This window comes from Lampetra fluviatilis, chromosome 2, assembly GCF_964198595.1.
Source record: "Lampetra fluviatilis chromosome 2, kcLamFluv1.1, whole genome shotgun sequence".
Classification (NCBI taxonomy): Eukaryota; Metazoa; Chordata; class Hyperoartia; order Petromyzontiformes; family Petromyzontidae; genus Lampetra; species Lampetra fluviatilis.
The window spans coordinates 3,381,026-3,636,622 of record NC_136276.1 but is presented as its reverse complement, the minus strand read 5'-3'; the positions used below and the strand labels follow the sequence as shown (position 1 = coordinate 3,636,622).

General features: G+C 44.3%; 7 protein-coding genes across 24 annotated transcripts in view; 3 read left to right on the top strand and 4 right to left on the bottom strand.

Annotated features, from left to right (window-relative positions):
• Positions 1-12,067: 12,067 nt before the first annotated feature.
• Positions 12,068-16,250, bottom strand: LOC144937569 (uncharacterized). Its single transcript, XM_078864864.1, has 5 exons — positions 16,180-16,250; positions 15,466-15,583; positions 14,046-14,142; positions 12,736-12,792; positions 12,068-12,203 (listed from the first exon to the last, which is right to left on the bottom strand). Exons 2-5 carry the CDS (start codon positions 15,535-15,537, stop codon positions 12,070-12,072), a joined length of 360 nt encoding a protein of 119 aa, XP_078720990.1. The 5' UTR covers positions 15,538-15,583; positions 16,180-16,250; the 3' UTR covers positions 12,068-12,069.
• Positions 16,251-33,606: 17,356 nt separating this feature from the next.
• LOC144939873 (oxysterol-binding protein-related protein 11-like) lies at positions 33,607-49,421 on the bottom strand. 5 transcript variants are annotated; one of them, XM_078866738.1, is made up of 13 exons: positions 48,387-49,421; positions 47,910-47,978; positions 46,276-46,457; positions 44,602-44,681; positions 43,998-44,180; positions 42,645-42,918; positions 40,968-41,134; positions 39,671-39,847; positions 38,936-39,503; positions 38,348-38,534; positions 36,544-36,726; positions 35,487-35,640; positions 33,607-34,307 (listed from the first exon to the last, which is right to left on the bottom strand). In XM_078866738.1, the coding sequence occupies exons 1-13, from the start codon at positions 49,013-49,015 to the stop codon at positions 34,263-34,265; spliced, it is 2,898 nt and encodes a 965-aa protein (XP_078722864.1). In that variant the 5' UTR covers positions 49,016-49,421; the 3' UTR covers positions 33,607-34,262. The 5 variants fall into 5 exon arrangements, with proteins under 5 accessions (XP_078722864.1, XP_078722861.1, XP_078722862.1 ...); XM_078866735.1 differs by having other exon boundaries at positions 42,609-42,918; positions 48,387-49,420; XM_078866736.1 differs by having other exon boundaries at positions 42,609-42,918; positions 47,910-47,975; positions 48,387-49,420.
• Positions 49,422-50,082: 661 nt separating this feature from the next.
• On the top strand, positions 50,083-71,065 carry LOC144939857 (glycerol-3-phosphate dehydrogenase [NAD(+)], cytoplasmic-like). The gene is made up of 8 exons (XM_078866734.1): positions 50,083-50,281; positions 59,972-60,149; positions 63,208-63,348; positions 64,991-65,129; positions 65,342-65,454; positions 65,672-65,905; positions 68,102-68,208; positions 68,807-71,065. Exons 1-8 carry the CDS (start codon positions 50,238-50,240, stop codon positions 68,901-68,903), a joined length of 1,053 nt encoding a protein of 350 aa, XP_078722860.1. The 5' UTR covers positions 50,083-50,237; the 3' UTR covers positions 68,904-71,065.
• Positions 71,066-71,143: 78 nt separating this feature from the next.
• LOC144947053 (uncharacterized) lies at positions 71,144-106,044 on the bottom strand. The gene is made up of 8 exons (XM_078876203.1): positions 105,300-106,044; positions 88,610-90,269; positions 83,269-83,563; positions 81,994-82,183; positions 80,693-81,639; positions 78,788-78,933; positions 77,701-78,219; positions 71,144-74,637 (listed from the first exon to the last, which is right to left on the bottom strand). Exons 2-8 carry the CDS (start codon positions 90,136-90,138, stop codon positions 73,677-73,679), a joined length of 4,587 nt encoding a protein of 1,528 aa, XP_078732329.1. The 5' UTR covers positions 90,139-90,269; positions 105,300-106,044; the 3' UTR covers positions 71,144-73,676.
• A 5,623-nt stretch (positions 106,045-111,667) lies between these two features.
• Positions 111,668-180,373, top strand: LOC144939811 (uncharacterized). Of its 4 annotated transcripts, XM_078866730.1 has the most exons (26): positions 111,668-111,899; positions 111,964-112,087; positions 114,815-115,220; positions 119,320-119,358; positions 120,115-120,351; positions 121,730-121,804; positions 122,317-122,524; positions 123,404-123,482; positions 123,949-124,008; positions 124,786-124,929; positions 130,711-130,813; positions 131,403-131,498; positions 132,010-132,044; positions 132,481-132,671; positions 135,609-135,718; positions 139,474-139,830; positions 141,377-141,530; positions 146,092-146,150; positions 150,163-150,236; positions 156,065-156,135; positions 156,795-157,157; positions 163,587-163,753; positions 170,426-170,558; positions 171,467-171,567; positions 175,533-175,641; positions 178,131-180,373. In XM_078866730.1, exons 3-26 carry the CDS (start codon positions 114,828-114,830, stop codon positions 178,148-178,150), a joined length of 3,378 nt encoding a protein of 1,125 aa, XP_078722856.1. In that variant the 5' UTR covers positions 111,668-111,899; positions 111,964-112,087; positions 114,815-114,827; the 3' UTR covers positions 178,151-180,373. The 4 variants fall into 4 exon arrangements, with proteins under 4 accessions (XP_078722856.1, XP_078722858.1, XP_078722857.1 ...); XM_078866732.1 differs by lacking the exon at positions 111,668-111,899 and having other exon boundaries at positions 111,910-112,087; positions 132,022-132,044; XM_078866731.1 differs by lacking the exon at positions 111,668-111,899 and having other exon boundaries at positions 111,910-112,087; positions 175,539-175,641.
• A 16,510-nt stretch (positions 180,374-196,883) lies between these two features.
• LOC144939775 (SH3 and cysteine-rich domain-containing protein-like) lies at positions 196,884-235,754 on the top strand. 3 transcript variants are annotated; one of them, XM_078866727.1, is made up of 13 exons: positions 196,884-197,101; positions 207,093-207,504; positions 210,559-210,665; positions 212,890-212,971; positions 215,275-215,343; positions 219,023-219,144; positions 220,768-220,978; positions 222,459-222,529; positions 225,043-225,146; positions 226,656-226,707; positions 227,864-228,001; positions 229,449-229,589; positions 235,567-235,754. In XM_078866727.1, the coding sequence occupies exons 1-12, from the start codon at positions 196,910-196,912 to the stop codon at positions 229,548-229,550; spliced, it is 1,662 nt and encodes a 553-aa protein (XP_078722853.1). In that variant the 5' UTR covers positions 196,884-196,909; the 3' UTR covers positions 229,551-229,589; positions 235,567-235,754. The 3 variants fall into 3 exon arrangements, with proteins under 3 accessions (XP_078722853.1, XP_078722852.1, XP_078722854.1); XM_078866726.1 differs by lacking the exon at positions 235,567-235,754 and having other exon boundaries at positions 229,449-230,181; XM_078866728.1 differs by lacking the exons at positions 215,275-215,343; positions 235,567-235,754 and having other exon boundaries at positions 229,449-230,181.
• Positions 235,755-250,839: 15,085 nt separating this feature from the next.
• LOC144939678 (tensin-1-like) overlaps positions 250,840-255,597 on the bottom strand; it is a 122,148-nt gene continuing 117,390 nt past the window's right edge. For 7 of the 9 annotated variants that reach the window (XM_078866717.1, XM_078866719.1, XM_078866718.1 and 4 more), the window contains 2 exons: positions 254,098-254,130; positions 250,840-253,706 (listed from right to left, as the gene is read on the bottom strand). In XM_078866717.1, coding sequence (XP_078722843.1) covers positions 253,565-253,706; positions 254,098-254,130 — 175 coding nt within the window. In that variant the 3' untranslated portion in view covers positions 250,840-253,564. The remainder of the gene's footprint in view (positions 253,707-254,097; positions 254,131-255,597) is intronic. The other 2 variants (XM_078866724.1, XM_078866725.1) reach the window with 1 other exon arrangement.

The window sequence follows — 255,597 nt, the reverse complement described above, 5'->3', positions numbered from 1 at the left end:
ACGTTTCGTTCCATTTGCTGAGAACCCTCTTCAGTAAGAAGAAGCTTCCCTTCACGTCAGACAAAACAACAAACACGCAGGACAACCTGACAACGCATTGTAGAGCTGGCGAACATCGCTCGAAGTTCGGTATTCACGATTGAGCCATCTATTGCGACTGCCATAAGCAACGGGCTGCGTGTCCTTGGAATGCGTTCAAAGCGGAGGGCACTTAATAAATCCTCATTCGAGCACAGTGCATGCATCACAAAGGGGATCAGGACATCTAAAATTAACAAAGACCATTTAACTGATAGGCATGCGTTTTCATACAAGCCACTATTTCTTTTAAATCTACACATTCACCTCATTCCAATAGTGACCTATAATAAGTGTTATGAATATTCTGTAAAAAAAAAATAGGTTATAATGTTAATATTGTAATAGTCTTTAAACACTTAAACATTGGCACACGGACACTCAGTGGTGTCTCAGGCGTGGCTGGAGCAGCAGCAATGCTTGACGTTCCACCCTCACCCTGCAAAACTAAGACAAAGATCCCCTGTATAGCCTTAACATACTGTTGGGGGCAAGCGCTGTTAGCGAGCACCTATGAAGGCCGGCACGGTACACGAGGGGGTGGGTGGCCAGCACCACGCCTTTCCCGACTCCCGAGTGGCGATGTTTTTACGCACCGGACCAGGTACTCATTTGAGGCTGAGTCAATCTAAGGGAGGTCCAGGACTAGTTCAGATAATTGTTACTTGTATATTAATGGCCGTGAGCGGGAGTCAATCTCGCTTCGCCGAATGCGTCGCGCAGCGCGCTAACCGCTGCACCACCGCTCCCCTGCTCACCCTGCCCAACCTCCCATACGAACAGCCTTGTCACTGATTTTGCCGATTGCTGTAGAAATGCGGTCCCATTCATCGTGCCGGCGCCTCTTTTGGCGCGCAGACGGCTGAGAAGTCGAGAGGCCAGGAGGAATTACACGGTTTGAGATAGGGTGGTGGTGGTGGTGAGCACACGCTGGTATGCATCTGGTATGCATCTGGTATGCATGGTTTTTGGGATCACCTGTGTTTGTCTCCTTTGTTCTGGCCAATTGCCTATATTTCAACAAACCTTATGCGTTCAATTTAGCCTGAAGGTGTACATAGAATGGCACACAGGGGCTGCAGGGACGTCACTGCCATTATGGGGTGACAGGCATCGCTTGTTCTTATCTGCATAGAATGCCTAATGTATGTGTGTTGAACTTATTTCGCACACATACATAGCCAACCCTGGTAATCGTCTCAAATGTGTATCTTCTTAATTATATATACAAGTATATTCTTGGTTCTTTCCGTAAAGTTACATCGATAGAAAATAATACAAAAATAATAGATAATAAAAGAAGAAGAATATAAATAAATTGAAAATAATGAAAGCAAAAAACCCACAACGTGTCCCCCTCTTTTCTCTCCTCCTGATGAAGACCGCTTGTGTTGCGATCGAAACGTCGTGGGTATTTTGCTTTTATTATTTGCAATTTATTATTTTAATTTTTTATTTTATTTTATTATCTGTCATTTAGATTTTTTTTTCTATCTACGTGACTTTTCCGAGAGAACCAAGAATGTGAATTCCTGCAGTCACGAAAGTTGAAAGTAAAATTTTATATATACAAGCTACTGCCATACAACATAGCTTTAATGATATTTGGATATTTGCATGAAGGTTACGATATAGGTATCTGTGGTAGCCATACGGTTAAATGTAATACTTTAAGGGCCTCAGTCAAGCCACACTAGATGTTATATAGAGCCATATAAATAACATGTTCTACCTCTCATTGCTTCACAACAACCATGCCCTACCACTACCGGACAATCCGCCCCCACACAGCGTCCCCAGACCATGCACTCCCCCGCGTTCCCTTCTCCCTCAACGCATCTTTGGAAGAAAAAAACAGCTGCTCTGTGTCTTTACAAAAAGGTAACGAAACGAATAGCATTCCAGGGGGTGTTTTAATGGTGTGTTTGTGTCACAAGCTCACCGGTACAGGCGAGATAAACTGTAGCTGCGTGAAATTATGGGTGGTAATGTCACCAATGCAAAGCCTTCATCCAGCAGTGAATGGAGAATGGAAGTTGGTAGTCCATCGCTGAGACATGGCAGGCAACGCGTGCGGTTGAAAGACGGAGCCAGGCGACTAATAATAGTTAATTTTTGTAAGCTGTACGAATTATTAATTGTCTAAATGTTCCATAGACTCTCCGAGCGGGCTTAAATCCAATTGCATTCCAACGCTTTCAATTCCATTTCCATAACGCTCTACATATCGGAAGCCGGATCCGCACGTTTAAGTTGCCACTGAAATCACAGGAACTGTTTCGCTGCTTAGCGCAATCAGCTCGACTCGCCTTCGCGGCCTCAGGGAGGAGGGGTTAGGCAGCTTCTCGCGCAAGCAGAACTCATGATGGCAACTCGTTGTGTCTCTGGCCTCCGACGCGGCAATGGGAAACCGTCAGCGTCTTTCGAAAAGGAGCCACACACACAAAACAAGAGAGCCCCCAACCCCCTCGGAGAGATTTAGGGCCACCGCTGCAAGAATCGTATTGTTTTGTTGTTTTGAAGATGTAATGCCTCTCGAGACGCTGTTCCCTTCGCCCGAAAGGCGACATGCCACCGACGCCCCGTTCCCACGCCACTTCTGCGTCAACGCTAATAGATGGCCCACGAAATGCACCGCGACTACGAATTTGGGGGGGGGGGGAGCATGAACCTCGAGGAAACTGCTCAGTATTGAATGGTCATTTTTGTTTTCATGAATACGATGTGCCGAGAAAGTGTTCCCCCTCGACCGGTTGTGTTTTCACTTGAAGCTTTCGGAAAACGTGAAGAGGAATTGTTTTTAGGGCTAACTCTGCGTGCGCCGAGCAGACCTTGAACAGTGTTCTCACATCGCTAAACTACCCGTCGAACGCATGCATAGTTTGTGCCGTTGTTTACAAGCGTTGTAGAAAATTCGCTTTTGTATCAAATACGTATGCAGTTAAGGGAAAGTTGTACAATATAATACGTACTCTTGTATGTATGTGGTAGACGCGCATTGTTTTTGCGATTTCAAGGTTAAAATAACTGTTTAATTTAGACCCGTCCTGATGGATGTGGCCTTTCAATATAATTTCAATTGCTAACAACTTGTAAATACCATAATTGCATAATTGCAACGCTAATGGTGCCTGCTTCCATGAGGATGATGGTTATTTGTGCTGAGCGATGACTCATGAATTGCAAACACTACTACACCTGGGTCAACGTATTTCAAGTTTTCAGTGAGTTAATGGGAGGTCATTACTTCAATCCCCAGCGCACAAGCACTTCTAAAATCTGTCTTTTTTGTTCAAAGTTTATGCCAATTTCTCAGATATAAACTACCCTCCCACACTCGCCACAAGCCACGCACGTCTCTCGTTGCAGTCAAACTGCAACGAGAGACGTCAGTGGTTTACCGCATTCATTTTGGCGTTAAATTTCGATTTAAAGCTTTCGTGACTGCAGGGATTCATCTTCTTAGTTCTTTCGGTAAAGTCACGTAGAAGGGAAGTAATAAAATAATAAAAATAAAACATAATAAAATAATTCTCACGACGTTTCGGCCACAACGCAAGCAGCCGTCTTCAGGTGAAGAATTATTCCCTTCTACGTGACTTTACCGAAAGAACCAAGAAGACACATTTTGGCGTTTTTCACTGACGTGCCGTTTTGAAACATCATCAATCTGCAGTGAGCAGTGCGACGAGGTACGGTCAAACAACATTCGTGACCAAAGCGCCACGGGAAGGCCTTCATCCAGTAGTGGATCGACAAAGGGTCACAAACAGGAACTCGACTGAACAAGACACGGGTTTGTTCCATGGGAACAGTTTTTTTATTGCCTCACTTTTATCTTCCATTTTTCTTCACGAAATACATTTTCATTTAGGATATTTGGCTCAGTGCTACAAATGATTGTACGTGAGTGTGCCACTGAGCCAAGGCTGTTGACAACAGAGGGCTTGAATGCATATATGCTTGTATGTATGTATGTGTCCTTTGTTTTATGTTAATGTGTGTGTGTTTGTTTACGTGTTCTTGCATACAGGACAATGTCGTGCTTATGGACATTTAGGATGGTACCAGTGTCTTCCTGTGATTGGTTGTTGTTTATAGTAAGACGCAATGACAAAAGCTACGCAATTATAGATAATAACCACGTAAATTGCATCCGTATTTATTTTAAACTCCCGTGCCATTGTGCCACAACTAAAAAAATCTATTTGGACCCTGCTGAAATGCATGAGAGGCAAGCTAATTTTATTTTTGAAACGACTGTAATTATAACGTTATAATTAAAATCTTTCCATCACGGAAATTGTTTTTAATAAAAGACGCCACGTTGTGCCATGAGCATGGCTTAATATGCGCAATGTTTGTAGCATATAGAACGAGCTAAACGCGTTATTGCGTTCCATAATTAATGTGCACAAATGTCGCCGTATCAAGTTTAATCTGCCAAATAGTTGAACTCGGGGGTGATTCTGAGTGACGCCGTGAACGCTGCATAATTGTCCCTGTTCCGCGATAATGGGCCCCATTTTCACAAAGTGCAGGCTGCGAGCGAGGATCGCGCGTGTCGCCCAGCGATGAATCATAACACCCCTGATCGATGCGTGACCCCTATCGGCCCTGCATGACCCCGGTGGGAAAGCTACTGCAATGAACTCTGGCGCATGTCCAACTGCAGCCAACTGTGCCCGATGGATTAGACGCAGTAGCTGCATGCTCGAGAAGAGGAGTTTAAAGGTTCGGAGGAGGATATTTTGAAATAAATAAATACATTCGCTAATAACTAAATAGAAACTCGGCACTGGTGAAATATTATACCCATTACTGACAACACTTGCGGTGCATTACAAACTCCCCCCCCCCCCCAAAAAAAATCTGTATTTTCAGAGTTGGTCGACAAAAAGTGTTCAAAAGCATGTTTTGCACCAATATTGCCTACTCGTGAACTAATTGACTGGAATTGAAAGCAACTGTAGAGTCTCGTCTGCAGCAGCAATGGTATCATCTATCGTGCGTTTTCCTCATTCTAACTTACGGCAAATGTTACATGAGCCATGACAGCTCACCGCTGTTCTTACTCACTCATACTGGTAGGAACCTCCTGGTTACACCAGCCCACAGGGGATTATTGTGTCCGTCGTGCAGGGAGGGGCTGGGTGGGGAGGGAGGGGCTGGGTGGGGGTTGGGAGGGGAGGGGCTGGGTGGGGAGGGGCTGGTCACCCCGTGGTGCCCTTATAAAACTCAACGTTTAACCTACTCACGCCGGCTTGTGCCCGCCCTCACAGTCGGGCATATTTGCGGAAAACACCACGCCGCCGTTGACCCTGGACATTGACCGAGCAACCCAACGTTCCTACCAGCTCCCTCCGCAGGAATGTGTTATATATATATGTTTTTACATTGTAAATGATTCATGTACACGATCGCTTACTACTGAGTCAATAAAGTCAAGAGTATTTTCCTGCTCATGAAGCACTGAGGCAGTGTCCATCTTCTATTTATAGCCCTGCTGAGCCAACGGTGGAGATTCCTCATTTCCATTACAGGGTTGAGTCTCTGGATATGACGACCACTGCTGACTTCCCCACAAAGTGGTACTAGTTGTATAGACCCCAGAGGGATGATGGGCTCAGTCAACCCCCAACCAAGATTTTGACTTGCAACCTTCCAGCAGTGAGCCGCTTGCTCTACCCATTGAGCCCCTGGTCACGTGACTGTGATATTATACTACTAATGAGTATAACCTGAATTAAACAGCTTCGAATGAAATTTCGATTTAAAGCTTTCGTGACTGCAGGGATTCATCTTCTTGGCTCTTTCGGTAAAGTCACGTAGAATGGAAATAATAAAATAATAAAAAATAAAACATAATAAAATAATTTAATAATATACTAAAATAATAATAATATGAGAATGAGTTGACGTTGAGTGTCACACTCAGATGGTTGTTATCTCTATGGGGTCATTACCTGTAAACACAACAATCCGGGTAATTCACCGACCTTCACAATCGCGGACGCGTTAGAATGTTCGACGAAAACTTGATAGTCGAGGCCCATTGTGAGAAAACGGTGCAACGATTCGAGGTGCGTAGACCATTGACGTCACAGCTAATTGCCCACTACTTTTCTGCACCTCCGATTAGCACGGTTGGATCCGTACGTTGCGAAAGAGTTTCAACGTCTATTACGTGCATACTCTGCATTTTTTGCCCAAACAGTGTTTATAATGCTAAAACGCAACGCATCCATCAATAACATTGCCCTTAAAAGGAAACGTTATATGCTGTTATAGGTGACGCATTGGGTAAAGGCTTTTCTTCATATAGCACGATTAAGTGGTAACAATACATTGATTCTGCGATATCAAGAAATGAAGCTTTTGTTAACGAAAATTGAAAAGATCTGTTCTGCCCCCTAATAACTGTCTCTTTGCACGGACCAACGATATGGGCAAACAATCAATTCCATAGTAAATTGGAGGCGTTAATTGTCTAAACTCGATAAACGAGACCCATCCCGTGCCAGCTGCACTTTTTCTGTTATAGTTGCAACAATCCCAGACGTTTAGTCTTCAATGGTTCTTGAATAATTCATTTGAATAACAATGTGCCTGGTTTGCAATTCACTTTGTGATTCAAATAAGTTCCATGTATTCAAATTAAATTTGTTTGGACACTCAATCGGAGGAATAAACTTGATACAAATGTATACGGCCTTTAAATTTTGTTGGAAAAATGTATATAAATTTGAAACCAGATACTCGTCATGGATACTATCTAATTAAAGTATAATTATGACGCTTCCGTAACACTGCACGAATCACTGCAGTGATAATTATAGATTGAAGCTTTCGTGACTGCAAGGATTCATACTCTTTGTTTTTTTCGGTAAAGTCACGTGGGTAAAACAATCAATAAAATAAAATTAATGAAAACAACTAAATAAAATCACGACGTTTCGGAGGCGACACAAGCTTCTCTGCTGTGCCTTTTTTACACCTGATGAAGGAAGCTTGTGTTGCGTCGTGATTTAATTGAGTTGTTTTCATTTATTTTATTTTATTGATTGTTTTACCTACGTGACTGCAGTGATAATCTATTATAGTGGAAAATTGTAGGTTGCTTTCGTTAAAGCAATGCATATTGTATCGACAAAGCAAAATTATTGATCCAATTTTCTTATTGAATACAAACGAATGAGTGGTGGACCACACATTTTCTATTGTGATTGATAATAAACCACATGCAGGATTTCAACATTACATTGTGGCCCTTACTTACCCAAGGCAATATGATGTGGAGCTAGTCAGAATCTTTATTAACATCTGGAGGAACCTGATGACCTTTGAAGCTCTTTCTCACAGATGTCCAATAGGATCGGGTCAAAAAGCAAATATTACAAAAACCGATAGGATTGCAAAGTATATAGCAAAGACACTATGAGACCTCTTTTACCAGTGGAAAAATATAGTAATAGGTTTTTGTACCAGTTGAAAGGGTAAAAACCTATTACTATATAGGAAAGGTAAGATAGTCACTAAAATAAATAAAATATAGAAGTATTAATTACAAAAGTCAATTAATTCCTGCCGATTTTTTTTACACTAAATGCAAGTTTAGGCGAGACATCAAAGACAACAACAACAGTCCCAGACCAGACCGAGACAACAACAACAACAACAACAAGAACAACGCACAGTCCCTCAATAAAATTGCACATTAACAGTGAACTATCGACACATGGGTCAAGGGTTACAAATCGCTTTTGCTAACGTGGTTGTAACCAGTGCTAATCTTCTGCTTGAGGATATATTTTTTTGATGGAGGATGATTGACAATGTCAAGGGAGGAAGCGAGGTTGTTCCACAACGTTGATGCTGCGACGGAAAAGGTCTGTCACCAATTCGAATTCTTGTCTTTGGTGATAGTTTGAAGGCAATTAAATGGACGTCCCCGGTTCCGTGGGTTTGACAGTTTGGCTTGGAAACACGTTGCCATGTCGGCACATGTAATAAATAAAAAGTGATTGAGAGGAGAAATACGTGAACACTGTGCAATTTTCATGAAATATTAATCGTCTTACACTGGTCGCGAAATCACCGCTGCGATGCACAGGAAATAAACGTGAATATGTAAGGATAGCGCCTGGATGTCTACTCAACTACGTGGGTGACAACTTGTTTTCTTTACCGACTAAAGAGACCCGCATGCATGTGACTAGATCATTCATTAAAAAAACTGTTTCAAAAACAATTCCGTAATGTAAACCAAACTGCACGTGACTCGACACACTTCAGAGATTTCCATGATTTTACTTTCGATTTCGACTAAAGATTGTGCGAACATTGCAGCAATGACCTTTATACTACAGGAGAGTCGCGATAGGGATGCTGCCGTGGATAAGTTGTTTATCACATGATCTCGCCTGGGACAATCTTGCCTGTGTGTGCCATTGTCCCAACTCCGCGATGCCGTATTTCACAGATGCTATCGTAAATCAGCATTGCCTAAATGGCAATATAGTAATGAACCTTGATTTGAAGCTTTCGTGACTGCAGGAATCCATACTCTTTGGTTATTTCGGTAAAGTCACGTAGGTAGAAAAAATCATAGATCACGACGTTTCGATCGCTACACAAGCAATCGTCAGGTTGAAGACGATTGCTTGTTTTTCTACCTACGTGACTTTACCGAAAGAACCAAAGAGTATAGTAATGCACCTTCAGTATATGTACATACGACCGTATGATTTTGAACACAATATGAATCATCTTAATCCAATTCTGTGGCAGAAACCTCGTATGCCAGTGCTCGTTTGTGATTGATAGATTTTGTCACCTGTGGAAACTCCGTTTATGCCGTGAAGCAAAGCACAACATCGACACTCACCATTCTCCAGTGGGTTAAACATCCACGCCAGGACTGCTTGACAAAGACCAGCTGGTGGGAGGAATGGAGGGCAACATCATCACCGAACCAGTCCCTTATCGCGGATCCGACAGCCTGTCCACCTGGCTTCAACCTGCCATGCCATCAGTGGGCCCCTGCTGAACAGGCTTGGTACAGGGTCAAGGGTTCTGTGCAGCCAACCTACACCCTTGTGGGGGGGGGGGGGGGGGGGTCTGCATGACAACCCAAACTGCTGCTGTGGCGCCGTACGAACGATGTCCACTGGCCAAGCTCGGCGGAGTTCTGCGGGAACCACGCGGAGCCACCGCGGACGCTGCCGCATGGCTCGGCGATTAACGTGCCCTCCGAATGAATTAATTTACCCAAAAAAATGCATTTACGGTCGCGGATCTGAACCTCTGTAAATATTTCACATGCACACGACGGAAATGTGGTTATCCTCTTGAGAGCCTCAATGAACGAGGTGGTACGGAGACGAATGAGTGGATTGTACTCAAGCAGATGTGTTGGCCTTGCCCTCTTCTGGCTGGCCATCGAACAAAGACGACGGTCACCGCATCCGTCTGGAATGCTCCTCCTTCCGACATGAGGAAGCCACTGAGGCTATGCACTCATAAATAATCTAGATTGGAAACGAATTTCTTTAAAACTAACTTGTTGTGTTTAGTTTGTTGTCCTTCCCCGCACCTCCAATGAGCACGGTTGGCTACGTACGGTGCGAAAAAAGTTCTACATACGTACGTTCTTATCCACAAGTGATGAAGTGGATAAGGAAATTCTTTTCATGGATCGGTGTCTATCATATCTCATACCAAGTTCCCCCACGTCAGTTCGAATAAGAGGAGTTCAACTGTAATGTGAAGCAGCAACCAGGATATCATTTTCTGGTAAATTGTTCATCAGAATGTAATGTTTACCATAATTAAATTCACTCATGTATGCCACCTAGACTCCAAAATGTCTACCGCACCTCCGATTAGCATAGTTGGCTATGTACGGTGCTAAAGAAGTTCAACATACATACATTGCTAAATTATCTTTCAGTAATGCCATTGATAATGTTATACATTATAGTGACCAAACCATAACTAGGAAGCCGAATATTGTATCCAGTTTTTTTTAAGTCACACTAATAACAAATTGTCATATTCAAATTCACTTTACAGTAATGTTTGATCTTAGCATTCAGCAGTGCTGCACTTACTAAATTACACCTTGAAAGGTAATGGCCTCCCATGTTGACATTTTAATCGTGTATTAAACCTCTATTAGGAAGCCATTAACTATACCGATCTTAATTTCAAACACACTGGTCTGGGGTGTTCTTAATTCAGGAGACAGCATGTGCGTGTGGAAAAAGGATGAACCACTTTATTTTCAGATACACGACAGATGGGGTTTGCTGAAAAATGCTCAACAACACCATCCGTAGATACAACTTTGATCAAACGTGATAACACTCACCCAACTCACCCCGTCACTGTGTCAACTCGCACCTTTTTGTGTTTAGCTTGTGGTCCCCCCTCCCCACTCCGATAAGTACGATTGGCTATGTGCGGTGGGAAAGAAGTGCAACGTGCATACATGCCAATCCAACCCTGCCTTCATTTATTGTAACATTCACAAGATAACCAATCAGTTTGCTTCCCAGCGGGATGTTTATTATTCTGTCAGCACATCAACAAACTGGGCTGTAATTGTTTTATTGTTTGCTCAGTCGCCTCAAATTTCCGACACACAGCAGGGCATTCTATGAAGCAGCGATAACCATACATGTATAAATATACGAGGAGTTTGATGTTATCTTCTCAAATTCCAGTTGTTAAGTATTACCACAGTACACATTTATATAATCTGATCATTATTTGCAATGTACCAATATTGATGCTAATCTGGCTGGGTGGGGTAGCAGTGGAGACCATGGATTGCAATTTGAGTTCAAAATTCAGTCGGGAGTTCCTCCAGGGTTGATAATATCGGTACCATAGTACTGCCCCCAAACCCGTTGGAGCAAAAACGAGTTTGACTTTTTTTTTACGAGTATAGTGATGTACAGCAGCTTCAGAGTAAGTTGAGCCTGTACATAACAATGTATTTTTGCAATGAATACCTGGCAAAGACGTTAAGAACAGTTAACTAATCACTAAAGTTTTTTTTTATTTCAGCTATGACATAATCGCAACATGCCTCTTTTTGCAAATGATGCCACGTGATATTTTACGCGGGTGCTGCATTTTCTTACCATGACGTGTACTTCAGCAATGATCGAGCGGCTCATCCAATAGGCCAGTGACTAAGTGTGAGCAGCCGAGTTGGCTCAATGCTTGGAGTTTGAGAACATTTGTCCTGATCGAAATATAAACATGCTACATATCCACCCAGTCAGCCGCATGCGTTTTAGCTTCACTGCTGAAAATGTGCAAAATGAAGTCACCTGTTTTCAGTGTGCCACTCACCAGAAATTAAAAGTTTTGTCCCAAGGCAGTGGTCATAGCCAATATAAGTTGTAATAGTCATAATATCCATATGTCCGCATCCATTTCCAAGCTCAGGTTCAGGGGCCGTTTAAACAGAGTTATTAGCAATTTCAAATGAGGACCTTTAGAGTTTGGGTGTTAAGAGCTGTACAATCCAGAAAATATTAACTTTTAATGATTGTTTTTATTTATTTGGAGAATACAAACAATTTTGGTAGCTTTCATACTAGTGCACTGCTTTTGATTGAATAATTATAAGACGACCTTTAATTTTGTAAAAGATAAATCCACACGTGTTGAAATTACGAGATACAATATATATGAAAATAAACAATTGCTCAAAATCATCAGGAACTGCAAAATGACATGTTCATTCATTTGCTTGAGATGTGTGTCCCACAAATACAAAAGCGGTAATCTACTCATCAGAATAAAGGCGTAATTCAGACAACGGATGCCACGACCAACGTTTAGAAATAGGAAAACATGATTACATGCCTTCCCTGCAAAGTATGCATTTGCCATATCCAGAAGAAGAAAAAAAAAAGATTCACTTGCACGGAGTGCCGCGCATGTGTGAAGGAGCGAGAGGTGGAGGCTGCATTGTCAAGGTCTGCTTCCGTTGATCCGCGGGTGTCGGTCACTGGTGGCCAGGTAGCTTACAAGCCTGCCCAGTGTCGCCCTCGCCCTCCCGCTGTCTTGAAAACGCTCGTACGAGGGACTGCCAGCATGGCCGGCACCTTCGAGTGAGAACAACAACAACAACTGAACTGATCTGATGACCATCGTATTACAGCATGAGCACGGTTGGCTACATCCGCACATATGTACAACAGATGCAACAGCTAGTGCAATAGTTGTGCGTCGTCAGTGTGCACTTAATTACCCATCAATTAACGTGCAATTAGAGGCATTCCATTGCTGTTTGACCCTTTATCTCTTTATCTGTTTAAATATAAGAAATATATTTCACTCCATTATAGGTGATTTATGTGTAATTGCCATTAACTTTACGTACGGGATTAATGCCTTCTACAGCCTGTATTCAGAGTTAAAATATAAGATTGTTACTTTTATCTCTCGTGATTAACCTGGTAATGTCTATGCATCCTCTAAAGAATGTACGTTCTGATGATCTGACTAAATTGCATCGCATTAATAGTGGTATAATCCTCTTGTCCACATGATTTCAGCAGGGGTAACATCCCACTTCGTGACATTTAACAGCTCACAGCAGAGACGATTGGGTGGTTCATAAGTGTAGGTACTTACCGACAGGTTTGGCCGATCTTCTGCCCATTAATCCGTCAAAAGTATCATCCGAGTAGTCTGTTTCCACCACACAGACGTACTGCGATTATTAGGATTACTCATGTTCACTGAACACAAATAATTAACGAAGACTTACAAATGATTAGCACTCGGGAAAGAATTGACAGAAAATATTTTACAAAGAAAATGTAATCATTAGCGCCGTTGTGGGTAAAATAAATTACAAAATAGATAATCACGTCTCCTTCATACTTTTTGCAGTTCACCAGCAAGCCTGACTGCTGTTGAGACACCGTGTGTTGAAACCGGTCCAAAGTTTGCATGTAGTACATAAATGCTGCTGAACGTATCCTCTCTCAGAAGGCTGTATGGGCCAATGGGTTATATAAGAAATAATTTTATTTGGAGAGACATGTAGACTGACGGAGACATTGCAGATCTATGTTGCTATTACAAAGAGATTAGACAGCACCGTATATTAATTACAGGGAAAAATCCAACTAAAGCTATATAAATGACTTGCTTCATTTCATACTCTTTGGTTCTTTCGGTAAAGTCACGAGGGTATAAAATAAAATAAATCACGACGTTTCGGGCACAACACAAGCGTCTGTCACCAGGTGGGAAAGCATGGTCTGCTGCTGAGGCAGACTGTCACGAAAGCTTAAAATCAAGATTGCTTCTTTTCATAAAAGTGTCATTAGTAAGAAGACCCAACATAAGGTATATATGGTAAAGGGAAAATTATGCAGAATAGCGGTTTTTGGAGTTGTCAATTATGTTTTGGTGGGAAAATTGTTGACTTAATAACTTCTAATAACCGTACTACGGTGCCTGACGAAGGACATATACCATAACTGCATATGAACTGCTATCACGGGGATCAACAACATGCTGCAAAGAATATGGAACAAAATCGGAAAAATATACAAAGACACATGTTGAAAAGGATAATTATTTTTTTCCCCACAATTTTACGGATAATTTTCCAAATTCAGATATGGGATATGACATCGGCACATTAATCAATGCTTTAATATAAAATATTTCTATTCCACCAGGACGTTTAATTCATTGCAGTCTGCAATATATTTCAGCCTGAAGAAAATGCCGAGCAGCTGTGGGAATCAAACCAGCGATCTGGTCATGACGGTACCCTAATGATGATTAGATTAGCCACCTGCATTGCGCACGTAATAAAAATAATTGTGTGAGTCGGACATCCATACAAATGACATGTAAATTTGTATCATAGGAGCAGACCGAAGCCTTATAAATCATTCATATTCAGACAAACTGGTTTAACTTACCATATGACCTTTTCCCCATGAGTCCCACAAAATCGTCTGCTTGAGGCCATCTCTCCCTCTGCGTGGAGGGCACCCATCTCTGCACCGCCCCGCAACTCTACATGGGGAGGCAATCGAACATTTAATATGTTGACCGTTATTACCATGAATTAAGTCATTTTTAAATCATGCTCCCTGTCGGAAACTGCCATCTACCAATGTTTGTCACAAAAGTTCTGCATGCCACAGATGCGATGTTTTTTTTAAGACAACGCAATTTAATCCACTTGTTTGGCACATGAAGATTGTCTGCTTTATTAAACCACGAGAGAACAGAAAATTACTCTGCAATGGTATATAGAGAAACATTGAATCTCAAATTTGTGGAATCCATTTATCTTGTTTGCTTGCAATAAACCAATATATGTTTCAAAGCAGCAAAGCAATTTTAATCCAATTTCTCAAGCGAAGCTTGACCTCGCCCTGCCTATTCTGTCCTACACACGCTAAACACCGAGTCCTAATCACAGGAGGTCACCAGAGTGACTCAACAAGCGACGATATTCATCATGAAGTGAACACACAATTCACTCATATTAACAAAATAAGTGATAGATAGAAGGAACCTCAATTGAGTTACAGCGTTATGTGTTGCGCGTGCTTGTTTTATATACCAAATTTGAGTGAAGTAATATGCTTACACTAAATAATGCGTTGATACTAAATAAAAACGCACTGGAGAATAACATACTTAAAATTACACCACAACCTAATTTTAGGCTGATTGCGAAGACTCTCTTTACACTCATGTCCTTTATTAATCCCATTTACTTTCAGATTTTTTGCAAGGGAAATCGAAGACAAAAGTAGGTGCAACAATGGTAGAATAAGGTAAGAGATGAGTGCAAACAAGGGAGAAGTGTAAGAAGGATTGTCATGTAGGGGAGAGAGATACAGGCTAGGGAGGAGCCTTTATGCAGAGAATGTTGGCTACGTACGACGCGAAAGAAGTTCAACATACATACAAGGTTGGAGTGAAAAAAATAAAAAGGGGCGAACAGTGGGGTGGAGAGTAGAGAGGTACGAGTGGTAGTTAGAATAGTAGGGAAGCGAGGAGAAGGGAAGGGGCGGATTCATTTCATTTCATTTATTTGGTATAGCCCTATGAGCCATTCGGCTCTTGAATCGGGTGCAACCGCAACAAACAAAAAACAAAACATGAACAAGAAAACATCTTAAAGTGTCTATGTGACTATGTGCAAACAGAAAATCCAAGAAAAGACAGCAAAATATTGCAGTAAAAGCACCGTACACCAACGCTGTGTGCAAAAATCCCAGTGGGATCAAACGATCCGGGTTATATAGAGACGCAGAGCATTGGGCAAGAAAGGAATGGGGCAAGGTGGGGTGCCGAGGGGGAGGACAAGGGGGAGCCGCATACCAAAGTCACGCCGTGCAACCACAGCGCGGCGAGCAGCAGCGAGGCGGCGAGCAGAGCGTCCAGCTTTGCCATGCTTCCTGCTCGGTCCTGTGAGCGCGCCCTCTGTGGAGGTCAGCACCTTGGACAGCAACAACAGCAGCATCAGCAGCAGCACGCGGCAGTACGACGGCGACGACAGCACAACACCGACGCTTCACCAAAGGCGCTCACTCAGCAATGTTTCATATTAAATGAACCGTACAATTTTTTTTTTTAATGCGTATGAAATATACCGGTGAAAGAGGATACCTCTGATTCGTTGGGTCTTTCGGTAAAGTCACGTGAATTAGATACAAATCAATAAAAGTAATAAATATGAAATACACAAAAAACTTGCGACGTTTCGATCACAACACAAGCGATCGTCTCTTTCCTCCTGATGACGATCGCTTGTGTTGTGATCTAAACGTCGTAAGTTTTTTTTATATCTATTATTTTTCAATTAATTTGTACCTATCTACGTGACTTTAACGAAAGACCTAAATAATATGAATTCGTGCAGTCACGAAAGCTTTAAGGCAGGCGTGCAATTTCGCTTCAGAATTAAGTTTCAACCAGAGAGCTCTAATTATTGTATAACTCGAGCCTTGAAAGAACCTCTCACCGTGCCCAACAGAGCACTTTGCTGGCGAGATGATCAGCATCATAAAACAGAGACCACGAAGACTCCAGTACCTGCGTTGAAATGGGGCCGATGCTGGTTGCAGAAGAGGGCTGGGTTTGACGTGTCTGCCGTTCTGCATCCGTAAGCCCTGCCTGGTTTTCACGGCAGCAGGGGCCTCACTTTTATAACCACAAGGGGTGGCGGGGTGGGGCTTTCAAGTTGGACCATTAAGGTACCACAGAATTCATTAGTGGGGCTGCACCTGTGCGTGGATGTGAACGTCATCTTCGACGAGCCTGATTGGAGCGAGTATGAGTTTGGTGGTGGGAAGGGGTGGAAGGGGATGGAGGAGGGCGTCTCGTGCTTCAGTCTTCCCACTGCTCCATGAGCCACCGATGCCACGCGGTGTTTTCCAATCACTGCGATGCATAGGGCATTTGCTTTTGAATGGAAAATTTTGAGAAACAAGGAAGGATGGATTGTTGGTTGCTGGAAAATTCGATGTCATGGTAGTGGTATGTTCGAGCGGGTAAAGATTAATATTCAAACTGTCTATTTGTATTGATGGTTACATTGAGCTTTATGATGGTAATATGAGCATATGATAAATGCACAAAGAGGTTCACAATGTAAGTGTATTTTTATTGTATTTCACAGTGCATAGTCTGGGTACAATACAACCAAATTATGTGATATTACAGTCCGTGGCTACCAAAGTAAATATGTTTTTTCGTTGCAGATTACAAATAATTTTCACAGTTTGTATTTGTGTCACAGCACGAGCACAGTTTCTTACACATGCTTATGGTGCCACAGGGTCTTTAGTATCTATGTGTGTGTATAGATATATCTATGGTTAATAATGGCCCACTATTGTTGGGTCTCTGCTGGAATTTAATTTCTAGATTTGAAGCTTTCGTGACTGCAAGGATTCATACTCTTATGTTTTTTCAGTAAAGTCACGTAGGTAAAAAAATTAAATTAAAATTACTTTTATTAATTTTAATTATATTTTTTTACCTACGTGGAATTTAAATGTTAACTCAAGTACAATTTGAGATTGTGGTAAAAAAACAATTCCAACCGGGCTTTTACCTATCATTTGTTATTAAGTTATATTTTACTCGGTTCAATAATGAATAGTATTGGTAACTTCCATTTAGAATAAAGTGCTTAAAAATCATACAGTCTCCTGCAAGAAGTAAGTTTTGTAATATTTGAGCAAATTTTCTCGTAATGAACGTACATAAATTCTGCACATTGCTGCCGTTGATTAAAATAGATATTGTACAACCAGAATAACATGACAATATATAGTTATTAGAACTACGACGTTAAACAAAAACACTTGGCTGTGGCGGTTTCAGTTCTCTGTGCTGCAGATTGACTCTCAGAATGGATATGAAAAGGCACGTTAACGCTCGCCATCGTTGTCAATCAATAGCACTCAAGTGCCGTTTAAAATACCTTCATATAAGCTGATAATTGTGCAACTAATCGATGGCACAATGGACAGCATTCCTGAAAAAGATGTTTTTCCTCAAAATGCTTTAAACAACAAAACAGTGGATCAAAATGAGCTTAGCAGCAGTCCACTGCCCTAAGTGGACAAAGGGACAGACACAATCTGGTTATGCAAGTCGGGCGAGTTGTGAGCATGAATTTCTTGGTAATCTCACGCTTTGTTGTCACTGCTAAATGCCTGACAGGCAGGTTAGCTGAAGGCTAGCATCGTGATTGTAGGTGCAATACCGCCAGCTGTGTTTCTAGTCTAACCAAGGCCGGTATTTTAATGGCAAAATATGTTACCGTTAGCCTGTTCTAATTGATTATTTCGTATGGCAATATGTTGAGGAGCTGAATCCCAATGTATAGTTCTGCTTGCCAAAAGAGAGAGAGAGTTCGTGCTCGCCTGTCAAGGGGTGGCATGATACCGGACGGTTCGTTAGCGACAAGGCTTTTAAAGGCAAATGAGTTAAGAGCAGGTTTGTCGAAGCTAATTGTAGTGCTCGCTGGCATGTTAAGGCGAGACAACACATGTTAACCTTTAACTATGTCTAGTAGATTGTGCTCCTGAATCAAGTTCCGTTCCAAGTAACTACTGCGAATACACACAGATTCTGTTTGATAGAAAATGCAATACGGTTTTGATCAATATGGCGTCTTAATGCAACTGAATCTCAAAACGATGTCCAGGAATAGTGCAAGTCATTGGAAAAGAGATATTTGTTTTCGCTAAAAGAAACATCGGCTATTGGCAGAGGAGAAGCAGTAGGGTTTGAGCACAGAGTGAAATACCATTTTTGTAAAAAAATAAATCCAAAGTGGTGGATGGTATGTGGATGAATACATTAATGTGCAAATAACATTTTAATTTTTAACTGATTAAAAATATACACGTAGATTCCGACGCTTTACAAATAACATGACGCATTAGGTTGCTGCGTCAGTAGTACTTATACATAAAATAAGTGGTTTATATAAAAATCATCGGTTTTCTTTCTCCTGCCCAATGAAAGGTACACTAATGTCATCTGTAGTATGTGAACAGACAATACAAAAGGAAATGTGAATGAGCTTTTATAATTCGAGACTCATCGCAAAATGCCGCAGTCACTGCGTCCCCTCCCCGTGGAAGCAAATGCACACCCTCATTTGTTTTTAACCTCAATCGTGCACCTTAATGCCAATGCACTGCAAGCGCATTGCACCCTATTAGGTAACCCCCCCCCCCACCCAAGTGGTTTGTAAATGAGCAGCATAAATCTGCCTCTGGTCCACTACAGTTGCTGGACGCCACGGTGGTGAGATGTTAACTATCTCGCCGAGGAGACAGGAACTCATGGCTTCGATCCCCACCCTGACGCATACTGCTGCATATTTGGAGTTTGCGTGATCTCTCTCTCTCCCCGTGGTTGCGTGGAATTTTCTCCGGGTTCCTCCAGTTTTCCCCTCCACATTTAGAATCAACAAGCGTTGAGAGTATTTGGCTGCTACAAATTCCCTCGTGATGTGACACTTTGTTGAGCTATCATTTGTGGCCAAGTCGCTTCTGAAAAATAGCTATATAGCTCCAGTGGGCCTTACCTAGTAAAATAAAACATAATTTATTAATATAGTTTTCACTGTCCAGTGAGTCAATCTACAGGAGCAGGAACCTGAGGTCCTTTCGGCAGATTTGTGGGTTCTCTGTCACCTGGTGGAAGAAGTCGACCCTCTCACTCAGAGGCTGGGTAAGCCAACCATGAAGCATTTCTTAAGGAAGGGAACAACCTTCCCCGTGCCCAAACACACACACACCAATGAATTAATACAAAGAAGACAAACAATAGTTTCACGTGAAAAATGCATTTGTCATTTTCCCCTTATGTTGGAAATTGGGCCATGAAAGTGGAAATCGCAGAGCCACCTGTGACACCACACAAAGGAGAGGGCGGCACTACACCACTCGCTCTGCATATCAGAGTGAGGTTCACAGAGCTGAAAATTAGCCAAATTACTTAAAGAACCACATTTGATGCGGTTGCTTGTTGTGGTGCAGTCATTGGCGACTCGGGTGAGACCATCAACTAACGACACTTGAGAATCCAGTTTAATAGCAGGAAGCTCCCTGGATTTGAACCCAGGACCTTGATAGTGCCAGCTCAGGGTTCTGACCTCTGAGCCACGGGTCACCTCAATAGTTCATATTTAGCATCACAGAATGTCAGAGCAAGTGCTTTTAGTGGTGATTTGTTAAATCCAGCACAACACACGAAGAGATGGTGTGACCTACACCACGGTCAGTTTTGTCTCTCCGGAGAATTGTTGTTTTATAATATATAGGAGACTTCAATTGACTGGGACAAATAGGGTACGAGTGAGGACAGCAGTTTCAGAAATGATTTACAACATGCTTTGGTCAAGACCTCGCCACTGCCTATGTTATTGCTATGTAAAGGTGCAGCCCTGCAATTGCTTGCTCATGCCACTGCTGTCAAAAGGGTCTAAACTATTCCACTCTGGCCAAAGATCACCACAAGTGACCGGCCAATTTACTGCGGTTTACTTGTGTGTACTGCTGCGTGGACAGAGACATGAGGCATTTAAGAAACCTTCCCATTATTTCAAACTGTCACTGAAATATCGAATCGGTGACCTCTCGATTGCAAGACCCGGTGTGCAAACCATCACACCACGGCAGCGACTATTGCTTATGACCGTGCTAAAATTGGGCAGCGTCTCGGCGAAGCTTCTCCCAAGAAGGCAGGGGGCTTGTGGGGCAGCTCACATAGGCCTGGGGAGGAATGTACCAGAAACGCACGATAGCAAACACCGGCTGGAAGAAACGAGAATTCCCCCACCCCCCCCACCCCCAGGGGCAAAAAATAAAAACAGATTTTATAAGTTTGCGAGTTGAGCACAGCAGTTGCTGAGACAATGTCAGAAGCAGTTGTACCACTTATAGCTTGGTGCAAATCAGGTGTTCTGGTTTTTTGAAAAAAAAAAAATCTTAAAGCACAACCCTTGTGGAATTTCTTTTTTATATTTCATATATTTCATAGTTTTTTTTATTAGAACTAGGACCCATTTCTAACAGAGAGAGGAGTCCTTGCCTATGAACATCTACCAGTTCACGAGCATTTGTTTAAGCAAACCTGGCTGCTGATGAGACACTGGATATCAAAACCGGTCCAGAGTCTGCTTGTATTAAACCAATGTTGCTAAATATAAATTCACTCTCGGAAGGTCCTAATTGTGGCCAGTGTGATGTGCAAAATAAAACTATGATTTGTTTTATGTGACGAGACAAATGTGGCCGGAAAACATGTTGTCAATGTATTTTACCTTGCGAAAGAGATGTGAGACTGAACATTCAAATAAAACTTCAAGTTCAGTGATGTTTAGTGGAGACTTAAGCATTAATCTTTCTCTGCAAGGCAAGTTTCCCAGCAGCAGCAGTTCCAAGTAGGAGGCGGGAGGGCATGGGAGCGATCACCCCCACATCTCCTGAGACCACAACAAACATTGTTATTCTATCAATATTTACGAGAGAAAATACATTGCTAGAAATATTTCATACAGGTCCGTATTTAACAGGCTTGAAATTTCAGGACTGCCCAATCCCTTGGGAAATTTCTAGATCCAACTATGATTCCCACTACAAATTTGAGACCAGGAATTGCATTCCCCAGTTAAATTGTCTTTCAAACATAAGAAGCAGTGGTTGTATATCAACAACTTTCATAGATGGCGCAGGTGTGTGTCCTCCTGTATCAGTTGAAACCCTTCAGTCCATTCTCCTCAGCCAGAAACCTGTAACAAAACCAGGTGAGTGCCAGCCTGTTTGGCCTTTAAATAGCGAAGATCGTTTGTATGAATTCAATGCAGAAATGATAGGGAGGCACGTTTGAAATTGTGCAAACGGTAAAGCTGTTAACGGCAGAACGTCTAAATCCTATAAAATGTTTGAAAGAATTGGGCAACATTTAATTCAGTGCTAACATAATTAATGAGTCCACTTGTTTCAAGATAATTTTTGGTGTAAAGTGGCCGAGTGAGGCAAGGGCTTATATTGAAATGTTCACGCCAGTTTGTTGAAATGATGTCTCTCCCTAGGATACTTAGTTCTGCACAATCCTTAAAATAAGTGGTATCACTGGAAGAGCGTAATGCAATCTTTGTAATTGCTTCTGACTTTGCTCACGGCCAATCAATGCCAGGGTCAGTCCACTTCCATTCTCCGACTTTGCTGATGTCTGCACTCTAGCGGGCTCATCGTTCGAGGACGCCGAACACATATTAGACTTGTTGGTACCAATTCTAGATTTGAAGCTTTCGTGACTGCAAGGAATCATATTCTTAGGTTTTTTCGGTAAAGTCACGTAGGTAAAACATCAAAATTAATGAAAATAAAATAAAATAAAACAAAAATCACGACGTTTCGGAGGCAACACAAGTTTCCGTCATCAGGTGGGACCGTCACAGCCGAATTAGCTGCAGCTAAGAATATTGTTGGTACCAATTGAGCAGAAAAAACGTGTTGAAAATCAACAATTACATCAGTATTTTTCGATTTAAAGCTTTCGTGACTGCAGGGATTCATCTTCTTGGTTCTTTCGGTAAAGTCACGTAGAATGGAAATAATAAAATAATAAAAATTACATTATATTATTTTATTATGTTTTATTTTAATTATTTTATTATTTCCATTCTACGTGACTTCACCGAAATAACCAAGAAGATGAATTACATCAGTACCCTACACATTTATAAAGGTTTCACTACTGCCTAGGTTTTTGCAGTTGTGTTGCATAGCTCTCGTTTGTCGTCACGATGACTGGCGTGTCGCTGACTGTGCTGGGAACTACTCCACGTGGTGGTAGCTTATTTAGTAAGAAAATCCCAGGACATGAAGAAAACGTTCAGAAACCATGCCGAAAAGCACGCGGTACAAACCGAACATCAAAACCATGAGAGGAGTGCAAAGTAAAGAAAAGACAAATCACTTACAAAGATACAAACCAAACTATTTTTTCTTTACCAGGTAAAGCCCACTGAGCTGTTAGCTTATTATTCAGAAGCGACGTGACCACAAAATATAGCTCAACGAAGTGGCTTATCACGTGGGTATGACTTGAAGTTTTGCCACGTCAGGCGAAACCATGTTTTTCTCTGGCCCACGGGCCACGATATGTGAAGACAAACAACATTTCCCAAAGCAACAGCAAAATCTTGAAACACAACAAAAAAAATCGCTTTCCAAATATCTAGACCCCTTTCCAGATCTCAAAAGTGATATATCCCCTGTGCGGTGTCGGGCACTTTGTGTGCGCAAGCTGGCGGGACCAGCCTCTCCCCCAGGCCCCCCGCCGCTCCACACGGCGCTTCTCGTGTCGTCCCTCTCCGAGTTGCATGGTTGGCTACGCACAGTGCGAAAGAAGTTCAACATACGGCCGCCGCACTGCAGCGCCCTGTCCCTGGGGTCAATCGCCGGGTCGTAGTAGTCGAGTATCTGTCTGGCAGGAACAGGGCGCGAGGTGCCTGCCTCGTGGCGTCGCCATGGCAGGCCCCGCCACAGCGCAGACCACGCACTCAACCACAATGACCGGTTAGTGCTGGGTGGGAGATCCCACTGCAATATTACGCATTCAATTGTAGCAGGATCGCGGAATCAAGGAATTTGTCAAGCCACTGAAAATCGCTTCCAATACAGAATAACGACAATTCTGGAATCGCGCCACAATTTGATGTAATGTTTGGCATTCTTCCATCAGTTGTGGTGTTATACTATTGGCACGGTCCCATTGTCTTACAGACAATTCCAAGAATAGGATGGATAAATGATGGCCGTTGTTACTGTTAAATGGCACTACGTTATTTAAATAACTGGAATTATGTAATGATGCACTCATGGAATTTACCAGTACAGAAGACTGGAGTCCAACTTGAATCCACATGTCCTGATGCTTCAATGCAAATCAGCCAGTGAAGAGTGACATCAGAATTTATACCGACGTCTGTCTGCGTTGTCAATTGATAAAGGGTCACGCTTTCGTGTAAACAATACGTCACAGATTTCGATTTAAAGCTTTCGTGACTGCAGGGATTCATCTTCTTGGTTCTTTCGGTAAAGTCACGTCGAAGGGAAATAATAAAATAATAAAAATAAAACATAATAAAATACAATTCTCACGACGTTTCGGCCACAACGCAAGCAGCCGTCCTCAGGTGAAGAACAGGACGCTGTCTTTCCGACAGACCTCTTCTTCACCTGAGGACGGCTGCTTGCGTTGTGGCCGAAACGTTGTGATAATTGTATTTTATTATGTTTTATTTTTATTATTGTATTATTTCCCTTCTACGTGACTTTACCGAAAGAACCAAGAAGAATACGTCACAGACTTATTGATTCGGTCATCGCACAATGTCACTACACCAATGAGGCTTGTCATAAAACAATAATTTCTAGTTGTTTTCAGCGTGCATGCATGACTGCCGTAGCGTGATACAAACAGGAATGGCTGTTAAATAATATTGTTAACCTGCCTACCGACATCACTCCAGTCTGTGTGCTTCACGTAACCGTGCATTCAAACAGAGGCGCATTGTACCGCAGGACCCACGTTTCATTCTCATCATGTACCGCGCGCATCCAGATCAAACTGGCAGCTCCAGGCACCTCAAGTCCCATCCGCAGCGAGCAGTGACATCTGCTGGAGTGTTTGCGGCGTGGCGCGTACAGCACACAACTGTCCTTGGCTGGTGGATACAAACTCATGAGCCACGTTATCGCAACAACAAAAAATGCAGAACGCTGCACTTTGGCAACATGTGGCAGAGAAGTGGTGAATAGCCTCGTGTATCGATGAGTCAGACTGGTGCCACTCGACCGTTCAATTCCCAGCCACGCAGTCATTTCGAAGAGATGTTGTCACCTGCTGGGTGTAATTTTACATTAAAGAAAAAGAACCCGCAGCAGTCATTTGTAAAGGAAATCTATTGTGGTTTGGCCCAAGTTCTCAGAAAGATCAACTCTTAACTACACGAAACCCGCGATCATAGTTCCTTTTCAATAACAATCTCAGGCTCAACGTAAACAAAGGTTATTAATTCACAATTAATTTTCACCGGGTTTTCATTAAGTAAGACAAATGGATAATACTATTCTAACTCGTAAGTGTTAGTGAACTTTACCGAATTGTATATCCAGTGGTTTACGATCAACCATACAGTGGCGGATTAGGGGTGTTGACCACCATGCCGAGTTCATTCATCCAGCAGTGGATCGGGAATGGCATTTGATGCAACAAAAAAGTTTCTGCCAACTTGGCACACTTTTACAAATCTCTGCTGACAGAATACTCACTCATCAGCAACGTATTTGTTTAAATTGTGCTTCACACGACTACATTCTTCCGTTGAAATGCAGCGTGATGGTATCTTAGGTATGCAGCTGTTACTGCAGTTGCATACCTACATTTTATTTTATACACACATATACAGGGTGCTTAAAAATTTAAAACTTTCTAGGAATATCGTTTTAATCGACGAGAAACGGATAATACACTGTAACATGATAGAAAATGTATGCTAATAGCTTCAAAAAGTCAAAGAGTCTCCACTTGTTCGCCATCATTCTCAACGCGTTCCTGGAATCTTCTCCAGGTGGTCTACAGGGCCCGGAGGCAGCACATTTCTCGTGGTCTTGTTGTAAATTCTCAGAAGTGTTCACATTGTTTTGAAGCACCCTGTCTATATATATAGACTCTGTTAACATACGTCGGGGGGGAGAAATGAGGAGGGCCCAGAGAGAGCCTCTTGTTTGTGAAAAGGACCCAGCGTGAGCTGTTGTCCTCCCTGCATCAACCAGCACGACTCGCTGCACAACAGGCCCGCATCACACGCTCGTTGTGTGGCTCCCATTCCACCGACTCAGCCCTGCGCAGGCAGAGATGATCAACAGCACAGTGCGGCGAGATGCTAGTGATGACCGCTGCCAGGACTAGCATCGTGAGTCCAACGATGGCACCCCAACCATAGCCAGGTTCATGGTTCTCCGATTATGTTATCTGGTTGTACCGCGTATTGTTCGGCACGATGTGCAATGTTTCGTTGTACACGTGCTGGAGGCTTCGTCGGCGTGTGAATAACTGAACGATTCAGTTCCCGAATAAGCTCCCAGCATGTTGAGCGAAAGATGGGACAACATGCCGTTAAGCACACGGTACAACCCCAAAATACATCACAGTGCTTTGCAGCACAAGTGTGAGACCCTAACCCTAAACTTATGTTTTGAAGAGGTGGAATTGTGGAGTCTCGTCCCGGAAGATGCTGTGCATTGAGCCACAGAGCAACCATGCATAAACGTAGCATGCAGCGGCACACATCCTGTGTGTTTCTTGATCTCTTGTGGTACCAGCATTTTAATAAAAATGTCAGAATGAATGTCCTGGACATTCGATATATCCAGGACATTGATGTTGCCCCAAGGCAGCTTCCAATCATGGGCCACCACCGAGAATCTAACATTGTCAGTAACAAACATCGCCAGGTCCACTCAGCTTCAAGACCTCCCATGAGAAAACCAGCACATTGCTCCTCCAGTCGACGATTTTTTTAAAAATACGCACTGACCACACCAAGCCACCAGAAAGTGTCTCACCGTGCGTCGGTCGCCAGCGGACACAAGTTGTCGGAGCCAATTCCCAAAAGTGCCTCTCCTTTTGAGCACCGGGCAGTGTGCCCACACCAGCGTGCCGAGACAAACAGGGCTCAAATATTGCAGGACAGTCGTCATTTTAAGCCCAGAAAACAGCTAGCTGGTCGTAGAATCATATATGTGCCGCGCTAACTGCTACACCACCGCTTCCCACAGACAGACACATATACACACGCACACACATACGCACACACGGTTGGGAAAACACTATCATTCATAATCAACGTTTTTGGGTTTAGATCGCGTTATTTATAAATGTGTCGTAACCCTCCACCACCCGACACGGCCAATCAGTAAAAAAGTGTCACGTTGACAAAAGACAAATAGTTCACTGCTTTAGCCCACCGGTGTGTTGAAGCGAATTGCCCGATGATGCTGGATCCAATTACCAGCGAAACGTCGTACTCAAATGGTAAATGTTGTGGTTTCACGCTTCAACACACCGGTGGGCTAAAGCAGTGAACTATTTGTCTTTTGTCAACGTGACACTTTTTTACTGATTGGCCGTGTCGGGTGGTGGAGGGTTACGACACATTTATAAATAACACGATCTAAACCCAAAAACGTTGATTATGAATAATATTGCTCGCGAAAGCTTACGTGTTAAAACACTATCAGTTATGATTATTGACCAACCTTGAAACGATTCTAAAATTCTGACAGTTTTTCTCATCATCTTAATGTTTGGATATACAGTACACAATATATAACTAGTTTCTACACCTGCAACAACACTTGAATGCTTAAGAGGTAAAATAAAGATGACACTGCAACCAACCCATAGCCACAAACTGCTCTTATCTCATGTAAACTCGCGAACAAAGATTTAATTGCATTCAATTGCAGGTATGCAGCTGACTCAAAATGACATTCAAAATATAATTTAAGCAATCCAGCATTCACGAACACTGTGCCCATGTTAAATGAAGGGCTCCGCGTACTTAATATTTCAGAGAAACCCAGGCCCTCCATTTAAGACGTGACATTCTTTCTAGAGCAAACATTGCATTTGCAGTTAAACGGATTTAAAAATGCGCGTTTGTGTTGCTTTTAGATAACACATTATATTTAAACCTGCCGATGTCCGTGGCTGTCGGCAAACAGTTATCAGTCTCCCCCCCCCCCCCCCCCCCAGAAGCGTACGGTTCTTTAACAAAGGGGATTTGTCACGGCGCTTCGGTTCTTACAACGGAGCAATTCCTTCCTGGCAATCAGCACGATGGTTTTACGCCACAGAGCACATGGGTCCTTACTCAACCTCATCTCGTGACTAAATACCACGCGGTGAGAATGCGTCTGTACATTTATCATGTTTCTAATGGCAGCGATAAATATTGCATGGATGCATTATTATGGCAGTAGATGACGGTATAATTTTTTTTTATGTATTTGTAATATCAACATTCTTTCACAAATGCATGCGGGGAATTACTAGACTTTTTAAAGGCCAAGGGCGGTTTCTGCACACAGTGCCCGAGCCACTGCATTGAGAGACAATTTTCACCGAGACACACGACTGCTCCACCAGTGCTGTACATAGGCAAACAGGTGGACATCCATGGGGGGGAGGGCACGTAGGTAGTTAGGTAAGCCCACAGGCAGGAGCAGAAGTAGCCAGGTGGTAGATTGGTACAGAGACGGAGAGGCAGTTTGGTCGGCAGGCAAGCAGTCAGACATGAAGGTAAGCAGACTGGTAAACATGCACGTAGACAAGTAGGAAGGTAAGGGGCCGTCCATAAATGACGTCACGCACCTAAAAGGGGGGGGGGGGTCAGACATTTGTGATGATGTGTGACGAGGGGGTGGGGGTTGAGAAATGTGACGTCACATCAAAATGCGCAACTTTAAATAACTATAGAATTGTTATAACAACACTAATTGTTATAACAACACTCCTACAACATCGGAGTGCAGCGCCACATTAAATACGCACTACAATGACAATAGTTTAAAGCGATAGAAATATGGTTTTGGGGGGAGGGGGCAAAGCTTTGTGACGTCATATTTCAGGGGGGGGGTCTGACTTTTTGTGACGCCGTGTGACTAGGGGGGGGGGTCAAAAATCGTCCAAAATCGCGTGACGTCATTTATGAACGACCCCTAAGCAGGCGGAGAGGTGGGACGGTAGACAGGTATGATGGCAGGCAGGTAGACAAATAGGTAGGCAGGTAAGCAGGCATGCAGGCGTGTCGGCAGGGCGACTGCCCTTGGCGCTGCAGCGCATAATGTTGAGGCACAGCTCCAACGGGTTGCTGCCCATCTTCTGGGCGCAGCCCCGCGGCGTCCCCCCACTCGCATGCGGGAAACGACGAGCGGATGAACGCAAGCAGCCGTCTTCAGGTGGAGAACAGGTCTGTCAAGAAGACAGAGTCTGACTCTGTCTACTTGACAGACCGAAACGTCGTGATAATTATTTTATTATGTTTTATTTTTATTATTTTCCTTCTACGTGACTTTACCGAAAGAACCAAGAAGATGAATCCCTGCAGTCACGAAAGCTTTAAATCGAAAAAAAGAAAGAGAGGTCACAAGAGGACGGACGCGAAAAAAAAACAATCCGCAACATCCGAGGTGCTAAAAAGGGGTCACAAGCCACCCGTCGTCCAATTACTTTGTCGGATTACAATTCCTGAATTACTTTCCTGTGTTGCCGCCTTTTATTTTTCGTGTTTCGTTTTTGAAATCTTAATTGCGCCGCTTTCGTGGCGTCTCACCAATGGCCAAATGGCTGCAGGTTTCAATTCGCTCGCGAATGATCCAGAGGTCGTGCGTCCTGTGCAAGCACGACGAACGTGCGAGTGCATTCGTGGCCATGTTCCCCTTCTCAGCGAAGGCAGCAACATCCATTCGGAGATTTGGGGCACAACGGTGGCAAGACGTTAACTACCTCGCCTGGTATACATGCATCAGGTCGTGGGTTTTCGATTCCGACCACGACGCCTGTATATTTGGAGTTTGCATGTTTTCTCTCTCCCCGTGGTTGTTTTTTTCCCTGCGGGTCCTTCGGATTTTCCCTCCACATTTCGAAACATTTGTTGAGTGTATTTAGCTGCTACAAATTTCGACATGATAAGCCACTTCCGTTGAGCTATCATTTGTGATAGCCAGGTCGCTTTTGAAAACGAGCTATCTAGTAGCTCAGTGGGTCTTACCTGCTAAAATAACAACAACAAATTCGTATTCGTTTCGTGTTTTATTAAAATGCCATCTCTAATAGCACAACACACGATGACATGAAATAACCCTACAGCAACCACATGATTTCACGCCTGCTCTGCTTCTGATTTTCTGATCCTTTGAGAGTGTAGATTACGTGGCAGCATTTGATCAAATCATTAGCATTGCCAATTAATTGTGTAACTGTTAGTCATTACGAATTCAAATTTTAGTTGTAAATATTCATTGAGAGCCATGACTCATGATTTTACTTTTGGAGCTACGGTATAATCCTTCATTAAGATCTGGAGACTATTTAACTCCAGGAATATGTTATAATTTTATGTATTAATTTCACAATCAGGCATGGTAGCAATACCCTTGAAATATCATGGTTTGGAGGTGGGTTGGTGGATAACAAAGAGATGGAGCCGATACGAGGCAGGAAAAATCATGACAAGTCCATTAGGCGGGGTGAGTTTATCTCTAATGAACAGCGGTGACCGCTATGCACCTTCCATTCAGAGCCAGCTCCTCGGGGTGACTGAGAAGCAACTCAATTTCAAGCTAAAGAGGCCATCACAGCCAATGTAGTTAATATCATCGCCGCACCTCGCCATCATTTCCTCGAATCTTCCAGATCCAAAAGCAGTACAGTCGACACTTGACCTCCCACTTCAGCTCTTGCAGGATTTCACTGATGGAGTGTTACACTGAGGGTATGAATGTTCGTGTGCTCCGATATGAAATGGAATCTCCCTCTTTATTGGTACCTGCCTGATTGCTGTCCAAGAATAGCAGAGTGTAGACAGTAGGTGCCTGATAACGTCAGTGTGAAGTTTGCAGTATTATCCCCTTGTGCGTATGTATGTGGTTTCTCGAGGCTTTCTGGTTTTCTCTCACACAACATTCACGAAAATATGTCGGCCAAATATAAAACAAATATATACTTTACCTGGACAATAAGTTTAATAAATTGCATGATGTGCTTTATAGCTCAGTACAAATGTTTGAATCTATTGACAGGAGACCGAATGGGGCAGGCAGGTTTTGTGCGTTTCAGGGGACTTTAGCCATCTTTCAGTTTGACGCCTTCCATTCTTTTTGAAACCACAACCACGTGCCGATTTGAATTATCTCGCCAGTCGCAGGTTTAACGGCTCGAAAAACACCATCGCGCCCACAAAACCTACGCACCTTTTCCTTTCTACCGGTGACTTCGTGTCTAGCCTCCTCCAGGACAACGGTAAGTGCCCCTTCAACAAAATGTCGTCCCAGCATCCTTAAACCCCTCCACTGCTTCTGGCTCCCTCCGAATGGTCCCTGGGCCCCAGCTGCTCCCTGAGCTCTCCTCCTCCCCTCACGGCGGTTCGGCAGGCCACCACCATCACCCAAAGCTGGAAGACGGCCTCTAAACGAGCACCCAGCTCGCCAGCAGATTGCAGGTGTCTCCATCCATGTGTGCCGAGCGGCAAGCATGAACTTTGTGACCGGTCACTGATTAACCATCGCATGACTATCACAAAAACGCGCGAATGCCTTTTGAGTTGCAAATCGCCGTGGAAGTCGCTTAAACTGACAGCAGCTTATTAAATCCTTTATATTAAGTTCACTTGCTTGCACGCTTACGACCGTGCAAATCTTTCGGTCGTGTTTTAACCCACTTCCCGTGATCCAATCGAGCTGACATTTTGCACACAGACTCGTTGTGCGTGACAATTTATTTTCGTGAAATTTTTTTTCCAAAATTTTACACTTTTTAGGAAAAAAATAATAATATTTAATTACCAATTGCTTAATGGTGGCAGGCAATCATCTGACCCATAGGTGGCAGCCATCTCAAGCCAGAGGACGAGAGGACTCTAGCCGCCACGCATATAAAGGATTTATAGTGAAAAACTTTGTTTTTACGGGTTAATTTTTTTTTGGCTCTAATTATTTGTCATTATCTTCGAGGACGTATTAATTACGTGAGTGCTGCTGCCGGTGGTGCATTTGGAATATCCATAGGCACGAGGCGTCTGGCGACTGGTCTCTTCGAAATTATGCCTTCGTACATACAGCCCTCGTACACCATTTCACACGGCCAATGTTACCCTGAAAATTTATGATAACCGATTCCATTGATGCCAACAGTAATTTCCTGGTGCGGAACGTAATTATTTTCACTATCAACCCGAACCCGCGAATGAAAATGGTAAGTTAACATTGAGTCGAATGGTAGTCATTGACTGTGATGATAAGCCGTTGTTTTATTGTGTGAAGAGGTTCAAAGTACATGTGAAAGCATACATTTTATTGATTTTACAGCACCTTTGACACGTTGGCATATTCTAGCATAATTGCTTAGATCAGTAATCGCAGAGCATTAACTTCATTCGTGAGATAATAATAATTTACATGTATTTGTATGGCGCCTTCCACTAATGTATCAAGGCGCCTTGCCAGAATATAGAATATAAAATATTGCAATCAAACACCCTGACACGAGTATATGATTGCATATTGTCAACAGGACCCTTAACGCCATGGTACTTACCATGTGCGAGTGACATGGCACGGTGTAATACTGAAACACGTTTGTGAGCACGAAAAGCAGGCGACTGTTGTCACACACACAACTAAGTTTATACGTAAAGGCGTAAACATTTTTTTTTTAACACTTAATGTTGTCTGTTCGCCACGAAGATGAAAGACGTGAAATTCCCACTCTCTTTGGCATGGCCAAACATGCAGTTGCATATTGTCATTCATCTTTTTTAGGGATGAGACTGCTTAAGAAGGTAAGCGAGTGTCGCCTTTTCGTATGTCGGCAATTTTCCGATTGTGCGGCTGCACGGTGCATTCATGACCGATGATGTGTCGACGCGGTTTTTAATTTGCCTAACCCGAGTGAAGTCGCAACATATCTAAAATGGCATTACGTATCTACGTATTTTGAACTTCTTTCGCAAGATACGTAGCCAACCGTGCTAATCGGAGGTGCGGGTTAGGCATTAATCTCATCTCTGGATTTTATTCAATTGAATGTTTTTCTTCGATGGCTCAAGATAGTGTGTGTACACAAAATAGTGTCCACTTATTTTGTGATATTTTACATGCCGACAAACAACACAATACGGAAATATTTATGAGAGATTGTTTTTGCAACTTAATTTTTTATAATACTGTAAGGGTCTTTGGGATTACATCGCGTTATTATAAATGTGTTGCAACCCTCCACCACCCGACACGGCCAATCAGTAAACAATGTGTCACATTAGCAAAACGCCAATTAGTTACGTCTTCAGCCCACCGGTGTGTTTGAGGAGTGAATCCACAACATTTAGAATTTAAGCACCGTGACGTGTCGCTGGTAGTCACATCCAGCATCTTCGGGCGATTTGCCAGAAGAGTGAAGCCATCCACCTGCTTCCAGTCTTAAATATAGCAGGATGACGTCATCGTTGTTGAACCCTATCAGGTTTCGAGATCAGAGGCGGAGGTGGGGGGGTATTGTAATTATATAATAGATTAGTAATCAGTTAATTAGTTTGTGATTCTTCTATAAGGAATTGTAATATGTATTGTGTATTACTTAATAATACGCTTCCAGGCTGCGCTAGGTCTGTAGTTATCAGAGCGGTTGAAATTATTTGTATCTTTCTCCATTTCGATAAAATATTCTCATTCATCTAATTAGTCTTGGCCAGTAATAATTAGTTTTGTATAACACTTCAACGGTATACAAATTAATTGAGTGTCCTTGTTAGCACGCATGTTCTGCCACTGCTGACAGCTGTGTTTTAGATAATTTAATGTTCCTTTGGTGTTCTTTTAGTCTTACGCTAATATTACGTCCCGTCTGTCCAATATAGCATTTACTAATTATAACTGGCCAAGACTAATTAGAGAATCCATCGAAATTGCGAAAAATACAAATAATTGTAACCTCTCCAATAGCTAAAGACTTTGCTCAGCCTGGAAGCGTATTATTAAGTAATACACAAAACATATTACAATTCCTTATAGAGGAATCACAAACTAATTAACTGATTACTAATCCATTATATAATTACAATACCCCCCCACCTCCACCTCTGATCTCGAAACCTGATGGGGTTCAACAACGATGACGTCATCCTGCTATATTTAAGACCGGAAGCAGGTGGATGGCTTCACTCTTTTGGCAAATCGCCCGAAGATGCTGGATGTGACTACCAGCGAAACGTTATACTCAAATTCTAAAAGTTGTGGATTCACTCTTCAAACACACCAGTGGGCTGAAGAACTAATTGGCGTTTTGTTAACGGGACACATTTTGTTATTGATTGGCAGTGTCGGGTGGTGGAGGGTTGCGAAAAATTTATAATAACGAGATCTAACCCAAAAACCTTTATTATTAATAATACTGGTCGCGAATGTCTACGTGTTAAACTTAATGTTTACATTTCTTTTAACACTTTTGTAAAGTATCTTTGAAAAAAATACCTCCTTGATAGCTTAACTTCGCAGTTACATTTTGATAACATCCATCATTTTCGAAAAACGTCTCACCAGAGAGTGTACGCTCTCACAGCAGTCAATTTCAAATGTGGCAACTCAAATAAATACAAATAAATACAATGTCTTTTAAGTACACAATCACAGTGCTGTAGCGCGAGCAAATTGACGTATGGATCAAGGTGGTTTGAGAGAGGGCTTCAGCTCTGCCATTGGGAGATTTAAGTCCAACTCCTTAAGCCGGATGCAAGTCTGAGAGCACCTCCTAGGACGTGCAATCGGTACGGGGAAGGGGATTCCTTGCTGCGAGGTCACTCAGGAATTCCTCCACAAAGGATGACGGTACACCCAACCTTCTCCCTGTGGTGTACACACACACACCCACACACACAAATAAATACACGTACAAAGAAAACACATGCACATTACTGCACATTACTGCACAGTGCACAAGTCGAGTCATATGATGTACACAGACTACCTTACACCACCAGCATGTACACCCTCCCCACCACATAAGTCTTCCCCATTCACACTGAAATGCCCCGGATATATTTTATTGAAACAAATTCTGCCATTTAAATTATGAGCACCGTCTCATCAGCATGTTAAACTGCTTTAACCTATCCCATCGTATTACCTGGACGTAATATACAGCTACAGTTTCATACATAGTTTATGACAGGTTGCTGCTGTATGCATGTTCCATTATAAGAATGGATAATGAAAACGCCTCTGAGATGTATTTTCTTAGATTTTCACACCAGCACATCCCATCAACTGAATCTCTTTGAAGGGCACACATTTACCAATATTTCCTGTGTAGTCTGACAGTAAGTTATAGACTGTATTGGTATCAAGCACAAACTAAGCCAGGCTACAGCTCAAGTGAAGATGGTGTTGCTAACATCACACCGATTAATCCGTCTCACATATACTGAACATCTGTGGAAAAAGAGCTTTGTAGCTCATCGGATTCCTCCAGTATAAATAAATATCCTGATCCCGATTCTGACACGCCAATGACGATACATTGCAGTAGGTAACCATTTAAGGCCGAATCATGCGAGGCAAGGAACAAGAGTATTTCATATGTACCAATGATGTGTAGGGTCAGGAATGGAACCACAATTGGTAAGATACAAGTAGTGTACAGAATGTGCTACCATTCCACCAGCACACAAACACAAAGACCCCCTTTATAGCCTTTAACAGACTGTTGGGGCAAGTGCTGTTAGCGAGTACTTTTGAAGGCCAACATGGCACACGAGGGAGTGGGTGGCCAGCACCATACCCATCCACCTTCGTCTCCCCGATGGTGATGTTCACACAATGCATCAAGTTCTCATTTTTGGCTCAGTCGACCTAGGAGAGGCCCAGAACTAAGTCAGATATCCATCCCTGATGTTGGCCATGAGCAGAAAATTGAACTTGAGTCGCCTGGTTCGTAGCAAAGTGCGCTAACCACTGCACTACCGCTTCCCACACACCCATACACATGCTCATAGTCCTCATCAATGGTTTCTGGGGCTCACTCACTTCACGGAGGAAGTACTTAGGCACGTGCTCTGTACCAGCCTGCACACGTGCCCTCTCCTCAGCACGCTGCCACTCCTCCAGCTTGTGCTTATGCTCCGTTGCGGACGCGATGTCGCCGGCACGCAGAGCTGACGTCACCTGCTGCCACAGCCGCCTGGAGCAAGACGAGAGGCTGGCTCAGGTGTGATCGGTGGCAAGACGTGGGCGTCACGGTGGCTAGGAGATGTTAACTACCTCGAACGGAATACAGGAGGTCATGGGTTCGATCCCGACCCCGACCCTGACACCTATATATATGGAGTTTGCATGTTTTCCCCATGGTCACGTGGATTTTTCTCTGGTTTTTTCTTCCACAATAAACGTGCGTTCAGCATATTTGGCTGCTATAAATTTCCACATGATAAGCCACTTCGTTGGGCTATTTGTGGCCAGGTCTCTTCTGAAAAAGAGCTATATAGCTCAGTGGGCCTTACCTGGTAAAATAAAAAAATCACCGAGGGGAATGGATGGATGTGACCATCATCAGCAAGGAAAACCGAAAAAGATAAGTCTTTTATCTTGTCATTATGAGCAACTATGATTAGATAGTATCACTTCCAAAAACAATATTAATAACAACTTAAATTGTATATTATGTACGTTGATTCAGCTATGTTCACAATAATTTGATTTAATACACTTAAAAAATTACCAATTCTATCCCACTTTTACGACTAGAAGCAGGAGGGGGACGAGAGTCAATCCCATTAATGTCCTGAAGATGGCAGAATATCACGCTACACCGGAGAATGACCTTGAAAAATAAAAACTCTCTCGATTCCATAAGCCCCAACTAGCACAACCACAAAAGACAGACCAAGTCAATGTTTCCATCATCGGCCACAAATGCATCCCTCCAAGAATTGTCAATACATGTCCGAATGGCATGTGTGCACAGCGCACAACAGAGTGAATGAATAACAGGGTTGAGAAAAGGGGACTGGCTGGCAGCGATACAAAAAGGATAGGGGCACGATGATTGGTCAACAACCAAGGTTCAGAAAGCAGGACAGATTACCGGGAGTGCATGGGCTCCTGGCGTTCGATGGGCTGCACATGTTTGGGGATAATGAGCATTGTGGTCGTGTCCAAGATGACCGTCTCCCCAGAGGTGGTGGTGAACTCCAGCAGGCCGTTCCACTCGCCTTGAGCACGTGCGAGTACAGCCCCCTTCTCAACGTGTCGCACCTCGCCAGTCACCCTTAGAGACACACGCGTGGACAAAAAAATGTCAGGCGTGCCAAAATGTCAGGTGTGCCATTAAAAATGGTAAATGTGCCCGGCTTGTAATGTATAGCTCATGTCACTTCTGGCAGAAAGGCCTTCAATAGATGGAGCATTTGGCCTAATCTTCCGTGCTGATTAGGCATCTTGGAAGAGATACCCACACTTTTTCCCACCATTTGCGGCCTGCTAATCCACTGGGGTGGACCTATTTATACTTCTGTGTGGACAGATATGGGGATTTCTTAAATCCAGTGTGCTACCCATTACACTATGGCAGCATCCTACATTGTAGATATTGGAGATTGTTTTTATTTAACACCTATCAAGGCTGGCAGAGGTGTGATATGGCTGGCATCACGACGGCCTGCTTTCATCTAGCAAGTGCTTACGTGCAATGCACTGAATTTATCTTGGGGTTGTCCATAACCAAGTTCAGATATGCCTGGCCATGAATCAAACTCAGATGACCAGTATCATATCAGTGTCAACTATTATATTTGTCCGTCAACCATTACTGTATACATTATGAATGGCCTTCAGTTCAAATCTTTAGCATTTCTCTAAGTACAATTATGTAAAACATTACTCCTGTATTAAAGGAAAGGTGAAGACAACTTGAGTCATTGATTACTGCGGTCCGTTATCTGCACATGTCATTTCCACCTGTTACCTATGCATACTTATGAACCAATGCATTCTAATGACCTCCATGGGGTGTGTCCCCCTAGACCAGGGGTCGGCAACCAAAACAACAAGAAGAGCCATTTCCTTCCAATTCGGTACAAAATTCAGTATTTCAAGAGCCGCAATGCATCTATGTACATACATACATATCGTCAAGAAGCAGCCCGTAAAGAGCCGCATGCGGCTCCGGAGCCGTAGGTTGCCGACCCCTGCCCTAGACCAACTCATAACTTGTGCACGTACTGCATAAATTAATTTACCAAAGACTCAGCTGCTGATCCAAATACAGTAAAACCTCGTTATTTCGGTATATGATCATTCGTAATTGGGGATAATTCGGCACAGGTGCACTTTCGGCATATATACAGCATATTAGTAATTCTCCATGAACCGAACTGCCGTACCGAATGGTCCAATTTCCACATATGCGTGGACTCCACGCGCCACGACCAAAACAACGACTCGGTCGAGTGGCGGCGTGCGTGGTGAGCGTTACTGCAGACCTGTTGCTTTGGACTTTACCTTGTTGATGCACTCTGTGCAAGCCAACCCTCTCAGAAATGTCGTCTGCACCTACATCAAGAAGTAATGGAAAGGGACTGACGTATAAATCCTTTAGTCTATGAGACAAATCCAAAGTTTGTATAGAACTGATGAAGGTGTGTCAATGCGTATGGTGTGTGAAAAGTTTGGAAAACAAATTAGATTTTTCTTTATTGGGGCAGGAGGCACTAGGGAGTACCATTGTACATAATTTGGAATATTGGATAATTCGGCAAGGCCAGAGCCCCAAAAGTGTCGAATTAACAAGGGTTTCCTGTTCATCTTTTCTGTGTCATCCAGTCTTCCAATGCTTAAGTGTAATGCATGTAGGACCCATTATACCGCTGCTATCTTACCGCCCTTTTCACCTGTGCAGTTTGCCGCCATAGAAGGGCTTGGTGTGGAAAGTTACGGAAGCAGCGAGGCAAGTGCGGGCACAGGTAATGGACACTTTTCCTCCCAGCTCCACCCAGGGTACGGTGAGAATGGAGCGAGCGTATCCGCTCGGCAGCGTGAATACGTACTCCTCGCCATGCTCCTGCAGCCACAACCTCCCTGTGAAGATCACGCTGCTATTAGTCGGTGATAAGCAAAGGGAGGCATGAAGGTATGCGGAGTTTGCAATGAAAACAGTCTCTGGTTGTCATACACAGGCGGCTCGATTAGATTTATTGTACAAATCCTTGTGCGTCTTCTAAATGATGTTCTGAGATTTAATGTAATTTCTATGAGGATATTAATGTATATATCTGTTGAAAGAGAAACGTGAGTGTTTATTGGAGCATTATTGGAATTTAATTACGAATAATTTTCAACTATGTTGGGATGTTGGCTATGATATCACTTATTGGACTATAACCATCTGTGCAATATCTCTGGGATAAATGGGCAATGGCAATACTGTACTCGCCAAATTATACAATTCATGTAAATGACGTTGCTACACTCTGGCTTACCTTCCCCGACCATGGAGACGCCCACAGACATGCCTAGGAACTTGCTCTTGGTCCACAGGTGTACGTTGAGGCACATTCCCAGCTCCGCGCACTCCACATAAAAGGCCGATACGGGTGGGTGGTGAGACACCTGCTCTGCCACGAACCAAACACGGTAACACCCGTCTTCACCGGCATCCTCTCCTCCCGCCCGCCTCCTGCGGTACGCCACACTTGACCTCGGCTCGGGCTTCTCCCCTGAACTAAAGTCAGACTCCGTTCCACACCCAGGTGAGTTCTTCATAGACCCAGGACTGACTTCCTTACAGCTTTTCTCCATCACCAAAGTACGCGGCACGAGCCAAGAGCAGCGGAAAACTTCGCCGATGATGGGGTTGTAGGGTTTCTTGGCAACGGCGCCCTTGCGGCCCTCACGGAAGGAGGACAGGTAGTACTGCAGGAGTAGATTCATGCGCTCCTCTGCAGTTTGGCCCCACGCCACAGCCAGGAATGCATCCGTGTGCGCCATGAAGTCGGAAAACATCTCCAGCAGCGAGCGACACTCCAGGATGAAGGTGGGCAGCACCACCTGTCCACGTGGGTGAATGCATATGACAGCCAATGCTGTGTGGTATCGTGCATTGCCTTGTGGATTGGTGCAGTTATTGTGAATAGCGCGAAGTATCGTTGGGTGTGGTGCGTTATTGTTCTGTGTGGCGCGGTATCTCTCTTTGTCGTGGGTAATGCTGCGCACACCTTGGTAAGGTCCATACCGAGCTTGAGCTGAGACAGCATGTGCAAAATGATGCTGCAGTGCTCCTCCCCTTGGGGCGGAGGCAGATCCAGCTCATCAAGTTCGCCCTCATCGGTCAGATCATCCTCGTCGCAGTCCTCTTGTTCGCCACCCCAATGTGGCCCGTTCCACCCCACTCCCTGAAAAGAGACCATTTAATCCTGGGACAGTCCAATAAACTGAAAAATGTACCCCGCTGAAAGGTTGAAGTAGCGTCCCTGTCTGTGAAACTAACATACGAATCTGCAAAGAGTAATCCAAAAATACTTCTACATTGCAAACTGTTACGATTATCAATCATTGTTGGTTGTATAATATAAGTTACTGGTTGTATAATTATGCGGGCGGTCCCCGACTTAAGCGCGGTTCGACTTACTTCGATCCGCGCTTACGGCAGATCGCCAATGGCCACACGCACGTTATTACGCACGGCGGTCGGACGGCACTTACGGCACGACGCTGACTCGGGTGCCGGTTCTGTGCACAAACGTACGGCACATCGCCCAGTGAGTCTGCCTCTCCGACGAGCTCCGGTGCTCAACCTCTGTGTATTCACAGTGAAAATTTGTAAAGCATTTTTCATTTATTTCATCCTTCAAAATGCCTGATAAAAGGAAAGGTCAGTGTTTGAGAGATGACCCTGATGAAGGTGCTGCTTCATCCTTAAGATTTCGTACAGTAATTCCCCCTATTTAACTGCAAATATTCAGTCCGAATAATCCAGGAATTACGAATAATTGAGTGAAGACATTTCTAAATACTATTATTGTAATTAATATATGATTGGAAGTTGATGAAATCTACTATTTGTATTCATATTCCCATTATATGACTAGCTATCAATCATTCTCCAATCATTCATTCCATTCATAATTTACTGCCATCAATTTGACTTTCACACATCATCACAGATTGACCCATTGCTACCTCATCTATTCCATTCACCTCTGCTCCACCATTGCATTCATAGGTTAAGGCGCTAGATCAATTCCGTTAAGATAAGACATATATAAAAAGTTGCGTACCAAACCCTTGGTCATGAACGCAACAGACCCTTGGTCATGAACGCTACCCCCTATTATATCATTGTTTCTGTGGGCAAATCAGTCTCGACATACGTCGTCTTGACTTACGGCACCTTTTCTATGAAAGTAACCCAACGTAAGTCCGAGTACTGCTTGTAAACCAACAATGCACTAAATCTAAATGCAGCATCGAAGCTATTGTGGGCAGACAGGGAAGACAAGGAGACAAACCAACCTGCTGTGCTGAGATCGAGACCGAAGAAGGTGGTGGAGCTGGCTCCGACTCAAGATGAGAAGTGTCCAATGTGCCGTCTGGGGCATGAGAGCACATGTTCCCGGGGTTCACAGAATCGCACGGTGCCACAGGAGCTACCACGACAGGTTGCAATGAGTGGACTCTCCCTGGGCAGGTGAGATTGAAGAGGACGAAAGCAAAAGAACAGGGTAAATATCACCTCTTATTTTTCTTCATCTCGAATCCCCCTACCATGGTGCGACTCTATATAATGAGCCATACCCTACCACCACATCTAGAAGAATCAATGTTACCGAGGGGTCAACAATCATCGCTACCACCAAGAGACATAAGTGCATCTGTATTCAAGGAAGCAGTAATGTACAAGTTCAGTCCAGGAATTCATTGTCGGCCTTCGGTTAGTTATTTTTGTTTTTAAAACCCCAATGATACTAATTCTGAACAATGTAATACTCACTTAATGTGGAAAATTATAATTAGATACCATAGTTGGTAAACAGGTCAACAGGCACATAAGCAGTGGACTCCTATGAATACCTTAACTGGACTCACCACGTATAACTGTAACACACAAACAGCATAATCAATATTAAAACGTCAGAATGTCTCCCCGCATATGATCCTGATGGCGGTACCCCGGAGTACCAAATAATACAAATTGGCTGAGGCAATTCAATACTTTATTTCGGGACACTATTTTTTCCAGGGGTGTACTTAACTCCGCGACTGGGGTACCAATCAATCCGAAATCAGTGCCACTCCGTGATGTCGAAACGCAGAGAGGACGATTGCGCTGAAACCCTGAACGCTCGCGGTACGCACCATAGTGGTGCATCGTGTCCAGCTCGTCGAGATGAGTCAATTGCCGCATCGCCGACCATCAACGGACTAAAAATAACTGCATCACGGACATTATGCGAGAGCCCGGGTACCGTCATAAGGTTCATATGTACTTTCAATCTCTTGTGTTTTTCAGTTTTTAAAGCCTTACGTTCATGTGTACCATTTGCATGTGTGAACTGTACCTTCACAAAGTGTTTCACCAAAGCAGTCATTATAATGTAGATTCAGGGAAATGTAAGAATATAATGCCTTATTTTGTCCAGTACCTTGTAAAAAGGCAAAGTAGAATGCATGTTTAATTTTATCCGATAAATCATCGATTGCAGACAATACAGGCAAACCATGGAAGTGAATTTAAGTTTTTATTTATTTAAATTGAAATACAAATAATAACATTTTTAATTGATTCTTCTCCGCAAAATGTACATTCTTTACTTTTTATGATACAAGTAGTTTTATTCTGCATTGTACAAATGTTAATCAGCACTCCATAGACTTTTGAATATTTACAAAACTACTTTATTTTCATTACAATGTTTGATTGTCTTACTTTATCATTTGAAATCTTCTCCCATCCCATACTTAACCCAAATCACTTGTTCACATAATGCATGTAATGTTCGTTCTATATTTTCCAGATCACCCTTGGAAAAGAAACCTGCTGTGTCGAAGAACAGCACGCTCCAAACATGCCGAGTTGATCGGTGGACATGGTGCGTGGCCAACACAGCGAGTTGTCCCATGCGTAAGCGGCCAGGCGAGGTGGCGGATGCTCACCCGCAGGGTCTGCCATGGCCACACTGTGCTGCTGACCTGGAGAACTCCCGTCACCGTCACTGCCTCTGCCGCCCCCACCGACCCTGGCCCGCCCTCGGTGGGTGCGCGCCGCACTACGCTGCACTTGCAGCAGGTGCAGACAGGCGTGCAGGCAGCCAAGGGCTGAGACGGCCGATGCTTTGAGCAGAAGGAGGTCAGGATCCAGCGGTGTGATGCGAGCGTGTGAGCGTGGCAGAGCTTCCATGGTCAATGCCAGGGCACGCTGCTCCTCATAGGCACGCACCAGCATCTGGCACAGACACACGCAAAGCTGGGACGCGGGGGGGGGGGCGGCATGCTGATCTACAAGCAGTGCTAGTGCTATGGGGATGCACAGAGCTGGCAAGCACAGCTAGCACAAAAGTGTGAGTACGAGGAACGAGCAGGCTGAATTGGTTTGTGGAGCTGGCTCATGAGTTATTGTAAGCAAGCAAAGTTAGACAATGAGCTAGCACAGAGTACTAGGTTAAAAATAAGTGAACTTCACACCCTCACAAGCAGAATAAATGTTAAATCCACTGTTGCCATGCAAACACACAAACAAATACGTACAAATGAAGAGGACAAAAAGTATACAGCACAGCAAAGATTTGCAAAATTAACAGTAAATGTAGGTGAATATAAACATTCAGTTGAGTGACCACAAACCCAAAAGCCATCCTTTAGTAACTGCAAGTAGAGATTGCCACACTTTCAGTCTCAATAAGCCTTCAGTAATAAGCCACTGCATTGTAGATCTGTTTGTATGCAAATCCTATCTAATAAATTGAACATGGGACCAAATTTTCAAACGGTCACAAATGTATTGACACTTTTTTTTCATCAAAGTATTCTCATAAATAGGGGTTGTTCGGGGGCGTCTGTGGCGCCCCTCACAACCATTTACGGCCTTCGGCCAGGAAAGCCACGAAAAAATTGCACACGAATGACGCATTCACGCAAGCACCCGATGCTCCATTTTTTTATTGTATTATGTTTTGAATTATATCATTTTATTTCTTCACTAAAAGCTTATATCATTTTACATCTGGAAGACTTCAATGAAAAGGACATTTCGTGTGAATTTTCTCTCGTCGTTAAGTAGATGGCCTTTCTGGGGATTCGGTTTGATGCAGACTTTCACCTGTTTGGGATTGTGGGATCGAGATAAGGCGACAAAGAGCTGGCCGTGCGAGAAGACCGCCGTCTGCAGATCGATTCCAATGTAATGGAACGTCTGTCCCTGCGCCTCCGTCGTTCATGCAGGGGGCACGGAGGTTTGCAGCGCCCCCTGCATGAAAACGACAGAAAGTGCAGCGTTCATCACAGATAAAGTTGTGCGCTTATATAAGAGTATTTCTCATGACTCACCCACTGCGCATCGGACAGCCAGTTGTTTCCATGTATTAAAGTCTTGCTGCCTGGATATGAGTGTCTTTTATCTTCAGTAGCATCCTCCCTTGTCCCATATGGCCTTCGCAGTAAGGCCCCAGGAGATAGTGCTGACCTCTTGACCCCCGAGAGGTAGAGTTCATGACCCAACACAGGATTCATCTGACACACACACCAACAGATATCAACACAACAGCATAAACATGATCATCTACATCACCCTTATGCAAATGCTGTCACCTTGAATACCGATACATGTGGGAGGCATTAAAGAAAATGGCAAGTGGTGAATTTAATTACTGCAAACGATTAACAATATTCTTTGACCTGCGCACACAGTGGTATGCAATTAGAATATTGTGCAATATTTTACGTGAATATAAATTCTCAACACATTAGTTTTGTGATACATCATATTAGGGCTGAGCTTGTGACAGTTAACCTAGAGCTAAGCAAGGGAAACCCACAATTCCTGCAAATATTTCCATTGTAAAGTTGCTTGCTAGACTGCATCGGGCACAATGAGTAAACGACAAGGTGAATTTCTGCACAGTGTGGAGAGGTACAGACATCTGGAGCTCACCATGCCGATGCAATCAGTGTGGTGCTGCGCACACCCCTGTAGGCGGCTCACCCAGTGCTGTCTTTCCCGCGCGTCCTTGGCTGTTCCAGGCACAACGCAGTATGTCAAGTCACGTCACGCTGCAGCACACTTGCTTCGAGCTCATCAATATAAAGAAGCATGCTCTATGCCGGCCTATGGCAGCTGAACCGTGCGCACATGTTGATTAAGTTAATGAACCAAAGACTCGGCTGCTGAACCCAATGCATCTCTCTGTGTCATCCAGTCTTCTAATGCTCGAGTGCAATGCACGTAGGACCCATGATACCACTGCTGTATATCAAACAGCCAAGAGTAAATACAACTTCTTGATTGGTAGTTGTTGAAAGTATGTTTTCATGTTGTCATAGAGGAAGACCTGTAGGACAATGAGAATGTTCTGCCCTCAACTTGATGTTGGCATTGCAAAAAAAAAGAAGAGCTTGGCTGCTTCAGCAAATATGAATGTCAAATATCCATTGGCTCAAAGGGTACAAGATAAACTGTATTTTCAACAATGTTACCTCAAAGCTTCAAAAACACATTCAGCAGTGTGTGAGCTATGAAAGGTCCATGCAGACAAAACATTGCCATGAAAATTGCCTTATTGCTGGTGTTCCTGCTGTTACAAGAATAATTAATTAATGCTTCCAATATTTCATGAAGGTCTCCTCTGGAAATGAACAAAGATAGGCAGTCTATAGGTGTGTTATGGGAATAGTTAATCAACATTTAACAGGTACATACACCTCAGGGCATATTGTGTTTAACAGACATAATTAATCGAGGAATATACACGTACAAAAATGTAAAAACACTAAAATGTAACTATTTTTTATTCACCAGGCAAAGCCCACTGAGCTGTATAGCTCTTTTTCAGAAGCGACCTGGCACACATATAAGCCCAACGAAGTGGCTCATCCAAGTGGAAATTTACAGCAGCAAAATAGTCTAAAATAAGCTACCCCCCATTGTCTAACGTACCCAAAATCTGTCTACTGTAGAACATGAAACAGATCCAGTTAAAATGTGAAGGTCAATAGCAGTCCTGAGTATGAGACGTAAAGCTGTCACTTGTTTGGTGTTGATAATGAAGAATCTATTTTTTGATGGAGTTGTTACCACAGGGAATTCAAAGCAAGCTTTGAGAATCGCACTTACTAAAGTAACATATTTTTTGTCCTTGGTGTAACCTATAAAAGGTGGTTAAATAAAATATTATATTTATTCTAACTAGGTATTTACCTTTAAGACCAGAATTCAACCTTAGTGCAGTTATATAAATAGCAATGTACAATATGCCCTGCATTGTACAAGTTCTCGATGCTGCCAAAACAATATATTTTTTAGGCTTTGATATTCACTAAATTATAAATAATGAAATCTACTTCATGGAGTGCTTATCGAAGTGTACATGTGTGCTATTCTCCTTATATGATGCAGAGGATCTGAAATTGTATCACAAATTCCACCATACACATTTAAAAATAGGAAGCAGCGGGTATCAAACCACACTCAACCGGAGTAGCCATTGCTGTACCTGCCATTTGGATTTATGTAGAAATTTTTTCACACCGTACATAGCCAAACATGGTAATCTGAGGTTCGGGGAATCAGAGGTGTGCATGGTAGTTAGTGTGCATGTGGCCTCTGTACCCCTCAGGCGGTACTGCTCCCCAGTCACGGTGATGATCGTGAAGGCATAGGGTTCCTCCTCGCTAGGAGAGGTCACAGCGCCCGCCAGAGCAATAGTGCCCCGTGGTTTCTGGCCTCCCTGTGCACTATGCTCATGCACGTGGTACTCCAGACGCCCCTCAGCTCCAACCAGCACGAAATATCTGCAGCACAGTGGCATCCATACTCGGCATATAGCAATTCACCCCAAACAGCGATTCAAGCACTTGGCACGATTTAATTCAGAACATGATTTTTTAGTTTGTACTATTTCATTTATATTGCCTACATCAAACGTTCTGTCTTGTTCTGGCTCATTCTCGTGGCATATCATATAATAGCAAATAATTAGCATATCCTCCAAATAATATATGAATAAACACAATGTATCATTAATTTATTTAATTGTTAATTCAATTGCATGTCCAGTCTAGACACAAATTTACTCTTAATCGTGGCATGATTGAGACTACTGTCCTGCAAAGCCTCACTGAGTTTCCAGATTGTTTTCAAGAGGGTCCTCAAATACAAACTGCTCGTTAAAGTACATATAAGTAAATAATAATGATCATCTAATTTAACACGTGTTTGTTTGCAGACGCTTGTAATCCAAGTGCGGTTTTACGGATGTGGGCTGCATGTTGAGTACTTTTTTTCCTCCGAAGCTTTCGTCATGCACTACTGTGTCCAGTCAGGAGTTGAATATAAATACGCACAGCAGTGCGTGTTGTGCAAGCTTGAGAGGAAACAAATCTCATTTGGCAGCCCAACCTGTGACAGTGCACTTGGAATGGTTGTAGAGTAGAACCCCTGTTAACGACTAATCGCTTAACGACGGGCCTCCATAGAGCCCAATGTGTAGTGTGTAGTGTAGTGTTATAGTAGTGGAGTGTAGAACCCCTCGTAACGACCACCCCTGTTCATGACTAATCGCTTAACGATGGGTCTCCATAGAGCCCAATGTGTTCGCTTACCGACCATTCCCCTGTTAATGACGGACTGTTGTTGGTGCAGTAAAAATATTAATTAATGCATTGATTACCCATGTTTCTTTTAATATTATGTGTTTGTAGTGTTGTTAGTATCGTTATGTGTTAAAATCAATTGTTTAAATATTATAAAGTAATTTCGATTTAAAGCTTTCATGACTGCAGGGATTCATCTTATTGGTTCTTTCGGTAAAGTCACGCAGAAGGGAAATAATAAAATAATACAAATAAAACATAATAAAATACAATTCTCACGACGTTTTGGCCACAACGCAAGCAGCCATCCTCAGGTCTGTCGGAAAGACAGTGTCTGAAGACGCTGTCTTCCCGAAAGACCTGTGAGAATTGTTTAATTAGTATTATTTTATTATTTCCCTTCTACGTGACTTTACCGAAAGAACCAAGAAGATTATAAAGTACGTTTTTTGGGTGAAAAAAGATAACTTGTGATGCAATCGGAATAAATCAAGCCTTTCACATGTATTTCCTATACTCGCTTAATGATCGGTTTCGTGGAAAAAAAGTGAATTTCCTTATTTTACACATTTCCTTATTTTAATGCCCACACCGTTGCCATTGCAATTCTGTCTTACTGAAATCAATGTCTGCTCCGTCAGAACCACTCACCTGAACTGCCAACCAGTCACCAGGTTGGTGTACTTCTGTAGGTAGCCAGTCAGATTCTCCCACTCACTGCTACAAGAAAACAGGGCAATGAATTACAGATCGATTAATGCCTGAACTGTAGCATTACTCACTCTCATAGCTCACAGAGCAAGAATAACCATTAACAACCAATTGGCAATCCCCACACTGCATAAGTCATGGGGGGTTATTTTGACCTATGAACTGCGTTGGTAAGTGCGGGTTAGTTAAAGGGACCATTCGCCACTTATATAAACCATGACCAGCAGTCAAGTTCAAGTCGCCGGGTTCAAAGCGCAGTGTGCTTTCAGTAACCACTGCCAGTAACAGCAGCAAATCTCTCAGGAGCTGCTGTTGCGTAACTTCGCCTTCAAATAGCTTTAAACATGAGGGTGGGTGGCATTATTCCCATCACTTGAGAAAAGTGTTAATATGAAAAAGACGGCAGCTGCCCTTTACCTCTGTCGCTGGTGCTCCGAGTTGAGTGCTGGTGGTGGCTTACAGGGCGCACGGAACACCACGGCGTCTGTCACCATGTCTTCCTCTTGCTCCATGGGCGTCCCCATCACGTCTGCACGCAGCCTTTGTGCGGGTTCCATGCCTGACTCTGGCTCAGATACTGGCCCAGACTCTGTTGCTGATCCTGACCGAGAACCAGATCCGGCTAAACTTGTTTCAGAGCCAGACCCTAAGACAGAATCCGGTCTCGGGTCAGACTCAAACCTTGGCACTGGCTCATTCCCAGGCCCCAAAGTGCACGGAGTAGTAGGACTAGACCCAGGTCCAATTGCATGTTCCGATCCAAACAATGGCACGGACCCATCCCGCGGTCCAAATACCGACGCAGGCTCAGATTCAATCCAATATAAAGAACCAGACCCAAAGCCAGACTCAGACGCTGGGACTGACCCAAAGCCAGCTTCAGACCCAGGTGCTGCCACTGATCCAAGTTCTAAGCCTAAGCCAGACCCTGGTCGAGATCCAGGTACAGATTCTGATCTTGAACCGCACACTGGCCCGGCCCCTGGCCCAAGTTCGGGACCAATCTCAGCCTCGGCCCGGGTCCCTGGGCCGCCGCCCGCTGACATCGCGGCCCCTCGTCTCCCGCTCGGTCAACAGCCGCGGCGTCGCTCGCCCGCGCTCGGTGTCGCACCGCACGCGGAAATCATCGCCCGTGATTGACGAAGAGATTGGCGTTGATGGACGAATCGATTCTTCGTAACGACGACGCGGTCCAAAGGCGACATCAAAAATAAACCACAAATCACGCCCGGTGGGTTGGTGGTGGTGGTGGCCGGTGACCTCCGACCCGCGTGACGCGGCGATGATGCCCCGCCCCCTCACGCTGCGAGCCCCGCCCACGCTAAACCGGCCAATCGTCTGCCAAGACGCACTCGGTTAGACCTCCAGTGTTACGTAACGCGTGTAATCGTCAAACAACTTGCCCTTAGAAACGGAAGAACAAATATCTATATAAATAGCACCGTTAGTAGGCGACGTTCCGGGCACTGGCCTCTTTCTTCGTAGATCGTGGCCTGTGGATGTTGCTACGCCCGAAAACGTCAGTGGCTTCGGTGCGGCAGTAGTTCAACATACATACAACTGTCGTCAAAAAATGTTGTAACGATATCCATTCATCACGTGTACATCATACAAACATGACCATGACTTTCTTTTTAGATGTCCACAAATCGCCCTCTGGTTCAGGTTCAACTCCCTTATCTTCTTGGTTCTTTCGGTAAAGTCACGTAGAGTTGAAATAATAAAATAATAAAAATTAAACATAATATAAAATATAAGAAGATGAATCCCTGCAGTCACGAAAGCTTTAAATCGAAATCCGCCCCTTTAGTTAAACCCCGCCCACGTCTGCTAGGCCACGCCCTCTTATATAAACCCCGCCCTTTGTTTTCGCCCCCACCTCCTCCCCCCATTATAAGCCCCGCCCTTTGTTATAGCCCCCACCTCCTCCCCCCCATTATAAGCCCCGCCCTTTGTTATAGCCCCCACCTCCTCCCCTCCATTATAAGTTCCGCCCCCTATCATAGCACCCTTGCTGCTCTAGACCACGCCCCCTATCATAGGCCCGCCCATTATTCTAATATTGGCCACGCCCCCTTCTGCTATAGGCCGCACCCCCTATGAAGACCCTGAGACCATTACGAGGCGCGCACACGTGGAAGCTCGTGTTGTGCGCGGTGCTTTTGCAGACGAGTGTTGGTGGGGTCGTCAGTGACAGCAGAAGGCAGCAACAGCAACAGCAGCACTTCCCCCCTTCTGTGTTACCCGTCGCTCCACCTCGCTTTAGACATGACAACTCCCAAGAAGGTGTGCATCGTGGGCTCGGGCAACTGGTGAGTGCTCGTGTGTGCGTGTGCGCACGTCATTTAAACGGACTTCCCCTGTGCGCGAGACGTGTCATTGCACGTACACACGGGCGCAAGGACGCGGAGTATCGCACACACACGCGCCTGAATATTCGCATGAGTTTGCAGAGCTTCGGCGTACCCAGGGCGCATGCAAATCGTGCACTCAAACAGGCGCAACCCTGGAAACGGAGGCGCGTGTGTCCACGTGCACGCAATTCTGTACTGTGATAGCCACGTGGAGTACTCGTGTAGACGTGTACACAGATGGGTATGCGCGCACTTCCAAGTCGAGCACATACGGACGCGCCTGAGTGAATTTCTTCTACACGCACATGCACGTCTTTGATACAAGCACGCACACACACACGCGCGTACACACACACACGAGAGTACTTCCCCAGTAAACATCGGACGTTGGGTTAACGTTGGTCCACCGGTTACAACACTTGCCAACGTTTGCCCAACGTTACATGTTTACCCGGTTACCGCTGTCACGCAAACGCACATTTCAAATTCACTCTTAAGCACACACAGTCACGCAAGTTTCCACATTGTACATCGATACACGTGGAAGCACACTCGCTCGTGCGAAACGCACACATATAAGTGTATGCACACACATGCATGCAGCCACGTATACGCGTGTATGTACTGTGCACATGCACATGTGTACACACACAGCAGTAGCCAAGTGATGAGTGAAAGGCTTGTGGAGGGTTAAAGAGCCAGCCCCACTACTTGAGACCACGTAGGGATGGGTGCTAGGGGCTGTTTAAACTTTAAAGAGGTCATGTTATACAATCAACGTTATAAAGCGATAACGCCTTTTTAAAGATCATTAACTTTATAGGTGATTGCTCGTTTGAGACAAAGGTCCCTTTTTGCAAGAACAACCTCTGGTCTAATTAATTGATGGTACAAACATGTATCGGTGCGGAAACATAACACAGGCATACAGAATTAACGCGCCATGTGGAGACGCCGGTTTATTGGGATAAACACATTAAAATAAGTACAAACTACAGCATACATGCTGAAACGTGTGTAGAATTAAAGTGGTTGCAGGTGAATGGTAGAGGTTGTTGATGGTGAGTGATGGTGTTGGTCATTGGGGTGGTTGGTGGATATGGGTTGATGATGGTGATGTTAGCCCACTGGCTCTTAATAAACAGTCGATTGATATGGGCATTATGAGTTGCATGAGCCCCAATGGCCGAGTAGACATACAGTCAACCACACATTGTGGCTGTAGACTGATTATATCGGGACATATGTGGACTGTGGATATGCAGTGCGATAATTGCAGACACCCTACAAATGCTCTTGCCGTGCTAAACACTTAATTTATGTCTGAGTGGACTCAACATGGCTCATGATGGCGTAATATACCAATGAAGTTAATTTGTGCTTATAAGCTCCCTGTGCAGGTCTGAAGACTTACATCTGAAACTTGTGGTATCACCAGCTATGAAACGTTACGTGTAAAATATTACATTGAGTGTACCCCACTCACTTAGCACTTGAGGTTATCATGCCCTCCCTAACAGTGATTGAGCTTGGTGATTATGTGCTCTGCTACATGACATGTTTCGATTTAAAGCTTTCGTGACTGCAGGGATTAATCTTAGTTCTTTCGGTAAAGTCACGTAGAATGGAAATAATAAAAAAAAATTATTATTTCCATTCTACGTGACTTTACCGAAAGAACCAAGTACATGACATGTGTTCAATTGTTAGATTGCGACAGTGAAATATATTCCAGCCTCTCGTTTTCCACGTCATATCCACACAAAATATGATGATGCCTGCAAGGGCCGTCTACCACACATTGCCTTGCGTTGATCTCTCAGTCCAAGGTTCACATCTCAAAACGTGCCCTTCCTTTAATACTCTTGAGAGCATATATGGCTTTGTCTGGTCTGCTGCGAAGCTTTGCCTTTATCTTTGCACACTCGTGCTTTCGGAAAGACTTTGAAACAACTGTGTGAAAGGTTACCAAAATTGCATCTACGTTTTATTCATGCATGCAGTATATTTATTATGCTGTGCTTTGATGAGCCTTAGCTCTATTTTGCACACTTGTGTAATGACGACTTCGACGCACTTGTCTTGAGATGGTTTCTTTATTAAGGAGCTACGAGCTCTCCACACACAGACAGGCTGGTGACCCCACTGCAACAGCCCCGAGTCTCCCGCGCATCTCTCTTTTATCCAGTCCGAGGCCACGCTCCCATTCACGAACCTTCTCGCTGGTTCTAGACCGCTCGCTCTACCAGCAGACTCCACCGTCCTCTTCCATCACCTGGCCCCGCTCCGATTCTCGATCATTCCCGTCGCCACCAGTCCATTCGCATTGCAGGCTGACTCCCCTGTCATTTCCTCTCGTGGCCACTAGTCCATTCGTACTGCAGGCTGACTCCCCTGTCATTACCTCTCGTGGCCACTAGTCCATTCGTACTGCAGGCTGACTCCCCTGTCATTACCTCCCGTGGCAACTAGTCCACTCACACAGTAGGTTGACTTTACTGTCATTACGCTTGCACAACGTACCATATAAACTCTGCAATAACTGTGTGAAAGGTTGCCCAAATTGCATCAATGCTTTTATTCGTGCATGCAGCACATTTATTATGCTGTACTTTTATTAGTTCAACAGGGAGACTCTCCAAACAGACAAAGTCCAAGCGCTCGGGCAGAGGCATCCCCTGCATCTGCAAGCGTCATTAAGCTCCTATTGCACTCCCGATGCAGGCGGTCTTGTCACTGCGTTGCAGGAGTGCGCCGTCTCTCCATAGGGCCACTTGGTCAATATCCAGGCATGCTCAAGTTTCCCAAGCGCCGTGATGAATGGCTGTACCAGCTCCCTCCCGCACAATGGGAACCAGCGACGCGAGGAGCTGAACGTGTTGTGTCGAGTTGCGTGCGATTAGGACCCACTGCACAGTTTCACGGTTGCTGTTAAAAAATAAAGTTTATTGTTTCCCTTTTTAGAATCTTCTCAAAGGACGTGCTGCTGCTGCTGCTGATCAGTGTGCAAATGTTTAGAGGGTACAGTATGTGGAATTTCTGAGTGAATTCCCTAAAGTGGGCCTGTTGGCAGTGCACTTATATTCTGTGTTCTAGTAAACGAGCTCTAGATAGGATGATTTTTTTTCCATTGCAAGGTTTTTGTCAGGGCGTGGGAAGAAAAAATTCAAGGACAGTAATCTTGATTTTCAACAGGGTCGGCGTGTTCGTAAACATAGCGTAATGTCGCAATTTGCAGATGTAGTCGGACGGCGAGCTCTCAAATCCGGCCCATGCCGTCGCCCGGCGGAACCGGAGCACGTTCAGTCTTCGCGCTTGGCCTCCCCGCTTTAGGGACCTCGAGCTACGTCCCGTGAATGCACCACTGACAGGCGGTGCCGTAAGAATGAATAGATCTCATGTGGACTGCTCTTCAGTCTGATCACGCACATTGTACGAGACCATAAAATCGGTGTAATTTACTATAACTGCAGGACCATACAGCGGGGGTTGTGCTGCTGTACACATAAAGTGACAATCACAGACTATGCATCCTGGTGAGCTTGATTTACCCATACAGTATACAATCCAATCATTGACAACTGCATAACATCCGCCCCTCATACACACTACAGCCATGTTATTCTCTCAAACTGTACAGAAACCTCCCCGATACGTTATCTAAAAAATACTGCTGGCTCCGTGGCCCTTTCATGTGGTCTCTGAGAGTAAAAAAAGAACAACACAGATCACGTGAAGCACTCTCTTTAGTCAGCTGGATCCAGCCGGATGCAGTGGGACAGATCTGATGGTCACAGATGGCTTGTGGTGACTTTTGCACTCCTGCCAGCGCCGGCCTTCTACAGGATCGGCACTGCTCGCGCGGGGCTCAATCCTCGGTGGCTGTCACCCCACGGTTGTGAAATCTGTCATGCGCCCGTGCCATGACAGGGAGGTGTTGGGCGGCCATGGCAAGTGCTGGCCGGTGGTGATGGCAGCAATGTCATGGCCAAGGTGTCACCGGTGGGAGGAAGCGGTTTGGGTCCAGGGGAGGCTGGTTTTTGATGTAATTTCTTAGGATGGAATTAGCCATCCTAAGATTAAATATTGGAACAAGGTTCGTGTGTTGTCAGAGAGACTCGAAATAATTTGTGGAACCATCGGAATGATCATACATTTCCAGCGTACGACTTAATCGGGGTCACGCCATGCCAACACTGATGCCTCTAGTCCAGGGGTCGGCAACCAAAACAACAAGAGCCATTTCCTTAATTCGGTAGAAGACTCAGTCTTTCAAGAGCTGCAATGCATGTGTCCTCAAATGACGTCGCGAAGCAGTCCTTGAAAGAGCCGCGTTCGACTGCTCTCGTCTAGTACAGCTGTGATTCATGACGCTTGTATCACATGACCTTATTTAATGACTTTATCTCCCGTCGGCTTAATCCCCTCGTGCACGTCTTCTCAGAAGCTATTTTGTCAAAGGTTGTATTCGATGGATGACCTTTCTTCGAGTCCAGGAAATGGTGTGGCAAAGGGGAAAACAAAATACCTGCGCTGTCTCAGATCTCCGTGGCCACCGTTGTGAAGTGGGGCAGCCACCCAGAAAGATTTTTTTTTTTCAGGAACCACAAAACTGCTGCATAATGCAACTCGTGCTCTGAAAGTTAAATGTGTGTTGCGCTGGTTTCTAAAGTCGTAAGGCCACCCAAGTTATCGAGGAAAACATTTCAATTGTGTAAAATGTATTTTCATATTTGCGTGTGAAAGAAAAGAAGCAAACCAATTATGGTTAATGTATTAGAGCAGAAATTTGGTGATGATGCATTGTGTACACATTGCAGAAAACATCCAGTGTGTCTGCATTTCTGTGAATTGCTACCATAAAGCGCAAACAATTCCGCACCTGAATTACAGGGAGTGACTCAATTTGATGATGACCTTTCCCAGAGATAGATGCCCTCATTAGTATTATGTCTCATGTTCTCTGCCAATACTGCAGCACTCGACTGTGTTGTTTCGTGCTGCCTTTGCTTCGGCAGCAGATCATGCTTTCATACCTGATGACGGACGCTTGTGTTGGGCCCGAAACGTCGTGATTTATTTTATTTTATACCCACGTGACTTTACCGAAAGAACCAAAGAGTATGTATTCCTGCAGTCACGAAAGCTTCAAATCAAGATTATTTTTTTCAGTTACGCAGTTCTACTTTGTAGTCTCATTGGGCACTCGCATGACACCCAATAGGGGTGTTGATTGATGGAACGATTACAATACAATACAACAGAAATCCAATGATCCGCATTGATAAAGGGGGCAGGGGGGACATACCCCAGATCCTGTAATCCGCATGGACCTGATGCCCTGTTTTGCACTGAACTAACTTGCACACGCGTGCCATGCATCGGACGAGCTGGCGCGAGTATCCGCCTGCGCCTCGTGTATATTTAAATCGCAGGACAGTGACTGTCACGCCGCTGAGTAACACGACCCGCCGGGGCTGAAAATATCTCAACCCAGACCCACAGCGGCGTGGTCAGCGCCGCCTTCAACTCCCACCCCGATGGAGGCAAGGTTACGTGCAACGCCATGTGCAAGTTGCAGGTTCCTGGCATTGTTTGGACAATGTGTTTACTTTAGCAGCACGATTATGTTTAGTTCTAAATTCATTTTACTGGCAAGTACGTTGCACCGTTTACAGAATCACGTATTAAAAAGAGACTTTTGTAAGGGCTGCTTCTCATGCAATTGTAGCCATTATAACAGAGCTGGCTCTAGGAGTGTAACAATGCATCAATCCATTGATTACTGAAATGCCAATTCTTAAGCTTGTGACACGTGCACCCCTCCTGAATTTAGCAGAGGTTGCCATCTTTCAAATAGAACTTTTTCAACCAAATCCCCAGGAGGATCGCAGCAGCAAACACCGCAAGGGTGGCGCATTCGTCGGTGATGTGTTTGATGGTTTGGATTTCGCCACCGTAGCAGCACGCCGATGTTTTGCGTTTCAAAAAAACGCCGCTCGGCATCGCTGGGGGATCTCTGACGTTGTAGCCGAGAAGGAAACCTCTCGTGGTGGTCACGAATACCCCAAGTGTGCTGCGGCTTCATATCTGCCTTCAGTTCCCCAGCACCACTCACGGTTGGACCTGGACAACCGGGCACATGTGTGTGCTACACATGTGTGTGCTACACATAAGGGCCCTTCGCCACTCTCGTTTTGTGTACTGGAAGGTGAATGCGTTCGCAGAATTCGCAGGCCGTAAATGTGTGTAGTTTATTTCTTAATCTGTGTGGTCATATAAGCTTTCCGTCAGTTATTGGTCGGACACAAACTATGCAACTCACTGTCATAATACAGGAGTGTATGCCCTGAAATGTGCAATTGAAATGAAGGTTTTCCACATCATCTATCAATTAACTGCAGTGGTCATAGTGATCTCGAATGTTGGTCAGAAATAAAGCTCTTAGTTGTTCTTCTCGAAATTTCTCAGATTTCCTTCAGAACAATACTGCTTTGTGTCTTTGGGCAAGAGCTGATGGACAAGTTTATCCTCGGGCAACATTACGAAACAAAAATAGCAATAGATATTTAAATATGCTTGCAGCCACTTAACAGAAATGTTCTATCAACTTTGTTCTGTGACGGCCTTTGTATACATGTACTTGTTCTGCAAAGCTACTTAAAAAATGTGTCTTGAGTTAAAAAAGTAATCGAATACAAGACTTATTGTATATGAAACATTGATCAAAAGGGTAAACCATTTACTACACTACTTTATCTGAACACTACTAAAACACAGATTTTTTGGTTGGGCAAATAACTCTACTTTTTGGTTTGTTGGTTTGTGCGTAAGGCACTCTCCGAGTGTTAATCATCAACACAATACATCCAAGACCAACAGGGCAAGAGGCAGGGGGTGAGGGGGTTATCGATGAGACTTGGCGACAAGCATCCTTCAGTCATCCTCTGGAAAATAAAGTCGCGCGCGGGCAAAAAATCTCTACAATAAAACAATCAGCATGTTAATCGGTAATTAATTACTCAAACGTGGGGCCTGGAAGTATTGGTGCAATAATTAAACTTGTTATTTATGGCCATTCGGTGTCACAATTAAATCATTAATGCCTTACCACGAGCCTAAATGTAGCATTCACATATGATATGCATGCATTTGACACTTGATTCGATGCACGCATTTTGAGCTTAAAGAATCAAGAAGTGTTCACTCCACATCGCACCTCCGATTTTAGCACGGTTGGCTACGTGTGGTGCGAAATAAATTCTACATGCATACTGTAGTCTTCGGTCCCACATCTAACAGTCATTCAGCCAAACTTTAACCGAGTGAGAACCCAGTGAGATGTAATATCGCAAACCTTTTGCAAGAAAGATCTTCATCGGTGGAACTCCGTTGAGAGATATCTCGCAGGTTTATAGCCCCTGCATTGCTTCACTGCCTAGGCAAGGTTAGTGAAAGAGGGTGGGACAAAGGGTGGGTGTTGCAAAATAAACAAACCATAAAGGCCCTTTATGTATAACACATGCTCACAAGAGATAATTTTCAGTTTGGCTTGCATTTTAGCGGAGTTATTCACAATGTGCCTGCATTGTACCCTAAAATGTAGCTCTTATGAAAGGATTTGCCAACACATGCTCTGTTCTTTCATAAGATGCATGTGTGCCCAAGAGTGGCATGTTAGGAAGTATTGTACCCCTCCGACCTCCCAAAAATATGTGAACTTGTATATTTTAAGAATTTCTTTTTCCTCTTCAATGACCACACCATATTATTTTGACTCTACAATGATTGTGGATGGCTCTCTTCTGTCACATGAGGCCCCCTGACGTTAACTTGTCACACCCTGCTAATGGCACTTATTGACGTCGAAATTCAACTCAAGGGTTGCCTTGTTAAAAGCAATACAACTATAGATGGTAGGATATTCTCACTGATGAAGCATAACCTCCATACCCAATTACCACAGTTCTAATATGAATAACAATGTTTAATTGTCCCAACAGGAATCCCTTAAAATGCATTGTCCCCTTTTACACATAGAGGCATGGTAATTACAATGGCATGCAGGCGTTTACTTAAAAACATAGCATTTGATGAGAACTTGAAAGATTTCACAGAAGTGAATTTGAGTCGAGACAAATTGTTACATGCATTATTTATACCGCAACGACATTCTGCGTGACATTACACGACCGCTGGATTTTTCGAGTGACATTTTTTTTTTTAATAAGCGTGCGATTCTCCATCTCGGCGTAATACTCGTGCACGACGGTACGGTATTGTGCCAACAGGTGCTGCTTGAATGACGACCTCCGCATCGGCCCGAACAGGCAGACCGCGCAGCCACACACCCGTATACATTACTCCTCGTGATTTAAATTTATCCAGCGGGGCCTCCTCAAGCTGCAACCCCAGCCTCTAAGCCCTAAGATGAGAAATAGTCTCGGTGCCTTTTAAAGTCACATCATATGTGCTCGCTATGTCTGTTTTAAAAGGCCAGAGTTATAAGTGGGTACGTGCACAGTTGCGAATGTGACACACACCGCTTGCCCCACCTATGTGTCAGGGTAGGTTAGATTGTGGATGAAACTACTTATCAGTATAGTATTACAACTCCTATCCAATATTGCTGGTAAATACTCAGGTATATATTAATAAACGTGTGGAGGTTTAATCTCATAATGGAAATAGATAATGTCAAGCACTAGGTCATTCAGATCAATATCATGCACGTGTTTAGCTTTCCCAACCCTGCTGCTGATGTTCAGTAATGCACAAAACATTTCGGGGTTTGCCCCAAAATGTTGCTTGCATGCACTTGCCTGGAAGGCCCATTGATTGACGAACACAATGTAACTTATTGCAATTAAGCGAATGCCCTACCTCTGTATTTCCCCACCACCCCCCACAGCATTTATTTAAACAAAACACGCCCTGGAACAGTTTAGAATGTGCCCTGCACAACAAAATGACCGGTGACATTTTCAATCTCCCATGTGAGTGTTCACATTTTAACCAAATGTATGCTGCCAAGGGCTTGTGGAGGGGAGCTAATACAAATCGGTGTCCGTGTGCCGGTTCAAATAGGCACGTGTGCATGGCCACCTTGCGAGTGATTCTAGAGCCGGCTATGGTGCCTTGCCCCCCACCCCCCCCCAATTTCTTTAACTTTTAATAATCGTCTGTGAGTGCAGCATCAGCCATGGAGTAATATGTATGGACATGCTGTGTGCCCCTTTGTTTTTGTTACGGTGTTTTTACACAGGCAAATAGTGTGTGTGCTTTGCTTGTCAAGAGTAGTTTCTGGGGTGGTAAGCAAATGCTCTTCGGTGCACAGAGTATGTTTACGAGTGTGCTGTGGGGACGGGTAGCACAGCGGTTCACATACTGCACTACATATCTTTTGCCATGTACAGCTCTCTTTCATATCCGAGCATGCCCTGGGCTGCCTCCTAAATCAACTTTGCCTTTAATTGGTGCCTGGTGTATAGCGTAAACATCAGGACTCGGCAGACAAAAGCAGAAGGGCTTTGTACTGGCCCTAATGCCATGCCTGCAGTAATAGTTGCTCATTAATATACATTCACTAACCACGATAAATGAAGTGAAGTGAACAATATCTTTGTGTTTGTGTGCGCGTCCATGCAGGGGCTCGGCAATTGCAAAGATCGTGGGCGCCAACGCAGCAGCGCTGCCCCAGTTCGACTCAAAGGTGCGCATGTGGGTGTTCGAGGAGGAGGTGGGCGGACGCAAGCTGACCGAAATCATCAACACTGAGCACGAGAATGTCAAGTACCTGCCGGGACACAAGCTACCCGCCAACGTGGTACGCGCGTATATACACACGCGCAGCGCGCCCCCTGCAAACGCTGTGCTCGCGGGGTGATTTGCAAATGGGCACGCACTTGTGCACCAAGCGTGGTGCATTCATTCATTCACCCTTGCTTGTGTGTACACTTGTACACACAGCAAGGTGTGCATGTGCCTTTGATTGCATGCACGGCAGGGTGCATTCACCCTTGCTGGCACACACACATACACGGTATATGGTCCTTTGTTTCCCTATAAGTAAAGTCAGCAAGGGACAGTATTAAACATCTGGCCGCAATAACACATGGCCAGAAATAAGTGCACGCGTTACAAGGCCAAAGGTACACACGGGGCCCAATGCGGCTGTGGGTGCGAGAGGCTACAGGAGTCCAAGGCATTCCATGCGCACATTGCTCGCGCCAAAAGCACAAACCCTAGGTCACCTTTGCGAAAGGGCCTCGTGTCATTGAGCTCTGACCTGGTGTTTTCTACACAGCCAAAATGGAGCGCCTATCACAACTGGGAGCCAATAGCTGATCCGGCTCACCCCCTCCCCCCCACGTGGTGCGAGACAAGGGTGATGAGTGTTACGACATGTGCCACTGCACACATGTTTTTGTTTAAGAAGGAATTGGCAAGGCGTGAGCGTCATTGTGCTGGCTTGATTTTTGGACGACTGATATTTCAATTGGCGATTGGTTGACCCGAGCTGGCCTTACAGCTGGCCATTGATCGCTTGCACTACTTCTGCTTTCGGGGTCATGGTGATAAAGAAACAATTTCCGTCGTTGGTGACATTTTTCAGTCGTTAATACCGGCTTGAAACAAAGAAAACAATGTTAGATTCTTGCCCGGTGACAGTAGTCGCAGTACACGCTCTGCATTGCACCCGGTGAGCTCAGTTTCCCTCCTGACTGTGGCGAATGACATCTTAACCGATCCCGGCCTCCACACCTCTGCCCTTGATCAACCCATACCGACGTGCATAGTGAAGTATGGTCAAACAGTCTCCAACACCCACATGGCAACGGGAGGCCTTCATCCAGCAGTGGATTGACAAAGGGCCGTAAACCATTATTGTTTTATATTAAGTAGCAACAGGTTACATTAGTTGTAAGTAATTTTATCGCGCAGGAATTTTCGTTGGACATGACTTTGTATCCTGTCTTAATCTCTCTAAGTTGTTTATTAACTTTGCTTTGAGGCTGTTTTTTGCATTGCTTCCTACCTTCACGTTTCTATTACGTAAGGAGAATGTACAGTACTGTACAATGTTTGCTTATGTAATTACCTATTGCTCCATTATTTATATCACCAAAATAACACCTGTTCCACTGTGTCTCGCTGTATATAGCCGCATGTTTTTCACATTCAACTCTACTTTTGTTGGATTCGCTATTTCTTTTGCTGTGTAACCAACTAAAATAATACGTACTTGCCCTATATACTTTACATGCATATCAGTCAGATATTTTATAGGTAGACATTAACTGCAATGTGGTGTTGCACGTGTGTGTGTGTAACCATCAGTAGTGGGGAGACAAAGGCGGCCAGGTAGGGTGCTGGCCACCCACCCTCCTCGTGCGCCGTGCTGGCCTTAATAGGTTCTTGCTAATCGCACTCACCCCAACGGTCTGTTGTTAACACTATAGGGGGTCTATTTGTGTGTCCGACCTGTCGGAATGTCATTGTAGTGCAGTGTCTGTGTGGACACATAATCGCTGTCCAGCACTTGTTGGCCAGTATGACTCTTGTTTCAGTGTGTGCCTGGACACGTGATGTTTGCCCGTGTTTGAACTGGAATGCGGCTGCATTGCCGTGTGTGTGTATGTGGGGAGCGGGCAGCGTCCTGCGCTACCAACCCAGCGACCCGAGTTCAATTCCCGCTCACGGCCAACACCTGTGACGATTATTTGAACCGGTCCTGGGCCTCTCCTAGGTCGATTCGGCCTCGGCCTCAAATAAGTAGCTGATGTGGTGTGTACACATTGCCACGAGGTAGACAAAGGCGGCCGGGCATGGTGCCGGCCCCCCAACCCTCTCATGTGCAGTGCCGGCCTTCATAGGTGCTCGCTAACAGCACTTGCCCCAACAGTCTGGTAAAGGCTATATGGGGGGGGGGGATCTTTGTCTTTGTATATGCCCATGCAGTCACATACCCGACGCATGAATGCGAATGTGCGCACCAAGGTTGCTCGCCGCTGGGGCATTATGAACCCACTGCCATGTTGCACACGTAGGCGGCCCTCGTGCTAAAGTTCATGAGCCGTGAGTCTCGCCTTGACATTGACATCAGTGATACATTTGTTATTTCGGATTTGATTGCGTTCCAGGTGAGGCCACGGTAGCATGAAATGTATTGATGCTTTTTTCTCTGAACGGATGATAACAGCCTAACCTTGATCAAATGTGTGAATTATGGCCCCAAAATATAACTACCAAAGAAGCAAATTACCTATTGTAACTGTATATAATTCTAGGTAATGGCAAAAGCTTTTAAATTGTACTGTTTTCTAATGTAAAAAGCCAGCTGAATGTTGTGGTTCTCATTGTAACAACCTCAAATAGAAATACGGTACAGTTTATAAACTGACTTCTAAATATGAATATATAAAACCTGATGGTCAATTATAAAATTTTCGATCCTAAATGGATAACTTAACTTTAAACAGCACTAATTCTCTCAAAGGCCAGATAAAAAAACATACCAAATGACATTTGTGTTTTTCTTCCATTTGGAGTTGATTCAATCCATCATTCATCGGGAGTGATAAAATAAACACCACTTTTATTCAAAGTCAATACTGGTTGTCTGAACAGACTGGTCATTGCCATCGGAATATAGAAATTCCACCAATGCCTCAGACATGAGGACCATCCAATATTCATTTAAAACATGGGGGTATGTTTTTTTTTAAACGCCATTCCGGTTTGGACCCCGTGGGTCAAATGTCACAATCACAATCTTCATTTAGACTGGAGGAATCTGAAAAGCTACGAAGCTTTTTTCACAGACGACGTCGCACACCCTCCGCGTTGAAATTGGTCACGAGCCATGTGCGCCACCCTGGCAGGTCGCGGTGGCGGACGTGGTGGAGGCGGCTAACGGCGCAGACATCTTGGTGTTCGTGGTGCCGCACCAGTTCATCAAGCGCCTGTGCGACCAGATCGCGGGCCACATCGCGCCCGGCGCCATCGGCATCTCCCTCATCAAGGTGGGCCGCTCACGCTCACACGTGGGCCGCAGCTCACCCGGATGAGCGATGGGCGAGGAGCGCAAGGCAGCCGGTGGCAATATTTCTTCGCGCGTTCTTCTTATTCTGCCAATAACATCCCAATGTCGGACAGAGACCTTCGCCAGTGTCGTACCACCTCCATCCAAGATATATCACCACCTCCATCCACTGCGCTCCTTCAGATCTTCTCCTCGTATCCCGCCGCCTATTTTTCTTTCTACCCGTCTTTCTCCATCCCTCCAATCGGCCTCCATTCTGTTAATTAATCTCACCCAACTGTCATCTGATGTCCAAGCAAGATACCCTGGCCATCTCCATTTTAGTTTTCTATTACATGTTTTTCCACTTTTAAATTGTCACCGTCAAAATAAAACACTGCTTTGCATCTAATTTCCATCTCTCATTTATACAGGTTTTCCCCCAGTAAAATGTAGCATTAGCATCTAATTTGCGTGTCATTTTCCATGATTAACCACATGATTCAACTAATGTATCATGAGCATAAGAATACATTTTAATGTATAAATTGGTGCTTCATTAATCACCTACCCTGCAGGGTTATGCTAAGGTATTTATGTTAATAATAACAGTGCACTCTCTTACATGTGATTGGGGAGTAAGGAACTGCTTAGGGTTAAGCCTGCAGGACAGTTAAGAGTAGCGAATGGTGAAGATTAAGAAACACATTTGAATTATGCATTGGTTAGGGATTAATAACAGATCATGGCTTAACATTGCAATACGATTTAGCAACTATTATTAACTGAATAATAGTGTTAAGATGCCATTCGATAAAGGACCTTACTTTAAAGACTATGGGTGGTATATTTTGGGATTCCTGGTGTTCGGTCAGAGTGAAGGTTTGTCATTGGTGTTTCGTGGGATTGATTGCTTGGACAAGGGTTGTGTGTTCAAGGACTATGAGTAAATTTAGTCTGTGCTATTGAAGGGTTAATGGGCGTAATAAGTTTAGGGCTTTGATGGGTAGGGTTAGAGGTCACCCTAACGTCATGAAATATTATTGTATTAAGGCTTACTTTAGTCACACGGCTAGGCTTTAGGGTTAGATATATATATAACATGTTATTTTGAGGTGTTGGTAGTAAATCACTTGAGTAAAGCGCATGCTTCATGAGATGTAACAGTTATTTTGTTGGGGCTCCATCTGTCTCAAGAAGTGCATTTTTTTTAAGGTTTCGCTTTTACCGTCCCTTCACAGGACTTAGCACTGACACACAAGTTCTCAAAGAACTCACGGTCAGCTCTTCGGTGGCGTAACCATCCTGCATGATTGACTCTTCTCTTATCATTTTGTCCAATGAAGCGGTCGGTAGTTCCATCTGTTGTTAAAGGGCTGTGCGGCAAACAGGTTTTTGCTTTTTTTGTACTGAATGCGGTGGTTTAGGTAGAGCTCGTTGCTTCTGGTAGGTTACGAGCAGTTTCCCATTGTTGAGGTGGCTCCTGTGATGTGTGGCTAGTACCTGTGCCGGCCACGCCATCCCTCTGTGCATCGCACTTGCCTGCATAGTTGGTCGCTAGCGGCCCCCAACATCCCCTGTGCGGGCTATTCGGGGGAATCCATTGTCTTCAGTTGATTGTGTGTGTGTCTGTGTTTTGACAGGGAGTCGACGAGGGTCCGGAGGGACTGAAGCTGATCTCCAACATCATCCGGGAGAAGCTCGGCATCGACATGAGCGTGCTGATGGGGGCCAACATCGCCAACGAGGTGGCCGACGAGAAGTTCTGCGAGACCACCATCGGTACGAGCAACGCATGCCAGGGTTGCTGTCCTCCGATTAGCACGGTTGGCTGCGTACGGTGCGAAAGAAGTTCTACGTACATTCATACGTGTCCGCACGCGAATGCGCGCCCGTGCCAAGTGCGTGCGGTGCGCACCCGTGGGCTCGCGGAGCCGCGTTATATTTACCCTTGGCCCCACGAGTGAGAGGAATGCTGACTCGTGTCGCCGCAGGAAGCAAGAACCGCGCCAATGGACTCCTGCTCAAGCAGCTGATGCAGACGCTCAACTTCCGCATCACGGTTGTGGAGGAGGCCGACACGGTGGAGCTCTGCGGAGCTCTCAAGGTGTTGATTTTATTGTCATGTTCGTGTCCAAGGCATAGGGAGGCTGGTTATCCGCGAGTTTACTGCACTTGTACGTGGGGGGGAAAAAACATGGATTATTTGGAAAAATAAGGCCGCTTATAATAGTTTTCGCGGACCCTTACATCTCCTGTGGAAAATAGGAGTTGTGGGTAACAGGTTAACAGATTAAAGGAGTTCTCCTATACATGGCACGCAGAACATCGTGGCGGTGGGCGCTGGCTTCTGCGACGGCCTGGGCTTTGGGGACAACACGAAGGCGGCCGTCATCCGACTGGGCCTCATGGAGATGATCGCCTTCGCCAAGCTCTTCTGCAGCGGCACCGTCACGTCGGCCACCTTCCTGGAAAGCTGCGGCGTTGCCGACCTCATCACCACCTGCTACGGCGGCCGCAACCGCCGTGTGGCCGAGGCCTTCGTGGTCAAGGGCAAGGTGCGCCATGTTGTGCCACCCTGATGAGGGTCACAGCGTCTTTTGTGCATGCGAGGCGCGGAGGGTGGTCTGCCGATTGTGCCATTTTATTTCTTTAACATGTAGGCTTTCAGTTTAACACGTAGGCTTTCGCGACCAATATTATTCAGAAGAAAGGTTTTTGGGTTAGATCGCGTTATTTATAAATGTGTCGCAACCCTCCACCACCAGACACGGCCAATCAGTAAAAAATGTGTCACGTTGACAAAAGACAAATAATTCACTACTTTAGCCCACCTGTGTGTTGAAGAGTGAATCCACAACATTTAAATTGTTTTGAGTACGACGTTTTTCTGGTAATTACATCCAGCATCATCTGGCAATTTGCCAGAATAGTGAAGCCCTCCACCTGCTCCAGGTCTTAAATAGAGCAGCAGGGTGATGTCATCAATTAACCCAATCTGGTGCGGAGATCAGAGGCGGAGAGGGGGGGGGTTATTCCATTTGCAGTTTTATTTCATTTGCGCTATCGAAGCGTGCATTCTAAACTCTAGCAAAATGGTGCATCACGTGTTACGTTAAAGAACGGCCCACAGATGCATGTCGCAGAACTACTCATGAAATCCCTGTAAGAGACTTTTTTTTTAAATCCACACTCTAACTCGCCTGGTATACAGGAGGTCGTATGTTCGATCCCGACCCCGACGCCTGCTGTATATTTGGAGTTTGCATGTTCTCACCGTCGTCGTGTGGATTTTTGTCCCGGGTTCTCCAGTTTTTCCCTCTAAATTTAGAATCAACATCACGGCGTTTTAGAGTATTTGGCTGCTATAAATTTCCACGTGAAAAGCCACTTCGTTGAGCTATCATTTTTTGGCCAGGTCACTCTTGAAAAAGAGCTATAGAGCTCAGTGGATGGACCTCACCTGGTAAAATAAAAAAATATTTATAGATTACTATGTGGTGCAGTTTCCTACATGCCCTGCGACAGAGAAATGTTTGTTACGTGGCAGCAAGTGATGCTTTTATATTCTCCAGAGCTCGAATTTGGCCAAACGAAGTTATAACCAAATTTGATTTTGATGGTTTTCTGCACAGCCTACGGAGTGACGGGGTTAGTGCTCATATCTTTTATACATTTCTTTTCCACTCCCATCCGACCATGAACTGAAATCGGTGTGATGTTTTTATTTCATTTCAAAGCTACAAGCTGTTTGAGGGGTCCAGTCCCATGACTAGGAATAGCCTCACGACCTAATCTAAGAGAACATGTTTAATTTTTGTATTTTTTCTTGCCGGTACATTTTGTATGACAGATCTCCCATTGCTAAAGGCACTTGCTGACTCCGTGTGCTGTCACCTGGTTTTGAAGTTCGTTGATTAATAGATTAGTTGCTTAATTGCAGTTGTTAAGCACATGGCAATAACGCCTGTGTAATGCAAATTGCTTAGCAACAAAAGAGAGCCAGCGTAAGGCTAGTCGATATTATTAATAACCTTAGAATTTTTGTTAAAATGTATTTACTTAGAAATCGAGTGACGATAAGAAATGATAGTGATAAATTATCCAAAGTAAAAAAATATCATTACTCCATCATCAGATGAGTCGGCTTTTCCCCGAGAATGGGCGAGTGGAATCGCCCGAGGCATGCCGACCACGTCCTCGGAATGGAAGGCAGCATCCAGATTCGCGGTGTCAGAGATCACCAACTTGGAGTTCCCTCCTCAATCAACCACGTGTGCCAATGGCCAGCAGCCTGCACACTGGTCCTGGAGGACGAGGCTCGCAAAAATCTTTGTCTGGGCCTGTACTCAATAACACAAGTCATCTACCTCACCCTCCAGAGCAGTGGGAACCGTCCTATGGTGTTGCTCACCATGATAGGATGACATTTGGTGGAGTAAAATAGAAAAAAGAATAAGAGACGCATCGTGGCTAACGCGCACTACGCAACAGACTTGGCGACCCGAGTTTGATACTGCGCCCCAGCTAACGTAAGTGGCGAGTGATGTCTGAACTGGTCCTGGGCTTTCCCACCCTATTACCTTCACCAACCCCCCCCCACTGACCATCATGGTGAAGTACGATCAAACGACCCACGCGGCCCACACTGCGTGAGGGGGCCTTTCTCCAGCAGCGGATTGACAAAGCACCGCAAAACCAACACAAAACGAGGACAAGTGAGCTGTATGGATGAGCTGTGCTTGTGCTTACAGAGTATAGAGGAGCTGGAGAAGGAGATGCTCAATGGACAGAAGCTACAGGGCCCACAGACCTCAGCGGAGGTGCACCGCATCCTCAGCACCAAGGGGCTAGTGGACAAGTAAGCGCCACATGGCCCAGGCCGGACACCAGTGGGCAGGGTTCCTCACACGCTTGCTTCGTGTAAGAGCCACGAGCAGGTGTAACGATACATTGATTCATTGGTTAATTTGTATTATTCTACAGTGTATCAAACCGCTTGTTTAAGAGCCAATGTGCATCGTATTTGTTGTATGTAGTGGGTTCACATCACCCCTGGAGCCACTAGAGGTACAGTACTACTATTCACTCCAAGAGTAAAAAAAAAAACTATTCTTGTATAGAAACAGAACTCTGAATTGTGACAAACGGCGGTGAAGCCTTACACTAACAATAAGCACATTTCTAGAATCTATACATTTGCAGCTGTTTAAGCAGTGCAATTTTAAGAATAAATCCGCTCGTGTTCGGGTTACGGGTGGATTATTACAATGCAGGATCGTGAGAGACGGTGGTGGCGAGGGAAGGCCTTCATCAAGCAGTGGCTTATCCATGATTTTAAGAAGAGTATTTAAAGCAATTAGATCAGGGATTCAAGTATTGAGGTGATGGCTTTCCTGTGCACCAAGGTTGATTGTTTGAGATTTTAGTCTGAGAAAGTGCCATTGTTTGTGCGGCAGGTTCCCGCTGTTTACAGCCATCTACCAGATCTGCTACGAGGGCAAGCCTGTGAAAGAGTTCACCAAGTGCATGCAGAGCCACCCCGAGCACATGTGAGAAGACCTCGCTGCGCAGGAACCCAGCGGTCTCGCCCAGCCTGCACAGCGTCACACACAGCTCGCAACCGCACTCGCATTGGCACGGACACACGCACGCATTCACAAGTGCGTGTGTGCGCGCGTTCACATGCGCGTGCAAATTCTCGGGGCTGCCCACACAATGCTGTCTCATGCCAGCATGCCAATCTGAGGATGCAGTGGCCCAGTCCCACTTATCATCTCCCAATGAACATAAAGCAGAGGTCAATCTCCACCACTGTCAATTAAACACAAGCAGGCAACGAGACTTTTAACGGCTCATTTCGTTGATTGGAGTGGCATTAATAGATGTGTACAGTGAATACACAGCAGAGCAATCGCATTTCAACATGCCACTTTTAATTGCGTACTAAACAAGATAGAACCTTTGCGGAAAATAAATTGGTGCCAATTTCATGAATGGTATTTTACAACATCCCGATGCATCACAATTAGTTCAGGTGTAGCATTTATACATGCACAGTAGTGTGGATGCCCAGTGCCGACATTTAAAAGTAATGTAATTGGACATGTAAGCAGACAACTGTGAATGAAATTCACAGCCCTTGGATGTGAATTTTGCTTGGATAATGCATTTTGGTCAGGCTTTGTAAACAGTATCGTTTGAAACACAAACTAACCATCAGCTTGAAAGTGACGTTTAAGCCAGTTAAGTAATTAATTTCCAACGTTTCTCCAGTTTTTGTCTTGTTAAATTATGTATATACATTCATGTGTAGGGTGGCTTTCTAAAAAAATGATATGTGCACCAAGTGTTAGGACTGAAACACTGTCAGGGAGCTGTATCCAGGTGGTGTTTTGCCAACGTTAACATTAACAAATTTGCTGCTAAATATAATTACAGTCAGAGGACATGGCTACAAATAAAGGAGGCCTGCACACCATCAGGCTGCCAGGGTCGTCTCTGCCCTCGCAAATATGGAACGCACCACTGAAGGTGCATTGAATATAAAATGCCATACATAACTATTTAAATAACAAGTGACCTCTGGCACACTCTGCCAAGAGGTTTATTGCAAATAAGATTCAAAGGTTCTACTCAGATTGCGTCGGGCAAATCTGACCCCCACGTCGCATTACAATGTTGCCACTAACAGACAACCGCAGCTGCCTGTCGTTAATAACGGGTGCCTTGCAAATTACTGTGTGCAAAAGCGAAATTCTTTGTGCCCGACAGCCGAATGCTTGAACTGTGATTCGGAGGTTTGATCGTAGCAAGAGTCGTAACGTGACTTGTGCTCGCTCGCTTCTTCCCTCGCTGGCACACCATGCAGTGCGGGGGAGGGGGAAGGTCTTGGCCAGTGGCCAGCTTTCTTGTCCTCCCACTCAGCCGTTGGGCCATGTAGGGCTATGGGGATGAGCTCCTGCCCAGAGCTGTTCTATACTTCGGAAAAATCCAAATGTCAACTCGAAGGCTCTCCCCCTGGTCTGGCTTTGGTGCTACAGTTGAATGGCAGCGATTTTCGTTGGGCACAGTGACTGACGGGGAGGGAATTTCAAACCGCAGTTTTTTCCACATGTTTTGAGAAGTGAAAATGCCATGTAAAAGTTTGAATGCTACAAATGTTAATGTACATTAAGGTCATATACAATATACATGCGTGCATTTTCCTATACACAAAACATTTCGGCAGAACCACGGTGACAATGGTTTATAGTTTTCTCACTCTGGCCTAAGCTGACCGCTGTCCTGAAAAGTTTAACTTTCCACGTGGAGTGCCAGCCCGTGTTGATGGACAGTGGACCTTTTCACGTGGGTGCGGAAGCGTGGACAGGCGAGTCGAGGTGAAGAAGATGCAAGCTCTGGAGAATTGCGATTGTTGTGCCAAGTGGCTGCATGCTGCAGGGAAGGTGCTGATGGTCTGCATGACCACCGACCAGTCTTTATTTGCTTAAACGCGCACAACTCTTAATGTAGGGTATTGAAAAATAAGATAATTTAATGCCCGAGTTGCTCAATGTGGGCATTAGGGTTAATGGAGTGGGCCTCCCTTATTTAAATTTCACAAAATGCTGATGCAATTTAGTGTTTGGGTCATCGTGTAAACAGTTGATTTGAAATTATTTTCTGTTTGCCTTGCCTCAAGTTGTGCAATGCTGATTAAAGCCTATTTTAAACAATGTGATTTTCTCAATTTAGACACGAAGCTGTGTGTAGTTCACATTACATATTTGCGACATCTGTAAATAAAAATAATTAAGTGCCATATTGAAAGAGATGTATGTGCTGTTGTACAATGCACAGGGCTTCAGTTCAGCTGGGGAAATATTTCTGCTCCCAGTACTCCACATCCAGTATACTTGTTGCTAATCACGTACCTAATCCAGTCTACTCGGGACTCGTAAAATATTCAGTGAAAATTATTTTTAAGCCCTGCTTACTCTCATACGCGTGACTACATTGATATAACGTTGGCTTTCGGATAAATACTCTAGCGATATAGCCACTGCATAGTGCAGGTTTTGCTTTTCAGATCAATCCAACAAGTGATTACACTTCCTGGTTAAGCCAGATGCTCTCCCGTCATGGCAGCAAATCTACAGCATTTAACAGAACCCTGAAATCCAGCACAGCAATTGGATTGGCCACCTCTCGCTTTGTCAGTCCACAAACAACGCGGCAATTTCCCCGCGACTTTGATGCGGCCATCGAGTGGCCACAGCGTCCTCTAGGGGCGCCTAGCGAGAAGGTGCTGAAAGGCAGAACGAGCATTGGGCATTAGAAGAAGACCCCGTGGCCGGCCTACGACACGCTGGAGGGACTGTGTCGCTCCTCGGCTGAGCTGAGAATTCCCGAGGAAGAGATGGAGTCTGTGGCCCAGGACGTCTGGACCGCCACTACTCGAAACGCTGCCACCGCCGCGACCCTCGCCAGGACAAGTGGACTGAGAAACGGAACGAAAACAAAGGATTCGGCTCTTCGTTGACCCTGCAAATGGTTTAATGCCGTACATTAAATACACAATTTCACACTCCGAAGGAACAATGTTAATACTGTCAAAACGGCGGCGGCGGCGTGTACACGTGGGGTGCGAGTGAGATTTTACCCTGTAGGCTACACCGCCACAAGCAAAATCAAATCTCTTTGCAACAATCGGTGGGCTGCGCACATGCATGGGGGTCTGGGTCAGGGGAGAGAGAGAGGCTTGTTAAACAGGAACATTCAAAACGGGACGACACGAACTCGTGTTATAAATAAAATGTGATATTGTAAGTCAACGTGGACCGAGTAACACGTATTTAAACTATATATTGTAGCTGCGCCATCGGAAAACAGTCGGTTTTCTTTTTGCTATCATTCCAAGCAGAGCTTGAGGCAGTCTTTATAAGCTGCATTGCACAAAGTACAACTGCACAGTTATACAAACCACAGTCTTATCCATGGTCCATTAAAGTGTCAATGCCATGACCAAGATTACGCATTAAAACACTGCGAGTGAGACTAGATAGGTGTGCCTGGCACGGACGCGTTCACTTAAGTGTCTTGAAAACAGGCGACACGCTCACGGTGTTGCTCTGCAGCGAGAAGCTGGATTCCCCCTTGGAACAGCGGATTAGCGTTGGCAGTGGATATTATATGCAGGGCCCGTGGTTTCAGCAGAAAGATTGCAGTGTGCTGCGAGGGCAATTGTGCAATTAAAGGCGATGCAGTGACTGAACAAACACATCTGTTTTGGGAAATTACATTGTCACACAACCCCGCACAATGCAACCGCATGAGAACATTCAAAGTAGGGGGAACCATGAGAAGTTTGGAGTGGAAAGGAGTCCTTCTTGCAATGCATGCGTCCGTCCCAGTGCTTCCAGGCTTTGGGGCTTGTTTCTTGGTAAAGCGTGAACTTTTGAGCTGGTAAATGCAATGTGTCGCAACTACCCCTGTGCGTTTCAAAAGCTGCCTGTCCCATCGTGTTCCGTGTGACCTGCGTCAGCACACCGTGCTGCTCTGCAGCATAACGGGAACGCTGACCTGTGAAATAATGCAGCCACCTTTTTAGAGTCCATGCAAACTTGCACATTCCAGGCATAAAATACAGGCTGTCCACAAAGATATGCTCCATCATTAGAATTGGGCAAAATTTGAGATTTGTATCGTGAGTTTCCTCTAAGCCTCTGTAAGTTAGCCATGGTGTTGGTGATACACATCGTATACACAATTGAGAGAATCCTAGGTGGAGGATCACTCGAGCTTGTTGGTTTGTTTAAACTTTCACATAACCCCCCAACATAAACCACGCAGCTCAGGCTGCCATCTAATTATTCTGTAATAATAATACCTTTAAAGATGCACCATGTGATCAATTCATTATTTAATCCAACTTAAGGAGACTGTAAAGTCTTAAACGTAATTTTTTGCACTTCTGTAACGTAGTTGCTATGACAAGAATATTGCGTGACTTTGCATTTTTTAACATTAATTTCGTCAAGATATATAGTCGGGCAAGGTATTTGTGTTGTTAGTAATCAACAGGGGAACAAGGAACTTGCAGTGTTGCCTACAATACAGTAGTTGCTGAAAGGCACCTCCAATTAGCACGGTTAGCTACATACGGTGCGAAAGAAGTTCAACACACATACATAAGTGACAATGCTAACAGGACAACTCTTGCGAGTACGGCCATGCTAAGGGCAGGCCCAGATTTATAACCTTCCACTGCCAACAGCGGAACGAAGCTTACGGTTTGACAATATTCTCACAGTCGAGTGATGTCCACACCGCAGGACAGTAAAACTTCTAAAACGACACCGAAAGATACCGCGCTACAATTACAACAGCAACGGGGATCAAATCTTCCGCTGCGGTGCTGGCTTCTGAGCACCTGCGAAATTCGTCAAACGCCACGCGCCAAACGGAAGCGGTCCTCCCCGCCACCCCGCCTAGGCACACGCGTGGTTGGTCCCGATCATGACGTTGGGCAGAGCGTTGCGGCGGAGCCTCCACGCGCCCAGCGCCTGGCTGTGCAGCCGGAGCGCCGAGAACCAGCGCTCGGCGCCCTCGCTCACCAGCAGCAGCATGTCGCGGCTCGCCATGTCCTGCAGCTCGATGAGCGCCACCTCGGCGCCGCCCCCCCCCCGCCTTGGCCTCCGGGAGCCCCGCGACACCCCTCGCCGAGCCTCCGGCGGCCCCGAGCCCTCCGTCGGGGTCGAGCGAGACCACGCACCGCGCCAGGCTGAGGGGCTCCCGCAGCAGGCTCAGCTTGCCCCCGCCGCGCTCCCTCACCAGCACCAGGGAGGCCCCGCGCACCGCGTGCGGCCCCGCGGCCCCGCCGGGCGAGCGCAGGGCGGCGCCCTCGCGAGCGCCGGCGGCCCCCGGCCCCTGGGAGGAGGCGGCGGCGTTGGCGGCGCCGCACAGGGAGGCGAGCGCGCAGTCCGACGCGCTCGTGGGCATCGCCTGCGCCCTCTCGGCGCCGTCGGCGCGGACCGTGCTCTCGCGGAGAGACGACGTGCGCAGGATGGACGGCGTCGCCGCCTTGTGCCAGGGGGTCTTGGCCGGCGAGCGCGCGTTGGGATCCGGGGAGCGGGCCGACGGGCAGGTGGCGGCGAGCGCGTCGGCCCACCCCTCGCTGCCGTCTCCCCGCGACACGAGCACCAGCAGCAGGGCGTGCACGCGCTGGAAACGCAGCGAGCGGTGGCCCCGGCGCGCCCACTGCGCGTCGCACGGCTGGGCCACCTGCAGACGGCCTTCCAGGACGAACCTGTCTCATGGGCGCGCACACACACACGGGTGTGCCGTCACGAGCGCTGGAGCGAACACCTGCCGACTGAGCACTGACCGCTATGGTTGGTGCCTGCTGATGAGTAATGTAACCCACGCAATCAATAACCTTTCTTTAAAACCAGGCAAGTGTCTGTCGAGCCAGCAAGCTCAAGAGCAGGCTGGGATTTAAAAAGCAAACAAAAATAATTAAAAGGTGCAACGTTCAGTTCGAAAATGAGCGAAAATGCAATGCATTGAACGTGCAGCAAATAATATTCATCGTAGTTCACTCAAACTTGAGAAGTCGGCATGACCAATGCTAAAAGATGCTACCACACCTTTCCATTGCTTCATTTTGCTTGACCCAGTAGCTGTTGCAAAAATCAACACCCAACCTTCCTAGATCTGCTCTTGCAATTTCCAATCATTTAGCTCGGTTGGCAACCTCTTGAATACTACCAAATGCAAACTCTTCATTATAACATCTACAATTCTCTATTCCAGTGTTAAAAATCTACTTCTCTCACCTGTTAAGTAACACAGGCGTTACTCCTGTCTCAAACGGTCATATTTTAATTCTAAAGTTGACCTCTACTCTTCCGAAGTCATGTAAACACCCGAAAGTAAATCCTAAAGTATAAACGAGAGAGATAATATAACACAATATTTGTGAAATGTGTGTACGGTATATTCATTTACTCTTGCCGAATGTATCACATTTTCAAGTAAGTGCCGATGCATTACACATTCATATGTGAATGTGATGTATAATGCATTGAATATATATACGGGAACGGTTGTGTGAAAATTCACATAAAACACCCCAGGATACTGAACCATGAAACAAAAATTTATCCATAAATCTTTCTTTATCCTTGGTCGATATTTGTAAAGGAATGTAATGTATAAAGAAACAATGTTATAGCTTATTTATTCCAAGTTACATATGTAACAACCCAGGGAATTGCACCAAAAACCAGAATATTATTATATTCCAACGGTGGCATCCTGGGGTGGATTTGTGGTACACTGTGCTATGAACCTGGCGACCTGTGTTCGATTCCAGGCCACGGCTAACATCAAGCGGTGAGTGTTATCTAAACCGGTCTTGAACCTCCCCCACATCCATCTCAACCCGCACTCACCAGCATGGTCAGTGCGGTGGCGATATGTTAGTTACCTCACCTGGTATACAGGAGGGCATGGGTTTGATCCAAACCCTGATGACTGCATATTTGGAGTTTGTATGTTCTCCCCGTGGTCGTGTGGATTTTTCTCCAGGTCCTCCGGATTTTCCCTCCACTTTTTAAATCAACATCATGCATTGAGAGTATTTGGCTGCTAGAAATGTCCACGCGGTGAGCCGATTCGTTGAGCTATAATTTGTGATAGCCAGTATTCTTCTGCAAAAAGAACTCTGTAGCTCATTGGACCTTACCTGGCAAAATAAAAAAATGTTTTAGTTTTTTAGTTTACGGTCAAACAGCTCCCATGACCAATGCAGTGTGGACAGGCCTTCTTACCCAGCAGCGAATTGACAGTGGGCTGCAAAGTCATTTTTAGTGGTCTACCGTTCATTAACGTCATATAGCACTTTAAGGCATGACAATGTATGTAAAGTAGTAGTAATAGGTTTTTTACCCTTTTAACTGGCAACACAACTGACACCTTTATACAAGGGGATCATGTTTGCATTAACCCCAACACTTGCTGTCAAAATGCAAACAAAAAGACAACTCTGATAATGAATGCACTGTCCTTGAAATTGATTGGTCCACACCCGAGACAGCTTTTCTTAGAGCCTAGTCTCACATGGTGTTGGACCAGATGACGCCAAAAGGCGCACAACTCAAAGCCAACGCACCATCAGAGTATTGAGAGCTCGGGGTAAGCATTTACATTATGAGACCTCCTTTGCCAGTAGCAAGATATAGTAATATGTTTTTACCCTTTTAACCGGCAACACAACTGACACCTTTATACATGGGATCACGTTTGCATTAACCACAACACTTGCGGTCAAAATGCAAACAAAATTTCAAGGACAGTGCATTCATTATCAAAGTTGTCTTTTTGTTTGCATTTTGACCGCAAGTGTTGTGGTTAATGCAAACATGATCCCTTGTATAAAGGTGTAAGTTTTGGTGCAAGATAAAAGGGTAAAACCCTATTACTATATCTTGCTACTGGCAAAGGAGGTAAAGCAATGTTTGATATTTATTTTCAGATAAGGTTATATTTTAATTATTTACACTATAAAACAACAGTGGCTGCTATAATCCCAGGTGTACGTGGTACTGGATGCATTCCCTGTCGGAATTTGCCTTGCACTGAAGGCTTACCTGTCAAATTGAAAGGCTCATAGGAGTCTCTTTTAGCCAATGAGAGGCCAGGAATTTATATTAAGGATTCTCTGAAAGGGGCTCAAGTATTCATACTTGCTAAATGTCTGGGAAGCATATAATCCAATTAAATATCCCTTTTGTCTCCGACACATCAGGACTACCAATGTGCTCGATGGAGTGTTGCATGTGTTTCTAATCTAAGGGCTTCTCCGTATTAAACGGCACACGTATGCATGCGTGTACGTAGCCAAACGCGCTCATCTTGATTATATTTTGTTAATATAATCGTGTTAATTTAATCGTGTTAATTTAATCGTGTTGATTTAATCGTGCTAATTTAATCGTGTTAATGTAATCGTGTTAATTTAATCTTGTTAATTAAATCGTGTTGACTGAATCGTGTTTATTTAATCGTGTTGATTTAATCGTGTAAATTTAATCTTGTTAATTAAATCGTGTTGATTTAATCGTGTTGATTTAATCGTGTTAATTTAATCGTGTTGATTTAATCGTGTTAATTTAATCGTGTTAAATTAATCTTGTTATTTTAATCGTGTTAATTTAATCACGTTCATTTAATCTTGTTAATTAAATCGTGTTGATTCAATCGTGTTCATTTAATCACGCACGTGCCCATCCTATTTGCGCGCAATTTTGAAAAGCGCTCAAAACTCAGACGCAATCCAACCCCCCTTCCCCCCCGGGGCCGGCTCTACCTGGTGCGCCCCCAGTCCCAGCGGGTGCTGCTGATCGCGATCTCCCGCAGCTCCAGCGTCTCCAGGTCGCGGGGGCTCTTTTGCCGCCGGCCGCTGTCCCTGCGGAAGGGCCTCCAGACGGGGCCCGCGGCCCCGCCGTGGCCCTCCGCGAAGCGCGTCAGGCGGTCCATGTGCTCCAGGTGGGACTGCACCAGCCGCTTGGCGCACACGAGCGCCGCCCGGTCCCCGCGCTCGCGCTCGCCCCGACCGCCGGAATCCTGCTCGCCGCCGGGGGTCGCCGCGCTGACGCCGCCGGCGACGCCGCCGTTGCCATTGCTGTCGACGTCGTCGATGTCGTCGTTTTCGTCGTTGTCCCGGTCGCTGTTGCCGCGGTGACCGTGCGCGGCAGCCGTGGTGCCTGCGAGCCGGGTGAAGAGCAGCGGGTACTTGGTGATGCGCTGCAGGGGTGCCATGAGGAAGGAGCGTAGGTGCATGCGGCGCAGCGCCGGGTTCTCCTTCTGGGAGACGTCCAGGAATATCCTGCTCACGCGCACAAAGACAAGGATAAAAAAATCGCCCGTATAGCCTTTACAGACTGTAGGGGCAAGTGCTGTTAACGAGCACCTATTAAAGCCGGTACGGCACAAGATGGGGTGGGTGGCCAGCACCGCTTTTGTCTCCCTAGATGCTAAGGCCCAGGACCAGTTCAGATAATCATCACTGGTGTTGGCTGTGAGCGAGAATTGAACTTGGGTCATTGGGTTCATAGCACAGCGCGCTAACCGCTACGCCACCACTCACACGCACACAGATACATGCACATGAGCATGCAAGAAAGGATTCATGAAGAGTATCGAGATCCAGATCATTTCCTTGTAACCCTAACCAGTTGAAAAATACACTTTTTTTATATATCCCTTTAAAGATTAATTCACAAATAATTCCACTTCTGGTTGAAGGCATCCTCACGCCGTGCCAGTCAAGAGGGTTTGTTTGACCGTACCTCATCATGCCGGTCACTGCGGGTTTGGGAAAGAGGCCACCTCAAGTCGTCGGAACTACCGCGCGGACACCGTTTAGAGTAAGGGCCTCCCCACGCGAGCCCTACCGGAGCAGCTCTTTCTCCCTCTCCAAATTGGCGAGGGTCTGCAGGGCCTCCGTCTGCCTCAGGCAATACGTGCGGAACGCCGGTAGCATGGCCAGCGACTCCAGGAAGATCTCTCCCACGTGCACGCTCACATAATCCGCATCCCCCTGCAAGGCGGCGGAGGAGGAGGCGGAGTCGGCGCCCCTGCTCGTTACGAAACAATTCTCGTTCATCACGTTCGTCGCTTCACGTGAATCCTTTTCGACCGACTATTAAATGCCAATCGAGTTCATTTGGTAGAAAATTATATGAGTATACTTTACAAAGTATATGAATGTACTGCGATACACATATTTATCTCTGTGTGAGAGCTCCATTCCTACACACATTAGCCGGCATATCTCTCACGGTAAGTAGATCATTTTATTACGTAGTACAAAGTGTTCGCTTCGAAGGAATAAATGACAAGATTGATATTAATAGACGTCAATCACCATCACCGTACGATTCACATGGGTGTGATTCACAGGTTCTTTCCTTGTATCTGTGTATACTTTTGGGGACAAACCCGTGTGTGTGTGATGACGTCTTTATCATCATCAGCCACAATAGATCCACTCCTGCATGAAGGCCTTCCCAAGATGTCGCCATCTCTCACGAACTTGTGGTGCGACAATCTTTGAGCTTCTGCGCGTGACCCAATTTCGTCGCTCTGTCTCCGTAATGGGCGTCCATCACGGGTGGGTTTACTCCTTTGGCTGTCACTCTATCATTCGTCTTGTATGTTACGTTGGTGTGGATCTAGGTGCTAACCTTGTTCCTTCCAGCAATGTGTACTGCCCAAGCCCTCTTACTCTTCTTAACAAACTATGTCAGGATTATTTCCTGCATATGTTCTATAATTCTGTGTGTTGGCCTACTGGTGTGTCACTCCAACGTATTTAAAAAACTAAATTGCGAACCTGGTATAACGACAATAAATTTAATTTCGATTTAAAGCTTTCGTGACTGCAGGGATTCATCTTCTTGGTTCTTTCGGTAAAGTCACGTAGAATGGAAATAATAAAATAATAAAAATAAAACAATAAAATACAATTCTCACGACGTTTCGGCCACAACGCAAGCAGCCGTCCTCAGGTGAAGAACAGGGCTGTCGAGTAGACAGAGTCTGTCTTCTCGACAGACCTGTTCTTCTGCTGTCGAAAAGACAGAGTCTGTCTTCTCGACAGACCTGTTCTTCACCTGACAATAAATTATATAAGGCTAACGCACTGTAAATGAATAAACTCATTAATAGACGAGTTATGTATAACCTCTCGTTGGAGATGCTGGATAAAGAAAGACAAAAGTCAATACAACAAACAGCCTGTGTCGCCACATGGCTGCCCAGGCTATATTAGGTGGTGTTTAACATGAGCTTGAAGCCTTATTAATTATGGAAACAAAAAAACATTGTAAAGTGACTTAAAGGCACTCCAGTAATGTCACTAAAATAAATAATGCATTTGTATGTATGGCAATCGGCCACAGTGTGGTCACGGAACCCGCTCTGGACAGCCGTCCGTACAAGCCTCGGCGTGCAACCATCCTTCTTCCTTTAAAATATTTAATAGGAAACGTGAAAAGAGGATCAGGCACATACCACATCTATAGGTAACATGAATTACAATCAGTCCTAACCGTCTACTTGATATACGGCAGTTACATTCACCCAGAAAATGACAGACTTTGATGGCAGCTGTGCTGACATCAGCAGCATTGTCTGCAATCACCCTTTTGACCTTGACATTTTCCGGGAGTCAAGTTTCACACTTGGAGCTACCAATAACTGCCCAAGAACCATTACCGGGATGTAATGAAAAGAAGCACTCGAGACACTTCGTTGTGAGATTTGCCGTGGCCCCTGTGTGCGCCTCGGGAGCTGACCTGGCTGTGCGCGCGGCCGATGGCTTGCTGCAGCCTTGTCGTGAACCTGCCGTTGGCCTCCACGAGCTGCGCCAGGTTTCCGAACACGGTGTGCAGCTGCTCCGACGTGAGCAGCCCGGCCGCCTGCATGGGCCGGTAAAACTCGTCGCGGATCACGCGCAGGTCCTCGCCGTAGCTCAGCTCCGTCTTCACGAACTCCATCACCGCCTCCTTCCTCTCCCGCCGCCACTTCCTGCACCGCTCGCACACGGGGCCTCCTCGCGGCGCCGCCATCCCTTCTCCCTCTTCTCCGCCACCCGTCGTCGCCACCGCGCATGCCGCGGCCGCCCCCGTTTCCTCGTCGCCTGCCAGCTCGCGGCCGCAGTCCACGCAGGCGCCCGACTCTCGCTCCTCCCCCGCCTGCTCCCCGTTGAGCTGCGCGTCCGTGACCCAGACCTTGGACCAGCCGGAAGCCGGGTCGTCCCTCTCCTCGGCCTCGCCGTTGTCGTGCTCCAGCTCGGCGAGGGCCTGAGCCCACGCCTGGTTGGAGCTCGAGTCTGGCGCACGGGCGGCGTGCCTGCCGCGGGGCACCGCGGCAGGCACGGGCGGCGAGGCCCGTGCGCGGTATTTTCCGGTCAGGTGCTGCCCCACCTCGGAGCCGAGGCCGCTGTCCGCACGCTCCACCTCTGCGCTTCTCGTCGTGGTTGCCGACGACGACGACGCCGCCGCCGCCGCCGCCACCCCCGCTACCTCCGACCGTTCGATGTCGTCATGCAGCCCGACCACCCCGCTGTCGACGCTGGCGTTGCTCGCCCGACTCTGCCTGTTGCTGCGAGGGGACGCGGCCCTTTCCACACCGCCGCCTTCTGCTCCTTCACCGCCATCGTCGCCGCCATCGGCCACGCGGCTGCTTCCACCGTTACCAGAACTTCGCTGCCGCAGGGGGCTCCACAAGGCCTCGCCTCCACCTAAAAATACACGGTTTTATCAAGGTGTGAACGTTGTCTCTGCTACACCTACACGTCTTTTATTCATAATAATTACAACTCTGCATACATTTGTCAATGCGCATACTGTGTTGGTCATAGGGCGTTGTTGGACCATACCTCACCACACTGGTCAGTGCAGATTGGTAAAGTGGTTGGCACAATTGAGCAGATAAATCCGTACAAATCAAAGTACAAAATTAGAGACAATACACAAAGCCTATAACCAAGAAAAAAAATAATCCAATGATGACGACGGCGACGATGACAATCACGATACTGATGCTGCCACTGCTGATAATGACTTTGCTGCTGCTGATGGATGATGATTCGTACCAGTCCCGGGGGAGTGGCCGGAGTGCGTGTGCCTCCGCTCACGAGTGCGGCCCTCTTGCTTCCTGCCGTTTCGATCGACGGGGGTGGGGTCACTGGGCCGAGAACGCAGCCTGCGAGGGGGCGGCGTGGGGACCCCCCTTGGGCCACCGTCCACACACGGCGACGAGCCGGCCATGCCCGGGCTGAGGGCCTAGGGTGACATTGGGCGGAGAGTGTGGAGCTGGAGATCGTTCAGGAAACCGCAAACAATCCGCAACACACTCGACAAGAAAATGTGGACACTGGGCTCGTTGAGTGCAATTAAAGCGGTGTCTGGAATATTTACATGGAATGGCCTTCTTTGAAATGATCTCCTCTCAAAAATTCTGCTTTGATCATTTTTTTTTATGTGGTAGAGGCTATTTTTTTGTTTACTTTTAATAGCTAATATTGTCAACAAGCTTGACAATTGGCACTCTCTATTTTCCAATTTTTTTGTTTTTGAAGTTAAGCAATATTGTAACATATGTCTCTTCATAAGCCAATATTTAATTACTTCAATGTTTTAAGTGGCCAGCTAAAGCATTCCTGAGACTACTTTTACTGTATCATTCACAAACAACATTGCAAATGCACATACATTCACACTTGCTCTGGTCATTATGCTAAAGTATTATATCAGTATAGACGGTTGGCCTCGCCCTGCCCTATTTGACACCGGGGTTCAATGTTAACGAGACAACTTACCTGCTTCATTTACATTTAGCACAAGAAAATTTTAACAATCGTTTACAGGCCTTCATCAATCCACTGCTGGATGAAGACCTCCCCAGTGGTTGCTTCATCACAACATCACGACGGTTGGCCTCGCCCTGCCCTATTTGACACCGGGGTTCAATGTTAACGAGACAACTTACCTGCTTCATTTACATTTAGCACAAGAACATTTTAACAATCGTTTACAGGCCTTCATCAATCCACTGCTGGATGAAGACCTCCCCAGTGGTTGCTTCATCACAACTCAACACGTTGGTTAGTACAGGTTTAGTGAAGGGGACGGGAGGGGGGGGTACCTCGGACCGGTTCAGATATCGCTCGCCGCCAATGTTAGCCGTGGCCAAGAATCTAACTCAGGTCACCCGGATTAAGGGTACAGCGTGATAACCACTACCCCACCGCTACACCACAATATTTTAATAATGGAAACCAAATTAAAAAACACACTGTCTACACGATGATAAACATCATTACAATACCCATAACACAAGTGCACGTCTCCGTAACAAATGACTTCACCTCCTCTGCGTCATCTGTGCTCGAGCGTTGCAGCGTTGAGGCTGGGCACCACTCTTCGGCTCCGTATGCTCCCAGCCGGCACGGAGCCCTTGCCACCAGTTCCTCCTCTCCCTCTTTGTTTTGTCCCGAGAGGGAGTGATCTTCATCTGCGTTAGGGAACTCCTGGCTCTCCAACGGTCCCTCCAGCCCCCGAAGCATTCCTTCTGCCCGAGCTGCTCCAATCTCCGCTGCTGCCATCCCTGCGTCTTCACCAGAAGCTAACTCCGGGCACTCGGGTTCATTCTCACCTGCACAGCTGCGGAGCGGTAAAGTGTGCCGACTTACATCAGTGCACGGGGAATAGTAAACTGACACAGGCTTGCAGCGCACACGCGCAATTCTCGTATGAAGTGGCAGACGTGATGAAAATACAACAAGCAACATCAATGTGGCTGTGTTTACGAATGAATTGAGAAAACACTGGTGGTCTACACAAAAAAAATAAGCATACGCACAATTGTCTGCTTTCAATTTGTTAATTTTTTTTTAAATAAATCTGCTGAACTAAATGTACTGATCGAAGACTATAACATTGCCAGTGTAATGTATTGTAGATGCTATGAAAGACACGCAATGCACTGAAAGCTCACGCAAGTAAAAATACAAGTCAGAAAGTACTATACAACAAGAAGCTGGGATGGTTCTCAGATGATTCAACGGACGGGGCGGCCACCAGCTTGGTATGGCCGCATTGAGTATGAGGTCACCGTGATCTAGGCAGATTGTTACTCTTACTGCAGGAGGTCAAGTGCATAACATGATACAGGATCAATGCATTCTCATAAGGTTTCCTTCAAATGCCTTTCCTTCCATTACACATGTAAGTGTATGCTCAGTGCCAATCTATATTCCACCCCTTCTGTGTTTTACTGAACGGAACTCAAAACCTCTTTATGAAATTCAAGGTGTCTCTCCAGTTTGAGTGACTTTCCTGCTCTTGGACTCGGTTGCATGAAGCCTGCCCCCTTTGGGCCTTTTTGGCGTTTTTTTAAATAGTACGGAAGACAGTGTGGTGCCATCATCTGCTTCATCATCATCAAATACGCTAATCATGAGGCTATTTCAGCCATCCGCCATGATGTACCACTGTTCTATACACAACAAAACTGAACCAAATGGGTGAGCAAGGTGGAAATCGCCACAGTACAACGCTAGAGCACTGTTTACTGACCAAAATTAAAAGTCCAGCACTTCAATGTCATCACAACAAATCACTGTCCCTTTGAGACATCCACAGAGGCTCCCTTATCACATCCTCAGCACACGTAATTCATCATCAAAATTCCATCCCATTTTGACGAGACTAATTGACAAATGCCTTGAGCTGGGGCAAAGCTAACCTCAAGTAAGCCCAGAAACCTCGGATATGTGTTGAAACATTTTGAGGAGTCGTCTGAAATGAATATATTAGTGATTCACTGCGTTCAATGTGCCACACTCACAGATACAGTAAAGCACTTGCAGGCTTGCCGATTTGCCACTTAGCAATTGAGATTTCCACATTTGTAACGAGCGGAGGTTTGTGCATAAAGCTGGGTCAGCATTCCCCAAGGGGCTGCGGCAGCACTTGATTGGTTTCACAGGCAAGGCGCCCACGTGCGCGAATGTGTAAACGGGGTCAACGTTTTGTGTTGGAAAAAATAAATTAACCCTGCGAGGCGTCCACCGTACGGCTCAAGGGGCTGACATCGTGTCAGATCACTGATCTGGCACCACCGAGATCCTGGTTTAAAATCTTGGGCAGTTACCCGTGAATACATTTAGGTTCTCGAGTGTAAGGGACATTGTGGTAGTAGCCTGGGCACACGTGGAGACTGCTAAAGAAAAAAACGTGACATTAATCTTGCTTTGTTACGTAACGCAGCAAACGCTATTTCCGAAGAATATTAAAAACGCTTTCTTTACCAAACGATGGACACTAAGGTGGCATCACTGGTGTGGATAAGAAATCTGATGAGGGATTTTGGTGGTCGTGTTTTGATGAAGGTGTGGCAATGCTTTTTCGTAAAGAATGTCGAATCGAACGTTGTTCAACACATGACATACCACATGCCAAAAGCACAATACAGCTTTAAAAAATCCAAGAAAGATAAAAAGCAATCAAAATCAATGGTAATTGATATTAACCTGCAGAAAAATACACTCCGGTTTAATTACCATCTTAAATGCCGTTTAATGTGACATTAAAAATGTGACGTGCAATGTAATGTCGTGAAAATGGTTCCCAGAATCGGAGACATGTTTGGGCAATATCCAGTCACTATATGTCATGGTCTGTTATCACATCAACCATGGCTGTGAGTATGGCAAATGTCATGTTCGTTAGCCAAGTAATTATTAAGGTTTTTTTCCCTAATTCACACAAGTCTCTGTATCAAAAATCCAGGACCATTACATTGCTCCCCTAATGATTTTCCCATATGAATGCAACTCCCCTTGTTTTTTTTTATTATTTGAGCTCAAGTATGTTACTTAAACCGTTGTTTTTAAAACATGTTTTGGGATTGCATGCCAACAAAATTGTAATTGTATGAGAACGCGGAGATACACAGGACTCCTCTAATCAAAATAAAGCTACAGCTATGGTCCTGTAACTATTTATTATGACGTAAGTATGAGGCTTAATTATATTAAATGTCAGCACAGTGCACATAATTAGGGCTTTAGCTACGGTATTCAAATAATGAATGCTTTGTTTTCATTGGACAGTCACAACATTGCTATTATCTCCCTATCATTTAAATAACACTGCAGATATACTGTACTGTTTATGGCAATTCAGCCTTGTAAGTCATTACAAGTGCTTTGGCACGGGAGTGCACAAATATCCCAAATAAATCTTGTCTAGTAAAAAATAGCCTACAGTAGGCCATGCCTCTGATGCCTTCATATTTGATGTCTAAACTCCAGGTCGTCCAAATTTCTACCACCACCCGCACCCATAATCGAGACCACATCACCCCAACACTCCAGTCCCTTCGCTGGCTCCCAATCCAGTATTGGATCAACCATAAAATAACCCTCACCTCTGCCTACTTCTCCCACCTAATCTCGTTGTACTCACGAATGCCTCCTCTTGAAGCCCCAAGTCAACCTTCGCACTGTGAGAGGCCAATCCTTCTCCTCCCCTGATGGCTCTGTGGCCTACAATCATGATGTTTACTTGCTGTGCCCTGTTCAAGTCCAGCTTCCAAGGCTCTTCCTCTTCTCCTCTACCCATGACGTTCTTTCTTGTCTCTTTAAAAACTATCGTAAACGCAGGGTGTCCGTAAAAGTATCCGTTAATAAAGAATTATACTTAAACAGGAAATATTCCTTCTACCAAAGACTTACGTTTTTCAACCAACGTGCTTGACTGATGTTCAACAGTACAGAAGTATTTGAAAGTGTCACAACCAATATGTTGGTGAACACCTGGGATTCTCTCTCATCTCGATACCACGAGTCACCAATAACATGGTGGACATCTGGAGGCTTAAAGGGATGAAAGTCACATGATAAAATATTCATACCACCAAGTGTGTGCAACGAAGTTTTTTTGATCTGACTAAAATTGCTGCGGAATTATAATGCTTTAATAATGGATGATACATTTCATGGACTCCCTGTGCAAGCCTTCTTTTCCCTTTATGCATAACGCATTGTCTTTCATGGTATCTTGAGATGTGGATGTATAGACCCACAATTTTGTTGTGTTTTATGGCAACTCGGCACAAGTCAATCGAGCCCCGCAGCATATAAATTGCTTGGAATTTAAAAAAATGCGGCTTGAAAAACAGAACACTGAACCTCCTGTACTAAAACGTAAGCGTAGTAACAGCTATGCATTATTGAACGTGGATTTAACACAACAATGTTGACAGCACTTGCCACCTTATACCATACACCATACAGTAGTCAATGACAGTACTCTTTCTATACGGCCAAATGCATGACACCGCTCATCTGGCCAATCAAAGTACGTAGCAAATGGGACATACACACATCTATGCATAACAGACGATGTACATAAATGCACAGGAATGTGCCCTTACTTATGACATTGCCAGGATCTCAAATGCACGCAACCCAAGCGAACGCATTCACACCGAAGGCACACGGCTGACGTTTGTTGCATCCCCTAGCGCCTTTCTCCACTTACCCGTACGGAGTAAGGTCACCGTGGCATCTGGAGCACGGGCGCAGCTGTTGTAGTTAAAGGAAGCGAGCCCTACTCGGCACAATAACAATTTCACGTTCTGCAGCAGCAGCAGCAACGGCGATGCGCAGAGGAGGGCTGGCATTTCAACGGGCAGGGGTCCCGTGACGGCACACCGCGCGTGTGCGTGCGTGCGTAAACTTCCACTGCAGCTGGCATGGGAGATTCCGTAATAAATCGGCACTGCGCTATAGTGTCAGGTTATTGACGGCCGCGTGCAATCGGGACGGTTTCACTACTCGAGAGCACCCTCATGGGGAGGGAGGTCGCCACCGTGCGGGCACTCGGCTGGCCCGTCGAAATTCTTTTCCCACTCCGGTGCCATGTGATGGCTAATAACGCAGAGCCACTTGAGCCGCCTCCGTTGGTCGCAGCCCAAGGATAAAGAGCGGCTCCGCTCGCACAATGCGCAGTGAAGTCTGGCTCCTTGTAGTGGCCACTGAGTCAATTGCAGTGACTGTGGGAGGGTCAATTTGGGCTGAATAGACCAGAGCACAACGTAACTCTATGACAACGTATTAAAGTTATTGATGCGTAAAAAAAGGTAAATTTTTTTAAGGTTAGGATTTTTTCTTGTAACACCAAATTTCTTTAGAAATGTAATTATATGGCAGATATGCCCCAATTATTGCACAGTGAATTTGAGTACATTGTAAAATGCTTTAATACAGCATTACGGTATTGGTAGAATTGTTTTATGGTATTTAAACATATAGGGAGACCTGTATTATGGATGTATCTGACAAACACAATAAATATTTTAAATCCACAGCTTTTAATTGGAAGGGCTGTCATTGTTAATGAACAGCAGAAATATAAAAATTGTCCTCAAGAATTACATTACTAATCGACAAATTTGTTTTCACTTTAAATCAATATAACTTAATACAACAGAGAGCTTTAGTCGGTTATGAATTATAAATCCCGCATTTCTAAAGCTGCTTACTAGACATGTGTGAAAAAAGAGCTTCATAGCTCATCGGATTTATCCAGGATAAATAAAGATTCCGATTTCCGCTTTGTCACTACTAGTTAAATCTTAAAAGCGGAAATCCACGGTGAACATTTACACGTACGGAATACTGTGCGCACATGATCTCCCACCTCTTCCGAAGGAGGTGGATGGCCGAGCCGAGGATGTCGGTCTTCATGCGCTGTAGGCAGGTCGTGTAATCAGTGAGCCCAGGGCTGGGCCCCAGCAGGCAGCAGCTCGCCACCGAACTCCGCCGCTCGCCATCCGCGCCTTCCACCCGACCCTCGCCCACATTCGCTGCTCCCGAGGGCCCTTCTTTACCATTCCCGGTGCTTCCCAGAATCCCTTCCGTGCTGCCTACTCGCCGCCCGTCCCTCAGGACTTTGATCACCTGCCCCTCCATCATCCCAAGCCCTGCAGGTGGCTCTCCGTGGCCCTGCTGCTCAGGACGATGCCCCGGTCGCCTTCCTGTCCTGCCTGCCAGTGGGGTCACCTGCTGCGTGACAGGTATAGATATGGCACCGTGTCCATACGTGGGGCCATGCAGCAATGACCCCCTGGGGTTAGCAGCAAATCCACGGCGATCGTGGTCAATGGAAACAAGTTGATCTTTTCGAGTGTCTTCCCATACGGTCACAGCCTCCTTCCCTTTGGCCCAAGCTCTGCCACAGTCAGACTCTGTGGACAAAACTTCCAACACACCATCACCCTTCTGTGTCCGGTATTGTGCTAACTCTGTGTAATTTAACGGTGCCGTGATTCCAAAGCCCTTTAAATTAGAATCAATGTGCCCTTCAATGCGTCTCCCACCACCTGTGCTTTCGTCGCTCGAATGTCCACTGGGTTTCCCCACGTCAGTTTCGTAATCAGAAACCTCGTCATTCAGGCCCTCAGGCTGAACTACTGTCACCATCTTAAGGGCACTTTCCTGTTGACGCCTCATCCTCTTAAACTCTTCAAATGTTGGAATGTACAACCGGCCTCTTGGATATCGCTGCCGGGGAGACACGGGCTCACTGTGCCAACACGTAAAGACTTCTGCAGAAGGGCTAGCCAAGAGCGTTTCTCGTGGTTCAGTGTCGACTACATTAGCTGCTGCGTTGTCGCGGCCCAAACGCGTAAGATCGGGGCTGCTCTTCTGTCTCCGGATGTGGAACCGCCGCAGGGCCTGCCTCTTGATCTCGGCCGGCGTGCAGCTCAAGTAGTTCGAGGTGGAGGAGCAGGGGCCATGAGATGGCTTTCCTCCCTCGGGGTTCAGTCGTTGTTTTCCAGCCAATTTTCCCGCTGACTCACCACGATGCTCAGCGTCAGTGTCTTCCAAACAAAGCACCGTCTTCCCACAACTCGGCATTGCACTGGGGTGAGTGACCGATACGGCTGGGTTTTGTGGGCGAATGGGACTGGCGGCCATGGCGACCTTGTTGCTGTTCTGCCTGAGTTTCTCCTTGATCATCTCGCGCATGCGGTCCGTGGGCCAGGCATGCACGTCGACCGCCACCAAGGGCAACGGGTCCAGCAGTGAGTCCGCAAGAGTGGCGGGCCTTCCCTCCCTGCCCGCGCTCGTTGCGGGACATACTTGTTCGTCAAGCTGTATGCCCTCTTCCAGCTGGTCCTTGAGTTGAATGTTGGGGACGTGGAAAATCCTGTGGTCTATATTCATAGCTTTGATCAGTGGCTTCTTATCTGTTGGACATCCTCCAGGAACGCCGTCTCCGACTGGGAACGTCGGTACCGAGTCCTATGTCTTGGCCGGCGAGCTTCATATGTCCTCACTTTTAGTGCCAGAAAGTGCTGAAAGAACAAAATTAACATTTGGCATTGTATTAGACCATTGCTATTATATTGGTGTACACCGAACAGAATGTATAGGTCTGCACCGTTCAGGGGCATCATGGCAAGCAGCCCAATTTCCATTCTCCCTCCCCCAACACTCCCTCATGCAGCTGCATTAATTGCAGGACCAGTTTGAGAGGGACATGCGAGAGAGAATGTGTTTGATATGGCAGGCGTGTGGCAGGACAAGTTCAGCAGATGCCATGGGTGTGCATAAATTTCCATGGCAATATCGCTGTCTGCCTGCACACCTGGGGTCAGGGGCCTTCCCGAGGGATTACACCCCTAACGGGCCATCTGTTTACAGCCCCTCTCGAACGGTAACAGAGACGTCGTCACACTGCATGTCAGCGTTTTGTAAAATTCATATGCCAAAACAATTTCATAAATCCTTGAAATGTTTGACGATAGTTGCAGTTAACCGACTGCTGTTGTCAATTTATTTTGGAAATTGAGTATCGTATTCTGGCTTAATTTAATTACCGACATGGCCTTACAGATTTTTGGAATCTGAAAATATACATCACGAGCCATTACCAAGGGTTTTACAGTTTAGCTATTTTTCATTTCCATATTTACGCCTCATTTTACGTCTTAAGCTGTAATGATAGATTTGCATACACAAAATATCACGCACACACAAGAGTTATATATAACAGCATATTTTCCAAACCTGAAATAAACCTGAGCACATCATAAATCATACATTCAGACACACACAGAAAGAACACTCGAATACAAATTTCAAAACGCACACTCTCTTCGCTGTCACTAATGCAAATGTACCGTGAACAATCCAACGCGACAGATAAGCATGTGTTTACTCGTCAGAGTTGGCAAATTAATGAATCCACCCCAACCATTCTGTGCCATCCCCAAATTACCTTCTCACCTCACTGCCAAAGTTGCAACCGGATGACTCAGACAGTATATTACATTACTGCCCATCAATCAATCGCGTGTGTTTAGCACAATGTGGAATCCCATACAGGCACGATGTCTCTTTTTCAGAGAAGTCTGGGATAACTAGAAATAAAATAGGCAGTCATTTTGTAAGCCTGTTTGCAGCTGCAGTTCTTTTTTTTCCCCTTAGTAATTCATTTTAATCAATATTCACTTCAATGAACAAATTAAAACACGTGCACTCTATCAAGGCTGTTGTTACTGCATAGGTTTTCTCACAGAAACACGGCATTCGTGTTATTTTGCTGAAATATAACGGCTGGTACAGACGAACAACAATAACGATTTTAAATACATTCCTGGCAAATCATATAGGGGTTATGACATAAATCTGCATTACTTTGAGCTATAAAGCTGCTTAATGGTAGGGGGGGTTTTGTCCTGAATCAATTTCTGATAACATTTAAGCTGTTCTGGGAATGTACTTAGTCAATTGTAAATTGACTGAAAAATTACTGGTTCCTGCCTTTCCGTGTCATAATCCAATGCACTGCTGGATGAAAGCATCCCAACATCATGTAAGTCATGGTGGTGTTTGACTTTCCTTCACCATACCGGTCAGTCCGGATAGTTCAGATATCACTTGCCACTGGTGTTCTACCCTTAACTGGGAATAAAACTCAAATTTCTAGATTTAGAGCGCAGTGCGCTAACCATTGTGCTACCGCTGCACCCGCTGCATTTGATGTGATGTGCTGTATGCGTATGGGAGGGGGGGGGGTTCAGCGATGCAGTGTCTGGTGCCCCGTACCACGATCCCAACGACCACATCAGTGGCGAGCGATATCCGAACTGGTCGTGGGGCCTCCTCACCTTCACCGAGCTGCACCGGCTAGCCTGGTGAAGAACGCTCAATTAGCCACCGTGACTAACAGACAGCCACCGAGGGTTTCGGGAGGCCTTCAGCCAGTTGTGGATTTACAGACGGCTGGAAATTATTATCACTATTATTGTAAAACATAAGAAAGAAATATGTACAGCTCGATATGATTGTTCATTGATTTTCGTGTTTTGAATCGTAATATTGACACTAACCTACGTGTTAAATTTACATTATTTCTTTAGAGTGTTTCTGTGTTAAAAAGACAAAGCTTGTACATTTTCATAAAACTGCATACCTCGCAACAGATTTGTTTCCGCTATGGGACATTTACAGCCTTTTACAACGTTTAATGGGTTGTATACAGTTATAACTATGTGATTAAGTATGTCAATAATTCACGACGATAAATAAAACACCAGATGAAAATCTTTTGCAAAAAAAGCTAGTGCAATGGATTTACTTTGACAAAAAAAACGAAATAGATAAATAAACAAGCATGCATCCCTTCAACTGGCAATCTCCATCAGGATACTTGTGTGACAATGACAAGTGTTTCATGTTTACATCCTCTAAGTGTTCTGGGTTTGATCTTCCACGAAGCTCATGGTCCGCCCTAAACAACATCCGCAGAAACAATGCCAGATGCTGGATACCCGATGCACAAATGGAACATTTAAAAACTCTCTGCAGTGCACGACTGTGGTCATCCAGAACAGACCACACAACGTAAACAGCGATGCACTCCGCTCCTCCTGACGCGGTTGTCTGGCTTGACCACCTGAATGTGAAATTGTAGCTGATGCTCTCTGCATCTACATGCGCCATACCGCAGGAAAGAACCAAAGAGCCTTCCCAGTTCTTGTATACAGTGTCACAGGTTCCACAAATAACGCGTGAAATGCGTCAATCGTTTATTTAATAGCCTATTTTGCATGCATTTTCAAAAAGGTCACCGTTGATGTATTCAGCATAGCTTAATTGTAACCTAATAGCACTTTATAAATTGATATTAATTCATAGTGTCTGTGACACATAAACTTTCTGCTCATTACATTAAACCCACTCCACTCTGCGACACAACCCCTGGCCTCCAGAGGCAAAGCCTCGATTCACAAGATGCACAAATTCATCCACATGACCCACATCACCGCACGACGCACCTTTGTTCCGCAATCATTTATCTCACGTGCACGGAGGAAATTGTACATTTACCCTGGCCAGAATCCAAGCACGCGGCGAAAGCAAAGGAAAGGTGGTCTCAGCGCCACGGGCAAAACGCACGCCAATGCACTCACCCAAGGTCACGCACGGGTCTCAAGCAGCCCGAAGCTGTCTCCTCTCTCAGGTGTGCTCTCTCGCACCGCTACATGCTACCTGTACAGTAACGGAACACCGTCTCTCCCCTTTTGTTTGGGGAAACCATGTGCTTCGCTGCCATGGAGATGGCCAAGCGAGAGTGTCTGATTGCAGATTCTGTCTGACCCCCCCTCCTCCCTGGCGTGCAGAGCCGGGTGCCTGTGTGTGTGTGACAATGCAAGGCTTCCCGCAATTGCTCTTTGCTTTTTTATAAGTTCGCCAGTTCCCCTGCCACCAACCTCCCACAGCGCCTTAAAAACAAACACAAATTCACTAGCCACTATCGGACAAAACCGTGCAATAAAGTATTGAAAACTCGAAATTTTCATAAAACGTAGATTCACGTGACCGTTAACCAGCCAAGAAAGATGAAAAACAAAGTTCGGTCGAGAAGCACGGAGCACACGCGTGCCTGTAGGCCCGTTTTATGATGAGGCCCCATCACCTCCTCATAAGATATTTCTCACAGAAACCACTTGCTGCTTTGGCCATGGGTTTAGTACTCGGAGATTACTCAAATTAGTATGTTTGCACGGGAATAATTTTGGTACTGATTTTACGGCAAAGTATTTACGCCAAAATATTTGTGTACAATTCAATCCAAGGTATTATATTTGGATTTTGTTTGAGGATGGTGCGTTAATGAAATATGGCAGATGCAATCCCAAATTGGGTAATTTTGCCATGAATTTGAATTTTGTAGTGAGACACTTCAGCAAAATTTGGTCGCAAATTGCAGCGAGTTGTGCACGAATGTGACGTGTTGGAAATGGCCTTCTATATTTCTTAAGCTAAGAATAATTTGCTGACAAAAAACCCATGCTAAAACATATATGAAAATGTGTACTTCATGAAAGCCTTTGTATGTATGTTGAATTTCTTTGGCACGTAGCCAACCGCGCTAATCAGAGGTGCAGGAGTACAACAAACTAAACACAAAAAAAAACTCTTAAAACGCTGACACATTTCACAAAATGAGTTTGTCCTTCACGATACTCATTTGTATTTTGAAATATAAAACTCAAACGGTATCAGCGTAAAGATACTGTGCAATGAGAATCACCATCAATCACCATTTGAGCCACCAGGCACCCATTATCATGTCACCAAAAACGCTGAGTGCAGGTGACAAGAACGTTGAGGAAAAGAGAGGCTTTTAGGGGCTTCTGCCTGTAGAACATCTTACAGCGACCAGGCTCAGCAGCAGCCAAAACCAATCAATCAAAATTCTGTTCCCCATGGAAGGGTAGCCACTAATTAAGCACCTGCCCACACCAGAAATGCCCTGAGGTGGGTGTGCTTGAAATGCCCAAGATGGGTTCTGGTCATGCACCCATTCTCTCACAATTCCCTGGCTCCCCTCCCCTCTCACTCCGAGTGGGGCTTGGCACACATGGTTGTGCAGGGAAACGCAGCAGACAAAGGCCCTTCTTCACATCCATCAATCTCATCCTAAAGACCCTTAACATTTGCTTACGCTCGCATTTAGCACGTAACCGCCGATAGTGTTATGAAGGCAAGATTTCAAGTGAAAACATGGAATCTGACTTCAACAATTCTGCTTCGACTAGATTTCCATTTTAACAAAGGATTAATGTAAGGCACTCTATGGCCCTTTTAGGTTACGCTTCAATGAATGTGACGCTTAAATAGGTTCAACACATAGTTTGCTAATTGTGCAATATTCCTTAAGGGCCCTGCAATATCGATGTTGTTTGTATTTTTGTTGTTGCTACTGTGCTCATGGCACCACGGATCTCCCTTGCAAATTAGCCAGGAAACCGTCTAAACGGCATCATCCGTGCAACAAATCAACTCAAACGAGAATTTAGTTTGCATTTAGTGAGCATAGCCCCTGTGAAAACTCAGAAAACGTATGTAGCCTTATTGAACACCAACTCGTACGTGACGCAGCCTCGTGTTTGTGCTTTTTCTTCTAAGACGAGCTTCTTTTTTCTCCTCTCGCGACATCGGCCCAGCCCAGGGTGTTTCGCCGTGGTGCAGAGGCAGCGTTCACAAAGACGATGCCGTGTGTTCGTGCGCTTCCATGGTTACAGCCTGGCGACTTGGGTGTGGGGAACCTCATCCGCAACTATAACCCCTGACGCTTTTCATGAAATTACTACTACGCGCGTGCACAGACACAATCATCGCATCACGCGAGTGTATCGCCAACACGCATGCGCTCTGCCACTGTGGTTCACACAATAAAATGTATGAACCGTGCAATAATGTCCATATAGGTGGCAGAGCATTTGCCGATAGAGCCCCTGAACTGTTTAGTGAGCTTGCCACGGTTACAGAGGTACTGTTTTTCAAGTAAGATTGAAACTTGTATAATAGAAAATGTAAATTTTTTCCGTTTTTTTTATTTTCCCGTTTCGCATGGTGTTCCTATGCTCACTGGGTTGTTATTACGCTTCCTTATGCAACTTTTTTTTTACAAACTTTAATATTTTTTATTTGTGACAGTGACGTCACCGCAGCGCCGAGTGCCAGGCTAGGTGCAACTCTTAGACCTAATCCACACGCCAACAATTACAGGAGAAAGTGATGTATAATAATGACTCTATTGGTGTCACTTCATTAAACAATCCATAAAAAAGGAATATTGTGCCGTTTTAAAATCTAATTACAGAGATCTACAAAGTGGCCAAGGAGGTCCGCGCTTGCCTCTGGGTACAGCACCTTTATTTCTCAAGAGATTCTGAGTTCAAAGGTCAGACAGACATCCAATGCAAACAATGTTTTCAAGTGCAGCAAGGTATGGCAGTCTTAACTGAAAATGATAATGGGATAACTGGTAACATCTCCCACCCAATATTTAGTTTTTTCTATTTTTCGTTTCGCTGCACCAATTTTTTGTAAGTCAAAAACATTTTGGCAGGCAAAATTAACGCTTACTTATACAGATTAGGAGTGGCCTACAGGTTGGGTCGCTGGTTACTGATTGAAACCTTTAGTATTGGTTAAAGCGAAATCAGATTTTAATTATATGCGATGAGCTCTTAAGTGTGCATGCTAGTAAAATAAAAAAAAATGATAAAAACTGTAATTTAAAGCAAAGCTACATATTGTCCCTTAAACACAGAGCAGACAATAAACACTTATACAGTGGTTTGCCATCTTTTTTAAAACATGTGTTCAATAACACTAAACGTCCCCTCCAACAGATGGTCATGGTTTAGATGTTTAAATCAATAAAAGCCAGGAATTGCCTAATTGCCAAGGTAAAAGGCTCTTGAAGGATGGAGAGTTGGCATGTTATATTAATGAGCACAACAGGGACGGCATCACAACATCTTTTCTTACATTATTTCCACTCAATTTCCGCAAACTTTAATTTTGACGAGAAAGGTAATACTATTTCACATTCCTTTGTCCATTCACTGCTTGGTGAAGGCTTCTCCAAACTGTGCTGATCGTGGGGATTGTTTGACCATCTTCAACACGCCACCTAACATTGGCCTAGAAATTGTACGTAAAAAGCCATCAAGTATGATTTGAACATTGAAAAATGTATAACGAATATTTACTGTACATTTTACGGATGAATTGAACAAACTTTCCTAAAATATATATACAGTATATAAACAAGTCTTCCTCAACAAACGCAATAAACGCTGAAAAAAAAGTTGACAAGCATAATGTGCCTTCAGCTCCCGTTTTCCCGCAAGATGTCTCGTAGTGCCTGAATGGTCACAAATGTTACATCACCATCAGCCATGTTCAATCACCTGCTGAATGAAGGCATCCCCCAATATGCCGCCACCTCCCACGATGCTGCGGGGTAACAATCCACCCAGCACATGCTCGTGAGCTCAATTCAATTGTTCCATCTCCTCGGTTGGTATCCCTGAGGACACGTCCAAACAAACCCGGTCATTCTGCATAATCCGCAGAATATGTCCAGTGCAAATTTGTTTAAGTCTGCCAATTCTACACCATCTCTCCTGCACGTCGTGCCGTGTACAGTACGTTGAACTTCTATCGCGCCGTACGTAGCCAACCGTGCTAATTGGAGGTGTCATGGTTCCACATCATTCATCTTCATCCTAAGATTTTACATCAAGACTCAAAGCTTGACATTCTGTTCAACTGCCGTGTTTTTTTTTACAGTGGACGTTTATCAAATGTTTTTATACCATATAATAAGAACAAATGGGTGGTATCGGCATATATCGAAATGGATCCATGAAAACCAGCATGAAGGCATAATGCAGCTGTATTCTTTAATCAATGTGAAAAACTGCATGTAAATATTACTGTGGAAGGTTACAGACTGAATATGCCACACTGAACACATTGCCCATGGCTCCATATTCGCGTTGTTTTTTATTTTGTTTAGTAGGAGACGCATTTCTCTAAGTGGATTTTTCTGTCCGCAATGTGAAATAATTAGCCCGTGTTTTGTTATAGATGCAGTATAGGACTGCATATGCATTTCAATAACTTGTCTACAATACATTGGTCAGGACATAATTAACATTCTGCCCTATATCGAAAAATAAAACCTAAAGCATAGCACTCTATGCAATAGAAAAGAAAAGCTGATTACATTTTGGAGGAATGTAATTTCTAAATGCCATCATGTCCTTGGCACTGCTCCAACTTATATAGCCTCGTGTTAAAAATGCCAACGTGGTACATTTCCACGCCTTTAATTCTCCCTTTCACTTCAATTCACAAGCTCTATGCCTCTTTGAGAAAAATGAAAGTGGAGGGAGGATTGGGAATGCCCGAAAGAAAATGTGCATGATCACTCCGTTTAATTCAGTCAGATATTCAACAGCACGAATTTGACTCGGTGCGATGGCATGGCCATGCCCGCAAATTCAAGCAGAGGTGGAGCTGGTGGATCACACAGAGATGGAGCCTGGGTGAGAGACAACTGTCTGTAAGGGCAACATAATGTTACGTAGGAAGCGGTACAGCAATTTGATGTCAGACGTCCCTGTTAGGGTGTTTAATGTTATGCCCTCGTGTATATGTCACTTTTATTCGGGCAATTTTTTTCCCTCAAACGCAAAACTTTTCAAAAAGGAATGAGCCTAACTTCTCAGAGCGGGACGTAAGCTCACAGTCCAGTACTGTATTGTGCATATGGGTCTTGCGCCATGATTAGGCTTTGTGTTTGCTATGTTATTATTCCGGAAAATTAATATGTACAAGACTTAGCCATATAATACATGAATGGTTCAATTCTATGAGCATTGAGCAAGTATTCCATCAAGTTATAGAATAAATACAGTATATTAAATCTATGTTTACATATTTCTTCTCAAACGCTACTTTTGAAGCAATTCTGGGTATCAATAGCATTTGAAGTCCTTTGTCGGGGTTTGTGAGATGTAAAATATCGTTTACAGTGTTGTCCAAGATTTTATACAGCAGCAATAATCGTATTCGTGCTACACATTTTTCTACCAAAGTGCAAAACGTACAGCCAGTCGGGCAAACCGATAGATTTTCACAATACGATGAAGACATTTTAATTCCAATATCGCAGTAAACATCAGTTGCTTTCGTGCTGGTATAAAATGTATCCAAGGAGTTAAGTGCAGTGGCCGACTTCCAAGCACTGCAGTCACAAAGCCAGGAGCTGTGACGATAATCCACTCTCCCTCACCACAGTCGCATTTCAAAATAGAATGACATCACCCTAAGACTCAAGCTTTACCACATCCCTTTTTTCAACTTTCAGCACCCTTGCAAGACTGACAAAGGCAAAGCGCTAGACTAAGTTACACACGGCCAAATCAGATGACAATTTGTCCTGCTAGGTTACGTTTCATTTTATAAACAGGACTAATACTGTACCGCATTTAATATGAGCTCTTCTTTTCCACGCAATCTATGTCGTGAAACAAGTTCCTCCATGGATGATTAGTCCTATAAAATCATTCCAGTGGGCTCTGCTGCGCAGTTCGAATCGTGACGAGACCAGCCAGATCATGATGTTGTGTTTGCATGACTACATGCGCTGCATGCAGGAATACTTGTGCATTTTGTCAGTGAGCACATTTTCAATTCCCATCCAGGAATTATGCAACATAATTTAAACCCGAATGCCCCTTATTCAGAAAGCACTCATAAAAAAGCCCCCATAAACAAAAGGTCTCAGCTTTCAGCTTATGCAGAACAGATGAATGATCAATGTGGCAAATGTCACCGGTTGCATGTTGTGAACAACAATTTATTTGGGCCAATCTCTCTCAATTAAGTGTCACCCAGATTTATTTAAACAATTACAAATTCATGGCTTACCAGTTAAAATGTTTGCACAAATCAAGCCCCCCCCACCACCACTCCCCATGCAATCAATATGCATGTGTATGATTGCTTATAAATCAAGCACAATGAGGACAGTGGCGTAAATTTGTCATCTGCGTGCGGGACCTTTTGCGACGAGAAAACAAGTAAAGCCGCTGAGCCGATTAATGACGATGGGTCAGTCAGCATGGCAGCACCACCGCAGCATCCAAGCGGTTCCCACTACAAAGAAAGATCCTCCGTATAGCCTGTAACAGAGTGTTGGGGCAAGTGCTGTTAGCGAGTAGCACCTATGAAGGTCAGCACGGCACACGAGGGGTTGAGTGGCCAGCAACCACACCCGGCTGGCCTTTGTCTCCCTAGTGGCAATGTTTGCACACCGCACTAAGTACTCATTTGAGGCTGAGAAGACCTAGGGGAGGCCGAGGACCGCTTGAGATAAAATATAATCGTTACTGATGTTGGCCCTGAGCAGGAATCGAACTCGGGTCACCGTGTTCGAAGTGCAGAGCGCGAACCACTACACCACCGCTCCCCACTGTCAGCATGGTTATGTCGCCTTCGTCATCACCAGCTTTGTTGTATCAAGGCAAAGCTAATCAGAATTTCATTTTTAAAAATATTATTGTTTCGTCTATGAGAACGCACATTTCCTTCAAATTGTTGAAGCAATTCTCTGGTGTGGTCAGTGTGGACTACTGTAAAATGAATATACTGTACTTGAAATGTTAACTCCATATTAGACTACCACATTGACACAATGTGCAGGCTGTTACTAATACAATACGTTAACTTAAAAGTCACGTTACTCTGAGTGTAAAGGGCTCTGCCACACCCTGATGTAAAGGGCAGCCTTCCACAACAAATGCTAAATTATTTCTTTAATTATTACATTTATATTACCAAGGTGTTCAGAAGCTCAAGCGTATACTGGGCAGTGCTCATCACTGCAGCTCTCTATGAGCCATGTATTTTTGTTTCTATGCCAGAAACATAAATACCATACCTCTAAATCAGGGGTCGGCAACCAAAATAACAAGAAGAGCCATTTCTTTCCAATTCGGTACAAAATTCAGTATTTCAAGAGCCGCAATGCATCTGAGTACATACTGTACATACGTACATATTGTCAAGAAGCAGCCCGTAAAGAGCCGCATGCGGCTCCGGAGCCGTAGGTTGCCGACCCCTGCTCTAAATGATTGTTCCTAAAAGGAACTATGATGGGCCGAGTGACCCTGGTCAAGATTTGTAGTCGTGTACTCACGACTATGATCCCTGTTGCTCTTACCAACAGTGACACCCCAAAAGCATGATTTAAGCCGCACTGTTTTCAAATCAATGTGGGCTGTTTTATGTTTGGCACATGAATTTGCCTCGAAGAAAAATAAAAGGTTCCTCGCGCAATTTGTCACGTGCTACAACTATTGCTATTATTCCGTTATATTGAACGATGCCTTGCAAATGCAACATCTTGACAAGTTGATATGAGGTATAATAAAAAATAATTTCATTTTATATAGCGTCATTCATGCAATTGCATCCCAAACCATCAATTATCTAGTTCCGTACAAAAAAAAATAAACCGCACTACTTAGTAAAACAAAAATGAATACGTAAATAACGAAAAAAATGCACATTACAAGAACAAATTCTCGCAGAGAAAATAAATTAAAATAAATCCGTTCGGTCGGACCGTTTCAATGAATCCAGGTTGCGTGCAAAAATATTGACCTTTCAATCAATGCACTGTACTGTTCACAGCTGACATCAGCACTCCACAAAACCCAGCTTAGTGTGGCACCAGAGACGCGAGAGCACAGCTAGAATTAACCCACAAACGACGGCTGCATTGTTTGTATGCAAATTATCAATGTTATCTTTTGCCCCCACATCTGCTGCACAATGGCATGTCAACGATGCGACCGAAGCGTGTGATCATCAGTTGAGTTGAAAATGTGCACATCACAATAACAATGGCAGCTAATTTAGAATCATAAATTCACCACAAATATACAAATCAAGACTTTCCACATTGCATACAACTGGTCGTGGTTAATACAGGTAATGTATCTAGGCTTCAGTTTTAAGTGGCCCGGGCATTCAAGCATTTAGCTTGGAAACCCAAGGCAAAAGTTCGGGTCGTGTTTCGAAACCCAGCCAACAGAGGTGTAGCCATGATTGCACACACATGAAGGCACTGGCATACTTTTGATATCGGCAGAGATTGGCATTGTTAAAGCATTGACATTTGGTTGATTCATTAAAAAAAGAACACCTTCATGTCCAACGTGCCATTCAATTTGTTTAGGTCCACAATTGCAAGCAATGTATTCATAGCCTACGAACAAATGATTGGAAGTTAAGCAGAGTTGAGCCTGTTTAGTCCTTGGATGGGTGACGACCAAGGCTTGCCAGGTGTTGTAGGTTTGGGGCTGTGAAGTGGGGTTTTTTTCCCTGGGAATTCCTGTTTAATCTGTACTCTCTTTCATGGAAATGGCCAAACATATCGATGCAGGGCCCCCATAAAAAGACGCTTAAGCCAGTGAGGCTTTGTGGGTAAATATTTTGAATTATTATTGCTGTATTTAAAAGTAGCAAGGTGAGGCCAATGAGTCATGCTCTGAAAAAAATATAAAATCTCACTTCTCAGGTCAGCCAGTAGAGTTCTAAGTAGCTGTGAATTGTTTATAACTGATCTGAACATTGTATTCCTAGATGTTAACTTTCAATATTACATGCTCACAATGACATGCCTCTTATTACTGGATGAGGTGAATGTCTTATGTTTTCATGTATCTAACAAAATGGATACAAAATGTAAAAACATACTATCAGATCTTTGAGTTTTTTCAGCGCCAAATATCAAGCTATCCAATCACTGGGATTCCATTAAACCCCAAGTAAATATTCAATGAAATAACATAACTACAATTGACTTAACAGCTATATAGAAAAAAAAACAGGAAATCAGATTAAGTTATTGGCAAAAATGTACTTGTGTTGTCCTTGTATGATGCCAATGGAAGTAGCACACATCAGGACAACCTCATACCCGATGCGCAGCCTTGCATACTGAATTTCTGATATCGAGGGATAAAGAGAGACATGCCAGGAGACGCTCAAAACATGATTGTCACTGAAAGCAGACAGCCGGGTGCAAGGCAACTTTTATCTGACAGCCCCACGTTGCTTTGGTTTGCCCCCCCTTTACGAGGAAAGAAATGATTGAAATGACATGAAAAGAGTTGATAATCACGGTACCGTCAGATTGCTAAACTAATGCGATAAGCCAGAGGTTGTTTGAGGTCCTTATCTTCATTAACAAACTTCCAATTTGTTCTTTTTGCGTGTCATTATTGACTGAATTTGTAAGTTGGCAAGAAGCCACGAATGAGAGCTAGGCTCACGCTTGAGCACATACTGACATACATAAAGAAAATAGCGGGAATCCTGGCTGTTGGTGTACAGTATTTGTTATGACAATGCCTGAAAAGTATACTTAACATGCCAGTACATGCTTGTCGAGAATGCAGAAAATTGGAGGTGGGGTGGTGGATCATACACACATTATTGCATACGTGAGATACCCTCTTGCGAGGTGGCCTGCACTGTATAGTGCATTACAATACAATGAACACATTCTTGGATGTGGTGTTATTTTCTCATGTGCATGGGTTTCCTCTGGATACTGTGCATAAGTATCGTCCCACATGTCAAAAAATACCCCCGAAATAAATGTGACAGACATCCTGGGCAGGACCATCCTGAATAAGTCGTAGGACTCAAAGCTTCCTTGACTGAAAACAGGACCTATTCAAAGTGTAATATGTATTGCCTACATCGCATGCTGAATTTCTTTCGCGCCGTACGTAGCCAACCGTGCTAATCGGAGGTGCGAACCTCCGATTAACGTCCAACTCACCTGATTTACTCGAAAGACAAGCAGGGTTGAGCCTGGCATGTACTTGGGATGGTTGGCAGCGATTGTTGCAGACATGGGGCTGAGGTGGCCAGGAGATGGCAGTGCAGAGTGTCGCTTCCTCGAATACGGCAAAACCCCCGATTTACGTCTCCCCCTTTTACGTCGTTTCGAAAATACGTCGCCACTTTATTGTTCGTAACAGCACGGCCCGATTTGCGTCGTCTCAACCCCCACACGTACGTTGCTGGCAGCGTCGTCCGTCCTTCAAGTCTTCGCTTCTACCTGCCCGTGTACATCACGAGCGACTTTGCATCGCGCTTAAAGAAATAAACTGGACTGTAGAGTAGAATATATTATTTAAGCACAGTATTTTGATGCTAGATTTGAAGCTTTTGTGACTGCAAGGATTCATACTCTTTGTTTTTTTTCGGTAAAGTCACGTAGGTAAAAAATAAAGTAAATAGTGATTTTGGCTGTGACGGTTCCACCTGAAGACGGAAGCTTGTGTTGCCTCCGAAACGTCGTGATTTAATTTAGTTGTTTTCATTTATTTTATTTTTTTACCTATGTGACTTTACCGAAAAAACCAAAGAGTATAGTATTTTGATGATTTGGAAAAAAGAAGTACTTTAATTTACTTCGTTTTGATATTCGTCCCGCATTTCAGGAACGCATCCCCGACGTAAACCGAGGTATTGCTCAACATACATTTCATCTCATTTCTCCGGTTCACTCGAACACTCAATGGATTTGGCCAAACATTCCAACGCATGACCTTGATGCACAAGAGTCTTGCGAGTATTGAGTGTAGGATTTTTTTTGGCATTATTAGTTTACGAATTCCATTTTGGAAACGTTTTATTGCCGTGCCTCAGCTTGGCTGAAATGGAGATAATTGTTTTTAACAGTAAAACAAATAGTTCCACAAGAAGCCCGCATGGCTGTGGTAGATTTACAATCGACACTCTCAGCCTAAACACTTTGTGTGTTCCCCTGAGCGTTAGGCATATCAAAGGATCCTTGTGAATGCTTGGGTTGTTGAATTTTGATGCAAAGTAGAGCCTTTGGTTTGTATCGACCGACAGCATCAGGCAAACATGCAAACTCCCTGCGGTGTGCAAACCACAATCGCCATGCTAAGCAGCAGCACTATTAAATGTTGCGATTAAGCAGAGATAGCCGTATTATAAATTAGAAACAGCAGGTCGGAAGGAACTAATCACAACAAAATCAATAACCAGTGGGCCTGGTAATTCAAGAGATAATATTAAATGCACCAAATCAATTGCATTTTTCATGAGCTTTAGGTTTCAACCAACGTTTTTTTTATTCAAACCATGGTGTACCCAATGAAAGCAGTTTTTTTAAAATCGCGAAACCTTCACGTTTAAGAATACGGTAGTCACGAGACCATCCATATCACACGACCTTATTTCGGTTCAGTACCATGTCAATGTTAGACCCAAATTATCCACATTATCATTCACATCTCGGTCTTAACCCTACTTCGAAAATCAGTTATCACCACGACAATTTCCACCATCAACAACGCCATCCATCTTCAACTACATCTCGATACAAACAAACCACCAGCCCCATTGTGTTACAGTTGTATCGCAAGCTCCTGACCACACCTCAAACGCATCCTTACCACATTCTCTCCAACTCGTTGACCTCTTCTTCACGTGGACACGAGGTTTTGTGTCCATATCCCCGTCCGTGCAGAAACATCGCGGTAGTGATAAGAGACACAAGAACATGCGACGCTCACTCGAGATGACACATTATATAATAGGACGACTCGTTAAACAAACAGGAGGATTCAGACAGAAGGTAAATCCAGTTCTCAAACAGGAGGGAGATGGAGAACTCAAAGGAGGAGACGTGATGCTCAGACAGGTGGAAACGAGACGAACTCGGACAGGAGTGACATGGTTCAGTCAGAAAGGGAAATAGGGGACTCGAGACAATAAACACAGGACTCAAACAACGAGGGAGAGCAGATGACCCAGCTAGACGACACTGATCAGACAGGAAACAAAGGACTCAAACAGCAGGGAGACGCAGGGCTCAAAGGAAAAGAAGAGACAGGGTCCATACAGGAAGACAAGAGCTCATACAGCAGTGAAGACGCATGGCTAAACAGGAGGCACATGTCTCGTAAGAGAAACACAAAGCTCACGCTGAAAGGAGACACGAAACACAACCGGAATGGAGGCACCACCACGCTCAACCCGGAGGCACATGGCTCAGACAGAAGGGAGAGAGACACAAGACTCAGACACAGAGGGGAGGTGGATGGAGCGTGGGGGGTGGTTGTTATAACGCCCTCCAGGCCCCAGTTCTGCGCTCCCTTGTCCTTGCTCACTCCAGCTTCAGGACCCGAGTGCCAGACAGCGCCACGCGCCACTCGATGCGCATGCGTGGCCGTGATTCCTCTCGTGGGGTGGGTGGGTGGTGGCAGTGAGGGTTGGGGCAGCCCTTGGACAGGGATGGGTGGGGGAGGCGGTTGGGATGAGGTCACCGCTTCCTTCAATGTTGTAAGATCAGAGTATTCACCTGCTGATCTAGAGTGGGTTTTTAAAAATTGTATTTTTAGGGAAATATAAAGGTAAGACGCTATGTATATATTCTTTCGAATTTAAATTTAGTAAACTGGTTTTTCGATGTATTTTCCACTCGTCCGTTCATCATTCATAAAGCCATAAATTGAACACAATATAATTGGCTGACATATTGGACAATGTCCCTTATTCAGAGTGGATATAATTATATCACTCCCGACAGACCCCTTTTAATTGATTTTGTTCAAATTTTCACTGAATTTGACAAATGTTTGCAACAAATGCTTTTTTTTTTAAGTTTGCTGAGAATAAATGAAATCTGGATGTGATTAATGCTGTCACTCTATGAGCATGAAATATATTAAACTGGAATAAACATTATTGTATACAATGTGAAAAAAATTGCATTGCATTATAATTATCATTTATTTAATCGTCTATTATAATTGGTTTATGTTTATGGTTTAGGTTTTATTTTGGCACGGGTAAAACCGATGAGGCAATAAATGTTCATTTTCGATAAGGACACGCTACACAATACAAACCTGGTTACAATATTAAAAAAACACACATGAACCAAGCAATTCAAATCAACTCGACATGGTCAAACTCCGAATGGCAGTCGTGCATAAACATGGTATATAACCAACACAATTGGGGGAGGGGGCGTCTCTGTGTCTTATTTAGCCTATATATGTTTTAATCTAGAGTGTGCATTTATCAAAATATAGAGGGTTTTGTTGGTTGGTGAATCCTGAATAGGTTCCACCCCCTTAGACCCCCCCCCGCATCCACAAGATCTGGTAAGACTGACACTCCCTACTTTCCAGTAGCACCACCCTTACTTACCAAATCATATGTGACATGCTTTTTAAAAAGGAGCTCGTCGATCGAATTTTTAAATCGTTTATTTCAAGACTGTGGTTTTATTTTTACAAGGTAGAAGAGCTGTTATTCAAATGTGAGATTCAAAAAAGTGAGTTTAAATATTTTTCCGTTTACCCCAAATTTACTTTATATTTATATACTTTAGATATTCCCTGAGGGTAATCACTGCATATTCATTCATTTGATGAATATTTGGGTACCTATTGTGAAGAACTTGGTTACATGCTGTGCATGATCAGCATGGGATCATACCATCATATTACAATAGAATACACATTTTTTCATGTAATCTATCGTAATATGACATCAAAAGAACACGACGGGAGGGCATGTCCACTCCCACAATTCACAGGCCAGATACTGTTACTCGTTTTAACCTGTTGACGATGTGAAATCACCTTCCAATCGATATGAACAAAGACGTCAAATTTGTAATTGGTTGAACAATGACAGTTGGTTTATATACCGTATATGTACTGTTTTATATCTGGAGTTGCAACTCCATAGATAAGAGAGGTAACACAAATTGTGTTAACACAGATGATGAAGTGGGCAAAATAGAAATAAAGTCATTCATTCTATACTGGAATTTGATGGCTTGTAGCTGCGCAAGGGAACAAGTGATAGCGTGAGCCAGCAGCAGATGGTACATTTTTTTTTTGGAAATAAAGGACATATGCATGATTTTCAACACTCTAGTGTTCACTCTCCACCCATGGTCCAGATTTCCAATTCAGCATTATCATCAGCCTTGGTCTCACTACTGCTCCATGAAGGTGTCCCCAAGCCAACGCCATCATAGTCTTTTGATGCCACAATTAATCTCGTTCGTCCAGACAGACGTATAATAGTCTGCATCAGCATACCTATTTTCAACACTATAACATTATACTTTCCAGCAATATACATCGTAAGCATTCGCTGGTGGGGAAAACGAACTGGACATACAAATGAAAACAACTTCAATTGAATAGTCACTGGAATTTAATCGTTTATATTATACACGTGGAACCGATGCATCCTTGATGGGATGGGTTTTAATTTTCGAAAGTACTGAAAATAATTATCCTGAGATGCTTTGATCAATTTAGAAGTAGAGCTGTATATCTTGATGTTTAGAATGAATCTTTGATACTAAAAAGTATTTACTGTCATTAGGAAACATTCCATTTAACTAAAAGTGGCATAGCATTAGTTGATTATAGTTCATGCTTGGACTGAAGTACAGGCACATAATTGGACTATGCCTCTCTAAAGAAGAGGGGAACCTATGAACATTTAATGTTTAATTGCTAAACCCGGTAAAATAATCATCAATAATTATATTTTCCACATGTGAATGATCTGATACGTGCAGTCCATAAAGGCAGAAATTATGCTCAGTGGATCAATTGCAGTGTGAAAACTGCACTTCTTCCTCTATACTTGAATGGATTCAACATCAATATCCAGCATCAGGTGTGTGCTGATGGTGTTAAAAAGTCAGATTATTTTTTTTTGCTTTGGATACGCACTGTTTGGATCGTTCTTGACGAAAATTTATGTCTGCTGTGAACGATAGGCCGCTGCTTGTTTTATTTTTTACCCGAACTCTCCTGCCCACTCCCCTTCAATGTTTATCCTTGGTCTCCCTCCGTATAGAGGCTTGTCTACATTAGCTCTCATATGGTGTAGACTGAAGGTTTCTGATTAGTATGCATGCCGAATAACCTGGCGCCGACCTTCCCTGAAACCGAGAAGCACACTCAATCGAATCTGCACGACCCGTGTCCAGATTAAGGTCACCACATTCATAAGTGTCAGAATATCAAAGGAAACGGAGACCTTGACCAAATCGTTATAAAATCATTGTCCACTTTGTAAATGCAATGTAGACAATAACAATTCATTCAGTCTCACCTGAAGCCGTCACGTGGCTCTGAAACTTGGATACAGATCTTAAAGTTGTTATTCACTATGTCATATGCAAGCAGAAGAAACGTGCATGCTTTTTGCATTTTTTTCATAACGATTAGTCTTCTGTATCATTACACTTAAATATACGTATTTATTTCCAGGTCTCCGTGGTAAGAAATACATATGAATGTACTTTAAACGAAATAAGGATTTAACTCGTCAGGGGTATTACACTCTGGGTTCAATAAAAATGCGTGACACTTTGTGAAAAGGCAACAGCTGTTCTTCCCATAAATTTGTTGCTACCATTGGAATTTGAAATTCTCAATTGGAATTTGAAATTCTCAAATTGTCACTGGATTTCCAATTACAAGTAGGAACATTTTGATTTAAAGCTTTCGTGACTGCAGGGATTCATATTCTTGGTTCTTTCGGTAAAGTCACGTAGAAGGGAAACAATAAAATATTACAAATATAAAACAATACAATCATCTTGCTGTGTTTTTCACACCTGACGATGATTGCTTGTGTTGCAGTCGAAATGTCGTGAGAATTGTATTGTTTTATATTTTTATTATTTTATTGTTTCCCTTCTACGTGACTTTACCGAAATAACCAAGAATATAAGTAGGAAAATACTATACTTATAGAAAACATACTTATCCTTATACAGTTTGTTTTTAGCTGGAATAAGCTTTGTTTGTTTTGAGTAAACATGGTCTTCTTGTCTCCTACACAAGACCAAGACAAATATTAAAATTTGTTACTTTTTAAAGACATGTATTATGATGCGTGAATGAGGAGATATGTTATTTGTATGTTATTGTATTCATATTTGTTTTTGGGATACGCCATGTTATCGTTTTATGCCTCAATTATTTTCATTAACCCTCCACCACCCGACGAGATTTTCATGTTTACAAAAATGATTTATACGTGCCAATGTTTTTATCAAATTCGGATCAACTTTCTCTAACTCCTACTTCCAACTGGAGACAACTTTATTCACCGCAGGCCAAAGACGTCACCCAAAACAAAATAACTTTGTAGTGCCATAGCTGGAACACGGTACAACTTCCGAAGATATGAATGGGGGAAACATGATGATTAGCACACGGGAACCAAGAATACTATATATATATTTTTTAAATCTACAAAGCTTTGCCACCAGCGGGTACAACTCTGGCAATCGCCTGATGATGATGGATGCAATTACCAGCGAAACGTCGGGCCTAATTGTTAAATGTTGTGTCTTACTCTTAAACATACAAGTGTATTGAAGCAATAACATCAGCGTGTTTGTTCACTTGGCATCTTTATTTATTCAACTGTATCGGGTGGAGGAGGGAGTACTACACGCTGGCATTGTATTCACACGAATTAACCCAGAAAAAAATTATGAATCGTAACATTGGTCGCAAAAGCTCACGGGTTAAATTCGAATTCCAAATTACGAAATGTACCATGCTCAATGCGTCCATCACTCTCGATTAGAATAATAACGATGTTGAAAACAGCAAACCGCGCATCCTGTCCCGAAGAATGCAAGCATACGGTTGTTGAATTGCGTCCTTTGGCGTTAGTGTTTTTTACAATTGAGTTGTACGTTATGTAAATTAGGGCTACAATTTCGCCCCCTGGTGGAAACATTTAATGTTGACCAAACGTTAAACATTACACAACGCTCAACCAATTGAGTAACTAATAGCGTATTAGACACCACTCTGCTGCTGCCGTGCATTCATCTGTGGCGATCTCTTTGTGAAAAATGAGCAAAGGCTGCCACAGCCAGAGCCGTCCCTAGGGTGCGGCGAATCGGGGCGACTGCCCCGGGCCCCACGCTTTGGGGGGCCCAACGCTTCTAGTACGGCCCCCGACAACACACGAGTGAAAACACCACCCCCATCATCATCGTCGTCGTGCTGCTGTCAAACACCCCAATGGTTTCACATGTGTGGCGGCCCTCACACTGAAAATGAGTGCAGAACACTGCATCATTTTCTTTAGTATGGCTGATGTAGATGCAGAGGAACAACTACAATTCAGGTGGTCAAGTCAGATAATCGCGTCAGGAGCAGCGGAATGCATCATCGCTGTGATATCTCCTTCGTAGTTGTGGATCTGGCATATGTAGTACGGTATGTTGTGGATGACCAGTCGTACACTGGACAGTTTCTCATTTGTGCATCAGGTATACGCATCTGCCATGGTTTGTGTGGATGCGATTTAGGGTGGATCATGAGCTTTGTGGAAGATCCAAACCCAGGGGAACTTCTGCGTTGGGTCCTTTCCCAAGGTATGTGTTTGTGAGCTATTTTGAACTTTCATTAGGCTCTCCGAGGCTTCATCGGTGATAAACTCGCATTGTTGCAGGTTAAGCGCATGGGTCCCAAAAAGGTGCTTGGCATGACTTCAAGCGACGACGAGGAAACATTACATTGTACAACAACAACAAAAAACACGTAAACTTGAAATGAATGAATGGGGTGGATCCGGCCCTCGGATTTGAATGTGGGCGCCACGTGGCGGCGTCACCATCGGCGGGGGGGGCAGGGGGGCGGGGCCAGGGGGGGGGGGACGGAGGGGGCGGGGCCAGAGCCGTGGGGGTTTCCTCACCGCGCGTGACGTCACGACGCTCTCTCTCTCTCTTACCCCTCCCCTCCTCGCACCCACCTCCTCAACCAACTCTAAAATTATACAACAACCACCCCACCGCCACAATCATCAACAACTAAGTTGTTGATTTTTAATCCCCCACCCCATCTCCCTTCGGCTCTCTCCACCCAAACAACCGCAAGTTTTTATTCCCCAGTCCGTTGTGGGGGGGGGTGGTGGTGGAGGGGGTAATTACATCAATCGTGGGCCGGCACTTTTCGGCGCGGGCTGTGTTGTTGTTGGTGGTGGTGGAGGAGGAGAGAGGAAGAGGAGGGGAGGAGGAAGAGGAGGGGAGGAGAGGGAGGGAGGGAGGAGGAGGCTCCACCGCGCGGAACCGGCGGCTCATGGCGGCAGAGGCCGAGGCGGCGCGGCCAGCAACGTGGAGGCGACACGGCCACTCAGCGCCCTCTGCGTCGCCTGCCACCACCACCGCCCTGTGCGTAACGCGCTCGCTGCTGCTGCTGTTGTTTTTGTGCGTGCGGGGTTTGGTTTTGTTGCTTTCGCTCAGTTCGTCGTCTCCGCTGCTGGTTGTGTGAGGGGCGAAGGGGGTTTGTGATGGGGGGGGTGTGAGGGAGCCGGCGCGGCGCCTCCGTAGGCCCCTGCGTGGCGCTGCTTTAGGCCGAGGCCTGGCCCGGGTCGCGTGTCAGGTTCCCGGCGAGATTCGTGGGGGGGGGTCCCCCCCCACCCCCCACCCACTGCGCTCTTTCTCTCTCGAGATCACCACACACGCCAGTTCGTCGGTGGGGTTATTGTCTCCGAAAATGATCGTTCTGTAGGAGGATCTGTCCTCTGTAACCGCGCTAATCGTGGGATTCCACGACTCACCTGGGATGACTGTCGCAGAGAAGCCAAATGATCTTGTGATCCACGTTCTCTAGAAGCCTCCGTGTTACAGGACATCGGTCCTGTTCTAGAACTACAAGTGCCGTACGTGCCATGGGAATTTTGAATCCCAGCGAGTCCCGTGTGGGGCCCACTTACTCCGCCTGGAATCGTAGTCAAATGGGCCCCTATATTTCGCATACCCTGCGTGTTGCTTAAAGTTCAGTGAGTTACTCAGCTTCACCTACCCGAGTCTCACATGTTACAGTGTTGCAATGTGAGCCCCCCCCCACACTCTCTTTTAATTTGCAGTCCCCTTGGTGTCTCAGAACTGTGGAATGCCCTTCAAGTCATTCTGTCCCCTGGTTTTCCCATTATCATAGGTTCCCTGGCACCCCGTCTCCTCGTGGTGTCTTGGTTCCCCAGTGAGTCCCTTACACCATGGATGCCCCAGTCCCGTGTCAATTGGTGCCCAAGTCACATGGGTTACCTAAATCCCCTTATCCTGTCCAGTGCTCTCACTTGTCCTGTGGGTCCATCCCATTGTCCTCCAGTCTCATAGGTCTGCAACAGTCCAGTGAGTGTCCCTTGGGGGCCCCTAGCTCCCGTGTGCCCCGCACATTGTTGGAGTGCTGCATCCTTGTTGTCTGCTTTAATTCAGCCTCGTGTGTTGATGTTCCACCAACTCTTCCTACTATCATAGGGAAGTGGCCCTTCATAGCCCAAAAAGTTTGCTTAGAATTTAAGGCAGTGTTATTGACAAAACTATGTTTACATATTTGCTCAAATGAACTGTCTTTATTTAAACTTAATTTTTAGATCCTTTAAATTGTGTCCTATTTGTAATTGTTGAGGTAATTTGACAATTAATTTAGAGAAACTGGCAAATCACACTGGAAAATTAATAGTTTGATATGAAGAATTGCATTTTATCCATGTAAATAGCGTCTCTCAACGTTGTACAATAATTCTATAGATCACATTAAGGGCTAAATTCTATTTATAACAATTATGAATATTGATGACGTTATTTTAAAAGCTTTTGTACTACATAAACATTGAATTAACTCAACAGTGGAAAAATTACATGTGACCCTTAATGCCTGTTTTGAGAATCCTGTTTTATGTTTTGTAATTTTTTGCCATGCAAAGAAGATAAAGGTATTGACCTAGTTCTTGGTAGAATTACAAATTCACTATACAAGAAAGATTAATCATCACAGCCTTATGAGCAGTAATGAAGGGATTGGTTATTCCTGCTGCCAACATTTGGTTTGCGTGATTGTAGCATTCATTTTATTGAAGCTTTGAGGTGGTTTCAGTTGACCATTGGGACAAACGTGAAGTCAATTTCAGATTTTTAGGTTCAAGATTGGGCTTTTGTCCACATGAAATTATAACTTTAGACCTGTTGCAATCCATGTTGGGTACAGTATAGTTTATTTCCGAGCTCACTAAACATTACTAGCCACTTGTGAAAAGTGTTATATGCATGGACAAAACTGCTTCTCACTGGTTGTCAAACAATTGTTTGGAAAATTTGTGTGGAGCAACTAATGGTGGCAAATCTCCATTCAAATTGGTGAAATTGTACTGTAGTTGTAGACAAAAAATAATAATACTATAGTTTTCAACATTTTTAATATATAGGGAAAAAAGCTGCTTATTGCAAAAAAGGTATCTCACCAAAATCCAGTGTCAGATTAGAGTACAATTGAAGTAACACTGCCCTAAAATAATGAAACGAAATATGCCATACCAGTTATGAGCCTATGAAGATAAAATACTTTGCAAGCCTGGTCTGCCATAACGTTATGGTAAAAATATATAAAAGGAAACATTACATTTTATTACCATAGTATTTTTAACAGTTATCTGATGCAGGAGTTAACATTCACAGCCTGTTTCTTGAGAACTTTTTTAATCTAAATATGAGTATACAATGTCCCCATATAGTTAATAAAGAAACCAACCAAGGCGTCACTAATATTCCAGAACCCATGCAATTGTCGAATGGCTTGATCTGTCCTCAGTTGAGTGCTGGGGCATTATATAGAGATTCCATTTCAACTGAGAAATCCTGATTGCAAGTTAAGAGGCACTTTTACATCTGTAGTTGTCAATGCATTTCCACTTGTCTTCTGTAAAGGCTATCGAGGCAATCTATGCGATGGAACATTGCAATGGGTGTATTTGTCTCCATAGTTCCTACGCTGGAAATGGCACTGTGTGTGTGTGTGTCAGGTCAGGATTTCTGACTCAAATTTTACTCAGAATGCACCATTGTTGGCTTTATGTAAAAAACACATGTATTATTTTTTGTCTACCCTCTTGAAAGCAGGCTCGAATGAACCATGCAAGGGAGTCCATCGGAGACCATGCCAGACAAGATAACACCCAGTACGGAAGCTCCAGTCAGTTTGGATGCAACAACTCTGCCGGAGGAGTCCGTCACATTTATCACGGAGGCCTCCTGCCCCCCATCTCTGCAGCCAGATATGCCATCCGTGGAGGCGAGCCTCATTCTTGAGGAGCCAGATAACCTGACGGGAATGCTGAGTGATCATTCTGAAAGGCCTACGAGCTCGCTGGAGGGGTCAAGTAGTCCATCCGAGGAAGCATCTAGCCCAGTTGAAGCAGAAAAGGGCAGCAATGCGTCGGAAGGCGGTGATGATGAAGACTCTACTGCAGACAAGACTGGGGACAAGGGGCCCATCCCAGAATCCCCAGCAACGCAAGTTAATGAGGTAACAAGTGAAGAAAAATACAGAATCTGTCTTATTACTGTCAGTACAGCTGTCCGATTCATAATCAGAACTGAACTTGTGTGATGAGAAGGCAGTTCCCCTGCTTGAACACAGTTCTTGTGGCTGATCGTCACATTTAATAGGATGGTGTTGCTTTGGAATATAATTTTTTTATTCCCTATGTTTGATAAAAACAATTGCTGACAACTAATCCAGATTGTCATGTTGAATACATGTTTTAAATGAATTATTAGTAAAGCGAGAACCGTTAGTTGTAATATGTAGTCTTTATTACTTGTTTGTGCTTCATTACATTGTTATTTATGAAAGGAGAGCTTGTTTTCTTCAGCTTCAGAAGATAATACAACTGAACTTGGTGGTATATTGTTTCTAATAGGGACTTTATAAAGCCAGGTTATCTTCCATTTTCAAAGTCACAGCCATCAGCACTAATGAATAAATCGGTCTATCGCACTTCCTCTCTGTTTGTTCCCTTGCTATTACCATTCAGTATAAAAATGCCTGTTAACAAACAAAATGCTCCACCGATTTGCCAATTCCATAACAATTGTAAGTGCAAAAACTCTTGTTTACTCTTAAGAGCGTTTTGTCCATGTTGTCCATGTTCCAAGCATGATTATCTCTACACTGGACACATATTGCAGCTGTGTTTAACGTGCAATTGAAGGCACAGTGGTATTGAGCAATCCAGCCCCACCATACAGAAATCTTGATGTCACGCCATGGACAAGGATTGCAAATTCACTGAAAAAGCACATGTAGGCTATATATTATGGGCCTTTGTAAATGCACATTTTCTAAGCACCGCAAAATAAAGATATACATTTGTCTGACAGGTTTTAGGTCCGCACTAAAACACAAGCCATACATATTTTAAGAGGGTTCTTAATCACATGCCTAGCAACCTCTTAAACATCCGAACACCTTGCATAATTGCCCTTACACAAAGGCAAAAACAAGTTCACAGAGGCCAATATTCTCATATTGTGTCGTTATAAATATAAAAACACAGGAGCGTGCTACTTGGGTTCTGTAAAAGCGTATGGTTATATCAGCGTTCCTAGAAATTGTATTAAACGCAGCCAACTGAGGCCACATGTCCTATGCACAGTTTGGGTCCGTTATTGAAAATAAGACAATTGTTAAGAGCCTCGTACCAAAGACATTCTGGATGTTTAAGTTAAGTTTGGTTTCTTATATACTGATCTCTTTCCAGTTTGGAGCATTACAACACAACATAATTTGGATTTATACTGCATCTAATCTTCTAATGCAACCATATCTCAATATCCTGGAGGAAACTCGACTTTTATGTGGACTTGTGCATTCATAAGCAGACATTAAAGGAAGATGGCATTATAATTTGAAGGAGGTCGCATCTCTTGACATCGACCACCAAATGTAATAAGTGTAGGATTAAAAAAGAAAGATTTTAAAACGTAGCCGATCAAAGTGGATGACACTCAGGTCCCAACAGTGAGAGCAATTTGTTTTGGGATCTGACCATATCATTTTGTGCAAGCAATTATTCTTTGAAGTGATTGGATGCAGTTTACGCTGCTCACTCTAGAATAATGTGTAATATGCACTGCACTGGTAGTAAAGTGTGTAAAGAGTATGATAATTTTGACAAGATCTGTGAGTTGCATTTTTATGACCAGTCACTGGTTACTCTTGAGCTATAAAACATTACCAAATTGACATTTCCCAAATTGGTAACATAATTCATTGCTTATGCAGGTATGTTTACACGAGTACTATTTGTGTGGTGTGTTACAATATTTATTATCAGCCCACTCCCCATGCATGGCACATATGCCATGTTTTTAATATTTCACTTTTTGTTTCATTTGCATTGCTGATTGTATAAATCAGATGTTTCAGTACTGTCTCGGCCTCTTAAATGCACACTATGGTTGGCATGCAACTAAAGAGAACAACTCACAATTAAATTTGACACGGTATAAGAAACGTTGCCCATCCATAACTGGATAATCTGGTTTATGATGTGCACACCTGAATGATGTTTGTTGCTAAGTCTCCTCACATTTACAACAGTCATGTTTGCTTTGTTGACGTTCCATGATTTGCAATGCACATTAAGACTTTCACACTTAAAATTACGGTTTTGTACAAACTATACAGTTTACTATTTATTGACTCTAAAGAGCGATATATTCCAACTGTTTTAGATTCTGGATTGTATTGATTAACTATCCGTGCGATCATATATCTTCGACTTTTGTACTTTTATGAGTTCTGCTTTTTAAACCAAAACGATTTTGTCCGTGCATCTTTTGTTTATAGGGAAGACAATCCGAGGCAATTTAATATTACCAACTAATATCTGACAGTTGCATAACCATGTGTTTGTGATTATATAACTATAGATAAATATCGAACAGAGCTGAAACATTCCAATTTTCTTTGTGGGTTTTTGAAGCCTTAAATCAAAGTACAGTGCAGCTCTTATTTTTCACCCTGTTCTTGAATCGTATTATCTGTGGTCTACAATCTAAAATTCCTGTTATGCACGGATGTACCTTTCCTATTTCCTGCAACTTTTTATGGGTAACAGAAGTCATGGAATTTGTCACCAATCTCCCAATATATACATTCTCATTTCATTATTAATGAGACGTTATGCAGCAAATTAATCCTATTATCTGTATTTATTTGCAGATAAGAGGATTCATCTGGCAGTGTTTACCACAAGCACAAACGTATTCCAGTCACATTTTCATGATTAAGAGGAGTCACTTGGCATATTAATGCATTGTTTGTGTTTATCCGTGCATAACGAGTCAGTTGGCAAATTCAGTTTGTGATTCACATTTATCTGTAGATCTTTTCACACTTGGGTTTTATTTTCACGCATATTATATTGACCACTCCGGCTATCCGCATTTTCTTATTATTATTTGCCAAGTGCCACCCCTCTGCATTGTGAATAAGTGAATGTCCATTTTCCTAAGGTTCAGGTTACCACTTGTGGTAGAAAAATGTCATTTGAAGCATCTTCATTTTCTAAGTGCAGCCTATTATTCATACAAACCTCACCTACTAGCCTATTTCCCGTCCAAGGACGGGTGTATTGCAGTAAATCTGAAACTTGCAAGTGAAAAGCAGACCGTGATGTGATATTCATTGCATCCATTCGTGTGCAATATGTATGACGTCACGCACGTTACACACTGACATTCTTATAGGTAAATATAGTAGTCAATTACTGTATATATTTATTGGAAGTAAACTTAGATAAACCACACCCAGTTTGGATTGCCCACATATGAGGGAAACCATGTTGTCCTGCACATGCTAAAAACACAACCATATATAAGAGTTGGGTGAAAGAGGCCAATTGATAATATATTGGGAGCTGTCTCTCAATGCTTCTTCCTAAGACTTCCCTGTCAGGATGAATTGGTCTGTGCTATGAATTATGTCTAAAAATAGCACAGGTGCTATGCTCTGCATAAAGCATATCGCCAAAAAAAACGTAACTCATCGGTGAAAAAACATTGAAATAAGTTACCCAGCATAATTTTCGAGTCATATGTCCAAAATTCATGATATTGGGATTATTTTCGAACATTTGTTTTATTCTGAGCATAACATAACATTTTACTTACAAAAAACCCCCCAAAATATATCACAAAGGCATAGTATATGAGACATTTATTTGACACCGTTACAAATCAACATTTATTCTTACTAAAACATGCCTTTTGCCTTTGCAGAAAGAATATGAAAACAACTGCATTTAAAATGAGAGGGTTGCATATCTCCGACTGATTCTGTTTGGCTTTGTGCTGTCACTTTCCAAAATAGTTGGGTCGGCAAAGCCATCCAGATTACCATGCCAAGCATCCCTCATCATAGCACATCTCTCGGAGGCCTTCCGAGTGCACATGACTGAATGTTAAATTAAAGGATAGTTATTTTGGCATTAGGACTGCCATTCCAAAATTGAGGCTGCTTGTTTTGGAAGCAGGTGTTTTTTTGTTTGTTAATGAACACTTTGTGATGTTAATATTGTTCGGATGCAAATAACTTGGTTTGTCTCTTGCGTACGTAGAGTGGGAAATCGAAGAAGAAAAAGAAAAAACGATCCAAGGTAAGCTGTGATCGTGATCATTGCAAACTAATTTGGTCGAATTTGGTGTCCCAGAGAAACCAGATGTAGAAGATGTAAGCATCTTTTTTTCTTCCCAAATTATTCATACCCTCGTGCGACTCCCATTTGGTTAAACAACTCACAGTGACTGTTTTCTAAAGATATTAGAGAACCACCACTTGGAAAGAGACATTGGAGGTAAGTTTACTGACCAATGAATCCTGCTTGGGTTGACCGTTTCCTTGTTTATACAATAACCTATTTTTTTCGAGGAAATCATAAAAGTGTATCTTCCGTGAAATTAATATTGAAAACCCTGTGATGGCATCATTTGTTTAAATAGGCTATGTTATGGTATTGTTACCACATTCATCCCTTATTTTAAAATATTCCACAACTCAGCCATCATACTGGTAGGAACCTCCTGGTTACACCAGCCCGCAGGGGATTATTGTGTCCGTCCGCTGTGCAGTGAGGGGCTGGGTGGGGAGGGAGGGGCTGGGTGGGGAGGGGCTGGGAGGGGAGCGAGGGGCTGGGTGGGGCTGGGTGGGGGGTGGGCTGGGTGGGGAGGGGCTGGTCACCCCGTGGTGCCCTTATAAAACTCAATGTTTAACCTACTCACGCCGGCTTGTGCCCGACCTCACAGTCGGGCATATTTGCCAACGTTCCTACCAGCTCCCTCCGCAGGAATGTGTTTACTTTTAAAAGCCATTAGTTTTCATTCACGTCCTTAAAACTGTCAATTGTTGTTTGTAGGCTCCTCGTTTCACAAAACAGCAAGTGGAGGAAGGTGCCACTCCTGACTGTTGTGGGGTTGCAAACGTGGCTTCTGCGGAGGCACCGAGTGCCCACCCCACCCTGCTTGCACCAGGGGGTGCAGATAGCCCCCTTGTCAAAGCGTTGCAGGTCACCACCAACCCCCTAGCTTCCAACCTCACTCTGGCTGTCAATGGCCCAACAGAAACCACATCCAAGAAGAAAAAGAAATCCAAGGTAAGTTGCTCTTGTTGCCTGACGTTTTTTTGTGTGTAACCCACTGGATTTTGGCGGTGGTAATATAAAAAAAAAGCTTCACTCACGGGTTAGGTGGTTTCAAGTTCAAATCTCGGCCAACTATCAATTCAACCTGGCACCTCTCCTAGCTTCATAAAAAATTAACAAGTACTAAATCTTGACTTAAAGTATTCGTGACTGTAGGAATTCATATTCTTTGGGTCTTTCGGTAAAGTCACGTAGATAGGTTCAAATAAAATAACAATAACTATGACTTTTCGATCGCAACACAAGCGGTCGTCTTCAGGAAAAGAATAACGACCGTTTGTGTTGCGATCGAAACGTCGTAGTTTTTTTGTTATTTTCTTAGAACCTATCTACGTGACTTTACCGAAAGACCCAAAGAATATTAACAAGTACTACTTTGTGATAAGTCAACAGTTGCTGGTCTCATGGAGAGACTCATTTGGCAATGGTCCAGTCCCTTCCCAGTACTCATTTAAGTATTGAAACACTTTGGCTTTAAATTGAACAAGCCATAATTTTTCAGGAGAGATATTTTTGTGCGATTGTTTGCATCGTGTTTTTGATTGAAGATTTCTAAGCAAGGAAAAATCTAATGCAACACTCCTTGCTTGTTCATAATAAACGTTTTTGGGTTGGATCGTGTTATTTATAAATCTGTCGTAACCCTCCACCACCTGACACAGCCAATTTTCTGCACCTGATGGGTTCGGTGATGACGTCATCTTGCTCTATTTAAGACCGGAAGCAGGTGGATGGCTTCACTATTTTGGTAAATCGCTCGATGATGCTGGATGTAATTACCAGCGCAATGTCGTACTCAAATTGTAAATGTTGTGGATTTACTTTCCAACACACCGATGGGCTGAAGTAGTCACTATTTGGCGTTTTGTTTACGTGACAAATCCCTTAATAATTGGCTGTATCGGGTGGTGGAGGGTTACGACACATTTATAGTTAGGCGATCTAACCCAAAAACCTTTATTATGAATAATATTGGTCGGGAAAGCCTAGGTGTTAAACTGACTCCTTGTTCTGAAAAAAAAAGTGCACGTGGCAAAATAAACATTTGTTTTGCAGAGCAGGAAGTTAAATACCTCAGTTATTTTTTTCATTTATTAAGTACCCATTCATATCTCAAGACACAACCTTTCAACAACAAACCATCCAGATGGCAGGCTTTAGACTATTCTCCTGGCAGCTGTTGAACATTACGGAGGCAGAACAGTTTTGTGTTCTTGAGTGAGTCGGTCATTTGCATAATGGCAATCGTGTACACCCAGATATGTAAAAATAACCGTGCTCATCAGAAGTGCTCATGGTTACCTCGTCTATTTAATTGCTCGTGCGGCAGGCCAAGCCACGTGGACCAGTTGTCGAGAAGCCCCCAGAGGGAGCAGGACATATGCCGCAGGTCGTACCCATGCAGGTGAGCAGCTTACAACCGTGTCTCTCACTTCTTGTTTTGATGACCACTGGTAATCGTTCTGGAACAAAGTCAGCTCCGAGATGCAGGCTGGAGCTGTCTGGTTTTGCAGCAGGCCCACTTTGACAGCGTAGTTTCCCAAGTGGGCTCAAGGGCCTCCTCGTCCAACCATCGTAACTGCTTTGAGCTGGGCTCTCCCCATAACCATTCTTGATGTGACGGAGTCAGGAAACACGACACGTGTGCCCTGATGTCAATTGTCTCACTAAAACTCAGATTTGTTTTCACCGAAAAGAGCAATCCAATTGGTGAATAGCAATCTAACCTTTAAATGCGTCCAATACTGCATCTTTTCAAGTGTTAAAATGTATTTTTTGTATCCTTTGACCCTTAATACAGTTACATAAACACCTTCATGCTTGACTTCTTGCATTGTTTGCTTGACACAGTAGTAAACGGTTGGATTTTCGTGGATGTTGTTTCGCTCATGGAGACTAAAAATTTTCATTTCAAAGGATGCAACTCAGAAGGGGAAACCTCAGGCACCAGAGGGCAGCAAAGAGTCGACCAAGAAGAAAAGCAAGAGCAAGAACAAAGCAGGAAGAGCACCGGATCCTGGGAATCCTGAAACCTCTGGAACCCCCTGTCCCTCCACCAACATCAGTGTGCCTTCTGGACTCCTCCCTTGTCCTGGACTGATCCCTAAAGCCAAACTGGTTAAAGGTGACGTGAATATTCCTTCAATGTTCATTTGCAAAACTGTAAAAAGCTTTGCTTTGTGCATGTCCATACATGATCATGCACACCTGTAAAAATATTCTGAATCTATGTTAGAGCCACCCACAGGTTCACTGAACTGAAAAGGAGCACCTGCTGCAGTGTGCCAATAACTAACGGTGACCTCATTTTGTTTGTAATTTCTGTCTGCCTTGCCATGCAAATGTTGTCTTTGGCAAGCTGCCTCGTTAAAGCTGTGTTTAGCCGATGGTGATCGAAGATCGAATCCCAAAACAAATAATGCTGATCATTTTGATATGTACCTAGGCTGTGTCTTGGTTGTCTACGTGAGTTTATGGATTATTTTTCGAAGACGACGTACTTAAATTATTGTCAAGTGTGCTGTCAATGGTGTATTGTTTTCGGCATCATGGAACTGAGGTCAGTGATGTTCCTGTAGTGTCATAAAGACATGCTCGACAGTGATTTTAACAATATTTAACGAGGCTTGAAATTCTATCTCAAAGAGTCCGTGCATTTGCAAGAATTGCCATTGAAATGAATGGGAATTCTTTGACAGCCTAGAATTCCTCTTTAATTTCAGTGATTGCAATTCTAGTAGCAATTCAAATTACTAGCACTAGGTGGCACCTTTACCCCTCTCAAAACACCATGAAAGGGAATGGATATTTTACCGTGAACATTGCCAAATGCCTACGTCAATCACCCACGATTCAAATATGACTCCTACAGGAATCACCAGTTACTAGTGTGCACTATGTGCATTTTCCCCAGGTCTGTGTAATATGTTACACTATAAATTCCATTGGTCAAAGCAAGAACAATGCACGATTACATTAACAAGCCTCTAAATTGTTTCAACAGAACCTGTTCTGGAGCTGAAGGATTCTACAGGAGTTGATGTGGCAGAGTTTCTGACCGACATCTTAAAGAATAACCCCAGGTATGTCTGTGGGCAATGTGGGAACAGTGATTAGTGTACTGTATAATGATATGTGCAACCTCGGTTTGACTCCTGCATATGCACGTAGAAAAAATAGCCTGGACCATCATCTTTAAGTGGTACTGGCCACACTAATCCCTTGTTATGTTATTCTGAATATATGTTCACAGAGCTTGCTCTAACAGTCTATAAGACAGGTTGCAGCATATTTGCTTCTGTGTATGAGTAACACAAGAATTACCACATGTGGCTGAACCTTTGCCCTTCTGTTATTGTGTTGGTGCCCCTGTGAGTGTCAATTTGTTGCACATCACTTTATCCCAATGCCCGTGAGTCTCTTTGTCATTGAGTTCCTGTGGTATCGCGCTGCACCAATGGCAGCCTTTGTTAGGTTGTCACAAAAGGCACGTATTGGTTTCAAGATTCCTCATGTAACCCATTGTTGCCCCATGATGATGCTCTGTAGAGACAGAATGTTTCTGCTGAAGATGGAGCAAGATATTTTGGAGTTCATAAAAGACAGCAAGTGAGTTATTGTTTCCCTTTCGTTACTTCGTTTTTTAAATTAAATATATGTTTGTGCTGTGATACAAATTCACTGTCCGTTGGTCATCTTAGAGGTTTCGTGTGCTGGCCTGTTGAATGTGCCTGTAATGCGTTTTACTAAACTGGCCCCGACTCGCTGACAGCGTAATGGAATGGGTTTTCACAACGAGGAGTAATAGACTACTGGAACGCCTAAACGATGTGTGATTGCTTGTTACGGAGGTGAGCGTGTCAGCGTGATCACAATTTAAGCCGAATTGCGTGCCAAGTCACAGTTATTTTGGTCTACACATTTTTATCAATTGTGTCATTGCCACATGCGTAGGTTCATATATGGCTGAATTTGTGAGTTTTGTTTTTCGGGCCTATCTTTTGAATATCCATGCGTTTGCGTTTGTATAAATTTGTGCCATGTTTGTTTTGTGTTTATATCTGCTTTACATATCAAAACGTCTTCCATAATTAGCATCTTGGATTTTGTCCTTGCCCTTGTCAAACACTTGAACTGGTTACCAACTGAATATGGATTTCAATTGAATATATTTGCACAGAAATATGACACTTGCAAATACCAAATTGATTCAATGAAGCTCATTTTGCTTTCTAGTCATTGGGAACCATGCTGTAATGATGCCCCCACTGTCAGCATCTCTACCGATCAATTACTAAAATAAACCTCATAAGGGATGGCTGCAGTTTAAACGGCGAACTCGCATATCAATTCATGTTGCTGATGTTGTGTGTTGAATGCGTGCAGTGCGAATATACACTCGCTGTCCCCAATGACATCGTATCACCGGCTGTTGGCGCACCGTGTAGCCACACACTTTGGCTTGGAGCATGCGGTTCTTGGACCCAAGGGCACCACTTTGATGCTTCACAAGACTGCGAATACTCGCATGTACGAGCACATTCTCCTCTTACAGTACACACATGCATGTACACACAACACTTGGGTATTTTTGCACACTCTTCAGGTAGTGAATAAGGAACATAATTCACAAACAACACTCGGCTGCATGCCATACACCTGCTGTCCCCAGACACTCAAATATCCACACATTCACACAGATCATACACCTGTCATTTATACATTTACTACTTATATTTTGATAATCTCTACTTATAGCATAATATATATACAGTTTGATGTTGATTGTTCCAATCATTGATGTACAACTGCTTAGCACTGTGCCCCTTTTCACGTTGATGGGACACTTAGTAGCGATTTCCTTATCGCTGCACTACATCTGATGCTACATCTGTATGGTTATATGATGTTCACGCACTCATGCTGATGGCCTCCCACCATGTAAATCTCCAACTGGTTGCAGTATCATATTTCTGTAGTTTCCTATTTAATTTATCAAGTGACCTTAAACGAACATGTCATCTTGTAAGCACACACGGCACATTCAACATTGAACATCGGAGCAAAATAAATGCAAACTACAACATGGGATGCCCAGCATTGAGAGGTTAAACTCACACCCAGGCTAATTGCAGATCTTCCTCTTATATTAAGACAAACTGCATCCTGTGAACAAGCCAGATTCCAACTCAACCTGTCACCACTTTTACCCATGCAGCAATGATAAAGCATTCGAGCAAGTGTTTTATTGAACATATGTTCACAAATAATACCCATCTCTCACCAGCACAAGGTCATTCTTTAATTTGCTAGTTTTTCAATCCAGTGGCCACTGGTCTGTTACATGTAAGTTTTTTCATGGTTGTATTGTCCAATAATCGAGCCTCCTGCGCTGCAATACCTACCACAGGTCATTCCACTGACAGTTAATGATGCTCGTACCACCCTAGAGTGATTTCTCTGTTTACCTCTGGTTACAGAGCTGTGTATTGATCAGGTGCAAACATAAACTTGGGGATAATTGGTATCCAGAGGTAGACCGTGTAACTCGCAGCACATGGGAGCCCTGAATCTTTAGTGTCAAGCTTATTTCTGCCTCTCTCACCTAGGATTTGAAGCCAGAGTCTTTAATTTTTGAAGGCTGTGTAAAACAACTCGGGCATCAGCCCCCCTCCAGTCTGCCACTCGCCCATGTTTCACGTTACTATTTTTATACTCGTCCACATTATCAGCTACAGAATGGCACTTCCCTGATAGAAGGCAGGCTGCTTCAGATCCCCAAGTCTCTTGCATAATGCTGTCAAGGGTTATGTTAGGACACCAATACTGGTTGTCAATGAATCAAAAAAGGAATTAGCAACTTACGAAATTACATTTTAAAAGTTGGCAGTTTTATATGAAGTAATAGCCACCTTAGTTGAAAGTTGCCCAAACATTAAATTGGTAGCAGTGCAATATTTCACAAATGACAGATTAGTATGTATGTGGACGCGCACACCAACATGCACTCACGTACTTTGCATGTACACACACACACATTCAAACACTCTTTTGCACTCGTAATTTGATTTAAACTAAATATGCGCATAACTGATTTAATTAAAGTTTAACAAAGATAAAATCTTATTTTGTCTTAAATTGACAGTTGGAGTGAGTGCTATTATGAAACGTGTTTAAATTGGTGCGTCACTCCAAAGGGGTTAGTGGGCCTTTGTATGCCTGGCCACATTCGTCTCCCTGCTGCATGTATTGACATTGGCCGGTGTGCTAATTTTACACAGAGTTGATGTAGAGATTATCAAACCAAGTTTATATATTAAGAGCCACTGCAGTGTATCATCAGTAATTACATTCCGAGTTGTTACCTTTTAGAAACTGGTCACAATTTCCCCGTAAAAATATACACGCAAGGTCTCTTTTTTCGTTTTCAATCATAGGAATAAATTATATCCCTGAGCACATAATAAGGCTGGAATAACATACAAGAGGGTGGTGCGGCCAGTACCATACCTGGATTGTTTATCTCCCCCAGTGTTTGTTTACACATTGTATCAGGTATTCATTTAGCCCCAGTTGGCCGAGGTGAGGCCCAAGACCTATTTCCATTGCTCTGGGAATTGATATGGATGGTGATTTGATAAATTGTCTAATATTCACTATCCTTCATGTAATTTCTTATTTGTGTTCTTGTTGTGTAGCTTTTTTTTCACCTTATTAGCTTAAATAACAGTATAAATTGGAATAAATTGGAAAACACCTTATCACATGCATTTCTATGCAGGTATCATGAAGTTTACAACTCAATATTTGTCAATGAATCGGAATCTTTAGACCCCCCCTAAATTGAACCCTTGTAACTGGGTTCAGAGCACAATGTGCTTATCACTGCACCCCTACACATACACACTTGTGCAGGTGTTCAAAGTCAACTAGACACTTTTAGCTCTGACGTGAAGGACTAGCGTTTGATTGGAATTTGGCACCATTTTTCTGAGCAAGCTCTCCACAGTGCATGAGTCATATGGACTGCACAGAGTGTGCTAGAGGCAGATGGTGCATGGGATGGTGGCTCGTTGCGTTCCCTGGAACATGCAGATTAAACGATCAGTTCTCCGCCAAAGACTTTGGTATTTGCTGTGAATAATATACATTACAATTTTATTTATGAATCTTAGAAAGTGAAAATGAATGCAGCAGATTTTCTGTGGTAGGTATATTTGAATTTAATACCGACTTTGAACATTGCATACAATGTAACAGCGCATTAAAGTGTTACTTTGTATATTTTCAATACAGATGAAATTTTTGGTCACTGCATATCGTTGTGTTTGGATCACAAAGGTAAACAAAAATACGTAGTATAAAATACTCGTGTGTGAATAAATAATACAAAATATGAACACATGTGGAAGGAGAAAATTCCTTAAAGCAAATGGGCATCTTACAATATTACATGTATATTAAGATAGAGATAGGCATAAAAGAACCAGTTCCTTCAAAGACCTCCAACTCAGTAGCACATCAATCAATGAAATTGCTGTGAGTGGGCATAGTAAAGCCTGAAATATAGTTCCGTTTTGACTGTCCAAAGTAGTTTAACTTTTCTGCAATAAAATTCCATGTTAATGTAATCAATATGTTAGATTAAACATATTTATATAACACTAGCGGGAAGTACCTGGCGTTGCCCGGGCAAAAAAGATATTTCAAAACTACTGTGAAAGCCCGGTGGGCCGTTTGTCCATTTATCCACGAGCCAAATTATAAGAGGCTTGCAGAATTCCCAAAAAGTTATAGAAAGTGGAGGGTAAATAGTTGATGTAAAAGGTTTTCGAAAATTGTCAATGCCCCCCTCAGAAAAATATTTACCCCCGTGTAGGTATATATACGTACACACCCTACATTCAACAGAGTAAGGAGTATCTATTGACTTTGTAGTTGTATCTACTGACTGTACAGTAGTATCTCCTGAGCCAGTAGTATCTACTGACTGTATAGTAGTATTTACTGATTGCAGTAACTACTGACCATAGTAGTATCTACTGGCCCTACAGTAGTATCTACCGACTCTATAGTGGTAACTACTAACTCTATAGTAGTATCTGCTGACTATAGTAGTAACTACTAACTGTATAGCAGTATCTACTCACTCTATAGTATCTACTGACTCTATAGCAGTAGCTACTAACCGTAGTAGTATCTACTGACTGTATAGTAGTATGTACTGACTGTAGCAGTATTTACTAACCGTAGTGGTATATTCTGACTGTTTTAGTATCTACTAACTGTATATAGCAGTATCTACCAACTCCATAGCAGTATTTACTTTGATTCCAGCAGTGCATAACGACTGGTGGTATCAGCTATCACTACAGCAGTGCATAGTGACTGGTCGTACCTGGCATGATAACAGCAGTGCATACTGACTGTGGTGGTACCTGCTATGATTATGGCAGTGCATACTGACTGTGGTGGTACCTGCTATGATTACAGCAGTGCATTCTGTGGTGGTAGCTGCTATGATTGCAGCAGTTAGCGGCGCGAGGAAATAAATAAATAATGATAAATTACACTCAATTGTTAATGCAACTACTTGCAAGTTGACGGATGGGAAAATGGAATAGCGCTAGGTCACCACGGAGTTTACGGTGTGGTACCCGGCTACTTTTTTTTTACGCGAGCCAAATCCTTCGCAAGTTCCCTGCACATAGACACAGAGACAGACAGATGGACAGACTAAAAATTACGTTTATAGGTAAGATTTCTAAGTAAAATGTATATCCAATGTTCATTGTCACAGCGCTATATATATATTGCGCCTTGTGCTTTAAACGGTATGGATCCATTGCTAGAGATTTCGTCCAGCTAATACACAGAAGACGTCAGCAGTGGAGGATTTAGTGGATGGTTTAAATCACTTTAACAAACTGATGGGACATGGCTTACACTGGCATTCTCCACCAGGATGCACAGTGGCTGCTTCATAACCTTGATATCTGGAGCCACGTTGCACACTCATAATGTAGTTTTAAAATTAGCATCTCATTTATACTGGTCTAGGTAATGTCCAGTGGGGTAATCTATATCAGCCAACTTGGGCACAGGCTGTGCATAACATTAAGTCTCACACCTCCTATTAGCACGGTTGGATACGTATGGCGTAAAATAAGTTGAAGGCCACAATACCGCTGCTTGTTTGGCTTCCACAGCAAGGCTCTAGCGTTCCTTACCTTTGCACCTTTAGGGCCTCACCATTGGCCAGCGTTTCGTGTCGATGCCCTTTAAAGTGATGACTGGGTTTCACTTGACTTATTAATTCAATGAAGAACACTACTTAACATATGCAAAATGAAAGTCGAGATTATTATTGGTTGACCGTCCAGCTTTCCATGCAATGTGTGGCACTCCAGTTCACTGATTGATTAATGGGCTAGATAACTAAAAATTAAAACCTTTACGATACATTTTTACAAATGTGCAGGTATATACTTAAATTATATTGTACAACAACGGCAATTCATATCTCTTAGGTCGTTTATTTGATGTAGGTTGACTCGGCCTAAATCTTGCACGGATCAAGCATTACGCTCGACACATTCGTCAAAAACACCATGCCAATGGTCCTTTTTCATATCACATAAATAGAGGCCAGAGATTGGATTATGGTTGAAGACTGCAATTCACACCATGAGTCATGATGAGAATTGCTTTTTGTAAAGGTTTCTTGATGAAACATTTTCAGTTGGCATATATATAACAGTTCCTACTGGTGAAGCAGGTGACATCAGTATGGTGAAAATATCTTAACACTGGGAATGGTGATAACAATCCCACCTCCGGATAAAAACTTACAGCCGGCAAATGACATGAAACTGGGAAAGCAATTGGAAATGCCATGTTCTGGCTATTTATGAGTGTGTATGTCATGGGATTACAACGCAGTTTTTACTTAGTATTTGATGACTTTCAATTGCACGTAACACATGCACGAATCAAATGTGTAATATATGGCTTATGCCATCATATATCTGGTGGAGGATCGGTTTCAAAGACAATGCATATTTTATCAGAGCATGTTTTGGTTGCATGTTCACCACAAGTACGTGTGGTTAATGTAAACTTGATTCCTTGCAAACGGTATCTTTGGTGTTTCAACATCTTAACACAACTGTATTATTATTCATACAATCTCACCATTTGCGCGCTGTGGCCGCTATAGCAGACATTTGCCATCGGTGCTCGAATGAATGGTCTGTTCCGAGTTAACACAAAGACGGGAACGTGTCTCTCGTTGGTGACTGCGTGTCACAGTCCCCTACAGCGATTCAAAGAGCACTTTGCAGTGGAGGAGAGCAGCCCCACCCCTCGCAAGCTCATCCTCAAGCGCGAGAGCCCGCCAGCCAGCTCGCAGCAGGTGAGCCCACGAGTCTCTCCAAGCCCTCGGCACCCAGCTTAATTTGAATAAATTTCTCTGAGATTGTGACAATATGGTGCATGCGATTGACTGGATGTTATAAAAGGAAGGTGGAGGTCAATGTAGATACTCAAAAAGTTGCCGATGTTTGTGACTTTGTAGATCTGTGTGGTCTTAAGTGAACCCCACGCTAAGTTCGCAGTCATTTGGTTTCCATTCCTGCTAGTGAACGTTGGTACTTAAGTCACAAATAAACTATAACCTCATATTGGTCAGATCTCAAAGAAAATCACATAAAAATAGGGTTTTTATAAATATATAAACATTGTTTTCCCATTCAATTGTACCTGCAAATTTGTTGAAGCTATCATTCTACCACTTTTTGACTTCTGTGATGCTGCCTATAGATCAGCCACTAATGAAACGCTGAACAGACTAAACCCGCTTTATTATTCTACTCTTAAATTTGCACTCGATGTAGGTCATAGCACAAGTGCCCCACAAAGGTGAGACTCAAAATGTTGAGATCCCTATTGGTGATTGTTGGGCCCTGTGTATGTAACCTCTGACTTTTCACTCGTGCGTTTAGTCTCACGGTCCAGCCATGGCACTGGACCGACGCTCCAAATCGCTGGAGGAGCGCGAAGAAGAATATCGGCTCGCTAGGGAGCGCATCTTCAACCAGGTTTAATGTGCATTTTATTCATTCATCGCCACCATGTCAATGGCAGATTTCATACACCTTGCCCAATCTACGTCTAACATGTAGTTCTTGCATGCTTGTATATTGTGCTATGTTACACATCAAGTACTGCATAATAAAAATGACCGAGATGTAACAATCATCCACATATTACCAAAAGAGAACCATGTAGAATGGCTACGGTGTCACATTACGTGCAAATGAAATATATGCATAACTTTTATTTGAGATATCTAAGCAATTTGGATTCAAGATCCATAAATAAACAATGCAGAATAATAGAAAGGCAATCTTGATTTGAAGCTTTCATGACTGGTTCTTTAGAGAATACAAAAGCACTTGATGAACATCTTAATCCAGTTGTGCTAGGGTGGTAATCATGATATTTGCCATTCTCTTACAGTTGTTGGATCTTTATCACTCTCAGCATGATTATGCATGATTATGCATGTGTTTGTCTTTGTGTACGTGTGTATCTGTGCTCTGCCTTAAGTCGCCCATGCAGAGTGAGCCCAGCAAGCCCAACGGGTGAGATGCATCCCATCCTCCCCCACCCCCCCCCCATGTATCTGACCGCCACATCACTCCACTCAGTTGACACTTTCCCATGCATTTTGCATGTCTTGTCTTGGCCACTTGAAAAGGGTACCACTAACTCTGAGAGTTGATCTTTCTTGCAATGGAATAACAATGTGTTCAATCTTGATATATATCTACGAGTTTGTATATGAGTCGTTGTTCCAGGACTGGTAAGATAACCACTGCTTGATATTCCAGAGATCGCAATTGTTTCATGCGTTCCTTGTGATGACACGAAAATGGCTGCTTATTATACCACACTTGGTAAAGTGTTTTTTTTGGTCCCAATACTTTTAAAGTAATGAGAAATGTTTGTGCCAATGCTTGTTACGGTTGTCTGCTTGTTATCGCACGGCTGGTAAGTAATGAGCACATGTTTTCTCAGGAACGGCAAGGGAGAGAAGAGCGGTGAGCGCTGCGCTCCACCGGGGAAGGTGGGGGGGCTGGGCGTGCGGCGAATGCACAGCGCCGATGCAGAGCCGGGAAGTTGGCACCCGTCACGCGCAGGCGTGTCCGTGCTGCGGAGAGCTGAGAGCGCCGGTGAGGGTGGAGGGATCGCCACACACGCCACCTCCGGTAAGTCCACGCTTGAGGCCGTTTGTGAAAGTCGCATGAATAAATAAAGGTAAAAGGAGCACAAGTGGAATTTCACTCATCCATGCTCTGCAGGAGGCAAGGGATTTATAAAAAAAGATTTCGTTGAAATATTATTTTTATAAATCCCTGGGTTATTCAAAACTGTTCATGTTGAATTGCAGTAAAATATTGTGCCTATTACTGGGCCTTGGAAAAAGCACTGCAGTATTTGCCTGATATTAGCATGGCTTATTTAAGGTATAGACATTGGCTTTCCTTTGCTTGTGTAAATATCAGTTCTATCCATGAAAATATATTGGCTTATTTTTATGGAGACATTTCTTTTTTTAACATTGTATATATGCCCCCTGTATCTTTCAAATACACCAAGGTTTGTATTTGGGCTTACTTGGTAAGATCTAAGATTATTGAACCGTAATAAAAAATTTAAATGATGCTCATTTTGGATCATTGCAATTTAAATATAACATTGAAGGACTTCGTCGAAGGCCTGTACAATCTGTCGTTTGTTTTGATTTTCTGTGGCTGCCAACATAAAATGTGTTTTATTAATAGTGACAGTTCAAGGACAGTTATTATGGAGCATTTCCAATAGATTGTTTGATTTAAAACTGAGCAGCTAAAAATTTCATTCGTAGATATAAAATTTAGTTATGGGTTTGATTGGACTTGTAAGTAGAATTTATTTTTAAATGATTGAAGTTTTGTGTACAATTGTGAATTTCCCTTGTAAAAAATAACCGTAAATATGCCTAATCGTATTAGATCCCTGAAGCAAAACAGAGATGGGTGAACACCCTGGCACTCTAGGTGTTGTATGTTTGGGGGTTGCGAGGTGGCAAGAGACAGCAGTGTTCATCTTTACCCTCAGGATCTGCGTGGGTTTTAGCCTGTTTCTCCGGTTTCCTCCAACATTCCAAACACTCATTTTTGGAATTGGCCAAATGTGCCGATGCTGAACTCTGACAAGAAAAGAGTCGCGAGACTCGGTGAAACTCTCCTTATTAAATAGATTATTGTAATTTGGCATTGGATAATTTGGTTTCAAGACAAAAATATATGTATTATTTGTTTCAGAACGAGAGGCCCTATGAAGCTGTTTTGCTCTCTTTCATGCGTGTCCTGTGATGGTACAGAGTGCTGATATGAATACTTCTAGATTTTTCATATGCAAAGTATTGCATTGGTCAGCATGTAGCCTAGAAAGGCACCCCCACCTCTCCACATTAGCATGTTTCCCTGGTGAACATTTGTGAAAGTACATTCTGGCAATTTAGCAGTTGCAGGGTAATGCTCTCAACCTGACTATGCATTTGAGAGGCACAATGTGGCCCTTAATGTGATTTCATGCTGGCAGGAGATTTACGTCCACACGTTTTTATTAGATTGTGTGCTTGTTTGACGTGTTCACAGCGCATAATCATCCAGTTACAAATATATTGAAACTGGAAAAATCTGGATGCAGGGAATAAAAAGACTATATATACATCTAAATTGCAGGCTCAAATTTGTAAGAGGGTTTTAATTATTTAGAACTTTTGATAATAGTTTTGTGTGTTTATTGAGCAAATCTAGGATTGAACATTTTCAGTATTTTTTCCTTAGACCCCGCAATATGAATGATACATATTTAAATAAGGTTTTTTTACACTCTACCTTAAAAATTTACGTGTAAATTGTTGTGGTATTAACATGTCCAAATAACAGTGTGTAATTAATCTACTCGTGCTTAACTATAATACACGTGTAACCTGCATTTGTCCTTATTCACATTCTTGTGGTGGATGTGGGAACAGACGTAACATTTTCCGTGAAACCTTAGCTGTCAAGCTGCCATCGAAGAGCAGTGCCAGTCTGGAGGCGTGTATTGAACCAGATCCACATATTATTTTTGTAAGCCTTGGCCAGACTTGATCTGCGGTGTCGCACGACGCTGTGACTCGGCGAGCCAGCGGTGGCGTATTTCCGCTCTGCACTTCTCTCTTGGTTTAATGCCACTAATCGGTAAAATTGCTTAAAAAAAAAAAGAAATTTTGGTGCAAAGTTATTGTATGACTAATATAATTGTACTCTTTGGGTCTTTCGGTAAAGTCACATCGATAGAAACATAACAAAAAAAATCACGAGGTTTCGATCGCAACACGGGCAATTGCCTTCAGGTGAAAAAATACAGCAGGTGAACTGCAATTTTTCTATCTACGTGACTTTACCGAAAGACCCAAATAGAATGAATTTCTGCAGTCACGAAAGCTTTCAGTCAAGATTTAATCTAATTGTGTTGCTATGAAATGGGCCAAATTGGCACTGCTGCTGTGACTCACAGGAGATGCTCGTTGGAAATAGCTGCATTGTTCCCACCAATTAAATCTGCATAATTATTGGCTGCCACAAAGTAAGTTTGTTTTACTTTGAAGTTGTCTTTACCACAATAAAGGACTTTGTGTTTTATTCCCTGTAGAGTACTGCCATGTGAGCCCAGTGACCGAGTTTGATTCCCAGCTATGCAGCTTACATGGTCTAATATGGTCAAATAACCCAAATTACTGACATGGCATTGGAGTGCCTTCATCCAGCAGCGGATTTACAAAAGGCTGTAAATTATCATGGTTGTTTTTATGTCTCTTTGCATAGAAGCTTGTAAATAGTCTACAAGTGGCGGTATGCAGGATTTAAATAATCCCATTAGTTGACAGAGCATCTTTATTTTTGTTGACATAATTTCCCCTGGCTGTTCACCTTCCAGCTGTGAAAGCATTTACATCTTTGAATAAAAGGAAAGAGTCAAGCAAAATTATCATTACCATCATTGTCTTCAGCGGCATATCATAAAAGGGGGATAATTTATGCATAATCGTAAAAAAATCCTCGCTATGTTGTGATTTTATAAAAAATGTATTATGTTTATTTAAATTACAGCTGCAGCGCAGATGAATGTTGCCGAGGCGGCCGCGCATTTTGGTGAAAGTCGGTGCTCCACGTTGGTCAACTGCCAGTCCCAGATGCCCCGGGGACCTGCACTTCCACAGGTGCGGTTGTGGTGGAGACTGTGTTGGCAGATTGGCATGCAGTGTAAAATCGGATCCTGCTCTATAATTAAACCATAACGACCTTAACCTATCTGCATCGTGAGTATATAAGCATAATTTTCCAACTTGCTAACCCATTGCCTCAATGCAAATGCTACAGTATGTAATTTCCCTTAAAAGCTAAGCTTGAAAATGACCATGCCTGTCGTCAACACTACCTCTTCAGTTTTTTATGAGTACTCACTGTCATGTGACCGTAAATTACTCTTTGCAGTTAATTATACACACTTGCCTCCCTCCACTTGAATAAAGACTTTATAATTATAATTCACATGGTGTAAATGTGATCAGTTTAATACATACAATGTGTGCCAGCTAATTGATATTCCCAACTGTCTGAGCTAAAGTTAAGATGCCAACAATGCCCAGGTATTCTTAAGTAGGGTCGTAACGATTCAATTCCCTCGTGATTCAATGCATCGCATCATTCATGTGTGGCGATTCGATACTTGAATCAGAGGTTTTGCATTATAGTCAATGATTGTGAATTTGTAGATTTTTTAAATGATGCTGTTAATATTCTATGGGTCTTTCGGTAAAGCCACGTAGATAGAAAAATAATTAAAAAATATCACGACGTTTCGATCGTAACACAAGCAATCGTATTCAGGTGATTGCTTGTGTTGTGATCGAAATGTCGTGATATTTTTATTATTTTTCTATCTACATTGCTTCACCGAAAAACCCATAGAATATGTATTCCTGCAGTCACGAAAGCTTTAAGTCAACATACTGTTAATGTAAATGAATGATGCAAAATTGACCAATTCCTGCTTGGATTTGGTGGCAATAAAATGCTATGAACGAATACAAATTCTCACTGCACTTCGGCCTTCAGAATTCTCTTGACATAGAGGTCTGTTTTTTTTGTAATTTCTCGTTCAAATCTTGTAGTTCTCAATTGTTTGTCTTTTTTACGGTTTTGTGCACAGCCATGCATTTTAGACCGTCTTTCTTAAATTGTATTTTATTTTGCACTTCCGTTTCGACAGTTTTTTTTTCTTTTATTCAAATTTATATGTTGGCCCATTTTATCTTGCTCTGTCACATTTCACCTCTCCCAATTATGTGTCATTCATAAATTACCATAATATTACCATATCATTTGCATATTATTTGCGTGAATGAATGATTTTATCTTTGGCAAGCTGTTTGGTTTGGGATGAAGAATTGATTGTCACGCATGCATGAATGCATAGTTCCAGCTCTAATTTTTAGACTATGTTTGTAAATAAATATTGTGCAATACATTGCTACAAAAGTGTATGCATGTTGAAGTTCTTTCTCACCGTACGTAGCCAACCGTGATGCATTGTTGGGTATCTTGTCAATGACCGTTGTCCAGACAGAGTAGAGCAGACATTAAGAATGTGACTAACATTAAAGTATGTATAAAAGACACGTTTTAGTTGAAATAATTTCATATGTAAATTTAATCATGTCTGTAAATGTGTATGGATAGTGTATGTAATAAAAACATAGACATTGTCAAAGGGACCGTTTAAAAGTGTATGGCAGCATGATAAGGTGCTTGCTTGGAGTTAGACTGGGAGGCAGACAGAGAATACGCATATGTTAGATACATCATTTTGACTTAAGTTAGTTTGGGCAGGACACATTGCTATATGAGATGGTGGCTGGTGGTTGAGATTCATGACGAAGTGGCAGCCGGAGGAGGGCACCTGGCCACAAGTCCATCCAAACGTGGAGATGGAGCAATGAAATCTGCTGGTGTGCATGAGCGATATGGATTGTCCCATCGTGAGATTGTGAGTGATGGCAACGGCTTGGGGAGGCTTTCGGCAAAAGATAGATTGTGGCTGATTATGGTGAATATCAATTGAACATTTGTTATTTGTTGAGCTAGGTGAACAACTGCAATGAAAAACATTCTAAAAGCTCGTCAAAATGTGTGTCTTATTCCGCTGGTCCCACAGCCTCTGTGCAATTACGTGTCTCTTTGAGCGCCTATATGTGTGCGCGTGCGTGCTCCATACTGTGTGCCCCTTGGCTCACTAGTGGGTGCGTCACAACCCATGTGTGGATGTGCGTCACGGTGAGCCCGGGGGGCTGGGGGATTGTGCAGTCGCCATGTGATCTCATTTGACAGTTATCAGTGAGAATTACTGTTCATAAATAATGTATTTTCTCTGCCCTGCTCTCATCCTATACCTTCTCTTTGTTAATTCCCTCTTTCTTCCTGGCCCTATCTTAATTCCCCCTTTCTCTCGGTTTAGTATTCCCTCTAATTTTTCCCATCTCATTCCTTCTGTTTACATACTTTCCACCCACTGCGTCATGTCTCTCTTCCCATGTGACCGAATACATTTCCCAACCTCTTCATTCTCCCTTCTTTGTCTCTCTCACAGTTGTCCTCGCTTAATTGAATTTCGAGTATACCACGCTTCCCATTCTCCATCTCACTGTCTCTCTCATTTTGGCTTTTCCCCATCAGCTCATTTTTTTATTACCTGCCCATTTCCTGTCTTATGATCTCTACCTTATCCTCCTCCCTTTCGTCTGCCCCCCCCTCTTCTCTGCTATTATCCCCTCTTTGATTATCATCTCTGCTTGCCCCTGAGAGCACTGCACTGGAGCATAATTGGAAACCGTTAAATATACGTTGCTGCATTATTGCAATGCTGCATTTATTGCCTAACGGTATTCCAATCTTACATTATTGCAACTTCATATTTTTTTAAACTGTTATCACAAAACTATTTAGTGCCATTGCAATTCTGTGCAGCATTGTTATGGTATATTTTTACATCACGATTGCAACGCTGCCCTTTGCAGTAATTTTCCTTATTAAAATGTTGCGCTGTTACATTAGCATTATTTCGAAGCTGTTTTGTAAATATACACCATTGCTATTATAACTTGACTCTGAAGATACTTCATTCCATTCATCACACAATTCTGACTGCGTTGTTATGATGTTACACTCCATGCTTTGCCTTATTTATATATTGCATATCTGTGAATCTTTACTCATTAGTACATTGTTTCCTTATTGAAACCATTGTAAAGACATTATGTTTCTGCCTGTGCTAACAGTGTTGATATTTTTTTTCAATCGCACATTGTGGTGTTGATATGCAAAGTTAAAAGCAGAGGCGGTTGTAAATGTTTTTTCAGACTATAAATGCTCACATTGTGGGTATGCATGTTAATGTGTATTATTCATGTATATGTGAATGTGTCTGATAAATGGGTTATATATGTTGTATTTAGAATATCGTCGAATTTGCATTTATTACCAGTTTAAAATGTGTACTTTCTTTTGATTTATCCAGTATAAATAAATAGTGTGTTATTGGTATGACATACACATAACCACACGAGTTGTAGATGGACTCCATGGTGAATCATAACATTTATATAAGGTGTGCTGTGTGTAATTTAATGTGTACTAGCTGTGAATAAATCAGAATTTGAATTAATGTTCAGATTAATGTGCCTGTTTGGCCAATCTCTGTTGTGTACGGTACTATTGTCGTATGCAGCTAATTGGATGATTGCATGACCCACACAGCTTTTTATTGTCTTTTCTTTAAGCCGAATTTAACGTCGAGAATGCAAAACCTTCGGCTTGGTCAAAACAAGCGTGTAAATGAATGAACCTGAATGGTCTTCCGTCCCATGACAGTGTGTAAGAGAATGCGCATGCATGCCCGTGATGCGTGCCTTTTCAGGATGGGGGCCGGATGGTTCACATGCGTGGGGGGGATCCCAGGTTTTCAGGACAGACCCAGCCCAGTGCAGGTGTGTGCTACCCTGCCGGCCCACCTTCTCAACAGGCTCTCCTCAACCACTGGGCCTTGCAGAGGTCGCCCTTCCTGCCTGCCGGGGGCGTGCCGTCACCCGGCCACGCCGAGCTCCCGTGCGGCCAGAGTCCGCAGCACGGCCATCCGGCGTGGGGGCGTAACAACAACAACAACCACCACCAGGCTCCTGGGCCCTCTAGGAGCACGCAGATGCATGGGGGGCATGCGGGCCATGGCAACCGTGGCCATACATCTACTGGCAACCGAGCTCTCCAACAACAGCAGGTACATTTATTAAGCTCATGCTGATGTTGTAAACATAAAAATCAGCACCATTGGTACCTCATTTGCCAGTAAAAAATATGATAATTGGTGTTTTACCCTTTTATCTGGCAACAAAACTGACACTTTTTTTTACGAGGAGTCATGTTTGCATAGACCACAATACCTGCAGTCATAATAATGCAACAAAAAACACAACTCTGATCAAGGACAGTGCATACATTATCAGAGTTGTGTTTTTTTGTTTGCATTATGACTGCAGGTATTGTGGTCTATGCAAACATGACTCCTCGTAAAAAAAGGTGTCAGTTTTGTTGCCAGATAAAAGGGTAAAAAACCAATTATAAAAATCAGCATCGCCATTACAATGCAAACGTGCATCATAATACAGTGCCTGTCTTAATATTGCAGACAGAGCACAAGGGCTAATGCCCCAGGTCTTTATTAAAGCAACACAAGTATTTAAATTTGGAACAAGATAGACAGGTATTCTAATTTATCATAAAACAACATCATCTTCATCAGGATGATCTGTACCACATAGCTGAAGACCAGCATGTGTTGCAATTTACCTCAAGAAACCTGGTGTTTGCTCAGTGGGCACCCATTAGAACATCGACTTGTACCTACGATGCTTACGATTTTAGATATAATGCAGTCAGGCTACGTGACTTTGTGGCTCCTGCAGGAATTTGTGTGGATTTGTCCCAACGGTGCTCCCTTGTAACTCCAGAGCATACTTCTTCTGCACTTCTTTCCCAGGAATTGCTGAAATCCCAGGAGGAAATTCTAGAATCGTGGGGGGAATGGAGGGTTGTACACTGCTAATCCGCAGATACAGACCATAAATACCACTTCGTGGAGATGAGGGCTCAGTCCAGGTTCTTCTCTAATTGAAGATTTTTTTTAGGAGGGAGTTGTAAGGGATTTGTGGGACAGTGAGAGACAGGCAAAGGTATCCCCGCATGTGTATTGAGAATCTTAGATGTGTAAAGACTTATCTTCCCTAATGCATCTGCCATTCTGAATAAATGCACCACGTACACCCAATGAATATATTTTTATAATTAACATGTTTGATCTGTCCCTGTGATAGATTACATCTGTCCACAGGTGTTTGTAAAATATCGTTAATTTTGTGCACTTAAATTATTCATATTGTCACGGTGTATTATGCTTTGACAATTTGTGTAAGAAAAAAAATGTACGCCTTTGGTGTGTGAAATTTGCTTCGCTAATTTGGTTTAGTGATCTAATTTTTTTCGTCAATAAGAACTCTAACATGCTCGTACATATGCGAGAATGATCTGTTCCGATTGTGCTCTTAATATTGAAAATTGTGATCTTAAACCTCATGCAGTTACCTGGCAGGACCCTCCTAAAATTAATCGTGCAACTCTTGGGGGATTTTTTGGGGTAAACAAGCATAATAAATATAATCGCATCTTTTGCAAAAGAGACTGTATATTAGCCGGCTCAAGATTAGTTGAAGGTAAGTTATTGATTCATGGGTGTTAAGCTGATCATATCTCCATGTATATTTTAACAGAGCCAGTCCTTCAGCGATGTGGATGGTACCCAGGGCTTGCGTGAGCAACAGTACATGGGGCTCCAACACACTCCTACAAGCAGCTCCAGCTCCACCATGCCCCATCAGCATCACAACCAACAGTGGAGAGGCCCCCAGCCAAACCCATACCAAGGTGAGACCTGCTGTGTTTATATATTGTCTCATAACCCATAATGCACAGGATTTCATTTCGACACAGCAGCCATCCTATTCAGTCATGTGGTTGACTCTTGTTCTGAATGAAACATCCACTACGCTTCATCCCGTAATGTAACTAGCATCTTGATAATTGGTTTTTTACCCTTCTATCTGGCAACAAAACTGACACCTTTTTACAAGGAGTCATGTTTGCATAGACCGCAATACCTGCAGTCATAATACAAACAAAAGACATGACTCCTTGTAAAAAGGTGTCAGTTTTGTTGCCAGATAGAAGGGTAAAAAACCAATTATCATATTTTTACTGGCAAATGAGGTTCCCATAGTGTAGATGCTTGCCCCGAGCTCTCATACTCTGATGGTGCATTGTCTTTGAGTTGTGCGCCTTTTGGCGTCATCTGGTCCAACCCATGTGAGACTAGGCTCTAAGGAAAGCTGTCTCGGGTGTGGACCAATCAACTTCAAGGACAGTGCACATTATCAGAGTTATGTCTTTTGTTTGTATTATGACTGCAGGTATTGCAGTCTATGCAAACATGACTCCTTGTAAAAAGGTGTCAGTTTTGTTGCCAGATAGAAGGGTAAAAAACCAATTATCATATTTTTACTGGCAAATGAGGTTCCCATAACTAGCATCTTATTTGCCAAATATATCCCAATATGTGCAGCTTGCATACATGAATGGTTTATGTTAATGCTGTGTTTTCATGTACGTGAGAATGCATATGGATCTTACTTACCCTTGTAAACGTGTTGTACATGCACCCGATTCGATTTGCCATCTGATTGAACAAATACTTGGTTCAATGCCTTTGACCTAATTAGTGGCTGATCTTTCCATTTATGCCACTTACAGATAAACTAGTCATCAGCAAGCTCATCATTGAGCTAGTTGGCACAGGATTGTAGGATCAGATCTGACTAAAATATAAACTTACACCCCTTTTTCAATCCACCGCTGGATGAAGGCCTTTCCATGCTGTGTCAGTCGTGGGGGTGATTTGAACATACCTTGCCATGCTGTTAGTGCAGATTAGTGAAGTGGGCTTGGTCAGGACCAATTCGGATTTCATTTGCCACTGCTGCCCAGATGGGTTTTTATATACGAGTCTACATGTTTGGTCAGTGGCCATATTATGAGTTTTACAATTAATATACTATTGTCCAGTTTTCCTTTGTAAATGAGATGGCGAGCATCAAAGCGCTCCTAGCTGCGTAAATAGCAATGAACTCATGGTGCTGGAAGCCAAACGTTTGTATCAAACGAATATGGGATGAATGGAATGGCTGGCTCTCACTGACGCAGGGAACTTTGGCACAAATGGTGCTGGTGAATGCTTCATTGCCACCGCCTTGGGGTTGAATCTCACGATTCGTGTTCTCTACATCCAGTGAGAATGGCGAAGAGGAGAGAGTGTAAGGATATTAATGATTGTTGGAAAATAAATTGAATTAGCTTTTGCTATGAAGTTATTGTTGAAGAACGGGATATTAAAAATACACACACGGTTGGATTTATCACTTTATTTTCAGCGCATTTCCGTCTGACATCATTGCTCATAAGGGAAAAAGCCTCCATTAAAAGCCTTACATTAGTCATTGTGACTGTTTTCATTATCATAGTCTAGCAGTATTTTGATATAATTTGTATCGAGTTAAATTCATTGTGGTTTAATGTTTTCAATTTTGACATGAAGCAAGTTCACAAAATATGCTGGGGCTAGGTTTCTGTTTAATATACATCCCTACCTAGGGTTATCTGTATTGGTTTATATCAGTTCATCTTAGTGATTTATTTATGCTGCTGAGTTCATTCGAGGCTAAATGCATACCTTTTTGTGACAAAGCAAAAGCAGCTGCTGTAACATCAGACATTTTTAAGTCAACCCTTGTACATTTTTCTTGTCAATCTCAGACATTTAATCACAATACACCATATATAAAAAATTCACCTGTGCTGAAGTTAATTCCAGATTTTTCTTCTTAAACTACTAATCACCAAAATCTTCTTTTATAGACCCCTTAAACTGAACATCGTAGTGTCTCGCATACCCCGTCACAATTACTAACCCTAATACAGCGCCCCGTTACATTCGCCCATTTTGATGACCATAGCCTCCCTCGTCTTTGTTTGGACCCTTGGTTAAAACAATCCTTTATAATAGAAAGCATTGCTATGCAAGGTGAGCAAGGAACAATTCCACCCTCAGACTTAGTTCCCTTCCTGCATATGGCAATACGTTCAGGAGTTAAATACCAACGTCCTGACACACAGGAGGGAACCTTCAGTATTGGATCTTCACCAATACGCAGAAAATACTCACCCCCCCCCCCTCTGCCGTGCTTGCTCCGCAGGCTCTAAACAATACAGAGTTGAATTGGCTTGCTGAAAAGCCTGGCTAAACCCACCAGCAACCTGGCCATCGTGTGAGTCGCAGCCTCAATGAGGTGACGGTAGAAGTGAGGTGCAGCCAACAAAATTCAGCGGGGGCCCCGGATTTCGTGGGATCGGCCAGGGGCACGGGTGGCGAGGCGATGCGGATTCCGGCAAGTGGCCTACGAGGATGGCAGAGACGCAATCGGCGGAAGATGCGGTTAAGCAATTGTTGGCCTCTCAAGGCAGACAACGTGGCTGGCAGGCAGACTGTGTGGGGTGTGTGGGATAGCTGATTGAATGGAACCTTTGCCTGGTGTGACCTATATGCACTATTCACAATTTTTGTTGTTGTAAGTATATTATTAAAGGCTACATATTAAAAATGAATACACAAAAAGTACTACATTTTTTATTGCATGATATCCTTGTTAAGTATGCCATAATTGCCAGCCCCCTCTAGATAAATGCTGTGATACAGAAGCAATGGTTTGCGTAGTATTTCTGTGTACGTGCATATTTATGTGTGTACATACAGTTGAATGGCAAATTGTGCACATTGAAATATCACATTTCTATATGTTAAATAAACCTGCCTGCTTAATGCAGCAGTCAGGAAGCTGTCAAGCTTCACAAAGCGCAGTCACAGAAGGATGGTGAATTAGGGGGCAGTGGGGGTAATGTATGCAAGTTTTCCCTGTGTATGTCACAGCGAGTGTGTGCTTTAGCTGCACTCCATGCACTGCATGCATTTCGAGTGTGCATGTGTATGCATGTGTCTAGTGGGGAGCGGTAGTGTGGCGGTTAGCACGACCGCGGTACGATCCCGGAAACCCGAGTTCGATTCCCGCTCACGGCCACCAACACCAGTGACGATTATCTGAATCGCTCCTGGGCATCCCCTCGGTCGACCGCACCTCAAATGAGTACCTAGTGCGGTGTGTAAACATCGCCACTCGGGAGACAAAGGTGGTCGGGCGTGGTGCTGACCACCCACCCCCTCGTGTACCGTGCCAGCCTTCAACAAACGTGCTCGCTAACAGTACTTGCCCCAACAGTCTTAAGGCTATACGGGGGATCTTTGTCTTTGTTTTGTGTCTCCATCGAAGCAGGTGGCAGCTGGGTGTCAGTATATGACATTATTATAGTATTCCAACTGTCAGTACATGATATTATTATAGTATTCCAACTGCACGATTGGAATCGGCATTCAGCATAAGCTTCCCCTTCATCGACTAATCCTAAAACACAGCAGTGGAGAAACAATGCCTTCTAACCATGGTATAATTCTTTCTAACCATATCCTTGTGTTTATTACTGGCCATAATAGATGGTCACGAATGGCAATACTTCATGAATATCAGATAATGATATTGGTGAAAATGGTATTGATGTGTATTTGGATTACTAGGATACGCTTTGTAACATGGGCTGTAGTAAGTTGAACCGTGTACCCTGATATGCAAAATATCAGAGCCTTTATTTACAGCCTTTTCGATGGAAGTTATAACTCGTTTGCCTGGGTATCTGCGTGCTGTTTTGTCCATGCTTTGTGACTGAAAAGGACCGCCATTCATGAGAGTACATGTTTCAAATCTGGATATAGATTGGTTTTGTTCTCAAGCTTGCGTAGGCATTGCTCTGTCTATCTGACAAAGATGTGTATTTATGCAAGTGTGTGCGTGTTTATTTTGTTCATATTGTAAAGGTGTGCTGTACATTGTTCATATGCTCGTGCATGTGCCACATGCTTTTGTGTAAAGTATGTATGGGGAACTTCTCTCGCACCGTACTTCACCAACCTTGATTATAATCGGAGGTGTGCAGGTACATTTGTGTGTGAAAGCCTACGTGCATGCGAGTGCCTTTGTACACGCGTGCGTCTGCACGTCCTCATGCGTCTGCGCGATTGCACATGTTCTCCCAAGGGAGGTGATGCTATTTTTAGCTCGCCGCATCGCGAGCCGAGAATCGGTCACATTTCCCGTGTGGCTCACATGCACACTTGCACACAATAAATCCTAACGCGCCGCTTCCTAGGCAAAATTATCATTCTGGGTTTTTCTTTGGTTGCTGTATGAAAAGGGGCCGTGTAATGTATCAGGGAATGGTCTGGAAGTGTGTGTTTTAATGCTAGTGTGCGCGTGTATTGTTTCTGCAGCCATGTGCAACACAGCGGTGCCCTTAGGATCCATGGGAGCGCAGTGCTCGCACAAGCAGGTGATTGCACGCTTCATTCACAAACGGGACCCCCCTCATGCCAGGTGTATTTTACATGTTGCATTGCACGTTATTTGCTCTGTGGACGAGAACACATGCAAGACCTCCCTCAGCAGCGTCGTGGGATACAAGTCTTTCCACTGTCTGAGCTATCACTGGTGCTACAAGCCGTGCATGATTTATAGCTTTCAGTGTAAGACATTTACCAATGCATGACAGCGGTTCTTGCACTAATCACACATGGATTATGCATCACCATGAAAAGCTGTCATTTTCCGTCTACTGCTGGCTGATTGTATTTAATGCTTCGTCACTTAACAATTGGAGCTTCCTATATCCACATTAAGCTCATCACACAGCTGCTTTGTTTGCCCAGCAGTATATATATAAACACTGACTTAATTTGTGGTGGAATGAAATGTAGGCATCTCCTATTCCTCCAAGCCCTCCTCAATACGAAATAGTAAAATTCTTGCATGTGGAGCCTTCTCCAATGAGTTAATGATGACGTCACCCTGCTGCTGCTCTATATAAGAACGGGAGACACAGCAGAGCCTCACCATTCTGGCGAATTGCCCGATGATGCTGGATGCAATTACCAGCGAAACGTCGTACTCAAATTGTAAATGTTGTGGTTTTGCGCTTCAACACACCGGTGGGCTAAAGCAGTGAACTAATTTGTCTTTTGTCAACGTGACACTTTTTTACTGATTGGCCGTGTCGGGTGGTGGAGGGTTACGACACATTTATAAATAACGCGATCTAAACCCAAAAACGTTGATTATGAATGTGGAGCCTTGTATACAGTGGTGAGCGTTGACTTGCCTTTATACATCATTTAGGTCACTTTTAACTCTGTACTGATCACTATGGCTGTATTGTACATAGTGGAATGCATGTATGTATAGTGTGCAAATGCATCTGTGCCCTTTAGACTGATAATGATTGTAATTTTCCTGTAGCTGAGATATCTTTTTAAAAATAAAAAAAACAATCTAGGCAGGTTTGTGTGTGCGCGCCCCCCTACCTCGATTACAGTCGCACTCTCGTTCCCAACTGCATAGTTATGAACCTGCGTTTCAATGTGAATATGAAACTGCTTAACACCGTGGATTAATTCACCCTTTCCCTAAGGTCTTGCTTAAAATTTTGCAATAATTGTGACTTGCTGTAAAAATGCTGCTTTTGAATACCGTCATACATAATTGTTTAATCCTCCCCCTGAATATGCCTTTGCATATAAATGTATTAGTTGCAGTGATGTGAACACAGAAGTGAGCCTTCCAGACCCGAATGTCACAGAACCACACACTGCACTGTCAGGAATAATACATATAAATCACCCGCTTCCTCTTTTCACATCACCGTGTCAGATATAGTAATATTTTATTGATTTTTTTATTTTATTTTCAGGGTGCGCTGCTGAGACGTGTTTCTTGTGGAGAATGTGTGGCTGGTTGTCTTGACACAAGCTTGGCTAATATTGTTGAATCACAACTGCGTCACATGAAATGTGTGTTCGCCAGGGTTTGCATGGCTTTGTTTCAGTGACTAAGCCTGTTGAGATAGTTTGGGTCACTGTGCTTTTGGATAGGCTGATACAGCGGGAACAATAATCACAGTTTTAAGGCATCATATCTCCTCACAACATAACAAACTGTTCTGATTCTTGTGTCTCTTAGCTTGGTTCCAATAGATGCCCTGTATATATACATCTTGCCCCGTGCAGACACATCGCTTGAAATCTCTCATGACTGTTATTACAATAATGCTGGCCTGCTAATACATTCGCTTGCCCGGCGGTGTAAAAATCGTTATTGATATTTACACCCGTCACTATTTTGAATGCAAGCATGCTTATTTAATCAGTTGTGTGTATTAAAAGCTGTTTATATAACATGTGGATGCATCCACAACAATCATAATGACCTATACAGATGCACACTTAAATACAAATTAGAATAATGTAGCTTGTAAACTTCTTTCTAAAATGTATTTTTAAGTGCTTATATGCAAATAACACTTTGCACAAATACTGTATAAAACAGCGTTGATTTAAAACTAATTATGTATATTAGTTTTAAACAAATTGGTTCTGTTGACCAAGTTAATATTTGAGTGTGTACGCACTATGATGGTGCTAACAGACCCAGCTGTAATATTCTCACATATGCACAGGTGTTTACACGTACAGACGTTTGTGTATTTGTGTGGTGTGCGTGCACATAGCCATTTGGTCCCTCCTGACTCACATTGCATGGTGGTTGAAGATAATTAGACGATAATTAGTCATCAGGGGCTACATCTCCTTTTGCAACAATAAAGTTGTCATTTCGATTGCACCAGTACATGTGCCATCCAAATTACAGCCCACGTCGACTCTGCAACAGAGTCCAATTGTGACTCCATCAGACGCCTTCGCATCCATGGGCTCCTCATTCTACTCACCCTGATGTCTTGTCAGCACGAGTTCATGGCAGCCATAATGGTAGCCTCCATTACTTCAGAGTGGGCCCGTCTTGAGGGAAGAGTGGAAAATGCAACATGGGAGCACCACGGTGGCAAGATGTTAACCTTTTCCCATTCCAATCGGAAGGGAAATCGTTACGTCTTGAGGTCAGAAGATGTACCGAGGCTCCCACAAGGCCATGTGGGAGGGAGTATGGCACAGTTTGGCACGAGCTATCGTTGAGTGCGGTTTTGTTGCTACAGTTCTCTGCAGTGAGTACAATGTCTTTTAAAAACAGCGGCGCTATGCTTCTCTCAAAATAAAATTACGGCTAACTGCTTGCGCATTCCGAGATTCAGCACTACAACTTGCAGACATCTCGGAGCGGGTAATAACTACCTCGCCTGGTATACAGGAGGTCATGGGTTCGATGCCGACCCTGACACTGATATATTTGCAGTTTGTATGTTCTCCCTGTGGTCGCGTGGATTTTTCTCGGGGTGCTCCGGTTTTTCCCTCCACATTTAGAAACACTCGTTTAGAGTATTTGGCAGCTTTAAATTTCCACGTAATAAGCCACTACTAATAAGCTGTCATTTGTGGCCAGGTCACTTCTGAAAAAGAGCTATATAGCTCAGTGGACCTTATCTTTAAAATAAACTGGTTTAATAGTTTAGTTTAATAGTTTGGATTATTTGAAAGTCTGTGTCGGTCAATGATTGAATTACGGATGTATTGCGGCCAAAAGAGAAAGTAGATGCCCTCATGCTAGTAATCAGGGTGTATAGTATTCAGAGGAGAGGGATCAGGCTATGTGAGAGAGATGAAGTAAAAGGTAGATATGGAAATCGAAAAGGATGTAGAGATTTGAAGAGAGACAACAAAACTGGACGGTGATGGTGGTGGTGGTTTAACCGTTACTGGTGGGCATGCTATTTGTCCATAGTGCCGTGACAGGGAATGGTGGGAAGGGATATAGAAGGGGCTAGATTCGGCGAAGGTCACTGGGTTCACGAGTTTGTGGAGGCAACACATGTTTTATAGAATCCCCTGTAACTCATTGCACATTGATTTGCTGCCAGGTATGAGCAGGGTTTATTTTCACCCACAGTGGATACTTTGAATGTGTATCACTGTTGAATCCTCGCCTTTGTGTTGCACAAGTACGTGTGTTTGTGTTTTGCATGCAAATATTATTGTGTTTGTGTGTCCATTTGTGCCTATTTGCTCATTTGTAAGTTTACCCAATTATTTCCTCTGTGTGTATTAGCATTGGTGAGTACATAATGACAGTGGTATTCATGCAGAATGTGCCAGGTGTGTTCAGTGCTGCATGACTTATTAATTGCTACATTACCAATGGGGGAAGGTATTATGCATAATTGACTTCAAATCCATTATTAAAACATCTTTTAACTTGCATACATCAAAAGTACCAAACATTCATGGTACCTGTTACCTTTTAAGAGCGAATACTTTTTTCTGTAACCTAAAAGCATTTGTCTCTCTGCCCCCAACCGCCCCTCGCTCACCTCTTGTCAATGTCACGAACGTTCTCCACAGTTTGCCTCATCGGTGGCCCAGGCCTGGCAGCCAGATGCCCAGACGGCACATGGAGCATCGTCCACTGGGCAGAGGTATGAGCGAGTTTCCCATGGCATAACGCAAAGCGATGCTCATCAATGCACACGGGCACGTAACGTGCTCTGCAGCCTAGGCATGGTTCTCCATATTAATGAATGCATTGATGTCCTTTATATATAATCGGTTAATCACCCTTTTGAGATTATAAATCACGTTTTGAAGGCGGACCATATAGCACGTCATACTTGGGTGGGTAATTCTGTCGTGGTCTTATGGTTAACACACTGGACTTGGAATCCAGAGATTGCAGGTCCACTCTGTGGGTGCAGCAGTGAACAAAAAAAAAGCAAGTTTCTTAAAATTCTCCCAACCTCTGTCACCCAGCTGTGGTGTTCATGGGAATACAGTATTAAATGGTAAAGTGTGGGTTTTCCAAACTCTTTCAAGACGTCTGGCCAGGGTGGAAGGGTACGTCAAATACCCTCGGGGGGGAGGGGGGGGGCTCTGTCGAACTCCCTCGAGTGGAGGTCCTCCTGCCAGCAGTGTTGTGAGAAAACAGTCGCTTGGCCGCACCTTTTAACACCTTATACGTGGGCAGGCGACGAGCATAACACACGTGTTGGGGTCCGGCAGGCCCTAAAATGTGGCACAACACATAGAATTGTGATTTTAGCCTGCCAAACATTTTGCATAGGAGAGGAAGGACATGAACGCCTGTAAAGCACATCTCTTTTGAAGCATGTTGCCCTTGCGTTGTCTTTGCCAGGTCCCTGCTGTACGCGTCAGGCATGCACGTGTGTGTGTTTAGGTCCCGTAAAATTGTGCCACTTGTATTGTTGGCCAATTGCTTTGTTTATGATGCGATGATAGATTTATCAAGCTGCCATATCTCCCTCTTGAGGGGAAAGTTGGGCAATAAATAACCAGAAGAGGACTCAAATAAACAATACGTTCACACATTGACAGGCAGGCATGGAGTTGCATTGTAAGGAACGTTATCATGAGGCCAGCAATCCTTAAATCACATAATCTGCATGTTTTGACTGTGGCTTAACCACGCATTAAGGTGCAGAACATTTTATATATCAAATGTTTAGATTAGAGCAATGCCTCAGGAAGCTGAGGGTGTTTAGTGTTTAAACGTATGTAAGTATGCACAACATAAACCATCAGTTCACTGTGATTGAAGTGACAGTTCGCATAGATTGAGACGTTTGTAAAAGCTCAATTGATGTGCTGCTCATAATGTAGGTGATGGAAGTATAGAAACAATTTAGAGTTATTGAGAAGTAGGGTCAGCTCATTATAAAAAGCAAAGGGACACAGTTTAGTAAAGTGTAGCCACACCTTGCAGCAAGGAGTAGCAGCAGCGTATAGCAGTTGAATTTATAGATCCAGTGAATCAGAATCGGAATATCTGATAAGTTATAAAGCTATTTTTCACATATGGCCAGTAGGGGTGGATGAGAATGTTACAGCAATAAACAATACAAAAACGTGATCATCATGCAAAGTACATGAAAGGTACTTATTACCCAAACACATACAAATAAAACTAAACCAGTAGCTTCCCTGATTAATACTGTTGGTATATTAACCATGTATTCGCCGTAAAAATGTGCCGTCGGCCTCACAGTGGACGTTAAAGATCCCGTGACGTTATTCGCAAGAGTAGGTCATTGTGTGGAGGCATCATGGCCCGACTTTTCCAAGTTTGTAAAATTACCTGGAAATTCATCTTCCTGGAAATTACTGAATTGGATTGTTTATCTAGCAATCATTGCCCTCCAACGACAAAACCTTGGCAGGACCCTCCTGTAAAAGTCATGAGGCTCGGTGAGGCTTACCGGGAACAAGCGTAATATAATAATAAGTAGAAGCAGCACACTGTTTGGCAACAAGAAGTCACCCCACTGTGGGTAATAAGCTGCCTGATTTCTGAGTGATGCTACTCTAATAAGGATGTGTTTATGTAACTGATGCGTGCACTTTTGCCACAGTATGTGTTATTGTGGGTATTGCATGTGTGCGGGCATGTATATAAACTATGGTGAGTCATGGCGCAATGATTGGTTTGCTGTACTATGAATCCATTGTCTCGAATTCGATTCCCGATCATGACCAGCATCAGTGATGAATATCTGAACTGATCCTTGGTCACCTCTAGGTAGACTCGGCCTGAAATGAATGCCAGGTACAGTGTGTAAGATCACCACTTGGGAGACAAAGGCAGCCGGGCATATTGCTAACCGCACTTCACCCAAAAGCCTATGTAGGTTATATAGGGGATCTTTATTTTTGTTTATAAATATGCATGTTCATTATGTTTGTCATTTTATGATTGTCTGGCCAGACATGCGGGTGTGTATATATTTCATCTCGCATTGCCCATCCTGTGTGGGTGAGATGTCATTTGGTGTACCAATACTCTTGAATACATTATTACATGTTAAACTTCTTTAGGATAAAAATGGTCATGCTTTGGATGCATGTGCATGCCATGTATATTTCTGAGAGGTATCATGCATGTGACATGCGTGTTAAATGTATACCACATGTTGGTTGCACATAGGCGAACTGTATGTCACATGCAAGTTGTGTGCATGCGTGTCGCGTTTTTGTAAATTGTGGGGAGCGGTAGTGTAGCGGTTAGCGCGCTGCAAAACAAACCTGGTCATGGCCAACACCAGTGACGATTATCTGAATTGGTCCTGGGCCTCCTCTAGGTCGACTCTGCCTCAAATGAGTACCTTGTGCGGTGTGTAAACATCGCCACGATGGAGACGAAAGCAGACAGGCGTGGTGTTTGGCCATCCCCACCCTCTTATGTACTGTGCCAGCCTTCATAATTGCTTGCTTTACAGCACTTGCCCCAACAGTCTATTAAGGCTATACGGGGGGGGGGGTCTTTGTTTATTGTCCATCGCATGTGCATTGGCAGATGTGCTCCCGAGTACCCATGGCTTGAGTTAAGAGTGGTGCTCTTCTCTCCACGCTGCAAGGGAACCAAGCTAATTTGTGTCACACACTGTCAGGCGACACTGACAAGTTGACAAACCAATATTTTAGGGAACGGATTATTTCTTTTTTTAGACCTTTATTATGTGGCTCAGTGATGCACTGGCGTGTGTCATAAGTAGACAGCGCCTGCCGCATTATAAGCCAATAAAGCCGTGACAGCAGCACCTCGTGGCGACTGCTTGGGTGCAGAAGTACAGAGTGAAATCTGTTTAAGAGCCTTTGGTTTATTTGAATTAAACTTGCACTTTGTCTGGGGATGCAGTGTGTGGCTTAGCGTGGCACTGCAAATACTTCTTTCCAAACACTTCTTTCCAAACGCATAGCACCACTCAGCATTGTATCCGGTCGCCGAGAATCGGATACATGGACAGACAAAGCCCCCCCCCCCCCCCCCGTAGCAAGTGCTGTTTGCGAGCACCTATGAACGCCGGCACGGCACACAACGGGGTGGGTGGCCAGCACCCCGCCCGGCCACCTTTGTCTCCCTAGTGGTGATATTTACACATTGCACCAGGTACTCATTTGAGACCGAGTCAACCAGAAAGGCATGGTGCTACAGGCTTCCTTATTAGGGACAGTGTTGAGGCTTTGGGACACTGCTATAGGAAAACAAGTTGTTTGCATTTGCCAAGTTTGCATCCCACACGAGGCAAGCTCTTGTATATTCCTGTAGAGCACGCATATATATATTTAAGCATTTAGTATTCTTTCTCTGCACTGTAATAAAATGCTTACAGAGTGGTACTTTAGCTTGTATTGTATCTGGTCAACAGGCCGTATAACACTGGGGACAAGGCAACCAAGTCCTCATGCAGTAGGCCCAATTTACAAACTGCCTTGTTTAATGTTCGGAAATAAGATTGAGGTTTTAAACTGTACCGGTTTGCGATGGGATAAAAATTTGAAGAAAAAAACATTCCAATGCGTTTTACATTGGCTGCTCTTGTAGGAAAGGTATAAATGGAATGCTGTGCAAGAATTGGTTCTGATTAGTCGTGAGAGGCCAAACAAAGCACTTCTGTGCTACAATTACAGGAACTGACAACTTGTATTTTAGCACATTAACTTTCTAAACTAAACATTTCAGACATAGCATTACGGGCTAGGTGTTGCAGACGGAGAATTTCCGAGCTTGGATGGTGGACATGGAATTCTAGACCCGGCACGCTAATAGTTACATAGCTACCTTGCCCTGCATTAAACAAGACAGAGGTGTCTGCTCTGCTTGCATTTAATGTTATCAATGTAGCCTTGGAAAAAAAGTAGATTCCCCCAAAAATGATCACGCAGGCCTGTTAAATCATTGCCTGCTATTAGCGCTCTGGGGGTGGTTGTAAATGTAGTGCCACTTTTAATGAGGCTTGTCTGACAATGGAATATTGGAACATCATTCTTGAATTTTAACTAACCCAAGCCAATTCTAGATTTGAAGCTTTCGTGACTGCAAGGAATCATCTTCTTAGGTTTTTTCGGTAAAGTCACGTAGGTAAAACATCAAAATGAATGAAAATAAAATAAAATAAAAAATCACGACGTTTCGGAGGCAACACAAGTCTCCGTCATCAGGTGGGACCGTCACAGCCAGATTAGCTGCATCAAGTGAGGCAATGATTCAAGATGTAATCCCTTAAAAGCGAGTTGAGGGGGGGAGGAGAGGGAGGGGGGAGCTCATCAGACTATGGTAGTCAATGAATGGAACGTATCGGGAGGGAGGGGGGCGAGGCCAAAAGGGTGGGCGACGGCGTGCAAGCGATTGTGCGCAAGCGGCTAATTACTGCACACGCCAACACAATGGAGCGATTATGCGCAAGCGGCCAACTGCCGCACACGCCAACACAATGGGCAGAGAGGGGGAGGGAAGCTCTAATACACATGATAGACAAAAGAACGAAAATGCCCATGTTAATACCAATGCTGGCTGAACAATGAAGAGAGTACTGTTAAAAAATAACTGGGGATGTTAACACTCGGTAAAGTAAAGTAAAATAGTGCCTGTCAGATAAGATGGTCCAAAAAATTGTAATTAAGTCTTTTTTGCGTGGTTGATAACATCTTTCCAATGATTACTAAGTTTGTACCCATCATCACGGTTGAAATTATGTCTGTGTTTGTATATTTGTATGGCTTCGTGTACAAACCTTTGATGGTAGCCGGGAGGTTTGCAGAGAACCTTGGTCTCGGAAAAGACAATTTCATGAGAGCCCACCGAGTTGTAGCAATGATCGGCAACGGCAGAAGAATCAGTTCTGCCGTGTTTCAGATCTGACTTGTGCTCGCGGACACGATACGTTCCATTCATTGGCTACCATAGTTTGATGAGCTCCCCCCTCCCTCTCCTCCCCACCTCAAATCGCTTTTAAGGGATTACATCTTGAATCATTGCCTCACTTGATGCAGCTAATCTGGCTGTGACGGTCCCACCTGATGACGGAGACTTGTGTTGCCTCCGAAACGTCGTGATTTTTTTATTTTATTTTATTTTCATTCATTTTGATGTTTTACCTACGTGACTTTACCGAAAAAACCTAAGAAGATAACCCAAGCCATTGTTCGATATGCATTAGGTTAGTTCATCTCGCACCCCATCTCACAGCCTTATTAGATACATTTGCCTTATTTAATTTACAATATAATGACCTGTGTTCTTTTCATTTAGTTCATGTCTAACATGATTACAAGCGCTGAGGAAAGAGCAGTATGACTGAGATACGTTTAGTGTCAGCCTTGAGTATGGCGAGACCTTTTGGCTCTGTCTCCCCTACTGCCCCGTTTTCCAGCGAACCCAAGTCTCCTGTTCCTCGTCTGCCTCTGTCACTTATCTGTCGGTGTTTCTGTGTGTTTTGCTTATTTCTTTCCCAAGCATGCCCATGAATCTGAGGACGCCTGATCTCAGGGAGGGGACCAACGGTCCAGGGACTCAGCACCACTACGGTAGGTTGCGCCCACTTGTGATGTTAAATCGCATCAGTCGCAGTGTCACTTCACTCGCGGCTGCCAAGCAGTCATTGCTTTTATGCCATTACATTGTCATCGTTAGGGGCACGTTAACAATATGCCCATCATTTTAGTAATCGAGACTGTCAAATTCATGATGGGGAAAGTCTGAAAAAAAATTGAAATTGTTGGTTGTGATATCATCATTGTGCTCACATGGGGACAGGTGTCTTATATTGTTAGTGGCTTTGCCCATATAACATTTTTCTTCGCACGTGTCTATGCACAATCTGAACCATGGAATTTGTTTTAATGTACTGAAGCAATAAGATACAGTAAAATATGATGTATACAATTAACATCAATATTTTTTATGCTACAGTCTGGTTGCACCATCTATCTATATTCATGTTAGCATTATATGATTATATCTGTAGGACATGTCTTCAAAAGTTAAATTTATTGCTCCCCTCGCCTGGTGAAAAGTGCAACTCTTTAAAAATGTCCTTTAATATGCGCAGACTTTTTTCCCAGATAAGGTTTTCCTGAAGACATACGTTTAAATTGTGCTATTGTTGTTGTCAATGTTAAATGTTTATGCATCACATATAACCACTGCAGTACTTATGAAATCTTGCTCCATTCACTTGTGTTAGGTTTGACTGGCCCTGTCCGGAACCCGGCGCACGCAAAGCAGAACTCCCAGAATGTGCCCAGGGGGCAGATACAGTATCGTCATTGGCCCCCGGGACACATGGACCACTACTCCACACAGAGTGTGCAGGGCCAATACCCAATGCACCCAGGTCCTGGGTCACCAGGGAATTATTCATCCCAGAACGCCCGTGGCCACTATTCGACTCAGGGGCCCCTTGGTCACGTTGGGCATTATCCCAGCCAAGGGGGGAGGGTGGCAGGCCCTGGTGGGCATGGCCTGCAGCACGTGATGCCCAATGGAACGTCTCTGATGCCACCTTCCCACCACGAGGGCGTCAGCTTCCACGCGCACACTCTATCAGGTACAGCACGAATGTGTGCGCACGCACGCAGGTGAACACGCGCATGCACAAATGCACAGGCGAGGTCATACAGCCAACAAGTCGATGAATACACAGTTAAAAAAATATAATGCCGATGCAATTTAAAATTAATATGACCACATTGAAAATTAGAAACAATTACCGTGAGGCAGCATGCTTCAACAATTTGTTTGAAAAGAATGTGATGGCGTTTTGTCCCTGTAAACAGTATACATGTGCAGATAAAATGATTTGAGTGCCTTTAAAAATAGAAATTTCATCTGAATTGTGTACTTATATCAAAACATGATCAATGTGTACCTATGACAGATGGCTGAAAAGCATAATTGACAGAAAACACATTATAGCAAGGGAAATGTACACACAAAGCAACATAATTGAATTCCTCGAAGAAACAGAAAAGGGGATCCATAGATTTTGAGAATTGGAGCATCGAAGACTTCACATTCAATATTGAAAAAAGCAAATGGGTTTTGGCAGAACATTTCACAACTGGATACTATGACCAATAATGAAAGTAACAACACAGCATATGGGAAGACATGCACAGTAGGTCAAACAAGCAGGAGATGGAGTGATGAATCGGGATTGATGTAGATGTGAGTTGAACACTGGTATCAGCATGGACAAACGTTTATTCAGCAATGCATTGAACATGAATGATGGTTATTATGTTTTATTTTCATGTCTTGGCAAAGTATATAACCAATTATTTAATTTCATCCATAACCAAAATGTCATTACTCTGCCAATTCCCAAGTGTGCAATAGTCACGTACACGGTCTAACAGCCCATTTCAGGGTTATTAGACATAACGGTGTTATGCTCATTAACATTAGGAGGCACACATGGCGTGAGCCCTCTCCTCCCAATAGACCTCTTCCTCCTCACTGTCAGGTCTCTCATGCAAATTCAACTGTCCTGGTCTCCCGAGTTATTACCTGGTAAAAAAAAAGTGAACTTGACTTGTGGGTAGATGTTTCATCCTACTATCCACCCAATTGAAGTGTCCTTTTCAGCACTTGCAAAAGTTCACTGTGGAATGAAAATAATTTTTTTCTTTATGTGTCGTGGATCCAACTGAGTCGCAGACGTTGTTCCTTTTAGAGGCAACACTTTTATTTGTAACACCGTTACACCAAGGGGTAACTGCCCCTTTACCAGACTACAGGGGAGTTACTGCTGCGAAGGGTCGATCCCTCACTCGGGTCTCCGACCACGTGGTTGCCCCGTAAGACGGAGAGCTTCAGCTTTTGAGACGTAGAGCGTCCCGCTTGTAGGTGTTGAGCTTCCAGCTTGTAGATGTTGAGCTTCCCGCTTGTAGATGTTGAGCTTCAAGCTTGTAGATGTTGAGCTTCCAGCTTGTAGATGTTGAGCTTCCAGCTTGTAGATGTTGAGCTTCAAGCTTGTAGATGTTGAGCTTCAAGCTTGTAGATGTTGAGCTTCCAGCTTGTAGATGTTGAGCTTCAAGCTTGTAGATGTAGAGCTTCCAGCTTGTAGATGTTGAGCTTCAAGCTTGTAGATGTTGAGCTTCCAGCTTGTAGATGTTGAGCTTCCCGCTTGTAGACAGAGCTTCCAGCTTGTAGATGTAGAGCTTCCAGCTTGTAGATGTTGAGCTTCAAGCTTGTAGATGTTGAGCTTCCAGCTTGTAGATGTTGAGCTTCCAGCTTGTAGCTGTTGAGCTTCAAGCTTGTAGATGTTGAGCTTCCAGCTTGTAGATGTTGAGCTTCCAGCTTGTAGATGTTGAGCTTCCAGCTTGTAGGTGTTGAGCTTCAAGCTTGTAGCTGTTGAGCTTCCAGCTTGTAGATGTTGAGCTTCCAGCTTGTAGCTGTTGAGCTTCAAGCTTGTAGCTGTTGAGCTTCCAGCTTGTAGATGTTGAGCTTCCAGCTTGTAGCTGTTGAGCTTCAAGCTTGTAGATGTTGAGCTTCCAGCTTGTAGATGTTGAGCTTCCAGCTTGTAGATGTTGAGCTTCCAGCTTGTAGATGTTGAGCTTCCAGCTTGTAGATGTTGAGCTTCCCGCTTGTAGACAGAGCTTCCAGCTTGTAGATGTAGAGCTTCCAGCTTGTCGATGTTGAGCTTCCAGCTTGTAGGTGTTGAGCTTCCAGGTTGTAGATGTTGAGCTTCCAGGTTGTAGATGTTGAGCTTCCAGGTTGTAGATGTTGAGCTTCCAGGTTGTAGATGTTGAGCTTCCAGCTTGTCGATGTTGAGCTTCCAGCTTGTAGGTGTTGAGCTTCCAGCTTGTAGGTGTTGAGCTTCCAGCTTGTAGATGTTGAGCTTCCAGCTTGTAGGTGTTGAGCTTCCAGCTTGTAGGTGTTGAGCTTCCAGCTTGTAGGTGTTGAGCTTCCAGCTTGTAGGTGTTGAGCTTCCAGCTTGTAGCTGTTGAGCTTCCAGCTTGTAGGTGTTGAGCTTCCAGCTTGTAGGTGTTGAGCTTCCAGCTTGTAGCTGTTGAGCTTCCAGCTTGTAGATGTTGAGCTTCCAGCTTGTAGATGTTGAGCTTCCAGCTTGTAGCTGTTGAGCTTCCAGCTTGTAGATGTTGAGCTTCCAGCTTGTAGCTGTTGAGCTTCCAGCTTGTAGATGTTGAGCTTCCAGCTTGTAGATGTTGAGCTTCCAGCTTGTAGCTGTTGAGCTTCAAGCTTGTAGATGTTGAGCTTCCAGCTTGTAGATGTTGAGCTTCCAGTTTGTAGATGTTGAGCTTCCAGCTTGTAGCTGTTGAGCTTCCAGCTTGTAGATGTTGAGCTTCCAGCTTGTAGATGTTGAGCTTCCAGCTTGTAGATGTTGAGCTTCCAGCTTGTAGATGTTGAGCTTCCAGCTTGTAGCTGTTGAGCTTCCAGCTTGTAGCTGTTGAGCTTCCAGCTTGGAGAATGCAGTGACCCCGGTCCCTCTCAGGGACCCGCCTCTTTGGTCGGGGCCGCTCCGCCCTCGGCCCCGCCCACCTTCCCGAATATTCTCGTTCCCCCTCGATCCTTCTCAAGAGCCAAGAGCTCTCTCCGGACACATGATCACCCACCAGTACCCCCACCTGGGGCCCCCTGTGTGGAGAGTCCCGATCACGTGTCTACGGTGTCAACCAGAGTGCCATGGCCCGGGGCAACCCTGCCCCTGGGCTGACACTCACCCCTCCCCCTCGGGGGGGGGGGGGGTGGGGGAGCCCCCACCACACACTGTGCGTGGTGCCCGCACTATCCCAGTGCTCGCCAAGCCCCGCTAGAGCTGGCGTTACACACAGCCACCCACACGGTGCTGTCCACGATGTAGGGACATCGAACGGCACGACCCTTCTGGGCCGGCACCGTACAGTGACATCCCCGGTGTCACTACATATGTACAAATGTTTCAACATTTTTCCCACAACATTATAAAAGTTGCATTTTGCTTTGACCTTGGGTCTAGGCCTGATTCGGCCTCCGTATTTTCGTATTTTGCCTATCGGAAACATTTTCAAGGACATTTGTATTATCTACTAAATTGTGTAGAGTTCTGTCATACTCGCAAGAGCTGACCAATGTGTGCTGGTGTCATGTCCAGTTCGTTAGTCTCAAGCCCGAGATAGTAAATTCCTAAAATGTCCTTTTGTAAAACTCTACCTCAGCAGATTTTTTTGTTTGTACTGAGCCCAGATGGCATTGCTTTTTGGGATAATTTGTGTTACTGCCGAAAATGGCATTGATATTTTTCCCCTTTCCTCGGGTGCTAACGCGACAATTATTTATTCTGGTAATGATTGGCCCTCGGGGACATCCGTTGCTCTTGGATACATCGGGACTCCGCAAGATGTTAACGAGTTCAACAACAGGGTTATTTTTAGACCGCTATTATTTCATGCTCAGTGCCGCGCACTTGAGCTAATTGAGCGGTAATGAAAGGGTAGGGATGGATGATGAAATGAGCGGGTCCAGAAAGGGCAGGAGGGGATTGGAAGGGCGGTCTCAGCCAGGGTTGTTGTGTTTGCTCTGTGAGAGGCAGAAGATATAAGCACACACATCCTGCCTCTTGCTGATTGTATTTGGTTCCTTGTGCACACGCAAAGGTGGTCGGTCGGGGAGCGGTTGGGTCTTGGTCGTTGTGCTTATCCAGCTTGCATGAGGCCAAATGCAATGGATGTGTGAACATGTGTGTGCTTGATCTCGCTGAGGCTGTGTGCTTGATTTTAAATGTACGAGTGTGTCTACTCCGAGGCGTGATGGCGCAGCGGGTTAGTGGAAGTGCTCTGATGGCTCCAAAACCTGAGTTCAATTCATGACCAAGCATGGAAGTGGAATGTGCCTAACTTAGGCCTCCCATGTGGCAACTTGGCAGATGGGATGTTTTAATAGAGATACAAATGTGGCTCAGCATGATGCTCGGCAGAGCCCCCCAACATGTGCCATATTAAACCTAATAGGTGCTTGTTCACGGCACTCATTTAACAGTCTCTTGAGACTAAATGTTAAATCTATTTTGTTGTTGTTTGTTTGTGTATAATGTATGTAGGTATCTATGTTTTAGTGTACGTACGTGCATACACATGTACGTACGTCTATTCCTCAATCTGACATGGCTTCACGCACGCATGCACTGCGACAACTTAAAGAGCATTCAGCCACTCAGATTTTGTTCCTTAAAATTGAACGATTTAAGGTTGCAACGCCAACTGTGTAATTTCGTAACAATTTTCCACAGTATTTTCGAACAGTGCACAGACTAACCATGCACTGTCTAACATCATAATTTAGTAATTGACCGTTATTATGCGGTTATTCCGCATGGTTAGCATGGAGCGTGGCACTTTTGTAAATTGCTTTTGGAAGTGGCTTGTTTCACATGAACTGCACTTTGCCAGTCACCTCACCTGATGCACAAAGCACCACCATTGACCGACTTGTGACGTTCTGGAAAAGCGCCATCGTTGACCGGCTGCGGTGACGTTCCCGACATCGATTGTCTATCGAGCAGTGACTGTCTGACATCGCATGTTTAACGATAGCTCGCCCTCTTTAAATGCCCCAGTAAAACACAGTGTGATACTTTGCGCGTGTGGACATGTGTAAATGCACCTGGCCAAACTACAGCTACGGCATTTGTGCGTGTGACATTTATTCAATCTGTATTTCTACCCCCTACCCAATATTTGTGTGTTTTTATAACTGAGGTTTGTTCATCTGTTGAAAATAGGATTTGTCCATACAGCGTTCTAGTTGATATTCGCCAATGGTGGTGTCGCGTTAGATTGTGCTTCTCTTTCGTGCACTGCCCTCTGAAATCAAGGGCTGCTTTGAGCTGCACTTCAGATTGTCACTGCGTCTTGCATGTTTAATTTTTTTGTTTATCAGTTATTTTTCTTTTATGGGAGTCACTTTTTATTTTGTGCTAAAATGCTTGCTAATTGGCATCAGCAGCCGGAGTGGCACCAGAGTTGAGCCGTAATCGTCACGCTAGATGCAAGCCTTTTGTTGTTGTTGTTGCAAACACCACTGGTTTTGGCGGGGGGGGGGCAATGGGGAAGTGAGGAGGGTGCTGGGGTGGTGGTGGGGGGAGGGCAACGTCACGCGTGGATGCCTCCTAATTAAATGGTAATTTCCTGTTGCTGTGTGTTGCCATGGAGATCGGTTAACAGCCATCCTGAGTATTTGAAACCCATCAATGGTGATTTGGGTGCAAGATTCCTTGGTCACGGTGCGTCTTGCATATGTGTGTGTGTATAATTGCTGATCTAAGAAATGTCTGGTCAAAGAACAACAGCTATACATAAGCAATGTTTTGCATTCACATTGCTTAGATATATTTGCTTAGAGGTAAGGAAAAAAAATCGAACAAACAAAATAGTTATATTATATCATCCCTTTGATTGGGCGTGCATGCTGACTTGCACAACGCATGGATTTTTATAACTTTGGAGTAGTGTTCAAAGATGGGGCAAGCAATGTGTTATGTCCACATCCTTTTGTACCCCAAGTGTTATAGAAACCTTCGGTTTTTTGTTTGCTAATTTCCGCATATTTAATATGCTCCTTAACCTTTCAGGAGCTTTACGATTGCTCACCCCTCCCCCTATCATGCTCTTGCGGCTTGCCTTAAGAACCTGAATAATAACACAGCCAAACCCGAATTTAGATAGCCTTCGTAACCTGCATTACTGGTTGTTTGATTGTTTTGTCAAAACAAATGTTTGGGAAAAAAAAATAATGTTTAGGTGTTGCAATCATTATTGCAACACCTATCATAGACTGTGGCCTCCTTCCTGAAAAGGAAAGAATACCGCAAATCAAGTTGCATTCAAAGCTAGACGCCAAGTGGGAGTTCATGTTGCACAAGCACACGTCCGCTTCTTTGTTTGCGCTGTGACCATTTAATATTTTTTGTATCGGTTGTTTTAATCAACCTTTTTGTTCATCTGTATGTGTCTGCGTGTATGTGATTGTGGAAATACAGGAATGCTGGGTCCAGGTGGATGTCCCATTGCAAGGGAGGCAGAGGGAGCCATGCATCAGCTCAACATCTCCCCACCGGCGTCTGCGGAGAGGGGAAGCAGGCGAGGAGGTGGCAGCTCTGGCTGGGAGATGTCCTTGATGTACAGTGCAGATAAAGGCTCGTCCCAGGTGTGTGTGTGCAGCCCCGAGTGTGCCCATCACCACCCCTCACCCTGCACGTCTAAAAACCCTGCACTCTTATTCCCAAGGTCTAACTTCTGGCCTGGGAAAACCTTACACAAGACCTGACCCCTAAGCCGGTCGGGTGATGCTGTGGTGAGAATGCTCATCTTGCGGTCAAAGCCCATTTGTGAGTTGACCATGGAGTAGATATGAAGAAGAGTATCAAGGTTCGGAGAATAACAGTATTTCTTGGAAATACTGCCCCCTGCCATACTCTTCTCTAAGCGCACAACTTCATCTGTCTGTGATGAACGCTGCACTTTCCGTCGTTTTCATGCAGGGGGCGCTGCAAACTTACGCGCCCCCTGCATGAACGATGGAGGCGCCCGGACAGACGTTCGATTACGTTGGAATCGATCTGCAGACGGCGGTCTTCTCGCACGGCCAGCAGCTGTTTGTCGCCTTATCTCGATCCCGCAATCCCAAACAGGTGAAAGTCCGCATCGAACCGAATCCCCGGCAAGGCCATCTACTCAACGACGAGAGAAAATTCACACGAAATGTCCTTTTCAATGAAGTCTTCCAGATGTAAAATGATATAAGCTTTTAATGAAGAAATCAAATTATCTAATTCAAAACATAATACAATTCAAAGATGTTTAATTTTAAAACTTCAAAACGGAGCATCGGGTGCTTGCGTGAATGCGTCGTTCGTGTGCAATTTTTTTGTGACTTTCCTGGCCGAAGGCCGTAAATGGTTGTGAGGGTCGCCACAGTCGCACCCGACCAACCTAGCATGCAATATGGATATTTCATCACTGCCTAATGACCACCAACAGATACCAGAGGCACCCTACATTCGTTTGAGCGAGGATACAATTTGAAGAATCAATTCCTCATGTCCCTGGCATGGATCAAGTTTCACATCTTCACCAGTGTTCCCTCTTGCAATTCAAATTAAGTCACTCTTTGTTGCTGACATCTGATGACTTTGAAAAAAACACCTGGATTGTGGTGGGGGGGGGCATGCACAGTGGAGTTCAGGGAACGCTGGCCAACCTGTTTCATTATGCACACACACAACAGCAGGTGTTCATTTAAACTCATAACCCTTGGTCATGCACCCTATCCATTACACCATGAACACTGATATCCTTTGATATGTAATTCTCATTCCTTCATAAAGTCTCAGAAATAAACTCGTATCCGTGAATGATAACTAATCACCTAAACCATAAGCCCTAATAAACACTTTCTGCATAGCAACTTAGCTTCTAGTAATACAATCCAACGTGTTATTTTGCTTCATTTTTCCTCATATTCATTTGAATGTGTAATAGCCTGCCTGCAGCCAAGTTTATCATAGTCTGGCACGCGTGTTTCTGTCCCACCGTGCTGTTCTGTTTCACGGGAGATAAAACTAAAAAAGTGATGTGTTAGAGATATATTGTGCCGTACTTTTTAACGTGCGGCACCATTGTGCTTCGTGTTGACTCGGTGTGGGGGGGGCGGCCGCAGTACCGAGTAGCTTGATGAATGGGAGTATCCAACGGCAGCGCAGCACGGCCTCTGCTTGCGGGTGGGCCACGAAGAGGGCCTTGCCAGAGTGTGACCCACCGTGGGGGGCACACGACTATTACCCTGGCCCGGGATGCAGCATGCCTTCGCAAGGGGGGCCCGCCTCGCCGGGCCGTCGGCTTAAATCCTAGGTAGCGTCGACTCCTTGTCGACCCTGCCAGTTGCAGCGTGGTTGTTAATAATTTGCATAATAGCTATGCGATGTGGTGCAAGGCTGGTTATTATCACTCTCAGTTAAGCCCTAGGGATGTGATGGCAGAAATTACCAATTTTTATGCTGGCAAGAGATTGTGATTTTGGATTACATGGAAATAATCTCACTGGCGCGGTGGAAAATACTTCCGGTGTGTTTGCAAAAATTCCATTGTGGATTGTGTATTGCCATAGCGTGGCTTATCCGGTGCATTGTGACGGGTCAGTATAGTGGCGCATGGAAGGTCCGCTGATGACACACTGTGGGAAGCCACTGTGATAAAGTACATTCTCCAGTCTGCCTTCCCAGTGGGGGTGGGGGGGGGCACCAGCAGGTTAATCGGTGGCAGGTATTTGTTATCGCGATGTTAATTAACCAGACACTCTCCCCCCCTCTCTTGTGGCTGTAAGCATGCAAAACCTTTTCTGAGGCTCTTTATGCAAAGGCCTGTGGTCGCCTGAATCCCCAGGAAGGAGCCAACCTTCCCTATTCATATTCCTGTCTTGGTGCCTCCTGTGCTATTTCTTGTTTTATTGCTATCAGTTTAACACGTAGCAGGCTTTCGCGACCAGTATTATTCATAATAAAGGTTTTTGGGTTAGATCGCGTTATTTATAAATGTGTCGCAACCCTCCACCGCTTGACACGGCCAATCAGTAAAAAATGTGTCACGTTCACAAAAGACAAATAGTTCACTACTTTAGCCCACCGGTGTGTTGAAGAGTGGATCCACAACATTTACAATTTGGTTACGATGTTTCGCTGGAAATTACATCCAGCATCTTCGGGTGATTTTCCGGAAGAGTGAAGCCATCCACCTGCTTCTGGTCTTAAGTAGTGCAGGATGACGTCATCATTGTTGAACTCCATCAGGATTCGAGATCAGGGGTGTGGGTGTTTGCAATTATGTAATAGATCAGTAATCGGCCACTTAGCATGTGACTCACCTGTAAGGAATTGCAATATGTGTTGTGTATTACTTAATAATACGCTTCCAGGCTACGCTGAGTCTATAGCTATCACAGCGATTGAAATTACTTGAATTCTTCTCAATTTGTTGATGGCACTTTGGTTGTCTGGCCACATGGTAAAGATATACTTCATGAATTTTGTATCATTTCAATGCGCAAAACCCAACCATTCAGTTCACCATGGAAATGGAGGTGAACATCACACTTCCCCTTCCTGGATATTTTGCTTGGACGCGGTCAAAATGGCAAAATAACACACAGCGTCTACCGAAAGGGAACGCACACGGATGCCTATCTGAATGCAGATTCGCATCATCACTCAGCACATAAATCCTCTCAATCACGACACTCATACATCGGGCAAAGACAGTGTCAGATGGTGAAAGTTTAAGGAAAGAGATTAAACATGTTAAAGAAGCACTAAGACTGAATGGCTACAATAATGCTCAGATTAACAGAGCGTTGAATGCCAAATCAAGATCGAACAACAATACTGCTGAAAGTGATCAGATTATCAAAACAATCAAAATATAATTTATCTCAGGAGCTACTGACAAATTAGCCCGTGTTTTGGAAAAAGCAAAACATGAAAGTGAGATTTGATACTGTATACATAATAAAAAAAAAACTATTGTCTTGTATTAAAGATGAATTACCAAAGTTATCAACAGAAAGTGTATATCGGATCAGTTGCTTATGCGGTAAGTGTTATATTGGACAGACAGGACGTAACATGAGTGTAAGACTAAACGAACACCAAAAGAACATTAAATTCTTCCAAACACAGCTGTCAGCGGTGGCAGAGCATGCTTGCCAACAAGGACATTCAGTAGATTTTGATAACGTTGAAGTATTATGCAGAACTAATTATTACTGGCCAAGATTAGTTAGAGAATCAATTGAAATTGAGACGAATTCAAATAATTTCAATCGCTTTGATAGCTATAGACTCAGCGCAGCCTGGAAGTGTATTATTTAGTAATACACAACGCACATTGCAGTTCCTTACAGGTGAGTCGCATGCTAAGTGGCTGATTACTGATCTATTACATAATTGCATACACCCCCACCTCTGCCTCTGATCTCGATTCCTGATGGGGTTCAATAATTGTGACGTTTTCTTGCGCTATGTCAGACCAGGAGCAAGTGGATGGTTTCATTATTCTGGCAAATCGCCCAAAGATGCTGGATGTAATTTCCAGCGAAACGTCGTACTACTCAAATTGGAAATGTTGTGGATCGACTCTTCAACACACCGGTGCGCTAAAGTAGTGAACTATTTGTCTTTTATATTCTTGGTTCTTTCGGTAAAGTCACGTAGAAGGGAAATAATAAAATAATAACCACAGCAAGGAAATTTGAAATGTTCTTGTTGTGGTTTTCACACTTGATGATGATTGCTTGTGTTGCAATCGAATCGTCGTGAGAATTGTATTATTTTATTTTTATTATTTTATTTTTTCCCTTCTACGTGACTTTACCGAAAGAACCAAGGATATGAATCCCTGCACTCACAAAAGCTTTAAATCGAAATTTATTTGTCTTTTGTCAACGTGACACATTTTTTCGTGATTGGACTTGTCAAGTGGTGGAGGTTTGCGACACATTTATAAATAACGCGATCAAACCCAAAAACCTTTATTATGTTTATTGCTATCATTCATTTGTTTTGATTTTTCACTTACTAAAATGAACTTTTTACATTTAGCAGATATTCAGATTATTTTCCTTGTGTGGATTTGCCACACGTTAGATGATGCAACGTGCACACATGGAAAAGTGGTTGGCATCCCTTCCCTTTGCATCTCAGTGAACTCCATTATTAAGAGCCAAACACAGTAGATTAAAATTAAGTTTACTCTCTCACATAATAAGCATTAATCCAGTTATAAATAATTTGATGATTTCATTAATGTTTTAGTTAATTTTAATACCTCTATTGGATTTTGTAACATTTTAGTGTAATTTTCATTCCGTTATTTTATTTTGACCTACGCCAAAACATCCTCATAAAAAACTAATGAAGAGTAATGAAGAGTTAATGCACTGCATCGAGTCTAATTGTGAACTCCTGGAACATTTTGGGTATGTGCATCACATTTTAATGGTTAACTGTAGAGTCTGAAAACTTGATTTGAAGCTTTCGTGACTGCAGGAATTACTCTTTGGTCCTTTAAGCACCATTGAGATGAACAGTTCAAGGCCAGGTGTTGATTCTCAAACATTGATAAATTGCTGTAGCTTATTAAAAACCTCCCAGCTTGCATTTCACACTTATTATTACCCTTCAGCGCTGGCTGCTCGACATAGTTATTGTCACTGTGTTTGCATCGTGATTTGACCTACTTTGAAAATGTATTCGGCACCGTGATGTGACCTGTCCTGTAATGTGATATAAACAATGTTTTCTCCCACACAATGCCGATCAGTATCACAGCAGTTCATTGCAACTCACTTAATTTTCCATCTCACTGCCGTATGATGACTCCTAGTGCCTTGTTATAATAATCTAGTCTAACCTATCCTATGACATGTTTATTAAAATGTAAAAATAAGTACGGTACTCGTATATGGCTAGGTTATATATAAAGGCCAGGTTATTATTAATCTAATTCATATTATAAATTATATATTAATTTCAAAACTGGATTGTTATTTTGCCTTTACATTTTTTTTTTCAAAATTGGCTCAGGTAAGGCATGCAATTTCCGGATAAACTGCAAATGGATTTAATGTGGGTCAACATGTCTCGTGTGATGAATACCACGGCCTTTGTTTTATTGATTTCACAGCCATAAACAAAAATCTGCAATCACGGCATTGAAAGGATAACAGCGGCAGTGGGGCGTTTGTCATTTTTACACCTCGCTCCTTAAAATCCGTGAACATGACTAAAGATGCCAGAAATTGACAAATGTGGTGTAGCTCTTTTTTTCACGGGCTGTAAAAAGTGAACGATTAATTCAGCCTGTATGCTGAAGCTCTCCAGTGATGCTGTGCTAACTTGCAATAGTGACTGCGCTTCCTCCAAGGTGTTGACTTTCTGCCAGCGGTATTTGAGTTAATCATCTCCGAAATGGAACTGAAAATTAAGAAAACCAAATTAAACTGAAGTAGTTAACTAAAATATAAAAAACACAGCAAAAACCTGACATTTGTTAGACTGAAAATAAAAGCCAGGAAATATTATAGACGTAAAAAATGAAATAAAAATCGACTGTGCGTACAAGACAAAGACAGCGATCCCCCGTATAGCCTTAACATACTGTTAGGGCAAGTGCTGTTAGTGAGCACCTAAGAAGGCCGGAACAGTACACGAGGTGGTGGGTGGCCAACACACCACGCCCGGCCGCCTTTGTCTCCCTAGTGACGATGTTTACTACACACCACACCAGGTATTCATTTGAGGCTGAGTCTACTCGGGGTGGCCCAGGACCGGTTCAAATAATCGTCACTGGTGTTGGCCGTGAGCGGGAATCGAACTCGGGTCGCTGAGTATCGCATACAACACACAGGAAAACATTCAGTGTTTCAATTAATGGGAATGCAGAATTGAATGGAGTTAATTGTATATTATAATAGGAACTGTAATTATCGTTCAAGTCTGGGAAGCTTTGTATTCATCAGTTATAAACAATATTATTAATTAACAGATGTATTTGTCACCAATCTTGGTGCCTTTTCTAAGCAGTAGGTTATATACAATGAGGTGACCCAAGTACAGAAAACACAGTTATATTCCTCTCTTTACTCGCCCATCTACAGTTAAAAACAAGAATGAAATCAAACAAGATCACAGGTTTTGAGGTTTAGAAATGATGAGAGTATCGAGGCAGTTGGGATCCCTCATCTTGAAAGAAAGCGTTGGACATTAAAGAGGCCGTTTGATGCGTCAAGCCCTACTGCGACCCCCACCCCCCTCTCCCCCATCTGCAGGTGCCCGGCGGATCCCAGCTGCAGGAGGCATGCGCGCCCACACAGCACGCACGGACCGACGGCCCGCCCGCACGGCCGCCCCCGGCCTGGTACCCGCAGCAGTACAGCAGTGCCGCTCTGCACTCGGGTCACGGTGAGCATCTCCCCCACACCCTCTGGAGTGTGATTGGTGTCCTACATTCCCCGGCACATGTGCCTGTCCTATCCTAGGTCGCTGCGAGTCTTCCCACAATTCAGAAAAATCTGCGCGCACGTATCCGTTAGCAGACCATTGCGCTCTTGAGCATCCTCGTGCATCAGCTCGTGATTATTAATGAGGGGGGGGGGTCCATGTGGAAGACCCCCACCTGTTCATGATTATTAATGAAGGGGGCTGGTCGACGTGGAGTGACGTCACACACGTTACACACATAGATATTCTTGGCTCATATTAGTAATGGTGCGGTTACTGTTGTACCCCGCTCTCCATTGGAGCAACCCGCAGTTTTTTTGCTTTTCATTTCTGTTAGTTTGTTTCTTGTGTGATGCACTGCTGGTGAAAACTTGTGGGAGTAGATGGGACAGAATGCACTGGCAAGTGACAAGATATAAACCAGGAAACTTAACAGCAGTTCAAAGAAGAGAATTATATACTCCATTCAGGGAGGGAACAATCAGGAGGGAGATGGAGCAATTACATTTCAGCTGACTTTGCAAGTTAATATAGATTGGTGGCTGCACAATGCTGGTGGCCGTGCAGATGGCATGGAGATGATGCTACCTTCCGGCAGTGAATTGGCAATAGCTAACGACTTGCATCCCACTGGGATTTTTGCACGCAGCGTTGAAATATACGGTGTTTTTTCTGGAAGACTTTGCTGTTTTTTCCTGGATTTTTCTGTTGTGTGTAGTCACTTTAAGATGTTTATTGTTCATGTTTTTGTTTGTTGCGGTTGCACCCGAGTAAAGAGCCGCATGGCTCACAGGGTTATACCTAATGAATGAAACTGAAAAACTGAAACATGAAGACGAGTCAAGAGACCGTTTTGCGCTGTGTTTCAGGTAACACAGGCCTTGACCACCGGCTGGCTGTGGGCGTTGCGACCTCCGATGTCCCCAATGGGTACCCGCACGCGCTTGCGTCCATGCTCGTGGGTGGGACGGTGAGAGCACAACTTGACACGGGGGGCTGTTTACTCTTGCAGAGTGTGCGAGACTGTCCAAGCGATTTGGGAACAGGATGTCAAGAGAACACTCCAAATTAATTAGTACTCAATATTTATCTTAACCCTTATGTTCGAACATGGATGGTTACATTGTTGTTGTGTGTGTATATGAACACAGCAAAGTAAAATATAGTGTACGAGCTCGTACAGTTTAATGTGAGGCATGCAATAGGCAAGATGCTGCCTGAAATATAAGTTCAAAGGCGGTGTATCTACAATTCACCCACTCAAAATATATAATATAGGTTTTTTTCGGGTTAGATCGCGTAAATATAAATGTGTCGTTCAACCCACCACCACCCGACACAGCCGGTTAATAAGATTTGTCACGTAAACAGAACATGCCAATTTGTTATTAGTACAGCACACAAATTGGCTGTTGGGTGGTGGCGGGTTTAACGACACATTTATATTTCTCTTCTTGGTTCTTTCGGTGAAGTCGCGATCTAACCCAAAAAAACTATATTATGGATGATATTGGTCGCAAAAGCCTACGTGTTAATATCACAATCTAGAAACATGCATTGACATTGTTTCGATTATTTTGGTGCTATAAATATCCAAATGATGGGCCACTTGAGCTATCATTTGTGGCCAGGTCGCTTCTGAAAAATAAGTTAACTCGGTGGACTTTGCCGGGTAGGATGGGGATGGTTTAGTTTTATTTGTATGTTTGGGTGATTTGTTTACCATTCTTGTACTTTGCACTGCTGTCGTGTTTTTTGTACTGTTTGTTATTGTAACGTTCTTACCCCGTGCCCCTCCTGGACATCTGGGAAAAAGAGCTTTATAGCTCATCGGATTCCTCCCGGATAATTAAATATTCTGAATATCTGATCGTTGATCTTTAGCAGATACTGGGTGAATTAATGACGGGGGTGGTGTTGGCCGCTCAGAGGTAGCCAAGGTGTCGTGTCTACATTGTTGGCTTGGAAAAGGGGTAGCTTTAAAAAAAAAAAATTGGAATGTACCTCAATCCTCCAGGTTCTGATTTGTGTATGGTTGAATCCAGCATTGAATGAAACACATATACATTAATAGTTTTATTCAGATAAGTTTTTCCCCTTGTGTAATATCGGGGTAATTATTGTGTGGGGTTATCATTTGCATTCATTGCTTCGCTGAGAAATGGTCAGCAATCCAGTTATGGAGAGATAAGCTATGTTCTAGCAATTGTAGCACAACTTAAAGATAATTTAACTACATAGTGCAAGGCTTAAGGGGAAAAAACTTACTGTTGAGCTCTGACGTAGGACAGGCCAATTCCATGGCTCTGCAGAGAGCTTTATGAGTCTTGGATTAGGGGCAAACCCCGGGAGAAGTAATTTGGTCTTACATTTTCAAGGGGATTAAAGATGCTGGCCCAACAAGTCTTTACAAAGGAAGACGCGCAAGCAGGAGAACAGTTCAAGATGGGCAACGCGTGCAAGTTAATGGAATACCGTCCAACAGGACCATCACAGATGTATTCCAGGGGATATTAAAATATGATAAATCAAACTGAGCCTTGGGAGAGCTTTAAAAAAAAGCTTTCACAATTAAAGGAACCCTATGACCTAATAACAAATCTTGAGCATAATAATTGAACACATTTTCTCGTAATGGCCATGGACTTTGTAAAGGTCTGCATGACCTTGCGATCCACAATCTTTACGAGTGCATGTTCGTCACTGGCAGATGACTAAGGGGCGGTAGCCATATTTAAATGTGCTCTTATGTGCGTTCTAAAGAGCTTGTGGTGTAGAAGTGGTCAGAGGAACTCAATACACAAGACACTGTAAAGCAGAAGGTTGAATTTAATGCAGAATATTAAAATTATTATACAAAATAATCATACTACAAAAAATTAAGTTGATCCCCACCGTCAATGTCATTCACAGGTCTAGCATGAGTGAGCAAATGGGGCAACATGCAAATAATTGGTCGACATGATTGGGAGGATTGAAGAGACTGGATTCACAGCATGTTCAGGTGGCAGTCTCTGCTTTAGCCTAAACCAGGGGTCGGCAACCTACGGCTCCGGAGCCGCATGCGGCTCTTTACGGGCTGCTTCTTGACAATATGTACGTATGTACAGTATGTACTCAGATGCATTGCGGCTCTTGAAATACTGAATTTTGTACCGAATTGGAAAGAAATGGCTCTTCTTGTTATTTTGGTTGCCGACCCCTGGCCTAAACCAACGGTACAAACGTAGATGGGAAACGAAATTTCCCAATACTCTAGAGCAAGTTGCTGTGTCGTCTCACCATGATCCCCTCGGCACAGTTTGCACCTCTGATTTCGGCCCTAATTATGAAAACACAGTGGGGAAAATATCAGCAGGCAAAATATAGTGTGTTGTGGAAGGGTCCTTGGAAAAAATGCTGGTCGACCGATCTTCATGCTTTATGCAACTTCTGATTGACCATTGTGTCGTTTTTAAAGAGTGTATCTGTCCGCTCAGACGGGCAATTGTACATTTAGCATACATTGGTGGCCTTGAAGCAATGTTGAAAATGAAAGTTGCTCGACCACTGTTGACTTGCCAAAAGGTTATTCAAAAACACATTGATAATGTATTTATCACATGGCAGAGCATGGGTGTTTCCATGCTATTAAGCTGAATCAGATCAATGAAATTACTCTTATTTAACGAAACGATAACAATAGTGGCAAAGACAATGATCTGTAGTAAATGGAGTGTTGCTTGTTGATGAGCATGATAGGTTGCATTTAGAGAGGAAGAGAGGAGCATTATTGCAGTCGGTGGCATTTTAAAAGCATTGGGGGGTGTTGTGTCTGTGAATGACTCAATAAAAATTCCCAGGCAGTGCAAGGTCACAGACAATTAGACAAATCTAATTGTGAGCTACAGAACAAGAGGGGTCGATTTTTAACCGTAGGGAAATTATTTTGTCCCTATATTAAGCTTGTATTAAGACAGCTTGGGAAATGCCACATTCTCTCGTGATTTTCCAACGATGAAGATGGGGTTTAGCGATTTCAGCTGGGGGATTTTGGCAGTGATAACCAGGATTTAGTTTGTCGAGTTTTAACGGCAGATTAGGTGGATACTGAATTTGTCATCTCATCTAATGAGACTGAAACTATACAGTTGGGGATTTAGTTTTATGTACAGGGACTTAAATTCGTTGACGAAGATAGGTTATTTCAATTTCAGATAGCCGATTTGGTCTGAAGGCTGTTCATTAAAACAGCACAATAGTGAGCACTGCAGGGAGGTTGAGGCAGTTGAGTTGCAGAGGCTTAGAATAGCCTGCTGGCCATGGTGCGGAAAAAAACATCCACTGAATCATTTAGGAAGCCAGAGTAAAGGCTCCTAGCAATGTCGTAGAAGTGTCGAAATGAGATAGGGGCGTCAGAATATTGTTTTTTGGAGATAAGGGAATGTTTATTGCTCGGAAATATATGAGTCGGAAGCACTATATTTTTTTACCTTGATTCCATGAAACTTCATCAGTAAGACATGTATGTGCATGATTGCATGTCTCTATTTTTGCATGTTCTTGTGTGTATGGGTATGTGTATATGCATCTATCTTTATACAATTGTGTGTTGGCACGGCACGGTGGTGAGTGTACTGTAATTACAATATCAGAACGGCATGCATTGGTATTTGGTGTCCGTAGGTATCCCTTTCATGAGCATTCCATTTAATTTAACTCAACGTCAAAATAAGATGTGTACATTTGTGCTAAAGCACCATTGCCTCCCTTATCCACTGTTTGCCTCCTTCCACATGAGTGTAATAGGTAGGTGCCAGTGCCTGCTAAATAGAGACTTGATGAAAATTCGGTAGACACTGAGTACTCTGCCATGTGTTCGCTCTGCGCTTGAGAATATGCCACACGATCGAATCGATGTGTCGTTTCACTGCTGTTCGCCACTTTTTTTCGTAGGAGCAGACAAAGCCTGGGAAACGCAAGGGGCGTGGGAAAAAGGGGGCGCGGCAGCCCCCGCTCGCGCCACCGGAACGTCTTCACTCTCAATCCCACATCCAACCACATAGTGAGTTATTCCAACTTAGAACAAGCATGTTGAACTTCTTTCGCACTGTACGCAGCCAGCCGTGCTAATCGGAGGTTGCGGGGGAAGGACAAAAAACTGAACACAAAAAGCAGTTCTAAATAAACATATAAACTGATAATTGTTTTTTTACCCTTCTATCTGGCAACAAACATATAAACTGTTCAAAAGTATTACACACATGCAAAACATGCCATGGCAAAAGCCCTAATAAGCCTGAAAGGCTGCTGGGACTAAGTTATTAGTGAGCATCTAAGTCTGGTGTACATAACATATAGATATGGTGTGAATTGACATCTAAAACTCAACTTGCCATGGGTCACTTCGAGGTTGACTTGGCTGACATAGTATGATCAGCACTGAAATAAATTGCGGCCAGACATTGTGCTAGCCACTGCCTGCTGCAGTGCCATGCCAGCAGCCTTAAGGAGGTGTGGTGGCACCGTGGCGAGATGTTAACTACCTCGCATGGTATACGGGAGTGCGTGGGTTCAATCCCCCACCTTTATGCCTGTATATTTGTATGTTGCATGTTTTCCCCATGGTCGCATGGATTTTTCTATGGATCTTTCTCTGTGTTTTCCCTCCACATTGAGAAACATGCTTTTGGAGTATTTTGTTGCTATGAATCTCCACGTGATAAACCACTTCCTTGAACTATCATTTGTGGCCAGGTCGCTTCTGAAAAAGAGCCGTATAGCTCAGTGGGCCTTACCTGGTAAAATAAAATAGTTTAGTTTAATAGATACTTGCCCAACAGGGCTTGTCCCAATAATCCTTGAAGCTAAATGGGAATATTTGACATGCACTGACGCACACCAGTGCACACATGTCGCCTTAAAGGATATCATTTTACTTTGGCCATATATTTATATGATGCACTGAAGCTTTAGTATCCTCTAATATAATTGCCTACTCCTTTTAAGTTAACAGTTGCAAATGTTTCATGCTTGCAGATGAGCAGACTCTCTTAACAGGGGAATCCCAGAAAGAGGGACCACTCACAAAACATCTCACCGCTGTGCTTGATCATGTTGTACATGTTGTCCCATGGTTATTTTGCACAAATACTTAGTCGCGCATGTGGCATGAGGACTACATAACACCGAGGTCATTGGCAGGCGTGCTTCAGCGGATACTGCGCAGTCTAATTCACAGTGACAGTCAGGTGACTTGAAAGGAGGAAGAGACTGGTGGAAGCTTCCTTAGGGAGCACACCCACTCGCAGATGTAATTAGTGTTACAATTGTACACATGGTTAGGACAGAAAAAAATGCACTCGTTTTCACGCGAATGCACACGAGCGCACAATTTTACAAACTAGGACAGTGCTGCACTCCATCGGAGTTTTTGAGCCAGTGTGGTTTTCCACACCCCCCCCCCCCCACATGCCACTGTCGACATTCCGTGCTGACAAAGTCCCAGGGGCCTCCTGCATTTTATTTGGCCACAATTAAGGGATAGCATCAAAGCTGTGCACACACGTGTGTGTGTTACATATGTATATATGTTGAACTTAAAATGCACCGTACGTAGCCAACCATGCTAATCGGAGGCGTGAACATATATATAACGCAGGACGTTTTTGCTTTTATTCATCACGAGAAATTGTCCCCTTTCAATGCTGGACATTGATAATTAATTGAACAATGCACAGTGAGATTAAGAAATGAAACATTACATTGTACATATATGCTATGCATGCAATGTACTGGTACATCTGCAATGAGCATATATACCATTATTCCAGTAAGTTTCTATTAATTTACAGCATTGTATTAATGCTCTGCTGAATGAAGGCCTCATCTTGCCATTTCTGTCAAAGTTTTTTTTGTTTTGCCATGCTACACCATGCTGGTCTGTGCAGATTTGTGCAAGGGGGGGCTCAAGATCAGTGAATTTATCACTTGCCAACAATTTTAGCTGTCGCTAAGAATCAAACTCATTTTGGTGAGTTTTTAGCAGTGTGCTAACTTATGCATCATTACTCCACCACCACTATTTAGTGGGTTGGTGTTTATATATGCAACTTAAAAAACGGAATCTATAAAATGTACATAGAGGATCCTAAGAAAAGGACAAAACATGATGAGCAAAGGGAGAGATTAAACATTAGTCCTCGTTATTAACAGTTGGAAAGAATTACAAACGTATAATGGAATGGGAGAGTATTTTAGATAAAAGGTATACAAAAAATGGTGCTTATAATTAAACAACAACAGATGTTTGAACACACACACTGTGTTAACATCAATTCAGCATCAATGTGCTGGTTCAGATAAACCGTTTTATATTTTAGATGAATGTTTCCTGCTGGGGTTGGCTGCCAACCGTGTATTACCTTCCAAGTGATTTACGTGCAAACACATTTATTGGGTTACTCGTGCAGCCACTATTTTACAACTTTAATCTACAATGTATTGCACGTATTAAATGTATTAACAATTGTACGTTTTGCTGTGACTTTCCAGTGATGGAGATGCAGAGGTGACCTCTTGATGTGGAAGCATGGGCCGGCAGAATCACAATCGTCATGGGTCGACCAGAGGACAGAGTGTCAGTGGGTCATGTGGCTATCTGTGTGCTCAGGAAGACTGATGAATTCATTGGTCAACAGGAGAGGGGATGCTTTTGCCCTGATCGACCCCTTATTTTCCATTAATCTTTCTTTCTCACGTTGGCTTCCCCTTCCAAAGCTTGCTCCACTTGTCGCATACATTTACCCACAACCCCAGTGTAAACTCCCAGACAATCACTGCCAAGTTCACCCCCATACTGCTGCCCCAAGTGTGCACTGCTTTTGTGCCACCAGCTTTGCTCTTGAATCACTTGCACGTCCCTGTGCCTAACCACTTGCACTCTATGCACAGCACAACCTGTGTCCCATGCCTATCCATTTTAAGAGGTACTGCCAGTTCAGCTCAGTCGGAACAGGAAAATCGGACCGTTTGGACTAATACCTACCAAGTGTTGTTGTTCTCTTGTGACATCAAGTTGTACCTTTGTTTGTGACCGTCTTATTTCATTGATCATATGAAACATCACAGCGTTGGTGGTCGTGGCCACAATGGCTTGTTAACATCCATGTCAAGGAAAGGCATTGCAAACATTTTAAAATATCATTTTCTTTGGGTCTTTCGGTAAAGTCATGTAGGTAGGTTCAAAGAAAATAACAAAAAAGTACGACGTTTCGATTACAACACAAGCGATCATCATCAGGAGGAGGAAAAAAAGGGGGGGGGGGAAGGCTTTCCCCTCCTTTTTTCCTCCTGGTGTTTTGTTATTTTCTTTGAACCTATCTACGTGACTCTACCGAAAGACCCAAAGAATATGAATTCCTGCAGTCACGAAAGCTTTAAGTCAAGATTTTAAAATATCGTTTAATATTCAGACTCGTTAAGCAGTGTCACACCACATTCGTAACTGGGTCTGATTGTGTACTATGGTTGTTCAGTTCAGTTTCAACGTGGGGAGAAAAACACACTACTTGCTCTACCTGATATAACCACTCGGCATCACCTGGGCACATCTTCTGAACGATCGTTTTTCCGGTGTTCTGCCTTACTCATGGCACAGGCATTATGTAGGCATTGTATTTTACTTGTTCTGTACACATTTGAGCAATGGTGGTCAAACTGCTGATGAATGCAGTGCCCCACTCATATACCCCAATCACGCATTCTATTCACCCCTATTCAGAGGTGTGGACTCGAGTCATGTGACTTGGACTCGAGTCAGACTCGAGTCATGAATTTGATGACTTGCGACTCGACTTGGACTTGCATAACAATGACTTTGTCCCACCTATGAGATGTGGACTCGAGTCATGTGACTTGGACTCGAGTCAGACTCGAGTCATGAATTTGATGACTTGCGACTCGACTTGGACTTGCATAACAATGACTTTGTCCCACCTCTGCCCCTATTCCCCCCCTATTCCATCCCACAGGCCCCCACCAATTTTAAACTGGTTGTAATTGTGCCAACTAAGGGGACGGCCAGTCATCTGGTAAACCTTGTGTGTGACAATTGAGATCTTTAATGTTGTTCATCACAAACAGCAGTCATCATCAGGTGTATTTTGTTAATTGCTTGTTTTAATTTTCATGAAATGATAAACTTGAATCATTTTCAAGAAAAAAAATGTTGATGTTTGAAACACGTTATTTTACTTACAAAAAAATATTTGATCATGGGGCGAAAGAACAATGGTACTCTAGGCTGCATTACATGTATAACAATGTAACCGACAATGAGAGGAAACAATTCCAACGTCATCGTTGTGACCGTGTAACTGAGTTAAATTGAGCGCTTGATTGATTTTGAGCATAAGCGACGGTGCCAATGCACGGACAACGCTTGTGAATGTTGAGAGAGTGAGCAAGTGAATCCGCGTTTGAATGCTGCTCGTGAGTCACGACAGCACAGCTTTATGACCGATTATGACATCAGTATGGGTGTGTCGTGTGTGGTGTGTGTGGTATCATTGCTTGTGTGTGCGTGTGCTGATGTGTGTCTATCACTACTTTATATCAACCTCGGTCTCCCTCTACCCCTGGTTTCAAAGACGTCATCTCGTTGTGTGTCTTTCATCCTCACTATTTGCAGAGGACTCCCACCAAATTTCAATATTAATGTCGCCTTTGTTAAATGATAGCAATAACGAACTGCAGTTTAGAACTTGGTGAATAAATGATTCGTTTTTTTTTCCCAATGTGAATTGAAATCTTTTTCTCTTTTGTGTACATTGCTAATAAAACACGTACAAGTGTTTTAGTGTATACATTTACACAGTGCCTTAACTAACATGTATGGATAACCCCTGTGGGATTTCAAGGAGAATTCAGTCCTTCGATCGCTTGACGTTCTATCGAGGCTGCGTTTGTATTTTTACATAATATAAAACTTAACTGTTTTCAATAAACCAAAAAAGTATAACCAGGTCAGTTCCTATAATCTGCAAAGTGTATTTTTAAAAGAGAAATTCTGTATATGAAAACAATTACTGATTCAAATGTTATTCATTTAAACAGATGGGATGGGAGCCAGGTTGCATTATAGAATCGATTTGTGGTGTTTAATAATTTTTCTTACCACTTTCTAATCACACGAATTCAGACGGTGCATTCCATTATCATGTTTTCACTTGCACACACATTTTAGGGAATTTATGGTTTCCTCAGTCCAAACTGTGTTAAAATGTATGCCATGTAAGTTGTTCCTACAAATCCCGTTAGCGTATGGACGGGAATAGTTTAAATATACACGTTCCCAACGACTTAAAGTGTATTTGTTCACAAGTTACATTACAATTTTTATTACACCAATTGTAAAGAAATATCGTTCCACCCATTGTTAATTTGTCTGCTTTAAGTAAATGCTAAATATTCAGAAACAATTCATTTGAACTGTTCGTCGATAACGTAATGCATTGTTTACATGCATACATGACGAGACCAGTTGCTGACGGCCTGCAGAGTTATTGTAAGTGGTCCACGGAACTGTTTCGGATACGATATTTTTTTTCCATACAACACTAGTTTTTTTTTTACTGTATAGTTGTCCGCGAAATATTTTTCGCGAGTGGACCATGCGTCTGCGGATCCATCAAGTTTGGGAACCCACTGGTCAAGACCACATCCATTCTAAATTTCGTATTTACAGGAATTTTTTGTTGCTGACATGAATGCACTGCAGTATTATTAGACTTCTCTCTATGGATGTTGTCTTTTGCAGTCCCAAGAATCACTGATAGAACTTCCTCAAGCCACTTTTTGGCTATTCCCATGGACACCACATTCGTGAAGGATCCATTCACCATTGCAATGGGGCTCTTTGCATGAAGAAAGTTGCAGCTGCAGTGCATACCTTCATCTCCCCGGTTAAAATAACGGACATTCCCCCCTATGTCAATGCCAGGTGAACTGAATTTCAAAGTGCATCTTTCCAAAATCTCTTTCTCTTAACTTGAACACTTTTAACGTCGAATTTTGGAGATTTCGATGCATGTGAGTGCAGAATCCGACGTGAAAACGGGAAGTTTAATTGAAAGTTTAGTGGCTTCCCGCGACACAACCACTGGGGATTGGGAGGCTGTCGTTTGTACTGTGTCAACGCGATGCAGCTGAACTCTGTTCATCCAACGGTGATGTGGGGCGAGGGGGGGCATTCGGCGTATCCTCTAATCAGCGGCACAACGCGAAAGATCCAATCGGTGAAAAGATTGGCACGATCGTGGTATTAATCGCCGATTTAAGAGTTTCGAGGCACGGGACTTGACTGAATGCGCATTACAGAAGCGTGGCACGTAACTATCAACTACAGTAAAAAAAGAATTAAAAAAACTCGGAATACGGGAGTTTTGCCGTGTTTTTCTTAAATCCCAAATGGAGAATATCTCTCATTTGGGTCTGTGTTAAACAATGTTTTGAGTCCTAATAGACGCGTCTAAAATGTCGAAACTCCTTCACGATTCAACAAATTAAAGCAGCCTGTGGCGTTTACACAAATACCACAAAGTGTGCCTCCGTTTATCTCTGTATCTGTCCATCTGTCAGTCTTCCACATTTCCATTTGCCTCTGCAACTACGCTTGTCTGCGGTGTGATTCTTTGGAGGTCGGTTTGTGTTCGCAGCTTTGCGTGTCTCGTTCTCCGTTTGTCTCTGCATCTTTGTATCGCTGCTTGTCTCTTCGTAGTTCGGTCTCGAGGTACGTTTGTCTCTGCATCTGTCTTCATCTCTCGCTCCGTTTGTCTACATCACTGCCTGTCCTCTGCTGCTCCCTTTGTCTCTTTTCTGTGCCGTCTCCGTCTTCCTCCCAACACGCAGAGCGGTGTGCTTGCAGCGAGTCAACATATCTGCGTTGCGAGGCTCCGTGAAGCATGGTGGCTCATTTGAAGCTTGCCTGCGCTCCAAATAAATGTCACTTCAGTGCGGATTATATTCGGGGGCGGGATATTAACCGCTCCTGGAAGAGGTTCAAAGATTCACGGTAAAAATTGAGATTTCAGGATCTTTAGAAATCGTGGATTATCAAGAGTTCAATTGTACATCTATTTTAGTTAACGCTTGTAAATGTTTAAAGAATAATGTTGATAATAGCGCGTTTGAAGATTTGTACCGAAAATTGAATTGATAAATAAAGGCATAAATATAAATGAATGAAATGTTTAGCATCTCGGATTTGCTTAAAAAGACAACCATTGGCAATGGAACTACAAAAATAAATTCAACCAGAACTTCATAAATCTACAAAGTGTGGCTCCCGATCAATATAACCAGACCATATAAAGTTCAACAAGTTCACTAAATGCTATAAGGAATATTTCAGGACAGCTCGGAAATCAAAATGATTAAATGGGGCTGGACGAGAAGCAGGTTTGAATACTTTTTGTAAACGTGATAAAACAACAGCAATGTGCCGACAGATTTTTAATCGGTGTATATTAACTGCTATGGATCAGTGACATGAGGATTTACAAAGGAAACTATCCCAAAAGCTGAACAATTGCACGGAAGCTTGAAGAGGTCTTTGCATGGAATTAACTGAGACAGGAAGTGAAACATTGGCGTGGAGGTCTTCGACAAGTTGCGGACATCGTATTGACTGAATAGTAAGTTGACTGAATAGTAAGTGGGCTTGAGCAGGAGACATCACACGGAGCGATGATAGCCGACGATCGAGGTTAACGACGCGCAGTGGCCAAGAATACGAGAGAGCAATGAAATCGGTTCATGCACGGGGACTAAACACGGATCATTACATCGTAAGACAGTGAGAGATGTCGATGGCTTGGGGAATGCCTTCGTCCAGCAGTGGATAGGTTGTGCCTGACTGATGAATGCGAGTTAATATAAATGTTAATCTAAAAATGAAAATGTATAATTTTGTTAGGTAGCACAGCGCTGTTCATCTATTTAAATAAGAAAATATTCACGTAAACACCTACATTTATATTTGAGAATGTAACGAAATTAGTGAATTGCATGGTTGTAAACTGGAACTTGAGAGGGGTGGTGGTTACGATGCTCGGGTTACAACGCGAGCTTTGACAAACACAAATGGACGTATTCTACATATCCAAGGCAATTTTCATCATTTGATCACATGGTGACCGGAATCCATTAACATGCATGTCTACTCTTAAAATCAGTTTTACATTTCCCCATGTGGACACGAAAGCATTTGGTGGGATCCGTTTTTTTAGGTCAAATTTCCAAAATATTACAAGTTTTTCAACATTCGTATTCATTTCATAATATAGGTTTGGTTCCTTTCCTGAATTCTTGGGAAAGCTCGCCATGTTTTTTTTATTTGTAAGATATCCATAATTTTTTAGAGAAGAACACCATGGTAGATTATTGGGGTTGAGGGTATACACAGTTGGACACAAGCAGCCTCTGTACAATAATTTCAGTGAACTTCTGGGTTTTTTGGTAGCTGTCAACATGTCATAACATTCTTGCAATAAATCCAACTCGCTGTGAAGACGATGTGGCTTTTGTGCGTGATTCCAACATACCTCGTGTCCATAGACAGCCAACTTTAAATAACTCGATCGCATTCAAGTTGGCCTGATTTTTCCCAAACAATGAAGTTGACAGACAACTCGTATTGATAATAAAAAAGTGTGATTTCCATGTTTTTTTTTATGATACACGAGTTGGCAGGTCTTGGCAAGAACAACTTTCGAGTAAGATTTCCCCCAAAAAAGTACAAGGTCATGACAATGTTACGAACACAACAGTTGGATCATACATTTAAAATTAAATAATCCCGCCACCTTCGATATTTTTTATTGACATATTTGGTCGTTAATTTTTGTTCGGGCCCAATTCTGATCTAAGCAATTTAGGCCAGTCCCTGAAGCGAAATCGGCCCAGAAATTTCAGGATCAAGCCCCAAATTACACCCAGCTGAAGTTAATAAACAAAAATGGGAATATGTTGCTGGGATTCATTTCCAGTACGTACCGTAGTTCTGATGAGGCATCCTAACAAAAGTATATAGGTCCCTTAGGTACAAAACTAAAATACCCCTGCCCCGTGCCGGACAAAGGTAATATTGGATGATTAAACCCCTGGGACAATTGTTTCTCGCAAACCTGGTGAATTTTCATTTTTTTAAATGCGTCGTTTATGGACAATAACCAATATGGATGAATGGAAACGAGCAAATCATTTATAAAAATGTAAGTGGAGGGGCTCCCGTTTTCCATGTGCGTTCAGTCTCCACTCTTCCATACTGTTCAGATGTTAACATTTCTGCAAAAGCTATTTCTGCTTCTGGGTGGACAAAGACAATCTTGGATGATTATATCAGTGGACATATTTAGGCCAGAATTGTACACGAAGTAACGTGTTTAATATTCATGCAACCCTCAAACATGAGACGCATGGCTTTTTTGTTCAGAATAGTTCAGTGTTTTGGGGAGGTTTGGCCAATGGCCTTTTTAAGAATGTGTGTGCGCGAAGAAATGGAAAAATTTATTCTTACCATTTTTTTTCTGCCAATATACCACCGGAGTTCCAGTTCTAACATCGTGATTTGTGCCTGATTCACGTTGCTGGGCTGTACGATCGCGGGGGATTTGTCGCATGGTCCGAGTGCTTTACAATCCCCACCACGAAATACAAATTCCTACTAAACATATTCTTTGGGTCGTTTGGTAAAGTCACGTAGATAGGTTCAAAATAATAAAAGAATAAACAAAAAACTACGACGTTTCGATCGCAACACAAGCGACCGTCAGTGACGTTGTCTGTGCCACGTGTTAGCGATCATCATTGATGACGATCGCTTGTGTTGCGATCGAAACGTCGTAGTTTTTTGTTTATTTTTAATTATTTGTTTTACCTATCTATGTGACTTTAGCGAAAGACGCAAAGAATATGAATTCCTGCAGTCACGAAAGCTTCAAGTCGAGACCTACTAAACATATATGGATTTTCACCTGAATAATTCCATTGTACTACCCAGAGGTTTACATTGAAACTGCTAAGTCCAGGAAATCAATTGTTTTTTTATATATAGAACAATTCTGTTCTGAAGGAATTGGAGCATTTATCTGAAACGTACATAGTTACTGTGGACAAGGGAAGGCGATTCAGTTCATTAGGATTGCTCCAACATGGATCAATAAGAGGATTTAGAAAAGCTGAGCGTGGCAGCCTGGATTCATTTGCCTCCTCGGTCGTCTGGACACAACTTCGGTATTTTTCTCAGAGGGTGATTCCTTCTCCATCCTGAAAGCATTTCCACGTGTCTCCTCTTACTGCACTGGTGTGGCTTTGTTTACAGTTTGGGGACAACACCAACCCAAGCTTCCAATGAATCTCAAGACTTTTCGAGGAGAGTATTGGTAGAGGATGTTTGGCGAACTCATCATCTTATTGGCCTTCCCCCGCTCGCCCCCCCCCCCAACTATATCAAATGTCTTCTTGGTTCTTTCGGTAAAGTCACGTAGAAGGGAAGTAATAAAATAATAAAAATAAAACATAACAAAATGACAGGTCTATCGAGAAGGCAGAGTCTGACTGCCTTCTCGACAGACCTGTTCTCCACCTGAAGACGGCTGCTTGCGTTGTGGCCGAAACGTCGTGAGAATTATTTTGTTATGTTTTATTTTTATTATTTTATTACTTCCCTTCTACGTGACTTTACCGAAAGAACCAAGAAGATGAATCCCTGCAGTCACGAAAGCTTTAAATCGAAATATATCAAATGTGTACTATTGCAATCTTGTTATAAGACAAAAACACATTCTTTAGCAGTGGGGCACCGTATATCATGGGAAGGACCCTGTAATATGATGTTAAATTGCATCAATATGCAATTTAACATCATATATGCCCGACATAATAGAATAGTGTATGGCAATCAAACCAAAACGATCTGGAATTCGTTTAATTAACTCACATTACGTTGTGCATGATTGTGTGTGTGTGGGCGTGCAGTGATCAGTCTAACGCTATCAACACTCAATAATGGACAACTCCAGATGTAATATTTTATTGATGGTGGGAAACTGGAGTGGAATAACAAAAAAACAATCATCCCGTAGTCAATCCACTTCTGGATTAAGATCTCCCCACGCCGTATTGGTCAAGGGGATTGCTTTTCCACACTTGACCACAATGGTCAGTGCGGGAGTGAAGTTAATCCACGCACGACTCACAATGGGTATAATGCTCAGAAATCGGCACGGATACTGCATGTCGGAAACCCCATTTGTCTTTGATGACTCTTACTCATCACCCCATAACTCAGCTGGTGGATGTCCCACACGTGATGGTTTAATCGTGAGCCAGCAGCCACTCAGACACGGTGCTCGCGTGGATTGCAGCCATTCACTGACGCGCTCAAAAAAGAAGATCTATGAGTTACCCACCCGATTAATCCGTGCCACTGTTACCGGAATTGCGAGGATCCATTATGCAATCATTTATAACGCAATAATCTGTCTTAGATTGGGTTCACACCTGCGTCGCTGATGTCCAATGCCTCTTCCTTTTGTGTCACACCGATGCAGCTCTGTATGGATATTTCTTTGGAGACGTTTCAAGGGTCTTTTTTTTCCTTGCTTTTTTATTGCGAACAAATCCATCCCCCCACCACCCACCCACCCCCTAATGTTCTCATGTCGCCGTCGCTGGCATTTCCATTTAACAAAAGGCACGTAAAAGCACAGCACAGCACAGCACGTAAACGCCTCTTCCTATTGTCGCGGCCGGTTCAATAATCCTCTCATAGCATTTATACGCTTTGAACGAAACATCATTCCAGGTGCAAGCTAATTTGCCCATTGCCATCATCGATCAAAGAGCAGCACTGGGATACATCACCGAGCACTGCGTGAACAGCCAGTGGCATCCCAACACACGTGGACGATGCGTGTGTACAGGGTGCTTCAACATTTTTGAAACACTAATATGCGACTATCGTTTTTAATGGAAAAGGAAACGGGCAATGCACTGTAAAATGATAACAAATGTAATGTTAATAGCTTCAAAACGTCAAAGAGCCTCCCACTTGTTCGCCATCGTTGTCAACGCGTGCCTGGAATCTTTTCCACGTGGTCTCCAGAGGCGCATTTCTCGTGGCGTTGTTGCCAATTCTCAGAAGTGTTCACATGTTTTTGAAGCACTCTGCGTATTGCTTACCCAGGGTGAACAATGCACCGAGTCTCATTTGCTACTCCTCATGAGGAGGTCGGCTGCGAATGTCCTCGTTGCGAGAGATGTTGTCCACACGTGGAAGGACGCCCGATGGACCGGGACAAAAAAAAACATCACAAATAAGCGAGAAGTTAACGCTCACACGTGGCACACAGGAAACGTCTCAAATCCACACCTCTCCCAGTTCCTTTTGCACCCGACTCGGCACAAACCTGTGCGATGTCGACTTCACCTTTGGGGCCGTCCATAAATGACGTCACGCACCTAGGCGGGGGGGGTGGGGGTCAGACATTTGTGACGATGTGTGACGAGGGGGGGGGGGTTGAGAAATGTGACGTCACATCAAAATGCGCAACTTTATATAAATATAGACCACACGTTCTACTTAATTAAATAGACTTTTTTAATAAATGTTTTCTCCTACAACATCAGAGTGCAGCGCCACATTAAATACGCACTACAATGACAATAGTTTAAAGCGATTTGAAGCATGTTTTATTTTGGGGGGGGGCAGAGCTTTGTGACGTCATATTTGAGGGGGGTCTGACTTTTTTGATGCCGTGTGACGATGGGGGGGGGGGCGGTCAAAAATCGTCCAAAATCGCGTGACGCCATTTATGGACGGCCCCTTAGGTGAGTAAGTTGCTACCGTGAGTGTGGTGGGTTCGCGTCAGCACTTGGGGAGGACGAACAGACCGCCGACTTACCGTCGCGTGCAATTCCGGCCTTAGCATGTGCTTGCCCACAGCAGTCGCCCATACATACACTACATTGCACCACTTACGGTCTAATGAGAGATATGTTCCCCCCCCCACCCCCCCAATAGTCTGCAAACGTTCACACACACACACATCGACCCCTGATGCGAAAGGTGCATGGGGCTCACACTGTCCCCCATGAGTGGATGCCCCAGTGAAGCCACGCGACCATGAAATTGGACATCAAACGAGGTCCGGTCTCCTCCAGCACCTGGGGACCCTCGCTTTGAGGATGAGGAGGAAATTGAGATGGGAGTGCCTGGCGATTGTCACGTGACAGGTGCCTTTTATACCGAAGACTGAGAGTTGCGACCTTAAAAATGCATTATCTGAAATAACCAGCGTTTAATAATATAATTAAAGTTTTGCTCTTAAGTACTGGAAAAGGGGGCTTTGACGATACTCTTTCTTCACCTTTATTACTAATTGAAACGTAGCTACGTTTTGAATCAGATAAAACTTGGCATTGGTGTGTAATATAATTACGATGGGCTGGAAAATATTACAGCAGCGAGCTGCCACGGGCTTTCCGTGGCTGTGCTGAATAACTCCCTCGTGTGTGTGTTTTGTCAGGAGAGCGAACACACGAGTTGCTCGCTTTCGTCTCTGGCAGAAGCTCCCGGCACGTGGGGTAGCGGAACGTCGGACATCGCGCTCAGCGTCACGTGACGCACGCAACCTGAAGACGCTTTGGAGAACTCCCACCCAGCAAGAACGTCCATTGGGGAGGTCTCGTTCTTTGGGTCTTTCGGTGAAGTCACGTCGATAGGTTCAAAGAAAATAACAAGGAATTCCTGAAATCACGACAGCTTTACGGTCTTATTTTCGTTTGGCGCAACGATCACCCCTCCCCTCCCTCTCCTGCGCCCACGCCAATTATTCGAATGGGCTCTTTCTTTAAAGGCATGCCGTTGCCAATTGCTGCGGTAACCAGGTGCAGATCTCGCTAAGGGAGTTTTTGTTCGGTACGTTTTGGTGGTGTTGTCGTTTTCGTCAAAACGTGAAGTATTTTCGGACGGGACGAGACGGACAGAAACATTTCCCAGCCATTGCAATAAGAAGCATCTATTGTCTCCTTTACATTTCCAGAATGAAGTTCAAATATTGATGAACCATAGATAAACCACTTACGGGATGAAGCTCTACCCAACACCGTGGAGGTCATGGGGGTTATTTGACCAATATTTCACCGATCTGACCAGCGCGGAATATTGAATTTGCGGTTCAAATATAACTTTCAGATGTATATTTAAAAAAAATAGCTACCAAAACATTGCCAGGCTTATGAGTGTGGGTTGGGGAAGGGTAATTAATCAGCATATCTGCTCCCTTTAAATGTTGCGTGTTAAAAATACACACACGAATTCCCCAATAGTCATCCAAACCAGCATTTGACGATTATGAGACTAATTTACAAGTGAAACATCACGTCATTAATTCAGAACGATATTATTATGAATAAAGGGTTTTGGGTTAGATCGCGTTAGTATAAATGTACCTCAAAAATGCTTTGATACAGTCCACAGTGATAATTGTTTTTTTTTACCCTTTTATCTGGCAACAAAACTGACACCTGATGGTGCATTGTCTTTGAGTTGTGCGCCTTTTTGCGTCATCTGGTCCAACACCATGTGAGACTAAGCTCTAAGGAAAGCTGTCTCGGGTGTGGACCAATCAACTTCAAGGACAGTGCACACATTATCAGAGTTATGTTTTTTGTTTGCATTATGACTGCAGGTATTGTGGTCTATGCAAACATGACTCCTTGTAAAAAAAGGTGTCAGTTTTGTTGCCAGATAAAAGGGTAAAAAACCAATTATCATATTTTTTTACTGGCAAATGAGGTTCCAATGGTGTACAGTCCACAGTGTTTGTCATCGCATTCCTCCATAGAACGCTTGAGGAAATTCGTAAAACATGAAAATCGTCTTTGGCTCATGCGTGCATCGCCGACTATGCCGACATACACGCTCACAAAGATGACGCGGAGCGTCTATTGCGACTGTGTGTGGCGAGTGCTTGGCGTTGTTGTCCGCATGTCATAGTGTTGTGCACGTGTGGGCATATCGCTGTACGCGCGTGCATTCGTAGTGTGCATTTGACAGGAATCGCGCACAGTCAATTGCCTCTCCCATGCTGCGTCGTCATTTCGGTCGTTTGACCACACTGCACCACCACAAACCGGGCAGTTTTTCAGTTACAGTTTCATTTATTAGGTGTAACCCTGTGAGCCATGCGGCTCTTGGCTCGGGTGCAACCGTAACAAACAAAAACATGAACAAGAAACATCTTAAAGTGACTACACGCAACAGAAAAATCCTGGGAAAAAACAGCAGTCTTCCAGAAAAAGCACCGTATTTCAACGCTGCGTGCAAACATCCCAGTGGGATGCAAGTCAAACAATAACAACCATGAGACAATGTAGTGCGAGTTGGTGGCATGGAACTCGGGCAGCATACAGGGAACATTTTTTTGTTCTTGTCATTTACGGATTTGCGTAAACGTTCCAACAACTTTCGTATTTGCGAACAGCATTTCACCACCAAACTGCAAAGCGAAACAGTGGATCTGTGTGCGCATAAGCAAATTATCTTCAGTGCCATATAGGTATAATAACGTGCGCGTGTGTATGTGTGTCTGTCATCAAGGTACCAGAGCGTGTCATTAGTTTACCAATTTTACAGCGCGTCTATTAAAAGACTCATGCAATATTCCACCTCCGAAAAGCCGTTAACAAAATTAGCTTTTGGTCTTCGTGTACAGGATTGCTGACGTTATTGGGATTATGTTTTTTTATGTTTGCAGCTGGCTCTCAATTGCCGGTTGACCCTTTTGTCCTCCAGAGTTCCAAGCGTATGGCCCAGGTTGCTCAGTCCCACACAGGGTAGCCAAAAAAGTCTGGGTGGCGCATAGAATTATGAAATTTACTTTCATAAATCACGCGTGCTTTTTTTAAAATCATTTATCTTAACATATACTCTCATTAATATAAATGCACGCATGAATTCTCTTTTGAAATTCATTTCGGACTTTTGTTTAAATATGCCAGGCGTATTCTTTGAACTGAATTCTAGATTTGAAGCTTTCGTGACTGCAAGGATCCATACTCTTTGTTTTTTTTCGGTAAAGTCACGTAGATGAAAAATAAAAACAAATCAATTAAATCACGGCGTTTCGGATTTAATGTATTTGTTTTTTTTTTAACCTACGTGACTTTACCGAAAAAACTAAAGAGTATGTATTCTTTGAACGTTTATGTTTTATATCGGTCAATTTTAATTCCATTTTTAAATGCCATCTGAAGAAAAATAGGTGTTAATAATGATAAAAGATGTAATATGATTTGAAAGAATAAACATGAAAAAAATGTAACGCCAGTTTAAAAATAGATACAATGAATATAATAACCCTCTGAATCACTCGCTACATCTAGAGGAGGTGGGAAACGTGTGACCCAGGTAAGTACATTCATCAACAAGCAACTCTTAGAACAATTATTCAATGACGCTCCTGCTTCGGCAGTTGTGCATCAGCAGGATTAAAACACAACACATTTGTCAACGACACTGTGACTGTAAAATAATATGTATATAACAGGCGACGTTTCAGACGATGGCGCTTCTATAAGGAACGTCCATTGTCCGAAATGCTACCGGCTATATATTTTCCTTTGAAGGCAGTATTATTGACGGATGTGTTGAGTTGTTTTTGTTATCTGTGCTTGTGCAGAACTACCAACGCAGCATCCCCAATGATGTTTCTAATTGTGTATATATAAACAAAGACAAAGATCCCCCGTATAGCCTTAGAAAACTATTGGGGAAAGTGCTGTTAGCGAGCACCTATGAAGGCCGGCACGGCACACGAGGGGATGGGTGACCAACACCACGCCCGTCCGCCTTTATCTCCCCAGTGGCGACGTTTACACACCGAACCAGGTACTCATTTGAGGCTGAGTCGACCTAGGGGAGGCCCAGGACCGGTTCAAATAATCGTCACCGGCGTTGGCCCGTGAGCTGCAATCGAATCTCGAGTGGCCGGGTTCGTAGCGCAGCGCAGCGCGCTAATCGCTCCCCATAAATAAACGCGCACACGAGGGCACCCTTGCTGTAGTCATATTCCCTTTGCCAACACCCGTGCCCTGCCCCCGCCGCACAGCGTGAGGTGCCCGGGCGGTGCAGAGCTGCCTGCCGCGAGTGATGCTGAACCTGCCTCTGGGTTCCAGTGGCATCCACCCAAAACCGGCCTGCGCTGCGGCGCCCAACATGGGTTTTTTTTCTCTCTCTCTCTCTTTATAATCGTGGTTATGAGAGATATTTAATCACTCTTGTTAAACAGAGAGATGATCTCAACTCTCATCGCCATCACCTCTTCATTGCCCACCTCTCCCCCCCCCCTCTCCATCTAAAAATTCCAAGTCGCACACGCTCTCTAATTGTGGCTTTTTTCGGGGGTTCGCGTCGTTTGTTGGTTGGAATTGTGTCCGACGTTTCACTTGTCGAAGAAGCACCCGGTACGTGGAGCTAAAGGCCGTCTACATCGTGCCGAACAACGCGCAGTACAGCACAACCTCAAACCTCTACGCAGCGGCACTCCCCCCTGCCCCATTGTGTACGGATCAAGGGCACACAGATTGGCACTGTGCGCTGAAAACCCAGCGACTTGAATTAGAATTCTCAGAATTCAATTCACAGTCACAGATGGACTTCGGTGAGAATGGTGATGTGAACCTCTCCTGGATCTCCCCCTTCGGTTGTCTCTGCCTTAAACGAGTGCCTGGTGCAAGGGTGTTGACGTCAGAGCTGGGGATACAAAGACCACCGAGCGTGGTGCTAGTCACACACCTCTCTCTGGCGTGTATCTTGCCGGCATGAATATAATAGGTGCTCACTGACAGCACTTATCCCAACGGTCAGGCTATAAGGGAAGGTCCTTGTGTGTTTGCTCGATCTGCCAATATTCTGAAAAAACTGAATATTGACATGTGGTGGTCTCATTGGCGCAGGGATGACCTTCAAAAGGTCATAAAACAATTGAGATGTTTAACTGACCGTAAACCACCACGGAATACAGCGGGGTACGCTACAATCCACGTAGTTGTCCAACTACAACTTTTATAACGACACAATTGTATAAGTCAGTCAGAGAAGTAACATTTCGTATCTATCGATCGCTCGATAAACATTGCCGCTGATCCCCCCCCCCATTCCTGGCAAGGACTGCCCCTGCGTGGTGGCCCCCCGGACAAAACAAATCTATTTCTCCCCCATTGTGCATTCATTCCGTCAGTGCTGCGGCGGTGTGTAGACGAGACTCCCTCCCAAGCCGCCCTCCCTTGAATCCCGATCGCCCTTCACACGCAAGGGCCGGGCCGCGAATAGCACAAAACCCCACATCACGGGAGACCCGAGACACCCCCCCCTCCGCCTCCGCCGACTTTAATCCCATCGCCCGCATCGCCCTTTCCCCCCATACCAACCTCGTCCCCAAGAGGCCTTGGTCCTAACACCGACACGACGCGGACCTGCCCCAGTGGGCCCGTGTCTTCTCTCTAGTCCCTGACCCTCCGTGTATCACAACCCCCCCCCCCATCCTATAGATAATCACCTCCGCCATCTCCATCCCTCGCTATCTTCTCCCCACCCATCCCCGTCACTCGTTTTCCTCGCTCTCGCTCTGTCTCTGTCTCTCTCTCTCTCTGCGTCCATGCCATCACCATACTGCCACCCCCTTGCCACCCCTGCCAACATCATCACCAATGCCCCCCGCCCCCCCCCAGTCGTGTCCACAACGGACCCCCGGCTGCTCTACGGCGATGAAAGGTCGACAGGAGCAGCGTGTACACACACACAAAGACAAAGATAAAGACAAATATTCCCCGTATAGCCTTATCAGACTGTAGGGGCAAGTGCTGTTAGCGAGTACCTTTCATGGCCGGCACGGCACAGGAAGGGGTGGGTGGCCAACACCACGCCCGACCGCCTTTGTATCCCTAGTGGCGATGTTTACACAGCGCACCAGGTACTAATTTGAGGCTGAGTCGACCTAGGGGAGGCCCATGACCAGTTCAGATAATCGTCACCGGTGTTGGCCGTGAGCGGGAATCGAACCCGGGTCGCCAGGTTCGTAGTGCAGCGCGCTAACCGCTACACCACCGCTCCCCGGCGTGTACACACACACACATATACACGCGGACACATGCGTATAAAGACAAAGCTGGCCCGCATAGCCTCTATATGGGGTCTTGGGTCAAGCTTTGTTATCGAGCACCTGTTATGGTCGGCACAGCGAACGAGGTTCAGATGTTACGCCCGGCCGCTTTTGTCTCTCCCCCCCACCCACAATGCTGAATTTTACACGCCGCACCAGGTAAGCCATCTGAGGCTGAGTCGACCTAGACGGAGGCACAGGATCGGGTTCGATACCGCTCGCCACGGGTGTTAGCATTGGAGGGGAATCGAATTCGGGGAGCCGAGTTCAAAGTTCGTAGCGCAAACCACTGCGCCACCGCTCCACATACATAAATACGCACAAAAAAATACAAATATCCCCCGTATAGCCTTAACCGACTGTTGGGGCAAGTGCTGTTAGCGAACACCTATGAAGGCCGGCATGGCACGCAAGGGGGTGGGTGGCCAACACCACACCCGGCCGCCTTTGTCTCCCCCGTGGCGATGTTTACTACACACCGCGCCAGGTACTCATTTGAGGCTGAGTCAACCTAGGGGAGGCCCAGGTCCGGTTCATACCGACTTGCACATGCGCACATTCTCAAAAGAGAACATTGAGATTTAAGTTGAGACGACGAGAGCGCTGTTAGCGAACGCCTACCAAGGTCCAAGGGACACACGGCGGCACTGAAATGTCGTATCAATGATCGGCTTTAGGCCGAGTCAACCTAGGGGAGGCCACATCCTCGTTCACCCACAGCATGCAAGTGACGCCGATGCCCAGGAATATAAGTGCGACGTGTTTGAATGGGTCGCAGCGCAATCCAAGCATGGCCACGTTATTATTATTATTATTTTTTCACATACATCATTAACACAGAGATTAAAAAAAGACCGCTCATTTAGCTCTGTAGACTGTCTGAGCAAGTGGCGTTCGTGTCTACTAACAGCCCGGTGAGCCACACACGCGAAGACAAAGATCCCCCAGAAAGCCTTCACCAGAATCCTTGGACAAGTGCCGTTAGCGAGCACCTATGAAGATCAACGCGGCACTCGAGATGAGTGCGTGGCTAACACCACGCCCGGCAGCCTTTGTCTCCCCGGTGCTGATGTTGACGCGCCGCACCAGGTACTCACTCAAGGATGAGTCGCCCCATGGTGAGGCCACAGAACTAGTTCAGATATTCGCCGCGGGACATTGGTTGTAAGCATGAATCGAACCCGAGCCGCCAAGTAATAATTCACAGCGCGCAGTGCGCTAACCACTGCGCCCACCGCTCCCCGCACGCACAAAGACACAAACGTGCAACGGACGCCACAACTCCATCCCGTGTCCCCCCCACCCTACTCACCCCCCCCCCGCCTTCCCTCGATCCCATCCCGCCCGTCCTATAGTCCGCGCTCCATCCCCTCCACCCACACCAACCCGTCCTGTGTGTTGAGCCTCTGGGCTGCATCCAATCACGCAGAGATCTCGGGGCAAGGGAGAGCGTCAAGAGCGGCCGGGTGGGCTGCATCAGCAGCAGTAGCTCCTCCGTGCCTCTTGCGAGCCTCCTCCGTCTCAACACGTGCTCGCTTGCTCTGCTTGCTGCTGCTGCTGTTGCTGCTGAGCGCGCGTGGCTGCCACACAATAGGCGAGCTGTAGGCACCGTCGGATTTCTCCTCGAACCGAATGATAAACATTGGCGACGGAATCTTTGCCCGGCTCTCAATTCGTTGATCGGCGTGCGCACGCAACGTACGCGCGCGCATTGGGTAAAATACATCGGCGTTTCGTGATTCATGCGCGCGCATTGGGTGGCACGCGTTCGTCCCTTGTCTCGTTGCGCACGCTTGCAGCCGTACACAGCGCGATCGTAATTCGTGTTCGTGTTAACCGAGGACGGCACAGAGGCTACAAGTGCCCAACTCTGCAGGACGTGTATCTTGCGTGATGTAAAGTTTTTGTTTGGTTGCGCACATGCGCTATTCATTCCGTCTCCTTGCCCTGCCCTAGTGAGCGACCCTACTCGATCGCTTCAACCCCCTAGTGTGGGTGTCTGTGTGTGGTCGCCGGGAGGGAGGGGGGGGTCCTTATTCTTCGGGGTCTCTGCACCCCCGACGTGGGGGGGGGGGGGGGGGGTCGGGTGTCCTGTACCTGTCACTCATGGCGGGGACTGCGAGTAGGGACGCTGAGTCGAGCGGGCATCAGCAGCAACAGCACGAGCATGAAAAGCATCATCATCATCATCAGCAGCATCAGCAGCAGCAGCTCCATGGATCCCAACACAATTTGGGCCATGCCGTGGCCTCTCCGGTGACCATGGGACATTCTCAGGACGGACACCACGAATCTAAGGTATGGTTGTTTCCATGTTCGCATTGTCCGCTGGTATGGCCGTGAGCGTGCACCACGCCCGCTCGCCAAACCACTCCGTAGCGTCAGTGTCCACGATGGCTCGTCGACTGCATATGCCTCTTTGTGTCACGCTGAGCCCCTGCCGCTGCTGCTGCTGCGTGCATCTTCTCCACAGCTCTCACGTTTCATGATCCCATGGGCAGGGCAGGGGTATGTATTTGCATGCTGAGCAGGTAGCAAGCAGACGAGCATGGTCCGCGTTATCCAAATTTACAAGCGCAAGGAAGAATATTTCGCGGCGGATTTGAAATGTTTTACTCCCCCCCCCCCTCCGTTTATCTTTAAATCATCGATCTTGTAAGACCCCATTCCCTCGCACGCACGCACACACACACATATACACACCTGTTCGTAAACGTGCCTCCATTCCCGCTCAGCTCGGCCGTGTGATCTTATCTGCGCTATTCCTAATTGATGGCCCATTCCACGCGCCTCCAATTAGCACTCTCCTCGCGTGGAGGATCTCAGCGGCAGACGAGGAATTTACGAATTCGCGCGTGGCGCATTCCTGGCTCGCAGAGGCGGGGGCTGGGTGGGCTCGTGGATCAACATTGGCAAAGGAGATACACGAAATGCGAAGCGAGCGTTTTGCCGTGCGGTCTTGCTGTTGTCTTTTACGAAGGTCACAAACGCGTCTCCGTTCACGGCGGTCCGCTTCCGTAGCGCTGAGAAAGGAGAGATAATGCCTCGTTTGCTGTGCGTGTGCACCATAACAACGCTTGCCTCGTCTTGCCACACACACACACACACCGATAACGATCATACCGTGAACTAGTCACCCACACTATTAACCATCTCTCAATCACACTCCGTGATAATATATCTCTCGCCGTTAACTAATTCTCACACTCGCCGTGAACGTCTCTCACTCACACACCGCACACGATTACCAACCTCTCATACACACCGTGTTCTCATTGATTTCACACACACGCATCGTTAACGATCTCTCCTCGACTCATCGTAAAATAGTATTCACTCATATACACCGCACACCATTAACCATCTCTCAAACCCAACGTTTGCTCATGTATCTCACACGCCCTTAACTATCTCCCATACATACCCTGAACTAATCTATAACCTTCACACACACCCCATTAATCAGCCCTATCGCATACCTTATTTTTCTATCTGGCATATATACGTGTATACACATCCTTCACCGTCTAACATATACCCCCGAATCATCCACCCTTTTTGGTCTGACATACACACACACACACGCGAACATACATACACACCAATAACTACACCCCTCAGTAAGCATCGTTTCATTGATTGATGGACAACATAGATTGACGCACACCATGGATTGACGCACACCATAGATTGATGAACACCATGGGATGACGCACACCACGGGATGACGCACACCATGGGATGACGCACAACATGGATTGACGCACACCATGATATTGATTCAAACGATGCGCAATTGATCACAAAAAGGCCACGTGCCTCGTATAATATGCGCACCCTGAAAACATCCATAACACATAGACACACACCGCCAGGAACAATGTCACTCACACACCACGAACCAACTCTCACGCACTTCGAAAGCAGCTGTTGCACACGTCTCTCCCGACATCCAGGATATTGAATATCATTATTCTACTGCCTGTCATACTTTGTCATAACAATAGGTAAGACGGAGTTTTCTCAAATCCTTAAATACCATTTTACGTTTTCCCAAATATGCCACCGCGCGGCTATCCCGCTCCACACACGTCACCCACCAAAGACAAAGGTCCCCCGTGTAGCCTTAACAGACTGTTGGGGCAAGTGCTGTTAGCGAGCCCCTATGAAGGCCTGCAGGCCACAATGATAAGCTGGGGTGGCCAGCATCACGCCCGTCCGCCTTTATCTTCCTAATCTCGATGTTTACACATCGCACCACGTACTCATTTGAGGCTGAGTCAACCCAGGACCGGTTCGGATAATCGTCACTGGGCGTTGGCCGTGAGCGGGAATCGAACTCGGGTGTAGCCAGGTTGGTAGCGCAGCGGCGCTAACCGCTCCACCACCGCTCCCTACCTGAACACACCTGCACAAGCCGGCGCAACGCCCACAAATCTCATCCCACGCTCTGCGCTCGAGTACCCAACGCATCTCGTCCGTCATTCGTGTTCAGCGACCTCCGCTAAAGCCCACGGCGTGGCGATACGGGGCGACCTTCGCCGTCTGGCGCCTCTCGCGCTCCCCGCGTGCGTCTGCGCAGACACAATGGAAGCAGCAGGCGGTGGTGGTCAACGCCGCAACGCGCGGCGCTTTCAGATGCGCTGCGTCCTGCGCCCGTCTGGAACGCTCTTCCCTTCCGACATTTGGAAGCCGCTCGGCTTGCTGCGTTTAGTTTATTGTCCTTCACCCGTGCCACCGCCCTCCCATCCCCCCCCCCCCCTTGCCGATTATCACGGCTGGCTACGCACGGTCGCGAACGCAGTTCAACGCACGCGCAACAGTGAACACGACCGTTGCTCGAAGCAGATCGACTGCAGAGCGCCGTCGGTCGATCGGACTCCATCAAACACGCACAGAGCGAGCCCATCGTGGATGTTGCAGAGTTGTCGTTGTTGTTTTGTGTGTGTGTGTGGGATAAACAAGTTCTTTATTACTGATAGGAACCTCCTGGTTACACCAACCCACAGGGGATTATTGTGTCCGTCCGTCCGTCGTGCATCCAAAAATGGGAGGGGTGGGGCTGGGTGGAGAGGGGAGGGTGGGGAGGGGCTGGGTGGGGAGGGTGGGGAGGGGCTGGGTGGGGAGGGGCTGGGTGGGGAGGGGCTGGTCACCCCGCGGTGCCCTTATAAAACTCAACGTTTAACCTACTCACGCCGGCTCGTGCCCGCCCTCACAGTCGGGCATATTTGCGGAATACACCACGACGCCGTTGACCCTGGCCATTGACCGAGCAACCCAACGTTCCTACCAGCTCCCTCCGCAGGAATGTGTTTGTTCACCAGTGCTGCCGTCACGATGGCAAGCGTCGAGATGAGTTGTTTCGTTTCCTCTTCCACGGCGACCTTTACAGAATGGTTCTTATTTTATATGTGAGGATTTAGTTCCATTGTTTCAGACCCTAATCTCCGTCGCGCGCGCAACAATTGCAACGCAATTTGCAATCATTCCCTAATACGCCCGGACAATAGGTTAACGTGTGGAGTACGGGATAACAGAAACCTGCGATTATAGTAGAATGCAATCAGATGTGTAAGGTAACAAAGCCGATACACGTGACAAGTCGAAACAAATGGCGAGGACAAAGTAGTTGAGCCACACTCTTCCTTCTTAGCAGTCGGAGGGGAATTCTAATTATTCAATTCACTCCTCTCCCCCCCACCCTCCATTGTGATATTCACAACGCATCTTTTTAACGGAGCTTCGTCTTATTCCCACGAGCTAACAACAGTGCCGGCACGTGGCGATGCTTACATTTTCAGTCCATTTGTTTTCTCCCCGGCTGTGTTACAAGGGCGACAGCGCCGTGCCTGAACGCAGTAGCAGCAGCAGCATCCGAAGACGACGCCGAGTGACCACAGGGTCATTCAAGGGGTTGCGCAAACTAACACACGAGGTACTCGATGGTCGTGAATGAATCGCGCGCGGATATTCAAGAGAATAAATCAAAATGAGAATAAGAGGCGCCCGGACACGGCCAGGTTCAGCTGCGAGTACGCTCCCTCCATGTTTAAGTCTACAAAGAGTGACAGGAACGCACGGATAGAAAAAACAAATAGACTGTCCAAACAAGGGATCTTAATTTGTCAGTGAGCAGGTGTTGCAGTCTGTGGTTGCTGTAATTACAGCAACGCCCTCGAGTCGTACACGTGCTGCCTGTAGGTCGTACACGTGCCGCCTTCGGGCCGTGCCCGTGCTGCCTATAGGCCGTACACGTGCTGCCTTCGGGCCGTACCCGTGCTGCCTATAGGCCGTACACGTGCTGCCTTCGTGCCGTACCCGTGCTGCCTACAGGCCGTACCCGTGCTGCCTTCGGGCCGTACACGTGCTGCCTGTAGGTCGTACACGTGCTGCCTTCGGGCCGTATCCGTGCTGCCTTCGGGCCGTACACGTACTGCTTGTGTGCGCCACAACTGCAAACTGTTTGAATGAAATGTGAATCACTTCGAGGGCATGCCGTGTCCGTCCACCTGAACATTTTTCATCCCTTTTATGGAAAACGGTGGGTTTTAAACTTTGCACGCCATGGCTATTGGCTTTGTATAAGAAACTAATTTGCCCTTAGGGTTCGCCAAGGGTTGCGGAGTCAAGGACGTGATGTGAACTGTACAGAACAGGGAGCGTAGATGTACACTGCGCCGCTGGAAAGACAAAGTGATCTCATTAGACATTCTCCAAATGCAGCCAGTGGAATGATGTGAAATGCGTTGGACAAATCTGTTGATTGTTAGATGTAGGCTGCAAAAAATATATATACTATATACAAGCAGAACTCTGTATCTCTGCATACAAACAAAAAACACTATTGTAGTCTATCGGCGTATTATCTTTCCAGACCAATATCCTGTAGCATTTGTTTAAGCAAGTAAAATCTGGACCGATTTCAATCTTCTGCGTCTCATCAGGCTTGTTTAACGAATCCTGCTAGTTTGAGAGATGTGGTTGACGAGAGCACTACCCATCAAAAACAATGGGGGGGGGGGGGGGCAGCCTCTGATAATAATAACAGAAGAAGCAACGCAGCTGCGTGTGAACGACAGAGACGCACAACAGCTCACGCCTACAAATTGCCCGCGCACCCAGACATGGAACTCCCACCTCAATCGTCGCGACGAAACATTTGAGATGAATGAAACGCCACGACGAACGTCAAACGAACGTCAAACGCCACAGCACCCACGACGGGGGAAATCGCCTTAGGGGTTTACAACACACCGCAGCTTCGCCACCGACGAAAAATCGCGCGGACACGCGATTGGCAGGGGCTGTGTTGCCGCCCGAGTGCGTAAAACGAACTGGAAGGCATGACTCGCAATTTTGGGCTCAGCGTCTGCCAGAGCGATGCCCAGAATACATGTCCAGATATCAGATTACCATTACCCCCCCCCCCCCCAGATACACACCTTTCCACTTAGCCATTGCCATCATTTGCCCCCCTCGACCCACATAAGCCCTATTATAGGGTTGCGATTTACTGAACACTTCTAAATGAAGCAATGTTCCCACTGGTCAGGTAATAGCAGTTCCCACAGCCTCTACGGTAACACCACTGCCCGCATATCCGTACAGCAGCAGCAGCACATTTCCATGCAACAGATGCTCAGGTATTCCAGCAATGTTTAAATCACGGTTATTTAGTTTTACTGCAACAGTGGTATACAGCATGCATATGAACATCGCACGTTCACTCCTTAATGGATCTTGCATGACTCGTAAAATAGTTTTGTATGGATGAGGAGCGGTCATTATAGTTATACATGAGATACTCAAGACATTTCTAAATGAGGTTCAAATCTATTTTCTCAATGGTGCTGGAAGCCAGAGCCACTCGGTCACAGTTTAAATCATTTCAAGAGAGATGGGCAGATGGCACAGTTTTACAATGTCTTCGGGCATGAAGAGGCACGAGCCTCTAGTTATTGTCTAACCATGTCCTGCTGGAGCAAAAAAAAAACCCCGCGGCCTTCAAAGGAAACATATGCAAACAAGCAACGATTCGGGCAATGATCCTTCTTCATAGCACTGTGACATGTCCAAGCCGGAGCACGTTGCCATTGATTGTGCTGCCCTTTTGCAAGGAACTGTCACAAGGGTTCCTCGAATTGGTTCTCAAATAGGCAGGTGATATCAGCCGAAAGGCTCACAATGCCCTAGAGCGTCTTGCACAAGGTGCAACCCACAGCGTTTTGTTGATCTGCTTGTGATGGGTGGAGACGGCATGATCCTCGACGGCTCATGTTGCCGATGTGAACGGCACCACCAGCAGAAACCCGCCAGTCCTAGGACCAAGATGCATAACATTCCTTGGGTGAAATCTGCCTTTGGTTCACACTGACTTATATTGCACACTAAAGGAGAAATATCACTTGAGAATATATCGAATACAACCAACCACTGGCATTTAGCATTGCAGGCCAGAACGATGATTTCACGTGCACTGCGACAACACATCCCACACGGAGCTGGTTGTGCCTGGAGCGATCGCAATGGTGCTTGATGTCTTCTCATAAGCATGGCCTTTCTCTCGGCAGTCTGTTTGCCCTTCCACAAATAAATATACTCAAAAAGGCAATTGTCCAAACGTTCAAAGAAAAAAAGTTGTGAGACTTCACAATGTGTTCATGATGATACGAAATACATTTTGGAAATTTGGATGGTTCTTAGGCACAGCCCAAATCATTGCTGAAAAAAAAATCCGCAAGTTGATAACCATTCAAGTATAAAGCTCCAAGAGCCTAAAAAAATGTGAACTTCGAGAGTGTAAAAAGTAGCAGCAAATGAAAAGTGATTTGCCTAGAGGCTAAAAGAGAGGACTCACCAGGGGGCTGGTATCAAATCGCCATGAGCAAAGTTCACCGGGAGATCTCCTGTCATGTCCAGACTGGAGCGTTTTCCAGCTGGGTTGTGTGAGCTGCCCTCTTGTCCTTGAGAGATTAATTGGTTTTAACAACATCAGGCTCATTAACTGGAATAGGGGGCAAAACTGGCAGAGAAAACGCTTCCTTTCATTTTGGCCGAGACACGGAATGGCAAAGAAAGAAGATACACGTAAAATGTAATAAATAAATAAAATGTGGCATCCGCTTGTGAATTCGATGAATGTGTCTGAGATCGGCAAGACCTTTTTGCAGGAGGGTATTGTGTCAGCTGCCCCTGACAGTGCGGCACGCATAGGATACATGGAATAAATTGAGGTTTTTGTCCTGATGACAAAGCATGAGAGTATTTATATTTATATAAGACACATTTCCACTGTAAAGCTGAATGGTTCCAAATAGGCCCATTGCAAAATACAAGACGACGTTTTTATGCAACACTAAAAATAAATATTCTTTCTAATATTGATATAGATTTCTGTCACAGTGCCCAACTGCTTAGAAATGGAATGAATGCAGTATCCCCATTGCTCCATGGGTAAATGTGTCACGCAATGCCAAGCAGCGCCCTTGAATTGCCCCACCGAGTGAGTAAGCACTCCAAGTGTTCACATTTTAACGACCCGCAGAGCTCAACATCGTGTTGCATGCCGGTGTCCTCGCAAGAATCCCCAAAAATACCGACGGCTGCATATTCATCCAGCAGCCTGAAGTCCCCCTCCTGTGTCGAGGTGGAGTGACCAAGAGCGTGTACATTAGTATTACTATCATCTTCAATGTCAACGGTGGCCAAGAATGTTGCCGCCTTTGCTTCTGAGTCTAAATGTCCAATTGTGGTGAGACGGTTTACGGGCTGACCCATTAAAGGTTGGCTACCTTTTTAGTCTGCGGCCTCGCGTAGCCCCCGCTGATGCTCTGTGTTAAGCGTTTGTGTTCAGAGGCATTGACAAGCCTTTCAGACATCAATGTATATCGGTGCCCTCAGAGTGTTTTAAGGTTAAATTGAGAACTCCCCTCTCTCTCTCTCACTCTCTCCCACCATCTCGTACATTTCGTCACGTGAGTCCGGATGCAAATAATTGCCTCTAATTAAATACATTTGCCACACGTACAAAAAAAATGGCATTCGACAAAAATGCCAAATCGCAATTTCACATTCACTATTGGGCATGGCTTCTAGAAAAAATAAAAAGGGAATATTTTAAAATAATTTGAACGGCAAGGTCATGTCAAAAAGCTGCAAGACGAACACTGTCGTTTCACTTATAAATAGACCCCGAGACCTTTATAGTTAGAGCTGTTGCTCATAAATTTCGGTCCAGTGCTTTTAGGAAGAGTAGGATTTGTGGATTAAAACGTGGCTCTGAGTACAAGTAGATTTATTGCCAGTTCATGTCATGTTTAGCGGTGTGCACACAATAACCTGTGTCCATGACGACGAGAAAATGATTTGCACATGAAAGTGAAATATGGGGGTATTTAAAATCAATGCAATTTTTTTAAAAGAGTTGTCTATTTCATTACCAATTACATCCCACTTATGTTATCCTATCCATGTGATGAAGCCAAGCTACAACGTGGAACAATCGCAGTAAATTCCCATCATCATCATCATCAGGCATGTTCTATCCACTGCTGGATGAAGGCCTCCCCCCCACACTCCTGCGATGCCACAATCCATCGCGCTTCTGCGCATGAGCTGAATTCATCGCTCCGTCTCCACGGAAATCATTGGATAAGCACGGCGTGAGCAGAATAAGCCAAAGCGCAGGGTCCCAAGTAACTCAAGGGCTCCGTAATTTAAGGAAAAACTGTTTTGCGCCAAATATCTGCTGACTAACTCTACATTAATGTTATCTCGCTGTCTTTGAAGGGGGGGGGGCACGATGGATGTGTGCCCCCAGGGAGACCAGAGTGTTAACGACAGCCCCACACCTCTGCATGCCCATTTGATCTCTTCTCCCTTAATACGTACAGGCATACACAATTAGGTGGGGGGGGGGGGGGTTAATCTTCGTCAAAAGGGGGGAAATTGGCAGATGGCATTAAGACGACCTAATGAAACAGCAATGAAGGTAGTCTTGTTCATATTGTTCACGTGACATTCCTTATATGAATAATCATTTCGACCTTCCTGAATTCCAAAATGCAAGGTATTTTTGAGTGTGTTCGTTCACGGGGACCCTCTCTGCGCTTAACGCCGACACGATGACGCAACGGGATCTGCCGAGAGAAACAAAACCGACGTCTAAAGGCTCAGGATTCTTCTTCGATCGAATCGCGCGCGTAAGAATGGCGGTTCGCTTCACGTGAATTTGACGCAGAAGGTACGCTGACGATACAATCCAGCTCATGGAGCTAACAAAGATCGTACAAAATGATCCGGGAAAAAAATCGGACGATGCAAACGAGGTGGTTATAATGAGACAGAAACACAAAAAGGTTTTTAATGGTCTGGAATTAAAACGATTCCCGGCAGTGAATCGCGACCAGGGATGGGGCATTGAATTTAAATCATCGACATATCGAAGAGTCGACTAAGTGTTTTTTACGTGTGATGTTTTACTTTGTTGACTATTTTTTAATTGACTATTTAGCAAGGAGAACAACGCAAGCATTACAATGTAATCTTTGTTATAGAAGAAAAGAATTATGAATAAGTATGAAATAGAAAATAAAAATATAAATGAAATAGCTGACTGCTGTTGCCGGATTACCCCTCGACACAAATTTGCGCTGCTTTGCAGGATACATCGTAATAAAGGATTTATGAATCATGTTATAGAAAAAAAAACAGTCGCACTCTGCTGTCGTTGAAGTCTGCTTTCCAAAATATGTCGAAAAATGTAATGGTTTGGTAATATTCTACTTAAACATACAAAAGGTTGTTGTTCCAGAATGAACACTCAACCATGAACAAACTTACGTATAATTACCAGAATATTAACTTTAAACCTATCTACAATGCGTGCACCTGTCAACAATATTTGGACCAGTTTTTTTCTCTCCATCAAAGAGCGTGTTTTTTTTTTAAAGGGCAGCGTTTTATACGCCGTGAAAAACACAACATCGACAGCAAAACATTGATGCACCGATGTTGTCGGAGGGATTAGTAGCAATGTCAATAAATTGATGAATGTGAACCAAAACAATGATGTTACCTATGTATCCATGTATTTTTTTTGTACCCATCCTCTACCCCTAATATGAATGCCCATTCCAAGCCCCCACAATCTTGAGTCGCCCGCCTGCATCAATTTGAATGAGATCACACTTCACACTCCCGATCACACTTCGAACGACGCAAAATTAACAGGGAAACCCCAATCCCAACCCTCGTGAACTCTGACCCACCAACCCCAACGTGTGCACAGCTGCAGAGGCTGAAGCGCTCGCTGTCATTCAAGACCAAGTCCCTGCGCAGCCGCAGTGCAGACAACGTCTTCGAGCGTTCCGACCGGGACTCGCGGGGAGAGGGCAACCTCATCCTCACTCCGGCCCTCATCCCGAACGCCGCCCTCCGCGGTAGCCCCTCGTCGCCACCACCGCCGCCACCGCTCCCCCCGGCGTCGCGCGAGTGCCTCCTGGGCGAGGCGCGGTCCTCCCGGGCACTCCTCTCCTCCTCGTCGTCCTCCTCCTCCTCGTCCTCCGCCACCACCAACGTGGCCGCCGCTCATCCGCCGCCGTCCCCGCTGCGTCTCTTCCCCGGCGAGCGACAGCACGACTTCCAGGAGCACGTCTTCAAGAAGCCCACCTTCTGCGACATCTGCAACCACATGATTGTGGGTGCGTGAGTTCGACTTCGCGCGAGCGCACGGTCAACGCCGGTCACGATGAATCTGTGTCCGTTTCTGGGACTCCCCCTTGGTCGACTCAGCCTCAAATGAGTACCCGCATGAACTACCGGGGAGGCGTGGTGTTTGGCCACCCACACCGGCATTAATTGGTGGTGCTCGCTCACAACAGCACGTGGACCCCAAAACGCCTGTTAAAGGCTATACGGGGGATCTTGACTTACAGCTTTCGTGACTGCAGGAATTCATATTCTTTGGGTCTCTCGGTAAAGTCACGTAGGTAGGTTCAAATTAATAAAAATAAACAAAAAACGACGACGTTTCGATCGTCATCAGGAGGAAAACAGAGGGGGATTTTTGTTTTGCTCGAGCGAGTGGGCGGAGTGCCGGTGTAGCGGTCAGCGCGCTGCGCTACAAACCCCGGCGACCCGAGTTCGACTCCCGCTCATGACCAACACTGGTCCTAGCCATTCCCTAGGTCGACTCAGCCTCAAATAAGTACTTCGTGCGATGTCTGTCCCATGCCGCTTGAAAGGACACCCTCGTAGCTGTGTACTAACAGCACTTCCTCCAACAGTCCAGTTGGCTATTGGTGGGATCTTAGCCTGTGTCTGCATCGCTTCCTACCACTGTGGCCACAACCGCAGGGGTGGCTGTCAGTGTATAGTCCTGCCTTGTGTGTCCCATAGGTTGAGTACCTAAAATAAACTTTACATTTTAAATTTTACCATTGAGCTAAATGGCTCATTTTCAGAAGCGACCTGGCTAAAAATCATAGCTCAACAAATTGGCTCATCACGTGGAAATGTAAAGCAGCTAAATTACTCTAAACGCGTGATGTTGATTCTAAATGTGAAGGGAAAAACCGGAGGACCTGGAGAGAAAGCCACGCCACCACTGAGAGAACACGCAAACTTTAAATATAGAGCAGGCATCAAGGTCGGGATCGAACCCACGACCTCCTGCATACCAGGCGAGGTAGTTAACATCTCCACCTGTGGTGCCCTGGTGGCAGCTTGAACTGCACCCACATCCAGTGCATTGTGCAGGTCATGATGGGTGCTTGCTCACACAACTTCTCACCATAATCCACCAGGCCAGGAACATGTTAAACCGCCTTGTTTTGTTTAATGTGAGTCATGGTTATTCCACTTTGGTATGATGTTGTCTGTACCTGCCTGCGGTCTATAGGTTTACGCAGCCTCTATAGGGTGCCTGGTTTGGTGTGTCACCATCTGCACTGGGAAGTCGAAAGCTGCTGACCATTGTATAGACATTGCCTTTGACTTGTCAGTGCGGCAGGTGACATTTTTAACAAGGTATCTATTTTGGTGGGTGTCTGTGTTACTAATTTTTTGTTAGTGATCATATTGCTAGTTTGGAGCAGATGTAATAGGTGTTCAAAGCTAGCATGTGCCGAAGCAGGCTAGCCACAGGATTTGTGTTGGCGTACATGCACACGTGTGTCTACGGGTGAGCGTGTGTCGCGTGCACGAGCCAAAGATGTTTGTCTCGTCGTATCGACCGACTGCTCGTATTGAAGTGTGTTTTCCTGCGCTGCCAAGTGACTGTTTTGGTTAAATAATGCAACGGCCTTAACTAGTCTAGAAGGATAAGCCGTCCAGTAGTATTCGGAGGGAGACAGACGTTGGGAAAGAAATTGGAGGAGCTGGAAACAAACATGAACAGGGTTCTGTATCAACTGGACAAGTGGTCCACACGTGACCATCGCAGATATATATTTTGAAAATGTACACTTGTATATTAAATATGAATAAAGATGAATTAAGTATTCAATATTAAAGTTTAAATTACAGTTACGGGCAGCAATATCTGGCTAAAGAAGAGATATGACCCTTGAAAAATTGTTCCCATGACCTTTACAATTCAACTAGCGACAAAAGTTGTAATTTTTTAATCGCCATTTATCATCCAGAAAATCCAGCTAGACTCATCGCATTTTGCGTACTGACCTATTTTTAGGTCATATTTTCATTCATGTGTTCAGAATTTATAATATATCTGTTCATATGGACTGATAATAAATGTCCAGGTGCGAGGTGGGTTAGTACAATAAAAGGATCATGAGAGGTGGCGATGGCTTTGGGAAGCCTTGATCTAACAGTGGAATGACCATGGCTGATAATACCTCGCCACGCTTTTAAGAACATTTTTTATGAGATTCTGATTTAGCAAAAGCTAGCTTTTCCACAAAGAGAAGGTCATCTTGAACGGGTTTTTGAAAATATGGTACGCCTCACTTTACAAATATTTGCATTCAAAAATGGTCATCAGGAGAATTGTGTTTGTATACACATCAAAACATGTTGTGTGGGAAGAAATGAATATGGAAAGGTGGAATAATACCCGCTTATTTGTTGTGTTACTTATATTCTCCACAGTAGCACTCAGTGATGATTGTGTGCTACGTACGATAACATCAGTTGCTGTCGAACTTGAACCCATTTCTTAGAGAAAGGGTCCTTTTTGCCTTTAAACATTGGCCATTTCACCAGCATTGGTTTAAGTAAGCCTGACTCAGCTAATGAGACAATGAATGTCAAAACCGGTCCAGACGTTGCTTGTGTTGAACCCTAACAAGGCGGAGTCGTTATCAGGATTGGCAGAGGCTGGCAGCACAAAGTAAGGGCAATGTTGAACAGGACAGGGTGGAACTGAGGTGCACGACATGGCTAGGCAAAGTTGGTAGAGGGACATGCCAGGAACTGGCTTAACGTGATGAGCCGAGAAGAGGAGAGCAGCTGTAAAAGTAACACCCTTGAAAAGGGCACGTGAGCATGCAGGCACCATTCTCTTCGCTCGACCCTTCCCAGGACTTGTTTGTTTGACCCACTTGTGCACGGAACCATACTAATCTGAAATGCAACGGTGATGGAGAGAGGGAGCGGGGGGTGAATATGCGCTCACTGCTGCTCCCTGCGTCGAATCTCTCTCTCTCTCTCTCCGCCCATCCCATCCCCAAATGCCCTCTCTGCACCCCCTCTATCTCCTCCTCCTCCCCTTCCCCCAAATCCTCCCCACGAAGACACGGGGAGCAGCAGCAAGCACGGCCTGCGCTGCAAGGCGTGCAAGCTGAGCCTGCACCACCGCTGCCTTGGGGGTGTCGAGATGCAGCGCTGCATGGGCAAGATGGTAAGCGAGTCTGCGCACACGTGTACACAGAGATAAAGATTTGCGCACCTCCGATTTGCGTGGTTGGCTATGTGCGGTGCGAAAGAAGTTTAACGTACGTACGTACATACCGCTGAAGCCATACAGACTGTTGGGACGAGTGCTGTTAGCGAGCACCTATTAAAGCCATCATAGCACTTTGGGGGGGTGATATGATGAGCACTATGCCCGGACGTCTTTGTCTCTCCAGTGTGGAATTTTACACATCGCATCAGGTACTCCTTGAAGGCTGAGTCGATCTAGGAGAGGCCGAATACCCAATTTAGGTCATTGACAGGGAGGCTGGCTGTGGCCGGGAATTGAACTTGGGTCACGTGCAAGTGTGAGCAGACACGCATGAGCGTGCACCCACATTCACAGATACAAATAAATACAAGCACACGTGTTCGCACGTGTTCTCACGTGTTCACACGTGTTTACATGCCCGACTCACTGGTCAAGATTTGTACACACTCTTTGCGTGTGTGCAGTGAACACAAATACCAGCATATGAATGATTTTGTGCAGTAGATACACAAACATATCCACGTTTACACAAGCGTATATTCACAATGACGGGACGGTGCATGCACCAAAAATATCCTCTAGGAATAAATAGTCCAGCGAAAACAGCACATATTAAACAAATGTGTAACAGACAGAAAAGCGTGCATATGCATAAAGCCACGAACACATTTACACATCTGCACACATCATCGGTCACATTTATTGCTTTATTCCCTCGAGGCCATCTGCTTCCACGGAATCATTTATTTGCAAATTTTCTCTTAATTTGCCGAAAATAAATTATTGCGTTTTTTTTATTAATTGCAAATGCTGCCAAATTGACCATGTCCAATTCCACAGTGTTGCCTGTAATGAAAGCTACACAGGACAATGCAGACATGCAATCACTGGAGCACTCTAGGAGATTGTGGAGCCTCCGTGAGAGCCACTGCCAAGGTCCCCATGGTCACCCGTGAAGTGTGGCATTATTATAGCATGGATCACTACGATAGAAAGGTTATTGAGTTAAAGCACCATTCACACTTGTGCGACGAGCCATAGAGAACGATCCTCAATGGCAACCGGTCCACAGAGAACCATCATGATGATACCGAGCCAGAGAACGATCCTCACGATGCTAAGTCACGGAGAAATATCCTAATGTGCCTCGGTCACAGAGAATTATCTCAATCCTACCGAGCCTCGGAACGATCCTAATGATACATAACCACAGCAGATGATGTTCACGCTGCTGAGCCACGGAAAACCATCCTAATGAGACTCGGTCACAGAGAATTATCTCAATCCTACCGAGCCTCGGAACGATCCTAATGATACATAACCACAGCAGATGATGTTCATGCTGCTGAGCCACGGAAAACCATCCTAATGGCACGAAGCCACAGAGAACGATCCGATTGTTATACCGAATCGCAGAGATTAACGACCCTATGTTATAATTGGTTTTTTACCCTTCTATCTGGCAACAAAACTGACACCTTTTTACAAGGAGTCATGTTTGCATAGACCACAATACCTGCAGCCATAATGCAAACAAAACATAACTCTGATAATATATGCACTGTCCTTGAAGTTGATTGGTCCACACCCGAGACAGCTTTCCTTAGAGCCTAGTCTCACATGGATTGGACCAGATGACGCCAAAAGGCGCACAACTCAAAGACAATGCACCATCAGAGTATGAGAGCTCGGGGTAAGCATTTACACCATTGGAACCTCATTTGCCAGTAAAAAATATGATAATTGTTTTTTTACCCTTCTATCTGGTAACAAAACTGACACCTTTTTACAAGGAGTCATGTTTGCATAGACCACAATACCTGCAGCCATAATGCAAACAAAAAACATAACTCTGATAATATATGCACTGTCCTTGAAGTTGATTGGTCCACATCCGAGACAGCTTTCCTTAGAGGTGTCAGTTTTGTTGCCAGATAGAAGGGTAAAAAAAAACAATTATCATATATTTTTTACTGGCAAATGAGGTTCCAATGGTGTAGACCCTATGTTACTCTGCCCGGTAGCAACGCGCCACCACAGGTTCCTCCCAAGCCGAGGAGCAGTCCCCACTGCACAATGTCACCCAGGGAAAGCGGAACGAGGTTCCCACTGGGCAGAGGAGCGCGCGGTGCGTTCGTGCTGCTAACGGCGTTTTCTGTGAACGGCCGTTCGCTTTCAGCCGAAGGGATTCCGCCGTCACTACAGCTCCCCGCTGCTCATCAACGAGCAGTTCTCCTGCATCATGGAGGTCATCCCGCTCGGTAAGCCCAGCCTCCGCCCTCCGCTCTGACTTTCGCTCTTTCCCCGCCACTTTGCCACCCGTTAGCACTGGGTTTCATCCTTTCTCACGCTTGTATTGTTTTGTTTTCCAGCATCCGTTGAGGGAACATTCGCGCGCTGCGCGCACAAACACGGATGCCCCGTTTAGCCTTGTGTGTGGTCGGGACAAGTGGCTGTTATTAAGGCCAAGCATGGTCTGACCGCTAGCCTGAGCTGCATCTCCACTGTTGAGATTCACACAATCAATGTATGACATGCTGAGTTGACCTAGGAGAGGGCCAGGCTAGCTAGATTCAAATGTACTTGATCAGAAATCACATATGGCCCTAACTGGATTGTGCAACCGTGCAAAATTCATTTTTTTCCATACACACATAAACACACAGAGGCTGCCACGCACATATATCTGCTTACAACAATATCAATCTTAACCTCCTGTTGCACAAACCTTATGTTTGAAGTCTTGTGATATACAGGCCCCACATTTTATTTCCATGCAGCCACATGCTACGAATGTAAATGCTGATGGTCTGTAATTCTGCTTCCAACCGCTTTGCTTCACGACTATTCAGGGTCTACGATTTTTGGAGGGGGGGGGAGGGGCGGGGGAATGTGCTTCAAATTGCTCCTCGATTTTCTCATGCTGAGCTGTAAACTCGTTTTTTCTCCTCGCCTTTGTTATCCGGTCCCTTTGGTTTACAGGACTGCGATGCTAATGGAAAAGGATCAAAGTTTATTCTTAAAAAAAGTGACATTTTACGGAGGCGGATGGATTTTTTGCAGTTTTCAAACGTACGGTGAACACTCGGGGATTAATCTGTTCTGTCAGGGCTCGGCTCGGTGGCATTCTGCCACATCGCGGGGATGTGGTTATGATTTTGGAGGCACAGAGGTAATACCACAAGCTGTCATGTTGATGGCCGGTAGTTATCCGATTGATTATTGTGAAAAATCAACATGGTGGTTACTCCGTCTTGATGTTTGCGTACATATTGGCATACTGTCTATTGGCAAAAAGATTAGCAAGTGTCTTAAGTCCCTCTGAGTCCTTTGCAATTTCCCTCTGATTAACAGATCTTGATCCAGTTGTCAATGCATGAGGACGGTACCCAATTTGTGCTTAGTGACTTTGCCAAATTTGAAAAATGACCCACAAAGTCATGAATTCAGAAAACACGCGGCAATCAACATCGCCTCCCCCGTAACTGCGGAACTTAACAGGGCCCTCCTGAGAGAGAGTCTTGAGAATTCGGTGAAGCTTTTCTGGGTAAATATATAATTCAATTTGAGGTTTTACTCAGACAACATAAAATGGTTAAATCGTGATTTTAAGATTTTGTCTAGCGCTGCCAAAACAAGAAAATACAGAGACAATTAAAAAACAAAAACACAAAATTGGCAGAAGCGAAACCATGCGCGGCTGGAGACTGGCAGTGCATTTGAGAAGTCGGGCCAAGGATCATTGGTGTGGCAATGCTGAGTAATTCACCAAAATCTGATTGCTGATTGCATGATATCTTCTCAATTTCAGCTGAGCTTCCCCCCCCCCACCACCATCATTTCTTAAAACCATCAGCGCAGCTGCAATGTCACTTATCAGCGAGAACCTGTGTTCATTTTCAGAAGTGTCACGACCAGCGCGCGCACACGTGAGTGTGCGCGGATGCAGCAATCGGCTGCGCGGAGTGGAGAGTGGCTTTGACTCGAGCGTCCTCAGGGAAACCCTTTCCTTGTTTGAGTCTGGCGTGTGAGCAAGGGGCGACGACTGGTCAGGTGGACGTGTGGTGGCTTTAAGCCAAGCCTGATTTAAGAGCCTCTGACGGTACTCCACAGTGATCCCTGAAAGCATCCATTTGACACGATTGGAATTGGCAAGTCTGTCCCCAAGTGCTCCTGACCCTCACGTGTTTCCTTCCTGCACGTTCCCCACCCCCATTCCAGATGAGCGGTTGAAGAAACATGATCCAAACACATCACACGTGTCGCATCAGTGCGTGTTGGGCCACGGCGCAGCTACGCCACGTGTGCCGAGACCCAGAACGTCAACACAAGCACCTTTGTGTTGACGCACACACTTGAGACGCGGACGCGTGCCTGCGTTGCGTTGCGTGCGTGAGAGTCTTGAACACTTCGCAAAGAGAGTGAGGCGTCACTGGAAGGCCCAAAGCTGTGCACGGGACAGGCCTGCGCGTGCGTTAGCGCGTGTTTTTTTTCGCTTGCAGTAAAGGTCGTCTTGTTTCCCCCCTCGCTCCCGCGCACGCCGCTATGTGAACCCTGCCTCTAGAAGAAGACCGTAAGCGAAATGAGAAACCTTGTGTCTGCAGCTCGGCTAGGCGTGGGGACGGCCACTCAGGTGAACCCGCGCCGTCTTCCTCTCTCTCTCTACCGCATGCGTGGTGGCGGACCTTGGGGTGACTCAAAAGAGCAGGGGACGGACCTCAACGATCAGACAAACACCGGGCCGGTGGCATTCATTTGGGGGGGGACTGGCGGACTGATTGGACACTTGACCAAGGGTGGTGCCAAGCGTGAAACTCGCAAATCTATTTCAACCCCCCCCCCCCCCCCGTATGTGTCCGCTTGTTGACCCGCATAAATTAAGCAACGGGACAAAGGAGCCACTTTCTGGCTTGAAGCTCAAGTTGCAGGTCTCCACTGAGGTGTAGCAATGGCTTGCAACGTTTTAAGCCTCCGTGCTGTCTTGCGCTGTGTTTACACATTTTGGAATAATGGGAAGTAAAAACTAAAAAACGGTAACGTACATTTTTTCTACAGCTGCTGGCACAGTTTCACCTCTGAGTTTATAAAACCTTGCAAGGTGGCATTGTTCACACTGCTATATCCATGCCATTTTTTTCTTTCGCCAGCACTAACAGAACAACACCGAGTGCTTTTGGTGTCATCACTGAAACCAAAACTCATTTTGATCCACTCAAGTTGCCTGCAACCCCCGGTTTTTCGTTATCTCATTGTGTCCTGGAAAACAGTTTCAAGCCATAGATACTGAAAGAGTGGTGTCCGGTATTCAGAGGCTTTAATACACCTCTCTCCCGTGGCATACGTACAAACCCATACGGTAGCAGGGTGCCCATCCGTGGTCTTGCCCAAAACCCGCCGCGCCTGCTGATGTGCTTCCTCAATGAGGCACACGGAGTGCAAGTGGCTGAGAGGCATTTCTTGGCTTTTCTCACCGCAACGTCCGCGACCGCGCAGCAATGCCAGCCGGCCACCGCTCAGGGCAATGGGGATCGAGTGCTCTGTTTCCAGTCTTGCCTCGTTTTAAACAATAAACTCGGTTTCGCCGACGCACTGCTCCAGAGTGTACGCACCATCGCAATGCCCACGTGTTTAACATCGTCTGTGCACCGTCGTACGAATGCGGAAACGTTCAAATATTGTGTGCCAGAGAGAGAGAGAGAGCGTTCTATGCGTTTTTGTTAGTTACATTTTTTGTGGAGAGGTCTTGTGGCTGCTTGCAGAGACGGCACGTAGCCGCCGGTCAAAGGGGGTTGTGGTGGCGGCATTCAGATTGTTTACGTTTAGCTGCAAAGCTGGTGATTACATGAGAACGTATTTTAAAGATCTGCCTGTTAAGTGGTTGCTTCAAGTAAAGCGTGCGACCCTATTAAATGTGCCCATTAGATATGAAATTCGGTCCTTGTCACAGAGGAGTTGAAAGTGATGCTGCATGCTATCATCACTACCATCACCACCACCACCACCATGTCATCATCAAGTATCACCACCGCCATGGCCACCACCACCACTATCATTATTAATCATTACCACCACCACCATTATCGCCAACCAGTACCACAGCAGGCACATTCTGTTTCGCCTTGCACACGAAATATGTGCGATGATGCGGACTGAATTCCGTCCATTTGCGATGGCGAACATTCGAGTCTGCAGAAAGTTCCAAACGACACAGCACCATCTTTGCAATTGATGTCACTACGAATTTGAGAAGTAAATTGTGATTTATAATAATCGTGACATGTTAAAAAAAACATTCTGCTATTTATAAATAAAAATGTATCCTCCGCGCGTGAGCACGTGCGTGCAAGTATGCAAATAAAGCACTTGTGAATCCAACGCCGCTCGAATCATCCACAAGTGGGTGCCAAAATATGCACGCGTGGTCTAAATCCGTTTTCGTGTAGGCATAAAAAATAATTGGGAGTGTGATGGAGAGCGACTCCACGCCATTGTTGCGTCATGGGAAAAGGCAGCTATTCCGTCTGCTGCTCCATTTGCTGCACGCCGGGGCTGATCATAATGCCACCGTCTGCCACGAGGATCACACGTGTCAATTACTGTTGTTCTTGTTCTCCCCAAAGTCCAGCAGTAGCTGTGTTGTCACCTGTGTACCTTTGCCATGCCACGCAGCACAATTGGTGATCTCTGACGAGACGGGGGTCTCGTGATGCGATGTTGGTGGCCTGCAGTGCTGCCTCTCTCACGGTGGCCTATTCCACACTGTGGCCTCTCTTCATTTCGGCTGGGTATGGTGGCGCCTCTGTCTATGATCCAGTGCTCTGGATTTGGCGGGTTAGTAGATGAACCGGAGATCAATTATGTCCTCGAGGTAGTAACACACACACGCGAGGCGATGAGATGGCCTACAACAAAGGGGGCTGTGACTCTATTTGTACAGACTGTTGGGGTTCGTCATCGTCATCACCATTACCATCGTCATCATCACAATAATGCTAAATACCGTGTTTTGTCATGTAAGGTAAGAACACTACCTGCGTTGCTGACCACGGAGGTTTACTACCCAAGGAATAAAAGCAATCATTCGTCGTTGAAAATTTCGAATTTCGCTCTGATTGATGATTTGAACACTTTGGCAGCGGCGTTAACGGACAGTGCTCTGCTTTTCACAGCAGACAATTTGCTTCAATAGCATCCCCAGTGTGACTGAGCTGGGTTGCAATTTGATTAATTGATACCATCGCTATGTTATGCGGCAGTGGACAAGCATGCTGAGCTAAACACGAGCCTACCACGTGGTATAAAGCCTGACAACTTTACGAAGCTCGTACTGCGTTCGATAAACAAAATCCACCTTCGCTTCCGTAGAGTGTATCCAGCGAACGGTGATCACGCACACGGTGCCGGAACGCCGTGGAAACGTGGAGCCAAAGCGTGGCTTTAAACAAGGTTTCAAGGAGTTCCTTATTTTAGGCCACTTGCCCTCGAAGGTAGATTTACGGTGCCACCTCTGACAATCACAAAACAATAATGCGCCCTATATTTCGATATCCGTTTGGTTCATATTTCCTCGACACGTGTTAGCAGGAAACGCAAATTAAGAATATTACACGACTTATTCTGACGTGCCAGATCAAATTACATGAGTATCTAATACATTATGCATATTAAGCCTCATTACCCATGTTATACTTACATTTCACCAGAAAAGACACTTCATTAAAATCTAATAACATAATCAGCACCGTCAGGCATGTCTCCTTGCTCCGAGACATCAAACCTATCTTTGTACACATAAGTGGTCTAAAGCTGGGCTCCTCGTCACCGGCAACTGAGTTTACATGCCACGGAATCGCGAAAGCCGTCTCTGTCTTCCCACTGCTCGAAGGCAGTGCGTGGATGCAGACAGCCTCATCCGCTGTTGGTCAGCGAACTCGCACGGCATAGCTCCTTTTGGCTGGCACACGCTGGCACAGGGCATGGTGCACAAACCCCACTAAACCGCGATGAGAACGAGTTGATTTACATTAACGTGTGTAGACCCGCCAATGCTCTGATTGGAAACAGTCACGAGATCCTCAGTCAGAGCCAGGGAAGGGGTTTGGGGGAGCGTCGCTGTGTGGGGTCCCTTCGAGCCCCCACGTGGGCACACGTACACACGAGTTGCACGTGCGTGTTTGCGTGTGTGTGTGTGTGCGTCTACCCCGTTCCCCTGGGACCCTCTCTCTTTCTCTCTCCCAACCCAACTTCCGATCGCCCCTTGATGCCACCCTCTCCCTCCTCCTCCTCCTCCCCCGCTTCCTCCATTCACGCAGGATGCGGGAAGAAAGTGGACCCGGTCTACGAGACTCTGCGATTCGGCACGTCGCTGGCGCAGCGCGTGAAAGGGCGTGGATGCGAGGGTGAGCCTGGGCCGTGCCGACACAGCAGTAGCATGGTACGCAACGCCACCGGCCGGCAACGGAGGAAGAAGAATAACCCAAAAAATGTCACCCTCTTCCTTCGAATGTAAACACCCACGTTTATATGTGCGAGCGTATGTTGGACTTGTTTCGCACCGTGCGTAACCAACCGCGCTAATCGGAGGTGCGGGGTGGGTGGTCGAAGGACCACAAAACTAAACGCCCAACAAAAACGTGTCAACGTCGATGTTGACGAGTAGAGCCCAGCGGGACAGCGTGTCGAGTCGTCTCGTGGTGAATATCTGATATGCTGCCAGGAATCATTGAAGCGGGCAAGTGGCCCGCGGTTTGAGATCGGTGGCCACGGTCGCGCTGTGAGCTATTCTTAATATTGCACTGCTGTCAGAGACCCAGTGCCGCATTATACTAGTAGCAAAAGTAGCATATGCTACGGGCCCCGCACTTTCAAGGGCCCCGCGCTAAATGCTTTCAAGCTATTAATTCCGGTTCAGTAATTTTGCACTTGCTCTATTACTATAGTACTATACTGCATTCAACTTTTATGAACGACTGGGTGTTTAACGTTAGCGATTTGTCGTATTATCTGGCTGTATAGCAAATGAAAAAATACAATAACTTTACTATGCAAGTAAAAAATGTATGTGTTTTAATATTTACGTGTTTTTTTTTATTTAGGGCCCCTTTATAGCTACAGGCCCCGCACTAGCTTAACCCGGCACTGCAGATATAGCTGCATCTGCCGTACGATTATTTGGTGCAATTCAGTACAGACCATTGTGGGGTAAATATAAATTAAAAGGTTAATTATGTGGGGTCAGTAATTGACCGTTTATACCAGGGATTCTCAAACCACTGTCATTGCAACCCACCGTGGTGTAGATTTTCGCGTTTACCATTCACCGGGGGTTATGCGCCGTGCAATACATTTTGTGTGCCTCTCCGTCGGATCGCGATGAGTGGAATTACCGGCTGCTAGATCCACTGCCCTGCAATCGAGTGCAGATCATGACGAGGAGCCGCAATTTTTTTTGTGCGCTTGCAACTGTGGGTGTGGAACGCAATGCTTCTCTTCGCGGTCGCACCACTGCATCCACTCCCTGCACCCTTCCACTGCTTGGGCTGGCACCTGGCTGTACACGCTTTCACTTTTCACGCCCCCCTTCCCTTCGCTATGAAAATGTAGTTGGGTTTTTTTTCATCTCCACTCGCAGCCCTGCGTCTCAGCAGCCAAGTTGATGTTTTTTAATCGTCTATTGTTAACCGAACAAAACAATCTCATCGACTTCACGGGTTCTGCCGGACGAGTGAAGTTATTTAAGAGCCTGCTGTATTATATCATCAATGTAAATTCAGTCTACAGTGGGTACATTGTGAGCCTCCCCAGCTGTATTTGTCACATTGGGTTGGAGGTGTTGGTTTAGATTCAGCGATGTGTGGTGGTGGTGGTGTACACGAGCAATCCAGAACTTCGGAGGTTAAGGGACGGTGGATCAAATTGTTTTTTTTTGGATGACAAATTGGATGACGTTGGATGGTGATGATTGTGACATCAGTGTGACGACGGAGGTTGAGTTTTACACGCGTGAGTTTTGAACGACTGCCCCCGTGTTACATCTCGTCACTCCGGTCGCCTGTAGGACGCCGATCTCATGGATGTGCCAGAAGAGATGGACATGGGAGGAGGAATGCCGAGCACCCAGACATCTTTGCAGCAAGCCACCCAGCCAGATGCCCTGCTGGCCTCTCAGCCAGCCGCCCAGCAAACCACTCAGCCAGCCACGAACCCAGATGCTCATTTAGAGGGCCCGCCGGGGACTCAGCCAGCCACCAGAGCAGACAGCCAGCCAGGTACAGGTGTGCGCGTACGCTATGGAACCAAGTCACTCGCACTCATGCTCAAACAAAGACAAAGATCCCCCCCATATAAGGTACACAGGCTGTTGGGGCAAGTGCTGTTAACTAGCACCTACAAAGGCCAATACGGTACACAAGGGGGTGATGTGACTATGATCATGCCCGGCTACCTTTGTCTCCCCAGTGGTGATGTTTGCACACCCTACCGGGTGCTAATTTGAGTCTGAGTCAACCTAGGGGATGCCCAGAACTGATTCAAATATCTTTTGCTTATGTTGGCCATGAGTGGGAATCGCTTGCCAGGTTTGTAGCGGCAAAGCGCTAACCAGCACCTTGCCAACTCCCCACATACTCAAAACAAAGACAAAAATCCCCCGTGTAGCCTTCAGCAGACTGTTGGGGCAAGTGTTGTTAACGAGTAGCACCTATGAAGGCCAGAAAGGTACACGGGGGGGTGGGTGGCCAGCACCACACACACACACGTGAGAGCTAGCAAAGTGGGCACGGTACATTCAGGGATGGATAGATGAGCAGCACTCCGATATATAAACTTGAATTTTCTCAGCTCCAGCAAGCTGCCCCAGCAAACCCACCTCTCTTTCTGCCCCCCCCTCTCTATTTAAGGCCTCGACACAGAGGAATTGGGTCTCTGTGTGTCTATGTTGTGTGTCTCTCTCTGTGTGTCTATGTGTTGTCTCTCTCTGCTTGTGTGTCTGTCTGTGTGTCTCTGTGTTGTCTCTCTCTCTCTCTCTCTGCTTGTGTGTCTTTCTCTGTGTGTCTCTGTGTTGTCTCTCTCTGTGTGTCTACATTGTGTGTCTCTCTCTGTGTGTCTCTGTGTGAGTCTCTCTCTGCTTGTGTGTCTGTCTATGTGTCTCCGTGTCTGTGTTTTGTCCCTCTCTCAAATTTAGTTCTACCTGATGACGACCGCTTGTGTTGCAATCGAAACGTCGTACTCTATTATTGAATTTATTTTCTTTCTAGGTGACTTCACCGAAACAACCAAAGAGTAACTCCTAGATATTTTTTGATTTAAAGCTTTCGTGACTGCAGGGATTCATCTTCTTGGTTCTTTCGGTAAAGTCACGTAGAAGGGAAGTAATAAAATAATAAAAATAAAACATAATAAAATTATTCTCACGACGTTTCGGCCACAACGCAAGCAGCCGTCCTCAGGTGAAAACCAGGTCCGTCGAGGCGACAGAGTCTGAATGAAGATGAACTCCTAGATATGTTTGTCCGATTGATGCTCAAGCACCGGGGTGCAGAGGAGTGTGGTGTGGGGAAAAGGGGCTGGGTGAGTGAAGAACTTGAATGGGTGTTTGACTCGGACACTCGTTTATGGAAAGACATTTGCAGCTCTGCTGCGTCTTTATTATTATTATAATTGCGATTATAACATCATAATCATTATTGTTGTTGTTGTTTAAAAACGGAGTGCGTCCCGAATTGTTGTTGTTGTCTTTTTCCCCCACAGAGAAAATGTCTCCCGCTGGGACGGGCTCTGAGGAGACGGGCACTGGCGACAAGCCAAAGAAGCCGACTCCGGTGAGGCCGACAGAGCAGTACCATGGGGGGCACGGGGGGCAATGCCCCCCCCCCCCCCCCAAAACTGGACACCTTCGTTCATTTATTTTCAGTCGGTTACAGAAGAACCGCTCATCGTGATGCCAATTGGTTCCGCGGAACGGCCGTTAAGTGATTTGGGCGTTAAGCGAGTCTAGGAAATAGACGTTGAAGGCTTCATTCGTTCCGATTGCATCGCAAGTTACCGTTTTTCACACGAAAAAACGTACTTTATAATATGTAAACAATGGATATGAATACCAAAAGATGCTAACAACATTTTAAACACATAATATAACAATATACATGGTTAATCAATGCGTGAATTAATATTTTTACTGTGCCTACAACAGCCCGTCGTTAACAGCGGAATCGTCGGTTAGCGAACACATTGGGCTCTATGGAGGCCCTTCGTTAAGTAATTATATGTAATTCATCGTTAACATGGGTGGTCGATAAGAGGGGTTCTACTGTACAATTAAGGTTAAAAATAAATACATGCATTATATGCACCCGCGATTCCTAATGCCAGGAACAAAGCAAACCTCTGCCCCCCTCCCTCCCCCCCAATATTAAAGTCAAACTGCGCCTCGGGCTGACACGACTGGGAGATTTCCTCTGCTTATAAGCGAGACGAAAGCCTCGTGAGACATGAGGAAAGAGAGATTTAGAGGACACGATGCGATAACAAAAATATTTTAGTGAGTACGACAAATTGCGTGCCTAATTTTATTTTTGCTTTTCGCTAAAGGGAATAGTGATAGTATTAACGGGCTCGTTAGCGTTCTCTTTGTGCTTAGTAGACAATTACACGTCAGGCATGGCTAATTTGCGGTTATTTTTCACTCTACTTGCCAAAAACAATGACATTGCAAAAGCGGAACGTTTTTAATCCGTGTAAATGACCTGACATTCACAAACTAAATCAAACAAGGAGGGTGTGGAAGTGCACGCTTGCGACTAGACTGAGGGAATTGAAAGAGGGACCACAGAGATTCGAGGACAACCACAAATGAGAGAGGCCACATCGCCTGTGAGTAAAAGTGCGCACTCTTAGTTTTTTCGGTAAAGTCACGTAGGTAAAAAATGAAATAAAAATTAATAAAAGATAAAATTATAATAAATCACGACGTTTCGGAGGCAACACAAGTCTTCGTCATCCGGTGGGACCGTCACAGCCAGATTTGCTGTATCAAGTGAGGCAGGGATTCCAACATGCAAGTTCTTATCCCTGCCTCACTTGATACAGCAACTCTGGCTGTGACGGTCCCACCTGATGACGGAGACTTGTGTTGCCTCCGAAACGTCGTGATTTATTATTATTTTATTTTTATTAATTTTAATTTCATTTTTTACCTACGTGACTTTACCGAAAAAACTAAGAGTATGAATCCTTGCAGTCACGAAAGCTTCAAATCTAGAAGTAAAAGTGCGCTTGGACAGAACACGTCACTGGAAGGTACAATTGCCTAACAGCAGAATAGCAGCCAAAGGATCGAACGCACCTTGGTGGTTGGGTGGATGACGTTGACTGCAGAGATGGAGCGCTAAAATCAGCTCGTGTGCAGGAGCTAAATAGATCGTTGCATTGGGGCACCATGCTGGGTGGCGATGGCTTTGGGAGAACTCCATCCAACAGGAGATAGATCAAGGCTGTTACGACAGAAAAGGAGGCTGGGTGCCTGTCAGGAGCGGAGAGCCACGCCAGGACCGCCGAGCTCAGACCTTTGACGACCTAAGTTCAAGTCCCAGGTCGCCACTCGGCATGCAGCGAGCTTGATCGTGTCGGCCAAGTAATTGATCTTTTCCGAAAACCCAATGATGGGAATATACACGTTTTAAAAATTCCATGCACTGCTAAACACAGCAGGGGGTGGTGCAGTGGTTAGCACGGCCGTGCAATGGACGCGGCAAGGTTAGTTGTCGGCCGTCAGTGGTATTTGATATCAGAGCCAGTCTTTCCTCCCCTCCGTCGCTAACCCCCACTTATCAGTGTGATGAGGTATGGTGAACAAAACATCCCCCCCACGACTCACACGTGGCTTGGGGAGGCCTACATCCAAAGGTGGATTGAGAATGGCCTGAAATTGTTTATGAAATAAATATTTCCAATTATATTTATATATAATATATAAATACAGGGATACTTGCATCTAAAGCAGGCCCAAGATACACTGGATTGATGAGCAATTGTCTGAGACCACAGAACATATCGCATTAACCTCCCCAACTGAGGTCTGTTATGGGAGGCACTTCATTTCTCCACTTAGCATCATCTCAGGAAGCCACTGAGTGGATCAACATCCCAGACGTGCAATTGTAAGCTTTTACCCGTAGCACGTGAGAAGAAGTTGGCCTGAAATGACCCAAAGTTGACTCGAGACATAGAGCGGCTTTGCTGTCAACACGAGAGTTACTTTGCTGTGGTCAGGGGACGACGTGGGCTGCCCTTGTTGTTGTTGTTGTTGTGTCCGTCTCCCTCGTTGTGCGCGCAGGTGCGGAGAGGTCAGTTGAAGCACATGGAGTCCATTCAGCAGATGTACCAGTACGTGGCACTGTCCCAGTACGTGCCGCAAGACAGCGGCGACCTAGCCATCCAGTACGTGCATCGCGATACCGCCCAGGCTTTTATGATAGGCAACTTTTTGGGCAAGGGCCCTTCTTCATAGCAAGTAAATTGCCCGAAACCTCACCTATTGCATATTGTTCTTGTAAGGCAGTCTTACTGGCGAATGTGTTGAGTTTTTCTGGGTTTGTGGTATGGTTGATTAATGACAACCTCTAAACTGGTAACCGTATTATCGACTCACGGTTCTAAACATCAGAATCCGGTAACTGTTTCATATGTGTGTATGTTGAACTTATGTCGCACCGTACGTAGCCAACCATGATAATTGGAGGTGCAGGGGAAGGACAACAAACTAAACACAAATATAATTTCTCAAGAAATGTTGGTTTCAATTTATATTTGAAAGTGCATAGCTCCAGTGGCTTTCTAATATCGGAAGGAAAATCGTTCCAGACGGCCGCAGAAACGCATCTGAAAACGCACGATGCAGTGGCCATCTTTGTTTGATGGCTAGCTAAAATCTGCCGCAAGGATTCATTGCAGTTTGCACAGGAAATGCTGTTAGTGAACGCACATTAAGGCTGATGTTATATATGGGGATCGAATGTTGCCCCCTCGAGCGTGAGTTTTCTCTGGGCGTTCCAGGTTCCTCTCACATTTAACTACCCATTAATTGGCCGATAACACCGTGACATGTTGAGAACTGCAGAACTTGGACAATTGTTCACGCCAGCTAAGCACGTAGCCTTCTTCCTCCTACCCTCTCAGTGGTTGCTCGCACAGCTGAGCCGTTCCCTCTCTTCAACGGCGAGTGAATGCTGCGCACGTTACAAGTTGAATTCATGATTGCGGCGGTGACGCAGTGGTTGGCGTGCTGCGTTATAAACTTCAACGAATGACGCGGTGTGCGGAGGTGTTCATCTAGCCCGGTCTGTGGCCACATCTACCAGCTAGACTCCCAGTCTCCAGCTGCTCGTGCAATTGGGCACCTGTCAAGCCTGTGTTGTCCATTGCTCTTGACAACACTGCAGAGGTGGGCACAGTTTGCTATTGGCTCACAGCAGCGCAGACTTGAAGGTTTCTACTCCGTACGTACTCATAGTATTGCCAGCGATGTAGCCAATGGATCACATGCTGTGCACCTTACAGGCACAATTGTATAACCCTTGATTATAATAAGCATCTTGACTTAAAGCTTTCGTGACTGCAGGAATTCATATTCTTTGGGTCTTTCGGTAAAGCCACGTAGATAGAAAAATAATGTGTTGCGATCGAAACGTCGTGATAATTGTATTATTTTTCTATCTACGTGGCTTTACCGAAAGACCCAAAGAATATAATAAACATGACAGATGAGAAAAAGCATTTCCACAAATTACTCAATTTGTAAAACGCACAGCAACATTGGACCCCACTGCGAACACGTATTCGGACCCCTTTAAACATACTTTTGAGACTCAAGTGTGAATTTCCTGGGTAAATAAATGTGAATTATTATTATTATTGACTACATGGAGATCTTTGTGTTCTATTTTCCAGGCCCGGAGACATCCTATCAATTGTTGACGATTCCAACGAAGAGTGGTGGAAGGTAAGTTTTTTGGTAAAATATTTTCAATAAATGTTTTATCATAACAGCAGCTAAAAAAAAAATTCAGAAACGAGTTTAAATATTTAATTCAGCCGATGTATTTGTGCATTGCGGCATGCCTACTATTATTAGCACCAGCACACGTAGTAGATGGAATCACATGCCGGGCACGTACAGGCAGGCACAATTGTATAAAGCTTGATTATGAAAATGAGCACTCACATGTTGATCGCAGTCAGTGAAAAAGATTCAGAGGAGTATGTGTGTGTGATGCGTGTGTGCGTGCATGTCGGATTGTATCAGTATTGACTATATGACCATATTGATGTGTAAACATCAACGTCTTGTCGGTAAAGGACATCTTTCTCTATTTTAAACTCTTACGTGAAATATCACATTGACTGATCTACATCTGCGAAATATTGCATTGCTTTTTATTGGATGTACTGAGTATCCCTTTGGCTCAGAGAGATAATCCAAGGCACTCTTATCATGGAGTATATTTGTAAACAAATACATAAAACAACGTGCTGTTATTGAGTGTTATAAACTAATTACATCGGTGGTATCATATTTATTTATCATTTATTTTATCATAATGCCACAGTTTCAGTTGTACATTTCACAAGTTCAGGTTTTTATTTTAACACACTTGAACAACAGTGAGCCTTGTCATTACCATTTAGCGCACGTTAAATGGTAATGATGAAGATGATATCTTAACACAAGTCTTTTCTGGAAATTAGGTTATAGAATGGAATCTCTTCTTTTTCGCCATATTTTTTTTCAAGTTGTCTTTTCGGCATTATTTGAGGATTCGGAATTCAGGATCTCAGCGGTGATGGCTCATTGCTCAGACCCCTGAGCCAACCCAAGCCACCTCAAGTCTTTTTTTTCATTCGTGGTAAATGTAACAGTCACCGGTGCCTGCCGGGGTCACGTTGCACACAAATAAAAAAAAAACATCGATTCCTACACGGGTGACTCGATGCACGCATCACGAGCCTCAGAATCGATATCACCTTCATCAATTGACGCAATCGTGAACATCTCCTCTGCCGGTTATCGTCCGCCCGTCTTCATGCCGCACCTCGACCGATCGCTCTGCGCCCTCCCACCCCCCCTCACTACCTTGCGTTGTCGCTGTGAACCCCAGGGCCGGATCGACGACCGCGTCGGCTTCTTCCCTGCCAACTTCGTGCAGCGGGTGCGGCCGGGCGAGCGCGTGTTCCGTTGCGTGCGCGCGTGCGCGGGCACCCGCGAGCACGGCCACCTGGCGCTCAACCTCGAGCAGGTAGCGCTCGCACGGGCAGAGCGGGGTGTCTATGTTCCACGTGTGTTGTACGCAGTCAACCGTGCTCATCGGAGGTACGGGGGGGGGAAGGGTGACAAGCTGAACACAAAAAACAGTTCTAAAGAAATGAGTTTGTCAATCTCGATAATTTAAAAGTGCATCGCTCCAGTGGCTTCATAATATCGGAAGAGCGTTCCAGATGGCCCTAGGAGCGCATCTGAAAGCGCGCGATGCGGTGATCGTCTTTGTTTAATGGTAAGCCAAAAGCTGTTGCGAAGATATCCACGCACATGCTCGTGCACGTGTGCATCCATGCCCATGTGCATGTCATGCCCGCTCACACGTGCACACGTGTGTCTGCACACAAACACAAATATTCCCCAAAAAGCCATGCCGGCTATTGGGGCAAGTGCTATTGGTAAGCGCCTATTACGGCCGGCAGAGAATGAGGGGGTGGTGTGGCCAGCACCACGCCCAGCTGCCTTCATCTCCCCGGTGCTGATTTTTTACACACTCTGCACCAGGTACTCAATTAAGGCTGAGTCGATGTCAGAATGATCCAGAACTGGTTCAGATATTCATCGCTGATGTTGGCCATGGCTCGGAATCAAATTCAGGTTTCTTGTTTCACAGTACAGGACCCTAACCGCTGCATACCCATGTCCTCACACGTACGACTACACACACCCATGCCCACATGCACACAGAAGTACCCACACACATTTGCCCACATACACTCCCATGCCTATATCCACAAAGTGCTGATTTCTCATTTTATGCCAAATAAAGGTAGCCAGGTTCATATTTCAATTGGGCAGGGCCTGGGTTTCATTTCTGCATGGCCAAGAATGAACGCAGGCTACACAATTGCGGTATAGTGCGAGAAACCACTGTTCCGCTGCTCCTAACACATATACATGGTTACACATGCCCACAGACACACATGCGCCTTAACCAAAAGCAATGAATGCACTGTGCTCCATTGCTCAGGATGTGGTCTCTCTGCATTCACATAGCGTGCACAAGAGGTGCAAACGTGGAATGAGCAGAGCGGCTGGGTTTCATTGTAAATGAAAGCTTTGTGGCTCCCCTCTGATGCAATTTCATGAGCTCGCTCTTCTTATCTGAAGCTTCCAAATGAATATCTGTGTACATCTGTTGCTTTGTATGCCCGTTCACAAGGCTGATTTGTCTGCATTTATTTTTCCCCACATCTATCTCTCTTCTTCACTCTAGTTATTTAATTGCGGTGTGCTTATTCTGCGTTTTCATGTGATGAATAACATGTCAGTTTTCATTTATATGCTTATTCATACGTGACACACGATTGTAAAATTTGGGCTTTCTTTCACCTTTCATCTTTAATGCAACCATCACTCACCCGCTCCTCTCCATTTTCACGCTGTCCCCCGGTGTCTCGACCGCCCCCTCGTCATGCTCGCGGCAGATCTGCGTGGAGAAGGCCAGCATGCCCTCGCAGGGCTTGGTGCGTGTGCAGAGCGGCCGCAAGAAGGGCCTGGTGCCCATCGACTGCCTGGAAGAGATATGAGGGAGGGAGGAAATCGGCCATCGACAATGTCTCCATGGGGTGCGTCTCTCCCGACTCGGCCGGTCCCTTAGCGGGAGCCTGGAGAAGAGTATCTTGAGTTGGCGAGCAGGTGTGGGTGAAAACACAAATGGCTTGACTCTGTGCCATAGATGCCCATTCTGACAGCAGAGCTTCTACCGCTGTCAGAGACTCTGCCATGGAACAGCAGCTGTCACCACCACCACCACCACCTGCCAATAGTGTTGTAGTGGACGTTCTTGGTAGCCACCGGGCAGCCGTAACTGCACAGTCAGGTGGAGAAGGAGCAGACGCTGTTGGGTTCTTTTCTGGCAGTGTAAGCGCACGTCTGAATTCATAGCGGGGGAAACGTCGGGGAGCTTGGCACAGCTGGTGGTGCATCGTGTGTGTGTTGGACATCGGCGCATCATCTGTGTTAGCTGGTGGTGAAACTTGAGCGTTGACCTCTGCACCGTTGCATATTTTATGGGAACTCTGTGCATCACTACACAGCACGCTGCAGATTTGCAATAGTGCCCCCTTCAACAGTAGATGTTCCCTCCACCTTCAAATGTTATTCATTGAATTTCTGACAGACTTTTAAATAAGCTCCGTGTAGTCTCACTGCGGCATATGCCTGCACTACTCGCAGCAGCTAATACAACACAGGCCCACAACTGTGAGATTAGTGCATTAATTTACTATTATATTGATTTATTTATTTACCTAGCTATTTATTTTTTTACAGAAAATATATTATTTTAAATGTAGCATTTATAAAAATGCATATATTATTCAATGCACATACGTTATCGTTCGTGGAATACACTGTTGTAAAAAAAACGTAGAAAGAACTACATGTTTACAAATGTCAAGTTAAATCGTGCTGTCTGAAAGTGTTTTTGATGGTTTAAAAAAATGCAAGTTCATTTCTGTGAAGATTAGAAATAGTTAATTACAAGCAATTACCGTAAATGATTGAAAATGAAGGAAAATGCAAACATTTAGCTAATGAATAGAGTGGCTGTTTAGATGTCCATGCTCGAATTGATGCGTGTGTGTATAATTGTATACATTTATCTACAATGTGTCTTTGCAAACATTTGAGAATAGGAAGGGGGTAAACATTCATGACTCCACCTCAAGTTATTTATAATCATTATACCTAACATTACCCATTGGAGTTAAATCATTTATTATTTTATTCCCCTCGTATAAATGTTTGCTTTTAAAATGAGAATAACATCACATGGGTTTTTTTCTTTGTTAAAACAAGGGACAACCCCGGATGATGTTAACATTGAACTATTTTTGGTGTCACTTTAGTCTCGCCGAACATTTGATGGCCCTCATTTCTGCTCTGTAAAGATGGGTTCTCCTTACATCAGCCATCTCATACATTTTATTTCTCAAACCCCAGGGCTGTTCCGGATGAATTGAAGACAACTATGTATACAAAATGCTTTTTAGGATTGTCGCTATTGGTGGTCAGGCTGAGACCTTGAAATAAGACCACACCTGAAAACCTCGTGTAATCATGGGTGGCATCCCACATTTAAAGTGAGGGACTAGTGTTAGCTCACGTACTGTGGCAAGATGTTAATTACCTCGCCCGATATACAGGAGGTCGTGGATTAAACCCTGACCCTGACGCCTGTACATTTGGAGTTTGCATGTTCTCTCCATGGTCGTGTGGATCTTTATCCGGGACCTCCGGTTGTTTCCTCCACATTTAGAATTAACATCATGCGTTTAGAGTATTTGGCTGCTTTGCATTGCAACGTGATAAGCCACTTCGTTGAGCTATATAGCTTTATAGATTCTGAAAAGGAGCGATACAGCTCAGTGGGCCTTACCTGGTAAAATAAAAAGTTTAGTTTCAAAATAGTTTAGTTTAAAGCACGTTATAAAGAAGTGGTTGTTCGTACCCTTGGCCACTCAGCCATGTTAACACCAGACATGTAGTTTTATTATTAGGATCTTTTTTTGTCAGTATCAAGTACGTATGGTTAATGTCAGAGGTGTGGACTCGAGTCATGTGACTTGGACTCGAGTCAGACTCGAGTCATGAATTTGATGACTTGCGACTCGACTTGGACTTGCATAACAATGACTTTGTCCCACCTCTGGTTAATGTATACTTGAGTCCTTGCAAAAGGTTTCAATTTGATGTTTGAACATCTTAACAACACCTGTGTTATTGCCAGAAAGGGTAAAACCTATTATTTTTCATACGTTGATACTGGCAAAAAAAAGTATCATGATATGGCTGCTCACCCCAAGATATGAGTGACACGTGCATTGTATTTGCGCTGTTCGCCTTTTGGCGTTCTCTGGTCTGACACTGGTGAGACTAGGCCATAAAGAAGGCTGTTTCTGGTGTAGACCAATCCGTTTCAAAGACAATGCCATATATAATTATCACAGCATGTTTTGTTTGCATGTTCACCACAAGTACTGTGGTTAATGCAGATGATTCCTTGCAAATGGTTTCTATCTGGTGTTTGAACATCTTAACACCTGTTTTATTGCCAGAAAGGGCAAAACCTATTCTTCTATGTTTTCATAGTGTTGTTATTGAAACTGAATTGAAATTATTTTCACGCCCTTTGTATGTATACCGTGTTACTGACTGTACTTGGACATTTACTCTACTGGCAGGTCGTGTGTGGTGGGGTAAAGTGTGGCTACTCCAACCTCTTCCCAGAGGTCTGGGCAGTGTGGAAGAATAGGCCAAATCACCCACTCGAAAGGCTGTCAGCAGTGGCATGCAGGGCTGCACCTCTGTCTTTACCTTACCGCAGTTGGAATCTCATTGCCACCAATTTCAAAGCCACCCGCTTATCCGGGATGGAGGCACGAGACGGCCACCGCCCTCACTTGTAAGGCGATGGGACCAGGCGCTTCCCGGAAAGCTTTCTCCCGAGTGTGCTAAGCAGGGGGGTTGAAATGGAACAAAGCAATGTCCACAAGCCTGCTGGGCTTAGAGTGGCGGTGACGGGGGTGTGGTGGTTGGTGGTTGTTGGTGGTGATGGGGTTCACGGGGCATTTTTGCCGTAGCAGGTTAGCGCTACGCTGGGCTACGAACCTGACGACCTGGTCAACGCCAGTGACGATTATCTAAACCGGCCTCCCCTAGGTCGACTCAGCCTCAAATGAGTACCTGGTGCGGTGTGTAGTAAACATCGCCACCGGGGAGACAAAGGCGGACGGGCGTAGTGTGTTGGCCACCCACCCCCTCGTGTAGCCGTGCCGGCCTTCGTAGGTGCTGCTCGCTAACAGCACTTTTACAAAACCGCATTCAAGAAATGACCACATTCACGACGTGAGAAGGATTTCGTGTTTTTCTCCTTCCCGTCAGGCACGTGTTTAGACCAAATACTGTACATGAACTACACTGTATGAGCATTTTTGTAGTACTTTACACATATAGATGCACTACTACTGTATATACACTACTACTGTTACGCGTACACACTTATCAATGTATCAACATGTGATATTTCGAGAGAGGGAGGAGGCACTTTCCAATACCGTTTTAGCAAACGGCTGTCAGCCCAAGGCGCGTCCTCTCATTTGATGTTTCACTTGAGTGAGAATTTATATCTGTAAGTCCCTGTTGTGGTGAAGTCAACGTATTGCCGATAAAGGAGCGAGGGTGTTCGTGCGTTTATGCAAATCTGAGCACAGGATTAAAAAGAAGTGAAAACACGAAGAGCGCAACGAGACTTCAAGGATAATTCCGTCCACCAAATCGGCAGCGAGGGTCGTCTTGAAGGCAGCCCGTGACTTTGCCACGTGGACACCGTGAATCCCATCCGTGACTCGTGGTGTCACAAGGCCATCATCGGTTTCTGTGGCCATCCGCCCATCAAACATTTTAGCTGCCTCCCGGGCGACAGCTCGTCTGCTAATGGGACGAAATCGCCCTCTCCCGTCTCGCCTGGGCCCTCACTCAGCGCTACCTTTTGATCTGCGGCCACCGATGACAAGTTTGTGTGCGCGTGTGTGTGGGGGGGGTTACTTCCTCTCCCTCAAGTGTAATGTCCAGGACCGGTGGGCAAACTTAAACCGCTTCGCCTGTCCCGCACTATTTATGTCGAGCGAAAGGCCACAAAAAGAGCAAAAAAAACATATTTTTTTCAGGAGCTTTTCTTTTTGCGATTTTTTTTTTTCACGGAGCGAGACGTTTTTTTCATAATTTTTTTTCCATTTGTTTTCATTCTTTTTTTCTTCCATAATTTTTGTTTGTTCCATGTCGCAGCGGGAGCCCTCTCGCATCTCTGCAGCAGCAACCTCGGGGGGGGGGGGGGGGTTTATTCCGGCGTTTTGTGTGATCGCGCCAGCCGCCAAGCTTGGACGCGACACACGCGAACGACGCCTCAAGGAACCAAAAAAAAGCAATCGACACAAACCGCCCCCCCCCCACTGGTGATGAAATTGCAGCCATGGGAAGAGCTCACGGTCACCGGGGGCCGAGCAAAGGTCACAACAAAGCAATGAGACGCGCGAGCGAGGTGAATCGCAGCCGCCAACAGAGTCGGTGTTGCCAACACGGAGTAAAAAGCGAAAGTTAAGGCAGGATGGCTAGGTAATTGGAAAATAATAGTTAAGTAAACGGGGAATACAAAAAACACAAAGTCGTTGAAGGTGAAAAATGTAATCTTTAAACTGGAAGTAGTTTGGGTCAAGGCCCGAATGGTTTCATTCATCGGAAATGTACCGCACAAGTTGATTGCACAAGCAGCGAGGGCTGGGCCGTGGATCCCCACATCGCTCACAGGGCGCGCCCCACTTGCCCATCACATTTGTGGAAAATTACATTCGTGGAGTCAAAGTGTCTCCCTGCTGCTTGATTGAGCTCCTGAGTAGCCCTCAGCTCGCTTAGTGGCTTCGGACAAGCAGTGGATACGTGGAAGGGAAATAAAAAAAAATCATTATAAAATTAAACATAATAAAAATAGAATTTTATTTTATTATTTCCCTTCTACGTTAATTTACCGAAAGAACCAAGAAGATGAATCCATGCAGTCACGAAAGCTTTAAATCGAAAGAAAAAAAGCAGTGGATAATTCCACATTCTCACGGCAGTAGTCTCACAACATGATGAGACCCATTTTGGTGAAACATTCACTTAATATACATATTTTTTTAGATATATATGTAGTGTATTTAATAAATCAATACTACGTACTGTGATTCCGTATAACGGTCGTAATTTAAAAATAGGATATTAAATAACGGTGATAATTAGAATGTCTTACAATTGTAAAACTTAACACTGAACTACTATGGGATTGGTTTGTATTCACTAGTGCAGGGAGAATGATTGGCGATTATGATTCTAGAAGTTGTCAAAGAGCAAATAATCTGACTTGCAATGTCATCGTTTAGCATGATTCCATTCATGGAGGCGTCTTTTCTTTACACCAAAGGTATTAAATGGGCAAATTAACTCCAGTAATGTAACACTGTTTGTGAGCATAGTCGTGTTGAAGCTTTGTAATGGCTTCATAAATGTGATATTAATAGCTTTTACATATAAAAACAGTAATTTAATAACTGCTAAAACCAGTATGAATGTCATAAGTACAACCAATGACTAATTATAAATGCGTCAGTGGCTTAGCTTACGAATATAATCGTAATCAATTTATAAATAAAACATCAATGCCAACTTCAATACATCAATATCAATACAATTCTGACAATTAGCAACTCATTAAATAAAATACGCCATTTTGCTTACGAAAATATAACTTGCCCCATAGATGTTGCACACAGTTGCCTGTGCAATAAAATAATTTTAAAAAGTTAAGCCTTTTTTTTTTTTACACAAAGGAGGAATGCCCTTTAGAGAAGCTGCTTTATAAAAGTGTGATCGTTTGGAGCTATTCCCCACCAGACAGAAGGTACGATGGGTGTGTGCACATTTTCCGTCTGTCAATAGGTGGGTCATGCAGAGGTAAACTTAATAATAATAAAAACAACCAAGTGAATTGTATATGCCCTTTCACAGGTTCCCAGCACTTGAAGAACAACAACAACACCCTGTACGCTGTCCCTGCGAGAACCATTTGTGTACGAAGCTTTGGATGTTTGCACTCTGATGTGTTTTCTGTGATGTTACAATTCAGCGACGTATGATGCTCTGGAGCATGATGCTGGGATGCACGATGCGCCGATAAGGCTATATCTGGCACATGCATTGAGAAGCGTATACATTTGCCAGCGCAAGGCAGTGAGTGACCTATTCGATGATGAGGTCACATTTTGACCCATCCATAAAGGATGTCTTTAAAAAAGCCATTAAAAAATACAAAACCGGTCTTTACCCTTCCTCCTCCCCCATCAAATCCTGCATTCTCTCCTTCCATTCATTTAGAAATATCAAGCAATTCTTACCACCGCTCTCATCTAAACATAACTGATATTTTTAAACGTACGCGTGATAGGGCATGACATTCTGCCTATCACTTTGTATTTTAAATCATGTAATATCACTGTACTGGCAATTTAAAGATTTTTTTTTTTAAATATGGACTTGGTAATTGCATTTCATACAGAATCTGGAACCGTTCCACATTTAAATATAAATGTATACACACACACGGTAATTATATTACAAATGTTGCCTTGCAGCAATCTGGTCCAGAACTGACCTGTCCTGCCCACGGTTCAGCACAGGCACAGAGGCTTTTATACCCAGCAAAGATTTAGCAAAGGGCAACTCAGTTATTGTGGATAACTCTCCACATTTGGACCATGAGATTATATGTGACTTTTCACATCTGCACAAGATAGCAAATGGCACGTTTGTTTGACAGTGTTCTCGTAGTCTTTGATGAATGGCCTAATGTTGAATTCGAAGCCCTGAATATAAAGGCTGGCGTGTGCTGGTGTGATGACCACAGAGCCCTCTGGCCTACTACAGACATCCCCAAATCCTCACGTAATATTCACAGTGGTGGGAGGTTGTCTCCTTTTTCTGGTAGAGACGCATAGTCGAACTTTTTCACTTCTCAAGCCAAGTGTTCAGGACAAGCTTTGGAAGTGCTCCTCCATTTAATAATTGTGTATTTCGCACCGCGAGATGTTACATCAAAATCCAGAACACTGGTCTACTGCCGCCACCACCCCCACCCATTACCGTTCTGCTGCCGCCACCGCCTCCGCGTTTTGGTGTCGTGTTGTTCACACGGTCGGCGATAAATGTGGCAAAGTGTGTGCATGGGTCACAGAGAAGGTCGCGACATTACGCGAGCATGTGAAATATGCGTTCGGCTACAACATTTTACAATTTACGAATGCGCAGCGAATAACGCGACACCGCAGCGGCACTGTGGGGGTATTGAAAGCCGAATGCGCTTACAACGTGGTTGTCTGATGTGTTGAAAAATAAAATAAGACATTAAGGCAGTGCATTGGCAGTTCTGAAAACGCCCAGGTTGAAAAAATATCACCATGATCAACATTAGCCCTGTCAAATAACAATTAATTGTAAGGCAGTGGTAATGATGAGTGTCGTGAGTTTTTGCTCTCTAATCATCTATTGGTCTAAAACTCAGTCGCATTGCACAAATAGTATCGACTTCAGGCCCCATCATCTAAATCCATTCAATATTTTTTTGTATTCATCTTGACTCCTCCATTCATATAGAATGGAGTTGTCAGGATAAATGAAATTTAACTTAAGTTGGAAAGTGACATTGAATAACACAGGGCCACATTGCCCGTTTCCACTGGGCTAATTTCATGACGAGGACACTTGCACCGTTGAACTTCACAGGCAGAGTGATACCAGTCGTCTCTGCGGTTAGCTTTGAGAAAACCCGAGGCCACGGGACTTCCTGGGAGCTATGCTCGAGCACTGTGTGACACGCCTGGTTGTCGTACCTGAGAGGCAGCCGCCACTCATTTGAACATCAGTGGCCCCTACTGGAAGAGGGGAGGGGGAGTTCAGAAGCCATGAGAACTACCACTGTAGTTTACAGCTGGTTCACAGTTAATGTTTCATTGCTAAAAGGAAATTTTAAAAGGAATCTGTCGGAAGGCCGTGGTGAAGAATTGATGTCGCTTCTTAAATCCATGTGGAGTTTAACCTGGTCATTTCCAGCTGCCTTGCTCCTATGCAAACGCTGCAATGGATTACTGTGATCAAGAGCAGCGGAGAACGTGGGGAGAGTAACGATTCTAGGGACCTTACATGTATCTTGCAATTATCTGGAACTGAATTGTCGATGCGTGTGATGTTGCAGTGAACTGAAACAGAAAAGGAACACAACAAATAAACTTGGTAATAAATGTGTGTTTGTATGTGTGTCTGTATAGTTGTAAGTATGTATTATGTATTAATGCACACGTACACGATGGGGAGCGGTAGTGCTGCGGTTAGCACGCTGCTCTACGAACCGGACGACCCGAGTTCGATTCCCGCTCATGGCCAACACCAGTGACGATTATTTGAACCGATCGTGGGCCTCCCCCAGGTCGACTCAGCCTCAAATGAGTACCCGGTATGGTGTGTAAGCATCGCCACTCGAGAGACAAAGGTGCTGGCCACCCACCACCTCGTGTGCCGTGCTGACCTTCATAGGTGCTCGCGAACAACACTTGCCCCAACAGTCTGTTAAGGCTATGCGGGGGCTCTTGGTGTGTGTGTATGCATGCATGCATGCTCACAACAACGAGCAGAGCGCCGGGTGGCTAAAGCACAGCAAGTTGGCACAGCAAGTTGGCACAGTAGGGGGCAAAGGTGGTGCATCAGCCAGTCATCTCAGTCAGTCTACCTGCGGCATCTGGGTCTGCCCTGCCAGCGGGCGTTCGACACTTTACGTGGCCTCAAGGTGCACATAGCCTGGCACAAGCGTCGTGGTGACGTCACCGCCACTTAGTGGCGAATGGCGGTTGTTGTTGTTGCACAGTTTATGTAATTCTGTGCAACATTTGGACTCGCATCTATTTAGGCTGGCAAGGCTGCTGGGGGAATTGCCGTGAGTGAAACCCCGATTGTAGTCATCATCATGCATGATGGAAAAATCTGATCTTTTTTTTATTACACACAATATTATCCTTGACAGCAACAACCCTCTGACGTAATTTCAAAACAATTCACGACACGACACCAACGATCATCCTTATAATTCACACCCGACATCATTGCCCCCAAAATTTCCCTCTCCAAACCCATGCCCCGTTTCTGGCCAGAGCAAACTAAAAGAGCAACAGGGCCTCGACACAATATCAGATCTGTGTCCAGGTCAGACTCCATTCGTGTTACACGTAATAATGTAAGAGGTGCGACCAGAAAATTAACCCCTAATAATTTAAAAAATATATTTTTACAGCTCCCCTTGCAAATGATAATACATTTTTGGGTTTAGAGCTGCCTCTGCCTTCTGTAGTTCATTCATTTAACGACCAGTGTTAGTGCCCAGCCGTCTGAACGCACACCTTCTTCCACTCTGCATCCCTCCACCCAGTACTAATTCCTTGCCCATCGCTGAGCAAACTCTATGATTTACTCATTTCATCTCCACAAAGTCAGCCACTTCTACCAAACACGACCATTCAACCGTAAGTGCTATCGCAATCTCTGCGCGAGTCGTTTGATTTGAAATGGGTCTGAACCGTGCACACCGACCTGTAAATGCTAAAGCTAAAGTGGCCAGCTTTTGAAAGGAGTTTGAGCAATCTGAAAAACCATGTACAGTGTAGGTTATCACAGGGGTTCACAATGACTCCGGGTGAAGGTTGAGGATGCTTACGTGTATTGCATCAGTGGGGGTCACCATCTCATTTGCGGAACCCCGGCAGGGCACGCGTCCCTGCTAGGCTTTTCAGCAACAATGTCTTTCATTGCCACTTACGACTTCTGATCGTGAACCAGAGGTGACGTATCAAGCCCTCTCCAATAACTCCACGTGCAATGTTCATGCACGTGCGCGCGTGCGTGTGTGTCCATCGAGTGACCTTTCGGAGGCTCTCGCCCAGTCTGTCCTTCATTGTTCTCGCAGGGAGCACTAATTGGCATCAGTTTCTTTCGTTGGGGAAAAGGTGCCTGCTTATGCCCACAGGGATTTCATCTCGAAAAGGGCAAGGTAACCCCCCACCCCATCCTCTATCTGGGGCGCCATGAAATAAAACACTGGGATTGACTAATTCCCTACACGTGTGTGCATGGAATGCTAAATACGAGCTCATTAGCGGGCAGCGCAGAATGGGGGCCTCAATGCCAATGTGCCCCTCTCAGCATCATGAGTGGCTGTTGGTGGCTGCAGCGAACGGTACACCATGGTGGAACCACTCCCTTCCTCGTGCTTGTGGGTACCGCGCGCCTCCGAGGGGGCCCATGTGAAATTGAATAATCAACAGATTACCCAAAATCACACTTTCTTGAGAATAGGGTTTCCCCTTTTTTCAGGCAACAAAACAGGTGTTGAGAGGTTAAAACACCAAACTGAAACCTTTTACAAGGAATCATGTCTGCATTAACCACAATACTTGTGGTCAGAATGCAAACAAAAAACATACTCTGATAGTATATGCGTTGTCTTTCAAACTGATTGGTCCACACTCGAGACAGCTTTCTTTCGAGTCTAGTCTCAAACGGTGTTGGACCAGAGAGGCGTCCTCTGGAATAACACACTTTCTTGTTTTGGGTTATAGGGCACTACAAAACATAACTAAAACAAACACGGGAACAGTGGCTGGGTTCGTAGCGCAGCTTGCTAACCACTTCTCTAACCCCAACCCAACAAGCAACACACTGACACACAAACAAACTAACAACACGCTAACACACGGCACGCTACCGACACAACATCCTTACAAATAACACAAACACGCGATAACAAACAACTGCACTATGAATATGCTAACAACTTACTAACAAGAAAACAACGCGCTAACGTCTATCAACGCGTTAACAAAACAGTGCATTATCGTCAAACACTCACGCCTGCTCTAATTAATGATGGGTCTAAGCATACGATTTTTTGGTGTGTGTGCAAAAATATGCGAAACCTACGCTCGCATAGAAATGCGACCAAGCGCTACTGGTGTTCAGCGTCTCTTTGAACGCCGCTGTTGGGCCGCTGTTGACGATGCTCCCCTCGAGCTGCGGATCTTGCAGAGTCCTGTGGGGGCTGTGCTCAAGTGACAGATTGGATGCGATGGATATTGAGCTGATTGCAACCGTGGCTCTGCGCACACCACTTTTGCGCGCGCTCTCTCTCTCTCTCTCTTGAGTCTTTGGCCTCTCGACCTTGGCGGTTTATACCTCAAGCATTGCCTGGGCCCCCCTTGTCACACAGGTGGGTGGCTATTCCGGTCTCTCTTCTCTGTCCCAGTCCGGCTTGCCTCCCCCTCCTTCCCCCAGGTCTGGATGGGACCAGATGGTGGTCCCCAGATACACGGCGGTCAATGTGTCATCCAATGAAAGTAAACGTGCGGATGATATTAACGGACAACACATTGACTTTGTGAAATTGAGCTCATATTTGGGTTGCCCATTAATCTGCGATGAATCACGACTACTAGCCCAGTGCATATTTGCTTGGTGGGAAGTCAATATTGGCTGTCCTATGTGAACACTGGAACCCCCCCCCCCCCCACGTGGGAATACAATACAATTTGGATTTATATCGGGTCTAAATGCGAATGCATCTCAAGTGGTCGTACACACAGAGAGTGGGCATGTTCATTTTGCAGAGAGACTTTTTTGTCCGTCGTAAGCAGAGGAAAAAGTAATGGTGTTTTTTTGTGTCTGGACTAGAACAGGGGCAAGGGAGTTGATGACACGAATGTCTGGGGGAAATGAAGTTCAAGACGACGGGGACGGCAGAGGAGAAAGAGCAGCCTCCCGTTTAAGCGGAGGTTTTACTGGAATATTTGACAGAGAGTGTGTGGAGGAGAGTGAAGTGAGAGGGGAGAGGTGGGCAGGGAGCAATCAACGGAGGTTCTTTAAGACGATGAGTGCGACCTTGCAATTGATCAGAGATTATTTTGGGCTTAGTGGATGGATTGGCGAATTTGGGTGATGAGTCCAGCAGCCATAATTTTTGGAGCATCTGCAGAAGGGAGAATGAGGGATCTGGGAAGGCCGTAGTGCTACGAATAGTTGAGTCGGGTTGTCATGAAGGCATAGACTTGGGTCTCAGCAGCAACTAAATCATTATATGGTGCTGTCATTATCCTTACAACTTCTTGATTCTCTTCCCACGTAGTTGAGCTATTTATGGAGAAAATGATCGCTCAGGATCAGTGACAGCTCCAAGGTTTTGCACACACTCTTATCCAGTGTGATGTTAGTTAGAGTTTAAAAGGTGGATGCTCAATCTGGAGTCTTTACTGAGAGTGGACTCTTTACCAATGAGGAGTGCTTCAGTGTTTGGTAACATTTAGCTGAAGAAATCTACACGGCTAATTAACAATTAAAGTTAGATTTTAGCAAAGGGCCCTTCATCTGTGTGCTTTGAAGAAAAGCTACTGCCGGAAACGTCATCTATCATATATTTTTCTCTCCTTTAAGTCCACAGTGTTATTGACAATTGTGTTGTGTTTTGCTTATAATTAGCTTTTGCGAGTTCAACGTTTTACCTACGATTGCTTGCACATTAAAATAAAACGTGCAAAATGGCAAAACCATGTAGAAAAGCGTAGGGTTGTTTGGAAATATTGTCGGCTTGTCGTGTTGTGGGTGGTGCACTTGTTTTTTGGTATATTTTTTACTTCTGTGGTGTCTCTGCCACCTACAGTACATGTCTGATAAAATGTCTTAATTTAACTGAATAGACGGTCATACATACATACATTACTACACGATGCTTAACATGTACAGAGTGTACTGTGGACGATGAAATGATTGATCCTCGCAATCTTTTCCGAACCAAATGGAAATGAATGCAATAGGCGTCACTGCAAAAATAGGTATCTCACAATTGCATTCTCCAAGAAGATTTACGTCACTAAATACCAATTTCATTATCTCACTTTGACGTAAAACAAGAAGAGCCAGTAGACCTTTGTCTATTTTATAATGCTTGTCCCATCTCGTTCATACCTTGCCTCTTGAAATATAACCAGAATGCGAGGTCGATATGACCGTAATTGCATTCTATAACCTTAGATCCTGTCTCCGGACTCGTTTCTCATTGTTTGACAATATTAACCCGGCTCGTGCCGCTGACTTGTTAATACTATCGCCATGTTTACAAAGCAATGTCTGCGTGTCTAGGGCCTGTGAAGTTGAGGGCTTGAAGCCCTAGTCCATGGTAATGGATTATTTTCACCAGGAGCGTTTGAGTCTCCAGGGTTTGGAAGTGACCTTACTGTCTGCGGGCCACGGGTTTAATTGCTGTGTGACCTTGAAGCTAATTTTTGTGATTTTTTTTTATGGTAGAGCACTCGGATTTACACTCGTAACCATAATGCAACTGAATTGGAATAAAAAAAACTCTTCCTTAAAAGTGTCACTGAGCCAACTGAGCCAATGAGGGCACCGTTTGTGAGAGGTATCTGCCACACTTCTTTAGCTGCTCAAATTAACTTTTGTCATATTTGAAAGGCCTTTCTTCAAACTGATCCATTATGTAAAAACGTAAATTTTTCTACCGTTAATTTGTAAAAAATAACAGAAATTAATCCTGATTATAGCGATCAGAAAATGTATTATGAGTTTAATTGAATGTAGTTTGTCATATAAATTTGTGGTACAATTGTTATAATGCAGTTGCATTCAGATTTACGTTTTATAAAATCGAATTTACAAGGTCCATTCAATAGACTGATCTACATCCCGTGTTCAAGTCTTATTTGAAAATGTATTATAAATGTGGATCAATGGAACTCTTTCATCTTCCACTACTACAGTACTGGGTATTAGGGTGTTTTCAGTGGCATTTTGATGTACGTATATACGATTCACGACTGGTTTTTATCGTTCGGTTGAAGGTATACATTTGCTCCTCATTTTTTTCAGGAGCAAAATCAGTCGACTAAAATGTAAATATATTTCTCTTTTTTCAGCGACCCAAAGAAAGCTGTGATTATTTTGAATCAATCCATTTATTTATTTGTTATATATCCTATTGCATGACCATACAGAAATAGCTTTGATTCCCACATCATGAAAAAGCAGGCCCCCAAAATGATGCTGACAGTGATGTAGGCCTACGGAATTAATAAGCACATATAAGGACGAAACACATTCTTCAATAATACTACCTTCCAAGGACAACAGAAATACGTTCATATAATAGGTGACATTTCAGACAATGAAAAAGCGGCATCGCTCTAAACATCGCCTATTACTTATATTGCCCTTTACATTTGAATGACAAATGCGTTGAGTATCTGTTGATTGGTGCCTTGTCCACGTTGTATGACAAAAACAGGTTTAATGTTGCTGAACCCTTACAGGCAGACTTTGGAACACATTCGTTCATTAGTCTTCAACAGAGGACATTTAGGCGCCCCTAAACAGAATCCTGTATGGCTTGTTGACTCGCTCATGTTAAAAGGACCCATGGGATATCAGGCAAAATGAACTGCCTCACATTTGTACTGGAGGAGCGTGCACGCTCTTTGTGTTACGTAAAGCAGGGTCAACCTTTCCAGTGAGATCAATGTTGGGTTTTTTTTAAACCTGAGATAGCTTTGTGTGCAGATGCAAATTCTTACCTGTTGAACCCTGTGACCTTCATTATTCTGACGAGGGAGACAAAGACGGCCGGCCGTGGTGCTGGCCACGCCATCTCTCTCAACGATCCGCCTCGCTGACGGCGCTTGTCCAGTTTATTAAGAGGCAACACGCGGGGTCTTTGTCTTGGTGTATTTGTAAATGGATGTGAGTCGATGTGTGTGTGAGCGTGCATGAATCAACCAATATCACTGGCGAATATGTGAACCAGCCCTGAGCCTCCCCTAGCTAAACTCAGCCTTCAATCACTAACTGGGGCGGTGTGTAAACATCCGCACTGAAGAGACGACGAGGTGTGGTGTTGGCCACCCACCTGCCCATGTGCGGTTGGCCTTCATAGGTGCTTGCTAAGAGCAATACAGGGACATTTGTCTTTGTGTGCGTAAATGAGTGTGTGGGCGGGGAGCGGTAGTGTAGTGGTTAGCGTGATGTGCTATGAACCCGGCGACCCGAGTTCGATTTCCGCTGACGGCCAAAACCAGTGGCGATTATCTGAACCGGTCCTGGGCCTCCCCTATTTCGACTCAGCCTCAAATTACTACCTGGTGCGATGTGTAAACATCGCCACGAGGGAGACAAAGGCGGCCGGGCGTGGTGTTGGCCACCCACCCCCTCGTGTGCCGTTCCGGCCTTCATGGTGCTTGCTAACAGCACTTGCGCCAACAGTCTGTTAAGACTATATGGGGGATCTTTGTCTTTGTGTGAGCAAGCCACTCCACTATCAACTTTGGGTAAAGTTGCGAATAATGGAGAAAATAGGGTCGAGGATAATAATTAATAATTTATAACAATTATTATTCACTTATTTATCCAGGAAAACCACACACACTTTCTCAGGAGGGTCCTGCATTGGGTTTTCGTTTCAAGACGTTTTCAGCCAATGAATGTGTTTTTATAGAAGTGGGAGGAAACCGAAGAACCCAGAGAAAGCCCACGCATGTGAGGGGCAACACTCTATCCCCGTGCAGATGGGCACAGATGGCGATTAGTCCACTTGCTGTACTGCTTTCTTCTCGCTCGACATGGCAACTTGTGCAATCTACCAACCATCGCCTCCACAGTGCTGCATTGCAAGCCACGTGCCACCGTCCGGCTATATAATACGAATTTCCACTTGTCCCAGATAGTAGGAGTCACGGGTAATCGGGGAAGGGATAAGAATACTTCTCGTGTAGTTGCTTTTTGTAAAATTCTACCCCAAAGCCAACCACGCTAAGGCCAATCTATATGTATATGGCTTTTGCCAATGGGTTTCTGATAGATATAGCCTCCATTATTTGTATGCATAATGAAAATGACTTCAAGGCTTTAGGGACATTGGTATTTCAAAGAATCGTGTGCAGTGAATATGCCTCAGGGCACACAGCTATGCATGTACATTCAAAATGGGATGGTTCCAAAGAAAGGCAGATATCAAAGTGTTAAAGATTTATGAAAATTGACACGTGAAGAAAATGAGATCCACAGGTGAAGCAGTGGAGCTGAGGGGTGGGGATCCAGTGGAAAATCATTCGTAAGAACTCACAATACAATTGTGCTGGGTCTGAGAAATTGTGAAATCGCTTGCATTAACTTGTAAGGTGTGATTTCACATATGGCCATTGGGAGGCGCTGCATTGCCATGGCTCAATGTGCCTCATGCTGTAAACAAAATTAATTGAAATATTCCACCTGGAAAACTTTTGAGATAGAAAATCCTGTTTTGGCGCCGTGGTGGCGAGGAGATGTTAACCTCATCGCCTGGTAAGCAGGAGGTCGTGGGTTCGATCCCGTCCCTGACGCCTGTATATTGGGAGTTTGCATATTCTCCCTGTGGTCGTGTGGATTTTTTTGTCTGGGTTCTCCAGTTTTTCCATCCACATTTAGAAACACGCGCTTAAGAGTATTTGTCTGCTATACATTTGCACCTGACAAGTCACTTCGTTGAGCTATCATTTGTGACCAGGTCGCTTCTGAAAGAAGAGCTACATAGCTCAGTGGGCCTGACCTGGTAACATAAAAAAAATAGTAAATGTTTTAGTTTAGTTGACAAGGGTATTCAGGGTGTCAGTTGGAGGCCGTCCATAAATGACGTCACACGATTTTGGACGATTTTTGACCCCCCCCCTCCTCGTCACACGGCGTCACAAAAAGTCAGACCCTCCCTCAAATATGAAGTCACAAAGCTCTGCCCCCCCCCCCCCCACAAAACCATATTTCCATTTTGAAAATAAAACATGCTTTAAATCGATTTCGATTTAAAGCTTTCGTGACTACAGGGATTCATCTTCTTGGTTCTTTCGGTAAAGTCACGTGACTTTACCGAAAGAACCAAGAAGATGTTTCAAATCGCTTTAAACTATTGTCATTGTAGTGCGTATTTAATGTGGCGCTGCACTCTGATGTTGTAGGAGTGTTGTTATAACAATTAGTGTTGTTATAACAATTCTATATTTATTAAAAGTTGCGCATTTTGATGTGACGTCACATTTCTCACACACCCCCCCCTCGTCACATATCGTCACAAATATCTGACCCCGCCCCCCCTAAGTGCGTGACGTCATTTATGGACGGCCCCTTGCCACCTTCATCGCAAACGAGTAATGCCATGTATATGATGTTAAATCAATAACTTACGCAGGAGGCATATATCCAATATCACACCCAGACAAACACATACATAAATATATATATACGTACAAGATTACACCCCGCACGTTGCCGGCTCATACAGCATGTGCTTCCACTGTAACAGTTGCAACTGTTATAAAAGTGTGCGTTTAATTGGAGATTTACATAAACTGGGTTGTGCCACGGAGATTGTTGCATGTTGAAGCAGCGATGTGTCTGAGCGAGAGTGAGCCTGTTTGGGGTTATGCTCTAGGGAGAGATACATCGTTACGATTTCGGGACATGACGAGCGTAGTTAGTGTTGAAGTAAACATAGTTCAATCTTGATTTGAAGCTTTCGTGACTGCAGGAATCCATACTCTTTGGTTCTTTCGGTAAAGTCACGTGGGTAGAAGAAGAAAAATAATACTAGATCACGACGTTTCGATCTCTCTTCAGGTGACTTTACCGAAAAAACTAAGAGTATGTAAAGATAGTTGTTGAATTAATGTCCTTTACCACAGCATTTACAAACTTGACTGTCCTTTACTTTATCGTATAAGAGGCCAAAGAGATTCATTATCGATTTTACAAGGCTGCAAGTAATTGCTGGGAATTTTTTGGTAAGGCCAATGCGCCACTGCCGAACAAACACTTGCTCTAATTAATGAGGCAATTCATGGCACATAGGGCTTAAATAATTCATTCCATTGTGAAAATGTTAGCACTTAATGTGGGATTTATACAATGTACTTATTTTATCCCAAAGTAGTCAAATACCCATGGAACAAATTAGTTAGCTTCCAAGGACTGTATTGAATGGCGTCTTATAAAACGTGATTGATGCAGGGTTAGAGTAATGTGGATTAGTAACTCACAGCCTGACGTTTGTAATCATAGATTTTGTTCAAGACATGAAAATACATATTTCAAGCCAAGACATAAATGCTATATTTTAAATAAAATACGCTTTCAATGCAATACATCAACAGGCAAGAATTTCACCATCGTTTCTTACATCTACTTAGAAATAGGGTAACCTGTTTATGCACGTGTATAACATTAGGGTATTTTTATATACGGCATAAAACACTGTAATTGAACATTTCCCTCAACTTACACTGCTCTGAATGTCAAAATAAAAATTTCCACCTAAGGAGTGTTTTATGCAACTGGTTCTTGGTGTTTAACTTGCATTCACATTTTTTTCTCCTCAATAGTTGTATATACTGTATTAAGAGTTTGTTATAATGATGAGACGTCGAAAAAAAATACATTATCATTACTCTTTGGTTCTTTCGGTAAAGTCACGTAGGTGTAAAATAAAATAAATCACGACGTTTCGGGCGCAACACAAGCGTCCGTCATCAGGTGGGAAAGCATGGTCTGCTGCTGAGGCAGACTGTTTTAAAAGGTTTGAAATGAGTCTAGCCAAAGGGTCATAAAGAAGTGGCCGGGGCTGGTGATTGTTTAATTCAACATCAAATTGCCTCACGTGGGCCGTGTCTGGAATTGATTCTAGACAAAACCATGACGCAAACCGCATTGTCTTCGCTGACTGAAGCCATGCTTTGATATAGCATACAAATGTTTAGTCTGGGAGTATGCATGTTGAATTTCTTTCGCACCACACGTAGCCAACCGTACTAATCGTAGGTGCAGGGCAAGGTCAACTAAAACACAACAGGCCGTCCTGAAGAAAAGAGTTTTCAATCTAGATGATGATTTAAAAGTGCCATAGCTCCCAGTGGATTCTCAATATCGGAAGGAAGAACGTTCCAGACGGCCACAGAAGCGCACCTGAAAAGCGCGCGATGCAGTGACCGCCTTTAGTCGACGGATAGCCAGGGCCGGTGTTAGGAGTTGCTGGGGTGGGCCCTGTACCACCAAATGTCCTTTAAGCCCCTCAGCCCAGGGGTTCACTGCTTAACGGTGACCATCACTGTTACGGTGGCTGCCCCCATGCAACTGCTCTACAAGCCTCCCCGCTTCACTTCCCGTAAAGAGCTGGAGCCGGGCCCGTTCGATGTGCGCTGTGTTTATGGCTGTGGATACCTCATGCTATTTTAAGTTTCCATTCTAATTCTTGAAACCTCAAACCTTTTTCCGAATAATCTTTGAGACGGCAACCTCCTGGCAAAAGCTTGCACGTCACAGTGACCGGCCGAGCGGATGCTGCGTGAAACATCATCCATGCCAGACGTCTCAAATCGCCGAATCCCACGGCGTAGATTAATATTGACAGTTGGAAATTAATACAGGACATGTAACAATTGGTATTTCTTTCCCTCAGAATTGTCCGACATGAAGACAAAATGTGAAATATTGAACGATTTTTCCTCATATTTCTAACCTTGTAGAAACAGGCTGTTGTAGATGGTGTGCACAACATGGGTAGTCATGAAAACACAGTTTTGTATCCGTGTTTAATGTTCTTGTTCATGCCATAGTAAAGATTTCTTCAATAATTAAAGTACTTTTCAAACTGACGAATATCTCACAAGCATTGTTAGCTCCCTTAAAGTTATGTTGATATTTTTTTATACCCTGTAATTCCAAAACAATGGAGCAAAAGAGAACAATGGAAAAAAACAGGATACACTTCTTCGGGTATCGTGTAATTCTATGATGCTTAAATTAAACTTAAAAATAAATAAATTGCATTTTCCATTCAACATTAACCGTTAAACAATATACCGTACTTCAAGTCATGGGTAGTGTGGTGTTGTACAAGCTATCTAGAATCCACATAGGTGCTCTTATAATGATAAAAAGTGTGAATGAAGGTAATATTCTACACAAGTAGAATATTGTATCTGAACTGGTTCGGGTGGTGCACGGTGGGGCAGTGGTAACACTTTGCACGACACGGCAAGAAGGTCCTGGGTTCCATTCCTCACTCAAACAGCTTTATCTGTAAAGTTTGCATATTCCCCCAACTGATCTGCACGAGTTTTCTCCAGATTCTATAATTTCCTTCCATAGCAAAAATAAATCCCCAACATGAATGATATTGCCCAAAAATTCCAATGCTGAAAAAGTACCTGAAAATTACCCAATTGAGATTACAAATAATATTGCCTCAAGTGAAAACGTTGCAGTCTCAATAACTCTCGTGGCTAAAGAAAATGTAGTCGTAAAAAGTATACATCATATCAAGAAATTAAGTATTTTCTTACTTATTCCAAAGCGTTCAGAAAATGTGTCCACCGCATCCCCCATCCTCCCAGATTACCAAGTCGTTCCCTCGCTGGATCAAACTGTCTATAACCCCAGGCTCCCAGATTATTAAGTCCTTTCCTCACTTGATCAAACTGGCCATCATTTATTTTTGCACATAAACACATGAGCTATGTTGCATCACCGCGAAAACACATGCAGCAACATTGCATTTTGCTTCTTCCGTTGACCATTCATCCAGAGAAACGGCCTTGCCAATGTTCTCCCAATGTTTTTGTTTTACCAAAGGTCAATCGCTTCAAATAATTGACGGTGCTAAGATAAAGCCCATCATTACAAAGCCATTGCACCTTTCTATGAGCATCTCAACTTTCCACTGTTCAATCTCAAAACATATTTTCACGTATATATATTACGCAATTTGTTGATACACTTTTGGACGAAGGCCTCACTCACATTTTCTTTCATGGATGTTGTTAAATTATACTTCACCGTGTCGGTCAGCGTGAGTTGGTGAAAAGGAGGGTCAAAAAGCAGTTCAGATGCATCACCTGCTGCTCGTGTTAGCTGTGGCCGATAATTGAACTCAGATTGCTGGGTTCGAAACACAGCGAGCTGACCACTGCTTCACCGCACAATTTTCCACTGTGCCCCTCGTCACTATACAAACCCACAGACATCTTCATATTGTGGCCTCTAAAATTATTTCAGTAAATTTCATAGTTTTGGCACCCTCTCCAACACAGAATTGGCAAAAACACACACATGTTCAAACATTTACGATCTACACAAGGGAATTTCTGTGGACTGTCAATGAGAACGTCATATTTTAATTGAATGTCTTCTTTGAGGATATTGCCATCACACTGATGCATCTGTAGGTGTTATGAACACATGATCTGGTTAGAGTTAAAAGGATCTTACAGATCTTTCATACATACTAAAGTAGTTTATGAAATGAACATATTAAATCATTTCTCATTGCACCTGAAACGGTGGGCTTTTATGGGAAAGCTAAAATATTTGAACTCGAGTGTTCTGATGGGACGCTATAATATTTTTTATCGGTCCATTAATCTCTCCTCCATTAAGATTACATGACTTAACATTTTACAAATGTTAAAATTGTTTTAGATAAATATTGTATTTCAAAACTAGAGTGAAACAACTTTCCAGTGATCAAACGTGCACATGGGCTTGGCGAGTTATTTTCCAGGTTCATCCCGGAGATAAGGGGAGACACCAGGCTCATTAAACAACGGACACAGCTGTATAGAAGGTATTGATGTCTTTATGAAAGTACATTACGTATATTTGTACATGGGTTCAGTAATGGTGCAGGATTAAAATTATGTAATATGCAGATACATACATGGATGGTACATATACAGTAACGTGAGCGCGCAGCGGTAAAGCAGCTAGCCCTTCCCGGGCCTTCAAGTCTACGCAACCTGTTGAATGTTGAGTGAACGATCGAATGGCTCATCGAAGTTAATTAACAAGGGCACTGTTTTCATATCATCACAATAAAAAATGCTTAGTTGAATTAAATCAGGCACTTCAGATTACACGTGATTGCATACAACCCTTGGCTTACATTTTTGTTTAACAAAAGCAGAAGGGTGTTTAGTTAAAATAATAATAATTAGAAAGTAGATATGAGGATATTTCATTGATAAAAAAAAAGTGATTCAGGGCACAGTTGGTTAATTTGATATTTGGAAATGCACAACGGGCGGCAGCTTCCTGCCCTCTGTGGGCATAATGATTCGTGGCAATCCGGTGCGGCACGATACATCAATGGATGCCAGGAAGAGACGCTGGATACAGAGAACAGGGTGTTGTCGACCACTGACACTCATCCAAATGTACATGTTCCTCGTGCTTCCAAGTAGAGTACAACCAAAGACATTCACCGTGGAAGAATCTCCCCTTCCTATCCCAAACCGGGTACAAGCATTAAGCATTGGATAATTATAACATAATTTTTGCATGGCTTGTGAATATAGGCTTTGGGCCCATAGGGTGTTTGGAGAGATCTTGCGGTGGTGTCCTAACATGCAGTATGCTTGCCCAATGTCCACTTTCAAAAGGTATGCGCTACAATCGCTAAATCCTACCACGTGAAAATATAACAACAAGAAGCTATATTGAGACTCTCACTGTGTTTCGGAGCCGTGCTCTTAGTGATACACCATGCGGAGAGACACACCGCAACCAAGACCTAACTTGTACTGGCTTTATACCTTAATACTACTGGGTTGTCTCAAACTCTGGCTTTAAATCTTGAAAGTCTGGCATTCGATATGAGTAAACCGTGCTATCTTTAAAATCTATGGCTCTCTGCTTCAACACTAATAAACCATCACATCTTATCCCCCTTCTCTTTGTTCGAAAACTTTCACATCCAAAGTAAAATCTTTCCCAGTTCACTCCAAAAGACACACATGGGTGACCTGACAACTGGGGAAACCCAGTGAACCCCACCTTAGTCCAAAATCACAGTGCACACACACGCACACACACACACACGTGCTATTCCAACATCACATACACACACCTTATCCCAACATCAATCAAACAGCCCCTCAGCTCATCACTACACGCACATTATCCTGTCACACACATACCTTAGCTCCCACACGACGCACATGCCTGCCACAGTCCGATATTACACAAAACGTACTATGCGCACCTTCGCCAATTACATTGCTTTCCATGTTTCCGGCAACCCACCATATCTACAGCGTTAATTCGTCCTTCCGCAGACACGATGTGTGGCACGTAAGGCATTTTTGGCATGATTTCCCGTAGAGAGAGAGAGAGCGCACAGGGTGCTCCTGGTAGGTTCGTGTTTTCACGAGAGCGTTAAAAACATATTGAGACTGTACCAGAACAAAGCACTGACAGCGTTGAGTGCGGTTATACGGCTATATGGCAGTTTTGGAAATCTCGGCTTTTCAGCGCGCATTAGTAATAACAATTACAATAAAACATCGATAATACGGTCAAATGTGTGGCGTAACCACGAGGTATGCGGGCACAAAATGGAGTTTCTCAGGTTACTCGACTTTGTGCGTGACCCACTTTTGAATGTGCTTGGTGTGCACACCCTCTGTCGGTGTGCGCTGTGTACATGTATCCGCAGGTCAGCACATATACCTGAGTGCACATGGCCGAACGTGTTTGCATGAGCGCAAGGGTGCGCGTGCGTGTGTGCGTGTGTGCGTGCGCGCAACATAGCGTAACGCACCTTTGCCCGGAACGAGGGCCCTAGGTGCGTGTATGCGTACTAAGTGTACGTGCCTGTATGCGAGGCCCTAGTTTACAGCAGATGTGTAATATCCGGCATACGCTATGCCTTCATGTGTTGGATACAAGTAAGCAGACTAGTAAACTCGAATACACTTAATAAGCAAGGTTACTATGCAGGAGTAGTTAGCACGTGCACATTCCATGCTGGAGGGCGCGGGTAGGAATAGGTAGGAGGTGGGGGTGGAGGGAGGGAGGGAGGGAGGGATGGAGGACGTGGGAGGAGGAGGCGCCCTTAGCGCTTTTGGGAGGTGAGCAACACTTTCGAGACGAAGTTGACAATCGCGGCGGCCGGCTGCTCGGGGTCGAGCTCGGCGAAGAGGTGGCACAGATTGTCGGTGGACGAGCCGGGCTTGCGGGCCACAAAGCCAAACACCCTGGGAGTGGACGCACACACGACACACGAACACACAGATATGAAGACAAAGATCCACCATTAAGCCTCATAGATAGTCACGTGCAAGTGATGTTTGCAAACACCTACGAAGGCACAGGAGCGGTTGACGTTGTGCATGCTCAGGAATTGAACTACGTATGTTGGGACTGTAGGTGACATGTACCAATTTCTGATCCACAACTCCGCACATATGCGAACATAAATACATCCACACATACGCAGGCATGTTTAAACATGCGTACACTTTGAGGCAGCGCATACCGATATAAATGTGGTAAAACAGCACAGGTAAATCGGAGGTCACAAGTGTGCATTGCGCTTGCAATATTACTGCTCCCCGTTTTATTACAAACCGCTCCATTTCCACTCACCGAGATCCCGGAGCGCCCTCCGCCTGCACCCACCTATCAACAAAACCGGACAGACAAATAGGATTATTGGACGAGCGGTGTTGGTGTTGGACCCTTAAATGTGCCACTGGTGAGGGGCCTGTGCATGCATTATTTTTGTTTTGTGCTTCGGGGGAGTGGCGAAGAGTGGTGGAGAGAACTGGACGAATACTCTTAGGTTTTTTCGGTAAAGTCACGTAGGTAAAAAATAAAATTAAAATAAATGAAAGTAAAATAAAAAATCACGACGTTTCGGAGGCAACACAAGCTTCCGTATTCAGGTGGAACCGTCACAGCACGACTGCTGTACTTGAAACGTCGTGATTTTTATTTTACTTTTATTTATTTTAATTTTATTTTTTACCTACGTGACTTTACCGATAAAACCTAAGAGTATGAATCCTTGCAGTCACGAAAGCTTCAAATCTAGAACTGGACGAATATCTACGCCTGACTTCCCTTGGAGTGCAGTAGCCTCTAAAGTTTGCACGGGAGCCTCTACACGTTCTGCTACACAACTGCGTCAGTTTCCAAATAACGACAGGGTTAAGCGGTGACTTCGAGTTACTCAGGAATACATCGAAAATGTTTTTAGGTTTATTTCGTTTAACCAGGCGAGAGTCCAAGAGACCAGGATAGTCTCAGTTGCAAGTGACCCAAGGTATTAGTCTGCCACTAGTAGAGGGCGATGATTGATGTGCAAAGAGTATAATGTCAGTGCTAATTTTTTACAATCACTTAGTTTTATTTCGTAGAACAAATGACTCGCATAAGGCATTTTTTTTCTCTCTTTAATAGCCACAACTGGCATCAAAAGCCACGGTTAATGCATTGTGTTTTCAGTAGCTTCATAACTATAACTGTAATTGGATGTCAAATGTAGCTTATTAGGGCTTAATTGGTTATGAAAGCATTTATATCTCAGTAAAAATAAAGTATGGTTTGTGACGGATAGAAACATATTTATCTGAGTCAAATATACAGAAATTTGTTCTAAAGACAAACGGAAACTCTCTGAACAGTCTGCTTTCACAGGCTGCAATTGTGATAAGCAATGGCAAAAGAGTATAGTGCAAAACAAATCCAGTAAAAGAGTTTATAAACTAATTTCATTGCATGGATCTACCTTTGTTTAACTTTACAAGAAGCACAGTATTCAATTTAAAGTGGGGGTAACACGCCCTTGTGTTCACGGGTTAAGTGGCTCACTTTGTAATCACATTTGGTGACAGATGCTGCCTACGCAGAGCCTGAAAACTTTGCATTCTTATAGGCAGACAATTGTGTGCTCTGCTGTAGACCATATATCTTTAAAAAAATGACCCGCAACTAAATGACGAAAAAACACAACAGGGCTCCTTTTGAATCTCGAGTTTCCCAGGCCGCTTACAAAAAAACATTTGATCCAATCGGGGCCTTACACTAATAAAGGAAATGACTGTCTAGTTTTTCCTCACCCGGATCTCTCTTGAAAAATATCAG

Coding starts and splice junctions, on each gene's coding strand:
- LOC144947053 (XM_078876203.1), bottom strand. CDS start 90,138: ATGAATATAGACCACAGGATTTTCCACGTCCCCAACATTCAACTCAAG. Junction 83,564..88,609: donor ATCCACCTCCTTCGGAAGAG/GTGGGAGATCAT, acceptor ACCGCTCCGCAG/CTGTGCAGGTGAGAATGAAC. Junction 78,220..78,787: donor AGGGAGAAAGAGCTGCTCCG/GTAGGGCTCGCG, acceptor GCGCGTGAGCAG/GATATTCCTGGACGTCTCCC.
- LOC144937569 (XM_078864864.1), bottom strand. CDS start 15,537: ATGGCAAAGCTGGACGCTCTGCTCGCCGCCTCGCTGCTGCTCGCCGCG. Junction 14,143..15,465: donor GGTTGCACGGCGTGACTTTG/GTATGCGGCTCC, acceptor CTCCCCATGTAG/AGTTGCGGGGCGGTGCAGAG. Junction 12,204..12,735: donor AAGATCGGCCAAACCTGTCG/GTAAGTACCTAC, acceptor TCTCACTCGAAG/GTGCCGGCCATGCTGGCAGT.
- LOC144939857 (XM_078866734.1), top strand. CDS start 50,238: ATGACAACTCCCAAGAAGGTGTGCATCGTGGGCTCGGGCAACTG. Junction 65,906..68,101: donor CCTTCGTGGTCAAGGGCAAG/GTGCGCCATGTT, acceptor TTGTGCTTACAG/AGTATAGAGGAGCTGGAGAA. Junction 68,209..68,806: donor ACCAAGGGGCTAGTGGACAA/GTAAGCGCCACA, acceptor TTTGTGCGGCAG/GTTCCCGCTGTTTACAGCCA.
- LOC144939873 (XM_078866735.1), bottom strand. CDS start 49,015: ATGTCAGCGGGCGGCGGCCCAGGGACCCGGGCCGAGGCTGAGATTGGT. Junction 39,848..40,967: donor TCTCGATCTCAGCACAGCAG/GTTGGTTTGTCT, acceptor GTCTCTTTTCAG/GGAGTGGGGTGGAACGGGCC. Junction 36,727..38,347: donor TATGGCGGCAAACTGCACAG/GTGAAAAGGGCG, acceptor TGTGTCTCTAAG/GGTGACTGGCGAGGTGCGAC.
- LOC144939775 (XM_078866727.1), top strand. CDS start 196,910: ATGGCGGGGACTGCGAGTAGGGACGCTGAGTCGAGCGGGCATCAGCAG. Junction 212,972..215,274: donor CATGGAGGTCATCCCGCTCG/GTAAGCCCAGCC, acceptor CCCTGCCTCTAG/AAGAAGACCGTAAGCGAAAT. Junction 222,530..225,042: donor AGCCAAAGAAGCCGACTCCG/GTGAGGCCGACA, acceptor TTGTGCGCGCAG/GTGCGGAGAGGTCAGTTGAA.
- LOC144939811 (XM_078866730.1), top strand. CDS start 114,828: ATGCAAGGGAGTCCATCGGAGACCATGCCAGACAAGATAACACCCAGT. Junction 122,525..123,403: donor TAAAGCCAAACTGGTTAAAG/GTGACGTGAATA, acceptor TTGTTTCAACAG/AACCTGTTCTGGAGCTGAAG. Junction 124,009..124,785: donor GAGTTCATAAAAGACAGCAA/GTGAGTTATTGT, acceptor GAATGCGTGCAG/TGCGAATATACACTCGCTGT.